The 262,881-nt window shown below is 30.1% G+C and overlaps 1 protein-coding gene and 1 long non-coding RNA gene across 3 annotated transcripts; one reads left to right on the top strand and one right to left on the bottom strand.

Moving 5' to 3' along the window:
- Positions 1–23,282: 23,282 nt before the first annotated feature.
- On the bottom strand, positions 23,283–219,267 carry LOC129968826 (protein kinase C, brain isozyme-like). Of its 2 annotated transcripts, none has more exons than XM_056083100.1 (16): positions 219,071–219,267; positions 147,509–147,540; positions 105,376–105,458; positions 101,517–101,628; positions 96,223–96,351; positions 90,828–90,984; positions 89,711–89,939; positions 87,054–87,185; positions 84,442–84,615; positions 81,146–81,237; positions 80,662–80,724; positions 76,827–76,965; positions 73,630–73,710; positions 71,781–71,888; positions 69,931–70,071; positions 23,283–23,566 (listed from the first exon to the last, which is right to left on the bottom strand). In XM_056083100.1, the coding sequence occupies exons 1-16, from the start codon at positions 219,232–219,234 to the stop codon at positions 23,414–23,416; spliced, it is 1,989 nt and encodes a 662-aa protein (XP_055939075.1). In that variant the 5' UTR covers positions 219,235–219,267; the 3' UTR covers positions 23,283–23,413. The 2 variants fall into 2 exon arrangements, with proteins under 2 accessions (XP_055939075.1, XP_055939074.1); XM_056083099.1 differs by lacking the exon at positions 23,283–23,566 and adding an exon at positions 62,223–63,627.
- LOC129968827 (uncharacterized) lies at positions 54,834–89,939 on the top strand. The gene is made up of 2 exons (XR_008784445.1): positions 54,834–55,046; positions 89,729–89,939. It is a non-coding gene; the product is annotated as an uncharacterized LOC129968827 (long non-coding RNA).
- Positions 219,268–262,881: the final 43,614 nt, after the last annotated feature.

Raw genomic sequence — 262,881 nt, 5'->3', positions numbered from 1 at the left:
GCATAAGTTCTGACAAATTTTTTAGTAAGTCAGAAACTTAGATGCTTCAGTTCTTTATCTCAGACAAAATGATGTGTCTTGATTTGTTACTTAATTATTAATTAATCAAATTAAATTTATCTAATAACCTAAATGAATCCATCTTCTTATTCTAATTTCAAGCCTAATAAGAATATTTAAACATAATATGACTAGAAAAAAATGGCTCTTTAAAGGGTTAATAAAACTGTTATCCTAGAGAACGGCTTGCATAGCATTGACGTGCAATAATTTCGAACTATTCACCTTTGGCGTGAATTTGGCATTTTTGCTGAATCTATCGTGTGATCCTTGGCGAGTTATTTAGAGATTGATTCCTGGCGTGCGATTAATAATATCTAAACGCCGAATTTTTGTTTTAGGCGCGTATTTCCCAGGCAATGAAAACCAGGATTTAACACAGAATCATACTTGTAGTCATACAATCACGTACCAAATTTCATATATTTAAATTAATGCATTTTTGAGTTATCGCTTTTACGTGTGTTTGAAAGTAAAAACCCATAGACGGTGCGATTAATAATATCTATATCAATCCCTTGTTGGATTTGACTCAAAATTTGGAAACTGTCTAGACTGTTAATCGACTAGACTGTAGATGTTGTGTGTATCGAGTTTTATCTATCTTGCTCTCCGTTCTTTAGTTATCATGTTAAAGTATATTCGAACAGCCGGACAGACAAACTTCCACTCAGTGAATTTTGCTCAACATTTGATAAAAATCTACTCATTTGGTGCAAAGACTGTATACCAAATTTCAACCGTCCAGTTCAAAGCTTTTTTTAGTTATCTTTGTCATAGACAGACAGACATTTTCCAAAAATGTATTTTTCGAAATCAGGAATGTCTAAAACGTGATTTGTCAAAATCTCGAGCTCTAAGTTTTTGACATTATACTTTCTCTATACTGCATATAGGAGAAAGTAAAATTCATCGAGCTACAAGCATGAAATTTGGTATGTGGTCTTTCCACAAATTTGTAGATTTCTGCCAGCTTTTTGATCGAATCTTGGGGGGGGGGGGGTTGAGGAAGAGGTTATATCCATTTTCATGCACATACGATAATTGAAAAACTCAAATAGCTAAATGGATGAAACTGCGTTTATAAATTTATCATTAAAATGGTAGATTCACTGCAGATTTGTGATCCAGTTTATCAAAGGATTACACGTCAATATGTGTTTTAAAAAAATGTTTGCAATTGTATCAGAAAAGGGAAATTTCCCACCCCTTTTTTTACAAGTAGGGACAATTGTATACATATGCATGGTATTTTGTACCTTCAATAAAGCTTCATTCTGCGCATTTTGGAAGAAAAAAAGTTTATCTTGTCTCATTCGTACGAAAATCCGATGCCTCTAATTCCCGTCTCAAATCAACAAAATGCTAGACTCTCCTTTTACTCCTAACAGTTTACAACATCAAATATTCCGAACTTTAGTTTTGAAGAACCATACCTTTAATCTCCCTACTCATGCTGACTTTCAGCATTTAATCATGTTCGTCAAAAATTGGTCTTTTCCTATTAATGGTAAAGTTGTAGAAATTACCTTCCCAAAGAATCTAATTTCCTGTCTCAAATCAATAAAATGCTGGACTGTCTTTTTACCCCAAACACTTTACCAGAGCAAATATTCGGAGCTTTAGTTTTGAAGAGCCATACCGTTCGTTTCCTTAGTCACGCTGACTTTCAGCATTTCATCATGTTCGTCAAAAATTGGTCTTTTCCTATTAATGGTAAAGTTGTGGAAATTACCTTCCCAAAGAATCTAATTCTCAGCCTCAAATCAATAAAATGCTGGACTGTCTTTTTACCCCAAACACTTTACCAAAGCAAATATTCGGAGCTTTAGTTTTGAAGAGCCATACCGTTCGTTTCCTTAGTCACGCTGACTTTCAGCATTTTATCATGTTCGTCAAATATTGGTCTTTTCCTATTAATGGTAAAGTGTGGAAATTACCTTCCCAAAGAATCTAATTCCCCGTCTCAAATCAATAAAATGCTGGACTGTCTTTTTACCCCAAACGCTTTACCTGAGCAAATATTCCGAACTTTAGTTTTGAAGAACCATACCTTTAATCTCCCTACTCATGCTGACTTTCAGCATTTTATCATGTTCGTCAAATATTGGTCTTTTCCTATTAATGGTAAAGTGTGGAAATTACCTTCCCAAAGAATCTAATTCCCCGTCTCAAATCAATAAAATGCTGGACTGTCTTTTTACCCCAAACGCTTTACCTGAGCAAATATTCGAAGCTTTAGTTTTGAATAAGGATAGCGTCAATCTCCTTGGTCACGCTGACTTTCAGCATTTCATCATGTTCGTCAAATATTGGTCTTTTCCTATTAATGGTAAAGTTGTGAAAATTACCTTCCCAAAGAATCTATAATCATTAACGAAGAGTCTCAAGAAGCCTTCCTCAGATTGTAAAAGTAAGCACCTGTTCGAGGATCTCATCTTTTTCATCACTGGCGTCTTGGTCTTAAAGTCTGGTTCTTGGTTTTACGCATTTTCTCTCTAAGGGGGGGGGGGGCTACTAATAAATTTATGTAGTCAAACAACTGTCCATAAAAGATCCAGTTTAAAAAAAATAACCTGTCGATAAAAAAACAATGATAAATAATAATAATAACAATAATAAAATGGAATCTATCATTTAAAGAAACTTATTAACAATTTGTAATAATGTATTCTAGAAACTTGTTTGCTCTTAGTAATAATATAATAATTCAGTTATTATTTCAACTCAGAATTACACTGCTTTTTTATTTACATTTGGGGAAGGACTAATTATGCCTCTATCTCATGCAAAAGTGTACTTCGATACGGTTTTGTTATTTTTTTTAAATTTTTGTTAGGAAATAAAAATAAAAAAAATGCCGAGATTTTGTAAGGGAAGATTTAGTTAATGAGTGAAATATGAGATTAACGCTCTGAATTTGATTTTTTTTTTTGCCTTATAATTAACGTTAGTTACCGTAATTACCTCTTTCTTTTGTAAGTCAAAAGCGTCTTTAATCTTATCGCACAATTTTAGACATGGTGTAACGTGACATTTGTTTCAACCGTAATTAGAAACACGATGCGATAAAGGCATGAGTTCGCTGACTTTTATCATCTGCGGTCTAATATGGTGAACTTTGTACAGTCTACTAACCTATATTTAAGCCAACCTTGCAAGTTTTTATTTTAGCTTATTCAATGTAGCCTCAATTTTCTAATGACTAGCAAAGCAGTTATTGGGAATACATTAGCAAGGATTGCACAGAGATAATAAAAAGTTCTGAAAAAGTCATAAATTTTTTGTAAAGGTCATGGTTTTTATTTTTACGCAATTTTACTTATCATGACTTATTTCATGTTGGTCAAGATAGGATTTTGTAATCGATATTTCACTCATTTTCTGACGTGCAAAGATTTCGAAATCCTGTGCTCATATATGTTCTTCATGACAATATACTATTTTAATTTTTGCGGATCTTTATTATTAGTTAATTGATTGATTTAACTGAATTTTAAATTCATATGAGTGGATCACATGATAGTTATTTATTTAAAAAAATTATTACTAGATTTTTGTACAATTTATAATAATGAATTTTAAAACAATGACTAAAAAGTAAAAAATAATTAAACTAAAAAAGGCTACTTTCTAGTACACTTACAAAAGTATATTTTAAAAATCTTTTTTTTTTGTTAAATTTATTTTATTATTTATTTATTATTTTTCTTCCTGGGGGTTGGAAGTAGGATTTCATAGAAATTCTTAGCAAAATGCCCATAACGGGTGGGTTATTTGTTAATGAAGAGTTTACCGGAATAGTGAAGTGAACGTATATGATTTCTTTTAACTTTTATTTATGCTTAATAGTAATAGTTCATATCTATTATTTTCTGAATTTGTTGTATTTATTTTTATTTATGATTATTTTGTAATTTGTCAGGAATAAAGATATCCAAAAAGATCTTAGTGTAGCAACATTTACTTCCATAAGAAAGTTTCAACACGTTTTTGAAAAAAATCGTCAAAAGTGATAACCTCGCAATTAAAGAAACTACGACCGTACACTTCCAAAAACTGCTAAGCGATCTTATCGTCTCTTACATGTGTAAGACACTGTACAGAATTTCCGGAAATTCATTCATGTAAATTTGTTCTTCTCTTCATTTTTTTCTGATTTATTAGCAATTAGTTACCTTATAAGTTAAATCTTCATTTAACTATTTACTAAGTGCTTACTTACTTCAGTACAAGTACTTACTAAGTAATCTCATTACCATTACTCTATTCATCTTCTATGTTCGGAGGTTAAGAACCTTGAGTTGAAGCACTTCATGACACTCTCCTTAAATTGGCAAATTATTATTATTTTGCTGACGGGCATAATTTGAATGCTACATTTCCGATCCAAATTCTTGAATATCTAGGAAAGGCGTTTTGTGAATTATTGTTTAACCCTTTAAAGGGCCATTTTTTTCTAGTCATATTATGTTAAAATATTTTTAGGTTTGAAATTAGAATAAGAAAAGGGATTCATTTAGCTTATTAGATAAATTTAATTTGATTCATTCATTAATTTGGTTAATTAATAATTTAGTAACAAATCAAGACACATCATTTTGTCTGAGATGAACTGAAGCATCCAAGTTTCTGTCTTTCTAAAAAAATGTGTCAGAACTTATACCAACCTACATAATTTCATACAAAGATTGAAAAATTTGGTGGGAAGCATACTTCCCACGGCCCTAGAAAGGGTTAAAATAGGATCTGAAGGCAAAGAAGGAGGAAAGGATGGCGCGCTACTGTCCCTTATAAGGTCACATGAGGAAAATTTGAAAAAACAACCTTGGCCTGAAGTTGCAGTGCTTGAGAATTGAGAATATCGCATTTTCTCACTTCCGATTTCGTTTCAGTTTCCCTTCTCTATATACCTGGCGAATTCGCTACTACTCCTGACAACTAGCTATTTGGTATCTCACTTTCTTCTGACCATCTTTAGAAATAAAGTGCACTTAGCCGATGTCATTAAGATGCTGTTTGTTGTTTTCACATAGATTTTTGCCTTTCTTCTTGTTTTCATTCAAACATATTCGTAATGATCGGAAAATGAAAATTCCTTACAAAAGTATTCTTTATCCGATCTGAATTGTTCGTTGTTCAGTGACTCTTTGTATTTAAAAGGGAGAAACACACACACACACACAAAATTGAAAAACAAGTGGGAATATTCTTGTATATTTAGGCAAAATGGAACTTTCTCCATTCGGCATGCTCCAAATGTATCATAAAATTCCTCCAAGGCGGCAGAAGCTCCACAAGAGCCACTCTCCTCTCATCACTCAACATTCGCATGCTGTGATTTCAGATAAATTATTTTGTATTTCATAGTATCTATAAAATGATCGTCTAGCGCCGTCTGTAACATTGGGAAAAGTTAAAAATATTCCCGTACTTTTAATCTGCGTCATTATAGCATTCGGAAATCCTAACTTTTATTTTGGCATCTAGCGGATGAGATTTTGTCAAGACTGAGACTTTGTACAGACAGAAGGACATTTTTTTTAATGTGTTTTTCGAACTGAGAAAGATCTATAACGTGGAGATTCGTCAAAATCTCGAGTTCGAATGTTTTGACGATTGCTATAGTTTTCTCTAGAGCAATCATAAAATCGAGAATGTAAAAAGCAACTTTATATCAGAAATCGTGTAAAAGATAAATTCATTACAGAAAACAATATATGAGACAAAGAAAAAATATTCAAGAAAGCTAATCTGTTACCGGAAAAGATTGTTTAAAGATTATTTTTCAATTCCTACTATTAGTTCACACTCCTTCTCTCTCTCTCTATATATATATAGGGAATTTTCAATCGTTAATAAAATACTTTTTATTCATCCACTCAAGTTCAAATACATTTTTTTAAACTAGTAGTGGATGACACTTGTTGTTAATACAGTTTTTTTTTCAGATATTAATTAATTAATTAAATTTGTCCAGTAATTTATATTTTGTCGTCAAATTTGTCGCCAAGCTCTGAGATTACCGACACGACACCCGATCATAAATAATATAAGATATATATAAATAATATAAGAAAATATCTAGGAATTGACTTTAATTTTTTTATATATTATTTATTAAATATAAAATTACTAAAAATATAATTTAATATATTTATTGAAAGTGAATAAATCGTTTCAGTCAGTTTGTTGCCTAAATGTTACACTTTCGTCACAAATATTCATCTCAAATTTGTGTGAGATATATTTTTTTTAATTTATCTGTTTTCCTGAGTTGGAAACAAATATCTCTTAAAGCCTACGAATGTCACACGAACACGATATTTAAAACGTGGTTATTGCTATTTATTTGCATTTCTTTGACTTAGAATAGAAACTCATTAACTGATATTTCCCCATTTTATCGTTAAAGACTCAGTTTTGAATCCAAAAATAGATCATCTATGATTTCAGTGTCTAAATTTGTCATTGTATATCAGTTTCAATTTTTAATTTAATCTCAAAATAGCAAAATAGCTTCTTTAAATGACTGTAGTGCAATAAGAGTTTTATCAGATAATGAATATTCACTTTGAATTGAAGATTTATATTCCATTCTTTCTTTTTTTTAATCCTTTTTATGTAATTTTTCATTATCAATGTATCTTTCTGCAAACGTTTTATTTCATTTAAATTTAAATACGAAAGGACGAATACAGAATTAATGATTAGATGTATGATACTTCGGACGAAATTGGAATCGCGATTCGAATTGCTGAATGTTGGTGGCACGTTAATTGTGTTTGAATTTTTTTGAGGCTGAGTACTTGACAAGAAGCTCAATTTTTTGAGAATGCACTGATTTTAACTTTCTGAAAAGGTATGGTGATCGTCAAAAAATGCGAACTCGAGATTTTGATAAATTATCGCGTTTTAAACCACCATGGGCTTTAAAAACACATTTTTGAAAAATGCCCGTCTGCCTATCTGTTTGTGACAAAATAACTCAAAAACGCTTTGAGCTAGACGGGTGAAATTTAGCATATGATCTTTATATTAAATTTATAGAATTCTCTCAGAAGAAGTCTGTCTGCCCGGCTGTCCGATAACTACCAAACGTAGAAAGTAGATGGATAACATTCGGTACATACATTTAATATCTATAGCATAGACATTTTTCAAAGTTTGAGCCAAATCCAACAAAGGTTGATTGTCCGTCGGTCTATACTTTCAGAAATATATAAACTCGATAATTCAAAAACGCACTGCCTTGGAATATATGAAATTTGGTATGTGATTTTGTAACTACAAGTGTAATTCTGTGTAAATTTTTTTTTTCAATCAATAATGGAAAAATTGTCTAAAACACAACTTGGATTTTCGGATACTATTAACCATATGCCAAGAAGTCATCGCAGCAAACCATCTTCCATAAAAAAAACTCACCAAGGGTTACACGATAGATTCAGTAACAGTGCTAAATTCACGCTAAAAATTAGTATTTCATAATTATTGTAACGCCTTTCAATTCAGCCTTATATACCATGCAAGACATTCTTTGGGACAACACCTTTATTAGAGAGTATGCGAGAAAATTTTAGAGAGACCACTCCTGCTGCTTATTTCTTCGCATAAGAAATATATAAAAAAGAAAGTATTGCAGCCCTCAAAATATTTTACCTCGGCATTTTAAAGAATCTCCACATTTCAGACCTCCTAGTGTCAGAAAAACACATTTATGGAATTTCGTCTCTCTATTTATGAAATCAATAACTCAAAAAAAAAAAAGGTAAATAGATGAAATGTGGTACATGGTATTTGTATAAAAATTTACAGATTTCATTCAAAATTTAGAAGAAATCCAGTGGTGGGAAGTCTGCCTGTCTGCATATGCATATGAAAATGATAAATAAAAAACGTAAATGCCTGTGTATGAAATTTAATATACAGACTTATCAAACAGAATTGTAGATTTTTATCAAATTTTGATGCAAATCCGAAAGGTTGACTGTCTGTTAGTCCTTATATTCTTATAAATGTGAAGGCGGTGATTCAAAATCGCAAAATCTATCTTGTATTCGATTCAATTGAGGAGGGGAGAGAGGGAAGAAAAATGTCAAATAATGCATAGACATTTTATTATTGTATTAATGTTTTATAGTGATGACAATTCTAATGCCACTTGCTCTATAATTTCTGATTACATTAGCGAGTGCAAAATTAATGATAAAAGAAAAGCGTGATATTTTTTTTTTTTTTTTTTGGTTCCTTTGATATCAGAAGTAGGGATATAACTTTCACACTACTATGTGTGAGTAGATTGCTTTCCTGGGGGATTTTAAAGAAAAATCGGCCCACTGGTGTGTTGCGTTTTCAGACCTTACCGGAATGAGCAATTCGCTGTTGAAGTACACATTGTTCCGCAACTTAGAGCCAGAGAATAGAATCTTCTATATTTGTTTCATGTTCTTTAGACAAGTCATACTTTATTCTACCAGATTAGAACTGTGCTTATGCTTTATTCACAGCCATAAAACAAATGACTGATAAAAATCATAATGTAATCGTATAACCATGTATATAATTAATATATTACATGATAATGATTAAATATATGCCGGCATCCTGACATTGGGGTAGCGCGTCTTCCCCGTGATCTGGGCATCCCGCGTTCGAGTGCAGGTTCGGGCATGGTTTTTTTCTTCTGTGTTCTATCTGTGAGGTGTCTGAATGTGTAAAAAGGGTGTGTAGAAGTTGTTAAGTTGTACCCTAATAGGCTCTACTGTAAAAACAAGACGCTCACTCGTCTTAAATCGCTGACAGATCTGTCAGTGGGCCTGTAAAGTGTCACAAGTAAGAGAAACAAATATATATATATATATATATATATATATATATATATGATTAATATCATGCTTATGACATATCATGACATGAAAATCATAAGCACATAAATTTTCCTACGTATTCACAAAATGTTAACATATTATTTAAATTTTATGAATGTGACCGTTAAGCACGGTTTTGGTAATAAGAAAATAAGCAAACACAAGTTTTAATGGACTAACTTTGTTATTACATGAAATAGCATATTTTCAATTTAATTTTTATCTAATTTCTATCATCATTAAAGCATTTTTCGTGCCTCGTTGCTAGTTTTTCAATGTTCCCTCAAATAATAGTTATCCTATTGAAGATAGCCATTATAACGATAGATCTTTTAATGTCGATATCATCGTTTTGATCATCATTCAAATTAGAGAAATAGATTTATTTTTTCAATTTTTGTGTGAAAAACATATAGTCAACTCTCTGCTTTGATATATGTTTGCGGAATGTTTTTACATGCCGAAGAATAGGCGGACCTGTTGAAGAATTTGGTCCAATACTGAATACAGAATCTGCAGTTTTTGTACCAAAATTTTATGCTAAAATTCAGTTATCTTGCTTGTTTGCTTTTGGATGCAAAAGGGCAGAATGAACGAATTCGTCGTTCAAATTTCGACGAAAACTTGAAACTTTGGAGTGAAAAATTGTATGCAAAAATCCATCTAACTAATTCGTTTTGTATTTACAGGATCGAATCATTTTGAAAAAAATTATAAAGGTTTCACAACGTAGACAAACCCCCAAGGTTTTTTTTTTTTTTTTTTTACTTTTTTTATTTGTCAAAGCTATATTCTAACTAAGGTAACTAAGGTCTAACTAATTCAAATTAAGGTAGGTGACTACGTAGGGATTGCAATACCGGACCAAAATTTCAATACAGGTATTCGGTATTTTTTAAATCTTAATACCGGGATACCGGTTTTAATACCGGTATTAGAAATTTTAGAAAAAGAAAGAAAACACAGGTGTTTGTTTTATTTGACAGTTTTGTTGGAGAGTGTAAATATCACAAAAATAATTTGTAACTTATAAATTTTAACAGTATATAATCACAAAAAAATAAAGAAACGTCTTATTTATTTAAATCACAAAAAAAGTGTGAATATCACTATTCAGTCATTGGTACTATTAAAAATTTTTGAAATGTGATCTTAAAAAGCATAATGCATCCATTGTACTGTCATTAAGCCTGAAAAGTAATTTTGTGTAAAAATGACCAGCTGTCGAAAACGCTCTTTCGGCATCTACGGTAGTTGGTGGTACTGTTAGCAATGCGCGATATACTTTTCCAAGTATTTACCTCTAAATCCCTCATCTTCAAATAAATCGATTTCCCGTCGGATGATTTTGGATATAACTGATTTCTGTAATGTATTTTTGCTTCGTTGAAATTTTATTTATCGCTCATTCTAATTTTTGTTCAAGAGACAATTCCTTTTCACTATCGATAGTAGTGATATCATAATCTTCGATAATTGAACCGAATTCTTCCGAATGTGGATAGGTTTGTGGGTAAACAATTTGAAGAAAATTTACTCTAAACTTAATCAGATTTGAATTGGTTCTTTTCTTTTCTTCTTTTTCATTTTCATTTTTAAAAATCATTATAATTATGTAAATACCATAAGACATTTTCTATTTCGGTATGCCTTTCTTCTGTGAGATTTTTCAATGTAATATATAATTCTTCAGATAGTGATGTGGGCTGTTCTTTCAGTGACTGCAACATGAAATTTATTGTTGCATTAGCTGTTAATAAATTAAAATCTCTCCGACATAATGCCTCAATAGTCAGTTTTATTGGAAGTAAAGCTGATATAGTTCTGGATATGAAGCCGAATTCACTATCTGAAAAATTAATTTACAGGTTTAAGTCGATTATTGCTTTTAGGATTGGATTTCCCAGTTTCAAAAATCGTTCCATCATTAGGAGTAAAATGTTCCAACGTGTTTTAGAATCTAATATGAACATATATTCTGTTTTATTTTCAGTTAATATATATTTTAGTAATATATTCTTTTTATAGGGTAACGTTTAAATATCTTAACAATTTTTCGAACTTTATAAATTATGGGAAGCAATTCTTTATAGGTTAATATTTCATCCTTATTAGCAATATCTTCTTCAACAATTACATTTTCATTATCTTCATTGTCAATATCACTCTCACTCTTACTCTTTTCAAAGTTGGAATCCGAAATTTCTATATCCACAGTATTTGGATTCTTCTGTTCTTTATTTTTTTCGGTATAACACATCTATTACTCCTAATTGAATTCCATGTGCATAGCACAACTGCTGATTTGCACCAATCAACTTTCCAACTTTTTTCATAATTGTTGCTCCATCAGTCGTTATGGATACAATATTTTCTTTCAGGGATAAGCCATGTTTCGTTAATTTAGATTTAAGCAATTAATTAAGCCATTAATTAGCTAATTAATTTCGCCCGTTATGGAGACATAAAAACAAAAACGTATACTATTTTGCTATGTTCGCGATACCTGAACATATAGTGGAGACAATTTTAAAAATTTCAAGTAAATACCGAAAAACCGGTATTTAAACTTGCGAATACCGGTATTATGAAATTGTACAAATGGCTCAAAATACCGGTATTCGGTATCCCGGTATACCGGTATTGCAATTCCTATGACTACGTTATAAAATTGATTTTTTTGAGAAATGTTGAAATTTATTTTATTTAATATTCTTAATGTTTGAACAGGTTTCTTCATTTTGAATCAAAATTTTATTTCTAAGTCTAGTTTTTTTGGGGGGTGGCAGTTACACTGATATTTATATTTGCATTTACTTATATTTTAATATAATTTTACATTTTTTAATACTATTTCTCAAAATCTAATCTTTGATAGAATTTTCTTACAAAAAATCTTATAAATTAAAATATAAAGTATAATTTTTTGTTAAAATTTGATATAATTATTTCTCAATATGTTCTGCAGTTCCTGAATTCGAGAATAAGTAATGTATTCATTTAAAACTATTTTATAATTATTTTAGTGCATCAAAATGTGAAAAGAAAAAAAAAAATGAAAATTTCATATTGTTTATCGGTGGAAAAAAATATTTAAAGCATGGATAGAAATACGATTTTTTTAGTTCAGGAACTAGATAATATATTTCTTAAGATAGCTGCAAAATTTTAAGTAAACCATCTGGTAAACTTCTAAACTAAAAGATTTTGGGCAATTTACCCTCTCCCCCCTCAAAGCGTTTCTCTCTCACTCTCTCTCTCTCTCTTTTTTTTTTAAATAATTTTCACTTGACTGGTTTTATTTTTGTTTCATAGATATTGTTACGAATCTGCGATGCGCCTTTCCAGCATAGTTGGTTCCATGGGAGGTCCCAGAGCTTGGCGACAAACTTGGCGACCATTTGGCGACTTTGGCGCCAAAATAGATTATACCCGAAACATCGAGAATTTTCATGATCCGTCCAGTAGGAACGGAGATACGCCTCGAACGTTCCTCATTGGTTGAGAGGCTTCTAGCCCCGCCTCCTGAGACCTATAAAAGGAAACACCCGCAGCTACCGGGCAGTGGTGAGTCGAGTGGTGAATTGAGTAGTCGGAAGCGACAGAGAAGAGTGGCCGTGGACCAGTGGAGTCGTCGTAGTGGTGAACCGAAGGTGAATTGAGTCGTGGACCAGTGGAGTCGAAGAGTAGTCGGAACCGACCTTCCAGAGATAAGCGGAGCATCGACGAAGTAGAGCTGCTGTGTATACTGTTGTATGCTGCACGTCTCGGCTGAAGAAAATCGTCTTCTGTGCTGTATATAGTTGCCGTCTTTGTGCTGTCCTGTGTGTCTTCGTGTAAATAAACGTCGTTGTTTTATTTTCTACTGCCGCCTGGTGATTGAGCGTTCTCCACACCATATAACTCCCACTATCCAAACGAACCTGGAAATTTCGTAACAATATTTTTAAAATCTCTTGTATGCAAATATTCAAAGATATAACTATCTTCAAATGTTTTTCAAAAAATTCATTCCCAACGTAGTCACATAACTAAAAAATCAGGAATCGTTCAAATTTCAAAATTTTAATCAAAATTTTTCTTAAGGGTTTTCTCATATTTCCAAATTCCTTTCCAAATCAGTATGCCATATTGTTTTTATTTCATTACAAATGGTCTGTTGATTCATAATTCAACCGCCCTGGCCAACTTTTACCTTCTTTAAACAAGTAAAGATAAAAATTGCAGAGATAACTGATGAATTCAGAATTGAGTAATAAAGATTTGCCAATCTGCATGCGAAGAAAAGAATTTTATTTTTTACAATTTGGATTACTTTTCTATTTTAGTTTTGAAATATTTTATAAATAATTCTCCTGAAAGTGACTCACAATTAAAAGAGTTGTAGTTTCAGTTTGTTATAATCTTGTAACTCAGAAACTGCTTATATATATAGATTGGATTAATATCGATAAAAATTTATCTGGTTTTGGAAGTTGGATCTTAGGAAAGAAAATCGGCCTATAAAGATAACCTTGCCACGGGCTCAATCCGGTCTTGTTTATCGTGTTTACAGACACTCCAGACAAACAAAGTTCCATAAATATATTTTTCTGATTCGGAAATATTACAGATAATCTAAAAATCTTAAAAATTTATCGAATTCTCGAGATAACTTTTTTAACCTTTATTACATTTTTGTATACAAAAAGGTAAACATTATTTAAATTAATTTTTTGCAATTTTGATTAAGATTCCCTTTTCAATGGGCGATCGTAAGCGAAATGGAATATGAGTTGCGAATTTCGAATGTTTCAAGCTTCACATCAGAAAAAGTCGTTTCAAGTGTTAGCAGTACATTGGTGAAATGATTGGTTAAGATTCTAAACAACCTTGGCATGAATTATGATGAGCTACATCTGAAAGACGTCGAAATACTTGACCTGGTTGAAGAGTTCGTCGAACTTTCCACAAGTATTAATTGCCATAAAATAATGCTTTGTAATTATCAGGTGGTTGTTCTACATTTTTATAGAAGAGTCTTTTTTTTTTTAGTACTTAAACTTAAAAACTTAAAAATTAAAGTAGTAGGGTACTTTATAAACTTAAAAATTAAAGTAGTGGGTTTACATGGATAAATACATATTGAATGAAATAAGCAATCTTTTCTTGAAAAAGAACAAGGTAATTATAGCATTTTGAAATATTTTGAGGATTATAAATGTAAAGGTAATTATAAATTAATTCATTAATTACATTGATAAAAGTTTATTGAGTGAATTTTGCTAATTTATATTACATTATCATTAAATTATTTAATTCTACTTTTTAAAAATGCTTTTAATCTGAAATAAATATCAATAAATTTTTACTATACATTGCGCTTACTTTATAATACTGACAAAGAAAATAATATAAATAAAAAATACATATTATTTCAATCTAACCTTTGTGGTAATGTATACTCACCAATCGAGAACGTTTGAACAGAAATATTATTTATTTTGTCAATTAGTTATTAGTGAATAGTATGATTTTTAATTAAAAATGGGCCTCTTAATTTTTTTAAAACTTGAAATTTCTCAACATATATTTTTACTAGTATTTTACTTTATTTTTTCTCATTTAAAATAAAATATTACTCGGAAATTAAAAATGCAATTTTTAGATGTTATTTTCAAGAGAGATTTATTTTGATATATGATTTCTTTTTATAAATTAATGTTGAAATTACCTAGTTGATTGCTAAGAAGAAAAAAAGAATGTGAATTCTGAATGCATTCTTGATTTTCTGTGATTGATAAAGTTCGTGATAAAGAAAAAAAAATTCTTTAAAAGTGATGTAGCAATCTTTTTTTTTTTTTTTTTTTTTTTTTTGCTGAAGTAGTTTAAAGAATTTTGTAAATATAATTCTTGAAATTACACTTACACAGCATTTTGCACTATATCATTTTAAGTATTCTTCTCATGTTTGCTTGAGAAAGTAGTTTCAAGATTATCTTGGAAACAAAATTTTTATAATGGGTTATTATAATGAGCTTTTTAATAGGTTAATGGTTTCTTTTATAATGGGTTTCTGAATGTAGTCGAAATTATCCGTTCCAAACAGCGTTTTAAAACAATTGCACTTTGTTTGCATTTTTTTAAAAATTAAGTTGCCAAACTAATTCTGTATAATGTTAAATAAATGATGGCAAAGTAATTTCAGCCACAAATTTCATACTATTTATTAAATTCGTTTTAATATTAATTATTAAATCTTTGGCTTTAAATAGTCTGTTTGTAACACATTTTTAATTGCTTAGTTGATGTTTTTCTTACGAAAAATTTACCGATGAATCTGTTATGCAAACGATTTTTCATAACATTTAGATTGTTATCAAGTTCATATACAATTAACTATTTAATTTTCGATATTTGAAACATTTTTATTTAAATCATATGGCAATTCACTCACACAAAAAATACTGTTCGTGGATATACTGTTAAAAAATACTGTTCATAAATTGTATTCAACAAGGAATGATTGTAAGTACATTTTAAGTAATTTTTATTTTTCCTTTAAGTAATTTTTTAAAAAATCTTTATATACTTATTTTCGATTTTCATGAAAGTAATTTTTTCCTATGTTGGAATTTTATTTATTTTATGTTTTCAAAAGTTAAAATCTAAATCTTGCATTTTAGAAAAATGATATTTATAAATAGAATTGTATGACTCTTACATTTAATCTTTGTTATTGCTGTAGATGATTAGAGTCGGCGAATTTCTGAATTATATATATACATTCTGAATTGTATATAAATGAATTCAAGTAAAACCATGTTTTTGTTCACAAATATATAAAATAAAAACTTGATTATAGAACTAAGAATAAGCGGTTACTGTAGAACTGCCGTTATCCTTACTTATAACTATTGAAGCCCCTATTAACTATGCCCGCACCAAAAAAGTGGAATTGTGTTTTATTTAATTTCTTTTTTAAATAAAGGCAACGATTTTTTTTCATAAAAAGTGTGAACATTGATATTAGAACCAATTTTCAGATGCGAAAGGCAAAAAAAAAAAAAAAAAAGTCATTATCGGGTGATTTTTTTTTATAATTCGTGAAGTTATTTAAAAAATAATAAAAAACTGTTCTATTCTGAAATTTTGTTCTATTTATAAGTCCTTTGTACTGAAATGATGAGTTTGACTCGTCCATCGAATTACAAAATTTCTAATATTTAAATATGTTCTTAAGTAAAAGTAACTACTAATTTAAGAAACAAATATCGATTGGTTATGCTTAAATATCTTAGATATTCCTTTTGTTCTTTTGTATATAGAAAGGACGGTAAAGGTCAAAAATTAAATGTGGCATCTATTTAGAAATTTTAAAGAAATCGCTATTAAAGGGATCGCAAGTACTTCTATTGTAATATGAGTAAATTCTATGCAATTTGATGAAAAAATGGTACAATAAATGTGTTGGGGGGAAAGTTTGCTTTGTCAAATGAATCAGTAATATTTGTGAATTATTTTATCTATGGTTGATTTTTTAGTTTGTAGAGATTTTAAGGGCTTGCTGATTTATTTTTATTATTTCCAATAAAATTTTTTAGAAATTCTCATTAGAAAAAAAAAAGTAATGATTTAGAATGTTGTCTGTACTATTTTCTGTTATACGAGATGGTTTGGTAAATCAGTTTGGATTATTCAAATTGTGCTATATTCTTATTGTTTTGTTTAATTCACTTAAAATGCAAAATTAATTCCTTACCAGCGTTTGTGTAGTTGCTGCTTATTTATGATTATCTCAATGGTGGAACTAGATAGTGTATAGCTACCGGCAAACCAGTCTGGGACCCCTTTTATATCGATGTTGCCGCACCACATTTATATCACTGATTTTACATGTATAATGTGATATAGAATTGTATGAATTCTTATTTGATAAAATCTTAAGTCACATATGAAGGTTTTTATTTTAATTTATTGGTTATGAAATCTAATCCTATGATCTCAAGTAATCTGCAAACGTGATCGTACATGCCATCTGATATATAACTGTAAGCTGTGTCGTGACGTCATATCATTTTTCTTAATGGAAAATGTACAATGGATTCCAAAAGTAAATAGGCACGTTGTACTTGCGATGCGCCATATGAGTCTGCATTGACTTTTATCAATACGAATTGTATTCTGTAATTATGGTTCACATTATAAAAACATTAAGAAATATGTGAATTAGAACATTTATGATAAAATAAAATCATTAATTTTTAGATAATTTGAAATTTTGTCAATTCATGTGATCTCACCCGAAAAAAAAATACATGCACGTCATCTAACACACCCAGTCTTATGATTTTTTTTCTCAGCAATATGAGTAATACCTTCAAAAATAAATTAGAGCTTAAATTTGTCATTTTTTACGAGGGCATTAATTTATTCTGTTACCAAACAATCAGAAAGAAAATGATTTAAAAATAATTTGTTTTCCTTTATTCGATAACTAAAAATATTCTTTTTCTATTTTAAATTTTAAAAAATTAATAATTCCTATCACTGTAATAATAAAATTGGAAATCAAATTTTATTATTACAGTGATAAAATAACTGTCTTCTTTTTTCTTTCAAAATTTATTTACTTTAACTTTTAATCTCTGTATGTTAAACATATTTTTACAGTAATGTCAACTAGTCTAATACAATGTCAAAACCTGATGAATAATTTGTCAACGACGAGCATTGCACAAGCCAATAATGTTTCACCGGGTGTTCCAAAAACCTAAATATTTATTTTTTAACCTAAATTTGCGATTTTAGAGATCAAGGCGTACATCATCAATGAGAAAATATATAGATATCTAGGATACAACGCATTTAATAGGCATGAATTTAACTATGCAACTGCTATAAAACGGAAAACGAGGACTTCGTGTATGGTACAAAACGTGATATTTACAAAAATACAGGCAAAAGTTAAAAAAAAAAAAGCTGATAACATTATCAATTCTACTCGTGGAGTTGATAAAAATTAAAAGTGAAACTGACTTGTTGCAGCTGGTTAACAGTAAACTAAAACCATCGATTCTGTTAGTATTATATCGATATCCATTTACATCATGTGGATTGTTATCTGACTTAAATCGACCTCCATCATACTGAATACTTCTGTTTTCTTAACTGATAAATTAACTTTTATTTGATTGTGATAAAATGTGTTAGCTTTATTTTAAAATCATGTCATCATTTGTTAATATACACGGAACATGTAATTTACGATTCAAAATCGGAATCATGCACGAGTACTACAACGTGACTTTAAAGGTTGTTTTTAATCGTAAATGGTGTAAATTATTTAAAATGTGAGTCATTCACTAAAACTAAAGTGATCATTTTGAATTTTAAAATATGACCTTGCTGTGTCAACTACGACTGAATACATTCAAAGATTTTTTTTTTAAAAATACGTTAACAATTGTTTTGGCTGAAATATATATAAAAAAGTTAAGGAGATATTCCTTTAGCAGATTAGAGACGTATCTTTTCAATGTGTATATTTCGTAAACTCTTTTTAAAATTTTTAAACTCTAATGCACATTAAGAATTCATTGTTTTATAATTCCTCTTATTCGTAGTATAGAGAATGTATAGTAATTGGCGAAATATTCGAACTGGAGATTTTAACAAATCTCCACGTTGTAGACGTCTCCCGGAGTTCGAAAAACATATATTAAGATAATGTTTGTCTGTCTGTTTAATAATGTTTGTCTGTGACAAAAATAACTCAAAAACGCTTTGAGCTGGACGGTTTAAATTTGGTATACAGTCTTTACACCAAATCTATCAAATTTTGAGTAAAATCTATTCAGAGAAAGACCGTCTGTCCGACTGTTCGAATTAACATCTATTGTATAGACACCTGATAAATATTGAGCCAAATCCAACTACATGGTGACTTCTTGCGTACAGCCGACCACTCCGCCACCACTGAACGTAGCAGTATCGACAGGATTTGTTGTGGCCGACTGCTATCTTTAGCATTGTCCATCCTTGCATTGACCGATTTGTCAAACTGACATTCTCTTCGAAATAATTTGGCACAAAGTGGTCAATTATTGTCCTTCTTCCTTATCTACAAACTCTCAAATAATTGGTAAAAAACTGACAATTTTCGACATCATGTTCTTCAGAGTTTTAAGATTACCTGGTACCATCAGTATACTTAAGTCATTATTTATAATTTTCAGATTTTTTCTTAACTCCGAGATTTTAATGCATTCCTTTAAATAGTGATAAAATGTACCGATTCCTCCACAAATGCATTTATTTTCCTGCATTCTTCCGAATCTTTGGAAATATGCAGGAAATCTCCCATGTCCTGATATAATTTGAATTATCAGTGGATGGCATCTTCTTAATTTTATTTCTGGATTAGGAATAAAATCGAAAGTTACTCTTCCGTTTTTGGACATATACCATCTGTCAAACCATTGCAGCTTTATTTCTTCTCTTAATTTCCATTTTAAGACACCATTTGATTTGAGGACAACCATATCAACACTCTCTTTCTGTGCCGCCAACTTTGCACATGGATCCACCTTTCCATTACCATATATTCCAATAAGGGCCTTAACCCAATTCAACTCTATCCACTTGTTAGTTTTTACTACATGTTGACTGTCTGTCACTCTGTACTTCCAGAAGCATGTAAACGCGATAAGTCAAAAATGCAATTATTTAAATATTCTCAAATTTGGAATGGGATTTTGTGACTATACGTGCATATTTGTGTTAATTTTTTGTTTCACTCGGTTGAGAAAAAGTGTCTAAAACAAAAATTCGATTTTCGGGTGCTATCAATGCATGCAGTGATTAATCCCCAAATTAAGCTCCAAGGATGACACGATAGATTTAGTAAGAATTCCAAATTTACTCCAAAAGCTAATATTTCGTAACTATTGTACGCCAATGCCATATAAGGCATTTTCTGGCATGACAAGATTATTAGAGAGTATGCGAGAAGGTTTTAGGGAGACCACTTCCGCTAAGCAGCAAACTGCTTATAAAATGCGAAGAAAGTTTTAGGATTTCATTTTACCAATGTTTTATATCAGCTGTTAAATATTACTTTATTACATATTCAAAAACAATTTGATTTAATATTTTTTTAAAAGGCTGAAGAAGAAATTTTTTTCCTAGAAATATCCTAGTTTTTGCAATGCATAGAATAGATCCATTCCATTTTAGCGAAAAATGTTAATCTATATCGTAATTTTTGTCTAATATTATTAAGTTCTGTATAATCATATGACAAAGTGATGGTCCAAGATAATTTTGATTTGCGACATTTTCCCGCCTTTGTCCTACTTCTTAACATCAAGAAGTCGTGGATTAAAGTTTGAGAAAGATGACTGCTTAGTTTGGTCTTGTTTGAATTGATTACGATTTCAATTAAAAAATTTAAAAAATCCAATAAAAAAGTCCTCATATCGATGACTATATCTTTGTTATCAAATAATGGAATGATTTTTTTTTTAATTTCTTATATGTGAAATATAGAAAGAAAAAAATACTGTAATCGTTAAAAAATTTTAACTCAAAATGCTGATATATCTCCACGTTTCAGACTTTCTTGAGTCAAAAGTATATTTTTGGAATTTTGTCTATCTGTCTGAGACAAAAATTCATTCAAAAATGCTTTGAACTAGATGAATAAAATTTATTATGTTTGTTTTTCTACATCAAATATTGCAGATATATTTCTATTAAGTTTTTAACGAAATTCATTTACATGGAGTGTTTCTGTTTGTCAGTCCGAATACAAGTAAACAGGGTGACTACAAAATGTAAAATGCTAAATGGATCAAATTCAACACACGACTTTGATCTAAAGTGTAGATGCGTAACAAGTTTTAAAAAGAGCTATATGGATTAAATTTGGTATGTGGTTTTTATGCTAAATTTGTAAATCTCAATCAAATTTTGAATAATGTACATTCACAGGAAATTTGTCTGGTACAACTAGAAAACATAAGGATCTAGATAAATAAAATTTGGTACACAGGTTTTGCCTCTAAAGCGTAGATTAGCATAACATTTTGCGCCAAATTGTAAAGGTGTTGACCGTCTCTCGGTCTGTTTACATGCATGAAAACACAGTTACTCAAAATCGCAAAGACCTAGGTAAATGCAATTTAGTAAATAGTTTTAGCATCTAAAGTGTGGATCCTTAGCAAATTTTGAACCATATTTGGCCTGTGTTGATCGTGTGCCGATCTATATTTTCGCAAGCATGTAAATGAAATAAAAACGCAACAATTTAAATAAATGAAATGTTTTTAAAAATGGACTTTTGAATCAAATATATGAATCTTTTGAGGCAGCAACTGATTTATATAATTATATGTTAGATCAATGATATTCCGCTATAAAATGGAAGTCACATGAGTATATGATGTGTTTAAATACGAATTGCTACTGTTGTATACATTCAAAGCGAACTTGTTACAAAGAGCTTCAACGATTTTTAAGTCAAGAACTTAATGGACGCCAACATATGAAAAGAAATTAAATCTGATCACCAGCATTTCCTTAAAAAAGAACTGGATAATCGGGTCCTTGTCATTATCTTCAACGGTGAAATGACCAGAAAGAGTATTTCTTTCCTTTTGAATATCTGCATAGCAGGCGTCAAGTTTCATGACAGATTAATTTACCAACCTGTTCATGAGTTGCAGGTTGGACCACTTTTTATAAACTGAGGTTTAAAACCTTTCTTCGCTCTCGAAATAATCACGTGCTGCGGTCATTTTACAGAGTATTCATAAAGTTCATCTGCAGTTTAAACAAGAATAACTTTGACTAACAAGTGATAAAAACATACTTTTTTTTGCTTTGCTTATAAAAAATATTTTTAGAAATTTTGTTTAAAAATTAATTATTTTTCAGAATTAATCTTTATACATGGCATGCCACAAAAGAAAGTAATTTGGGTTTTTTTTGGTTGGTTTTTTCAATTAATTTAAATAAATCAACATCCAAATTTGAAGCCAACTCAATTGAATAACTATCATAAGAAATCATAAAACCCGAGATTCACTATTTGCTTTCTCTTTCAGTGACGCCATAAAAGAATAGCATTCTAGAAAAAAAAAATTATAATAATTTTTAATATTAATTTCCAAAAGAAAAAAAAATCATGACGTTTCATATTATTTCTTTTTCTATGCAACACATGCACTTAAAGCTATTATACATTTTTAAAAATGTACAAGAATTTTATAGGCATTAAAACTTTAAAAAAAGATTAGCAAATTAGAAAAAAAAACTACCATACTTTTAAAATTTGCATATTTTGCATATTGAATTTTATTTTTTCATCCTTTGTTTTTAAAATGGTGGAACCATTTTCATGATCTTTATATTACGAATAAATGTATATTTATGATCATTTAGAAAAGGCGTTTGATCGTAGATGTAATTTTAAATAAATTTTTGAAGCAAAAATATGCCAGAAACTGTTGCCAAAATTTCATATTCTTAATGTGAAATATTTAAGGATTTCAAGTCTATACTGTTTTATTTAAAAGATCATTTTATAATCTAAAATTGTGAGAAATATTATAAAATACATAATCAATAAAACTGAGAGGAAAATTTTAAATTTATTTGAAATAAATTTACATTTTAATGTATTTTGTTTCCGTCTATTTATTTTTTGCGAAATCCGCTCCGTATAAAATGCTTAGGAAATAAATCCCATTAAAGCTTGCTGAACTTTATTTTAAAGACTTGGCGACAAATTTGTCGACGAAATCGAAAATTTTGGCGATAGGTCCATCAAGAAGCTAGTTATGTCGATGTTTCTTGAAACTTCTTTATCTCTTCACAGAAAACATAAAACAACATAGAGATCGAGTTGGATCAGTCATATGAGTTGAGTTCAAGTTCAGAAAGCAAGTTAAGCGAGTTCTCTCTGAACTTTTCGTACTGTTTATTACATATTTGATGCATTTGCTCTGATGTTTGTGCGCGTGCGTGTGTTTTGGAAAATGTATTCGTGTTTATGTATAGAATGAAACATTGCTATTTGTAATTGAGTCTGTTGGTCTATTTTACAATACACCCACTACACCGAACCCATTGATTTTCGGATAACGGATATTGCTTCCGTAACAGTATTAACACTTTTCAACTGAGTAATTACTCCCCAAATAAAGTAAAAATTATTTTTTATGTATATCTAATAGCATTAAATAGTTTGGTGTGATAATACACTAATAAATAAACTAATAAAAATACATATGCGATTAAAGTTTAAGTAGCAGTCGCTCTGTTAAAGAAATACAGGTACATTTCTCAGACAGTTTTTGTACTCATAAATCTTTCATATTTTATAGATCCATTTTATACATATATACATAAAGTGCATTTAACATTTCTTTGAATGTTTATAGAAAGAGAGCTGCATTTTTCCTTTTTCTTGTAAAGAAAAAAAATTATATGCTTGCGTGCTATACATGTGCAACAAATTCTGGATTAAAGTAAGAGAAATCGGCAAATTCCGATTGGTCTATATTCATGATGACCACTTTGTCAGCTGGAGTTAAATCCGGTTTGCTCGTCGTAAACTGTTTGTCGAAATTTCCAACGTCTTGTGGATGGCTCTGCAAGATATATAAAAGAGAATTGATTATATGTTATATGATGAAGTTTAAAAAATGATTTAAAATCATCAGATGAAAATGTGAAATGATACTCGTTAAATCTTGTGGTGAAAATGTGAATTGATACTTGTTATGAAAAGAGAGATACAGAGATCTGTGTATTATTAAGTCATGAAATATTAAAACTGAAGCGAATCTTTGAGATTAATAAATTGTATAGTTAATAGTAAATCAGCTACAAATGGATTCATTATTAATTATATTTTGAGTGAAATAATTATGTGAATATCTTCTGCTAATGGTTTAAATAGTTATTTTTAAACCAATTATTTTGCAATAGTAGTGTACTTTTATTAAAGTGTGTATATAAGTTTGATGTAGGTAACTAAGTTAGAAAGTCACATGAAATACCGGATGTTTTTTTTTTAATTCAATATTCTAAATTTATGGACAGGTGTCTTTATAAAACAGTTTCAAATTTCTTTCTGCGTTCATTATTTGTTAAATTACATTCATTTTTACTTTCTTGTATATAAATCGAAACTTTGAGTATTGTAATCGTTTAATTTTGACAAATATGCACGTTTTAGATCTACCCGAGTTAGAAATACACATTTCTGGCATTATGTCTTTCTATCTGCCTGTTTCAATGAACTCAAAAACTGTCTGAAGTACAGAAATGAAATTCGGTATATGGTCTTTATCTGAATCTATTTATCTAGATTTCCATCAAATTTTGAGCGAAACTCATTCAGAGGAAATCTGTGTGCATTGCTGTTCGAATATAAATTAACATGATAATTACTAAACGAAGGCAGCTAGATGGATAAAATTTGCAACACAGATTCAACATTCAAATTGTAGGTACCTATCAAATGTGGAACCAAATCTGTCAAGGGGGTTGACTTTTTGTCGGTCTATACTTTCACAAACATGTAAACGCGAAAACACAATTACTTAAATATGGAATATTTGGGTACGTGATTTTATGACTATAATTGTAGATCTGAGTCAGATTTTGATTTCTATTGGTTGGAAATAACGCCTCTAAATCACAAATTCGAATTCCGGTACTTATTACTAAATGCCAGGAACTAATCGCCCAAATAGATTCAGTAAAAACGCTAAATCCATGCCAAAAATCCATATATCGTAATCACTGTTCCTCAACGCCATACGAGACACTCTTGGCCTTAACTAAGATTCATAATTTTATACAGAGGAGAGGGAGGGGAGAATACGCGAGAAAGTTTTGTGGTAACTCCTCTAGCTAGTTATATTTGCACAATCAATTTTTAAGATTATTTCATATCTTTAAATGTTTCATTCCCCAGTTGTAAATTTTGATAGAATTTTTTTTACAGAAAATGAAACCTACAGCACACATTATTTACATTTATTAACACATTTATTTAAATTTAGTATAATAATTTTCCGGTATCTTCTGTTATTCCTGAGCTAAAGAATTTTTCATTTAATCCAGGATCATTCGTTTTGAATTTTCAAAGCCTAGGACCTTTAAAAGTACATTTTAGGAAATCAGCATTTTCTGTGGAAAACCCCCTGTTTCACAGTGGCTGCATCCAAATTCATTCGGATGGTCACAGATATTTCGAAAATTTATCCCAATCATAAACTATTTATATATTGTAATACATTGAACTTAATTTGACAGATATATAAGCTTTTATCCCGAGGATTATTCTTTGATTTTTCCTAAATAAGGGAAAAAAAATGTATTTCAGTTTCAGCTTTTTACGCGTTAATTTTACGGCAATAATATTCTAAATTAAAAATATTTTTATAATTTTGCTACCTGCAGATATAGTGCATCAATTTTAAGAAAAGTTTAAACTTTCGTTAAATAAATAATCAAAATCATCAACAAAAAATGATTGATGGCGGCTCGTTTACATCCAGTTTTCCGACAAAGTTTCACTTATGTCCGAACGATGAAAGACAACTCTCGAATTATTTTAATGCAGTTTCAGTGTTTATGCCGAGATAACATCTGATAATTTCCAGCCTTATCAAATACTGGTACTTTAAAATTATCTCTCACAGAGATAACTGTCTAATAAAAAGATCCTGCGTCTACTGAGCTGCAAGTTATCTAAAACTGTCAACATCAATGCAAGCAAACCGAAAGCGTAAGAACTTCATATTATTAAGACTGATCCAATGTTCTCGTGCGAAGTTGAGGACAACCCAGAGGGGTAGAGGAAGGGGGGGATGACAATACTTTCGAACGCTACGGTGTAAGTCAGAGTGAGATCGTGGGAAAGCATGTTTCTACTATGGATTAAGGAATTCCATACCGTAGGCCCCCACGCCCTTTGTCGAAAGGTTACCATTCAGGGAATTTTTCCCACCCTTTTCCTTGGGATAACGTTTGCGTGATTCATTCATAAAAGTTGGTTTTTCTTGGATGTTAAACCGTTATTGAAAAAGATGCTTTTTTTTCTCTCAATATTGGAAAGGCACAGTGCATGTATGAGAATGACTTGCCGAATTTTGCTGTTGTACTTTGAAGAAAATTGTGATAAGAAAAGTAGTCAAGAGATAAAAATGTGAGACGAAACTATAAGTCAACAATTCTTTAAAAATTTATCATTTCAGCAAAACAACCAATTTACAAATGATTCTCAAGGTGTAACTTCGATTTTTTTTTTTTTTTTTTTTTTTTCAAATTCTTCTACTGCATTGTGGTTTAAGTTTGAATATTCGTGTGAAATAGTAAATTCTGAACTTTGATCTTTTTCTTACAGCTTGGAAACAACAAATATGTTCCTTACTAATGTTTGTTCTTAGAATATTTAATTAAAAAAGTTGAATGAAATTAGGAAAAATAAATTAGAATGATATTTTGTAAATATATATTGGAAATGTTTACATGCAAGTGAAGTCTTTTACTATAATTATGTCAGAAGTTACTCCTGAAACAAAAGTAGATATTAACGATTTTCTTTTAGCGTTCTGTAAGTTTATATTAAAGAAAAGTCTCCTTAGATTACATATGATACATTACGCAAAGATTACATATGATATAATACAAATAACACTGCTTTCACACTTTTTATTATTTAACAAGATTATAACTTTGATCATGATGATGAAAACGATATTTTCTCCAATTCAGTGGCGTAGCGAACAGGGGCAAAGGAGGTATGCATGTTTTAGTTACCAATTTAGGAGGGCGCCATGGAGACAAAATTAGTGAGGCTATGCTAAGTTTTAAATTTAAATATGATGCGAGAATGACCAAATCATTTTATATCCTAGGCTCCATTTATCTTTTCTATGCCACTGGTTCAAGAGAAAAAGGTACTGCGCCACTGGTTCAAGAATTTTTTTTCTTTCTCATATATGAAGCATAGTGGAAGTATTGCAATCGTTAAAAAATTCGAATTCGAAATTTTGAAGAATCTCCATGTTTAAACCCATCCTGAATCCCAAAAACAGCTTTGTAATTCTGTTTACCAGTAAGTCAGTCTGTCTGTACACCCGATAACTCAAAAACGCTTTGAGTTAGTCGGGTGAAATTTGATATGTAGACCAAATAAATTATAGATTACTACAAAATTTTGGCCGAAATTTATATACAGAAAGTCTATCTGTCTGCCTGTTCGAGTAAGTGAATTCGTCAACTATAAAACGCAAAGAGGTAGCTAGGTGAAATTTGGCATACAGGTTATCATCTAAAAGATTGATCCTCATCAAATTTTGAACAAAATCTATGAAACTGTTTAAACACCTCTTATTCTGTATTTTCGCTTACATGCAAACAAAACAATTCATAAGCACAATGACTTAAATGAATGAAATTCGGTATGCTATCTTGTAATTGCAACTCCAGTTAGCAAAAAGGCGTCCAAAATATATATTCTCATGACATATGCATTAAAAATGCTAGATTCTACCCAAAGATATACATTTCGTAACTATCGTTCACCCATTCCAGGCAAGATATTTGTGGCCTTATCCCATTTTATGCTGAGAAAAGGGGATAAAAAAAATTTATTTGAGGGTATGCGAGAAAGTTTTGCGGAGACCACTCCTACTGTTTAGCTTTTACAACGAGACTAAATCTTTATAATTTTACTTTATAAATCTGAAATAATTCTTATAAAAGTTACAAAAGAAAATTTACCAAAAAAAAAAAAGCCAATGTTTGTTTTTTAGTTCCAATAACTTTTGGTATTGTATAAATGTACTGCATAAGCTGTTTTGTTCATATTTATTCGTATCATGGCATAAAATTCACGTCATGAATATGATATCGCAATAAATGTAAAATGAGAATAAAACAATTAAATAACCCTGAACATTAACGATAGTATTCTGTTTTTCTTTTTTTTAATAGAGAGGACAATGAATGGTTTCGATAAAGAAGCCACATTTGGACTAATAGCAGGGAAATAACCTTCACCCGAGTCTTTAACCTCAATTCCTAGCCAATGCGTATATAAAATGTTGCGTATTTTCAGATCTTCTCTTCAAAATATGTTGTTTTTAATTATCTCGCTAATTTAATGAAGTACTTTTAACTGAGCGTCATGCCATTTCTTAGATTGTAAAATGGTGGTATTCCTTTTTAAATGTAATTAATCTGATGAGCTATTTTTCGATAATTATTTAATATTAATTAAAATCGATACCCTAAGTAAGTCTTTATAATTTAGTATTTAAAATTTAATATATTAGACGGATTTAGGAAGGGGGGGATCAAAAGCATTCAATTCTACATGTTTTCTTACTGAAATTTATTAATGAAGGAATCTGTATTATAGTTTATTACACGTATAATAAATAAAACATATTTTATTTATTAATCAATACAAAAATATGCATATATTCACCAATTCTATCGTTTTTGCAAATATGTTTTTCTCGCTTTTTATATTTTGTATCAATAAAATACTCTTTCTAATGTAGTAATCCCATATTAAATCTATACTTATAATAAAGCTCAATGTGTGTGTGTGTGTGTGTTGGCGCTTTACAGGCAAGGTCATTTGACATACAGCTATCAAATTTGGTACATGTATACCTTAGAGGTCGGAAATGTGCACCTGGGGTCCCTTTTTTAAAAATTTTAACTAGAATTTTAATTATTAATTAAAAACTAACTTTCCCGCCAAAAAAATCTTCCATTTTCCCCACCGCCAACTTTTCCACCAAAAAAAATCTTCCATTTTCGCCACCGCCAAATGAGTAAGGCTTTAGTTTTTTTTCTCCCAACAGTAATGAGGCTAGGATTAACATTTTTCAGCGGATTATTTCAAACGATTCTGTTTATTTTCTTAATGTTTGATGCATTTAAAATTAAACATTGTTAATTAATCGATCCTTCAGATTCATTCTGAAGTACTTTTGAATTAAAATAAAACAGAATAAAGGAAATTAAAAATTTCTAATCCGCATAGCGTTACCCCAACTGGCGTAGAAAAAAAAATCACGTATTTGCGTTACATAACTGGCGTTGAAAATTCACGCATGCGCATTGCGTTGACAATTATTATCAACGGATGCGGACTGGATTAAAATTTTTTTTAGGTTCGTTGTATGCTTTTGTAATTAAAATGTATTTTTGTTAGTTATATATATTTTTGTGTATGCTTATAGTTTTAAGTGCATCGTTTTTAAGTAGTATTTTTAAAACCTGTTTTCAACCGTCAATTTTAAACGATTCGTTTCATTTCCTTGGTGTTTTATGCATTTAAAATGAAACATTGTTAATTAATCCATGTTTCAGATTCATTCTGAAGTACTTTTGAATTAAAATAACACAGAATAAAGGAAATTAAAAATGTATAATCTGCATAGCGTTACACCAACTGGAGTAGAAAAATTCACGCATTTGCGTTACCGTAATTGGCGAAGAAAATTCACGCATGCGCATTCTGTTCCGATTGTTGCCATGACAACCATTATCAACGGACGATTTAAATTATTTTTAGGTTAGTTGCATGCTTTTGTAAGTAAATTGTATTTATGTTAGTTATATATATTTTTTGTATATGCTTATAGTTTTAAGTACATCGTTTTTTAAGTAGTTTTTTTAAACCTGTTTTCGACCGATTATTTTAAACGATTCATTTTATTTTCTTAGTGTTTGATGCATTTAAAATGAAACATTGTTAATGAATCTATCTGTTCATGATGAATCTGAGAAAATTTTGTTGACAAATTCTTGAGATAGGACATAAATTAAGAAAGATATTCTTTAGTGCCCATAAAGTTTAAACGCTCAGTGACTCTATTATCAGTAATCATATTATTAAAAAAAATGCTTTGTTTCAGTAAAAAATATCATTATATTAATTGCAGATTAATCATTTACACTTTAATTTAATGTAAAGCATAAATTCTACGGGAGCTAACAGAAAATTAGAGAGATACAGATTATGTTATGTCTGAAGGTCTTTATAATATTATGAGTGAATTGAAATTTGAAATTTTGAAATATTTTAATGAAGAAGCTATTAAAGTAGGAATTACATAAAATATTTAACTATTAAAATTTTAACGAGCATTAAGAATGGCGAATCGGCTGGTCGCCAAAGGCGGCTAGTAATTAATAAATATATAATCCTTTTCTTATTTTAAATTTCAGGCTTTTTTATTTTATACACATTTATTTAACGGAGCTAATTTGTTTCATGTTTGTAAAGATGGGATTCTATACTCCAGTTTTCATTCATGTCTGCAAGCGCTAGATTTTTTGAAATTTTATTTTCGTGAGTGTTCCCGATAATAAATAAATAAATTTAATAAAATTTTAATACCATACGCTTGGCACTATCTGGTTGTAAAGCTAACAAAAATTACGAATGATAATTCATTATATTTATAATTTCTTTTCTTCATAATGTGTCAATTCGATTATTAATTGTTTGATTTAAGAATCTGAAGAAAAAGTCTAGGCAGATTAAGAATTTTTAATTGCATTAGCTCTCAAAGAATTCATTCTCGCGTAAGTCATCTGTTTCTAATGGTTTTAAAATGTGTCTTAATATTTTATTCAGTAGACAAAATAATGATTATCAAGAATACGTGCTTTGAAATAAAAGTACCTTTAAAAAAAGAAAAAGAAACAAGCACTTTTTTTTTGTCTATTACCAGTATCATGAATATTAGCACGAAATACCCAACATTTCTTTCATTTAATAATTCGGCTCATCCCAATAACGTTCTGCATTTGCTAGTTAGCCCCTTTTAAAGTTTTAATCATTATAAATTATAATTTAAGGAAAAATTATGAAATTAGCCAACAGTCTGTGAAAAGGTTTCCTTTTAAACTAAATTGCCTACACGTAATGCAGATGTCGCCCGCTTACTGTCGTATCTTATAATCGTCGCATTTGCACTCCCACACGCGTCTGTAAAAAATACAATTTCAGCTGGTACGAGTAAGGAAGACGCCAAGGTCACCAAATAAAGTTATGTATGTGGGCCTGATAGATTTTAATGAATCCATTCATTTACCAGGATAGTTTAATCGTTTTGTTCTTGACTGAAAAAAATATGAATATCTACATCTGAAATTCTTTGACTAGTTATGGGCCTATTTTGACAAGCTATTTGACCTACCAGAATTAGTTTATCACTAAATCGTGGTTTGTTTGGGTTTCTGTTGCGGAATCCTTTTATAAACGAATTGAAGTTTCGTTTCAAAGTGAATCATTTCTGCTCGAGAACTACAGTCCAACCCTTCTACTCGGATATTTCGTTCCCTGTGGCAGTTAATGATAGTGTCAAAGAACTGTAGAGTGCCCTCATGGGGAGAGTTAATTCCCACATACAGTAGCGGATTTTTTAACTAAGCAATTGCTTATGATCGTTAGTTTAAGTGGAGACCTCAAGCAAGTTGATTAAAGAACTTTATTTTTTTAGTTGCGAAGTAAATAAATTTGTGGAAAATACAAATTCTGAAAATGATAAAATATTAGAACAATCTGAATACGCAAACAAGAATAATTGGCTCGATTCCTACGAATTTCGTTATGATCACTTAGTTATTAGAATTTATAAACACTGAACTTCTAATTTATGTACAAATGTAGATGCCCGTTAATCTGGAATTATAACAGATAAATATAAATATGCTTTCATAAGGTTAATAAGGTTAAAAAAAATGTGTAAATCTAAATGAACGACAGTAAAGCATGCAAATTAATTAAATATTAAATTCTTAATTAAATGCTACAAAGTTAATAAAATATGTCTATATTAATTCAAAATTTCTAATCATTTTTATTTACTAACTATTATATTATTCAAATATAACTTAAAAAAGAGCAAAGTTTAAAATTATAGAGAAATGCATCACTACTTAGTAGATAATAAGTCACAGAATCCCTATCCATTCCAAAAGCCACTACTGCAGGCCAAAGAAGCTGTAATAGAGTATGAAGTCTGGTAGACTATAAAATCTGTATTATATGATAAAAATACAGACTTCCGATGACCCCAGAGAGGCGTTTTTATGTGCCAATGAATATCGTACTCTTGAGTACATAAATGAATACATTTATCTATATTTTCTTTAAGAATACGGTACACACGCCCTATTAGATCTCAATTCTATTCAAATTGTGCGTTTTAATGGATAAGCGTTGAATTCCATTATAACATTTAACTTCCATGATGAAGCGTTGAATTCCATTATAACATTAAAAACATTATTACAGATGGCATGTCAAATTAAATTTTAAAAAATTTATTAAAAAAAGAAAAAAAATGTATGGAAATTAAACTTATATCATTAAAAACATAATTTTTTAAATGTTAAAAAAGTGCAAAAACCATTTTTTTAGATAATAATTTTGTAATCTATGAATATCAATTTCATAGTCAAATTATACTGATTACCCATTTATCGACGCCTAAGCATTTTTTTGTGCTCGATTAAACTTTCAATTGGACATTTTTTTTCGACTATTTTGATTTCTTTTACATCATCTTTCCTCCTACTAAATGAAATGTTTGGTGATACACTGAACCTTCTCCCGAGAATTGTTAAGAATATTTTTCAGCTCAATTAATTGATGAAGCGTTGAATTAAGAGCCGCTATAAAAAAGTTCAGTGAAACAGCGTGAAAGGCTAGTATGGCGATTTATTTACGTTTGATTTTTACCATTCGATAAAAAGTAATAAAATTTATTTTTATACCATATATATTAGCGTAATAAATAATATAAATAAATAATTTTCTTCTTTTTAGTATACAGTACACTCCCGGTATTACAGTTCACGACTATCCGGCTTCCGTATTTTATGGCCTAGTCTTTTATCTTAATTAAATGAGGCATCTATTAAGTCATCTATTAAGGATTTCTTTAAAATCTAAAAACTGTAAGTTTTGACTCTTAGGTTTACCTTTGCATATCTGTGTAATCATTTATCAGTAAAAAATAAAATCAGTTTGAGCCAATTTTTTTAATCAGGGCTACGATTTACATTAATGTTTTGTTTGTTTCCTGCATTTAAGTTGGGCATTACAAAATTTATGCTAAAATGTGAACAGTTTATATCGTTTAACTTACTTTTTTTCTAATAAATTCTTTAAATATGAAGTGCAGTATATAAACATATATAAACTACTAGTACACAGCCTTCTATTTTAATTACACGTTACCGGCAACTGCTTCTATGATTCACCGCGCCGCAGCTGCGTTCACATTGAGATAAATGGAGGACTTAGTACTCAGTAAGAAATGGGAAAATACGCATTATAACGGTGAGTTTTGGTATAAAAACTGTCTTCTGGTATTATTCGGCAAAGAAATGAATTCATAGAACTACGACCTATCCGACGTTTTGTTATTCGGCCAGTCCTTCCACCACATTCGGCCGGATACTCAAGAGTGTACTGTCGTATTTATAAAAAGGTATTGTTAAAAGTTTTAAATATTCTTTTTCATAACTGGTTTTATTCCATGTTATTGAGATATCCATAAGATCTGTCGCTGATTCACAGCTTGATAATAATCTATTAGCAAATTTGACATTTAACTTGTTTGTCAGAACGAAAGATTAATTATCTCATAACACCGAATCTGAGCCAAGTTAATATGCGTGTTGGGTATTTACCACCTTTTGTTATTACAAGTATAAAAACGTATCTACTTTTATATTTTTACACGTTCTAAAACTGTGCAAAATATTTGTGTCTACATCATTTATGCCTACAAACATGTGAATTGAACATTTACACCAAAACAGCTAGGAAAATCAGACAATCAGTACATGATTTCTTTAAATATGAATGCTTGAATGTCTCCCCTACAAGGATTGCATATACAGCAGTACAGTGAAATTATGTGATAGTTGGAATGAAAGCAGAAAGCGTATGTCTAACATTGTTTATAAACAAACATATCAATTTAAATTTTTTAATAGTAAGGATTAGAAAAATAGTTGTTTGGAAGAAAAGTATGTGAAAGTTCAACCTCTGTTTTTAAAGTAACACTTGGACAATTTTGCGGTTGACTTCGTAGTTTTGTATCACAACCAGACGACGATGATGTTTCTGTTAGCACCACACACCCGAACTTCCGCATCACACTAGCGGAATGAAGTCGCGAACTTGAAACCTGGTCTTCCTCATCATCATAGCGACACAAAGTAATCTATACTTATATGTAAAGCTCAATGTGTGTGTGTGTGTTGGCGCTCTACAGAAAAGACCATTTGACCTACAGCTACCAAATTTGGAACGTGTATACCTTGGAGGTCGTGAATGAGCACCTGGGGTCCCTTTTTTTGAAATTTTAATTAGAATTTTAATTATTAATTAAAAACTAACTTTCCCGCCAAAAAATCCTTTCATTTTCCCCACCGCCAAATGAGTAAGGCTTCGTTTTTTTTTCCAACAGCAATGAGGCTAGAGCTACCATTTTTCGGCCGATTATTTCAAACGATTCTGTTTATTTTCTTAATGTTTTATGCATTTAAAATTAAACATTGTTAATGAATCGATCTTTCAGATTCATTCTGAAGTACTTTTGAATTAAAATAACACAGATTAAAGGAAGTTAAAAATTTCTAATCTACATAGCGTTACCCCAACTGGCGTAGAAAAATTCACGCATTTGCGTTACCGTAACTGGCGTTGAAAATTCACGCATGCGCATTGTATTCTGATTGTTTACATTTCAATGGAAGCGGACTCGGTTAAAATTATTTTTAGGTTAGTTGTATTCTTTTGTAATTAAATTGTATTTATGTTAGTTTAAGTTCATCGTTTTTTAAGTAATTTTTTAACCTGTTTTCGACCGATTATTTTAAACGATTCTGTTTATTTTCTTAGTGTTTGATGCATTTAAAATTAAACGTTGTTAATTAGTAGACCTGCTCATGATGAATCTGAAAAAATTTTGTTGACAAATTCTTGAGATATTACATAAATTAAGAAAGATATTCTTTAGTGCCCATAAGGTTTAAATGCCCAGTGACTCTGTTTGCAGTAATCATATTACAAAAAAAAAATGCTTTGTTTCAGTAAAAAATATTATTATATTATTTGCACATTAATCATTTCCACTTTAATTTAAAGCATAAATTCTAAGGGAACTAACAGAAAATTGGAGAGATACAGATTACGTTATGACTGAAGGCCTTTATAATATTCTGAGTGAATTGAAATTTGAAGTTTTAAAATATTTTAATGAAGAAGCTATTAAAGTAGGAATTACATAAAATAGTTAATTATTAAAATTTTAACGAGCATTAAGATTGGCGAACCGGCCAAAGGCGGCTAGTGCATATATAAATAAAAGTGTAAAAAAACAAAAAAACAACAACATTATTTTCTTGTCGATGGTCTTGAAAAAACGAAAAAAAAAAAAAAAAAAAAAACCCTCGTTTGATGTTTCAGCATTTTGACACACACACATACAAATGTATGGATTTAAAAGTTTTTGAAGCTTTCTTTTCCTTTTTTAAGATTTCAAGCACAATTTTATAATTATGTGTCAGTAATTAGTAAAAGAAATAGTTAATGACACCAGAACACAGTATTTATTTTTCTTCTCCTTCCCATGTCAGTTTTCAATACCTGATCGTAAAAAGAGCTAAGATATTTTCTAAAATATTGCTTTCGAGGCATTTCCTTTAAGTGATGCCAGAAGCTCATTCTTTGCTCATTTTTTATTTATCTTTTAAATCTTTCTATATTATAATTTCATGTAAACTTTCTCGTATACGAAGTACAGTAATCAAAAAATTCGAACTCGAGATTTTGACGAATCGCCACGTTTCAGACATCCCTCAGTTCAAAAAGCACATTTTTGAAAAAGCCCGTCTATCTGTGACAAAAGTGCTGTGAGCTATACGGATGAAATTTGGTACAAGGTCTTAACACTGAATTTGCAGATTTCTATCAAATTTTGTGCAAAATCTGTTCTGAGGAAATCTGTCTGTCTCGCTGTTCGATTATAAGTTAACATGATAAATACAAAACGAAGAGAGCTAGATAGATAACATTCGGCACACAGTTTTAACATATATAATGTAAGCATCTATCATGTTCGAGCCAAATCCACAGAGAAGGTTGACCGTCTGTCGGTCTGTACTTTCAGAAACATGTAAACGCGATAACTCAAAAAGGCAATGATTTAAATATATCAAATTTGGTTTTTGATTTTGTGATTGCAAGTGCTGCTCTATGTAAGATTTTGATTTCAATCGGTTGGGAAAAATTTGTTTCAAATACAAATTTGATTTTCGGACACTATTAATAGTATGCCAGGGAGTAATCATCAAAATACTCGCCTAGGATTACGCATTAGATTCAGTAAAAATGATAAATTTAGCCAAAAGTTAATATTTCTTAACTATTATATACCACTGCCATGCAAGGCTTTCTCTGGGATGATACCTTTGTTAGAGAGTACGCGAGAAAGTTTTGGGGTGACTACGCCCGCTTGTTATTCGGCTTATAAGGTGCACAAATATTAAATAGAATCCTTCTCCTTTAGTTTTCAAGAATGTAAGAAAATGCACGCGATTAAATATTTGATGAAAAAATGAAACGGTTTGAATTTTAGGGCAATCATTAGAAATTAAACAAAAATTATTTTTAAAAAATGCCAAAATTCAGGAAAAATCTGCATGATTATTAAATTAGTAATGTTCAAAAGACAATTTTGAAACCTTCGAAACGACGTAAAATTGATTTTTGTCCAATATATTTTCAGTAACTGTCGCAGAAAAATGGCGTAATTCAAAGTCATTTTTAATTAATTAAAATTTTAAAAACTCGTCCGAAGTGCATATTTTTACATTTGAAAGTATACATCTGCCAAATTTGGTTATTATAAGTCAGACGGTCTGGCATGTAGAGCATCAACGCATGCGCATACATTCATCTTTATTATTAGGAGAGATAAGAAATATGAATTTCATATCAGAAGATGCAAATCTTGTCAACAATTTATGGTAATATCAGATTGAATTAAATATTTCACAACATTATCAAATGATTTTGATAAAAAACATAAATCTACGAACTGCTTAAACCACGAAGGGACATTTTTTGACATGAAATAATTATTTCCGCTATATCTTCTTTATCACATAAGCAATAAAAAAGAGATTAGATTTGCGGTCAAATCAAACGATTGCATTTCGCGTGATGTGAAGTAATAAAACGCAAATGATGTAAAACCACAAATCATTATGTAACAATAGTAATTTTAGTTCCTATTTATTTGTTTACACTCTGACATTTCCAGGAAAAATTCCGTACTCTTGCACTTAATACACGTTTTTCGATAAGAAATTTGATGCGCGTACTTAAGTATCTGTAATGATAAAAGAAGATATATGTGTTGATTCAGACCGAAAGCTGTTGGTACACAAAACTCGCTAACATGATAATGTTATTAGGCTTGCATATTATCTGTAAGCTGGTGTGTGTGAAAACTTTTGTCGCGTAATCTGCAATAAAGGTGTTATCTCCCTTCCCCCGAATAAGATTGTGGATCTTGAAGAAAGCGGTGAACAATGAGATTAATCAGATTTTTATTTTCACAGTTCTGCATATGAGAGTTTTGTGTTTTATAGAATACTGAATAAAAAAGCGAGAAAGCTTTCTAGCCGAGCGATTGAAGTCAAAATACGACACAGAACTACAATTATAATACAAGATAACATACTAAATTTCATTTAGTTATATAAGTTGTTGCGGTTTTGAATCATCGCATTTACATGCATGCGATAGGGGAGAACAATAGGCGGCTTACTCCTTGATAGATTTGATTTAAAATAAAGATACGCACCTTAAATGCTATGTATATCAAATTTTTTTCACCTTCTAGCTTTTTACTTTCTCGTATATGTAGTATAGAGAAAGTATGGTAATCGTCGAAAAATTCGAACTCGTGGTTTTGACGAATCTCCATGTTTGGAGATTGTAGACATCTCTGCGTTCGAAAAACACATTTTTGAAAAATGTTTGTCTGTGAAAAAGATAACTCAAAAACACTTTGAGCTAGACAGATGAAATTTGGTATAGAACAAATTTGTAAATTTCGGTAAAATTTTGAGCAAAATCCTCTCAGAGAATTTTGTCTGTCTGTCCGATTGTTCAAATATAAGTTAACACGATAACTACAATACGAAGAGAGCTAGAGAGATGTAATTTACAAGGGTTTAACATCTATAGTATAGATCTTTTCAAATTTTCAGCCAAATACAATGAGAAGTTGACCGTCTGTCGGTCTGTACTTACAGAAACATATAAACGCGATAACTCAAAAATGTATTAAAAATATTAAATTTGGTATGGGATTTTGTAACTGTAAGCTAACTTTTTAACAAGCATTTGTTTCAATTTATTGGGAAAAACGTATCTAAAGAATAGATTAGAGTTTCGGATGCTATTAATCGTACACCAGGCCTTTATCACCAAATAACTCGCCAAGGAATACACTACAGATTCAGTAAAAATGCTAAATTCACGTCAATGGTTAATATTTCGTAACTATTGAACGCCAATGCCATTCTAGTCGTTCTCTGATATAACAAACATCTTTATTAGAGAGTATGCGAGTACATTTTGTGGAGACCACTCCCGCTGGTTACGTTTGATATTTATCATATTCTCATATTCGGACAACCAGACAAACACGCATTCTGAGAATGAATTTTGTTCGAAATTGGAGATAATATGTTTATTCGGCGTAAACACCAAATTTTATCCGTTTAGCTGAAAGCGTTTTTGAGTTATTGTGTTCGCAGACAGACAGACATAATTTCAAAAATGTGATTTTCCGACCCAGGGAGGTCCGAAATGTAAAAATTTATAAAAATCTCGAGGGTTTTTTTAAAAAATATTTTTTTTGACAATTACAATACTTTTTTTTGGTATATTTCGTGTATGAGAAAACAGAAAAAAAAGGAAGCTTTAAAGGTAGATTTCTATTTATTGCATTCAACCGACTAATAATAGAAAACAATTGCTTAAAACATATCAAGGCATAATTTACAACAGAAACCAGAAGGAACAGTCTCTTGTGTACTCTCTCAAACAGATTTTATCGCTTTTCACGAAAACTGCATAAACTCAGCCAGTGTGTTATTTCCATAACATTGATTTTTACTTCCCTCGAAATCGGAGACCGGGCAACATGAAAAGGTGACAACACGAAAGTAACATCTCCTTCCTCAACGTTCTGAATTTTGAATATAGTAATGCAATATGAACTGTTACGTGCTTCTTAGCCATGGCCAGATTAAAGTATAAGCTACGCACACGATACCTTAGAGCCCGACAGACAGATGGACAGATATAACGCCAAAAATGGATTTTTCAAACTGAGGGAGGTCTGAAATGAGAAAATTCATCAAAATCTGGAATTTGAATTTTTTGACGATTATAGCGCTTTCTCTTTTCTTATGGGAAAGTAAAAATCTTTCAAAACGCTCTACATATGATCTAGAATAAACCATTTAGCAATGTAGTACTTCTCGGGTAGTATATACTAAAAAGTTTTCTCACGTTTTCTCAATTATATATTTTTAATAAAAAGTGAATCAAAATGAGCCAATAAAAGTTAACAAAATTTAGAGCATATTATATCACATTTTTTTTTACATCAGGTTAAAATGATCAATAATTGGCTTTTAAGTTATATCAATTTTATTACCATATCATTTTTCCTCTAATTTTAATAAATTTTAAAAATATTAACGAATATATTTTTAAATACATTTCATTGTTTAGAAAATATTTTATTACAAACATTTAATTCATTGCGACGATATTAAATACATTATTTTTTTATGCATATTATCGTTGCTATATAATTTAAAGTAAGTGATTAGATATAAGGAGAGATATAAAATGATTCCATTTAAAATCCATGCTGAGATATTGCGATGCTGCATTGCGTCCAATGAGATGTTCAATCTTCCTTACTTTTTGTTGACATGTTGGCCTGCAATCCATTTTATTTTAAGAAAAAAGATTTTACATTATTGGCTTTTACTTTCTCATATACAATGTAACGATGCAACCCCCCTCCCTCCACACACACGCAAAAGAAAAGAGAAGAATATTTCGTTTCAAGGCGATAAAAATGATGCTTTTAAGAAATTTCTGTTGTCACCATAGCAGTGTTTGGGAGGGCAAAATGTTAATCCAAGGGTTACTATAGTCGTAATCGATAGTTTGAAATATGGAGACGAAAAAAAAAAAAAAGAATGATGGGTGTAATGTAGTAACGGCTCGTTAGCTTAGAAATTAGCAATGAAACAAAAAACGAAATTCTTCAACGGATTCCCATTGAAAAAAAAAAGAATTTTCTGAATAAGTAATATGCAATTTTAAATTTTCAAATCAGATATAAAGTTGCTGCGTTTCAAAAAATATTAAATAACCAGTATATGGCATAAATTCTTTGTAGTTTTACCAACGGAAAAATGATGTGAATGGTGCGTGATAATTCATTCGATATAAGTATCGGAGCGTTCCTCTTCACAAACACTTCCATTTTCGCCCAGTCAACTCGATAATGCTCTTTCAGAATTGAATATCTCGTTCAAAATGTGCAATAAATGATCTCAACCTTCATCGTTTTTTATATACAGGAGTTAATCATAATTGATTCCTCATAAAAATGTTTTGTCTGAATAACTTTTTAGAAAATTACTCACATACTTTCTTTCGAAAAGTAACCTTTAACAAAAAAAAAAAAAAAAAAAAAAAAAGATGTGTCTTTGTCAAGGCAACAAGAATTAATGCAAAACTCATACACATCCAACAATAGATAAAAATAAAAAAAAAATCCGGAGAGAACGAAGGCGAATATTGGATTCGAATGGGAAAAAAATGACCAGCGCTTCAACCCTGGACTGCTTTGATTGCAGCTCTAGCACTTCTAAATTCAAAAAGAGAAAAAATTTGTTTGTTTTTTCTTTTCAAATTAACAAATGAATTGTGTACGCAGTGGAAAGAAATTATTTCTACTGCGAAATTATTGAAATCAATTGTTTGTTCAGGGAATGAGAAATATATAATATGATGCAGTATATACATGTGTCGGTTTACGTACTACAAGAACGCAACGTGCTAGAAGCTAGACATATTAGAAGAATATGATACATATTCGAATATACATACAATTGATTTCAATAATTTCGTTCCACTGCACGAACAACTGATTTGTTAAGTTCTTATAGTACGAAAACAGACACATCTATCTTCTAGTACATAAGAAGAGTATGTATCCTCTTACTACTACTATCTTCCAGCTCATAGATGCAGAATGAATCGCTTCCACCTGCATGTCTCTTGTTTTTTGGCTTATTTCCTGTCTTAATTTTCCATTTTTATTACCTTTTTTTTCTATTTTCGCTGATTATCGGACTCTCAGTATCACAAAGGAATCAAAGAGCATCAAAGATCAAGTAAAAACGGGGAAAAAATCCGGTGATTAAAAAACCCCAATTTTTTAACTTTTGAAAATAAGTTCAGGGAGTACTGGATGAACCGTCGCTGGCATTAGGGTTCAACAACACGAAAGAGGGAGAACGAAAATCAATGAAAGAGAACTGCACCAAGAAGCTTCCTTACTAATTTTAAATCTTAGAAATGAAACATGAAAATCTTGGAAATTCTGCTTCCAGTATTTAGTTGATATGGAAATGCCTTTCAAATCGATTAATTTCAAATATTTCACATAAGATTTACATTCATATAAGATCAGATTAACATTCATGTGGGCATAAGACTAGATATTCCTAAAATATGCGTACAGATAAGCAAACGAAAAGACCACAAAAATGTCTACAGTTTTGATAACAAATTTCGATATAAAGACGCATAACCTCAAATGGCACCGACAACCGATAAAGACAACACATTTGAAGGAAGATATTGAATCATTTCCCCCTCTAAAATATTTCTAATCGGCGTCACCGAGAAACGTCCAGGCAAAAACTGCCCAAAATCTAATCCAAACCTAAAATAATCTTCCGGTCCAGTCATTCGCAGCAGGAAATGTTGTTTCAAGACGCGCACACAACACATAAAATCACGTGCAGAATGTATGTTCAATTAACAACACGAATGAAAGCAGACTGGAAGATCAACATCTGGAGTCTTCATTTATCCCCGAAATAGGAGTTATCTTGTCTTCCAAAAATTCCATTCTTGAACGTCATCTACAGGAATGAATAGTGTGTAATACGTAAGCGATTTTTTTCACCATGGGCGTGGCAGAACATGAAAAAAATTTATACATGTTTCCTAAAATACAAACAGTGACGGCTGTCCTACTCAGAATCGAGCAGTGTTGCGAAAATAATTTTCAAGTGAATGCAATTAAAATAAACATTTAAAAAATAGCTTTATTTTTTTTAAGTATTCCAAAATCATTTATTGTAATTATTTGAATTGATATGAGAAAATTATCGACGTATCTTCTCGATGAAAGACTTCTAATAAAAAATATCATATATATGTGTAATAAATTCAATTTATTCGCATTCTTAAAATAAATTATTTTTTAACCAAGTGAATTCAAATTCCTTTCTGAGTTTCGCGAAATTCTTCTTTCGCGGGCTTCTCAGGGTCTAATTTCTGTAACTTTAACTGTTTAATGTGAAGTCACAATATCACAAGGCTAAAATTAAAGTTTCCTCTACTAAACTTTTGTAAAACCCCTTCTAGAAGGTATATAAGCTCTGAATGCTTTCATGCGTATCTTTCCTTCTTCTGCCTTACTGAACTGAACGTAGCGTTCGAATTCATGATTTGACTAAAAATTTTTAAAAACTGCTAAAAATTGAATTAATCTCTTAAAATTGAGCTGCCTAATCATAAAGATATGATTTGAAGACAGTCTTTTCCAACTCATTCGCAGAAAAAAAAGATATCAATATAAGACAAGAAAATGCAATGAAAAATAAATTAAGAAAGCTAATGCAAACCTTGGGTAGTTAAAGAAAAGAGCAAGACTTGGTCGAAAACAAAATCTGAAATACCAAAGTCTCAACCTAATCAGTGCTAAATTCGAGGATTTTCGCACTACATGTTGACTTAGCTATGCGCAGTGAGCGCATTTTAATGCTTTCCCAGTGTTATACGGTGTTCAATATTCTATTTTATGTCTTATTCTATCAGCTGATTTTTTTTCTGTGTTCTTTCTTAGTTAATGGTTATTAGTCGAATTCTCATTGAGAAAAATACAATACAAATTCAAAATGAAGATACTAATTAATTTTAAGAGCTCGTACACAAAGGGTTCGTCTTTGTAGTTTTAATGAACGAGCAACTGCAGGACATGTATGGACTCACAGCAAGGTACAGTTATAATCCAGCTTCCCAAAACTTTGTCGCATACTTTCTAATAAAGGTATTATCCCAGAGAAAGCCTTGCTTGGCGATTGCGTACAATATGAAGTATTAACATTTGACGTGAATTTGGCAGGATGTATATTGACAATTGTTTTATGAACAAACCCAAAAACTCCTTGGTGAGTTTTTCAGTGATTAATCCCTGGCATGTGTTTAAAAGTATCTGAAAATCAAATTAGAGTTTTAGACGATACCTTCTTTCCAACAGATTGAAACAAAATTTTGACACAAATTAAACTTGCAGTCACAAAATCTTTGACAGGCATCTGCACTATAGATGTTAAATATGTGTAATGAATTTGATCTAGTTCGCTCTCTTTGTTTTGTAATTATATTGTTAACTTATATTCGAACAGCGGGATAGAGAGATTTCCTGTGAACGGATTTCACTCAAAATTTGACAGAAATCTAGAATTTTGGTCTAAAGAGAGAATGAAGCATCCGTCCCGATCAAAGCGCTTTTGAATTATCTTTGTCATAGACAGACAGATGGACATTTTTCAAAAATCTGTTTGTTGATGTCAGATGTCAGTCTAGAACGCGGAGGTTCATCAAAACCTCGAAATCGAATTTTTGTTACGATTACAATACTTTCTCTGTACATTGTATACCAGAAAGTAAAAAGAAATGAGTTTTTGTAATTTGCGTTTGAAGTTTTTATATATAATGAAGAATGTGTGCATGAATTTGTAAAGCCACAAAAAATCCAGTAAAAAAATTTACATGATTTTGTTTTGCACTATTCTCTGAACCCTTTTGCTTGACTGTTCACAGATGATATCGGTATCTTTAGGCTTTTACAATCTCAACAAAAATAGGAAAATTTATACTTGATGCATTAACTGTCAAACCAGTTCAAAATTGCTATGTTATATATACGGACGAAAGCTTCTTTATCATGCAGCAGAAACCGTTAAAAAGCAAAGTGTTACTGAGTGACATTCATTTCAATTCGATGTCAGCTCTAAAGAGATTCAGGCGCTGCTAAATGCCTGTTTATTAAGAGTATATCTAAGTCGAATCAATGTTACGAAATAATGTTTATATCAAGTTGATATAAATAAATCGACATTGGCTAATTTTGACGGCTCCCGCAATAAATCGTAAAAAATGCAAAACATCCAACTTGGCGATTGGCAACTCAGCGTTGGACATCTTCACGTACTCTGAAAACTGACAAGAGAGCCCGAGAACGCAACTGACTTGGGATAGTTTGTATAATAGAACGTAGCCATCTTGTTATGATCTGAAAATCATAAAGTAAACCCATTACTTTGGCACAATCATCTGAAAATTGCCAAGTAGACAGGGCCGTAAAAATAAAATAAAATAAATAGAAATTTAAAATTCTGAAAAGTTGAACAATAATGATCAAACTTTAAATATTTGTAATCGCTTCTAAACATTTTATCTAGTTATCCCCTTTTATTTATTTTAAAATAGAGCTTCTGACGCAGACTTGCAATTTTTTCTAGCGATTGTGGGATCTTGGCGACAAAGTCTTTGTTTCGGTATTGGGAGTCGTGATTTCGCGACCAACAAAGATTCTTTGTGTATGAAGGCCTGATTCATGTAGACAATAGGATTTATCCACAGAAGGTAAACGTCCTCTCGCTGGAGTTGAATTTTGTAGAGGGATGTAAACCCGACTAGTTCTTCACCCAATTAATTTTGAAACTTCTGAGAACATTGACTGAATTTAAGCAAAGCTTTGGGGCTTACACGAGTTTCTAACTGTCGACTTCCTAAAAAATTAACAATTGTTCCAAAGTTATTTAGCCTTATTCCGATTAAAGATATAAAAGAACGAGGACTACATATATATAAGGGATTGACGGGATCCCCCATGACAGTCAGAAACTAAAAATTCACATTTCTCTAAACACATACGCACGCACGCACTATTTACATAACTATGGTGCTGTGGCTGTTTGATCATTCAGTTTATCAAGGATGAATTAGCTTGGCAGATTACCGGCGCTCAAGAAAGTTTTCTAATGAGCCTATAACACGAATTCTAGAACACAAAAGGGAAGTGAAATAGAGATATCGCGAGATATTGCAATAAAAGCTAAGTGGCGAAATTCGTCAGAGGCTTGGCATGTAATCAGTCTTGTTGACCCAAGAGACGTTTTGGTGATAATTGATGACACTTACCACATTCTACGACACTTACCTCATATTCCTTGAAATGATCAGGCTAGATTATTACCCTATTGTAGGAATTGAGAAGAATTTTTTGATAACTAAACTAACAAGATAGTGTACGATATTTCTACAATAATGTTTTATATTCTAAATGCCGTAAAAATCGTAAATATATAATAATAAAATTGATAGGCACTATGTGCTAATAGGGGCAAAATAAAAAAATTAGAGGCATATCTGCAGATAGACTTTTTGGAATAGAGTTGGACCTTATGTTCGACAATTTTAAATGCAATAAATGGTTAAATTTTTCTAATTATAATGCTACCCACCGAAAGTATTTCAAAAGTTATGCATCCTGTCCTATAAAAATAATCCATAACGAAATAAATATATTTTTTCATCAAATTTGTTTAATGTTTATTTTTAATCCTTTTAGCTTAGAAAAATATTTTAGCCATCCCCAAATGTGCGTCCGGGGTTCTTATAAGAGACAGCCTGCCCTGACCAGAACTTAAATGGAGTGAGATCAGGTTAAAGAGGAATTGAGAATATTGCGTTTGTGAAAGTTTGTCGTAACAAATGCCGAAAAATGTCAAATTATGTGTGAAAGAATAGTTTTGAAGTTCTGGGATCACAAACGCCAGAAAAACAGAACATGTTTGAATCTTTATAAAAATTCCCTCTTAAAAAGGATTCCTATGAATTTTTAAAACTTTTGCAGAGATTCTCATCCTATCTTATCTCTCGAATCAGTCGGAGCATAATCTTGTGTTGGCCAAATTATTGATATTTTAACAGCATTTTTGTAAATTTCCCACTGCACAATGCCATCTATCGGCGACATCTTGTACTATTTTTTATATTCAACATACAGCTTGCTCATTATTTTGAAATCACCTTGATCACTTGTTGCATTTTTTGGACTAATACAGAACAGGCTTCACAGCCCCCCAAATTGATGAATGTTAATTTGAAAAGAACTGCTCATCATTAATAATTGTGACTTCTTGTGTATAGATAATTAAAATAGCATAAAACATTTTAAATAATTATTTAAGAGAAATGAAATACTTAAGCAAATCTTATGCACATTGAACAAATTACTTATGTTATCCAATAATTGATACAGATCTTTAATGAATTCAGGTGCCAAATTTCATTCAAATAGTTTGCGCCATCTTGAATTTATCATGTTCACATGCACCCCAGAATGACTTAATACATTTAATTATCGTTTTCTTTCTTTCTTTCAGTTATAGTGTTCATAGATATAATTCTAGAAATATTTGTTTGGAATTCAGGAAGGTTTATCAAACACGCGAGGTTGAATTCCTTGAGGAATACAGCATTTTTTCTTTATATAATTATATATACGAGTTAGTGAGAGTAATAATCGAAATTTTCTCGCGTATTCAATAAATGTTATGATAAAATTTTGACTTAATTGAATTCTAATTGCGAAATTTGTTGTCATAATTAAGTTATATTGCAATATACTAGAACTTGTAAAAATTCTATTTCTTGTTTTTTCCCTCTAAAAAAATGGAAAATACTTCCAACTAGTCACCTTTGGTGGCAGTTTGTTCACTCAAATTATTAGTATTTTTACATTAAAATAGAATGCATTTAAAAAAATTTCACTTTGTTATTTAACGTGACAGAAAATCATAAATTTAATTGAATTAGTCAAATACGGATTACTAGAGATGAAAATTAAAAAGTGTATATATTATGAAATAAAATCATAGGTGAAAATTCTACTTCGGAATTGATGTTCAAAGAAAGTACATCTTAATTTTGAAATTGGCAAAAGTACGCGATTGAATATTTTGATGAATGATTTTAAATTTCATCACAATATTAAAAACATTATTATAGATTGTGCGTGTATTAAATAATAAATTAAAAATACAGAAAAGTTGTACAAGAATGAAATAAAATTAGCTTTCAATTTGAAATTGAAATTAATTTTAAAAATTTAATCTATTTCAAATTACTTTTTACATTTGAATGACATTTTTAATAATTAATTAAAAAATAATTCTGTTAAGTTTTAAAATAATGTAAAAGTCATTTTTGTTATATAATTTTGAAAATATGAACATAATTTTGACAACAAAGTTACAGATAGCAATTAATCAAATGACAACTGTCAAGTCTATTTTCGTGCTGGATTAAACTTACTGTTTGACTTCTATTTCTTGATTTCTTTTATATCTTCTTTCCTCTGAATGATAAAATTTTTAATGAGTCCTATCCAGAGCAATGTTTGAAGATTCATTAATTAGCGAAGCGTTGAATTAAGTAGTGATGTATAAATGTTTTACCTGAAATGTTCGTATAGCCATTTTTTTTATATACTGTTACGTCTATTATGTGATTAATATCGCATGAAATTATTTAGTTACACTGTGAAGAATAATTTTCTTGCGTCCCCTTTATGCATACCAGTTACATATGCTACTAATATGTTGCACAGAATTTACAAAAGTTTTTTATATATATTTTTCATCCGTGCCACTATGCAAGTCTTTTTCTGTGATAACACTCAAGAAAAGGCTTCGTTAAGGAAGGCATCATTCTATCTAGTTATTGTTAATAATTTATTGGAAATCATTAAATTTATGTAATTATTTTATCTAGTTATTGCTAAATATTTATTATAACGATTAAGTGGGGTCTCGATGAAAGACAGATTTCATTTGCGTAGCAGACTCCTGCAGGGTTAAAACATCTCTTGCGATATGTCATTTTCAACAAATCCGGTAAGATATACAGGGTGTTTATAAAGTCCCGGACCCATTTTGATGTTTAATAACTCATAAAATAATGAAGATATAAACAAACTTATGGTATTTATTGATGGAATAACTCATATATTTTCCTTTTCAGGTTTGAATATTTTTTACTTTTGTAAATATCGTCTGCGCGTGTGGTTAATTTCAGATAATTTCATTTTCCAGTCTAAATATCTGCACTTTTCTAAATACCGTCTGCTTATTAATTGCAGTTTTCTCTCTTTTGTTTTTGGCAACTATTGCAATGTTATGTTTACTTTTGATGTGTTTGTTCTATGTAGTACTTTTGTATGTGATGTTTTATTCGAGCGGATATTAAGGAGAATGCATACACCACAAGAGAAAGCACAGATTTTATGGTGGTTCATAGAAACGAAATCGATAGTGCAAGCAGAGAGAAATTTCAGAAGAATTTCCCAAAAAGATCCTCCATCCAAAAACAGCATCTTGCGGTGGAAAAAGAATTTTCTAGAAATTGGAAGTATCGCAGATAAGAAACGTTCCGGACGTCCTTGCACAAGTAATTTTGATGTTGAGCGTGTCAGAGAGACCTTGCAGTTGAACTTTTTTTGAACTGAGAGAAACGCCGTTGGACTTTTTCCTTTGGGGGTTTGTAAAAGACAACGTTTTCAGGAGGAGAGTGTCTAACATTGATGACCTAAAAGCCAGAATTACAACCGCAATAGTCTCTGTGGATGCCGACATGCTTGCCGCTACCTGGCGTGAAATTGACTATCGACTTGATATTCACCGTGCGACGAAGGGGGCACACGTGGAAGTTCATTGACAAGGGTCATGAAACTTTTTGAGTCTATTTAACCATTTATGTTATTAATTTTAATCTATCTTTATTATTTTATGAGTTATTAAACATCAAATTGGGTCCGGGACTTTATAAACACCCTGTATTCTAGTAAACATATTTCTAGAAACTTCATAATTAAAATGCAGATTTCCCTTGCTACAATGTGTTATTTGCATTTATATTCAAAAAAATTGAATACTTATTTATAATTAATCCCTCAATATAATGTTTGCGATTAAAGTGTTGCGAAACATTGAAAACACAAAAGAAATCGACACCAGAAAATGTATGTATATTATTTTTTTTTTTTGTAGAAGTTTTATTGAAACACTAGGAAAAAGCGGAAAAACTTCTGAAGAGGCAGAAGGAGAATGGATCAAAAAATAGTGTGTACAATGTCAGATCTAACAGCGTATAGGGTCTCATTCATGGCATTAAGGAAGGCAAAGAGTGATTCAAACCCGACATGAAGAGATGATTACAGAGTTGCATGACATATTTAAAATTTAGATGATGCACTTAAATACGGAGGGAGGAGGCATTTTTCTTCTTTTTTTGTAGCTCTGCGACGTTTATCAGTCATAATAGGGACCAAATCGAGCGTGATGCCAAAAAGAAAAAAAAAATGTCTCGTTCCTCCTCATTACAAACACAACATCAATTGAAAACAAAAGAAAGGAAGAAAAACATAACAAAAAGAAAGGAAATGCCATTGTCAGAGAGAAAACATCTCTTAAAAACATTTCTAGGAGACAAACCTAGATGAAACAGGCTTACAAATTGACACCTTTTTTTATATAATAAAATTACAAAGTTACGCTATAAATATTACACCTTGAAGTTAAATTTCGAAAAATACATCCTATTCAAAAAGTTGAATAGAAAACTACTTACAGTTTCAAGAAAATAGCAAAGTTTTTTTTATTCCTCCATGGTAAAATTTGCCATGGATTTTGCATAACAATTTTTTTTCCCTTGATGTTAAATAGTGAAATAAGATTTCACAACTCTAGATCTGACTAGGTGTAAAAAAAGAGAAGTAACTTAATAAATAGTTATGGAAAGAGTGCACTTAATGTGTATGAACACGCCATACCCAAATAGGGCGATGGCAATGGATAAATTTAATACAGTTGAATTTGAATGGAGAAAATATTGAAAACGAGACCATAAGGACTCTCATAATTTATGGATGCATTTAAAAACTTCAGGCAAATAACTAGTTTCTATAATTTTAGACCTTGCAAATTTATAGCATGTTCATATTTTTTTATATTTAAAATTTTACCAAAGAGTTCTCATTTGCACCATTGCATAATTTAAAATTCATTTGTAAGATTAATAATGGTTTTTAAAATTCTTTTTATCCAGTGTGTTTAAAATTTTCGCACAGAGAAATGGAGAAATAATAAAAACATTTACATGAAAATTAAACATTACCAACTTGAAAAATGCAAAAGGAGATGGGTAATAGATTTTTCATAAATAATTAATTATGGAAATAAGTTTTACAATCTGACAAAAGAAAACCATAATTCATATTGGTCATGCATTATCCAATTAATTAAAACTAGCATTAATTAATAATTTGAGAATTCATATACAGTCAGATAAGAACAAAAACTCATTGTAAAACATAATAATTCGAAAAGTATTATGTTTTACAATGGCTTATTACTTTTTTTTTCACATCCATAATTCATGGAGTCACGTTTTCAGCGATTTCCTATTTTATTTTTTTTTAAAAAGTAACCTGAATTTTTTTATTAAGTTACTTCATAATGACTATTATGTTTTTATGGACAAACACAAATTCAAAATCTTATAAAGTGGAACAATGCGTAGTAGTATAAGGTCACTGTATCTAATTAACTAACTTTGAGAGCTTTTGGCATAATCATAGTAAAACCAACTAACATATTATTGCTTTTGAAATATAATAAATGTATTTTTACTCAGGTATACATTAACTTAAAAGATATATTCATTCTATTAATCATATCGAAACTAAAATAGTATTAAATAGACATCATATCATCCTAAATAAATTGAAATCAATTAATTAAAATCGAAATGAACTATTAATTAAAATTTAATGAATTTCAGCGACTATAAATTTTTTAAATATATATGAAACATATCTAACTGCCAGGAAACATATAAAATTCGAAACATAGACACATTATAGATTATTGGAAATAAAAACAAATTAATGCAGCATTAAAATTTTTGAAATTAAATTTTTTTGCCATAAATTTAGCCAGCAGAATATGCTAATTTTCTGTGACAAATCTTTCTAATATCCTAGTAATACTTACTACAAAGGCTTATATAGAAGCCTGGTAGCACCATTTCTTTTTCAAAACATCTAATGTATATTATTTTATTTCTAAAATTTTAGCAAGTTCACTATAGCGATGAATAGTGATAACCCGATGAACTCCTCCTATCATATTTTTTTCGGTATTAAATTCATTTAACATTTTCTTTTCATTTTTTTTAACAAGTCAGAAATAAGAGAAAAATAGTTATCGCCACTTGCAATTCACACCCTTTGTTCTTCTAACTTTAGTAATATGTTGTTATAATGCACTTATTATAGGTAAATGATACTTTTTTGTTTGTTTCTCAAGCGAAATAAAAAATTTATAGCAGAATAACAATAACTCGATGTTGAAGGGGGGGGGGGGAATTTGAGTCTTCTCCTTTTCTAGTTTAAAAAATTATTTCGAATGAACATCATACTTTTTTTTAAATCTTCAGCAGAGTTTTTGTGACTCTTCATCCTCTCTATATAAAAACGATAACTCTGTTTTTTTAGTCTTGAACATTCGTATGGCTCAACTACAGATGGCAGATGTTATTCAGAACATCTGCTCATTAAGGTCGAAACCTTTCATAAGACAGCCGGTGGCTTTCAGAAAAGGCTTGTCAGGTGTTCAGATATTTTTCCTTTCTTTGACAGCGAATTTCATTTCAAGAATGTTGAATTCAAATGCTATCAAAATTGTTTTTTTTTTTCAATTTTATGAAACAACGTGAAAGACATGTGGATATGAGAGAAAGTCTAGCTTATGCGATTTTTTTTTCTAAAACAAACCAATAGCAATATATTTTTTGCATATAGTTCACCTCATGATAATATATAATTAAAATCATCCGAACTAGAGTCAATACAATCCAAAATGACACCGAGTTATTGAGATTCTTCTATGGTTGTCTTCATCTATACTTTGCAACAAGTTTATCTGCCACACAGAAATAAAAGCAACATAAATATCTTTATAGTATTAATTATTTTAAGGCTTAAATAGTTCGCTGAGAGATGTATAAAATCAACCAAGAACAACAAACCAGGACATATTATCAAAAAATAGGATCATGGAAAATTACTGATTCGATGAATCTACATGAATTATCTACATGAATTAAAAAAATCCATGTAGATAATTTATATTTCAATTTTAAAACCTTTGTTTTTCTTTTCCTTTTAATTCAATCACTTTTTATGCAGTTTTGCCACAAAGAGAAAACCATAACATTAAAATTGGTCATCGAAATTTTTCTTTATTTTGCTTTACTGTTTGAAGAAAAAGGCATGAACACACTTTGTTTCTGCCTAAATGTTTGTTGAACTCAGTTGATTACATAAAATTACATAAAGATATTATATCTAGAAAATTTCAATTCATTATTTAATTAACTCAAAGGTTTTCAACATATTTTTGGCACCTATTACCAACCGTGCAATAAAAAAATAATTAAAAACAAAACCTCCATTACTAGACACAGTAAATCTTCGCATATATTTCGATTTTTTTTCTCGTAAAAAGAAAAGGGATTTCGAAACTTGCTTTTTTTCTGAATAAGATTAAATAATACTCACGAATTAAAAAAAAAAAAAGATTATTTTTTTTACGAAATTTTATGTAAGGACTGGCTAAATCCTGAATCCACTCATCAATTTGAATTCCTTAACAGAATGTAAAAGTGTTGCAAAGTGTAGAAACGTAATTTTATTTCCGCCAAAACTCCTTTGAATGTTTACGCATATTACGAAAGCTAACAAGTTATAAAAAGCGAGGATATAAAAAAACGTGTTACATATTTGGATCCCTGTCTTCTTTGTACATTTTAAATTTAATGACTTATTTTCGTTGCTAAAATATTCATTGTTGAAAGCTTAATACAATGTGGGTAGAATATATATTTTAAAAATACATGATATAAAACTTATATTACAGTGACTATTATTGGGCCGTTTTTCTCATAACAAAACGCTAGCAGAAATAATATGAATTGTCAGAAATGAGGATACACAAAAGTCCGTTAATCCGAACAGAAATTTGAAAATAAAAACTATATATAAACTAAAAAGATTCGCTATTTGTTAAATATATCAAAAAGAAGCTTTTTCCTGAATTATACTAAAAAAATGAGGAAACGTAGCTGTTTATTTTGGTACAATGCAGTACATAACGATACGTACTATACAATATATAGCAATAATTCAGTCGAGTGTAGTGACTATTTAATGCAGGACATCGCATAAAGCAAGTTCTAAGGCATTTATGGCATTTTTGTTGGTGACACAAAAAGCGCCGAAAATTTGTCAACATTGACACTCCTTTTAAAATGCTGCAATATGAAGACTTATTTCCTATTCCTATAAAAATTATATACCTATTCTCTAATCGTCATTTTATAGCATCTTCCATTATTCGTGAATTTTATATAATTTCTGAATTTGGTAGATTCCCAATTCGTACGGATTAGCGAAACTTCTGTGTATTTAAATTTTGGCAATAAAATGATGATGTTACCCACATATAGTTCAAAATGCATTTAGTAAGAATAATAATCAAATTATTGTTAAAACATGTTGGGCGTTTTCTTGACTCCGCATAAAGATGTATCGCGAAAAATATGCCCATATTTTTAAACACAGTCTTTATCAAGGGGGAAAAAAAGTAAATGCTAAGCACACAAAAATAACAATAAAAATACATTGAAAATATGATATGTAGATATACAAATGCGTTTTAAAATGATCGAACTAAGACAAAACGATACAAGTTGCGAACCAATGATAGAACGGTTAAATTTTTAAACTATTCGTTCAACTTTTTTTAAGAGGCAAAGTTGAATGAGATAAGCCAGTTTACAACACTGGAAATTCAAAAGCTCTTTAATTTTATAATTTTTATTAATTTCATCTTAAAAATTCACTTGAAATGAAAACTTAAAAAGTGGTCGATTCAAAGTCATCCTGATTATAATTTTTAGAGAAAATAATCAAAAGTATTTGAAATAATTTTTTTTTCTTTTCAAAATGGGTTTTTAAGCACAATAAAATGAAATAATCGTGGATATTCTAAGAGTCAGCCTATTTCACTCACACAGAAATTAATAAAGAGAAATATTAGATGCCACAACATCAAGATTACATAATTTCAAGAGAGTCAGGGTACAACTAGACGGTTCGAAATCACAAAGCAAGGTTAGGTCGGAAATGCTTGCCAGACATGGTAGATGGTGTTGCTTGTGCGAGGATTCTCGATCAAGATTTAATGATTAATACCAATGACACCACATCTGTCCACGTTAAACAGTAATCGTCAATAAATGAGTTACAAACTCAAGATTTAGATCCAAAACATAGAGAAGACATCATTTAATCTTACAATGGAATGCTGAATTGAAGAGTCCCTTCGGGAACACTTGGATGTTCCCGCACATGCAGCGCCATCTACCGAGTCTCGGAAGTATTTCTGATTCTGTATTGTTACGCGATTCCGATAAGGCGTATCCCTCTTCCAGAAATTTGTAACCCTAATGCAGGGACACCCTGTATATACGTAAGTATTTTAAATAACAATATTTCGATTTCAACACAAAAAAAGTGACATCTTTTTGTGCCCTATAAGTAGCTAAAAGAACTAATATATATATATTTATATGTATATTTACATATTACAGTGTTATATATATATACAAATAATTTGTTTTTTTTTCCTCCTATTTTTGGGCTCCTATTCAGCGTTTTTGAGAGCTTAATGCTGTCTACCAGGTTAAATTTCAAAATATCGTGAGGATTCAACTGCTTTTTCTACTTTTAAAGTGCCATTAGAAAAATTAAATCACATTTGATTCTTGATTTGTGCGTTCTGCTCTCTCTACAAGCTGAAGTTTAAAAATTATAATTTAAAACTTAGAGAATAATTCCACATTGAATCAAAGTTTCTCACTATACTGAAAACGGATGTAGATAGGTATTGGAAAATGCTACTTATGTAAAAACACTGGAAGAGTGCACTTAAAAATACTCTGTGCCACAAGGTTAAAACATGCAAAAACTTCAAAGATTAAACAGTGGGAGATAACTCAATCACTAGAATATTTACAAAGCACAAATAATGAGCACTAGTCGGCAGTCCTAGACTTTGGCCTCTCTCAAGTTCTCATTGAGTCTGAGCTTGTGGGAAACGCAGAATCAATTAATTAAAAATTATGATTGTAAAGTGATAAAATTTTAAAAATCCAGATTTTTTTAAAAAATTATTTTTACTTTTTCAACAAGATCAATGTATTTGATTAACTAAATTAAGTAATTTTTTTAATAATTTAATACAAATTATATTGATAAATTAATCTCTAAGCATATATTGACTTGCATTTGAATTTTATAACGTATAATATACACGAAGTTTCCCTATTAGCACCTGAAAAAAATAGCCAATATTGCAAGGAAATGTGAAATATTGCATTTGGGTAAGCATATGGCATTAGACGCGAAATATAATGTGTTTAGTTTATATCCCTGAATGGAAAGGGATAGGATATCCATAATGGAAGAATTTTGAAATTAACGAATTCTGAAATAATAATATCAGATTTAAAATTTTAATTTTTTTTTCTGAATAATATGAATTCGAATGGAGGAAGTTTTATGAAAAGACAACTAAAAGAATTAAATAAATAAACTTTCAAATCTAGACTGTTTTTAAGCAAAATTGCATAATCTGATTACCATTCTGCCAAGGGAATATAATCTGCAATATTCAAATATTTATGGCAGCATTATGAACGTTAAACGATATTTTTGTGCTAATAGGACAATTCTTTTAATTCATTTTGTATTTTTCAAACAAAAGCGGTCACATTGTTTTTATTTTATTTAAATTATTAAACTTATATTTTTTTTATTGAAATTATTGAAAAAAATATTTTTTAGAAACCCATTTCTACAAAAACGGTTTGAGAAAAGAATACTTAAAAAAAAACAGTAATGATTGTTCAAAAGTTTCAATATAAAAATCATAAGCTTCCTATCTAAGTAACTAACTCCTAAAAAAATGCTATTTTTTAAATTTTGAATTAGTAATCCTTGATGGACGTATTCAAAAACTTTAATTTTCGATTAAAGAAACCATTATATTCTTAGCTAAACGAAAAGTCAAAAAAGAAATTAAAAGCTACAAAAATGCAAAAATGCGAAAATGCGAAAAAAAAAAAAAAAAAACTTAAAATAAATGCAATTAAGTTTCGACTTTCTTACGAGGCATACAAAAACATTGAAGACGTAATTTTTCACAGTACTGATTCATTTTTAATATTAATTAACAGAGTGCTCTAATTTAAAGTATATACTAATATTGGTTGCAAGTATTAAAATGCAAATTAAGTCACTGTATATACAAGATGCGTCTAAAAAGTTCGATGAATGGATGAATGTCTCAAAAGCAGCGTGAGTGAGAAATGTGGCCAGGCGCATGCGCAGGAAGGGACCTATGGAGAGACGCCCTATAGCAAGGAGCATAAGAAATTGACTCAGATTATTCTGCTCTGGCCAGTCGAACGGCGTGTGTGCGAAAACTCACGTCAAATTGAAATGGAGCAAAGGATTAACATGAAGTTTTGTTACGAATTAGGAAAAAAGGTTACTACCGCGCATCCAACGTATTTGCTCACAGTGTAAGCGGAGTCTGTCGCATGACTACGCCCGCCTCCATACTGTGATCCGTGTACGCAATTTCTTGGCGAAACGCCGTGTATACCGTACTCACCTGATCTGGCGCCTGCGGATTTCTTTTTGTTTCCTCGCCTCAGGGTATTCTTGAAGGGCACACATTTTACAGACATCCGACGACGTATGACATCTGTGCTTCACTCCATCCCAAAAGAGGCCTTCGCTTTATCAAAGATGTCAAAATTGTATTGTAGTCAATGGATGTTACTTTGAAAGACAATAAAGATATTTTGTTCCCGTGATTTGTTTTATGCTCAGGTTCCCCGTACCTTTTAGACGCACCTTATAAATAAACAACTTTATAAAGGAGAAAATAGTAAATATTTCTTGAAAGTCCATTTCTTGTCCCAGCTCGAGGAAGAGGCTCTTCTTGCCGACTAGTGCAGTTAGCGCTCGAAAAAGCTAGTTACATCACGAATTCATAAAGAAGCTCACAATAAATACATTTTAATGAATGTTGCCACCATTATAGAAGTAAAAATCATTACGAGTTAAAGAGGAACAATATATATTTTTTATGTACAGAATTAGATTTGATTGCCTTGGCGAAGAACACGATACTTTTTTTTCTGATGATCTGTTCGCAACCAAGTATTGAATTGTTGATATAAAAAAAAGAATTAAAATTCACATCTAGATCATAAATAAAACTTGAAATCCCAATTATACAAATTAATATGTATATAATAAGCTAAATTGATTACTTCGTCAAAGGGGAAATGTAGAAAGTATCCCTCGCATATCTATCATTTGCTACTAGCAGGGTTTATACAGAATCGTATGTCGGAACGTAGTATAAGATAACTCTAGCAGTTTTTTTTTTTTCCTTCTTCTTCTAAATGATATGCACGAACCTTCTTGAAGGTTTGTTTCAAAACATTTAAGGACTAAAATATCACAACCATTGGTAAAAATGAATGTTCTAAATCAATCAGTTAATTTTTATATATAAAAAGCTATTGATCTATCGTATCAAAATAGATAGCTCGCAAATCATTTATATTATAACCAATATTGCTGATACTCATTATTATACACTTAACAAAACTTTCACTTTTTGGCAACTAATGATAAAAACAACAACAACAAAAAACATATGTAACAATAATTTTCATATAACTGCAGTTGAACATACTTTCATAGTATGCAACATTCCTTTAGAGTTACGCCTTTTGCATAGCATACTTTTAAGGTACGCAGGGCCAGAAATATGTATGGAATGTAACTGAGTTAGAAAATATACAAGAAATCTGTGCTAAGTGTATCCAAAAGTAATAATTTATATTGTGGGAATCACCCCAGCCATTATAAAAGGATTGCTACAAGGTTCATTTTAATGCAAATTCCCTTTCAAGGTTTGAGCATGCGCTCTGCCGACAGCTTCTTTTTCCCCAGTCGTACTTCGATTACAAATCTTCCCAGATTTCTGAACAAGTTGCTGTTGAACTTGTTCGTCAAGATAATCATGTGCAAGTAAAAAAAAAATTACATTCGGAATATAATGCGAAACTCTGCATTTCAGTACACCGTAAGTGTTACTAAATGATTAACTTGGACATTTCAGCTTTTAATAGAGACCTCGCTGAACTAATCTGGAAATACTTGAGGAATTGCTCTCTTCAATGTTTAATTAACTAGCCATGATTCCGTCAATATATGTTATTACTTTTGAATATCTGTTCACACTGTTCGCGATTATAAATAAAGTTGCATATTTAAAACTCAATTTTTTAAAGGAAAAAAGTTCCGATATTCGTTTATAAGTATTGCAATTTAGGAAATGCTCTATAGCAGTAATGACATTTTGCTTTATAGTTTTTTTTTCACACACTGCTTTTGACTTATTAAGATTAATTTAAAACATTCTGTATAACCCTCATCGTTACATTTAAAACACTCTCATATCAAAAAGAGGAGATACAATCTCATTCATGCTGAAAGCTCATCAAAAATGTGGGGGAAGGAATAGAATGCGCACGCAAGTGGCTTTTCGCGCCTAATATGAACCGAGTTCATCTGGAGGTTCAGATCATTTTTATAGTTAAAAATTAAAATTAAATATGCATCAATTAAAAATATTCATAAAATAAATTTAAAAGGTATGAACTCGGCAATTTCAATCTAGTGAAAATGTTGAGTAAAATTATTAGTAATATATATATATATATATATATATATATATATATATATATATATATATATATATATATCATAAATCAAATTAAAAATCTTCTATTGATAATTTAGAACCATTTTTAAATGAAAGATGAAAATTTCAAAAGGAAATAAATAAATAAATAATAATAATATGTAATTTTGAAATACTAACTATATTACATATTTCATTAAATGCTAAAAAATACAATATTTTTAAAAATTTTAAATAAATATTATGATTGAATCAAAATCATTTTCTTAAAATAAAAATTTTAGGCAAAGAAAAAAAATTATAAAATTTGTAAAAATATTTCTTATATTTTGAAAAGATTAATATTTATGAATAATTATTAGCAGTAAAGAATTTTATTCAGCAGTAGTTCTCAACTTCAGATTCCACATATCCCCAGAGAATTTGAGAAGAAATTTTTGGGAATTTTGTCCTTTAATACATAGGAATAAAAATTTCAGCGAAGTAAAGATCATATCTTACTATGCCTAAATATTTTATACAGATTGAAAATTAATATAGAATTTATGTGGATATTTTGAGAATTTTTATTTGGGGAAAAAGGTGACAATGTAAGGTTCCAATTAAAGTTCAAAAGAACTAAGTCGGGCTGCCCAGCCATTAAATAGCTTAGCTTTTCCCCTTCATTATTTCATTCTTTTTAATCAGAAATTTTGCTATATCAATTTCATTTCAAGATTTATAAACTTTTTAACTTTATCATAGATGCATATTTCTATTTTTTAATTAACTATAACTTATAATTAACCATTTAGATGAATAAAAACAGATAATTGAGATCTCATTGAGACATGTGATTGGATGAGAAGTTGTAAATTCTTTCCTATAGAACAAAATAACATTCTCCTTTCTATTTGCATCTTAATTTTCACAACGACATGGAAGAGCATAAAGATCGTTGCATATTTCCTCTTAGTCTAAAAGCTATTAACTGAAGCATTGAAATTTCACTCTCCTTGTGAAGTTTATCTATTGTTAGTCGCAAATTACCGAATAGGTACTGTCTGTCTATCACAAGAATAGCTCCCGCCAAGAAGTCTATCTAGTGGCGGTCGCTGTAGTAACAAGACTAGTTCATTTCTAATGGGGATTAAGGGTATAGGGAATTGGCGGAATTAAAGGTTACATCACGTCATTCGTCTTCTTGGATTTAAAAGAGTTGCACTCGTTATCTTATCCTTGTGTTTATTTTGCTTTTGCTTTTAAAATTATTTGTTCCTTACTGGTTAAATTGATTTTGCTATTTTGCTAAACCTGCAAGATGGTCTTTAAGTTAAGGAAGGGTGAAATTTTGAAATCGCAGGCACGTAAAATTGTATATAATATTGCGGAATTTTGTTCCAATGAAGCTTCATCGAAATCTGCGTTAATTTCACTCCCACAAGCTCTGAAAAGGGCTTCTCAAGCAACTGGAATTTCTGAAGCTACAATAAAAAAAATAAGAAAGGAAGTTTCATCATCGGGCTCATCGACAGTTTTAAAATCACCCGGTAAATACCGTAAAAGACCTAGTAAGCGAAACTGTGAAATAGACAACTTTGACAAGTGTGTTATACGGCAAACAATTCAAGACTTTTACATAAAAGAAAGGAAAGTACCATCCCTCAGAAAATTACTACCCGTGTTGAAAGAAAAAATTGGATTTTCGTGGCAAAAAGACACATTGTGCAAAGTCTTACATTCAATGAATTTCCGATGGAAGAAGTGCGTGAATAATAGAAAAGTACTCATGGAAAGACCAAATATTGTTTTTTGGAGACACAGATATTTGAGAGAAATGAGATGTCACAGGAAAGCTGGACGACCGATTGTCTATATTGATGAAACTTGGGTAGACAGCAATTTGACATTTAAGAAATGCTGGCAAGATGATACAGTTTTGGGAGCTATAGCAAATGTTAATTCGAAAAATAGACTTATAGTTGTTCATGCTGGGTCATCAACGGGTTTCCTTATGGGTGCTTTACTAGTATATAAAGCATCAACAAAAAGCGGCGACTATCACGGGCAAATGAACTATGAAAACTTTAAAAAATGGGTGTTGGAAAAACTTCTTCCAAATTTGCAACCAAACAGTGTCGTATGCATGGATAATGCATCGTATCATACAACTGTCGAAAACCCCACTCCAACGAAGTATTCTACAAAAAAAGTTATGATAGACTGGTTGAAAAACAACGGAATTACCCTGCGATCAAAAAATGCGAAAAGCGGAACTGTTCTCTCTTATAGACAGTAATCGTCCAAAGAAAATTGTCTATAAAATTGATAATTTAATAGAGAAAGAAGGACATGAAGTTATCCGACTACCCCCTTATCATTGCGATTTGAACGCAATCGAATTTGTGTGGTCCTCTGTAAAAAGAATAATAAAGGAACGAAATGTTACTGGCGATTTAAGTTTGAACAATCTGAAATCTCTTCTTCAAACAGCTGTCACTGAAGTTACTTCGGCAGAATGGGCAGCGCATTGCAAAAACGTAGAAAAGCTTGAAAATAATTATTGGGAGAAAGATGGACTGTTAGAAGATTTAGTGGACGAACTGTCATTTCAAATTGATACCAATGATGATTCTGATTCAGAAGAAACCAAAACTTGTGAGAGTGATTTAGAGGATTTTGAAATGCTTGAATGAACATTATTTTCGAAATATAGACGGTATTTTATTTTATTTTATTTTTAAAACTGTTTTGCCTTAAAAATTGTTGGAAAATACATGCTGAAAGTTTAATAATCAACGAAGTTCTGTCATTTTATTAATAATCTAAAGTCCTTGATAATTATTAATAGTTATGAAAATATTAAACAATTATTAAAAAGTTAAATAATTACTTTTTTATTGTAATAATTTTCATCTTTACTGCATATTCATTAATATTTCATTTTTATGTCTAAAAGTTTAAATATTATTATATAATTAATATATTAAACATTTTTTTTTCATTCTTTATAAATCAATTAAAAAAAATCGCCAATACGTCATCAAGGCGATCAGTAAGCCAAAATGGATGCCTTTCTTTTTAAATCCCCCATTGAAAATCGAGCAGGTCTTGTTTCCACGGCAACAGACTATCGTAGACATATTGGCGGGAGCTATTCTTGAGGTAGACAAACAGTAGTTTCACTTCATTGCTTTCAGAAAGATGGTGCCGAAGGGTCCCCTGATAGTCAGTCAGAATCCTTGTTTGAAGATATCTTGAGAATTTGCATAGTTGTATTCTTAAAGCTTGTTTATCGAATAAGCAAAGTGGGCACCTGAATAGGGCCTCGACGACTGTAAATTTCTTTCTTCCTTTTTGCGGTTTTATGCACTTGAAGTAACTTAAAAAATAGTTCAAATTTCAGAAAATTATTATTATTATTATTTATTTTTTTCAAACATTTTCAAATTTGTTAGCGGAATAATACGATTCAGTTTCTTTTTACAATTGTTTGGTCAATTCATAAGTTAGCATTTTTGACAAACGTTAAATCTGAATAATTAGGATGCGTTAAAAAGATTTCTATTTTTTAATTATTTATTTTAAAACTACTTTTAAATTTTAATTAATTTTTTTAATATGCGGGTTCTGATTTTGGAAGTCGAGGACGATGCGAGAATCCCCGGAGCTTAAAAAGCTCGCTGTCATCTACAAGGTTAAATCCAGCCCTGTGGATTCAAAAGATTTAGTTTCATCAACGAGGTGGGAAGAGGTTATGAAACACAGTCCATGCTCCTGTTGGTCGCTTGCCACAGGTGGTTGAAATATAAAGAGCTGAGAACTACTGTGCTAAGCATTCATTTGGTATAATTATTTTATTTCAACTTAAAAAAAAAAGTTAACGTTCTCTGCACTTTGTATGCATATTCAAATCAACAGTAAAAGAAACTCTTATCGTTACGGACATAAAATATCCGAGGTCTATCCCTTTCCCCACAGCCCTACTCTCAGTTTTTTTGATCATCACAATTGTCTCGGGGTAAGAAGATTATAAGCTTATATATATATATAAGATCTAGTAGTACAGGGTGATGAAACAAGAGGAAGCTATTGATTGGAGTCGAATATTTTAAGCTTCCACATCTTTTGATTGCACTGGCACATAAAAAGGATTGACAAAAGTGAATCCGTTGAACTCGTTGCCGCTCAGGTTGTCCAGGACCGAAGAGTCAGCAGGGGTCAGTGTTATTTTGGCATTTGTGAAGACAGGATCGAAATTTTCAGCCGCACGCGGATTCTTCTGCAGGACAGAGAGGGAAAGAAAAAAAATAAAAGAGAAGAGTAAAACCATAGTAAGCAGGCAATGAAAAATTATAAAGAAGAAATTAAATAAAAAAAAAAGGCAGTTTAATGTTAAGAATATACAAGTGTGCTCAAGCTATAATGGCGATGCTCTAAAAGTTTTTAAAAAACATGCTATTAGAAGGTACAATACACATAAGTCCAGTTAATCCTAAAATTTCTGTTCTGAATATACAATTGTACTCAGAGCATCTCTCCAAGTATGTTAGAAATACACTTCAGAAATATGAGTGCAGACAATGGAAATGTTTATTATAATTTCTTGACTTCATAGCTCTTATTGCCCACTACTCTTGTCAATAAGACTTCATTTAAAATATTGGACACCATTTTGTCAAAAGAGGCCCAGCTAGAGTAATAGGCGCTCTAGCCATAAAATGGGTGTTTCATCCGTAGTAGTTATCAGTGGTTTAGTAAATAAATAGTGCACAGATCAGGATATTACTTATTTCGCCCTTGTATGATTTTTTATTTCAAAAAATGATATATATGGATTCTCTAATGTTTTATCTCAATAATTCACCATAAAACTGGCGCCTGGAATATTAATATCCCCAATTGCCCCCTGGCGCTTCGCCATCACAATCAGATCGAAGCAATGACATTGGAGGGGGTCAAAACGTTCAAGAAGCATTTTAATTTTCAGCAAAGACCCCCATGTAAATAAGAGTGATACACAATAAATTTTCCAACAGGTACGAAGTATAAATTAGAAGAATGTAATTTCATCGACATCTGATCATTATTCACAATTACGAAGTCCATTCACAGACAACTCTTGTGTGGATTAAGAATAGACAGTTAAACCTGATAAGAAACTGATTTATTACCCAAAGGGTGTTTTCAACAGAAATCAAATTGCCGTTTAGCAATAAAAAATTCTGCTTCTCTACAGTAATTTTTCTTTCAAAAGATATTCCAAGAATCTGAATTGGAATATCAATTAGTGCGGATAGCATGATGACCATGCTCAAGTATCAAAGTACACAATAATCCGGCCACATTTCCAGTGAGAATATGTAATTAGTGGCAAACTTCGGCGTTTTTTGTGGCCCTAGGCAGTGCACAAATATGGTATCCTTGTTTTATTAATCTGGGCAATTTAATTTCGCATTTCAACACAATTTTAATTTAATCATTAAATTGATAATATCTCTTTTTAAATTTAGTTAACTTTATTTTATTTTTATTTTGTTGTTGTTGTCGCTTATGGCACTTGTCATAGACAAGCCCGCTGAGGAAGTCAGCGATTTTTTAAATTTTATTTTAGTTGATTATATTAAATGCATGTTTATATTTATTAGTCTTTTCATAACTCATGACTGCATTGCAATCACATTTGTATACAATTTAATTATAATCTAAGTGAACGAACTCAATGAAAAATATAGCAACTTGATCCTTTGCACTCGAAAGGACTTTAGTGTAATTCAAATATATTTAATTCATATAGAATTTGTGCTTATGTACAAATTTATCTATTTGACAACTAGGCTAATAACATGTTTTAAAGGCTATTTCAGGCCAGCAGTCTTAATCGGAAATCTACCACTGTTTACCATGAAACAGATAATTTCATTCCACTTTTCTATCAGAAATATTTTGGATGTTAGATTTCATGATTCATTCAGTAAATTTTTTTTTATTACTTCAACAAACAACAGAGGAAGTTTGCATGGTACAAAATTTAGCAATATTTGCTATAAATTCGTTGATTGGTCTAAGGATCTGTAGCGATCGTTCTAATTCTCTCGGAGAAAGCGCGCCTAAGTTTGATATGCGTTTCATCTCCATTAATCATAAATTGGCCTTGAATGCGCAGTATGACTCAGTTTCCCGCCTCTCGGGGAGCGGAGAAAAACATAACCAGAGTAGCTCCGAGGGACAGAGCGTGCGATGTTGTTGTGTGTCTAATAAAGCTATATTTTTGATATAACCGAGGAGTGATTGCTTCCAAACCCTTACATGGAGTCAGATCATGACAAATACATTATGGACTAATCGATCTTCCTCAGATCAAAGACAAAGATTCCATGAGAAATATCAGGGTTCCATTTCACCCATGGTGATCAAAGTATTTGCAAATATATAACATTCAGGAACAATGAGAGCTTCACCTTGCATAAATAAGCTTCACTTTCAGTCACTTTAAAATACTGAGACTTATGTGTATACAACATTTTTATCAATTTAAAATTTGCCAGCATTCAAGAAATAACAATTTTAAATAAAAAAAAAAAAAAAAAATGCTAGAAAATACTTTTAGAGCATAGCCAGTATGAAGCTGTTCACAGTAATATTTATACAGGACGTCAAAAATATTGGAACAAATTCACATTTTCTTAAGTATTGTTTCTAAACACATCACAATATATATATTTAAAAAGAATTGCCAATTTAATGAAACCAGTGTAGCTCTAAGAAAGTATTATCATACATATAAATTTATTTTTAAAATTAAAAAAAAAATATTGGATAATTATTTAAATTTTTATATATATATATATATATATATATATATATATATATATATATATATATATATATATATATATATATATATATATATATATATATATATATATATATATATATATATATTGCTAAGTAGTACTAATTTAGCACTCATGTTATAGTTATTAATTAGAAATTAAAGTAACATATTAATATAAAAATATTGGAAAAAAAAATATTTTTTTTAAATCTTTGGTAAATTTAATAGATTTATTAGATATTTTACTAGATAGTAAATTTTTTAAAAAAATGTTAATCAATTTTTTAAAAAAACAGCGTTTTTCCTTTTATTACACTCCTTTAGAAATATGTCCTCACTTTAATACTTAAGAAAATGAATTTTTGTTCTAACACTTACAACATCCATGCAACAAAAAGTGCAAATAATATGCTGCTGATAGACAGTATAAATTTGTTAAAATGTAGGCTAATACAGTGCAATATATCAATATAGTGCAATATATTCATCAATTTGATACCTGAAGCATTATTTAGGACACTTTTTTCAAAATGCTGCATGAAGAAAAATCTTAAAAATGCTAATTAAGTGATTACTTACTTATAGATATAAAAAATTTCAAAATACATTCACTATTTACTTTTAAGATTAAGATCATTATTCTGAGAATTAATTAAACCAATATTATTAATTGTTTTACAGCTGCATAACATGTTTCATAGTCCTAGCTGAAAGAAAATAAATATTTTGTACAGCTATTCTAAAATTTACATATGCTAAATTACTTATCAAAAATTTTAAAATTAAAAAAAACCCTATGCAAGAATTAAATTTTAAGAAATCATTTTATAAAATGATGCACAATAATTCAATAGATTCAATATATTGATATTTTAGGTTAAATAAAATGCTTATTAAAATCATAAGCCAATCATAACCATAAACCATTATTTCAGTTTCTTCAATTTCTTTATAAAAATATTCCTTACTTATTGAAGTAGGATTTCATCAATTGCATCTAAATTGGCGAGAAGAAAGTATTTTGCTTGAAGTAAAAGATATGCTTAGATTGCAAGGCAAAATATTCATAAAAAAGAGAAAGAAGAAAGCATAGAGCATGCAAAGTGCTTTTCTCTCAGCGTGAAATTGCATAATAACCATCCAATTTACTCTGCAGGATTTATGTGGAAATTGTATTGAAACAGCTATACTAGTGCAGAATTCTCAAAATTTATTATTAAAATTAAATTAAAAAGTAAAATTATAATTTATCCATGTTTTAGTTAAATTTTCAGGTATACAAATGAAAAGTTATGAAAGGGTGACTTATTGGTTTGATATGTTATGTAAAGAATAGCAGATTTCAATATTGTTTCAATGCACAATAATTTATTAATCAAAATGTTATAAAAACATATAATATTTAAACAGAAATTATAAATTATGAATTCTAAATTTAAAATATGAGAAATTGTGTACTGTAAGCGAAACATTTAAATTACATTTTTGTTTCTTAAAACCCATTTGATGTTTATACTTTAGCTCTCTAATTAATGTATCATTCTCATTTTCAAAAGTGAGAAACTAAATAATTGAAGAATATTGTAGATTATTAATTAGTAAAGAACATAAACAATGACTAAGATATTTTTTTATTTCATTTTGTATCAAAGCACTGAAAATTTTATTTCTTTACCACGAAACATAATTTTCTAAATAATGTTTTCAATCAAATGAAGATAATAATTCTTATAATAAAAATGTTAATTTTTATTTTTATTCAAAATTTCTATTTATCTATTTTTTAAAAAATATTAATGCATTAGATTCAATTATTACTCCGATTTAAAAAAAAAAGCATCTTAACTGGTTTATTACTTATAGTTATTTTCTCAAAAATAAAGTAAAGTGGAAAAGTAATGCTATTAATGAGTTTATTTGGATAACAAAAGAATTTGCACTGCAACAGAAATGAATATCTTTCTTACAGGAACATTTATTATACATTATATTATTTTTATAATGATGTGGACTTTCTTTTTCTCACAAATATATTAATTTTAAAATACTATCATTTGATAACAATCAAAGCATATCAACTCAAAACATCTAATTTATATTTAAAATATTGGTTTCCATATTACTCTAATGCTACTATTTATAGTTAACATATATTGTATAAAACAATTAAATCCAACTATTAATTACATTCAAAATATCAATTCATAAATCTCAAATAATACAATTGTAAATTATTTTTACATTATTCATTTCACATTTTTAATGTACTGACAATATTGAAATGAAACAGCGAAATACTTATGGTATTTTATAATTCTAGAATTGTTAACTATTCTGTAATTATTATGACACTGTTTAACATTTATTAATTATCATTATACTGTATTTGTTGAAATTTGCAAAGAATATAAAACCAGCTGAGTTTTTTGATATTAAGAAGCTCATTTTGATAAGAAATAGTATTTCCAAGGTGAAAAAAGTTTGCTGTTTATTATCAACAATAATAAATAGATATACATATTTAGCTTTTCATTCAGAATATGCTGGTATTTACTTTTTGTGACATTATGCAGAAAGCATATAACTAGCATTCAAATGTTACAGAATTTCAGTAAAATTTATTTATAGTTTAAAGCAGATTTCTAAAGATATGTTATATGAAATGATCTATTATAAAAGTATTAATTTTATATTTCACATATAAATTGACATAAATATTCCCACCACAAATAGAATATTAATGTATAAGAAAATGACGATTTATGATGAAACAAAAGATGAAAAACTAATGATGATTTCGTAATTTTTTTTTGTCATACGGATAAATGTTGAAATTGTTGTAGTATATAAAAGTTTTATTTCGAATAACTAAATAACAGCTCTGAGAATTAAGGTAATTAGAAAAAATCTATATACTAAGACGCAAGCCTGGTACATATGTATGAAAGTAAACATGTAAATTATTTTAAAAAAAAGGTCAATAAGGTTTTTTTTACACAACTTTTTTAAATTTAGATCATGATATAGTTCTCCCTCGTTTTAATAAAATCTTACTTCATATTTAGTAAATGTCGCCTTTCACATACAACTTGCTTATAAAAGTTTCGTCAAGCACAAGCAGAACAGAATATCATATTTTTCAAAGATTGAACAAGAATATATTTATTTTTTTCTAATATGTATAGTAATAGTTCAAGCAGTAGCTATCAGTTTACTATAAAAAATATAGAGATACAGTATCTAATCATTCAGCTCAAAATAAAGCAAGAAATTTTATGCAATACTACAAATTAATTTTAAAATTGTTTTTCATTAAATTTCAATCATCACATAATTTTATCATAATATCCCAAAAATAAAGATATACACAAAATGTTGAGTATGCTATCAAATTAGATATCGTTTTATCGACAATGAAAACTGCATTTTTCAATGAAGACTATGTTGGTGAATTCAGATGTTAAAAATTATAAACAAAACGAAAAAAAAAAAAATCATTTTATTAAAATACGGTCACATTCTGATTTTTTAAAACTTGTTTTTTGATGTCTATATATAAAAAAATATATTTTGAATAGAGCTTCAGATATCAAATTATGAGTATCAAAATCTCATTTTCTAAATCATTTTTCATGAATAGAAATATAATGAAAAAGTATTCAATTTAATGTTTGGCAAATTTAAAAAAAAATCTTCATTCTACTGCAATAAATAATTTGTAAGAAAGATAATACTGAATGGACTTACAATTTTTGGCTTGAATGGAGGTTGTACTTCTTTGTTCTCTATCTTATCCCAGCTGATCCTCCTGAAAAACGGATGGATGCGAATATCTTCTTCGCCTTTCACTCCACTCCCCAATCGCTTGTCGGGATTCTTAGTGAGGAACTGGAATAGAAAATTAACAAAAAATGAAAGAACTGTATAAAAACAACACAGTACTTATAATTATATATATAATGTAAAATTGAATTTCAATATACTATGGTGAGCTTATAAGACAGTTAACAGCTAAACTACATGGGCAATTGTTTTTGTATTGTGGTCATGTTACTGGGCTGCGAACCATAAGGTCCCCGGTTCTATCCTTGCTCAATTCAATCATCTATAATACTTTCAATTTTAATTCATTAAATTTATTTGATAGTTGAATTTGTTCATGCTTCACATGTCTGTATCTACTATAAATACCAAAGAATCAAAAACATATGAAACTGATATTTATTCTCTTATTGATGGCAATTTACATATACTTTTAACAATCATCTGCTGTCTTTTGCAATCTTTCCAATGACATCAATTTAACTGTTATCCAATTTCCCCTCAATTAAAATTTTTTTTTTAAAGAACTATATTTTGATGCTTAAGATAGAAAAATACCTTTCATAGTCACAATGAAATTTAAACTGTTTTTATTGTAAATGCAAATATTTCATTAAGTGTTTCTTTTTAATCGCTTAAACCTACGAAATAAAATTTTTTTTATTTTTTAGTAAAATTCTTATATATTTTCTTTTCTTTTTTATTTCCTCAACATTTTCTTATAATCTGTAAAGTAAACTCTTTAAGGCATATTAAAGGATATATTGGGTAGGCTGCATTGTTATGCTTTTTTTATCATTAAGTGTAATTCAGTTGAAGTGATTGGACAGTTAAATTTGTCATGTAAATGATGCGGTATATTTAATACCTACATTTGTTATTTAATGTTGAATGTTTGAATCAACTGCACATTTTAGGTAAGGAATAAGAAAGTGAAGTTAGACTATGAAGACAATTATATCCTGTGACTTGAAACCACCAGAGTTGTTCATGTACAAATGAACAGAACAAGTGTTTAGCGGATTGTGATGAGCGAGGATAGAACCTGGGACCTAGTGGTTTGCAGTCCAGTAACATAACCAGGATACGAAAGCATATGCTCGTGTAGCGTAGTTGTTAACTGGCTTATATGCTATTCACCCCAGACTCTCCTTCCAGTGAGTCGAACGAAATGGCTGTTGAGTGGTGATGTATTTATTAGCTGTGGATTCTAATGCGCCTGTACCCATTTGAGTAGTGTCAAGCGTTATGGTGAGCGTGTGTGTGGTTGCTGCGTCAAGTGAGTCTGACGACTTTTGTTGCGGGTAGATGGCGCCACAACAGCTGTACGAAGGTTGAAGGTTCATCGTGCGAGGTCACCAATTTAGCGATATGCGAGGATAGAACCTAAGGCCTTGTGGTTCGCAGTCCAGTAACATAACCAGGATACAAAAGCATATGCCCGTGTAGCGTAGTTGTTAACTGGCTTATATGCTATTCACCACAAGTGTAAGGAAATCATAATTACTCGGTTTAAAAGGCGATAACAATTTCGATATCTAAGAATACAATGTTAGAGAAACCATGAAATCAACTCATGCATAAGAGATTAAAATGGAATAAAACTCAGTCATTATTGCTGGGTAAATATTTTAGGTGTTATCTATTTATTATATTTAGGTTTATATCTATAAAAAATATCTCAAAAATTAATTAAATAAAGAGGCCAAAATTGTATTTGTTCATAAATATATAGGATGATATAATAAGATAAAGAGAATCCTGAAGCTACTTACACCTTTGAGGATTTCTTTCGCTTCTTTGGAAAGAGATTTTGGATATGAAACATTATGGTCAGTGATAGATGCAAAAAGCTCTTCTTCGTCTTCACCGTCAAATGGGGGCTGTGCAAAAATAATGTATAAATTAAATCTGTAAGCTGATAAATCAAATGAACAACAACAACACATGCTTTTCTTTTATTAAGTTGTATCATTATATTAAAAAATACCAAAAGAAAAAATATTAAACAAATATAAAATAATTTGCTTTTAAAAAAATTAATTTTTCTATTGAAAAAAAATCTTAGTATTGTTTTCCAGTTGCTATTCATTAAAAAAAATGAATGAAAAATTACACTGTTTGAAATCTAATTAAAATTTTTTTATTTATAACAAAATAAATGTGTGTGTGTGTCGATATCCTTCCACGCTAGACTATTTGACTTTAAAATGCCAAATTTTACACAGATATACTTTGAACAACGGAAAAGTAAACTTCATTTTTTTAAAAAAAATTTATTAATTAAAAATTAGGCTAGATTATTTAGGTTAGATAGATTAGGCTGGATTTTTTATGTTTTTTTTGCGATAAATATTTTTCCTGTAATATTCTCTTAAAAATTATTTTTGCATCACTTTAACATTAAAAAAAATATCTTTGCAATATGATGCCAACCTAGTTACTGTAAAATTCTTTATTTCAGATGTTCTCTTAAATATATTTTACAATATTTTTATTCTTGTGAATAAAACTCATTTTGTTTTCCTTGTTTTATTAAATATTTGATCATGTGGTTTTATACGATTGTTAAAAGCTAAAGCTGGATTTTGTTTAAAATCTGCGTAATTGCCAAGAGGAATAAAAGAGTGAAGTTACATAACCACAAAATTAGAAAGAAGCTTACATTTTTAATAATGTTGATGTCATGGGACTGATTATCATTAGAAAGGTTAATGAGAAGAATGTTAACATATGCAGGACAATTAAAATGACACGCTTTAATGTCTGACAATTTAATGGAATAATGGATATGAAATTATATTTAAAGATTTTAAATTAAATATAATCAAAATCCTCTGCAATCCATCTCGTCGCATATATCATGATTTTAATTTAATTGTTTTTGATTGTTGAGTGAGTGTAATATTATGTTGAGAATTGAATTATTATGAGAAATGTTAATTGAGTATAAATATTATGGTCGCCTATTAAAGAGGGAAAATTTTACTTCTCTGCTGACTTGGTTAGAAGCCAAGCGAGAATTAAGATTCCAAGAACCATGAAAATTATCTAATTTCTTCTCTCTGTCTCTCTCTCTCTCTCTCTTTTTTTTAAACATGTCTTCATTTTTAATTAATTGTTTTGATTTTTATCGTCTACAGTTAAACACATTATGTGTTTAACTGTAGACAATAAAACTGTGATCACACATGTGTTAAACACATCATGTGATATCATTTCTAATTTTTAATTTCTTGGTCTTTCTCTATACATACAACTTTTGTTTTTCGTCTCCGTTTCTAGTTAACTGTTTCGATTTTTATTGCCTGCAATTCAGTAGGAGATAGTGTCTCAGAGTAAAATAAACGTGCAAAATCTATATTATTTTTTATTTTTATATATAATTTTATTTTAATTATTGCTATTTTTTTATATTTCGCAAATACTTATCACGTCTTGATTAGAGCTGTGCAGATTCTGCTAATTTATTATAAAATAAAATTGCAATATAATGGCAGTGTTATCTAAGAGTATATAAGCCGGTTCTTCATAGTGCACTTAAAAAAGTATTATTCTGCATTTACCAGTTATTTTTCTACAATTATTCTTAATCATCAATTTAGATATTAATATTACACTTACCTGTCCTACTAGCATTTCGTACAATAAAACTCCATACGCCCACCAATCTACTGATTTTGCATATGGCTGATATAAAATAATCTGTAAGAATAATAAAAAAATTCACAACATTATTCAATAACATTTAGTAACAAAATTATTGATCATAAGTCCTTATTTCACTTTGTTAGAAGAAGTTTGTTTTATTATTTTAGACCAATGCAGAACTTTTTTTTTAACATAATAATGTTTGCAGACTGGCATACCATTTATAACTTGCAGTATATATGAAGAAGAAAATCGTTCAAAATGCTCTATTAGATGAGCTAATTTTGGCGTTTATTGGATAACAGGTGCTGACTAAGATTTCTTTAAAAATGTAATTTTCTAGAGGGACGGGACTCTTTATAACTTAATTATGAGGTAGATGAAAATAATAGACAAGTTTCAGGAACAATTATTTAATTATTTTCTAACTTCCACATTTCACAAGACAAAACAAACATGAACCCGAAAATACAAGACCTCCTTTAGGACATAATCTAATAATGACAGGCAAGAAGGGAATGTATATCTTGATATTAATAAGAGAGCGCCATCTATTGTATCAAAAGAGAAGGTAGTAGAGAATTGTAACCGCTACAATTTAGGTTTTTAAATAAAAATGAATTCAAATTTTAACATTTTCCCCTTTCTAAATTTGCATATTCCTAAATAAGCATATCTTGCATAGAAAATCATTTTTTTTTTCATGATTTAAAATTCGAAAAATAAGCTTTTTAGCGATATCAATTTTATTTCCATACAATTTTTCTCTTAATAATAAATGAAAAAAAATATTTTTCATATATTTTGCAACAATGAAATTTTATTCTTTAATTATATGATTTATACCCAATATCGTTGCGACGATATTAAGTAATTTTTTTTAAAATTCCTCCTATGCGAAGTATAAAAAGAACATTATAATCGCCAAAAAATTCTGACTTTGAAATTTTGACGAAGCTCTACATTTCATACCTCCCTTGCTCCGATATATGTATTTTTGGAATTATGTCTGGCAGCTTACGAACACAAAATGCTTTGAGTTGAATGGTTCAAATTTGGTGTACAGTTTTAACATCAAATTTGTTAATTTCTATCAAATTTTGAAGGAAGTTTATTGAAAAGGAATTTATCTTCCTGTCTATCAGAATGCAAGTGAATACGATAGTTAAAAAATAAAATAAAAAATAAATAAATAAAGAGCTGCATGGACATAATTTTATACAGAGGTTGAGCATTTAAAGTTAAATCCTTATCGAACTTTGAGCTAACTCTGCCAAAGAATCAACCATCACTCGATTTACATTTTTGTATGCATTTAAACGCTATAATTCTAAAACGTAATGGCCTAAATAAATGAAATTTGATACATGGACTTATTATATAAACTGTGGTTCTGTGTCAAACACTGGTTTTAATCTATTGACAAAAGAATGTTTAGTTGGTTTTCTTCAATATATTACGACACTCATGCATAGGACTCTGAAAATAAAAATCTGGACACTTGTAACTTGGTCGAATGTCTCTCATTTTTATGGAAGAGGAGACGACGATAACACCTTTATTAAGAAGTATGCGAGAAAATTTTCGAGAGACCACTCTCGCTAATTTTTTTAACGTGGTTCTGAACACATTATTGCCACTATATAGTAAAATTTAAGTTAAAAAAAATTAAAGAAAGATAACGAAATCAAACCTAAAACAATATCACGCTATGATGCTTAGGATTAGGTGTTCGAATTACCATTTATTTTCTTCTCCAGTTGTAACAAATTCTCAAAGAAAAATGCGATTTTAATTTATAATAAATTTTTCATTATTGTTTTGAAATTAAAACTTGTCTATTTCATCGGTTTATCAAAGTTAAAAAATTGAGTTCCATTCTATTGGGAAATTTGAATCATGTAAAAACCTATGAAGCAAAAACATGTCCTATCATTAAATTCTCCAAGACTTTCATTAAGAAAATACTAACATTATTTTTTTTAACATGAACAAGAAACCGGCGATAACCGATATAATGTGGTACAATGCAATGAAAAGATTTAAGAGCATTTTAAAAAATGGGGCTGGTAGTTAGATTTTCAACACTTTCATAATTCTTAAAATTGCAATTCATACCTGGTATGATGCTGATCATGTCTTAACTCACAAATCACTTTTACTAACATACTCCCAGGTCTCTTTTTCTTAATTGACCAAATCAGAAAATAATACATTTGAGTCATAAGAATATTTTACACTTGAATATTCTTAATTCTACAATTAGTTTGTATCAGAAAATTATTTCAAATTAATTTGTAAGCTTATTTTGCACACATTAAGACTTTTTTTCCCCCCAAATTGAACTACATACTCATACAATATTTCAAGAAACTAAACAATTCTAATCTTGAAATGAATGCTATGTGTATTTGAACCCCTATTCATGTATTTCATTGACAAGTCAAGCTAAGAGAATGGGAGCACTTTATAAAATATCATCAACCAAAGTGAAGAATCCACATTATCATTATCCTCAGCCCTGAACCTAATCATAAATGGTTTGTTTAGCACTTATTTAATAATTGTTTAATTCACTCATTCCTAAGATAATTGTTCAGGTACATCAGAATACAGGAACTCCGAGATTCTCTTTCAAAGATAAGAAAACTTCCTTCCTTCCTAAAGCCCATATTATTCAGAGGTTGCTGTATAAAAAAGGACTTCATTTAATGTGAGCAAGCGTCTCTAATGAGCAGAGCACGAGCTCTGAGTATTCAATGAATTACACTTAATTAAAGGGGCATACAATTTTGCATGGATATCACTAGGTCTTGCGCGTCCGCCGTGGTTTCATTGAACGGCGTTTGGGCCTTTTCTGTATTGGTAGAGTAAAAAGTTGAATGATTGATCTATTTGAGCAGAATTTAGTTCAAATTTAGCAATCGATTATCTGGATTATGAAGAAAATTGTATAATTCAATGACAGTCTTACTACATAAAAATAAGAATTTTAGAAACTAACAGATTCACAGATAATGTGGTAGCTTCAACATTTTTTCAATTTGAGTTGCAATTGGTTGCTGTTATTTTCAAATAAACATCCTAGGCAATAGTTCTTTTTTATGTTTCATTTATTCACACTTAAACACACACGGATACTGTTTAATATAAGATCAAGACATGCTTACCTCTGGTGCTATATAATCAGGAGTACCACAAAAAGTCTTTGCAGTTTTATTTCCTATTATGCCCTCTTTACACATTCCAAAATCGGCAATTTTGATGTGGCCATCCTGATCCAACAAAACATTGTCTAATTTCAAGTCTCTAAATATCGAAGGAAGAAAGAAAGGATAGAAATCAGCAAAAATAATATTATGGAACAATATATTATAAACAGAAATCCTAAAAGTAATAGCAGTAAAAATATTTTTTTATATGAAGTAATTAAATTTTTTAAAATTACTTTATTTGCAGGAAATCAGAAAGTAGAATCCTGAATTGGCTGTGACTTTGAGGAATGACCTTAACTCTTGTTATTTAGGATTGTCACTATATTCTGACAATTGTATAAGTCATTTTAAATGGATGAAAAATAAATAAGGACTGGATAACCCAATCTCATAGAGATAAATGATTTACATGGAACAAAGGTTAACTACTAGTCCCAAGGAAGGAGCATTTGATGTGTCTTCCGTTCAACCAATGAATTCAATGTAAATAATCAAATAACTCAATGTCAGTTTTCAAGGATAGATGCCGATCAGACGAAAAGTTACATGTCAGTTCATGAAGACTAGTGTGGAATAGACCACAAAACGCAAGCAACTGCCCGGTCATCAGGAAATACTGATTTGAAGCCAGAATTTTTTTTAAAAAATATGTAATGAAATTATTATATTTAATATCTTATTTGAAATTTTTATTTTCTCATATAGGAAGTATGCAAGGAGAAAGTATTGTAATCATCAAAAAGTTTCAACCCGAAATTTTGACCAGTCTGAACGTTTCAGAATTTTTTGTGTTTGAACAACACATTTTTCGAATTATATCTGTATGTGAACACGATAAACTTAATAACGCTTGGAGCTAAACGGATGAAATTTGGTATAAATATAGCATCAAATTTTGAATGAAATCCATTGAGAGGAAGTCTGTATGTCCGGTTGAACGAATATAAGTTAAACAATAACCACAAAATGAAGAGAGCTATAAGGATAAAATTTGGTGTAAGATTTAACAAAAGTATAGATAATCATTAAATTGGAATCAAGAAGTTAACCATTTGGCAATCTATAATTTCACAAGCATGTAATCATGAGAACTAAAACCGAATAGACTTAAATAGATGAAATTTGATACGTGATCTTGTAACTAAATTTGTAATTCTATATCAAATTTTGGTTTTAATTGAACGATTAAAATTTGCCCTAAATACACTTTCGATTTTTTGGTACCTAACCGCATCTCAACGATTAGTTGCCAAAAAAAAAAAAAAAAAAATCGTCTAAGATCTCACTATAATAGGCTCTTTTGTGACTATTGTTCAGTAACGGCATATGATTAATAAATCTCAAGTACATTTATTAGAAGGTATGCGAGAATGCTTTAGAGGATTTTTAAGCCACTGCTTTCAAAATTAAAGTAATCATATTCCATTTCTTTCTTCGAATGTGAACTAGATAATAAAATCTATCCAAATCCTACTTAACCTTACCTAGTCAGGTAAGGTTAAATAGGCGCCTAGAGTATAACTTAATTTTTTTACCGGCCCCAACTATCACTATTGATATAAAAAAAGTTGTTTCTATCAAATTTTGAATGAAATCCATTCCAGAGACTGTCGGTACGTTCAATGCTCTGAATATAAGTTAAACTATAACTATAAAACAAAGAGAGCTAGAAGGATAATATTTGGTACACAGGTTTAATATTGAAAATGTAGATACCTTCAAATTTGGAATCAAATCCGTCAAGGGGTTGACATTTGTCAATCTGTACTTTCACAAGCTTGTAAAGCATTGTTCGTTTGTTTCCTCGTCATATTTAGCATTGAAAATGACAAATAAGCTCTAATACTTTGAATCCATTGCATTGGAGATTCCTGCAATTCTGTTGCCATTATAGAGTTTGATTTTGATACAGCCAGTTCAAATCTCAATAAAACGTAATTTATAATCTCATTATAATTGAAATATGATTTGGTCTTTGTCATACTTATTTTGTTATGGTATTAGCATGCTGTGTGAAAAGAAAATATTAAAGATTGCATCGCTTATATTAACATATAATTGACGAAAAATGACTGTAGCATATATTACCAGCTACAAAGCGTATTCTTTTAATTAGCTTCGAATTTAAGAATCATTTTTTGATGCTTTCGTTGAATGTACGAATCTGTACAAAAGAAGACACTGATGTTTGTATTAGAACGAAAGCGATATTCTAAAGGACGACATAGTTTTAGCTTTTATTGCGATATTGTTTAAGGCATGCCGTTATCTTTTCACTCCTTCATAGATCTTTAAAGATATTTAAATAATTTTAGACTCATAGTAAATATATATATTAAAATAAGATACTCATAATGAATGTCTATATATGCGCCAACATATCTTCATTCTATTTTATTATGTCGATAGAAAATGTGATTAAATTAAAAGCAACTGAAATATTCCTTTAAGTGTTTATATTTTATTTCTGTCACAAAATATATTAATAATAATCTTCCACCTTCATCAACCACTTGACTACCCATATTAACAGTATTAATTTTATCACACTGTATGAAAATACTATTTTTCAATTATGGTTGTACAACACTCTGATTAGTTTAACTATCTTTCAAAGCAAACAATTGTTGAATCTGGGAACTGTGTCAATTTTTATTTTAAGATATCTTTTGAAACTTTAAAAAAGGTAGGACATGATAGCGACCACTGATGTCGCATTTTTAAATGAAACGAAAATTTTCTTAATCGCTACCATGGTTGTGGCTGGGAAATTCTGTTATGGATTTTTTTTTTTTTTTTTTTTGTCATAAAGAATGCATAGTGGATTGGGAAACTTCTTTTGAAAACAGAGATATAGCGAAATCGGACTGTAAAATTGGCCCTTTGGTTTTCTATATTATTTTAAAAGTATAATAAATAAATCACATTCTTTGCAATAGAAATTTTATTCTAAAAATTCGGTCTATATAAAAGGCAAAAAATCTAAACGAAGTGCAATGTTTTAAGGTTCTTCAAATATTTTTAAATCAAATTTCAAAATTTTATTCAAATAAAAAAACAATCTATCAACTCAACTATCAAACCATGCCAAATCAGAATACAAGAAATATTTATTAGAATTGATTAGAATGAAATTTCCAATTAATGTACAAATTTATACGAGGGAAATAATTTTTGTAAATAGAAAATGAAATAAATAAGTAAATGGAAATTTTATTTTAAGAATAAAAATGTGATTATTTATAGTGCTAATCTGATAAAAGTCAAAATGTTAAAATATATATTTCAAAAATTGAGCAATGAAGTAACATCTTATAAAGCAACCGTTAATCGAAAATGAATAGGTAGAAGCACAGTGGAATATTGACTGATCGGCAGAAATTTATTTCACCTTAATAAAATCAGAAATTGTGGATTGAAGAATTACAATCTTTATTCGAATTCAATGTTATGTTCAAATACAAAAATCAGCTTTATTTGTATTTCATTTAATTTTGAAACGTCTTTTTATAAAGTTTTCTTATAACCATATTTGAAAATTTTTGTATTAACCTGTTAACTGTGTATGACAAAATATTTCAATGGAAAACAGGTTAACAGGTTAAAAACAGCTATAAAAATAAAAAAAAAGGAAGAAAATTTACATATCTTTTAAAGCAAATAAAAGTCAATACAACAAATAGATTTACTGGAATGTTTTCAACCTATATAAAGTATTTGACAGCACCATGATTCTTTTTCTACACAACAAAATGAAATAAAAGAAAAAAGAAAAAGCACACACACAAACCTGTATATAATACCGCGTTCGTGAAGAAAAAACAACCCTATAGCTATTTCAGCAGCATAAAACCTACAATTGAAAAGAAAATCATTAAAAAATTTGTTAAAACTATAAAATTATTCAATGAAAGATAATTTATTTACTAAAAAATTACTCATGTTTACAATAATTAAAATGTAAATTTATTTCATAAATAGCACAGCATAAAAATATATTCATAAAATATAAAATATATTAAAATATCTTGCATATAAAAATATACTAATAATGTTCCAAATCCTCTTACTATTGTCAAAAATACATTTTAAAATTTAATTAAAAAATACATATTTTGCTTATAACATGAAATAGAAACTTTTATGTAGCAGAATCTATCTTAGTCATTCAGTATAGATTTGTCTCGGTTTGTAACCTTATAAAATTTTATAATGCATGCTTTTGTTTTCAGATATTCAAAACAAAGGACAAAATATCTGCATGTTGCACTTACGTGGCAACAGGTTCCTTGAATTTGGCACATTTTTGTATTTGGAACATGAGGTCACCACCATTAATAAATTCCATAACAAAATATAATCTGTCCTAAAAAAAAAAGAGAAAATGTGAGATAAGTTAGATTTATTTTTTATAAGCATTAAAGGATTTTAGTTTCCTAAATCTGTTATTAAATAATTCATAGGAAATAAATTTTAATGTAGCAAATAACATTAAATGATGTAACTTATATGTAAAAATTCAATTTGGTTACTTGTTAAATATTAATTTTATTAAAATATTTTAAATCGACACTATCTTTTATTAGGAAAAAAATTATTAGGAACATCTAAAAATATTAGCTTTACACTAGTATGTAAGACTCAGCGATTAATAAGTGTAAAATACACGAAGTCATTTAAAGCAAGCTAAGAGTTTAATAAAATTTTTTAATCATTTGGATACTTCACAAGTTTTTTTGGTGTCTGAATGATGCTATATAAAAAGGATGATTTTTTTGGCCTTATTTATAATTTTATTTCAGAAGAATTTATCATCCTTTAATATTTACTTTTTCTTTCACCATCACTGCTATTGCGGCAAAAGATGATCTTTCATATCATGATTTTTATTACTTAGACCCGAAGTAACATTCTCTTCTTTTTGGTGTTTGCATGCCTGACCAAAAAAAACAAACCTGATAGGAATTCCTTTCTTTTCTACATAAATTCTTTTGCACTGGTGAGATAGGGATTCACTAAATCTCAATAATCTTGTATACTGATCAGGAATACAATATTTTTTAATAATTAAACAGAACGTCATATAGTAATTGAATTTAATGTTATTGGTTTAATGTGTAAGCATACAAAAGATTTATGAAATAAAAATTGAGATAAAGATTTTGTCTTCAAATTAAAACCCAAAGAGAAAACTTATCAAACGAGTGTATGAATGATTTAATAAAACAATAAAAATGGTTTAAATTTAATTACAGCAAAAAAGAATTGTTACAAATTAAAATATTTTTAGAAATTTAAACAAAATAATGCAAAAGGTATATCGCAATTAAATTAGTATTATTAAAAATAAAATTTCTTGCTGTTTAAGGTGATATATAAAAAATTTTAATATTGATCAAAAACTAAACAAAAACGCCATGGTTTCACTTCTTTTTTGTTACTTAATTAAACATCTAAAGAATTAATAAATACTGAAAAATTGGAAATTGTACATTTATCCGAGAAATGCATCTTCAAATTTCTACTGTTTAAGAGGACTATTATTTAATGGTTACTATTTAAGAGGACTTTTGGGCAAACAAACGCTTGAAAGTTTCAATTTTAGTTTAAACTTTCACTCCCAAAAGCCTCTACAACCTTGAAAAGAAAGCTAATATTTTATTGTAACATACAAAGTTGAATTATACCAATATCATTTTCTCTAGAAGAAAACATTAGTATTTACATGCCTTTTAGAGCAGTCGTTCTTATTTTGATACCCTAAATTACTCCTTATTTTGAGAAGTTCTTAAATTGAAGAATGTAATATATTATTGAATCTGATAAGATTTTCAATTGCAGTAATATGAGATAGAGTTTCTCACAACATTAATGAACTGTGTATGAAACATATAAGACTTCATAGACCAATGGGAAAAGAAACCAGACTGCTAATAACAATAATATTTGCATGCTGTAATTATTTCAAAATTCAGGTAACATTTCGTATAATTCCTTGTTCTGGCTGGTCCCATTTATTTTAGTTGATGTTTCGAACTTTTTGACTGTGAATTTTTGACATATTTTGAAGGAGCATAAAATCAATGATTGCTTTTCTGGTTCAATTGAAATAAAATTCAGTAGATTTGGATATACTGAGAAAAATGGGGAACTTCTTATATAGTAATTTTCAATATAATGATCATTTTTATCTAAAGTATTTAACTGAAAATAGAATCATGTTATACTGTAGAGTAATCAGGCAGTATAGGTTCGCCCAAATGAATCGATTGAACACTTTTCTAGATTTACAGTCAACTAAGTGATAGAATTTTGCAAATTTTGTTACCTTATAACTACATAATCAATATTATGGATAAACAGCGAACTCCAATTTTTTAGATTAATTGGAACTAGACATGATTTGGATAATCGATTACATGAAAACAAGGATAATTAGGGAAAAAAATCTTATTTTTTAAGAAGGGGGTGGACGAAATTTGCAACGCATTAATTTAATGCTAAAAGAATAATGTTAATCTACATATTTTACACTTATAAAGGTAATGAACACATCAGTAAAATAAGTTGTTTCATTGCTTTACTTGTAAATTTTGTTAGTTATGACTTCTTTACTTCTTTCACAAAAACAAAACAAAAGAAACAAACAAACAAACAAAAAAAAAAAAAAAAAAAACGTCCATAAATTTTAAAAGAAAATCGATTTGGCATTTGTAATAAAAATTGTGTTGTTATAACTGGTATGAGATGCATGATATAGTTTACTTGAATAATTCATATTATTGCCCAGTGTTATTTTTGTGTTAGGATTAGACGACAAAGTTTTGTGCACAAAACTGCATGGACAACAAATAAAGAAAAATCCATCCAACTAAAAGTGGTAATGTTTAGGCGGACTTAAGGAAAATGTAGAAAATTGCATTTATTTCTAATTAATTTTACATGATACTTCATGTATGTGAGAAATGCATGAAAAATATAATATTTAATTGAGGAAACAGAAAAGTGTTTACTTTCTTAGTGGAAACAAGAAGTGTGTAGTTAAAAATCAGAAATTTTTTTCCAAACAGATGACAACAAATGAATATTAGCTTCATACATGTTAGACAGATTTATACATGAATAAATTTCAGAGACCACTTATAGTTTAGTGGTTTTTGTTTTTCATCAATTGATCAGTTCCCACTGGCAGAATTGCATTATGTAGTAAAGAACTTAATAAAATAATGTGCAAATATATCCTACGGATTCAATGTAACCAGATTCACTCAAGCCAAGTTGAATCGATTTTTAATTTGCAGATTTATCAATTGCAAACGAAAATTACTGGGAATTGTTGAGTCTGACGATTTCTTATTTTTTGAAATCTATTGTCTCCAGATCAACTTTTAGAAAAGGAGGGGTATCTTAGGTTACAATTAAAAAAAAAAAATTTTTTTTTTTATGAGGATAAATGAATTTTCATTTCTATTAGGATAAAGGCGATTAAAATTACAATTTTTACAGTTATAAAATCTCATTTCAAATATCACAATAAAAGATTAGGACGAAAAATCTATAGAAATATTACTGTTGTTTGAAAACAGGAATGTAGTTGCACTAGAAATGGCGGCTTATTCGATAAAGCCAGGACTCTCTTTTCAATCATGGCACACTCCACGTCATCGTCTTGAATAATGACATCCTTTTTTAAAATTTTAATAGCATACAGTTCGTCTGTACCTTTTCTTTCGGCAAGCATAACCTAAAAGGGAGAGAGAAAATAAATGATACTAATATTAGATATTAATTATATTACATCAATAAATAAAAATAATAATAATAATAAAACCCAGGAAATCTTAAATTAGCTCTAGCCTTCATATTTTATGCAAAAGAATTTCAAACGATTTCTTTATCTTACATGAGTAATTTCAATAGAAATTCAAATAATAATAATAAAAGCTTTTTTTTACAGTGATGCATCCACAAAACCTTTTTTAAAATTGCTATACTACTGCATTCAAAAAGTTCCATAATTTTTTAAATTCCATTCATTTTTCAGCAGAGCGAACGGAGACTGTCAAATCATGTCGGCACTTTCGCACGTATGCAATGAAATAATTAAAAAAACGCAATAACTTATAAAAAATAATGTTCGGTTTGTAATCTTGGTATTTAAACACATTTTAAAGTTTCAATCTGTCGGAAAAAATAGATTCTATTACCAAAACACTGATTCAATTTTTGGGTAATTGTGTATTAACCATGTGGTTAATACACAATCAGGGATTCATTGAAAAAAAATGCTGATAGTATGGCAGATTCAATAAAAATGCCAGATTCACGAGAAGGTGAATATCTCATAATTATTTTTCGCCAATGATAACTAATGTCCACAATTTTATGGGGGAGGGGGATTAGCATATTGTATGCGAGAACATTTTACGGAGACTATTTCCACGATTTCATTATTGTATTCACAGACCAACAGATCGGTATCATCATTTTAAAAATGTGTTTTTCAGATTCAGAGAGGTATGAAAAGTGCAGACTAATCAAAATATCGAGTTTGAATTTCTCTTTGTATATGAGAAATTGAGAATACAATAAATCAAATACGAGCAGGCCACGGTGGCCAGATGGTAAGGTCTCGACTTCGGAACCGGAGGGTTTCAGGTACGTGACCCGATTCCACCGAAGAACCGTCGTGTAAGGGGGTCGGTTGCACGTTAAATCCGTCATGACCAAACGTCTTCCCGCTGGTGTGGTGTGGTGTGGAGAGGGAGGTGCCAGCTCAGGTGACATCCTCGTCATCTGACCGCGGTTCAAAATGACGAGGTCCGTCCCAAAATAGCCCTAGGGTTGCTTCAAACGGGACGTTAATATAACCAAACCAAATCAAATACAAGCATTGGATTTCTAGTAAGTTGAATTTCTAGTAAGTAGAGAAACAGACTACTGCCCCACATATTTCATACATCCCTTTTTCTCGGAGAAAAAAAAAAGCAAAGACTAAGTAAGAGCCGGCATCTCTATATGATTATGAAATAAAACTCCTCGAATTCTCTCGTATATTCTCTAATAAATGTAGTTATATATTATTAATTGTATGTTATTAGAAAACAATAGTTACGAAAGAACCAGTGGTTATTTTTGCCTCTTAATCGTTAGGAAACGGTCAATACACAAATGTCAGAAACCTAAAATCTATTTTGGACGTTTTTTTTCTTCTTCTTCTTCTTTATCTCTTTTTCTTTTCCCGAATGACCGAAACTAAAATTTGCTACAGAACTGTAATTGAAGTCACAAAATGACATACCAAATTTTATATATTTAATTCATCGCATATTTGAGTTACTACGTTCAAATGCTCGTGGAAATACAGGCTGACAGACAGTCAATTCTTTAACAGATGTAGTTCAAAATTTGATAAATATCTACACTTTAGACGCCAAAACTATGAACCAAATTATATAAATCTAAGTTGTTACGTTTTTTAATTATCTCATTTTATATGCATGCAAAAGTACAGAGTGACAGGTGGTCAACTCTCGAATAGATTTTGTTCCAAATTACAGATCAATATTTTAAAATGTTTCATCTGTGTACCAAATTTTATTCGATCCTGCTGTTAAAATTTTCAAGTTATGATTCTCTCTTGTACTCACACAGACACATTTTTTTTGAATGAATAACTTCAAAATTTGATAGAAATCGACAAATTTGATGAAAATATACCAAATTTGATAGATAGATACAAATCTGATGTAAAGATACCAACTTTGATTTATTTGTCTCAAAGCGTTTCTGGGTTACCCTATCCCATGCAGACCAATAGACATAACTTCAAAAATGTGTTTTTCGAACTTGAGAAAATCTAAAACATGGAGGTTTGTCAAAATCGTTTATTTTTTGACGATTAATACTTTTTTTTTCTATACTCTGATTATGACAAAATAATCATTCATAACAACATGCGGTAAGAGCTAAAAGTGGATGAATTGGTAAATAGTATTGTACTGTACAAGAAAAATAATGAATGTCATAAGGTCAAAACTGAGAAATGACTTATATATATATATATATATATATATATATATATATATATTAAAAAAATGAAGAAATGATAAAATCAGCAATAAAATTTCTACTATATATATATATATAAAAAATAAGGTAAATTATGTTGTCTTCTTCTACCTTTCCAAAACTTCCTTTTCCGAGAACCATTAAGAAGTTGAAGTCGGACGCCTTGATGACATCTTTGGAACTCACATTTAAAGGAATGTTTTCGCTCTCATAAGATGGCCTCTGGCTCAAGGACATGCGACACTAAAGAAATAAAAAACGTTAATGGTAGTTTTCCAAGTGTTTAATATAACACGAAATCTACCCACAGAAAATCGAAATTATGAAGAAATAGATGAAATTTGTAGGGCAAACGAATACAAATAGGGTCCTTATCTAAAGGGATTAGTAAACCATATTACAGTAATTAATCTTTGATAGACGATTGTTGAATACTCAATTTTGTCTTCTAAAATATTATGAGAATGAAATATCAGATAGTGCCTGCTGTTGCCAACAGGATATATATTGAAAAAACAGGATATATATACATACAGGATATATATATATTGCTATTAAAATTCTTATTATGTTAGAAATAAGTTTGCAACATGCACATAACAGTAAATGCAAAAATAAATTAATTTTATGACTGCATGTTTTTTTTTGTTTGTTTATATGATATTTTATTCTAAAATGTTGAATCAAAAGTTCTTTCTAAAACTTCTAACTGAATTAAAAGTAAGGTAGCTAGCTATATATGTCAATCGTTAACATTTTTTTGACAATTAAAGCCCAGTATTAGCAACTCAGATTAGCAACATACTGAATCTAAGTAGCGAATAACTTAATATAAAATATGACTTTTTAAAACATTTTTGCTATGAATTATTCGTAAAATAAAAATTAAAAGAAACCTTTTTATATCATTTTTTAAAAAAGAGCATTTAAGTGTTAAGAAGTGATAATCAATTTGAGTATTATTAAGAACTATATATCTGCATTATAATTATTTTTTCAATAGTAAAATGATGCTTTTACTGGGCAAATATTCACCCTGAAGTGTTGCATAATGTCAAATTACAGAAATAATAATAATAAAAATATGTCAACGAATTTACATTTCTATACTTATCGCAAGTAACTGATTTATCATAGTTTCTATAAATATTTGTGTTATTATAGTTTTTCTCTTAAAAACTTAAGAATTGTTTGATGATTTTTGTAATATTCGTCTAACAATGTAGCCATGAGGATAGTCTGAATAGATTAAATGTAGTAAAATGTTTCGGAAAAAAAAAAAAAAAAAGTGCATTCTGTACCCAAAAAATCAAATACAGGAAGCTTATAATTTAATGGACCTTAATCAGCAAATGAAAAATTAATACAAATATGGTATGCGGATTCTAATGCCATGAAATGATATTACACTTTATTATTTATTAATATTATGCAACAATATATATTCTATTTTAAATATTGCTCATAATATTTCAAATAGGATATTAAGATTTAAGGGACTTTTGATCTGAAGGACGCTTTTCCTACAATTAGACGGTAAATAGAGAGTTAATTATAAGGAAAAAATTACACGAAATCGATAATTTAACATATAATTTGAATTTTACTGGAATTTTGAATTTCACTGTTGCAATTAGTCAAACTCTAAATTGCAACAGTGAATCACTTAATCGATTAAATAGCACCAGCTCAAATTTTACATATAAAAAAATTACGCCGAAATTTTAAATTAAAAGTAAAAAATTGAAAAAAAAAATAAATTTAAATTATTTTGGGTATAATTTATGACTTATCAGTTAAATTATTTAACTAACCAATTTATGATCGCTGTAGTCTACCATTTCAAAAACCAACAGTGTTAAAGTCTACATAATTCGGCTTAAGTTTTCTTTTCAATTAAAAATGCATATAAATTTGGATTTTTACGACAAAGAAAACTTCTACCAAGTACAGTTATAGACATATTTGGTATATAACTCTGTTTTGGTTATTCCGAGTGACTACTTCCGCGATATATTTTTTGAAAAATAATATAAAATACTTATTTTTTAGAATTTTTTCATAAAATTAGCATTTGAAGCAAAAATGTACCAAAATCAGTTATCATAAGATCTATTTTTTTTTAACTAAAAGGAATATGTTTTTTTTTTTTTTTTTTTGTTAAAAAGAGATGTTAAGCAAGAGCTTTTACTAAAGAAATACATTGTATTAGTCCTGAACTAAGAAATAAACTATATTTCTATCCAAGTTTTTACTGGGGTTCGATTTATAAAATTTTTATTTATTTATTTATTTTTACATTGTAATAGAATGAAACAATTGTAAAATTCTTAGAAATAAACACATTGATTTTTTTTGTTGCTTCTTTAAATACATAAAAGGCATTTCATTTTATAAGAAACGATCATTATTATGTTTAAAATTTTACATTTAAAGAAAAAAAAAATTAGAAATCAAATTTCATAATTTGACTGCTGTTAATTTTTTTTATTTGCTGATATATTTATGACTTTGTTTGTAATTAAATACAATATTTGGCATCACACTAAATGATCACCATTTTTAAAATGTACTTTTTTGACCTCGAAAGTGAAGAATATTAAATTTTCACGTAGAACTGTTTATAATCAAAATTTTTCAGATACAGAAACCCTGCTTTTATAAAAACAATTCAAGATATGAAAAATTTAAAAAAAATATGAAATGGGAATACAAAATGATTTGTCCAATAATATATATAAACTAACTATCCTTCTTCGGTGCCTTACTTTCATTTTATTCTGCAGTTCAGCAATAGCTGCACCCTCCGGCGGTACAGGAACGTTGTAAAATTCTCCCTCTTCCGCCGTGAGGAGTTTGAACCAACCTTCAACGGGGTTCTTCATGATCTCGGAGATGCCGAAGGAAAGCGAACCCATGAAGTCGTTCCGTGACGTTCTGTCCCAATCCCAGACCTCCACCAGCAAGCGCCTGTCTTTGTCTTCGGCTTTCAGATCTCTGTGAAAGGATCCAGAAATTTTAAATGTCACGAAAATCATTTGCAATTAAGAATTTAAGACTCTCAAATCGTTCCTTCACGACCTTGAAATAGATGTATTCTAGTTCCAGTTCACATTCTTTTACCGATTTCAAACGACATCCACCACGAACATAAAAAGATGGCCAACAACTCAAATAGCTCAAGATAATGTATAACGTTTCGACGATAATACGGCAATATTGAACATGTTGTAAAAGCATCATGCAAAAATGTTTGTGCTACTAGATAAGTAATTAGTGCTTGAGGTGTTGACTCGATTAAATTTCGATATAAAAATATTTTTCTTTAAATAATTCTTTATTAAGAAAAATGAATACATGAAAATTTACAAATTAAGTTACAAAAATGATAAAATAAACAAACAAACAAAAAAAAAAAAAATTTAAACATTCCGATCCCATTTATATCCTAAATTGAAACGAAAGCCGGAATTCTGCTTTGTCTAGGCTTATCATAAAGAACAAGTTATCTAATTCACTTACTGACAAACACTGCCATTTTACTTTTCCAGTATGAGATACACAACAATTTAAAGCTGCCGCATGTAATTTAGGTCTGGAATATACCTAACCACACATATTTTACACCTTGAACGGAATATTATTCTAGGGATAATCATTTGTTCTGATAAACATATTCTCTGAAGATACAAGACTAATTTTATTTTTGAGTTATATTATAGAGAGGAATGAAACGTGTAACTATCTGTAACAAACATATAAGTGAAGAGTAACGAACATATACTTAAAAATTTCAAAGATGAAAAAATACATAAGAATAAAATACATGAATTCACTGTTATGTGCATCTATTATGTTTAAGATAATGCAAATCGCATCACTCACAAAGAAATAGTTTCCATCCACTGGGGGTTTAAGCAGGCTTTTATAGTTTTTGTTTTCTTCTTCTGTGAGCTTCTGTTTTCCGGTATGAGTTTCAATTTCACGTACGGGTCTGAAAGGCCATTGGGATCCATAGGAATCAGATTTTTTGCTTGCCTAACTAAAAGAACATTAAAAAAAGTTTTTTGTTACTAACATTAAATGAACTAAAACATAACGGATGATTCGAAATTTAAAAAAATTGTCAAAGATAAAAATTAAAAAGATTTAAGTTATAAAATTTCTGCCATTAAAAAAGTTTATTATAACAAAGCACCGATTATTTGGAAAAAAGTCTAATAGCTCTCCGATAATTATACATCAGAAATCAGAATGAACTAGATTCACGGATTATAAATCTGAAATGAAGCTTAGGGCAGATTTAACAATTCAACAATTGTATTAACCTAAACAAAATACATGCATTTCCAACTCGCAACTATTGGCCCAGTTCAGTATTTCCCTTGTGGTAGAAGAATAAAACTGAAAGAAAGTAAATAAAATTTGAATTATGAAAACTTTGAATTAAAAGATGGAGCCATACAAAATATCTCGTCCTGTTATAGTATCTGTTAGTGAGCAGGCGTCCTGGCATAGGGGTAGTGCGTCTTACCCGTGATCTGGACATCCTGAGTTCGAGTCTCGGTTTGGGCATGGTTGTTCTATCAGCGAGATGTGTGAATGTACCCTCCTGTAAACAGAAGTTGTGCAAGCGAATGAGTAATGCGTGAGTAGCAAAGTCATACTCTTGGCCGCAGTTGGCGCTACTAAAAGAAACAAGAGACGCTCCCCCCATCGGCTTAAAATCGCTGTCTTCGTAACAGCGAGCTTGTCCATGGCAAATACCATAAGAAACAGCAGCAACAACAATCTGTTAGTGAAACTTGCATTATAATATATATAACTAAAGTAATTAAAATAAATATATTCATCTTAGTCTTGGTACGAATAGTAAAAGGTCAGCCGCATATGAAATGTGCTTACAACAAATCCCCCCCCCCAACAAAAAATTATGAAGACCAAGATTTATTTGAGTGATCAATTTCTTCTCACCATATTCGAGAATCAGGTCTATCTCAATTTTCACCAGCAATCGCCTTAATATAAAGTAAACAGCCGCTCCAGGGGTGGTCCTTTATTTGAACTATCCTTTGATGTAAATAAACACCCATTCTTAGAGGTGGTCCTCGATTTAGACTATCCTTTGATATAAGTAATCACCGACTCTAGATGTGGTCATCCATTTGGACTATCCTTTGAAAATCACCCGTTCTAGAGGAGATCATGTAACAGGAATATCCTTGGATATAAGTGAATACCCGCTTTAGAGGTAGTCCTCCATTTGGACTATCGTTTAATAAAAGCAATCACCAGTCTACATATGGTTCTCCATTTGGAGCATCCTTTGATATAACTAAGTAAACAGCTGCTCAAGCTGTATCATTCATCTAGACTATGATTTAAGCAAACGCCTGCTCTAACGGTGGTCATTCTTTAGATTATCCCTTGATATAAGCAACATCCTGCACTAACGATAGCCATCTATATCAAATAACATTTGATATACATTATCTCGCTCTAGTAGTGGTCACTGTATTACTATTAGACCATCAAAATAACATAAATTCCCAATGACATCAACATTTTCTACTCGTTCCCTTCTTTGGATAAATAAAAATGAACGCCTTTGGAGAGACAGTCGAACCAAATGGAGCGATGTCCAGTGCCTAGATGAATATCATAATGTTCGTAAATGCTTTAAAACCCCAGGCAATCTACATATACAAATATCATATCAGCGAATAATTAAATATCAAATTTTTGATTATTATTTGAATTATAATTGAATATCTTATTTTAATAAATAGGGACTGTTGAAATACTACTCATAAATATAGACAACTAGCCACCTGATCATGTAGTCGTCATCTATCTGATCTCCTCATAAATAATGTGTAATGTCCTAGCAGTGGAGGTTACGTGTAAAGTGTGGTATTGGAAAATATAGTGCTATTCTCATAACGGTAATAATTGTATTGTATTATCGATTCAACAAACTAAATTCAAAATATTAAAAATTTCTGGTGCAGTACGATCAAAATATATAGCAAAAAGAGTTGAGAAAGTCTGCATAACAAAATATCTCGGCAATAAATCAACTTTGACAAGCATAGGGGTGGGGGGGATTCATTCACGCTATTGCATAAATTTTTCTTTCTGTTCATTGAATTTCGTCAGCATTTTGGATTTTAACCCGAACCCAATAAGATTTCATATTGGATGACATATTACAACGATGCTTTGAAAATCTTCGAAGAGGATATTAAATTCCAAAGCACAAAAGAATGCATATTCGGCTCACACAGCCGTAAATCCTTAGAGCCAGCGTATCACCATGCAAAGAGGGAAAACACGTAAAAGCCCGTAATGTTCATTACTCATATTTTTAAGTCTCCCGATTGAACCTAACAGGATAGTGCAGTTGTTATGGCAACCTGGTGCTGAAGCCAGACTTTTAGTGCCCGGAGTTTTCAGTCAAACACAAATTAGATCTCCCGGCATCCTTGACTCGCAAGGAGATGTAAAAATGTTTAGGGACTTGTTGATTCAAGATGCAAGCCTTCAATGGTGACTCGTAGATGTCAGGTGTAGAGTTTTATGATTGGAAGCGAACATTTACAAAGACTCCCGAGAATTCTGAAGGGGATGATTTATCCGCAATAAACATCCTCCGCATGCGCGGAGGTGATAAAATATCAATTGTTTCATTACTTCAGTGGGAGTAATAAAAGAAGATGAAAGTGCATTTGAAAAAAGAAAAATAATGCGTGCGAAGAAAGAACAAAAACTCATAAAGTGAATACATAATAAACCTCATCAGTTGCTATAGTTGCTCTATAATTATGCTGTTATGATTATTTATATAGATTACAGAATAATCTATTTGTCCAGTTCTTTGGAGACGAATCTGGTAAATAGGACATGAAAATGTATTACATATCAAAGTTTATTACATATCATACGATTTACGTATGGACTTATTTACATAAATGCTACTTTTTTTTGAAAAGAAAGAATGAAATATTTATTTTAATTGCAAGAACAATAGCATGAATATGATAAAAAATTACTCAATTTTCTTTTTCTATAAATTATTTTTCTGCATCTACGAGAAAATGGAATTGTATTTGTACGATCAAATCATTTTCAATACAAAATTATAGTATTATTTATATACATGGAATACTATCGACATATTTTCTTACATTAAACAAAGTTTTGGAATTTATCAAACATAAAATTCACGTTAAAATGATAAATGAAAAAAATATATTAAATTTTATAGTTGCAACCTAAATATTATAAAAAATATTTTATCCTTATAATTTCTTCGTTTCTAACATATGAACCCAAATTTCGTTTAAAATTCAATAAATGTCGAAACAAATTTTAAATGAAAATATAAAACTTAATAGAAGAATGAATAAACTTTTAGATGTAGCTTTTTGAAAACTTATTAATGAAATCAAAAAAGTATTAAATATATGCTAATACTTAATATCGTTACAGGCAAAGGAGATTCATCGTTATTCACTCAAGCTATATCTAACCTACTTTCGCTGTAAGAATCTCTTGAAAGTAAGTTGCCAAATGTCAGGATTAAAAACAAGACAGTTGAAAGAAATCTGTGGCATCCTTTTAACAAAATAAATAAGCCCTTTTCATCAAATTTGCAGTTCACAGAGGTTTCCAATAATTTATCAGAAATCACCCATTATTTTTAAATATTCGCATGTTTAAAATGGATATCTAAAAATAGTTTCCTATAAAAACATGCGACTTGAATGCAGATGAATGGTAAGTGTTATCGTTAAAACTAGTCCTATCTTTACCGCAATCATAACTTAGCTTTTTGTCTCTAAACTTTTCACTTCTGTTGTTCCAACGTTATTTGTATGTTACTCTCAAAGAATTCATCCTTTCTATCCTAGTAGGTGGTTTATAACTTCTCCCATACATTTGATTTCGGCAACGTTCAATGTACTCTCGTTTCCAATGGCTTATTCTCTTCTCCCTTCCACCTAGCCACTTTTGAATTCAAAGCTCAGCCAACACATTTCAGACCCTTTCATCTCAGGGTCATCATCAGCAGAAAAAGGCATGATGGTGAGAAACTACCAGGTTTGGCCAAAGTGTTGGGTTAAGGAAGTCCTGAACCGCTAACTCTCTTTTCCTCAGGTAAACGCCAAAGGTCCTATCAGATCCATTTACATTGTTATGCATTACATTTGAAATCTGAATCGTTCATTGTACTATCAGTTCCAGCAGCTTCCACTCATGTGTTTTCCAGCTGACCCCTTTCGAATCCAAAACCCAATCAGCACGTTTCACAGGCTTTCATCTCAGTTCTCAGAAAAAGGCGTGATGGTGAAAAACTACCCATATTGGCTAAGGAGGGGGTTGGAGGTGGTAGGGGGGTGTCACCATCCGCTGATTCTCTGTTTCTCATGTGCTTCAACGTGAAACATAAAATTGTCTATTTAGATCCATTCAAAAATAAACATTACTGAGTGGTAGAATGCCTATCAGGCAAAAGCAAGTTTCGATTGCCCAATCCCTTTTCTTCATCCAAAATCAGATATTATTCTTGAATTTAATTTATTCAGTATCGAAGCAATATTTACAAACCAAATATTAAGACACATTGAAATAACAAGACAGTTACTATTTACGGAAGACTTTCAAGAAATTTCTTTCTAATATTTCACATATAAAAATTTTTAGCTTTGAAATTAATTTAAAACAAAAAGGTAAAAAAAAGTAAGTTTCAAAATATTTTTGGAACATTATAAATGCTCAAACATTGAAAATTGTACAAAATTGACACAAAAAATATCCAGGCATGTGATATTGAAAACATGAAAAATATGTTAAGAATAAAGTTCTGAAATTTAAATGACACCGGAATTTAATTTGAACAAGCTCAAGAATATGTAAAAATACCCCCCCCCCCCCCAAAAAAAACCTTGAAACCTCTGGGTCTTTCTTTAGGGCTCCAAGGCATTTGCCTACCATGTATATTTGATATTCCGAACCTGTTATCACTACATTAATTTTCAACCATGACATAAAACATTCATGATAAAACAATATCAATGTTAAACGAAAAAATAAATGAAAAAAATAGAAGCATTTCAACAATATTACAACGAAAAAAATGAATGTACATATTATATTAGCTGAAAGAAACATCTAACTTTAAGAAAAAATTGAGAGTTCATATTATATCAAAGGAATTTACAATTAGAAACTCAAATGACATTAATTTACATGAGGAAACTGAGAGCCTGCCACTGACCTTCGCAAATAAGTTTGTTGGAGGTGGCCTCGACCCGCAGTTCTATCCGACCTCTTCTCTCGGTGTGGTCGCATCCACATAAGTTAGGCACACTCACCTGGCACTTCTTGTGGACATTCATGTCGCATGCTAAGATGGGAAAAAACAGCCAGATAAACATTTGCATTAAAGACAGAATCTGAGACTCTTATTGTTGAACTGTCAGTACATCAAAGCAATTATGAGAAAACTGAAAATGAACAAAACTTTAATGTTAGATTAAAGTTACATTATTTAAATTTTTGCTTTATGGAAATTAATTATTGATTAATGTAATAATTCATTTTTGATTTAAAATAGAAAAGTTTTTAATAGAGAAATTTTAATTAAGATAACAGATGTTTACATAATTTAATTTAAAACTGCAGTTCGGACATTTTTTCCTGCTTTTTTTTTTTACACAAACTTATATTAGCTATATTGTTTGACATTTTTTTTTTAAACCTGTATACTGGATAATGTGTACGGAATTTTAAAAGGGCCCACCAGAATTTTCAATATGGACAATGAAAATTATTGATTATTTAAATTTTTCTATTGAGTACTAATAAAGCTTCATTTACTTCATTTTCTTAAATTACAGTTTTAAATGACAATATTTACTGGCTGACATACTATCTCTCAGTTTTGTGATTGTATCAAAAACTGTTAGAAACACTCTACGGGGCAGACTGCCTGAACCTGGTGCTACTAAATTTGTAACGTCGTTACTTCTTGAAAGAAAGTATTCATTAGGAGTTAGAAAAAATTTAATTAAATTTTATATTAAAAATTAATTGAGGTTTAAAAGATTTCCAACCATAACTTTGTAGTATACTATAACCAAAATATATTTTTATACCACTTTAAAATGAAAACAAAAAATTTATTTTTTAATGATATCATTTTCATTTCAGCACAGTTTCATTTGTATAATTTTAATGAATTTGTAAGAATATTTTTAAGAACATATTACAATAGCACTTTTGATCGTTTTAGCTATCTAACTTACATTTACAAGTGTTGCGGTGATATTGCATAATATTTTTTTTTTGCGCATCCATTTTCATATTTACATAAGTAATAAATTTTAACTATAAAATAAAGGTAATAAATCGAGCTTAAAATATTATCACGGTGTTACGGACTATAGGTTCTAATTTCTTTCTTCCACATCTTTTCCTGTTTTTATTAAAATGTGAAGTGTAAAAAGTATTTTGTGAAATGAAGAGAGAACTGGTTTTGGGATGGCGTGAAATGTATTAACTTTTACAATCTGAGGAAGAAAAAAAAAATGTTCAGTACATCAATTAAACAACTGAAATGACTTCCCAAATCTTTTGCAAATATTGTGCCGATCGTATTAATAATGTTGAATGCTAAAATACAAAATGCGTGGTAAAATTTGTTTCGATAGATTTTATTTTAAAAATTCATCACGGTAGGATTTATTTTAACCCTTTATCTGGCATAGCTGCTCAAAAGCAAAGTATTTTTCTTTTTCTTATGGGATATTAACAGCTCCAAATGTTTTATATGGGTATTGCACAAATTTCTTCCAACACAAATTTCTGCGAAGTAATTAAAATAAATTAATTAAATAATTTTCAAAGAATTAATTAATTAAATATCCTAAAAGCACATAAAATTGTTATATATACTCAGTTACTTAGAATGTGCACTCAAAAAATTTTTTAATGTACTTTTTTACCATTTGCCAATTAAAGAGTTAAACCGAATCTTTAATATTTCGGGTTATTTTTTTTAATGGAGGTACTTTGATGTAGTCACTGAAAGATTAAATACCAAAGGTTTAGGGCGATGAGAAGGGAAGGAGTGGGGATAGAACTGAAGAGATTATATTTAATCTGAAGCAAAAGGAGAAATCCTATCAATTAAAAAAAGTGAACCGAGCACACGTGGCTGAAAGGCAGCAGTAAAGATTTCTCCCATCTCTTCCACACATGCAATTTTTTTTGTGTGTGTATGAGTGGGGGGGGGGGGATTAATCCTCTATAAGACAAAAAAAAAAAAAGATCAGGTCCATGAAGCTGATTAAAGGAAATGATGATTATAGCTTAGCAAATGAATTTGCTTTCAGGAATAGAAATGGCTCCACACCTGTTATTGAAACGCATGTGCAGTCTTCAAAGATGGCTTTTTTTTCACAGTATTTTGCGAATAATATAAAAGGGCATATATTTTAAAGATAAGGAGAAGTAGAAAATGATATTTGAAATTTATCTTTAGATTATGATAAAAAAAAAAAAACGAACGAAAAATATTCAAGTTAAGCTTAAAAAAATTATTTTGCATAGGAAATTTACGAAGTACAAAATCTGCCATCAACTTTTTCCAAATGTCACAGTATTCTTTATATAAATATCTGACTCAAATAAACTAAATACAAATATATCGTGTATAAATACTGATTGATTCTTCGGTATAAATAAAGGAGACACATACGATCTATCGATTAAAACCTCTCTGTAAAACTTGTTTCTCTTCTGACATTGAATGCATACAGAAAAACCAGCACTCACGAATATCTAAAATCTGCCCTTCTCCTTTGAAATGAAAGAAAATTAACGAGTCTGATTTTTGATTGAATATAGACAGATTTTAAATCACGATTAGAATAATAATAAATTTTTATTATCAGGAAATTTAACTAAGATATACACATCACATAAAATTTGATTTTCCATAACTGATTTCTATATCAGCAGTAACATTCGCTGAAAAACACAAAAAATTTCATTTTATATTAGGAAAAGTTGTATGAATTTAAAACAAAAAACTTATGCACAATAAAGTTGATTCTGCTGCGGAAGTTATCTTCTATAAAAGATGATTATTTGTGAAGAAGCAGTAAAGTTCTTTCCTCTCTTTTTGAGTTATTGGAAGACAAATATTTTTTCCCTGTTAACACATTCTCATTCTTCCTCAATCACAGTAAATGAATCATCATACATGCATCAATATAATGAGGCAAAAGGGTAAAATCAGCTCTTAGGTGATTAAATGATTCACATTTCACCTACAAGAAAGAAACTCTAATGGTTAAATAATGCCATTTTTACATTCATCATATCCAAAGGAAACAAAATCAGCTAGAAAATTATCAGTATCATCCTTAATAATATAAGACCTAACATCTCCGATTTGAGGATAATTCACGTTTCACTTCCTTGGCTAAATGGGGAAACATGGGGAAAGCCTTTAGGAAATAAATGGGGAAAGCGTTTAGGAAATTGCCTATTATGCCTATTTGGCACTGGATTGGTGGAATCAAGAAAACTTACAGAATTCAAACCGACTAAAGCGAGCAATTTATAGCTAAAGTGCATATTTATCCATGATTTTTCAATTATTTATAATTATAAAAAGAAGTATAGGTTTGTGTATTTCTTTAGGTGCTCTAAAATGCAAACTAATAGACTTAGATCTAATAAATTGGGGCACAAATGTATTTTTAAAAGTAAAAATGTGCATCCACAGCAATTTTTTTTCTTTGGAATTTTAAATAGAATTAAAAATGGAGCAAAGTTTTGACTTTTGCTGTCGAATTTCCGAAAATATAAAAGCATAAATTTGTTTTTTAACCACATCTTAAAATGTCTTTTAATGACATCAATTTTAATTACTATCAATGATTAAATTTTGATATTTCCAAAAACATTTTTTGCATAATTTTCAACAACAGATATAATAGTTGTAATCAAGTTGAAATAGTTTTCATCAATTCATTTAATATTTCATCACGTGCTTTTATTCTACTGCCGAAAGCTACGATTCAGTTTATTATCTGCGCAGTTCACATGAAAATAAAAGTTTGAAATTACATTACCGCTAAAAACAATGCGGAATTTGAAATAGATTACACGGTTACATAGTTTTTCATGGCAATATTAAGTCTTGGAACTCGATTTCTAGAGAGTCATAAATATTAAGTTCTATCAGAGATTTAATTTAAATTAAATGCAATCAATATTAATAGTATCCAGCTAATCATTAAATAACTGCTAACATTATTTAAAAGTACAGTCAGAGATAATGTTTCTTATATTCATGTTCTTTTGCCATGCCATCCCATCCCATGTTTTAACTCAGCCAGCAGCCTGGTGAACAAGAGTAATATGCAAAACCTCAAATTAAAATTACAAATTCCTTTTTAATTATCTGATGCAATGTTAAGTGCCTAAGAATCTTTACAAAATACATCAACACAATGCGAAATTTAAATTTCTGCTCATTCAAATCATCATGAATATAAACTTCGATTCATGAAATAACATGATGTCATAATTTGAATTATGAAAAGAAATAGATTGCGCAAGAAATAATTTCACGACTTTCTGACACACCATTTTGTAAGTTCAAGACCAGCGCTTCGGTTGAAGGTGGTCTTCTGAAATTCCACGAAATCCAACTTTTAAACTGCATTCCGTAAGTTATTATATTTCATTTTGGCTTCAATAGAAATAAAATCTTTCTTCCGCTTTTTTTCATCGATGCTTCCGGTTCTAAATTTTATTTTGTTCAATTGAGTTATCTTTACGAAGTTTGGGAAAGAAAAGGTTACCGGAGATTTTATATACGACGTAAAAGCTCAGAAAAATCTTGCAGTTGGAAGTTTCTATATAACGGGAAATATATAGTATTTTAAAACACCAAAATCATTGATTATATAATAAAAATTACACTGTTCATTAGATTTCCAAGAAATAAAATGAAAAATATTTTTAATTTGGTATTCATACATTTAGCCCAGATTTAAAAATGATTCAACCACATCTGTTTTATAATGTTACTATCTATTTAACATCATTATATTAAGAAAGTTCCATAACATATTTATGGGCAAAGAGAGGGAGATGAATATTGTAGAAAAAATGAATTTAACAAAAACCGTTTTTAAGCTATAGTTTTAATAGTGTCTAAAAAATAGATCTCTTTTCATTATAATCCTTTTTTTTCTTTTTAATTTATCTACAAATAATTTCTTATACTATTCAACACCAGGTGGCGCCACGCATATGACACTTTAATGGAAAAGAGTTAATTCAGACTTATTTAATGTTAACAATAAGTATACCTATCAGCAGAAAAAGGTAGCCTATTCAGCAGTGAAATGAATTTATTTTACTTAATGAGGAATTAAATTATTTAAGAAAATCATAAATATTGTTTGGGTCTGTGATATACCGAAAAAAATTACTTATTGAAATAAGTACAAATAACTTGAATTATAGTAATTATAATAATACACTTACCTTTACATTTTAAACCCTGATGAATGATGCCATACAAGAGTGAACCACAATGGTCACAAAATGCAGGACTTGTATAAGTATGGATGACAAAATGATGTCTTGTCCTTAGGTCCTTTTAAGAAGAAAATGGAGAAAATTATTTTAAACATTCTTTCTCTCTTTTCAAACATTAAACTTTTTACACTTTTATTTATTAAATATATCATAAATATATTATAAAATAATCTACTATAGATAATCCATATTGTTTTGTGAAGACGAGTGTCAAATGGAAATATTCTCGCATTCAAAATAATAAAGGGCTAGTAAAAAATATTTTAATAATAAAAGAGGCTCACATTTTTATTGCTAATTTTGATTGACTGCTTTCCTTATTTTTAATTTCACTAAATATAAAAAAGTTATATTAAATTAATTTACAAGAAAAGCAAAATTTATCAATAAAATCAGCTTATATACATATATTAAAGCTTCTTTTGTATAAAATATAATATGCGCAATCTTTGAATTTTACTTTTACTTACCTACAATTTAACTTCGATTAAAATAAGAAAAATTTGCTGTATCAAAAATTTCGTCAATCTGCCTGCAGTTTGACGAAAAAAAACTGACTCTGCCAAACGATTTTTAAAAACCATAGATGATTAATTCTTGTCATGTTATGATTTTTAAATAACAATAGAAAATTTAATTAAACATTGTGAATGGCAACTTAAATATGAATTTTCAATTTGGAATAAATCGGCAGACATTTACAAAGTTGAATGTCAATTTCTACCGAACTTCTGAATGAAATTTTAAGTAGCTGGAAATCTAAAAATCATTTATAATTATAGTAAAATAATTTTTCTTATACAACTCTATTTCAATCGTTTTGGCTATCTTAAATTCAATTTACAAAACATATCTTGTATTGTTTCATTTTGTTGCTTGGGCAATAAAAACAATTTTTAATTGATAAAAAATTATTTAATTCATTGTCAGGTTGTTTTTACTAAAACATTCCTTAGGCTTCACACTAATCTATCTATATCTATACTTATAATAAAGCTCAATGTGTGTGTGTGTGTGTGTTGGCGCTCTACAGGCCAGACCGTTTGACATACAGCTACCAAATTTGGTACATGTATACCTTGGAGGTTGGGAATGTGCACCTGGGGTTTCTTTTTTCGAATTTTTAATTAGAATTTTAATTATTAATTAAAAACTAACTTTCCCGCCAAAAATATCTTCCATTTTCCCCACCGCCAACTTTTCCGCCAAAAAAATCTTCCATTATCCCCAGCGCCAAACGAGAAAGGTTTCAGTTTTTTTTTCTCCCAACAGTAATGAGGCTAGGGTTAAAATTTTTCGGCGGATTATTTCAATCGGTTCTGTTTATTTTCTTAATGTTTGATGCATTTAAAATTAAACATTGTTAATGAATCAATCTTTCAGATTCATTCTGAAGTACTTTTGAATTAAAATAAAACAGAATAAAGCAAATTAAAAATTTCTAATCCGCATAGCGTTAACCCAACTGGCGTAGAAAAAATCACGTATTTGCGTTACGTAACCGGCGAAGAAAATTCACGCATGCGCATTCTGTTCTGATTGTTGCCATGACAACGTTGTCAATGGATGATTTAAATTATTTTTGGGTTAGTTGCATGCTTTTGTAAGTAAATTGTATTTATGTTACTTATATATTTTTTGTATATGCTTATAGTTTTAAGTACATCGTTTTTTAAGTAGTTTTTTTAAAACCTGTTTTCAACCGTTTATTTTAAACGATTCGTTTTATTTTCTTAGTGTTTGATGCATTTAAATTTAAACATTGTTTATTAATCGATCTGCTCATAATGAATCTAAATAAATTTTGTTGACCAACTCTTGAGATATTACATAAATTAAAAAATATATTCTTTAGCGCCCATAAAGCTTAAACGCTGAGTGACTCTATTTTCAGTAATCAGATTATAAAAAAATGCTTTGTTTCAGTAAAAAATATTATTATATTAATTGAAGATAAATTCTTTCCACTTTAATTTAAAGCATAAATTCTACCGTTTTCAACCGTTTATTTTAAACGATTCCTTTTTATTTTCTTAGTGTTTGATGCATTTAAATTTAAACATTGTTAATTAATCGATCTGCTCATAATGAATCTAAGAAAATTTTGTTGACCAACTCTTGAGATATTGCATAAATTTAAAAAGATATTCTTTAGTGCCCATAAAGTTTAAACGCTCAGTGACTCTATTTTCAGTAATCAGATTATAAAAAAATGCTTTGTTTTAGTAAAAAATATTATTATATTAATTGAAGATAAATTCTTTCCACTTTAATTTAAAGCATAAATTCTACGGGTGCTAACAGAAAATGAGAGAGATACATATCACGTTATGACTGAAGGCCTTTATAATATTATGAATGAATTATATGATAATCAAAATTTGAAGTTTTAAAATATTTTGATGAAGAAGCTATTAAAGTAGAAATTGCATAAAATATTTAATTATTAAAATTTTAACGAACATTAAGATTGGCGAACCGGCTGGTCGCCAAAGGCGGCTAGTTATGAATAAAATACGAATAAAATATGTATAGTAGTTTGTATCTTATTAGGCAACAACAATTAACAAAAAAAAATTAACATTTAAGTTTTATTTATATAGATCTGAAATCAAAAGAAGCTATAAGAAATCCTTTTGGCTTAAAAAATTTCATCTAAATTTATTGACTGATTATATTTAGAAGACTTTTATTTTATTTTTTGGTAATTACATGCAGTTGCAAAAGCGGGAACAAAGAATTATTACGTAGCATTTAAGTTCATGGTTTTAATATTATTTGGATGCGCATGCAGATTTGTAATGAAAAATTGAATTAACTCCAATCCATATCACAACAGATTATTCATACCCATATAATAAATTTAAAAATGTTGCATTAGAATTATTTCTGATATACATTGCCATATGTCAATTTAACCTTGTGTGTGTAATATTGACCATTAAAAATTTAAATTATTTTATTCATTTTCAAATTTTGGAATTCTGTCCATTCCGTTTTATAGTAAAAATATGCTGGTGACTGTTTTTTATTCTAGTCACATATTTATCTCGAATGGGAAGAGTTCCAAGCTAGTGTTTATTAGATAGATTTAATTCATATTAAAAACCCGATATTAATTTGTCATAACTTTTGACGATTCCTTAAAAAAATAAAGCGATTTTATTAGAGGAACACTATTTTGAAATAAATTACCTCCGGTAAAAAAATTTTTATGATACTGAAATAAGACCGACAAAAATTTTAATAAAAGAGATAAAATTTAAATTCTAAAATTTTAATACTTATACGAAAACTTTTATCTACCAATGATATATTATCTCAAAATTCCGATCTGATAAAATGACAATTTGTTTTAATGTATTTCCAAGTAGATATCGTGTCGTTTTAAAACTAATTTTTTTTTTTTTTTGCATTTAATATTAGACCATATCTAAAAGTCTAACCACGATGTTTCTGGAATAAAGATATTCAAGTACAGATTTAAATTAATTTCCAAGTAAGGTTTCCATACTGCCAAGTTGAAGACAGCAGTGAAAAAAATGGGCCAATTAGGAGGATTGCTATATAATTTCTTGCATTCTGATATCAAACGATTATTTTTCTTGTTGGTAAGTTATTAAATTAGAGATTTTTTTTTATTGAGAAAAATGTTCATAAAGAGATAATGCTAAACATTCGACAAAAAAAATTTGAAATTTTCATGGTAAGATCCTTGTTTTATTTAAACTTCATTGAGATTTCTTCATTAAAATGTTATGACACAAGTTCACAGACGATTAAAAGATAATTTATCCGAACTTACGTCTGAATCGACACCTTTGTCGGCTCCTGGGCAGGTGAAAGTGACAAACTCGTGACATCTTTTATGAACCACGAAACTACAAACTGAAAAAATAAGGAGAGGAAAATTTTGAGAAACAATACAATTAATTTATTTAAAAAAATGCATATTTATCATAAGTAAATAAGAAAAAGTTGTTTGAACATATTTAATAAATTTCACTCGATAATAACTATCGATACAGAAGAAATTAGTTCCATTTAATACAACTATTGAAGAATATATTATAAATTTTAATGGTTAAATTTTATGTTATTTCTGCTATAGAAGCGATGACAAATGAATAAGAGGACCATGATCCACTGTTAAAAAGTGTAAAATATTTTTCAATATATCTATTTTTTAAAATTAGAAATCAAAAATAATACATATTTATATTTGTGTAAAATAAGATATATCAGATAAAAAAATGTTTTTAAGAGTGAAAATTTTTAAGTATTCAAGATTTCTTTATTAACACACCAAACTTATTACCTTTTTTCAATTCCTACTATTAGCTCACACTCTCCCTATATATATTTATATATCTTGTTCAAATTTTCAATCGTTAATAAAATAGTTTTTATTCATCTACTCAAGTTCAAATACATTTTTTAAAATTTGTAGTGGATGACACTTGATGTAATACAGTTTTTACAAATATTAATTCATTAATTATTAAATTTAATTAATTTTTAATACTTTAAATAGAGTTTTAGCAGTTTGTAGTGAAAATTGAAATCAGCAGGCAGTAGCTCAATCGGTAAAATGCAAGGATTTCATTATTTTTCACGTGAAGGTGAAGAATGCGAGTTCAATTCTTGCGAAAGTAGGAATTTATTTAAATTGAATTACTGAAATTGACTGAAAGTAGAAATGGCTTTATCAGAGAATGGTAGTTTATATCAGTAGATGCTCATTTTGGCAACAGTTTTTTCCCAATGTATTTAACACACAATATGCGATCGAGTGAATGGATAACATTTTAGAGAAGCCTCGACATAATATTCAGCCAAAAATGCATATTTTGTAAAATCATATAGGATATTGTATAAGAATTTTGATATCTGAATTTGTGATACCTTTGATAAAAAAATCAAACATGTGAACACATGCCCTGCAATATACAAGCCTTACGTTATTTGGGATGGCGTTTTAGTTTACATATTCAATCTATATATCTAAAACACAAGTGTACGTGGTACAGAAATCGTTCTTATTACTTATCACTGAATGGCAACAGTGAAATGTAAATAAATAATTAGATTGCTTCAGTGAATGTTTTTACAGCTGCTCTTCCTACAGTTTTCACTAATTAATGGAGCTGAAAATGTTATTCGAAATACTTTGGAGAAGACTGGCATTCTATTAAGTCAAAGTAAACAAGACTTAAAAAAAAGCGTCAAAAAATAAATTTAACAACCGCTAAAATAGGCTTAACCGTTCACCAGATGAATGAACCCTATGACTTAACTATTCTATATTAATCGTTTAAAAAATTATCTGGGCAAACAAGCTGGTTTCCAAAGGCGGCTAGTAGTTAAATAAGCTATTTCATTGCTTTAAGTGCAACATTGTTTTAAATTGTTTCCGCCATAATACGTTAATGATCAAATTTTATATTACATTGAAATGAAATAGCAACCACGAACATTTTATACAAAGAGAAAAAAATGTACAATAACCACTAACATATTTATAAAAAAATTGAAACAAAAGATCAATCTATGTTTAAATAAGATACTTTGTCCTATCTAACCATATTTCACTAATCAATATCTAAAACAGAAAGGGAAAAAAACCAGAATAACAATTTTTCAATAATAGAGCTCGAACACGAATTTTCTTTTGCAAAAGAGTTTATTACTAAAATGCCAAATGACCAAACTGTTGCCATGGTATCCTGGTAAGACACTGAACACGAAAACAAAATAAATAGAAAATCCTATTTATTCAGTTTCAACGTATTTGTTACTAAAGAGTTGCCTCATTCCGCAATTTGAACGCAATAAGTTTTAAACTAAACGATCAGTTCTCTTCGACAGTGGGACAGCGATATGGTACTGCATATTCGAGTAAAAAGTAATCAGAAATTTTACCTTTTCTATAAGAGACTATATTTTTTTATTCTAAGAGATGGAATTCATGTTGTTCAGTTATATAAATGACCATTTTTGTAAAAATCATGCAGGCTGTATCGAAAAGAAAAGAAAATCTTGTAATTTTGAATCATGCTGGAATGTCAAGAATGATATTTGAGCCATTATCTTTTATCAAAAAATTCCACACCAAGGAAAGGATGTTAATTTAGTAAAGAATTTAATGATCACAAGGTAAATATGGCGAATTTTAATGAAATGGCTTCCAAAGATCCTCCAGTTCTGAAGCTAAGACAACCACCTGGATAAGATGGTGCCTTTTATTAGCAGTAGAAGTTAAGGTTAAAACGTGTCTATACATATCGACAAATGAATCTAAAATTTCGAGGTGTATATGTGTGGGGAGGGATGCAGTGGGATTCCTAGCACATGTAAATCAGTTACAGAAGTTAGTCACATGAGCTTCACTGAATCTATCTCCCTCTCTGTTCCCCGGGAAAAAAAGTGAACAAAAAGTTTTTCTCCCTCCTATGGGCTTAAATAAATAAATAAAAAAAATGGAAAATATATAATTGCCCGCCGCTGTCTGTAACGCTGGGCGGAGTTAAAAAATATCCCACCTCTTTTATCTGTGTCATCATCGGACGCTGAAACTGCACCTTTTACTTATTTTTTTATTTGATACCAAATCAATTTGTGATTTTTTTAATGCTTAACATGGCTGCTTTATAGGTGTGCAAATAATTCAAAGCACGAATAAATAATGATTATGCTGATTCGTTATAATCACCATTTACCGTCCAAACTAAAGGCTATTGCTAACATTATGTTTTAGCATTTTTTAAAATTTTGTATTCGGAATGGTATATTTTTTCTGTTAGTGGATGATTACTTTTTCAATATGATTTTAACTAATTAGTTTTGATTAGAACGTTTTAAACATTACGTATAAAGAAGATTCCATTGCAAGGAAATATAATTTTAATGTTGCTGCCTACCTCTAGCCGTAAACGTTTGACCAGAGCAAGTCTCGTACGATAAAGACTCCACAGGCATTTGCCCAAACTACTCGGAGTACATTCGACAACGCTGTCGGACCAAAATTTCTTCCTTCTTAGAAGGATTCCCTCCAAGCAAACGCCCAACACAACCTGTTACATGCCTATCTAGTATGTGACGTCACAGTTTCCCTTGGCTACTCGTTCTTTGAAACATCGGTTATTAAACGAGTCGTTGTTTTAACATTTTATTTTGTTCGCTATGAGAATATTCGTTATATGAGGTTTGATTGCATATGCTAATGGCATTTTGTTTAACGCTACCAAATAATGCGGAGTCTATAGAATATGAATTAATAATAATAATAATAAAGATCTCCACATCTTAAGGACTCTTATTCGAGTTACAATATGATATAAAGCAATAATGAGAAAAAGCAATAATAAATTCATCTCTTAATTAATAGGAACTTTTTTTCTTTTAAAGCTTATTGTTACATTTAAAAACACTTTTTAAAGATCTAATTTTTTTTTTATATTGTTCCTATGAGTTTTAAGGTTTTTAAAAAATTTTTAATTATCTAATAAATTTTAAGATATCTCATCTTAAGGAAATTATTTAATTATCTATGCTATTCTTGAATGATTATTGTTACACTTTAAAAAATGATTTCTTGTTTTAAAAATAAACGTAACATAATTATAAGTTTTCTAAAGAAGTAGTTGTTGCATCAGTGACTTTTGTGATGAAGAGTGTATATTTATTACATTCATTCATTTTAATATTTAAATAAATATTAAAACGTATATTGTAAAATTAACATAATGATTAATTAGATTTTTTTTTTCAAAAAATGACTTAATTGCATCTGTTGTCTCTACTTAAATCGGCAACTAACTTAATTGAAAACTAGCTTTCTGCCCTTTAAAAACAAGCAACCGAAGAAGAAGCTTTTGTTTTAGTCACGGATCAATTAGAAGAGAAATAATGTGACATGATTGTGAGTTTTTATTACTGCTTTTAGGGTGCTAAAATGTTTTTGAACATGATTATAGTTAGTGGTTTTCATTGAGAGGTTGTATTCCTTCAAATTCACTTAAATTTTATTTTAATTGATGTTATAACATCCTTAAAGCCATTAATAAAATTAACATATAGAGTCAAAGTAAAAAATAAAATCCTATTGACTGTTTATTTCAATCGTTTAGAACTTATCAGCCATACTGTGTTTCATTAACTCAGTATATATGACAAAATGTGGTAACATTTAAAAAATTCGAGATATATTTTTTAAGAACTCATAATAAATTCATTCTGAAAAAAAAAAAACATGAGTTAATAAACGTTTTCTACGAATAGCAATTCTATTCTCTGAATCAGTAGTTCAAACAGATGTAAATAATATCTAAAAAAAAAGCATTGAAATGAAGATTGATAACGATAGTTTAAGGAGGAAAATGAAGAAAGAGTTTCGCGCTTTCGCTGCAGTGGAATGAAACATAAGCATAAAATAAAAAGCAAACCTTAATGGTAAAATTATATATAATGAAATATTTATGTAGACATTTTTTTCGGAATATGATGTTGAATTCAGTCTATGTTTCATCAACAAAATGCTTACAGTTTGGTTTTTCATATACTAATAAAGTATATATGCAATGCAAAAGCATTTTGAAAATAACTTTATAGATTTTAAATATAAAAAAATAAACATAAAAATGTTGTAATTAGGGATTGCAATACCGGACAAAAATTTCAATACCGGTATTCGGTATTTTTCAGATCTTAATACCGGGATACCGGTTTTAATACCGGTATTAGAAATTTTAGAAAAAGAAAGAAAACACAGGTGTTTCTTTGTTTTATTTGCCAGTTTCATTAGAGAGTGTAAATGTTACAAAAAATAATTTGTAACTTATAAAATATAACAGTATATAAAGAGTCGCAAAAAAGTAAAGGAACATCTTATTTATTTAAATCGTAAAAAAAGTGTAAATATCACTATTCAGTCTGTGATACTATTAAAATTTTTTGAAATTTGAAAATAAAAAACATAATGCATTAATTGTACTATCATTAAGCCCGAAAAGTAATTTTGTGCAAAAATGACCAGCTGTCAAAAACGCTCTTTCGGCATCTACGCTAGTTGGTGGTACTGTTAGGAATGAGCGATATACTTTTTCCAAGTATTTACCTATATATACTTCATCTTCAAATAAATCGATTTCTCGTCGGGTGGTTTTGGATATAGCTGATTTCTATATTGTAGTTTGGTTCTTTGAAATTTTTTTTATCTATCACTAATTCTAATTTTTGTTCAAGAAGCAATTCATTTTCACTATCGACAGTGATGTCATCATAATCTTCGATAACTGAACCGAATTCTTCTGAATGTGTATAGGTTTGTGGGTAAAAACATTTAAGAAAATTTACTATAAACTTAATCAGATTTGAATTGGTTATTTTCTTTCCTTCTTTTTCATTTTTAAAATCATTATAATTAAGTAAATATCATAAGACATTTTCTATTTCGGTATGCCTTTCAACTGTGTGAGTTTTCAATGTAATATATAATTCTTCAGAGAGTGATGTGTGCTGTTCTTTCAGTGACTGCAACATGAAATTTATTGTTGCATTAGCTGTTAATAAATTAGAATCTCTCTGACATAATGCCTCAACAGTCAGTTTTATTGGAAGTAGAGCTGATGCAGTTCTGGATATTGAGTCGAATTCACTATCTGAAAAATTAATTTACGAGTTGAAGTCGATTATTGCTTTTTGAATTGTATTTCTCAGTTTCAAAAATCGTTCCATCATTAGGAGTAAACTGTTTCAACGTGTTTTAGAATCTAATATTAACATATATTCTGTTTTATTTTAAGTTAGCATATATTTTAGTAATGTCATTTTTTATAGGGGAGCGTTTAAATATCTTAGCAATTTTTTGAACTTTATAAACTATAGGAAGCAATTCGTGATGGGTTAATATTTCATCCTCATTAGAAATATCTTCTTCAGCAATGAGATTGTCATTATTTTCATTGTCAATATCACTCACTCTCACTCTTACTCTCTTCAAAGTTGGAATCCGAAGTTTCTATATCCACAGTATTTGGATTCTTCTGTTCTTTATTTTTTGATATCTATTACTCCTAATTGAATTCCATCAGCATAACACAATTGCTGATTTGCACCAATCAACTTTCTAACTTTGTTCATAACTGTTGCTCCATCAGTCGCTTTTGGATACAATATTTTCTTTCAGGGATAATCCATGTTTCGCTAATTTAGATTTAAGCAATTAATTAAGCCATTAATTTCGTCCATTAGGGAGATATAAAAGCAAAAACGTATACTATTTTGCTATGTTGGCGATTCCTGAACATATAGTGGAGACAATTTTAAAAATTTCTAGTAAATACCGAAAAACCGGTATTTAAACTTGTGAATACCGATATTACAAAATCGTAGAAATAGCTCAAAATACCGGTATTCGGTATCCCGGTATTGCAATCCCTAGTTGTAATGTTGGCAAATTATGAAAGGATATTGATAAAATACAGTAAATTCAAACAGATTACATAAAATAATGCATAAATTATAAACGAATTGTGTTGCAAAACTTCAAAGAGGAATATAGTATAAAAATTTAGTGAGTGATTCATTTTTTAATAAATTATAATTAATTTATTAATTGTATTTTATTTACCTGTTTTAATAAACAGTAAGAGCGCGCATTGTAATCTTTATATTATAATTCGAAAACTTATAGTTCTTACAAATTTATTTATTTGACAACCAGGCTGCTAATATTTTTAAAAAGATATGGTTGCCATCTCCCTCTTTCAGCCCAGCAGTCCAGAAAGATACATAGTCGGAAATCTGCCATTCTTCAAAATTACATAATATATTCCAAAACAGAAATGATGTAGCTTCCATTCAAGCTGTTAATATAATTAAATTCAATCCATATTAAGTCGCTGCCGATAAACTGCATTGGTGGTTTAAACAAATGTATTTTGTTTGATATGAATTTTACAAAAAGAAAAAAAAATATTGCATATTATAGCACTTAATTCATTCGAAGGGTTGGTATGGTGAAGAATTCAACGAGCTTAATGATGGCTAAAGGTGATTTATTCCACAAAAGAAGCACGGAAACATACGCAGTAAAACACAGCCGAAATGAAGAAAAACAGAAAGAAAAAAAAAAAAAAAAAGAAAAAAAACAGCAGTCGCAGAAATCAACAACATATAAACAGTAAATCTTTATTAAATAGCAGTACAAAAATTTCAGAACGAAATTACTGGAGATTCACATTCCAATTAGAGAATCGTTGTACATACGCCTCTGCTTTTTATAGCTCCCGTGACAGGACATCAAAAGATCGAAAAGGATCTGGCATCTTGGTTTCTAATAGAGATATGTCTAAAATTTATGCAACTTCATTTTTTTTTGTTGCCAAGTTCGCTACCAAGTCACCAAATGGCCATTAAGCCTGTCACCAATTGAAAGAATTAAAAGAATCTCCTATCTTAGCTCCTTATAATAGAGATATCAAAAAAGTTTGTGTAACTTAATTTTTTTTTATTTTTGTTGCCAAATTCGCTACCAAATTTCCAAGCTTGTCGCCAAAGCAAGAAGAAATCATTAATCCATCAACCACTAAGCAGCGATTAAAATATCTGTAAAGCTCTCTTTCATACTGTGAAACTAACTGCGCAATGAAACAAAATTATATATAGATTCGTAAGAGCATTTTCTGATTTAATTGTATAAAACAAAGCAAACGCCATATTTTATATTTCGTTAAAATACCATGATAGTATTTGGAAATATTAAATGGCACAAATCCTGCGAATGGGAATAAAAGTTTAAATCACAACTTTAAGAGCTTCGACGAAATCGATCACCAGAAGGCAGGATTGGCTGAAATAAGCCAAGGAATGTCGAAATAATGAACATTTTTCGGAAAAGAAAGTGATAGCGCTTTACTTCCATTTGATGGATTAATTCTCATCAGAGGAAGAAGTTCGATTAGATCTGAGCGTGGAGTTATTTGACGGCGCACCTGCAGAATATGAATGAGAGAGGGAAAGAAAAATCTATTAGAGGATCCGTCAGAGACAGAGTTGATGGTTTTGACATTGCCGAAGAGTTCGGGCGAGCCCGTCTATGACGTCGAGCAGCTAAAATGATCCATCAGTAATATTTCGAGGCAATTTTATTCCCAGGAACTTTTATCGTCTTTTAAGCTCATAAAAAAAAGAAAGAAAAAATAATCTTTTTTTCTTTAAAAGAATCAAATGCGATGAGTTTTAATCTGGCACAAAGGGATATACAAAAATTAACAGCACAATATTAGGATCCTTTTCTTGTATTTCATATGCATTGCATAAATATTTGATTTTTTGTAAACGAGGACAAAGTATTGTAATATTTTAACGAGCATTGAAATTGTGGAACCGGCTGGTCACCAAAGGCGGGTGGTTGTTAATAAAATTAAACTCGAGATTTGATCCCCTACATTGCAGATTTCTCCGGGTCCAAAAAATATGTTTTTAGAATTGCTTCTGTTTGTCTATCTATCTGTGAACAACATAACACAAAAAAACTTTGAGCTATATGAATGAAATTTGACATGTACACAAAATTAGTAGATTTCTATAAAATTTGAAAAGAATATAAGTTAATGGGATTACTAGAAAACGAGAGAACTAGATGGATAAAACTGGATGACGGTTAAATGAAGTGGATAATATGATTACAGTGACGGATAAATGAAAATTTTGAAGATAGTTTAAGCAGTTAAATTTCAGATTTTTATTACATTTTGAGCTAAATCTGCAGAAGAGAATAAAATCGTTAGTGGCTTCAAATATACATCGCGTACATTTGTTTTGGTTGTTGATGATCAAGATATTGACATTCGACTAATAATTTCAAACTTGAGTAGGTTTCCGTTCAAAATAAATTTTGGATAAAAGAATGAAATTTTTTTTTTGCACTTAAATGAATGATCCATTTTAAAAATCCATTATTTCTGCTTTGTGCTAAGCACAACTGTACTTTCCTATAATAAAACTAAACATTTAAAAATATACTATCGCTGAAAATTACTTTTATTATAGTGTAATGAAATTTTTGTGGAACTAAAGGAATTTTCATTTAATAACACTCTGGTAAGTAATTAAGTAAATATTATCTAAGTAAATATGATATTACATTAAGTAAATTATAGCATATTCTGTAGAGGGAGTTATCTACTCGACCATTTTTTCACCCAATTTCTAATAAATGTACTTGTGTATTATTAGAAACCGCATGCCGTTGACGAATAATAGTTACAAAAGAGACTAATAGAGATAAGTATTTGGCGACATTTTTGGCGATTAATCTCTGGGGTACATTTGGGGTTGATACAGAAGTAACCAGAAAATCGAATATCAATTAAGTACGTCTTTTTTCCTTATCGATAGAAATCAAAATTCGATACGAAACTATAACTAAAATTTCAAGATCACATATCAAATATCATATATGTAAGTCATTGCGTTTTTGAAGTCATCATATTTAAATCTTATGAAAGTACAGAGAGTCAGACGGTGAACCTTTTGATAGATGAGGTTCAAAATTTAATTAAGATCTATACACTTTTTATGTTAAAGCTGTGAAGTAAATTTAATATATTTAAGATGTTACGCTTTTGAATGAGTGCAAAAGAACAGAGCGAAAAACGGCTAAGCTCTTGATGGATTCGGCCTCAAAATTGAAACATATCTAGACTCCAGATGTTTAACCAGTGTATCAAATTTTATTCTTTATGTTTTCTATTTATCGTGTTCTCTTGCTTTCGGACTGCCGTACAGATAGACTTCCTCTGAATGGGTTTTGTTCAAAACTTGATAGAAATCTACAAATCTAGTGTTAGATTCATATACCAAATTTCATCCGTCTAGCTCAAATCTTTTTTGAGCTATCGAGGTGTTCATAGATAAATGTGTGTAATGCTAAAAATGTATTTTTCGGCGATTTGAAATGTGGATATTCATCAAAAGTTTGAATCCGAATGACGAGAGAGACAGAGACAGAGAGAAAGAGATAACAGAATCGAATTATATAAGAAAAAAACCACCCTCCAATACGAAATGAGTTTGCTTTCCATTTTTATATTTCTTGAGCATGTTTCTAGAATCAGAATAAAGTGTTTTATTGATTTAAGTTAACCACTTCCACTTTAAGCATTAAAAATCAACAATAATCAGTTATTACAATGTATATAACGGTGTAAAGCTTCTAAAATATATACCACGAGTAACATGACTATCAAATTTTAAAATTAAAAATATTTTGCTGAGAAACCATTAAGAGCACATTGCGTACAGAAGATTTAACTGAAATTTTTAACAACCATTAACATCAAGGAACCAACGGGTGGTCAAAGACGACTATTAGATACATGCAGCAAAAATGCGAATTGTACTATATCACTTCAAATCATGCTTATAACAGTTCTTTGAACACAAGTTATTAACTATTTATAAGGCAGTAGAAAAGATAAAGGATAAGGCCGTGGTAAGAGATTCTTCTTTTGCAGGTGGTTAAACAATTCTCGGTAACCATAGCGAATTCGCACAGGAGAGAGAAATGAAAAGGCAGATGATCAAATATATAACCACAACTTGCTTCAATTTATTAGAGTCATGAACTCAAACACGAGGTGGACCAGACAGAAGTGTTGCCGAATCCATGTGCTTATCATAGACATTATCTGAGGAAAAGAACAATAGTAAGATTTTGAAATATATTCATAACGAGAAACTTTGATATGAATATAGATTTCTGAATATTAGACAGACTCATTAAAAGTCGGTATATACATATAAATGATGAATATCGGTTTGATGAAATGGACAAACCACTTAAAATAACAAACTCAACGGTTCTGAACATTTCCAGTATCTGAAACCAAATTTTATATAAAAGCTTAATCTGTGTTCTCTTCAACTTTTCAACTTCCTTTATGCAACTTTTTGTTAAAAGAGTTATCTCAAGTCTAGTGCAGTTTTAAAGGCTCTAATTTCTATCAAGAGAATGCAGAATTGCTGAAGGGAAAGATCGACAGACAATCAATCCGATATTGTATTTACCTAAAAATTTCATAGGTTTCTGAACGAAAGATATTAAATGTGTGCACTGAATTATATCAATCTAGCTCTCTTCGCCTTGTAATTATCGTGTTAACTTATATTCGAACAGCCGGATAGACGGACTTCCTCAGATAAGATTTTACATAAAATTTGATAGAAATCCGCTAATTAAGTGTTAAGACCGTATGCCAAATTTCAACTATCTAGCTCAAAGCGTTTTTGAGTTATGTTTGTCATAGAGAAACAGACGCACATTTTCCAAAAATGTGTTTTGAACTCGGTGAAGTCTAAAAATGTGAAGATTCGTCAAAATCTCGAATTCGAATTTTTTAGCGATTATTATACTTTCTCTATACTACTTATTTGAGAAAGTAAAAAGGTAGTCCAAAACAAAATCTTCACAAATTTTAAAATAAATTTTACAATAATTTAAGAATAGGAATTCAAAATCATGTACATCATACAGTATAAATGCATACAATTTTAATATAAATAAAACATAAAAGCAACATTAAGCAAGAGACTTAATTCACACGAAAAATAAACTTCATTTTACTATGAAGAATTAAACCGGCTAGTCAAAAATAAATTGTACTTGCTATAAGTTTTTCTACAATTCAGAATCAACCGATAAATTTAGAATTTAATTTTGTTATCTAGCAACAGCTTCCATATTTCTTAAAATATAATATTTTATTATTTGTTCGTTTTCTTTCATTATTTTATTCAGTTTCTAATTCATTGAAATAAAAGTAGATTTTCGAAACACATTAACTGCGAGTGATAGTTGTATAAACATAGAAAATATAATCGTTTGCAGCGTGTAAAGATCGTTTTCTTTTTTCAGTACAAAAAAAAGAAGAGAAAAAAAAAGAAGAAGAAGAAAAAAAAAAAAAGATTCGTTTCTTTTATATGATACCATTTACAAATATTCAATCATTCCGTAATATTGATGAAGCTTTTTTTTTGGATTGGACTTACAAACAAACGTCAAGCACAATGCTGAATTAATTGAACAGTTTAATTTTCAGTCTTTTGGTGATAATAAAAAAAGTTTACTTCCTGGAAATTTAAATATAATTGCAATTGCATTTCATTTTTCAGACGTCCACTATGAACCATGACCTCTTCGAATGTTAATGAGTGAATTTAAAATCAAAAGGAATACAAAGTTTTTCTTTTCAGTAGATTAAAACATTTAAATAGAGATATTTATGGAAATCAATTGAAATCAGTTTTCCTTTTTGTAGTATCTAGGAAATGAGTTTATAATGCGAATGAATAAAAGTCTTCTTTCATTTATTATTTAATCAGTGAAAAATCATCAAAATATAATTATGTGGTTACGTTTTCCTATTAATTCAATTTTATATATATTTATCATTCATTCAAAGAGGAAGAGAAGCGTTAGAAGTTTTAGAAACCAGCAGTCACTCATTCATCCTTTGGACAGAAGTCTGATTAGAATCCAAACATACAATGAAGCTTGGGTAATGCTTAATTTTCAAAAGCAGAATTATTTTTTATTGATAAGTCGATTATTATTTAAACAGAGAACTTTAACTTTTAAATAACCCTAAAATTTATTTCAATGATGTACAGAAAAATAGCATAATTACATTATATTTTACAATATAATGTAATTATATTGTAAAATACAATACACGATAAGAACATTTAAAATTCAACATGTTATATCGACTGCGACTCGTAAACGTATCGTCTTTTTTTTTACGTATAACCAACGGGAATGTTCTCTCCGAAACATGGCATTGGCATAGAATATTTACGAAATATTACCTTTGGCGTGAATTTAATGTTTTTTAATGAATCTATCCTGTGATCCTTGGCGAGTTTCTAGGCAACTCTGGCATACAGTTAATAGTATCAGAAAAATCGGAATCGTTTTTTAGAGGCGTTTTTTTTTCAACCGATTGAAACAAAAATTAGACATAGAACTATAATTGCAGTGTCTGTGTAATAATCTGTGTACGAAATTTTATCTCTCTAGCTCTCTTTGTTTATAGTTATCGTGTTCAAACAGCCGGACAGACGAACTTTCTCAGGACGGATTTTGCACACAATTTAAGAGAGATCTATAAATTCTTTATACTTCGTATATGAGAAAATAAAGAAAAATAGGCGCGAAGAAGAAAGAAATGGAAAACAAAATGAAATTAAACCTGATGAAGGGGTGTCTTCAAAACTTTCTCGTATATTCCTCCATAAAAGTATCATCCCCTCCGCATAAAAATTGTGTGCCTTAGAGTAAGATTGTGAACATTACAAATACTAAGATTTTTCTAATATGAGCATTTTGTGTTTGAAAATGGGTTAAATATGACAAAAAAGGGGTAAACATTACTAAATAAATCCTATTAATATAGTGCATAAACAGCTGGTCACTGAAAACAGGTAGCTGGACATCGAATAGCAGTTGCACTAAGCATGTTCTATAAAGTTTTTTAATAGCGTCAGAAATATTTTTTACATAAAACTTTTTGTTAATAATATTACAATAAAAAAAACAGCGCGCAGCATGAGAAGGGAAGTGGCGCATTAGCACACAAAGAGTGATATTTCAAAAATAATATGATCTGGCATGTTAAAAAGGTCTCTTCACAAAACTGCTCCCATTTTTTATCACTTAACGGTGGGAAAAACTGAAAACGCCTGTTAGAGCAGAGTGTAGATTTTCCACGAAATGGCATTTGTTAACCTTCCATTTCCGTTAAAAACACCCATTCATTTAATCGCAAAAACACAATTTCTGGGAACGAGCACTCTTTCAAATTCTTTTAAAGGCGCCAACGATAAAAAGGACTTCCGAAATCGATTTTCACAGCTTGGATTACTGTTTTTTTTTTCCGGCGGCGTTTTTCATCGGAAACACAGCAGGCACTATAAATAAAAACGTTCAATACCTGAAAAGCGAATAAATGATTTAGGGGTAGACGCAAGAAAATAAATAGTCGGCCGGAAACTTATGCAGTCACTAGGGTGAATTTCGAATAAAATCATCGTGAAAGTTTTCCCATTCTTTTCTAATTCACATATTTTTTCTACTATCAAATATTATAAAGGCATATTTTGAATAGTAGTTAAATAAATAGAAGTGATTGCTTTCCGAATACAATCGAAATTCTTATTTTTTGAAAAACTTTTTGAAACATGCAATATACAAAGAGATCGTCAAAAATTCGAGATCGGCATTTTGACAAATCTCCAAGTTTACTTACTTACTCCAATACTTAAAAAAAGTTATCACTCTGTCTGTCTGTTCGTCTATTTATGAAGCCGATAAGTTAAAAACGCTTATGTGACACCTAGATTGGCATATCCAAACGTCTGCAGTATAGCAGGCGATAGACATTTGGGCCCCGACATCGGATTTAGCGCATGCCAAGTCAACATACACAGAAAATCTTTTGAGGAATCAGATTTCGGAAAAGTAACCATTCAGCATCGAAGTCGATACTGTATAATAGACTAACTATCACGGACTCTCAGAATCAGAGTAAGATGAAAAATATATTTTGTTATTTATAGAAATTAATGATTTACTTTTAAAAGAAATGATTCTGGACGTCGAAATTGTAAAGAACGAAAATAAACAATGAATTACAGCATTTTGATAAGTACTGTTTTATATTACATAAATTTATGAATTCCACAACGATACAAACAGAAATCTATACCACAACTGGACATGATACAATACGTGCAAAATTTGAATCTCGCACTCTTGATACAATGAAAGAAAATAAATCGTATATCACTAATGCATTTGATTACAAAATCCTCGCCATCATCAATATTGCAGGGAAGGCCACGGGCCACGGTTCATTTATCTTTTAGTGTCCACCGAGGGAGATATAAATGATTCAAATGGCACGTCTCCCGTCCAGAATGGAGACAGACGACATCGGAAGAAAACAGACACGCCATTAACCCGGGACCGAATGAAAACAGTCTTGCAATCAACAGAGCCCATCAAGCAAATGAGAGTTTCCCGCGTCTCTGCAAGGCACTTCTGTCTGTCGCCTACTCGAGCTGCCCACTTAATTCCAACATAAACGCTAATGAATGGACAAAAAGTGGCGGTCGTTGATTGAGATACTTAAACATCATGAGGCCAGGACATTCCGTTTGCCTGGTGCAACGGATATATTAGCACGGGCCTTAATTGAATCTGTCTGTCACGAATCGAACAATCGAATCTTTCGACCAGGTGGAACATTTAAGTCTCCACTGGAGACACACAGAAGAATAATAGGGTTCTGTTAATGATTCGAACATATTTTGAAAAAAGATTTAGGACATTTTTACAAGAAAGAGAAATGAAAAGAAAGAATGTTGTGAAATTAACTATGGATTCCAAAAAAATAAATAAGTGCAATACTATATGCAATATGTAATCATGTATTGACTGTCATACGAATTTTTCAGCTTAAAAAATAGATATAGGCCATCTAATAAATTTCTACACAGTATTTTTTTCTGATAATTCTACTTAACAAGCAGTTTATAAGAACGCATTTAACATTCATGAACTTATAAGGATTTTAGATTCGAATTTTAAAAACACAAAATATTCAATGAATAAAATCAGTGATTTTTATAAATATTTAATATTTAATTTTAGAATGGCCATAGCTCAGTAATCAAGCTGGATGAGATAAAATACTCGACAAATACAAGTTTTTGAAATTCCAACATCAAAGGTGAAATCTAAAAACAAGTTTAAAAAATCTCAATAATTGCTTTAAGTAAAAGCCTACAAGAACACGAAGTAAGAACAAAATCAAATAACTGATTTTTAGAAAAAGTTTTTTCTCGTGATAAGATTTTCGATAATCGCATTTCTCTCTGCTGATCATTGATTACAAAAATAAAAACTTTTATACGCATTCTCAAAGGAAACTCCAAAGCAAGAAGAAAAATGTTCTAAAATAACTTAATGTAAATTTTGACACGGGACTAATTCAATTCGATCTGCACGATGCTCGGAGTACACATTTCGCGTGAGAGTAAGACCTAATGCGTCAAAATTGCCTTTTAAAAGTGTCTAAAAATTAGTTTGACTACATTTGACAGAACAATTCGATTTATATTGGAAAAATATATTTTATATATATAAAAAGACAATATATAAAATATACACAAAAAGACAAAAAAAAATCTTTAAAAGGAATATTATTTAAAGTGAGGTTTAAACTTTCAAATCAAATTAACTAAACGGCATTTATATATAAAAAATTTTAAAAATAACTTTTAATTTGGTCTTACAAATATTGAAGAAAGCAATATGTAATATATCAACATACCATCAACCAATAATTTTTTAAAAGTTGATAAAATTGATTAGATATTAATTTTTTTATCAGAAGGTGTTTTTTAAAATAAAAAACTAAAAGCTGTTAAAGCTCAACAGTTCATTTTTATTTTTCGTTAGAATTTTTCAAATTTGACAAAACTTTTTTCGATCTAATTTTGTTACCACTATTATACATCAAAAGCCATTTAAGTGACATATTTCACAAACTATGGCCTTGTTTTAATTTAAATATCGATATCTTGGATCAGATGATGCTAAATACAAAACTTTCAATTTCGAATAATTCTATGTTTACTTTTAACTGATAAATTTATAATTCATTTGAACTCAATATTTAACAAAGAAGCGGTTTTTATAGGTGCTCTCGTAAGTTTTTTATGAACAATTTACAATTTTAATTACAATATATATATATATATATATATATATATATATATATATATATTTGTAAAAATTAGGTCGATATGAAAAATCAGGATGTGAAAAATATTTATATAATGCACAAATATTCTTTTAAAGAGTGATGAAAGAGAGGAAAGGCTTTGTTCCTACAATTCTCAATAATATCATCCATTAATTAACAAACAATTCATTATTTGAAGGATTATCTGTAATAAAAGCAACCATTCTTATACAAGGAATCCACTTTAAGCACAGTCTAATAGATAATTTCAAGACCATTCGAAATATGCATATACTTGCAAATGGAAAATTGCTCTAAATGACATAAAGCACTGTATTTTAGGCTGTTTGAATTAATAAATGTATAACTAAAAAATATGATTTCGTAATTTTTAATAGACCCTCAGTCGTATATGGCATATTTAATAAAATATCCTTGGCACACTACTATTATCTTTTAAAAATAAAACTGACCGTTTTATGACGTGTTTTTTTAACACGTCTATCTTATATAGACATTTAATAGAAACCTTTAAGAAGGTTTACCAATCAATATATACCGCTTCTTCCAAGCGGCCGTTGACTAGACTAAAATATCGAAATAGAAAGCTTCATAACTCAGTCTATTTTAATCGCAACAGAATAGGCTTTTCTTTTTGTTTAAAACGTTAATGTGTTGTTTTACTAAATGTGATTAATGAGAATAGAGAAGTGCATAGAAATTTAAATACTATATATTTTTTTTCTGAAGTATAAATTCAAACAGTTGATTCAAACAATGTAAAGCATAATTCTTTTACGTTATTTAGATTTATTTAACTGAAAGCATATGCTTAATTTGTTAAGGTTAAGAATTCGGCCATTCGGCAAAAATTACAATGGATACCCTGTATCCCTGAATATTGCTTAGATAGCGTGCACTATCGCATTCAAAATAATTGTATGAATATTTATTTCCAAAGTACTTAATTTCGTTATATTAATTCATAAAAATAAAAATTAAAAAGATAGAGAGCAGCCATATTTTAAACTTAAAGAACATATTCCCTTGTACCTATACAACTACAAAATTTTCAATAAAATTAGTAAAAATTCTTTTTTTTTTAAAAATACATTTATTTCTATTTTATATTAGACAAAGGTCAGAGAATTTCCACATGGTGAAAGAAAAATTCTTATAATTGTATTATGAGATATTATTATATATTAATTATATTGAAACTTTATATAATAATTCTACGGAACAAAAAACACTTTTGTGCAGGACTATGAAAATAAAAATCCGAGCTCTTGTGGCGTTTACAGTTTTACCCAAGGCTCTAAAATTTTCTTTATTAAGGAGTACTCGAATAAATTCCAAGAAGAAGTTTCTCGAAATTAAAATAATTTAAATAGAATTTGCCAAATTTTCGAACTCGGGGTGGTCTGAAACGTAGAGATTCCTCAAAATCTGGAGTTTGAATTTTTTGGAGATTGCAATATTTTCTCTTTGTATACTTCTTATAACAAAAAATAAAAAAAGAGGCAAGGAAAGTTGCAATATACGATTAGATTGCTTTTCTTTTAATGATACACTCGCGTTGGTCTATTTTATTCGAAGTAATGATTCTTTTTAAATCATCTTACTTTAACATCATTCAATTTGCTCTTGTTTTTTAACTAAATAATTACGAAAAGAAAAAACCTACTAAAGATTAGAAGAATGAGACTAACAAGCATATTGCACTAATCTCATTTCAACCAACGCTGCTAGCTGCTCTCCACTAACAAAAGAATTTTTCAGTCTGGCGCTACATTACGTTAATATCCTCCCTAGGATGAAGCTTCTCCAACACCAGCGGGGGAACATCGTCAGGAATAAGAACCTACGCTCGCCTACCTACCATCAGCAGTAGGAAAAGGTTATCCCTTGCAAAACCCCACTTGAAGCCGTAACGAGCACATTTATCCGCATAATTTAACGAACATACACCAGAATCGCTGAGGGAAGAGGGAGCAAGAACGATTCTTAAACGACACAGGGAGAGAGGGAGCGAGAGAGAGAGAGAAGAAGGCACAGCAGACGTCAGATGCTGAGAAGGCGGGTGCATTGATCGACCCAGGTGAAGAGTAGTGGATCGATTCATCAGGTAGCTGTACCGCGTACCACGAGTCTGAGAGCAACAGGTTTGGTTTGTTTGGTTTTGGAGAATCAAGGCGTGGGTGTTTTCAGGAGATGGGAGTCGATGGAGAACGCCAACGTATGTTTGGAAATGCCACACAAAAGCAAGGGATAAGCCCAGTTAGAAGAAATGCATGCCACTTGTGAAAAAAAATGGACTGTTTGTTTTGATTAAATTATGATACAATGTTGGAGGTTGTGAAGAAGAAAATGCGTAGGTTGGAGAGAATCTTTTGACTCATTGGCCTTTTAGACACAGTATCTTGCTTTTATAAGCTCAGCAGTACCAATAAGATGGGGAGAAGGCGTAGCTGTTGCGCGTTAAGTCGCTCGCGAATTTTTATGATTGGATGACAGAATCTGGTGAAGATCGCCTGCAATATAATATCATTTGACGTTTATTAAATAGTCATTTGTTTGGAAGGCTTTCAAAGAAAGGAAATCCTAAGGGATCAATTCTTAACAACGGATTCTTTCTTCAAAAGACCCAGCAGATAGACCCAGTCCCACGCAATTTTAGGAAAGCATGTATGAATTTTTTTTTTTTTTTTTATCGAGATTGACTTTTAAATGCAGACATTAAAAAATGAAAAAGCAAAGAGATACTTTGTAACTAAGAGAAACTATATGTATAAAGTTTACATTAACCCTAAACCTTATTTTTGTGATATTGGCAGCTTATTTGATATACGCATAGTTAAATAATGTATGAGCAATGAAAATAACTTGAAGACAGACAAAATTCTATTTCCTAAATGAAAAAAAGGGATTAATTCTTTTTGTGAGATTAGGGAAATGTGGAGGCTTTAATTTACCAGAGATCACCTATTACAGTTAAGGGTAATCTGCTTTGACATCATGGATATATCAAGAAATTCAGAGCACTCGGAAATATTTTTAACGAGTACCATTGAATACAATAATATGACTAGTATGAACTAGATTTAGGTAATATTAAATAAAAAGGATAAAACAAACATTCAACAGTAAACTAATTATATATTTTTTAATATTTATTAGCCGCCATTGGAGCCCAAGTTTTCGACTACCATATATATATATTTTTTAAAAATTGGTAAAAATCAAAGAACCATTTCCCCAACCACAAGTATTGAACTCATTTCGCCACTTTTTATTTCATATTAGATTAATGCTATCAATGGCACATGAATTTCATATTAAATCAATGGAGCCCTTTTCTTAACCACCATCCATTTCCACAAAAGCATTACTCCACTATATATTCTCGGTTTGGAAACCCCTTAACTGGATTTGCTAGTCACAATCACTAAATAAAATGCATAATGTACCAATTATATAAATTTCAATTATGCTTTTTACTGTTATATGTTTTAATTTTCAGAAGTTTATGATTCTTCTTATGTCATAACTGAATCGATTTTTCCAATTTTCGTCGCCAATTTATTTTGCCATTTTAGCGTAATCGCAAGCATAATTAGCTAATCAGAATGCTGCATTATTATTATTCTATGGCAGTAGATTTGTTTTATTCTGCATTTGTAAAAGCGAGTTTTTTTTCCTGCTGAAAAATGATAGTTAATGAATATATTTAATGCCTCTTTCAATTTTTCTTATTGTTATAAATCTGTAATGCTGATTCTTTGCGCAATAAGTCTCATAGTAAGAAAAAGAGATTTGCAAATATTTTTAATGAATTCTGAACGTATGCCGGGTCAATGACCATGACCTAGGAACCACTTGGTGAATGAAAATGAAGGTTCTAGAAAATACCAAATTTATAGCGATATTTCTATTAGGAGCCGAGATTCAAAGATGTTTCTAGAAAATTTAATGTCCTAACTTTTTAAGTGGAAACCCGCAGACAAGCAGGGAGTTATGTCTTTGGAGTGTTAATCGCCAAGCGAGTTCTCCAGGTACATTCTGAGCGCTACTGTGATTACCTGTTTGATATTTGCCTGTGTGTTCTTAACTTCTGCAAGTGCTATTTTTGTGAATGCTTCGGCCATGTTTTGCTACCTATGTTTCGTATTTTCTTATGGAATGCAGCGTTTTTACATATTATCGAACTTGTTAGACATTTTTTTTTGACATACATTCAGTGGACTGATTTCCGTAACAATACGTTTACATCGAAATTTTTCTAACCGTATTTTACCAAATTTAAAACGCAGAAATTCTCTAAAAAAGATATCCACCATAGTGATTGATTTCGTACTTACATTGATTAACTAACTATAACAGTTTCATACTACACTAAATAACATTAAAAAGTCTGGCTAATGGCGTAAGTCCTACACACGCACTCATTAATCAGATTGGAAGTGCTTTAGCGGACACCAGGAAGTATCAGAATTGTCCTGAATCTAGCAATGATGTAAACAATGAGTGGGACGAATGAAATGAGTTTGCGGAAGATTAGCTTTTATAAACATTCGATTGGAAAGTTCAGAATTTCTGAGTTTTGTGTGTTTCTGGTTAATTTCAGAAAGAATGAAGAAACTAAAAACCATCAAATGACATAAAAGTTGCTTTGATTTACACCATTATTTTTTAGGATGCTTATTGTTACAAAAAAAATCTTCAGAAATAATAAATGATTATTTAAATGCAATGCATCAGAATAATTGAATTGGACGCTAACATTACATTGGTGTGGTTGTTTCATAAGTCCATACAAGTTAATAATATTCGCCGTTGCTTTCAAAAAGCGGGAAATGCAGAGTTCAAAGGAATCAAATCACAATGACAAATTTGTGATGAAAATAAAGTTTTCATTGAATAATTAATTACAGGGAAAATGAAAGTTGTTTGAAAGCATCATAATAATTAAAGATATTTCGTACTATATATTGTTTAAGCTCAAAAGGAATTTTCAACTAAATCTTTTAATCACTTAATTGAATTGCCTGAATGCTGTATGTGCAATGTTTGATTGAATTTTTACATTTTTAAACAGTAGTTAAACCACTCATAAACATTACAATTCAATATAAAAATATTTGGAATGTATAGGCATGACAAGCATTCTATATATTTCTATTTAAATCAACATGAGGAAAATTCTCAAAATAGAAGGTGTCATCTAATTAGAAGTAAAAAAAAAAATCAGCTAAATGATTGATAACGAAATAAACTTGAAATCTATTTTAGAATGTCTCTTCATATCGCCAATCATGCCAAGTTGCCAAAACCGGAAAGCAAGACGACTGATGGAGAAAATAATGCTTCAAAGCATACATACGAAGCATTTAGTACATCCCAAACGGTTGTGCTAAAGGTATTGGTAAGCGGAACTGTCGAGTTTGTTTGCTTGGGTTGCTCTAATCGTGACAAACTCAAGCAGCATATTAAAGTAAGTTTCAATTAAATTACGTTCAAAATAAACCGAAGTGAATTTGGCTTCATGGTGCACCGAAGATATCAAATGAAGGGATTATTAGAGTCAGCTTTTATCAGTTTTGAATCGAAGTGGTAAAGTGTTTGAACAGAATAATGCATTAAGCGTATTTAACAATATTACTACAAAATTCATCTGAAATTATATAGCATTACTATTATAACAGTCTTTTTACTTTCTCGTATACATAGTATAGAGAAAAGATTGTAATCGTCAAAAAATTCGAATTTGAGAGTTTGACGAACCTCCACGTTTCAGACCTTCCTGAGTAAAAATGTCCGTCCGTCTGACTGGAATAAAGATAATTCAGAATCGCTTTGAGATAGAAGGATAAAATTTCGATATAATCTTTGCACCAAATTTGTAGACTTTTATCAAATATTGAGCAAAATCTGTTTCGAGGAAGTCTGTCCGTGCACCTGTTCTGTAAGTTAACACAATAGCAACAAAACGATGAGAACAAGGTGAATAAAATTCTGAGCCAAATCCAGCCAGGGGTTGACCGTCTGTCGGTCTGTATTTTCAGAAACATGTGCACGCGATAACTCAAAAACGACTAAAATATATGAACTTTGATATGAAATTTTGTGTCAAATGTTTGTTTCAATCGATGGTAAAAGTGTGTCTAAAATACAAATTTGATTTTTGGATACTTTTCAAAACATTCCATGGATACATCGCCACAGATAACGTGATAGAGTCAGGAAAAATTGCTAAATTCGCGCCAAAATTAATATTTCATAACTATTGTAAGCCAATGCCATGCAAGGAATTTTCTGGGATAACTCTTTTATTAGAGAGTATGCGAGATATTTTTAGGGAGAGTATTTACGACCTGAAGTTCGATTAACGATCTGCAAGAGAAATGGCGTAGGTTGTTGGGCGGATCTTCCTTGAGGTTGCAATTAAATTGGTCTAAAATAATCTAAAATAATGAAATTCAAAGTTTTATAACTTGGTCAGTTTTTAACTTACTTAACTTAGAAGAATCGAACATTTTTGTTTATAATATAAAACATTCACGATATTTTTTTACCAAATACCACTATTAACGTTGGAGGACATTATTAATATTTAGTTTCTGCAATTTTTTCAGTAGCATATTTATTAAATTAAAACAACATAAGATAAAATTCTTTATTACATTCAAAGCATGTGTGGCGATCTATTCAATCCCTATTCAAATCCAATCTCGCCTTAATTTGTTACTAATCATAGTTTTACTTGAATTCTCTTTTCATCCTTCATATTGAAATACTCGCCATTGTAACTTCAATATCTGGAATCTCGTCTGTATAAATATTATAGCTATTGTGTTTGAATTAGGCAGTATTCAGCTTATTTTTGCTCGAATAAATTGTTCATAAGTCTCTAATGTGTGTTTTAATGAGCACTGGCAGTGTGCCATACAGTTAAAGCAAAATTTCCAAAGAATTGATTCCTACAGATCTTTAAACCTGGAAGTGCATCCATCTTATATCTATATTAGCTACTGAGTGACAATTAGGTCAGACACTATGTATATCATGATTTCATTCTTTTTCAATCACAATTTTGTTAGAGGACATCCTCCACCAATCCAAAAATTACCCGCATGTCACTCCTCAAGGACTACTTGACAACACTAAATAGGTTGAGCAGATATCGAAAGATCAACTCATTTCCATGTCGCCCCCTCCCCTGAAGCAAGGGAGATCCGAATCACTTCCGCACTTAACACGTCATTAGCAGTTTTGGATGGTTGATCACCGAGGGAGGACTCGTGCCAACACACCCGGGAAAAGAAGCTACAACTGAGATCGAGGTTAAGTACCCTTCGTAACAGTAACAATCCAAGAAAAGCGAATGTTCTCGATTACATCTTAATGAACTATTTCCTGAATTCAGGTACACAGTCCCCACTTCTGAGAAGAAAATTATTTAAGAGTTATTTTGGGCAGGCACTTCTTTAAATTTCATTTTATTTCGTTTAATTACTTAGCATTGCGGCTCATCCCCCCCCCCTCCTTCTTACAATAAGCAGAAATGGAATGCGGAGAACGTGATTATAAGTTGTTCGCAATTTAATCACGTGGCAATTGTGGAATGATTGGTTGCTGAAACGCAGATGAAATAATTAAAATTCTTCTCAATTTTTCATCTAGGAAAACTCTATTGAAGAGGCTATTGCTAAAAATAATATAGCGGGCATGATCGATCTACTTGAAAATTTCTAGCATATTTGTTAATAAACAGCAGAGTGTAAAATTGTGGATCTTAGGTGGCACTGTGAACGCCAAGATCGCTTTAGTTTTTATTTTCAGCACCCCGCATATGAAAGCTTTATACTCTGTATTATAGCAAAGAAAAGCGAATACACATTCGGAATGCTTTTTTTTTCAATCAAATGAAATGAAAATTTTACTAAGAACAACAATTTTAGTAACAAGATCATACAAGAATTTTTTTTATTACTTATTTTATTATTTATTTATTTAAGTTTTTGCATCTTTCAGTTATTCGAATCGACAGACCCTTTGATAGATTTAACTTAAAATTTAATACATATTTAGACTTAAAGTGCTAAAGCTGATCACTACCTTTCGTGTATCTCAATCGCTGCGTTTCGATTTAACGTGTTCATATTCATTTGAAAGTATAGACCAATTAGACAATTAACTCTGCTCGGATTTGGTTTAAAATTTCATATACAAGGCTATATTTTAGATGTAAATCTGTATATTAAATTTTATCTATCTAGTTCTTAGTGTTTTGTGGTTTTCGTGTTCACCAGCATTCGTATGGACAGACTTCCATCGAGTCGATTTCGCTCAAACTGAAAAAAATCTTACAAATTTAGCGTAAAGGTCAAATACAAAATTTTGTTTGGCTAACTCAAAGCTTTTTTATGTTATCGTATTCAGAAACAAACAAAATTAAGATTCTGACGAATCACAACGTTCAATCCTCCTAGAGTCCAATAAAACGCATTTTTTTTTAATTATCTGTCTGTATATAATTAAAAACCATGAAACGGATGAAATTTGATATGAGGACTCAACACCAAATTCTTACATTTCATTCAAATTTTGAGTGAAATCTATTTACAAGAAGCCTGTCCAAGTATAAATGAGCATGATAGTTAAAAAGTGTAAATAATTAGATAAATAAAATTTGGTCCACAGATTTACCTTCTAATGAGAAGATTTGTAACAATTTTTGATCCAAAGGAAATTAGTCAAGGGATTGATGGTTTATTGGTCTGAATCATTGAGTGCATGAAAGTAAATGCGATCACTGAAAAACAGAAATATTTCGAGAAATGAAATTTGATTTACATTCTAACAGAGAGACCTCTTGTGAATGAATTTTAGTGATACGGCTACTAAAATTATAAATCAGTATATTAAATTTTGATTTTCATCTTCCTCAAAAATAAAAAGAAAAGGAAATCCAAAATTCGAGAATTCGAGAAATGAAATTTGATTTACATTCTAACAGACAGACCTCTTGTAAATGAATTTTAGTGAAACGGCTACTAAAATTATAAATCAGTATTAAATTTTGATTTTCATCTTCCTCAAAAAAGAAAAGAAAAGAAAATCCAAAATTCGAGAAATGAAATTTGATTTACAGGCTAACAGACAGACCTCTTGTAAATGAATTTTAGTGATACGGCTACTAAAATTATAAATCAGTATATTAAATTTTGATTTTCATCTTCCACAAAAATGAAAAGAAAAGGAAATCCAAAATTCGAGAATTCGAGAAATGAAATTTGATTTACATTCTAACAGACAGGCCTCTTGTAAATGAATTTTAGTGAAACGGCTACTAAAATTATAAATCAGTATTAAATTTTGATTTTCATCTTCCTCAAAAAAGAAAAGAAAAGAAAATCCAAAATTCGAGAAATGAAATTTGATTTACAGGCTAACAGACAGGCCTCTTGTAAATGAATTTTAGTGATACGGCTACTAAAATTATAAATCAGTATATTAAATTTTGATTTTCATCTTCCACAAAAATGAAAAGAAAAGGAAATCCAAAATTCGAGAATTCGAGAAATGAAATTTGATTTACATTCTAACAGACAGACCTCTTGTAAATGAATTTTAGTGAAACGGCTACTAAAATTATAAATCAGTATTAAATTTTGATTTTCATCTTCCTCAAAAAAGAAAAGAAAAGAAAATCCAAAATTCGAGAAATGAAATTTGATTTACAGGCTAACAGACAGGCCTCTTGTAAATGAATTTTAGTGATACGGCTACTAAAATTATAAATCAGTATATTAAATTTTGATTTTCATCTTCCACAAAAATGAAAAGAAAAGAAGATAAATGAAATTTGATTTACAGGCTAACAGACAGACCTCTTGTAAATGAATTTTAGTGATACGGCTACTAAAATTATAAATCAGTATATTAAATTTTGATTTCCATCTTCCTCAAAAAAGAAAAGAAAAGAAAATCCAAAATGCGTACACGTTCTCCCCCCGCCCCCAATATTCTGCAGGGCTTACGTGCATGATCCTACTTTCCACGCCAATATAGGAATGGAATACATTCCACTTATGTTGCCAACTTTCTTCTTGTCCCGGTTTCCGGTGATGAGGATAGTAAACGTTGCGTAGCGTTCAAGGCTTTTCCGTACGTTCACAATTATTATGCGAAGCGGAAGAGAAGCATCACAGACACAAAGTATACAAAAAGTTTCGAAGAGATCATTTTCGCAAGTTTTCTTTCTAATAGCAAGAAGATTCTTCGTTCTTGCAACCTATTCTCATACATTTAAGTTCTCTGGCAAACACAGAAGCTTAGGCTTATTTAACTTGGCTTACTACGAACTTTTAAATCCGATCAACTTTTATGTAAACAAAGCGGAAATGTCAGGGGATTTTACAGAATCTTAAAAAGTGGCATTTAGTTGCATCCAACGTGGACTTCTTCGCATCATTCGACTTTTAAGAAGACTTATACTTGGTAATCTCTCTATTTGCTCAGTTACTTTTTCGCATTAGAAGCACACGAACAGAAAGTATTGTTATCGACAAAAAAAAAAAAAAAAATTGGAACTCGAGAATTCGATGAATATCCACATTTCAGATCTTTTTTTGTTTGAAAATACATTTTCAGCATTATGCCTGTCTGTGAACTTAACCGAATAACTTAAATATGCTTGGTGATAGACGGATGGAATTCGATATGTGGATTTCAGACCAAATTTGTGCATTTCTATCAAATTTTGAAGGAAATCCGTTTTGAAACAGTCTGTCTGCTTGGCAGTTCGCATACAAGAGAACTCGATAACAACAAAAAGTAAAAATTTTACTTGATAAAATTTAGTACACAGCTTTAGCATAAAAATGTGGATTCTTGTCGAAGTTTGAACCAAATCTGTTAAAGGCTGACCGTCTGTCGACCTGTACTTTCGAATACATGTAAACGCAATGGCTTAAATCAATGAAATTCTATATATTATCTTGTGACTACAATTGCAATTCCCTGTCATTTTAATTTGAATCAGTTGGAGGAAAAAGGAGTCTATAATAGATATTCGAACTATAGATACAGCAAAAATGCTATATTCTCGCCAAAGATCTATTTTTCATAACCATTGTTTGTCATGTTTGGCGGCTTTACCCAAGGTCCGCAATTTTACGTTGTGGAAATGGAAAAACCCAAAAAAACTATGTAGATGAAATCCAATACATAAATTAATTAATGGAAATTTAGGTAATTTTTGCTCAAATCCATTAAAGGAGGGATCATCTATCTGCCTGTTTATTTACATTTATGTGACATTCAAAAATGCAATGAATAAGGTAAATGAAATTTGTAGTCCCAATTTGTGATCAAAAACTGTAGATTGTTATTAGAATCTGAATCCAATCGGTTAGAAGGGAGACATCGAAAATTTGTAATAGGCTTCCTTCTTTATATTGCGAAACACTCCCACTGGGGGGGGGTACTCAAAAAATAAGATGAGAACCTTCGGGCTTGTTGGTTGGTTCTCGCCGCCCTAGTAGGAACAGAAAGAGGTGAGCGTGGACTTAATTCCCTAAGGAAGAGTTGTGCCGTGGCCGGTGATGGCTCTTGGAACTCCACCATAGTTCCCGCCAGCGTTGCTATCGCAGTGGTCCGGTCATTCAGTTTTATCCGTGTGTCTACAAGCAGGTGAGAGTAGTCAGTGATATACTACGAAACACAAAAAACATCTATTGAATCACAGCAAGCGAGAAACCGATTGGGGAAGAGGACTCCTTCTTGCAGACTTGCCGTGACTTTAAAATGTTTGCTGCCCCTTTACTCACCCTAAGACTTATGATGCATTCAGGAGATGCAGACCTTTATAAAGACAATCAAAACGAAGGTGTTGTATTATCTTAATATAAGAAGAAGGGATATTTTTTGCTTGACTAAGAAGTCAAGGAGAGAATTCTTCCCAGTGATTTTAAACTTATTTGACTAATTTTTCATGGATAGATATTCTTTCCAGATATGTCTTAATCATTTTAATACTAAGCAAAAACATAGGCACTAAGAAAATCCCCCTACAGAAGAAATAGGAATGATTTTTGAAACATAAAATAAAAACGTAAAAGGGGCAAAATAGAAACTTGCCCTTGGGGCGATTTCTGTAATTAAAGTATGGATGGGCGGGGTTCGTTCCCACGGTAACAATCGCAATTTAGGCAAACATATTTTCATGCATAAAAATTGGAGATAATTTCAGTTCTTACAAAGTAGATTCCTAGGGAATTAAGAACGTACGTGCAAGACTAGTAATTAAGGAAAAATTAGATTTCCATGCGTTTTTGACCATGTAAAATGTTTAAAATCATCATTATTCTTATGTTAAGCAGGGGTGTTCTTTTCTTTTCATGCTGCAGTGGTAATGAGAGGTTCTATACTTAGAATATATTTCTCTACTTTCTTTACTAGATGCAGCCGACCTATAAATTATTATTATTGACCCAATTCTTGTTACATAAATTTATTAATTAGGTGAACAAAAATTTTCGAAGCTAAAGTTCATCAAATATTCCAAAATAAAATATTATTATTTGCGTGAGCCACATTTGAGTCACGGATAAACTACGATTATGTATATAAAACTGGCGATATTATTAATGATGCCTATTCGAAAATAGCCAATATTTTTATGAATAAAATTTTGTACTTATCGCATAAGTTTATTTATTCGAGAAAAAAAAATAATATAAAAAGAAAAAAAAATTCTAATGAAACTAACATATTAAATGTACAACTATTATTGACCCAATTCTTGTTATATAAATTTATTAATTAGACGAAGAAAAATTTTCGAAGCTAAAATTCATCAAATATTCCAAAATAGAATATTATTATTTGCGTGAGCCACATTTGAGTCACGGATAAACTAGGATTATGTATATAAAACTGGCGATATTATTAATGATGCCTATTCGAAAATAGCCAATATTTTTATGAATAAAATTTTGTACTTATCGCATAAGTTTGTTTATTCGAAAAAAAATAATATAAAAAGAAAAAAAAATTCTAATGAAACTAACATATTAAATGTACAACTATTATTGACCCAATTCTTGTTATATAAATTTATTAATTAGACGAAGAAAAATTTTCGAAGCTAAAATTCATCAAATATTTCAAAATAAACCTTTAATACTTGCGTGAGCTACATTTGAGCTTTGGATAAACTAAGATTATGTATATAAAATTGGCCATATTATTGTTGATGCATATTCGAAAATAGCCAATGTCTTTATGAACGAAATTCTGTATTTATCCCAAAAGTCTATTCATTTGTAAAAAATAATATAGTAAGAAAATAATTCTAAAGAAACTAATAAATTAAACTTACAAAACATAATTTACAAATTTACAATGAATTTTACAATTTTTACCAATATTTCAGCATTATTCTCTTACTAAAGAAAATATCTTATATAAACATAACATAAACGGAAAAAGGTTGCCTTTTTTAATTTATTCAATGGCATTTGAAAATATACTACAACAGCAGGTGCCCAATATTATGTGCCATGACAACCAAAACATAACATAAACAAATAATAATGGCCAAAAGCTCTTAAGCAGAAATTTGAAACAAAAGCCCTTATTCAAAGAGAGATAGCAGGCCATTATGTGTAATTCTGACTAGCATTATAAATAAAGAAATGTGGTGAAAGCTTAATGATGTGAATGTTACACAATGTCATCATTTTGACAGTTTAACTAACCTTATTTTTAGTTTAAAAAGAAACAGTAAATCTCGATTAAAACTTATAATTGTATTTTTTCTGATGATACTTTCTTGTCCACAAAACTTCATATAAATATTAACCTTTTGCTGTTAATGTGGACTATATATACAACGATCAAATTCTAACAAGTCACTTATGGGTTATTAGTTATCTTTATAATTTTTAATTACAGTAATTATGTAATTTAAAAATGTTTCCAGCTGTTCTAATTTGTTAAATGAATGGAAAATTTGTAATTTAAAGAAATTTAATTATTTAAAATTACTTACAATATACAAAATTGAGTTATTTTTAAAGCATTATTCAGAACCTTTTAAAATCCTTCTTTCAAATAGGTCAATAGGAAAGCAATACATTATGAAATAAAGTCTTAATCTTGTAACACAACATAAATACTTTTTATGCAAACTATAATTCATCCAAAAACATCGACTTATTTTAATTTTTTTTCCTAGCAATTACCAGGTTTATTCTAAAGAAATGTGTCCATACATTCTCTAATTTTGATATAATTGCTTAATACACTGCAAGTAAAATCGCTTGATGAAAAATAATGCAAACACAGTTAACTTAAAAAATGTGCTTTAACAATGAAGCTACTGTTTTTTTAAGCTATATTTCTGAAGCAGTATTAACATAATTAACACAGTTAAAAACTGAATTAAACTTCGATAAATTTGTCAGTTAATTCTTATTACATATAACGAGATTTCTTGTTTCATGAAACGTATCTCACATGCTATATGAGTGTCTACGGTATTTACAAGTTGTTTTGTTTATAATGTAGAAAATCAGTGGCCCAAACTCTATTTTTATTGACTCTGGGAATTTGGAAAGATTAAATCTCAATATCATACTACAAATTCTGACTCAATTCCATTAATCCTGTTAGCAAATTAAGTGCCATGTGAGTCACCGGTACCTAATATTTCTTCACAATAATATCTAGCAATATATTTTCATTTGGTACTTCGTGAGTTACCGGTCAATGACTGTACTTTTCGTTCAGGTCACACCAATCACTGTTGACAGACAGTATAACTTATGTTTAGATTGCGTTAAACATAGTTTGATATAAATTTCAAAAATTATATTCCCTTAGTAAATTTTAATCTGAGGATCACAAAATAATGTACCTGAATGCACGTAGTTTCATCGTAACTTTACATAAATCTCTGGTTGTCAATATGTCAAAGAAATCGGATATGGCAGACTATATAAAACAAACGCCAAAATATTAGCATTTTCTTTGTAAGTAAAATAGCAGAAAACTGAATAACTGTATAGAAAGCTGCCATAGATTTATTTCACCCTTCCCCAAAATGAAATGTACCCTAGCATGCGACATTTGCTGTGCATTCCTCGAGAGTTTCGGTAGACCTAGCCAGTTAATTACGTAATAACACTTTATTTGCATTTTGAAATACATTGCGTACAATGAGATAGATGAAATTTCAAAACTTAAATGGCCAGCTACAAGTAAAGCTGACAGCATAAATAGAATACTAGGTGAGTCACTTCGTTCAGTTAACCCTTTATCATTTAAGATGTATAATTACCCGTCTGTAAATTTCTCTGGCAGTGAATGGGTTAAATATTTCTAAATATGATATAAGTGTGCTTAAAACCAACTAAAAGAGAACTATAAATTATATTTAAATTAAAATAAATTTATATTTAATATTGAAATTGTTCCATTACAGAGCGACCTTTATATAGCTACAAGTGGGAGAGGAAAAAAAATGTTTCGCTTTTCAACTATCGCACACTTTCTATGTACCATCCAAATTATACGTAGTCACCAATATTACACACAATTTGTTATTGACTGCTAGCTTGAATTGTTACTGATTGCAGGAATTATCTTACGTTGTCTTTCGAAAGTATTTTAGCTTCCCAGTGTCGAACATTACAGTCACAAGATAAAAGTCCTTGCTGCTACAAAACCTTATTTCCTCCTTTTCTTACGAGCACAGTGCTACCGAAGCATGTTCGATAATCAAACATCTAGTTGCAATTGTCTAAAGGCGGGAGCGTTCTATTTTAAGCTTAATGAGTAAACTCATTAACTTCAAGAACCAATTTTCTGTGCTTCCTTAGCGCATAAAATTAAATAAAGCAAAAGAACCAGGGTGGGGGGGAGATAGGGGGTAGGGGTGAAGGAAAAGATTCTGTCCGGCCTCACTCGGGAATTTGTTCCCTAACCCTTTGACATTTCCTGCCGAAACAAACGAAGAAACGTCATCACGACTGTCTCATTTGTTAACGTAACTGTCACTTTGGTAAATTGCTTGTCGAAATAGAACAATGCTCCTCCTCCCCGCGAATTAAAAAAAGTAGCCAGGTCACGCGAAGAAACACGAAGGAAACGACGTTTTTGCAACGTTTCGTTTCGTTCATAGTTAAGTATCAACACGGACGTCGTTACGTATGATCTGTTTAGCAACAAAAGTTTCTTGTAACTTTCTGTTTGTTTATATTTGTATATATTAGATGATAAGGACGTCCGGTTTCGTTTTCATGTATTTCACATGTGGACACGAAGGCAAGAAAGAGAGAATGACACATAGTATAAACATAATAATTACTAGATTATTATAAAATCCAATCATTATGTGACTATTTCATCATAAATTATAAGTAGTTATTCAAAGTGTTTTTCATCGACCAGTCTCAGCGGTATGTGGTACACTTCTAAATGATGAAATGACCCAGTAGGTACCAAGAAATTTACATAACTACACAATGGGTAACCAACTCCAATTCCATGGATTAAGGAATCACAATTCAATTTGTGTTTATTAACTATACATAGTTTGCAACTGGAGTTTTATTTGTAATGCTAGGTGAAATAACTAAGTTTCAAAAGGTTTTAAAATGATGCACAATTGCAAAACTACTTAAATCCATAATGCCCCGCCCGCTATACACACTGGGGGCACCTAAAAATGGAAATGAGAAACTTCCAGTATGATTTCACTTTTCAGGTTGGCAAAATAAAAAATAAGTGATTTGCTCCTACATAACGATGACGGACAAGAGGCCTGGTCAAGAGATCAACTTGGCTGGTATTGATCATTTGGGGGTCAACCATCATTTCAGCCAGAGTGCTGTCGTTACAGTGATGACCATTCAGTTCAGTTTGGACAATATGGCAAAGAAGAGGTAGATTTTTTGATGTTGTGGATATGTCCAAAAGTTATAAACTTCTAAATATCAATTTAATTAATGTAAATAAAGAAAACAGCTTTAAGGGGAGAAAACCGTCCTTTTGATCAGATATTTGAACCTTTCCTGTTTCGTGTTGCTTTTTTCCATGGCTGAAGGATAAATGATGATTTTAAAACCACTGCCATTTTTCCTATGCGATGTTATGGACAAAGACACTGAAATTATAAGGAACTTAAATGTGTGTATGTGTTTGTGTGTGTGTGTTAAATTTCTTCTTAAAACGTCATAATTTCAAGACTTCGTTTCTCTTATACATCTTTCATGATGTAAAAAAATCCACCATTCATTAAAACTAAGGGTTTTTAAACACAAGAAATATTTGTTTAGTACATAGTAAATTTTGAGGTTCAAAAATAAACAATAATATCAGTGGCCAGGACAAAAGTTTCATACATCATTTCTAGCATCGTTTATCGAAAGTGGAGAATTTCCAACTAGTCACAATAAGTTGCGCCGTAGGGAAGTACATTAAAAATTGTCATTTGTTCAGTTGTCAAATAAATAAATTTAAAAAATAAAAACTTTATGAATTATAGAACATTAAGAAAAAAATATGTGCTTACATCGTATTATTAAAATTTTTATTAATTTTAATATGGTTATTCACACCCTTCTCAACATCGGATTTCATCCAAAATTGGAGAGAAATCTGCAAATTTGGAGAAGAGCAACGTCAAATTTCTTTGCCTGAATAAAATCATAACTCAGTTTCTCTCTGAATTTTTCAGACACTTAGTTCACAGATAGACATAATTCCAAATACTTTGAGATATAAAACGTGGAAATTCGTCAATTTTCTTGGTTAAAATGATTTATTCTTATAAACTTCATATACAAGAAAGCAAAAATAACAGAGGCAGATTACAACTTAAGGCCGGTGGGGTAAGAAGAGCTGTGAGTAGGTTCATTAAAAAGATAAATAAATCTAATTTACAAATAAAAAATACAATTTCCTTTAATATTAAGATATTATTAATATTTAGTCAAGTGTAAGTGGTCAGAGCCTTAGTATATTATTGCGTATATTTAATTATTACATCATTTATATATGTATATCGTTTGATTAAATAATACTGTGTGCAAATGCGGATGCACTACAGACATAAACCATAATGAATAAATAATAAGATATACATTTTCACAAAACTAATAAAATAAAAAATAATCTATAATAAATCATTAACATGTTGATCAAATTAAAAATGCTATAATTTTTTTAGCTATATGGATTAGTTTTTACTTTCTCGGACGCAAAGTATAGATAAAATATTGTAATCTTCAAAAATTTGACAAATTTCCACATTTTAGACCTCCCTGGATCCGAAAACACACATTTTATGGATCATGTCCATCTGTGACAAAGATAACTCAAAAAAGCTTTGAGCTAGGCGGATGAAATTTGGCACACGATCTTTACACCAAATTTACAAATTTCAATGAAATTTTGGGCGAAATACATTTAAAGGGAGTCTATATATCTGTTTATCCAAATATATGTTAAAATGATAACTATAAAACGAACACAGACGCATAAATTTTGGTATACAGGTTTATCAGCTATAGAAGCTATCAAATTTGGAATCATACCCATCAAGGGATTGATTTTCTGTCATTTCACAATGTAGCTTTGTGACTCATTTTCATTTCAATCGGATGGAGTGAACGCGTCTAAAACACTAACTAGGGCTCTACGAACTGCATGCCAGAGCTAAAACAATCGCCAAGAATCACAAGATATTATATTCAGTAAAAATACTAAATTCACGCCAAAGATCAATATTTCCTAACTATTGTTCGCCAATGCCATGGAAGGCATTTGCGGTCTTACCTAATGTGCACAGTTTTATGCGAAAGGAGAGGGGATAAAAATTTATTAGAGGGTTGCGAAAAAGATTTGGAGAGGAAACCAATCCTGCTGGTTTAAAAGAGCGCCTCCTGATGTGCATTGCCAAGCGCTGCAAAATGACTAAATCCGCCAGTGAAAAGGACAAAAGCAACAAGTGCTTAAATCATTCTTTAAATATAAGAAATAATAAAACGGGTTTTTTATAATAAGGAAAAATAGGGTTAATAATAAGGAAAAACTTATGCAAATTGGATAATCAGATGTGGAAACATAGAGCGTCTCAAACTCTGATCTTTGACGGTCTGCCAAATGTTTTGTCTGAAAAGGCGCCAAAACACACACATCAACAAAGAGTATTCCTATTCAACAAGCAGAATTTACGATGGCCCCAAAGTAAGGTTTTGGGTTACACTTCGTGCGATTTTTTTTTTTATATCACTTCGCTAATTTTTGGTGACATTCATTTTTGTTTAAAGCTTTGTGGAAGTAAAACAACGAGAACGGTCTCTGCAAAACATTCTCGTGTACTCAGTAATAAATGAAGCCCCCCCCCATTTCGCATAAAATGGTGAAGAGCAGGCCAGAGCGCGGACGATACGAATGCCTTATTTTTGTTTTCAGAATCCCGCATATGAGAGTTTAATGCTTCTTCGTATGGTTAAGAAAACTGAATATGCATTTTGTACGTCTTAATTTTCTATGAAACCAAATTCTGGCAAAGAACAAAAATTTTAGAAACAAGATCCTATACTGAATTTCATTCATTTAAATCCTCTCGTTGTTGAGTTACCGCATTTACAATCGTGAGAAGATAAAGATCAAGAAACGGTCAACCCCTTGAGGAATTTAGCTCCAAATTTGCAAAACATCTATACTACGAATACTAAAATTGTGTACCAAATTTTATCCATTTAATTCTTTATGATTTGTGGTTTTCATTTCGGCCAACCAGATATACTTCAAAATTTGGTAGAAATTTAGATATTCGATGCAAAGACCAAATACCAAAGTTCAACCGTCTAGTTCAAACATTTTTGAATTTCGTAATGTACACTACCCAGTGCCGCAAAATGTCAAACCCTACCACTAAATAAATCTGGAACTATTTTTAAAGCTCGATCGTCTTGCTCCCGTGTCCAATGTCCTTATCTCTTAAAACTATAGTTAAGCTTGTAAACTATTTATCTATAACTGTTCATAATGCTCATTCAATTTAAATGCCATAACAATTTAATTTTGATTTTAAATAAATATTCGGGATTTTAATCCCACTTGCTTTGTATATGAACTCGAATCCAAAACTCGGCATCTTGTATCGGTCAATGTGCCTTTGAAGCATCTATATATTATCTATAATTCTGAACTATTTCCATATATGAGTGTCTACTGGATGCTTTTCAGCGTAATTAGTGCACTTTTTCTTTTTCGCTTAAAAAACAAAAGGGAGTGATAACTTCAAAACATTCTCGCATACTCTCTCATAACGATGTTATCCTCCCTGAGATCGCCTTACATGGCATTGGCGTACAATAGTTACGAAATATTAACTTTTGGCTTGAATTTAGCATTTTTACTGAATCTTGCGTGCCATTTTGTCGAGTATATTTACGATTGTCGAGTATATTACGACACTGGCATACGATTAACAGTATCCAAAAACCGAATTTGTATTTTAGACATGCTTTTCTCAACTGATTGAAACAAAAATTTGATGCAAAATGACACTTGTAATCAAAAACTCCGCACAAATTTCAGAAATCAACTATTCATATATCCCCTCATTTCAAATTTCGCGTTCACATGCGAAAATGGTCAATTCTTCGATAGATTTGGCTCAAAACCTGATGGATGTCTATACTACAGGTGTTAAATCTGCGTACTGATTTTTATCTATCTAGCTTTCTTCGTTTCGTAATTATCGTGTTAACTTATATTCGAACGCCCGGACAGACGGACTTCCTGCGATCAGATTTTATTCAAAATTTGATTGAAATCTGCAACTTTGGTGCAAGGGCAGTATACCACATTTCAATCGTCTAGTTCAAAGAGATTTTGAGTTATCTTTGTCACAGAAAGACAGACAGTTGGACACTTTCTAAAAATGTATTTTTAGAAATCAGGGCGATCCAAAAGTATAGATTCGTCAAAATCTCGATTTCGAATTTTTTGATGATACTTTCTCTATACTACATATACGAGAAAGTGAAAATGAATAAAAGCTAATCCAAATGCAGTGAGTAATCATTTTTGAATAGCAGTACAACTGTAAATTAGAGTGTAACGCCTTCCTCTTTTATATTCCTTTGTTATGCTCTGCCTAAACTTCACTAGACTACTGTTGGAGCAACAAAAAAAAAAAAAAAAAAAAAATTGCTCCTACGGAGCTTTTCATTTGATTTTGGAAAAAAAAAACATTTTTATTTATAGATGCTAGTTATTAAATCAATAATCTTACAATTACCGGTTTACTACCAGTTTATTATTAGTTTCCTTTCTAGTCACTCAGATTATACTTATACATATATATATAGACATGAGAGAGAAAATTGTAAAATTTTCAAAGAACAAGAATTAATTATATATTCAATTAATTAGAAATAAGAAACATTTTGGATTTTTGATGTTTTGAACTACTACTGATAATTTTTCTGATTTTAAAGTAGTGATTTAACTATATTTAACATTAAGCTTAAGTCAATCACTCGAACCAAAATTTAAAAATTTGTGAGCAAAATTTGCAGTACTAATAAAACAAATTTCAATAATGGAAATTTAACCTATTAGTGGTTCTTTTTTAAAAAGCGCCTGGTTCAACTGATATTTTAATTTTAAATAAAAGCAGAAGATAAAGATTTTAAACGATAAAAGAATTTTATATATTATAATATTTTTTACACAAAAGTAGTTTTTAGTTAAAAATACTACACATAAAAAGATTTGAATCTTTGGAAATACCGGGTTTATCAATTAGTGAATAAATAAAATGAATCCATTTTCTTTAAAAAAATCTTTTTTTTTTTTCGGTACTTCAAAACGAAACTTCTGGTGTTTCATTTCCAATATTCAATCGATAGCTCGAACTCAACAAAGTAAAGTTTCAGCCATTAATTAAGAAACGTTGGTGCCCATTTTTTTTTATAATGGAGTCATGCGATACGAGAACATGATCCTTAGTTTTAATGAGAACATTGGACTCTTTTCCTCATTCTTTTAATTAGTTGAAATTTCACAAGAACAGAAGTTTTCGCGTCTCGTAGGAGGGTAGAGAAGCAAAGTTTCTTTCGCTACCTCCCACAACTTTAATTAGAGATTTTTCGCAGTCCCTCCACCCAACCCACGAAACTAATCACATCCCACGCTCTTTTGCGTTTAATTGGTGGGAATTCCGTTTTCATCCATCACCACTTCAGCGGACAATGCTCACTCCGCTGTTTTCCGTTTACGACGCACTTCATCATTCAATAAAAATTAAGACGGCAAATACCGGATATTGGTGAGTGCGATGAAGCTGGAGTGTGTCAGTGCAAAATAAAGCAGCGGGAGTGGTATCCTTAAAACTTTCTCGTCTAATCAATAATAAAAACGAAATCTGCTGATTGAAACCAAAATTTAACACAGAACTGCAACTGCAGTGAAAAAATCGCATACCAAATTTGATATATTTAAGTCATAGACTTTTTGAGTTATTGCATTTGCATTCTTCTGAAAGTAATTTGGCTCAAAATTTGATATGTATCTTTTAGATCATAAGGTCGTGTACCAAATTTTTTTTTGCGTCAAACTCTCTTCGTTTTGTAGTTATCTTGTAACATATATTCGAATATGCAGGTAGCCGTACTTACTCAGAATATATTTCAATCAAAATTGTTCAAAAGTCTTCACATTTGGTTTAAGAATCATATAAGAAATTTCAGCCATCTAGCTCAAAGCGTTTTTGTGTTATCGTGCTCACATACAGACAAATATAATGCAAATAATGTGTTTTTTCGTACTAAGGGGTGATCTAAAAAGTGGAAACTCATAAAACTCTCCAGTTCGGATTTTTTTAAAATTAAGTTTAATTTAATTTCTTTGAATTAACGTTTTAAATGAACCCTTTCTAAGGCCGTGGGAAGTATGCTTCCTACCAAATTTATCAATCTTTGCATGAAATTATGTAGGTTGGCAACAGTTCTGACACATTTTTTTAGAAGGACAGAAACTTAGATGCTTTAGTATCTCACACAAAATGATGTGTCTTGGTTTGTCACTTAATTATTAATCAATCAAATTAATTAATTAATCAAAGTAAATTTATCTAATAAGCTAAATGAATCCCTTTTCTTATTCTAATTTCAAGCCTAAAAATATTTTAACATAATATGACTAGAAAATAATGGCCCTTTAAAGGGTTAAGTCGATGAAATTGGTATTTCGCTGTTACATCAAATTTACTTACATCAATCAAATTTTAAATGAAGATTTCTCTATCCGGTTGCTCGGAAATAAGTTGAAACGTTAACTATAAAAGGAACAGAACCAGATAGACAGAATTTGATACACAAATTTAAGATCTAAAGTGTCCATATGTATCAAATTTGGTACCAAATCTGTCAAGAGGTTGGCAGGTGTGTTCCTTTAAATGCATATAAATATGATAATTCTAAACCGCAACAATTTAGGAAAATAAAATCTGATTCACTATTTTAGCATCTAAAGCGTAGGACTTAAAATTTTTTTAACCATATCTGTAAAAAACTTAACCGTCTATCGGTCTGTACTTTCAAAAATATGTAGACGCAATAAACTCAAATATACAATGACTTAAATATTTGATGTGACCAAGGTATGTGACCTTGCGACTTCAATGCAATTCTTTGACAAACTTTGGTCTCTTTGGAAAAAAGGCACCCAAAATATATATTCTATTTTCTGGTAGGTGCATGAATCACAACGCAGTGATGAGTCGCCAAAACGTCACCAAAGATGGCATAGTATTAGACTCTTTTGTAACTAATGTTCATCAATGGCATACGGTAAAATATACATAAGTACAATTATTAGAGAATATGAAATATAGTTCCGTAGAAACCACTCTCGCTGCTTTTAGACATCTAAATATATGTATAATATAAATGTGTTATATATATCATATTAAAATTATTCCAGAAATAGGAAAATTTCTGAGCAATATAGGATGAAATAAAAGCTTATAAAAGTTTAAAATATTCCATTTGATTTTTTTTATTTCATAAGTGTTTACACTACAGATATTAAATCTGTGTACCAAGTTTTATCTACTTAACTCTCTTCATTTTGTAATAATCGTGTTTACCTATATTCGAACAGCTGGACAGATGGAGTTCCTCTGAATAGGTTTTACTCAATATTCGACAGAAATCTACAGATTTGTAGTAAAGATTGCATACCAAGTTTCAACCAGCTAGCTTAAAGCGCTCTTGAATTGTGTTTGTCACAGACAGACAGACATTTTCCAAAAATATGTTTTTTGAGCTCGGATAGTTCTAAAACGTGGAAATTCGTCAAAATCTCGAGTTCGATTTCTATACTTTCTCTGTCCTACGTATACAAAAAAGTAATAAATATTTTTAAAAAAAAAACGTCATACATCCGATCCTTTTATGTTATAAGAAATCTCAGAGAAATGATAAAATAAACAACAACAAAAAACTATATTCACATATCTTTTCACAATCGAAATAAAAAGAAAACGCACAACTGCAGGTAATGATATAATAAATGGTATCAACACAAGTAAATAAAAGTTTCTTTTCAAAACGCAAAACAGCTGTTGGATATATTTTAAGTCTGGTTTCTTTTCTTCCTTGTGAAGAAAGAAAGAAAAGCTTCTTTTAGAAACGGTTCATTTTAACAACTGAATACTTTTTTTACAGTTTCTAGAAATACACGTAGGAATTTAGAAAAGCTATTTGATGCAAAATTTTGCAATGACAATTCTTTGCATTATCGAAATAGATCATGGCTGAAACTTACATAGATACGTAACAAGTGATTTATTGATAAGGTACTTGTCGGTTGTAACGGCGACCAAAAAGCGCCAAGAAAAAAATTCACCAATTTGGCGATTTCAATCGTCAAATTATACAGCATGTGATTTGCAGGTTCAAAATTTTCTATTATAAATAATAATGAAATTGAGTATATTTTTATAATTAGATGAAATTTTTTGGCGCTTTTTGGTCGCAATCGAATTGTACCATTGGTAATATATAAATGAAGACGCAACAAAATACTCACTTTGACACTGGTAGCCTTGTTTCCCAAAACCCCTGAAAAGAAAAAGAAAAAAACAATTAGTTCAACTTTTAATGCATCACTAAAACAAGAAAAAGGAATTTAAAAGATAAAAAGCGGGTAAAAAATAAGAATCATTTAGCTTCATAAAATTAGATCTGGTGACTGTTTAATTCCAGCTTTAAAACACTTTCCCTTTGAAATACTGAATATTCTTTGTACTAAACTCACAAGGTAGGAGTCAGAGCAAAAATTCTTTGATTCAAAATATTAACACAATTTTTATTCTAATATACATACGGAATAGAGTTTTGTAGCCGCTCTTGTAATACTAACCATAACTGACTATGATGACGTCAGAGACAGCGCCCTCTGAGCTCTGCAGCGCTATGACTCAGTTCAGGTCAGGCGACGGCATGTACTGCATGCCTTGATCCATGCTCTTACATCTATCTTAAAATTATTCCAAAATTTTGTATGTAAATTGTCTGTGTATAAAGTAAGCTGTTACACTATAAAAATAACGCAATAACTGTTCACTAATAACTGTTACAGTAATATGGACTTTTTAATGAACTCCTTAACGACCCTTCAGTTTTATTTCGAGTAATGCATAATTTTAAAACTACATGAGAGCTATTCCAGAGAATTTAATAAATCTGATCCATGAAAGGGCTGGTCAAACCGTGGTCAAATGTCATCTGGGCCGTTTGTCCAAACTTCCTCCCAATACCAATGGAAGGAATTTCACACGAAAAGCTTTAGCATATAGCAGGCCGATGTGAAATAGGATTATAGTACTCATTAGTTCTCCGTCCTGAAACCAAGACTCAGTGTGAAAGCCTTAAAGCGCGAAACAGAGGAATTCACTCACCGATATTGCGGTTTAATTCCAAACATAGAATTATACTCTATTGAGACATAGAGTACAATTCTATGTTTCGATTCGAGATTATAACACCAACAAATTAATTCATCAATAAGTTAAAACGTTTAACACTAAACTATTACCGATAAAAAAAAATTCTATATTATTTTTACCGAATATACTGTGTTTGCAGCTTTGTTTTGATGCATCGTTTTAAAAGAATGAAGAATTATTCATAAAAATATTTTCCAATATCGCTTCGATACAATCATATTAAACTTAAAAATTACGATTTTGGAATTTTTAACAAAACAAATAAAACTGCAATCGAAAATAAAATTATCTGTACAATAAAAACAATGCACATATTGCAGGCAGTTAATTAAAAAAAATAACTGTAATATACTATCAATTCCTTAAAATTCAATTGCTTCGATTTCTGCAAACATGTTATCCACGAAAAAAAGCTTATTGAATAAAACTAACAGAAAAGTACAACACAATAATCCACCTCTGTGGCAAATAAATCAATCATTTAAAATAAAAAAATATTAATAAACTCATTAAATATGTCTGCAATATTTTCAACAAAAAGGTGTAGGGATTTTATTACGATTTTCTAATAATAATTAAATCAATTAGCGTGGAATCGGAAGAGAGTTCTTTGCATGGAGATATTATTTAAAAAAAAAATAGATCACAGTTTGAAGATCAAAATGTTGATAAGTTATACTTTTTACATGTTTATTTTCAAAATGTGAAGACACATGAATCGCATTATTATCATGTGAAGACATTATTTTGTTTGGGTTTTGAAGCCTCAAAATGCACAAGCAGAAAATTGGAGATTTACCGCTTAGGCATTAATTTTTCGCTTCTAGGGTTAACAGAAAATGATGAAGAAGGTTGTCAAATTTGGCGGCTTATCGCAAACAAAAAGTCCAAATTTAGCGCGGATGTCAGCCATGTACCCGATTCTCCTGTCTGTCCAATAAAGGGCAGGATCGTAAGAAGTTATCGCCCGAAGAAGCACAGGGAAGAAAATGAGAATGGCCGCGGAACAGTGAGTTGGGATATGGAAATTATATATATATATATATATATATATATATATATATATATATATATATATATATATATATATATATATATAAAATTTTCCTTAATTTTCAATTCTTCCAGTTGGCAAAAAAAAAAAGGTTTTAGAGTTAGAACGATTTTGAAATAAAAAAAAAACATCGTTTTCTATAAATTGATGCATGCATAATCTGATAATCACATGATTGTTTAAACTGGTTTTTCACGGGGAAAAATTTGGCCTCGAAAAAAAATTTAGAGCTCGATTGATTTTGAGACGGTCAAAAATCATCGCTTTTCTACCGGATTTATACCACGTGACTTTAAAAAATAATGTTCCAACTTGATAACTTGAAAGTTACGATAGCAGATTTGAATTTTTTTTATAAATATTTTCATTATCAAATATTATCCATATATAAGTTATCACATATAATTTGCTATAAAATTACCTTATGTTTATGTTCAAAATTTTTTACATTTATTTCCAAAAACCTTTGCCAGATTATACATAAATTAAACAAAATGTTTTAGAATGATTTTTTCGATTCAAAGATTTTGCTTGAAAATTTCCTCGAATTACCGGTCATAGTTGCAATTGCTATTTAAGATATTATAATGACACATAAGGCACTCCTTGTTTTGGAAGTTATCAAGGGTTCGAAACAATTTAGTCGCTATGCAGTTCATGTTCAATCAACTGTGGTATATCAAACGTTAACACGTTAATGTGACGCGGATGTTTAAAGAGTGCGTTGGTGGTTCAGATAAAATCTGATAATCCGACCATCAGAAAGCGATTCAAAACAATGAAATCCGTCCTAAAATATGTTTCAAAACAGACATCAAGAAAAGAAATGATATCACTATTAATCCGCTTAAGCGAAAGCCCACGCAAATCAGTGAACTCTAACAATCTAAACAAACCGATTCCGGTGACAAGTTAATAAAAGAAACTTTCAAGTGAATGTGCTATCAGAATCTTAGTCTCTTAGAGTGGTAAACAAAATAAAATAAAAAAATAACACCAAAACGCACTAGACCGAAAACGAAATAAATAAATGAAAAGCGGAAGGAAGAGTGTCTCCAAAAGAGTCACTGTCGCTATCGGAATCACAGGCGCAAGTCTAACGATTGACACAAATGAAAATAGCAGGCTGTTTATGTTACACTTAAGATGTTGAAGACATCGCGATGATATGTTCATCGGGAAATCAGTTGTCTAAGATTTTTAGGGCATATGATTCTTGTTAAAAGATATTTACAGGAGAATCAATCATTTGGAAACTTGTGATAAAAAAGACAGCTTGCAGCAATTAATATTAGTGTCTGGCAAAAAAGTATAGTCAGAATATATATATATAAAGCAATTCTAATAATTTGGACAAAATTTTATATTTAGATAGGGTTTTGTTTTTTAAGTTTATCTATATAGGTATCTTTCCTGGAAAAAAAAACGCGATTTTTCATGTACAAAAAACCATTTTATTATAACTAACCATTACAGCTTTTTTTCTATCTGCTTTTAAGCTGACGATGTCACATAGAGCCATGACACAAATTTTTGTCGTACTTGCATTGTTTCCATAAGATGATAACCTATTGGTACCTCAAAATTTTGCCAGATGGCGCTATGTGACATTATCCAAATACGAATACGTTCGGCTCACATCCAATAGTAACAATGCAATTATTGTGTTAACCAATTCTAATAACATGTTAAATTAAGTGCATCCATGACTGCACTTAAAAAAATAAAAAAATATTCGCATGTAATCAGTATGCGATTCGTATCTAAATATTTTTTCCGAAAAAACACGGTTAAAAAATAATAAAATAAACTGCCGAGCGAACCTCGGTCTCCCTGTTATGAGCACAAATAAAAGGCCATTTAACTATGTGTAAGTTCTTGAAATCTAGATCTCTCTCCCCAAATATATATATATATATATATATATATATATATATATATATATATATATAGAGAGAGAGAGAGAGAGAGAGATTTATCCTACATTAACTTCATTCTAAAATGTTTTCTGATTTCCTTATCCAATTCCCATTTTTAAATTAATTATTTTTAACACGAACTCTAGAAAATTGGTGACTTCTACATTTTCTCATGCTTTCAGAGGAGGGATAAATACCTAGGATTCATACATATTTTTCAAAGATACCTAAGATTCCAATGCCTAAATTGACACGTGACAAAGAAATCCCTATCACTGAAATATTTCGTCCACTTCGAGCTTATATAGCGATGTAAACAGACGTCAGTATATCATCGCTTCTTTCCTAATTATGCGTCCCGGAATGAAATAAATCGAAGTTATAATTTCAAATTCAATTCAACTTTTTTTCCTTCGTTTTTCTTGACATTTATCGACTCAGGAGAAGGAATCTTAGGTATCTGGGAAGTTGTGCCAGAGAGTTTAGGGATTTTTATCCCCTCGCTCGCAGCGTGAAAGTGTCAGCAATTTTTAGAGCGCATGCGAGAAATAATTAAATAAAGATTTGGATTAAAAAAATGAGAAAATTCTAGAATGAGGTAAAATGGGCTAATTTAAGATAAAAATAGGAAATTAATTAGGATTTAAATTAAATTAAAACAAGCACACACACATATATAAATAAACCAGAGAATACATATACATAAAATTAGAACATGCCGTTCTAGAATCCACCTCTTTGTCAAATATGTTATTTTCAATTTCCAAAATTATTATTTCTTAAGTTTCTAAATTGCAGAATAAGATGCTGACTAAGGCATTGACAAGTGGTTTTAAGAATGGAGACAAAAGGAAGAAAAAAGGCTTAGTTGCTAGCCGAGGGGTTAGATGACACGGAAGAGCAAGACAGAAAAGCATCGAAAAATGCTGCACAGGGAAAAAAATTCTATTTAAAAGTGTTTTAAGTTCTTAGACTTGATGATATGCATATCATTAATTACTTTCTAATAAATGGCGATTTAATTTTTCAACAACATTTCTGACATAAATTTAGCCTCTGCACTCCCCCCTTTTGAAATTATTGTTTAGGGTGGAAAAAGGTGCCACTGTCATTGTAACGGGGGGAGGGATAAACTGTTAATATAAATTTAATTTAAATTGCTGATATTTTTTGAGGAATGGCTAAATGTTGCTTGAAAACTGAATTCCACGTAAATAGAGTTAGTTTATTACAGTTATATATCAACTAATATTTTATTAATGGGGGCACTGTCTTTCAATAGCATATTTTTATAAAACATTTAATTATAACTTTAACTGAAATTTTAAAACAACAAAATATTTTTGATCTTTCACATACAAAATGATTTATGAATAAGCATAACTGAACTCACATGCATTCTATTACTTAATTTTTAACTAGCTTGAATGGCCTGAAATAAATTTATAAAAGTTCTCGAGTGCGAACATTTCCTGCCCATTAAGATGGGTGGAAAAAAGAACCAACAATGCAAATAATCTAGCATTTCCCAACATAAAGAAATCATACAGCCAAATGCCGCCAGACTAGATAGATTATCTCAAAGATATTCCCAGCGCCAAACCCACATTTATCACACCATCAAATAGATCTCGACTAATGTTTTTCTGAACACCGTTTGAACTGACATCCATCCACTTCCATTAGTATTCTACCCTAAATCTGGTTTAAACAGAAGTCATTCCAGCGTGTAACGAGACCATTCAATCTTGTAATCGTGTGATCGATCTCAAGTGGCCCTAAACGGTGGCGGAGGTCAAACTGTTCGGCTGCCATTCCCAACGAGAATGGATGTTCCGTTTTTGCCAGATCGCCAACAAGCGCTTTATTTAACGCGAATATCTGCTACTGCAGTGAAGCAAATATATATATAGAAAAAGAAAAAAGAGAAAGAAAAAAAAAGGAGATGATGGAAAAAAGAAGAAAAATCGCCAAGAGCAGTCGAGTGTGGCAAATTGGCGGTTAATGAGGAAGTCCGTCCTCTGCAGGAAGAGACCGTTAATGAACACACCACTTAACGCATTCTACGAAGAAAAGTTCAGGAGAGTGGATGGAACATATTCTCTATGGGGTCTTGTCTTTTAGTTCCCCCTTCCTTCTTAGTGGATGGCATTGTTGCCGGAGTTTGATCATTTGCGATTTTAGAAGCTTTGTTGGAGGAGTAAAGGACGGTAAGGGCTTCGATCCATCAACTCTTGCAAACCACACCCGCGCGGATTTAGATGTCAGGTGTAATGAGCATATTCAACTATGCTCACAAATGAAATGGTTAAGTCGCAACATATTAAAAGAATTGTAACTTGATAGCAAATAAGATGTCGAATTCAATAGCACTAACTTTTAAAAAAATAAGAATAATATGTTTTTAAAGTCTTAAATCATTTAATATTTATAATTTTTGTAATTTTGATTCGAAGTAGATTAATTTATTGTTTGACATTTACAAACTTTTCAAATTTTACAAAAGGGACTATTAATATTACACATTTCTGTAGTTATTTTTTTCAAATATTATAAATTTTGCTTTTGAAAATGAAGCTTCATTTAATTTTAAGAATCAGTGCTCAGCCATGATTTCCCGAAATGGGGAGATAAATAGCATTCATTGACTGGTCCCTAAATTTCTTTTAATATATATTTGCATATTGAATTTTTGCATGATGCTTTTCTGTAGAAAAGATATTTAAACATTCGTTCGGAAAGCAAGAATAGAATTTAATTCAACTAATCACATAACGCAATATATTTTCTTTCCTAATTATAACGTTAGGTTAAAAGAAATCCTTAAAAATTAGTAATTTTTCAGGTAAATTTCAAAAAATAAGATTTTTGCTAGTTTATATCACATATTTTTACATGACATATATCTCATATTTTATATGAATCCTTATTACACATATCTTTCCATAATGTATATCTATGAAGTTTCAAATATTTTAAACTCTATATGAACTTTATGGAAAGTTAACAATTTTCTGATGGAATTTTGGAAGAATTTTGAATCCTATGCTTGATAAAATTTCTTTAATTTACTTTCGCTGAAATTTCAAAATGGAGCATGATTGAAAATCATGTTATCTCTAAACAAATTGCAATAAAATTCAAGTACTCGGGAAATAACATCAGGTATTTTAATAAGAGAAGTAAAAAGTAATTAATTTGATACAGTTTTTAAAATTTAAATTTATTAAAATACTAAAAATTAGAAATTTTAAACTTTTAATTGTTTTTTTTTATTCTATAATTTATATATCATCACATTAACATATTGATTAATCATAATTAAATTTTCTTTCTAAAATTTACAATCAGGTTTCGCCATTGGTATGAAACCAAAATTTTATTCGATTCATCGATTAATAAAGAACAAAAAAATATTAAAAACAGCACTCTGCAATAGCGAATATTTAAGAATACTAAACTGCAAAATTTTAGAATATCAGGAAGTAAAAGAAAAATTCATTAAAAATTTACAAATTTTAAATAAATAAATAACATAAAATTATGAAGGGGAAAAAAGAAAAAAAATCATTCAATTAAAGCAATTATTATTATTACTTTCTTTTTTGATGGCGAGATTCAACTAATGTTAAGAAATGTAACATTTAGTTCTACGTCATTCATTGTATATTTTATCAAGCTGCCGGCGGAAAAAGTCGACTGCAAAGACATAACACTCAGGGGCGAATAAGTATTTTATCACTACAAGGAAAAAAAAAGGAGCAATAAAGACACATTTCGAAAGCTCAAAGTACGCACGCATTTATGAACCGTGCTTTTCTTGTCCATATTTTATTTGCGTGCTCATAAACACTATTTTAAGAATGAAATTCTTTTGGCCTTGAGATCAATCGTAAGAAACTACGGCGTGAAGTTTAGTACGGGAAAACACATCAACAAATGAAATTAGTGTAAAAGAAAAAGTTGAGAGCTTGTCTACAACTGACGACTCCTTTTCAACAACAAAAATATACAATGGGCCACCATTTTCTATTTAGATAACATTTCCGCGACTTAAGTAACACGCATGAAGTCGGAGTTAAAAAGTCATTACAATTAAATCGTTAATAAAAATTAAATTAGAGTTCTTTAGTCCAAAATGCCATTACAGGTTGATGCTATAGGATTGATTGCTATAGGATTGAATTTATAGCAATTTTAAAAATTTACTTTAAACGATAACAAACACACAAATATATATTTAAAAAAATTAATTCGCAATGTATTAATTAAAAATTTTATAATAATCAATTTCTTTCTCCAGCTAAACGAAATAACGATGCAAATAAGAAATGAGACGATTAATACATTATTACAAATGAATTGGACTCGTATAAAATATATTTAAAATAATTATATAAAAAACAAACAAATAACATCCCATGGCAAAATACAAGTCAAATTTCACAACTATTTATTTTGTATAAAATCTTATTACCTTTAAATATATCATCAATGGTCAATTATATCCCCCACCTCCCCTGGCTTTCTAGAAAAATCTCAAAAACATTACCTTTCTCTACATTCACTATGGAGAAAACTTTTAAAAGTGTTCTCCAGCTCAAACACCATATCGAGTTTGTGAATTTTTTTTTCTTTTTGGAAGCGTATATATGTTATAACCCTATATACATCAGAAATGCTGCCCTCCCTTCACAACCGTCTATTTTAGAGACATGGTTTCAAATAAGCTACTTCATTTTGAATTCTCTACATGAAAAATATTTGACAGAAACGAAAGCCACGCCTACAATACCGATTTCGCCAATTTGTACTTCACATGAAAGTTCAATACATCATCAATTGTCGCCTGTTCTCTCTCCTCCATTTCTGCGAAATAAAATTTTGACATCATCAACAACTTAAACGATTTCGCTTTTTGACAAAATGAGCCAAACAAAATCCTCAATGTTTATAATGAAAGTATAAGTGAAAATCAAAGGGAGTCATTTTCCAAAATTTTCTCGCTTATTCTCTCGATATGACATGCCAGAGAACATCTTACATGGTAGCGGTATACAATAGTTACGAAATATTAATTTGTGCGTGAGAAGTTAGCATTTTTACTGAATCTATCATGCCATCCTCGACGAGTTATTTGGCGATTCATTCCTGGCATGCGTTAATAGTATCTAAAAATCAAATTTGCATTTTAGAAACGTTTTTCTCAACCGACTGAAACAAAAATTTGAAAAAACAAAAACTCTCACAAAATACCATACCAAATTTGATATATTTAAGTCATTGTGTTTTTGAATTATCGCGTTTCCATATTTCTGAAAGTAGAGACCGAATGATAGTCAAACCGAAGGTGGATTTGGCTGAAAATTTAACATGTGTCTACATTATAAATGTTAAATTTCATCTATCTGGTTCTCTTCGTTTTGTAATTATCCTATTAAACTATATTCGAACAGAAGGACAGACGAACTTCAGAATTTCATAGAAATCTGCAAATTTGGTGTAAAAACCGTATACCAAATTTCAAACATCTAGCTCAAAGCGTTTTCGAGCTAGCCACAGACAGACATATAGACGGATATTTTTCAAATATGTGATTTTTGAACTCAGGAAGGTCTAAAAAGGGGTGATTCGTCAAAATCTCGAGCTGGAATTTTTTGACAATTATTTTCTCTATACTACGTATACGAAAAAGTAATAAAATTTTCTTTTGTTGAGATAAGATGTAACTCACTAAAGTTGGCCAGCATTACACAATTAATATCAGTAATATGGTGAACATATAACTGGTTACCGAAAGCGGCTAGTAAATTTTTAAATATTAAATTATTAGTAGTACATATGAAAATCACATTTCATTCTTTTTCTAAACAAATTTTTTTTGAAATTCAGAAACAATAAAACCCTGATATACAGCCGGAGTGTATCTGAAAATTTATAAATCACTGCATAGATTAAATGCGTAAAAGATACGCATGATAAATCTGAGTCCCTCTTAATTTCAGCTACTAAGTTTAAAAAAAAAAAAAAAAAAAAAAAAACATCATTATTTTTTAAACTTAAATCTTCGGAATTCTGAGTTCATAGAAAAACACCTAAAACTTGTCTCTTTCATTCGATTTGTCTCTCTTCTGCGAAACGAGCGGTCCTAAGAAAATGGCGAGCACGAATCTCAGAAAATTCGATTATGTGCAGCGGCAGAAAATTAAATTAAAGAAAAGAACGGTTAAAGTTCTAAGCATTCACGCAATTTCCAGCTCATTTTTCTTCTAATATTTTTAATAAGAAATTCCAAACGATAAAATGATTTAGTTTGAATTGAATAATTTAAGTAAAAGTTATCTTAAGTTTCCTCTTTAAAACTGATTGTAGTGTAATACCGGGGTTTTATTTCGTTATTTTGATTATGATTTTTTTAATAGAACTTTTTATTTTTCAGTAAAAAAAAATATATGTCTGCAACAGAATGACATGCAACAGAACCTGCAACAGAATGACATGAAATTTAAAATTTATAGTGATTGCAAAGTTATTATTATTTCATTTTCCAGAAACAATTTTGTAAACTGCACCAGCTGTATAGTATACACTAAAGCAGATTGTCACGTTTTTTAAATAAATTTTCAATTAAATGTTAAATCATTTTATAACTTTATTTTTTAAATTAAAGTTATAAAATTAAATTTAAATTATTTTAATTTAATTTAATTTAATTTTTAAATTATTTTAGTTATTTAAATTAAATTTTTGAACCTCTAATCCCCTTTACATTTTTACTTTTAAAGTTAAAATGTAAAGGGGATTATACGTATAGGTTCAAATTGAGGATAATAGATGATAATTATATTGAGGATAATAGATGATAATCATGATACGGTTTTAAGCTCGTTTTGTCTAACTTTATTTTATATTTAATGTAACTTAAATTTAATTGCATAACAGCAATAACGTAAACACACATACAAACAAAAATATCGCAAGGAGCGAACTGAAAAATAAAATGCAGCGCAGAATATAATTACAAAGATTTTTTTTTTAATTTTTAAAATTATAGAAGAAAATTAGGCAGAAATGAAACTGCCATTTTTTAAAAACTTATTTTATGAGTTTTTAAGTAGTTTTTAGTAAACAGTATTTAATCAGAAGTTATTGAGAAAAAAATTAATTTTTTTTAATTATTAATTTTTATTTAACTAAAATAAAAAAAATTCTATCATCGAGAGCACCCAGAACCAAGTAGTTTCCTGCTAAATTTCGAGCAATGTGTTCATTATTCAAAGTTGTCCAGCTATAATTTTTTTAATCATGCTTATGGCATCACGCAATTTATAAATAGTGGGTAAAAGAAGTTTCCGTACGCAGCTATGATTGTTAATAAAAGTTTAATTTTTAGCACAAAATATTTTATTATGAAAAAGAAAATTTTAAAATTGATTTAACACAATTTCATTTATTATTTATGAATAATATAAAGGAAAAACTATGAAGAAAATTAAATACTTAAATTGAAAGAATAAAAAGATGCCACTAATAAGAAACAAAAAAGTTTCCGTACGGTATTTACATAGTACATGAAAGAGCTTTTTCATGCTGACCAACTTGCATTTAGTGATCGGTCGGCCTTCCTTTGGCCTTTATCACTTCTCTCAAATGTTATGGCATAACCCCCATCAGTTTTTTTTTTGTTGTTGTTGTTTTTGGAGAAATACTACTCCAAATGTCTTGAATGACCCTTTCGAGTTCAACCGTGTTTTTTGTGTCATATTTTTTTAGTTCACGACCGATTTCTTCCAATAAATGTCCTATAAGGATTAAATCAGGAGACTGGGGAGGGCTATGAAGCTGTTTTTTAACATTATAGAGACATTACTCTTGACAAATCTTGGAGGTGTGCTTAGGATCGTTGTCCTGTTGAAAAGTAAAGTCCATTTCAAGGGACAGTTTATCTGCATTGGTTAAAACGTTTAGTTTTAGAATGTCAGGATGTATGTACCTATCCATATTTCCATTTATAAAACATAAATATCCGACACCAGCAGCACTTATACACCCCCATACCATATTCCAACCATCACCGTGCATCACAGTTCCACATAAATTCTTAACTAACATATGCTGTTTTGATTCCCTCCAGATCATAACTCGACCATCTGACCCACGGATATTAAATTTTGATTCATCACTAAAAAGGACCGATTCCCAAAAAGATAGAGGCTTGCTTATATGCTTCTTTGTAAATTCGAGACGCTTTTTCTGTAGCAGAGACTTGTAACAGGCTTCTTACGTGCCCGGCATCCATTATAACCTTTTTTTAAAACGACATTTCTCACAATTTAAGATGCGGATTTAATGTTGTAATTAACCATTAAATCAGTTGCAAGTTGAGGTGCACTAATTCGAGGGATTATCCTGCGCCTTACATATGATATTTCTTTTATGCAAGCGATTTAACTTCGGAATTCTTCCGGATCGATCTCTATCCTCAAATGTTTACACATCACGGTATCTTTCAATAATATACTGCACAGTAGACTTTGGTTTGTAAGTCATTTCACTGATTTTTTTCATAAATACTCCATTTTTTCGCAACCGAATCATGAACTCTCGAATGGATTTCTGAATTTTCATTTTAAGACGATCAGCGAAACATTGGAATTAAACAACTGTTGTTATGTCGTATTCTTCATTCTGTCAAACCATTAAACTTCGAATACTTACTGTGGATTAGATGTAGAGCACGTCAGGAGGAATTTGCATATTGCGTACGGAAACTTTTTTTGCATGCTACTTCGTCATTTATCTTAAAAATTGCAAATGGACTTGTTTAACCTCGTATAAAAGAGAAATTTATTATGAAACTCCCTTTTAAAGACTCATATTAACAATATATAAATAGTTTATAACGATAAAAAGCAAAGATTAGAAATTATGCTAGTTTATTTTTTATTTTAGCCTTCCGTAAGGAAACTTTTTTTACCCACTGTATATTACGCAATGACAGCCTAAAAACGTTTTTATATTAAAAATGCATTATTTATACTTGCCTTAATTATTATTAATTATTAATTAAATAATAAAATATTAAATAAATAAATAACAAAAAATAATAAAAGGCAGCTAAAAGTATCCATTAATTGACAAAAATTACTCGTAAAAAATAACATTTGCAATTACATTATCTGTTTTAAAAGAAAATATGCATTCTTATTATTATCAATAAATTAAAAAGAAGATATAGTACAAGAAATACAGGAAAATATTAAAAATAACATACTTCGAAAAATGGCCAACGCCAAACTGAAGAATATGATTTTTATTAATATTATACTGACCCGTATAAATAATTAATAAAAAAGTTAACATTAAACAGTTTTTTTTAACAAAAAAAAAACTATAATAATGCAAAGTAACGAACGCATAAGAAAAAAGAATTTAAATTAATAAATTTAGAATCGTGCAAAATATTGCCATTATACAAACATTAAAATCAAACGATAAAAAATAGAATAATGTAATATTAAACTATGTTCGTTCACTCAAGACCCATCAAAATATCTAGTCGGCAAAGGCGTCAATTTTTAATTTCCTTCCACATAATTGTATAAATATTTTTGCTGCTCTTGAATATTGCTAGATTCTCTTATTTATAGAAAGCGTTCAATTGCATCGAAATTCAATAGTTATTTTTTACTTTCTGGTATATGTAGTGTAGAGAAAATATAGTAATCCAGGGTAGTTTTGTGCCAAATTTTTGTTGTAATCGTTTAGGAAAAACACATCTAAAATACAAATTCGATTTTCGGATGCTATTAACCACTTGCCAGGGATTAGTCGCCAAAAATCTCGCCAAGGTTGACACGATAGATTCAATTCTAGCCAAAAGTTAATATTTTGTAATTATTGTACACCAATTTCATGCACAGGGTTTTTGGAATAACTTCTTGAGAGTATGCAAGAAAGTGCTGGGGAGACAACTTACGCTGGTTTATGTATCAAATACTAGGATCTTGTCTTGTAATTTTAGTTCTACATTCCTTAAATTTTTCTCGCATTAAGTAAGCCTTGATGGAGTAGTTTATCACCAAAAAGTTGGTTTAAAAAAAGTTAGGGGAAGAAGAATTTGCGAAAGTTCTGTGAGTTACGAGAAGAGAGAGATATGAGGTAATCAGTTACCCCCGTTTTTTTTTCTTTCTTTTTACTTCCTGTATTTTCTTGCTGAAGCCAGTTACGTAATGGGTTCGCCTTTCTAAGAAGTCAAAACAAATATCAACAAAAAATTATACGCGTACTTTTTAAAAGAAAATAAAAATAATTTGGCACACATTGCTATTATTGTTGACGCTTTAAACAGTTGGAGATAACACAAAAAAAGTGAATGAACAATTTGAATTGAGTAACGAATTCGGAACGTTGTTTATTTTGGGAGAAGATCAGGAAGGATTTTTAAACTTTTTAAATTTTTTTAACCACATAAATACTAATAAAATACAAGATGCATGTAAAAGATTCGTTGAATGGTTAGATATTTCTAAGTAATGTGCGTTAAAAATGTTGCCACGAATATGTGCAGGATTATACCAACGGAAGAATGGTGCATAGCAAGGAATCGATAAATGTGCTTAACTAAATTAATCTACTCTGAATTGTGTGCGAAAACTAACAATGTAGCAACGGATAAATTTAAAGTTATAAAACTAATTTGGAAAAACTGCCATGAAATCGCAGGTAATGTGGATCCAATTATACGGAACATACGCAGTAGGCAGAAAATGAGTGTACGATTGCTTTAACAACTTGACAACTTGATTGATGTCTTTGGGCGACACAGATATCAAGTTGTTAAAGCAATCGTATTATATATATATATATCACTTACATACCAGCATTTTACCGACACATTGGTACTACTATTGAAAAGCAGTTATTTGACCACTCGCAATAGGTTTAATATCAAAACAAAAAAATTACTAAGCGTCATTTCATATTCGTTTAAATCTTCAGATTAAATACGGAACAAACAAATACGATGCAATGAACCACAGTTTAAGTAACCCCGGTCTATATCATAAAACGGAAAAAAAACTCAAAATTTTCTTCTATACTCCCTAATAAAGTTGTTATCCACCCTCCCTTCGCATAAAATTTATGTATCTCGGGCAACGTCGTGATAACAAGTGCTCAGATTTTTATTTCTAAAGTTGTACTTCCTGATAAAGTAATGGAAACATAATTTTTTTTTAACCACGACTTAAAGTCAAAATTTGACACTAAAATATAATTTTAATAACACGATCACGTACCAAATTTCATTTATTTAAAAGGGTGCGTTTTTTTAGTTACCTCGTTTATATGTATATACTAACAGACGGTTAATCATATACGAATATGATTCAAAATTTGAAAATAATTATTTTATAATTCTAAATCCGCGTACCAAATTTTATCCATCTAGCTCTTTACATTTTGTAATTATCTTGTTCAAATGGACAACCGAACAAGTTTAATCTTTTCTGTGAAAAGATTTCAAAATTTAAGTGTTTATAAATGTCTTTATAAAGACGACAAGATTCATTTCATCCATCTAGCTCAAAACGTTTTTGAGTTACCATATTCACAGACATTCTAAAAATGTTTTCTGAAAAATTCATCAAAATCTCGAGGCCGAATTTTTCGATAATTGCGATAGTTTCTTTTTACATACAAAAAATTAATAACAAAAAAAATTTAAATAATTTAAGCGTAGATTTCAAACTAGAAAGCAAGGTGAAAGGAAATGGATTTTGGCGGGCTTTTGAATAAAGTTATACCCCCCCCCCCAAAAAAAAAGGTATTAATTGAATCAATAGGACTGGTCTCCCCAAAACATTCTCGCTTATTCTCTAATAAACTTGTCATGCTGGAGAGCATGTTTTGTGACATTGGCGTACAATAGCGAAGAAATATTAATTTTGGGCGTGAATTTAGCATATTTATTGAATCTAATGTGTTATCCTTGGCGAATTTTTTGACAATTAATCTCTGACATGTGGTTAATAGAATCCAAAAAACTAATTTGTGTTCTAGACACGTTTTTCACAACCGATTCAAGCCAAAATTTGACAAAAAGCTGCACTTGTAGTAAAAAACTCCCATACCAAATTTGACATATTAAAGTCATTGCGTTTTTTGAGTTATCGCATTTATATGTTTCAGAAAGTACAGACCGAAAGGTGATCGATTCCTGGTTGGATTCGGCTCAAAATTTGATAGGTGTCTACACTATATATGTTAAATCTGTATACCAAATTTCATCTATATAGCTCTCTTCGTTTTGCAATTAAACTGATACTCGGGCAGTTCGACACTATAGATGTTAAAACTGTATACCAAATTTCATCTATATAGTTCTCTTCGTTTTGCAATTACTGTGCTAAATGATACTCGAGCAGCTGGACAGATGTACTTCCTCTGATCAGATTTCACTAAAAATTCAATAGATATTTGCAAATTGGGTGTAAACACCGTATGCCGAATTTCAACTGTGTAGCTCAAAGCGTTTGGAGTTACCATTTTCTAAAATTGTGTTTTTCGTATTCAGAAAGGTTTAAAACGCGGAGATTCGTCATAAAACTCGAGCTCGAATTTTTTGTTGATTGCTATGCTTTCTCTATACAGTAAATATACAAGAAAGTAAACGTGAGATAGAAAAAATATATATAAATTTTTTATTACTACAATTAGACTGATTCTTCCATATTAATCACATTGGGATATCCATACACTCAAAGCATACATTGACTTCTTTAACATTATGTAGCATAGCAACTTCAAAGGAATCTCTTACGAGACAGTAACCAACCGCAATGCCCGAATGATAAATGCCGTCAGCTATGGCTCTATAAATCAACAGTGATATAAGCTAAACAAAAGATAAGTACAATAAATACGTCAGTTTAGCATTTTCCCCAAATTTATAGCCCAATGCGCATAAATACATTCTGAAAAGCTGTGGCAGTTCCAATATATATATATATATTGGAAAATACTTGTATTTCAAAAGAAACATTCTAACAGCTTATGGACATTTACTACGGAAATAGTTTTTGTACATCAAAAGCAAAAAAATTAACATAGTGAAATGTAAAGCACCGATTCGTTTAGTTTTAATAACTGTTATAATTTATTTATTTTAGTTTTTCGCGTACTCATATAAGTTACAAAATTTTATAGATAATAAAATAACTTTGGTAAGTAATTTAAAGGAAAAGATTTATACTATAAAATTAAATAATTATCAATCAATGAAACTTTCTGTGAGTATTTTAAATGGTTGATACAAATTTAATTTCGAAATTAAATTTTTTGAAATATTTCTTCTCGCTAGAAGTAATATATCGTAAATAAGAATTTTAAAATTTTATAGGAGAACCAAACGAAACCCCAGTTATATTGTATATTATATATATGTAATGATATTTTAAAATCTAATTTAATTAATTTCCAATTTTTTTATCTTGAATTACCCCCTGTCAACTGCATTATAAAATGATCTCTTATTTCCTGATCCAATTTCCACTTTTTATTTAATTATTTTTTAACACGCGCTCTATAAAGCGGCTGAATTCAGCAATTCAGCATTTTCTCACGCTCCTGAGGGAAGGGGTAAATTTCCCTAATGCTTACAACATTCTTTTGAAGATACTTAAGATTTCTTTTTTTTAAGTCGATACGTGTAAAAGAAATCACAATCAAAATCTCATAGTAAAATCACTGAAGGGAAAAAATTCTGTCTTTTGCTCTTGTAACGCGATATAGACTGATGCATCTTTCATGATCATTTGTTTCTTATACAAATTAGGTTTCCCGGGATGAAATAAATCGAAGTTAAAATTTCAAAAGTCTCTTCTTCTCGGCTAAGCATCTGCTAAAGTATGTTTTACACACACACACACACACAAACATATATATATATATATATTTCAAAAAAGAGAAATCGGATATTATGATTTTTTTTTTTCGATCTAAGGATAGCTAAGAACTTTTACCAATAGTAATGGCAAAAGGAATCGAATATGTGGTAGTTTGAATTTCTGAATACTGCAAAGCATCTTAGCACATTATAAATAGATTTCCCTTCATTTAGAGTTATTTTTTTTACTGCTTCGTATTCGAAGTATGCAGGAAATATTGAAATTAGTCGTCAAAAAAATTCTAATTTGAAGTTTTAACGAATCTCCACTTTTCACTTCTTCCTGTGTCCAAAAAAGCCATTTTTGGTATTATGTTTGTCTTTGAACACGATAATTCAAAAACGCTTTGAACAAAACGGCTGAAATTTGGTATATGAATTTATGACCAAATTTGTAGATCTTCACCAAATTTTGCATGAAATTAATTCACAGTGAACTTCCTGAACGGCTGTTCGAGTACAAATGAATTCGATAGCTACAAAACTTAAAGAGCTACGTAGTTAAAATTTGGCACACATGTTTATCATCTAAAATATAGATACTTTTCACATTTTTAATGGTAGGTGAGCCAGAGTTATTATGTTGACTAGATAGCTATAAACTAAATAATAAGGGGAGTTATTTCAAAATCATTTGTTCATTTCAGCTAAATTTATTATTCTTAATTCAAGGCAGGTCATGCTGGCAGAATTTTGAGCACGAAAATCAATTCCATTGAATGTCTTCGCGCACTATGACGTTCCCTGATGATTGGACAGAGAAAATGCAGCTTCTCCTCCTCTCTCCAAGACTGTTGGTAAAAAAAAAAAAAGAAGGGCATACAAGAATGGACAGCATAGTACCACTTATTCTATCGATGTCATCAAGATATCTCAATATGTGCGTGTGATGGCCAATCGTATTATAGTGAAACGAGTACTGGTACATAGTCAACATCTGATGGCCAATCTCCATATTTTGGACAAAAGAGGAGGGTCTTATATCTTCGCCTGAAGGCTTAGTCTCCATATTTTGGACAACGGCATGATGGCTCATATGTCGTCATCTGATGGCTAAACTCCATGTTTTGTACAAAAAAAAAGTTCTGGATAATATAGCATGGTATGATTGCCAATCTGCAAATTTTGACAAAGAGGTGCTGGTTCTTATATCTTCCCCTGAAGGCCAATCTGCAAATATTGGACAAAGAGGTGCTGGCTCTTATATCTTCCCCTGAAGTCCGATCTCCATATTTTGGATAACGATACCCTGGCTCATATGTCGTCAACTGATGGCCAAACTCCATGTTTTGTACGAATAAAGCCTTGGATAATATGCTATGGTATGATAGCCAATCTGCAAATTTTGGGCAAAGAGGTGCTGGCTCATATGTCTTTGCTTGATGGCTAATCTCAATATTTTGGACAACGACGTGTTGATTCAAGTGGTGTCGCCCCATGAGCAAACTCCATATTTTGGACAAAGAAGTTCTGGCTCACATATCATCGTCTGATAGCCAATCTTCATATTTTTGACAAATGAGTTCTGGCTTATATGCCGTCACTAATAGCCATCCAAAATACTGGCTTACATGTCATCACCTGTTGACTAACCTCGATAATTTGGACATAGGAACGTTGTTTCATATTTCACCGTTGTCATTTCACTATGATCCAAATTACGAATTCCTTCCCCAAAGTTTCAAAATGGAATATTAGTTCAACTAGACAAATCAGATCCACTTGAATTTCTTTCTTTGTTAACGTCTTTTCTATTTAGATAAAAATCTGGTTCATAGAGACAACTTTCAAAATTGAGTTTGACATACTTAGTTAAAAAAAATGTGGATTTCAAGTCTTAATTTATAAAAAAATATGACAGAATATTTTTTTCCTTTTCAGTTGATTGCGATTAAAAAAAAGAACGAAAAAAGCCTCAAAGAAGTTTGAAGATCTGAAACACCTGTATATATTTACTTGTTCTTTTCTCATAAAAAATATCAGCAACTCTCTAATACAAGTGTACAACAGCAGTAGGAAATGATGTGGACAAAGATATAAAAAAAATCACAAGCGTTTTCCCCTTTCTTTTCCTGTCTACACACTACTATCCAAAGCCCAAGTACTACTCTACAACACTTGCTCTCCATCTGTGGCTCACTCAGAGACTGGATGGGGAAAAAAAGTAAAGAAACAGCGAGCGATGTAACTATTATGTCGCATGTTTTTTCCCCACCATTTACCGTTTATATTCCCAATAGAGGCTTCTGGCACAATCCCAAGTTTCTCTTTTCAAATAACGGAAAGCGGCAATTCGTCTTTGTTGCAACTCTATCAGTGGTTCAGCGCCTCGCACGTTGGATGGGGGCCAGATAGAGACACAGACACGACCAGACGAATGAAATCGAATAAAAAGAAACTGAATTTTCGTCCAGAAAAGATTTTCTTCCTGTCTTTTTTTTTTTTTTTTTTTTTTTTCAGTGATTCCTGTCCTCATCTTCCCAAATGAGAGAAATGACAGGGAGACGCAATTTTTATAGAAGTGCCGTTGGGAACCTTAATAGAGAGATGAAAACTGTAGGGAATGGTGATAATAAAGAGGGAGGGGGGATGGAATATCGTTCTTTTAGTCACGTAGAAGCGTTTAGAGGTATATCATTTCTTTTTTGTCTGGGTTTCAAATTTGGTGCAAGCGAGTGCTGAATTCAGTTCTTTTCATTTGATAAGATACTGCATAATTTTCATTAATGGCCGATTTCGAAATTACTCCATTCTATATGAAAATCGGGTTAAAAACTGATTAATTAGTTGCGTTTAGTTCGATTACGATCCTCTTTTGAAATAAGTTGAGAGCAGGCAATTTTAGGGATTTTGTGACCCTAGTCTATAAGTATTATGAGGTCCCTTTTTTTTAAATAATTGATCAATTTGTCATAGGAAATGGAATTTATCTTGAAATAATACGGGAAAAAGTCACTAATGAGAATTTTATAGAATTAACAATAATTATTAGTTAATGATCTCTTTACTTATAAATAAATGTATTTAATTATTCCGAAAATTTATAATGAAATAATAAACCTCAAATAAATATAAAATTAAAAATTACTGTTTTATATTATCAGTCTAGTGGAATATAATGTACCCAAAATTACAATATCCCAATAAATTATAAATGAGTAATTACCCATATTTCAAATAATCATTTTAATAATTCAATGTGCGCACACAATATAATTCTAATACTTTATAATTCAAAAATATTTATATTTTTTACAGTCATTCAACTGACAACTAGGCTATCCTTCTTTAAACGACTTGTTTGAGATTCTTTCAGTCCTGCAGCTTTAGGTAACTGCCTTGTCGAAAGTCTACTGCAAATAATAAAGTTCATGCACCTTCCTTATTTATTATTACGATTTAAGCTGACTGTTCACATTCAAAAGTATTCTTAAACTTGCTTTGTATATTTGAATATGTTCTAATCAATGCTTAAAAGCATAAAAATATCGTGAGTATATAAATATATATTTATTTTATAGCTATTTATACTAAAAAAATTAGAAATAACAAAGAGTTCATAGAGTCTGAACGGCCCAATTAAACATCATCTTCATCCCCCCCCCTGAATCTATTTTCTCTCCTTTTCCCTCCCTCCTTTCCTGGCTACAGTGGGCGAATTATGAATGACATCTCTTATACTGGAATTGGCGCATCATCCTCATTTGATGGTCATTGGAATCTTATTATGAGTAATGTTCCAGAGCTACCTTCTTAATTTTAAACTGTGACCAAACGACGAGGGCGACTTGTCATCCAGCACTGTCTGTCTAAACCACAATGTAACATTGAGAGAATGCAAGTTTTTTTTTTTTTTTTTTTTTTTTTTTACGAATTTAATTAACCGTCTACTTAGATGACAGATGCTGTTTTGGACAATTATTACAATTTCTATTCTATTCTATTACAATTTCCTCTATTCAGAATAAACAGGTCACAATATACACTTCAGCTTGCTGAAATGATTCTTGTCATTTAAACTGATTACTACTTTGATGAAAGAATATATTGAATTATCAAAATTTCTATAATGGAAACGAGTAATAAAGGTAAGGTAAATTTGTAAAAAGAACAATTCACTGATTTTTTTTTTATTTTTATAAAATTATTTAATTGGCATCTAAGTTAAAAATATTTATTTAGCTGACCCCTCTACGCCCTCCCAACTTCAAGGCCAACTCGGAAACCCGCCAACCGCCAGATTATCTCGGCAGACTTTAAAACTGGAGTTTATAATAATCTTAACTCAAGCATCTTATTTAATTTGAGTATTAACAAAAATTCACATACCAATATACACATTAAAGAGATAATAATTACCGACTAGAGAAAATAATTCATAAATGCAGACAAACGGCAAAGCATAGGATTTAATTATTTTCAAATATATAAAAGAACATATTCCTTCTCTAAGAAAATGTTCTTATATAAACTAAAACTCAGTCCCATTCTCCAAATGCCTCTCTCATCCGGCACTAATAATTGGCATAAATCCACAAGAATAGATTCAAATTAACAATCTGAGAGAAATGACAAATTTTACATGATATGTAAGAAACTAAGTCATGAACAAACATCTTATAATCCATATTACAGATGATTTTATCCATAAAACGGTTAGAAAGTTCATGCAATTGAAGAAAAAGCATCAGAACAAACTCCCTGCTAATTAGCCGTTATTCACACACTAAAACAGAGATACCTTTAACTATTCTCAATAATCAAATGAACTCTTCCACTAAAGCCACTCTAATGCAAATCATACTGTCCCTATATTCTAACTATTATTCATAATCTAATCTTTTTTTAACGTTTCTTTTAATAACTTGTTTACTTGTCTGCTCGAACCAATTTTTAATTAAGATCCCGGCGAACTAGAAAGCAATGATAATGTAATAATTAACTCACTTTCTTGTCTGTTCAATACAAATTTTGTCATCGGGTATAACTCATCGGGAAATAAGTTCGAAATCGATTGTAAAATTTCAAACATACAAAACTAAAAAGTAGGAAATAATTATTTAAACAAAAAGATTTTTTACATACCACATTTTTAAAACGGACTAAAAAGCCTAAAATATTTTCACCTAATAGTTCATGTTCTCTCAATCAATTCTTTAAAAAATTAATTGTTACAAATTTTCAGTACAATTTGTATGGGGGGTATAAATTTGTATGGAGTTAGAAGAAAATATTTTATATTTTTTTAGTCCTTTTAAAAAATGTGGAATATTAACTTTTTCCTATATTATGAATATATTATTATTTTTTATATTATTTATATCTAGATATACTGACCCTATACATGTTTTACGGTCTTTATATCTAGATACTAAATGCATCTAAAGATTGCTAGATATTACAAATTATGAGAAATAAAGCATAAAAAAGCATTATAATGATAAATAAAATTATGGAAATACCTTTCAAATTTTTTTCTATTTAAATTAAAATGTTCTTTTTTGTACTTCAATTTTTCAAGGTTAAAAATCGAATATTACATGAACAGAAATTATGCCTTTTGTAAATCCAAGCTTATTATGGAGCTGGATAATATAATCAAAGGTAACAAAAGGTTTAAGCTTGATATTACCTAGAATAAAAAAATAGCGAATTGTTGGAGAAATCATTTTATGATTCTTATTAAAAGCCAAGAATAATTTTATGTGAATTTGTGGTCAATAAATTATTTCTAATCACTCGAAGATCCTTTGTCATTATTTCATTGCCAAATCTAATATCCAAACACGCAATAATCCTAAGCAGTAATTCTTTAATATAGATTCAATGATGAGCAGATGATTATTTCTATTAAAATTGTTTGTTACATTGTAGTGGAAATATTTTTGCTTACAATCAACAGCTTGCAATGAGAAACGAAAAATTTTGCAGAAATTTAAAAATCAAAAAACCATGTAGCTTATTCACATAATGTCAGATAATACATAAAAACGGAATAGCGCATGTTCTCTCTTCCATTTTCTTCGTTTTTACTTATTTATGAAACTTACTATTCAGCAATGATCTTTTTCCTTTTGCAAATTGTGCAATTGACTTCAAAATAAAATAGGCACAACTCCAGCAAACAGCTTTTTCAAACAATTGCTGCATCATGTCAAAAAGAATATTGCGGTTTTCCTGTCCTTTATTGGCTATAACTGGTACTGATTTTTTCTATTTGCTATTTTCTTCATATCTTACTGTTCGTTTCAGTATCCTGAGACGACCACTTTTCGACAATTCTATCTCACTAAGGGGTGAGAAGTGGAAGGATGAGCACATTTCTGGAATTCTGTTGTTTCTTATGGCACTTGCCACGGACAAGCGCGCTGTTCAAAGACATCCGATTTAAGCCTAAGGGAAAGCGCCTCTTGTTTTTATCGTAGAGCCAACTTGGGCCAAGAGTACGACTTTGCTACTCACGCATCACTCATTCGCTTGCACAACCCCTTTTTACAGGAGGCACATTCACACATCTCACAGATAGAACAGGAAGAACAACCATGCCCAAACCGGGACTCGAACCCAGGACGCCCAGATCACGGGGAAGACGCGCTACCCCTATGCCAGGACGTCGGCTTTGTGGAATTCTTCGTCATTCTTTGACCTTGATTTCCGGCCTGTTAGATACTTTTTCGTTCATTTTTTTTTCACGTGTATGTGTGTATCGAGTCGTTTCTGATTGTATTATTTCATTTTAATTCAGCTAACGAGTAATCCGAGTTTACTTTATTGTTAAATGTAAACATCCTCTCCTTTCATCTTTCCTTTCACCTCTATTTTGAATAATCAAACAATCCTAACGCATGCGCAAAAGCGCGAAAGGTTTTAGAATCCGTTGGCAAACATTCATGACTCTTTTCTGGTGAATGGTTACTCTGAACAGATGAACTTTAATTATGCACACACTGCATATTAAATGAATACAAGAATATAATACTTTAGAAAACCATGGATATTTCTATATTGATTTTTAAACAGCAATTTTGAAATATTAAATCGTAAAATTGTATTAAAATACATTTTTTAAGTCAATATTTCTGTCTTTTAACTCCTAATGACGTGAAATTTTCACTAGCATTATTCTAAGTGACCAAAAATTAATTTACAAACCAGAAGATTGAAAAAAATGCAGTGTGCATCTTGCGCAATATGGCAAACTTGTCCAGCAATTACGCATAGTGCACTTTAACAACACTCAACTGCAAACTGCGTGAGTGACGCGAATTAGCAGCTAATGGAACCGTGATGAAAACCCCGTGAGGATCGCGCGAGGAGCCTGTTTCTTGACGCAATACTTCCTGCTTCCACGGCAAACGAAAAAGGGCAAGGTCGTTATTATATAGACATCTTTTCCTTTAAAACACAATATGTTATAACAGAAGAGACAGCGGCAAATCCACAGGTTGCACAGATCTAGTACAATCAATGGGAAATTTTCTTTTTTTTAACGCTTCGGGTTTGTGTGTTTGATTTTCCCCCTAAAGATTCAGGTTTATAATTCGTAATAAGGTTATGAAAGTGGCAAATTTAAATTGAAATAATCTAATTATGAAATAGTATTAATAATGAAATAGTATTTTTGTAGCAAATATAGATAAAATTCAGCCAGATTTTCAGACGTATATCAGTTGAAAAAAAAAAGTAACAATAACAGAAAATGGAACGGTAAATCCACAGCTTGCACATATCTCGTACAATCAATGGAAATTTTTCTCTTTTTCTTCAACGCTCCGGATTAGTTTTGTGTTTGTTTTTTCCTGTAAAGATTGTGCCTTATAATTTGCAATATGGTTACAAAAGTAATACAAGTGACGAATTTAAATTTAAATAATTTAATATTTATTAATTTTGATATCGTATTTTGAAATAAATATGGTTAAAACCAAGCCAAATTTGCAAATTCAAAACAATTGGAGAAAAAAAAATAGTCGAGTAACAAAAGATAAAGCGGTTGCACAGATTTCATACAATCGATGGAAAAGTTTCTTTTTTTAGCGCGCTTCGGTGTTTGTTTTTTTCCCTATAGTTGCTGCTTTATAGTTCGCAAGAGTGAAAAATTTAAATTCACTTATCTAATAAGGTATTATAATTAATAATAAAATACCATTTGTGAAATTAAATATGGATAAACTATTATTGAATAAATTTGGATAAAATTCAATGATAGTTGTTCTGAATTTTCAAATTCAGATTAACTATAAAAAATAGAAGAATTTGAAAAGAAAAAGTAAACTCTATATTATAAAAATAATCAGATTTTAGAATGAAGTAGAACATGCTTTTTACTTTTTCACATTAAATAAAACCTAATTTTTTAAAATTTGAAAAAAAAAAACCAGTAAAGAATAACTTATCTAATTAAATGTATTTCCCGCTCCTTTTTACTAACTTAATTCAGAAAGAATCACCTAACTAGATCGAAGGTAAAATTAATTAGATAGTAGGTGTGAGTTAAAGGTGTGTCAAGCGGAAGCCAACAAGTTAATGAATCATTCGGGTAAATAATATTTTAGAACGACGATTAAAATAATTGCATAGAAAACAAGCGAATATAACTTTTTTTTACCTATAATGGTAAGAAGAAAGATTTGTACACAACATAGAAATAAACTCAAAGTTTTGTTAGCGAGCATAATAATAGGCCTTTAAGATTTCTCTTGATTTCAAGGACAACAATTCAGGAGTGGTCCATTTACCATCAGACACTTTGAAGCTAGTTTGCAGTCACAGATATGAGTTCCTGTATGTTTTACAGGTGGTAATTTAAATCTTCCGAAATTAACTCTTTTCTCTATATTTCATTGAAAAAATGGCAATTTGTGTCGCTGAATCTATCTTAACACTCGTTAAGAATGAACACACAATGCTTCTCAAATAGTACAAGACAATGTACCATAGCCGCAAAATGTTGTTCAATACTCTAAATGTTATACGATATGGAAAAGATATAATATAACAATGTGTTCAGATATTTTGAATCACATCGTAAATGGACTATCGTTTGGATGTTGTCTGTGTCACTAAGGTAAGTTAATCACATAGGGAAGCATTAAGTTTGCAAACAAATCTTTAAACAGCGATTTGAATGGTGCTTGAGGCGGCTGAGCAAAGGCGTATTCTTCTATAGCAAGTGAAGAGAAGAGATGTTCGGAAATACGATATACAAGTGTCCCAAAGGACAAAAAGGTCTCTGGATCTATAACTTATATACAGTTAAGGCACACATGCTTGCTTTGCTGAAATTTAACGGAATTTTTAACTACGAGACTACGGCAACATACTGAGCATCAAATATTTTTACAGGTCTTCAGACTATTGTGAATAAGTCTTATAATATGGACTAACCACTCCGTTAACTCATTCTTAACACCAGTTATTTTCTCCTTATTTTATCTATGAGAATTCTTTCGGAATTTCCTTTGCAGTTTCCTCTGGATAATCCGGTGTATTGCCAATGAAAGATACTTCTATTTCTCAATTAAATAGAACAAATCTGTGATGTTGCTCCTCCACTGGAGGGCACACCAGAAATGAGGACCAGAAGCTTCCGGTATGGTGGTTGGTTCTCGACATCCTAATGGAAACAGAAAAAAGTGAGGGTTGGTTACATCCTATCGATGAGGGGACGTACTTTCCAAGGGAAGGTTTCTTCCAGACGACCGTCAAGCTCTTACACCCTTTCGAATAGGCGGGTCATTGTGGGAAGGGTCGTACCGAGGCCAGTGAGGTCCCTTCGGATTCAACAACAGTTCCCGCCAGTGCTGCTGTTGCGGTGGTCTGGTCATTCAGACTTCATATTTACAATTAGATGTAGCTCCATTCCCCAATACATTAATATATATATATATATATATATATATATATATATATATATATATAACCGGGGAGGACTTTTTGGTTCTTCTTTTATAAGGTGTGTAAATTCCAAATTGTTCTTAATAACTTTGCATTTTTATCTGTCTATTAAATTCTAATCAGACTGCAAGAATTTGTGCAAAATATGGAGAAGACTCCCCATCTCACCTGCAATGGTAGTACACAACCCACCCAAAAATTTTTTTCACTTTCTCCCAACTACAATGAAAAGAAGGGGATTTTAAAAGTACTCTTATTTATGTGATCGTGCATTGCAATTTTCTTTTCAAACACAGACCCACATCTTCCACGCCCTTCTCTTTCCACAAAGCGCTTTTCATCATACCGACAAAAGAAAATAGTTATTAGTCCAGCCGAAATGATGGATGAGAGATGAAAATGATCAATTGCTTCTAATCGATTCCTATATTCGGTTCATGCAGCAAACATTGGAACAAACGGCCAAGTTCGGCTATTAAAAACAATTCAAATGAAAAGTTCCGAGCTCATCGATTGTTATAGTGGAAAGTGGATGGAGAAATAAGTAATTGATCAGACTCAATGAGCAAGTATTAGGTCAGCTCAAAGAGTTTTCGCTGTTTGATGAGGCAGATCACATAATTGCTGTAATTTGAAGGAAACTCACTAAAACAATATTTGTTTGACAAAACTAAAGCAAACAAGATTTAAAATTTAGTACGTTCAGTGCTTCTATAAAACTGTTTACTACAGTAGGGTAAACATGTATGAAGAATAACAGAATGCAGAGATATGTGTTAAGGGATATTGCAATTTCATATTGTTATGATACTCGTAATGAATATTTTTACACACCGTGTTACACAGAAAAGTTTGTTTGTTTGTTTTCTTATGGCACTTGCCACTGACAAGCCCGCTGTTACGAAGACAGCGATTTAAGCCTGAGGGGAACGTCTCTTATTTTTTATAGCAGCGCCAACTAGGGCCAAGAGTACGACTTTGCTACTCACACATCACTCATTCGCTTGCACAACCCCTTTTTACAGGAGGGCACATTCACACATCTCACAGATAGAACAACAGAAGAATAACCATGCCCAAACCGGGACTCGAACCCGGGACGCCCAGATCACGGGGAAGACGCGCTACCCCTATGCCAGGACGCCGGCACACAGAAAAGTAAAAGTAGGTTAAAGGATGTCACACTTTCACACCTTATTAGATGGAAGCTGTACTGTCAGAATTTTTTTTAAAACTTTTAGACATGTGGAGAATTCAGCTGGGATGTGATATCTCACCCACTGCATATAAAACAAGTTTTTCCTTTGGACAATCATCTATTCTGAGACACACAGTACGAGTTTGCAATGTGACAACATTCACTTTTTAAAATGAAAACAAATGACTAAATAAATAGATTGCTTCGAAATAACACTTTTTTTTCTATTTCAAATACTCAGTGATCGAAATTTAAGCCATAATTGTGAATTCCGGAAGCATGGACACCGAAGGGGGAAAAAACCTTTGTGTTCTACAATCAGAGAGATTTATCTTCACTTGAAAAACAGCCTTTTCCATCACCGCCAATGATTAAATAAAAACACTGGGAGAGATAGAAGCTGAATGGGACGAAGATGAAACAGTGAATGATTACGTTCAGAAAACGAATTTATCACATATGTAAATGGAATTCATGTTGAATGAATATTTTATTGAATTCTACAACCATTCCTATTTCAAGCTAATGAAGTGATAAATTTTATTTTGTTGAATTGGAATCAAAAGTGAAATATTCTTTCATTCACTGATGTGACAACATTGAAAAATGGATGTACCTTAAATAGAATATGCGTATCATATGTGCATGAAATATGGTTTTTGGCGACATATTGTGACTTGATAAGCAAAAGAACGCCAAATTCCTCGGTCTCATGGTTTCTGTAAAACAAATACAATAAACAATAATGGAATTTAAGGAAGAACGATAAAAATTTAAGGAATTATTTACTACTACATCCGAGAAATATAAAATTTTAGATACTGATTTTTAAATTTAACCTAAAAATTGTAATACAAATTACACATTATTAATTCAGAATTGAAAGTGTAAGATCCAAAGATGTTGTAACGCCAGAAAATCACACGCACACAAAAATCTTTTCATACTAGCCAATGAAATATTCATATAAGCGTCCTTTTCGGCATACTCCTTTGCATTACTTCACCTCATTATTACACCATTATTAAATTATTACATCATTATTAAATTACTACATCACCACACTATAAAATATTTATATTGAAGCTTTACAACTTTACCGCATTATAAAACTTTGTTCATTTGATACTTTATAACAAAAAACGGTTTTTCCCCCATTTACCACTATTTATTTGTTTTCAATCGTTTTAACCAACTGTAAACGAAGCTTTCAAATAGAAATTCATATTCCTGGATTTTCTTTTACTGCCGAGGAAGTACGCTAGCAGTGAAAACCATTTTACATTCAGTGGATAAATAAAAATCTAAATGTCATGCAATATGTGTATAAATATCTTCTTCAACGATCTATGCTACCCAACTTACGAGCAAAGATTCACTTATGAGCTGCAGAACACAAATAAAGATTCGAAGTCGGTGGAGAACACAAGCATAGATACAAAGCACAAAACTACAGAAACAAGCTGGATATAGAAAGCAATTTGAGGCTCACAATATCGCGTTTTAAACTATTTATAGACTCTCTCGTGCTGAAAAAAACATTGTCGATCATCCTACTGGTTTTTTTTTTTTTTTATTATTATTATTTATTTTGAATCTTGAGCACGTGTCTCCAAATTTTCCTACATTATAACAGTAATGTAATAAAAACAACTTTATAAGCAATATTTTAATTTTTTTGTAATTAGTTTTATTAATTATCGACATAAATATGTATTTCTAAACAGTTCTTGTACAGTATAATCTAGAAAAAAAAATTTTGTTGTTGATAAAAATATATAATTCCGTTCATCCTTAATGAACCTGATTAAAGAAGAAATTAAAAAGCGATTTTTTTTTAAATGCTCGCTTTCCATGATCATTGGAAAAAAATGTGACGCAGATTTGTTATTAAGAAAGACAGCGAGAGTCCACTGCGTTTTAACACTTCCTCGAGGGGAGTTCCCGTTTTCGAGGATGACGTTTGAACCGAAATTAAAGAACTGTTTGGGCAGTAATTTAAGACAATTAAAGCTACAGTTACTACATACCGATAAGTGTAGGAAACCCGCGAAACTAAGACCTTAAAGTATTTTTAATTTTTAATTTAAATAGCCAGGAAACAATTTTACATCCCAATCAAAATGAAATTATTAAAAAAATGCATGTATACTGAATGTATTTTTTTATAAAATAGATAGTCTAACCAAAAAGGATGGGAGCCGTTTATATACATTAAACAGCGTGGTCTGTAATGATGGAAATGGGTGCGAACACTATTCTGAAAATGGATGCGAACACTATTCCATAAACACGCTAAAAGAATAATTTATATTGCAGCCAGGACCTCTGAATAATTTAAATTGCAGAGAAACATTTATATAAACTACAAGGCATATAATAATTCTCGTGTAATTTTGGCGTCAAGATCACAATATAAATTTCATTTATCTAGCTCTTTCTAACTTTGAATTATAACAGCATGCACATATTGAAACAAACATACAATCAAACCATTTGACAGCGTTGATCCATATTAATACCAATCTATCATTCCAGTATTAAAACATATGCCAAATTTCACCTATTTGGCTTGTTGTATTTCGGGCTAATGAACCCATTCACACAGACGGACAGACAAACATAGTTTTTAATGACAAAATTCAGCCACAATTTGAAATGGAATGACAATTTTAGAGTTAAGACCACAACCAAATTTCATTCATACAGCAGATTCTCTTTTTGATTTATCATATTCGCCAATAGACATAATTCCAGTTTGTTACGGATTTAAGGTGGGTTTACATTCAACCAAATACAAGATTCTAGTAAGTCACGCATGCGCAAATGGAAGATTGTAGACAATAGCAAGTTCTTATCTTCGCGGAACAAGTACGTACAACTGTACAGTTTCTGAGCATGGATTTACCGGATGGATTGTAACTGGCTGAATGTAAACCCTAATTTAGGGTATTATAAAAGATAAAGAGTCAACAGAATCTTCAGATTATTATAAAAGATAAAGAGTCAACAGAATCTTCAGATTATTATAAAAGATAAAGAGTCGACAGAATCTTCAGATTATTATAAAAGATAAAGAGTCGACAGAATCTTCAGATTATACTTTTTGATGATAACCAAACTTTCTTTTTTCATACTTCGCATATGAGAAACGCCAAATTAAAGTAGTCTTTATTTTTTGAAGATCAAGACATTTAAGTAAGGAATATTGCCATTTTACATGAACATGCTACCATGACGCTTTCGGTTTAGTAAAAAATGCATAATGAATTTCTAAATAATTGTTTTCCTATTCATTTTACGATTCTACATGTTAATGCACAATTTTCCTGTTTATAAATGTAACGAACTATAATTTATGAAGCGTAAAATCAATTGAGTCTAAATGTTAAAAAAATTTCTTTATGAAAATGAGTTATAATAAGGAAATTTTGTCTGCTAATGGCAGTATGAAAAATTGGGAACGATTTTTTTCCCTTCATAAAGCAAGGTTCTAATTATGAAAAAAAAAATCTATAAAGAACGCTTATCTGATTTTTTTTAAAACTACTAAAGAACAGTGAGAATTTCATTATTTTGAGTGCATTAAGGAAATGTTAATTTAAAGAAAGACACCATCAGAAACACAGCAGTAATCTCTTTATTGTTAATAAAAGCTCTATAAATTACGGAACTGACTTTTAAAACCAAAAAAAGAGTCATAATCTTAATCTTAAACAAGAAAAAAAAAACCTCCGCACCTCAAATAATCAGTCTAGAGACTATTTTAAATAAATTTATTTAATGAATTTTCGGACGTTCTTCGTCTAGATCAATGAAGGTCGAACTGAAGTTTATCACCGATTTTAAAATAATAGTATAATTAGTATGCCCTGCTTCGAAGCAGATAATGAAGAGATTTCAGAAGTGTAGTCAAAGCTTCATTAGTATTAAAACAATTTTAAATTAAGTTTTGTTGTATTCTTTTTGAATTTTATAATTAAATGTATTAGCTCACAATTTTTTTAATATGATAACATTTAGGGGCTGACATACTATTTGTAAATTGCGTCCTGTGAAACGCATAAGAAAAAATACGTTTAAAACTCTTCCGAACAAATTACTACCCTAAAACATATGAATGTATTTACATTTAGAGTAGTAAACGCTAACTTAGAAAAGATTTTTCCAAATTTTTATTAGATTTGTAATTAATTGAAAATTTAATATATTTTATCAATAATATGTTCCTCGATCAGAAAAGATTTTTTAAAAAATTTTATTAGATGTGTAGTTAAAAGTTAATGGAAAATCTGACGCTTTTTATCAAAAATTTATGAAAATATAGCACAAAATATTTTTAAATCACTTAAAAATTATTTTGGACGAAATTCTCCAAAACGAAATCTGTCTCTACGTCCTCACACATATACATATGATTACTCAATGCAAGTGAATTAGATGTATCAAATTTGGCATACGATTTTATTACTAAAATAGTAGATTTTTATCAAATTTTAGATTGAATTGGAGAAAGAAAAGAGGTCCGAAATACATGCTTAATTTTCATTACTACTTAGCATAAACATAAATATACCATATACAGAAGAGCCTAGGAAAGAAAATATTCTCTAGTAAGTTATTCGTTGGGAAACGTTCTGACGGTTATTCTCGTGGTAAGGAGCTTATTATTAAATACTAGCTAGAAAATGTCAAATTAAAGCTTTTAAATAACTATTAAATGCACCAAAAAATAAATAAATCCATTACACAAATGGTACCGGCCTGTTTTAAATCCAATACATATTGCCATTTGAAGGGCAAAATGTCATATATCAAAAATTTCAATTGGTTGAAATCTATTAATCAGGACTTTTTTAATTGGCCAACGAATACCAAATCGCTAATGTCATAAAACAAGATCGCTGCTATATTATATGATGTGGAAATAGAGCAAAGACGATATTTGAAAATAAATAAAAAAAGATTTTAAAGATAATAGAACAAATATAATAAAGATTTGAAAATAATTTTTTTAAAAATTATGAATTCTTCGGTAAAATTAAAAATTCTTTTAAGTTTCAAACAGTTAATCTTCAACTACAACAGCTAGCTTCATTGCATTATTTACCTAAGCAGCCATCTTGGTTTTTGGCATTGGCGACTTGGCATTCATTTGCGATATGAAAACGTAAGAATAATAATTTTCACTCAATTGAAATTTTTTATTTATGATGTTTTGCACTTTGAGAGAGAATACACATAAAGAGTTGAAATTTTGAGTTTGATATTATGAATAAAAATAAGTGCTCTAAACAGAATGTTTCGAATTCAAAACAGAGAAAAATTAATTAAATCACAAGATTGAAATTAATTTTAAACTTAATACTTTCTGAAACATCAGAAATAATGAAGAAATTTATTTAATACACAAACAAGTCATTTTTGCCAAAGGAATAATAAAACTGTTTTCGAAAATTTACATAGTAGTGATATTCTTTCATAATGTTCGATTTTATATATGTTCTACTTTTTGCATATATATGTAAGCAAATAAAAAACTTTAATTAACGAATAAAACTTTCCCATAAACACTAGAAAATTCTTTTTAGCAATTAATTCAAACAGCAATTAACTTTCGCAAATATTACCATGAAATAACTATGTCAAGTATGAAAAGAAGGTAGTTCCTTTTTTTTTTTATTTGCGGGAAGCATTACATAACATTAAAAAGAAACGCAAAACTCACGCACAGCCGATTAGTTAAGAGTTTTTATTTTGCATTCGTTAATGAACGTCATATATTGACAAAGTGAAATTTATGACAGCGAATCTGGGTTACGTTTTTGAGTACAACGGCGCCTACTTAAAAGAATGAAGCAACTGCAACATTGTCCGAGGTTTGCGAAAGATTTGAAATTATGTCTTAAACCTGTTTCTGATTCATTAACAACTCTATTCATTTGACGATTTTTATCGGTGAATATGAATTCACTTTTATCTGATTATTGTATTTCAATTATATATATGTAATCTCCTTTGGCTGCCTTTGAGTTTCAAAAATTGTACGTGCATTAATTTCTGATATTTCCGAATTTAAATGAGTTGAAAATGACAAACTTTTTATTTGCTGATATAAGGAATACATAAGGAAGAAATATTATAATCATCAAATCATTTGGTTTCCGAGCGTTTTTTTTTTTGTTATGTATATAAAAGTATAGTTTATAGGTTGGCATGCTGCTTGTATATAATATCATCAGATTTTTTAAAAAATCATACTAAACACACTTTAGGGCGGAATGCTGGATCTAGAACTACTAAATTTGCTAGTTCTAGAGTAATTGAAGTTCTTAAAGAAAGGGTTTTTCAAAATTTTAATTTCTTTTTCAATCAATTTCAAGATGAATTTTACAACCTTTTCTTAATAAATTAGGGATATATTACTGCAAAAAAAAAACAAAAAAAAGATTGAATAACTTCAAAATTTAGAAAATAAGCTTTTAAGCGGTACAAATTTTATTAGCGTATATATATATATAATATATATATTCTATAAATATTTAATTTAATATTATATTTAATTCAATAATATTTAAATTTTCAATAAATATTTTAAATATATTTTCTTACAATACTTATCATTATAGAAAATGTGTTTATGTGTTACAATGATATTAAATGCATTTCTTTTTGTGCCGACAATGATATTAAATGCATTTCTTTTTGTGCCGACAATGATATTAAATGCATTTCTTTTTGTGCCGACAATGATATTAAATGCATTTCTTTTTGTGCCGACAATGATATTAAATGCATTTCTTTTTGTGCCGATGTTATCTTCGCTATAATTAGATGGTTGGTTGGTTGTTCGGGTTTTTTGGCGCAAGAGCCATGTTTGGCTATGCTGCGCCAAGCAGATGGTAAAAAAACAAAAATAATTTATATAAACACACATGTTAAGATATAAAAGCCAAATGTATCAAAAAATGGGAAAAATGAAAGTGCAGAAATATATAAGGTTAATGCATTTATAAATGAAATACTGATTCGAAAAACGAACGTTACAATGAATTGTCGAATGTGAACAGAAGTTAAAAAATGCTAAATACAACTATAAAAACCAATGGTTTTTAAAAATTTAAAAATGTTTGGGTGGAATTTTTCACCCACCAGGTCTTGTAAAGTTAATGACGATGATTTAAAAAAGTGTAAACGAAAGGAATTAAAAGATGCGCACACGATTAAAATATGTTTAATGGTAAAATCTACACGCCATGTGGAGCACTTTGGTGTTGCCTGGCCAAAAAGGAGATGTTTGTGTGTAAAACGAGCATGTCCTATACGGAGGCGAGTCAATTTGACATCAACCTCTCGTATAGGATGGACAGGCCACAAACTAATTGTCGGTTTAATTGAATGCAATTTGTTGTGGATCTGCAGTAATTGTTGTGGATTGCTATAATTAGAAGCGAATTCTAGAGAGATGAACGAATCAATCTGAATAATTTTAAAGCTGTGATGTTTCTGTTCAAACGCACAAATCTTTTTTAATTTTTATTATTTTTGTTCATTTATTTATTTGAAATTATGTTACTGTGAACACGATAACTCAAAAACGAAAAAAGCTAGCTTAATTCAATTTGGTACTTGGCCACTATTATATTATTGTGGCATATTTTCAAAACTGATCTTTTTTACAATTCCTACTATTATTTCACACTCTCCCTATATATATATATATATATTGCTCAAATTTTCATTCCTTAATAAAATACTTTTTATTCACCCACTCAAGTTCAAATACAATTTTTTAAACTTGTACTGGATGGCACTTGATGTTAACACAGATTTTTTAAATATTAATTAATTAATTAAATTTGTCCAGTAATTTCTATCTATTTATTCCAAACTCGCCAAATCCGTCACCATGTCGCGCCAAATGATCGCCAAGTTTGCCCCCAAGCTCTGAGATTACTGACACGACACCCAATCATAAATAATATAAGAAAATAAGTAGGAATTAACTTAATTTTTTTATATATTACTTGTTTAACTTTTAAAAAAATATTATTACAACATTATTTCACCTAAAGTGACATTCTAAATAGAATGATCTCTCAAATTCTGACAAGTGTTTTTTTTTTTTTTTTTTTTTTTTTTTTTTTTTTTTGAGGGGGTGGAGATGTTGTTTTAATTAGTTTGTTATCAAGAGTTTGAAATTTGTTGCCATTAAAAATGGAAATTTTCTTAGTTAAAAATGGCTTTCGACATCTTACCAATTAAATACGAAAGCGTATAGCAATTACCTTTTCAACAACAAAAATTATTCTTTGTTGAATTCCTTTTAATCTAATTATGTTTCTGAAATGTAATCTGTTCGATCATCTTTAATTAAAATACAGCATACACATCTTTATGATCATTAATAAATTTAATATAAAGTACATTTTAAACACACACACATATATATATTAGAGAAAAGAAGCAATGACTAATATCAATATGTTATTGTTATTAATTTTTTTTTTTAATTTTAAGATGATGTAAGAATTAATCCTTGTGCAGTGATATTTTCAGAAGTTATAGCAGAAAAAATGCTAAAATTTCGCTTCAGTTTTATTAATTAAAATTTTTAAAACATCGTGGCAAAGCGCATATTCTTGTCCACCAAAGTATGTTTATGCCATTTTAGCAGCTCCTGGCCAAACAATCTGGATAGAAGAGAGCCAACACACACAGAGATGCGCACACACAGTTTTACTATTAGTAGAAATTATAGTATTTCTAATGTTTTATATATTTTCGTCTTCATCATGAAACATTAAGCATTAATATAACAAAACTAACCTATCGCTTATCTATAAAATGCATTTAGACAATAAAGAAAAAGTCTTGGCAAATGAGCTGTTTCATCATTTTTACCAATACAAAAAAATCAATCGATTCTTTCAAACGTAGTATAATAATAAAATATAGAAATTACAAGAGAACGTTGGCTATACGAGAATATAATTGTTTTTTATTAATTATCACAAGAAAGAAAACAATACATGTATATCAATATATTTTACGAATTAATTATAATTTTTTTACTAATTCCCGTCTTTTTGTTAAAGCAAAATAAGAAAAAAAAAATCTTTTTTTATTAATTTTTGCATTAAAGCTTTCTTGCTGTATTCTCACCCATAATTTCGATCCGTAGCGATTTAATTATTTAGTTAAAATTAAACCCTGAAAAAAAATAATTTTTGTGTCATTAATTAAAACCGGAGATTGCACGTTTTAAACGTGAAAAAAGCGGTTTAGAAACTTTTATTCTTATTAATTTCGGTTATGTGACGATAGTGGCATTTTTTTTACATGACAATATGAAAATGGTAGAACTTTTGCAGCTTTTCCGTGCGCAGTAATAAATATTCGCTTTTTAACAACAAAAAAAAATTACAAAATATTTTTGGTTTTTAACAGTTAAATATAAAAATCTTTAACGGTTTAGCTTCGAAATCTTTAAGAAAGAAAATAACTACTTTTAGAGAATGCTATATTAAATACAAATCTACAACAATCTCGACATTTTCATGCTTGTAATATCTAAATATTTTACAAATCTGTAATATTGCTTCCATGCGCAGTTAGTCTCACAGCAAAGAAGACAGATTTACAGATACTTCTAATGGATACCAGATCAATGTAACCGGATCTTGGCGACAAAAATGAAGGTTCAGGAAAATACCAGAATTATGGTGATATCTCTTTTAGGAGCTATTTAGATTCTTTTAAAGAATTCCATATCCTGTCATGAAGATTACATAATCAGAATCATGAAAATTGAATGATTCCTTTAGAGTATTTAGATTGCGAAGCCAGCTCCTAATTCTAATCGGAGACTATTTTAAATAAATTTATTTTTTACTCCGTTATTGATGTTTGATAACGATTTCTTATTTACGTGCATGTTGTTGATTTCTGCAAATGACTTTCTGTACATTTCAGCAGCGTTTCATGTTTCTTGTGAAATAAAGCATCGTTATCCAGTGCCAAGTTTGTAAGATTTCTTGCCTCCACTAAATAGTTTTAGTAACAATATAAAACACATACAGTTTATTAATATTAATAATTAGTTAATAATTTATTAATTACCATTGATTAGATTTTAGAATAGAAAATAGTCCTAACTGCATGTGAGTTTAGCCTAGTCAAGCTAGAAAATGTGAAAATCCTTTTTGATTTAATTTTCAGCATTAGAATTCCCAATTAACAAATTCTTCGTCAAGATTATTCTAGGCGTTCGCTGGCTGTCGGTCTGTACTTTCAGAAATAAATAAACGCGATAATTAAAAAAAAAAATGCAAGGGCTTAAGTATATCAAATATGATATGAGAATTTGTGACTGCAAGTGCAGTTTTGCTCCAATCAGTTGAGAAAAACATGTTTAAAACACAAATTCGATTTTTCGATATTATTAACACCCATGCCAGGGATTAATCGCCAAATAACTCGCCAAGTTATTATATCGTAACTATTGCACACCAGTGCCATGTAGGGCATTCTTTGGGATAACACCTTTATTATTAGAGTGTTTGCGAGACAGTTTTGGGGAGACCACTTGGCACTTCATTTCTAACAACATTTGTTCCAAAGAAAAATATTCTTTCCCCTCACAACGAACTGTCCGAAAAGGGCAGAGCTGGAATAAGCCATTGAGCTTAAAAAGAGCCGAATTCCCCAGGGCCGTCTCGGTTGTCAGCTGGGTGCTTAGATGCCCGTCTCGGATCGCGGGGTGAATGAAAAACGGTCCATTTCATCTCTGCGATCGATTGGCGGGATGATTGGTGATGCTTCCCGGGAGACGTCGGAATGCGGGGGAGTTCGTGAGGAATTCGGAGAGTATTATATTTGCACAATGGAGAGGCCATTTCAGGTGTATTAGTTTACCCCAATGAAAATGGAGAAAAGACAAATGTTATCTGTTACGTCAGGGACTTTCAACCTTTTAATGCCTAGGAGCCATAATATAATAACATTAACTTTTACGTAAATAATGATAATAATAATAAAAAGAAGGTGTGGTCTCCGCGAAACTTTCTGGTATACTCTCTAATAAAGGTATAATAATTTTTCCCGACTTTTAATCTTTTAATGCCTAATTACCATAATATAATAACATTAATTTTTAACTAATAGTAATAATAATAAGAAGAAGAAGGTGTGGTCTCCCCGAGACCATAATATAATAACATTAACTTTTAACTAATAATAATAATAGGAAGAAAAAGAAGATGTGGTCTCCCCGAAACCATAATATAATAACATTAACTTTTAACTAATAATAATAATAATAATTAAAATAAGAAGGCGTGGTCTCCCCGAAACATTTTGGCATACTCTTTAATAAAGATATAATCTTTCCCTTTTTTCGCATGAAATTGCAGACCTTAAGCAAAGTCATAAATGCATGCGCAATGAAATCCTAATTTCTTCATTTCCACTTGAATTCGTAGCATAAGAAAAGCAATGTAAGCATCTTGGACGCTTTTTTCTCCCACCGATTAAAATTAAATATTAATAGAGAAATATAATTTTAATAACAAGCTCACATATCAAATTTTATCTATTTAAGTCTATTCAGTTTTTAGATACCGCGTTTACATGCCTTTGAAAGTACAGATTGATAAACGGTCAATCTCTTCACGTATTTAGTTCCGAATTTTATAGGCATCTACATTTTCAATGTTACCAAATGCTTTTCAATGTCTTTCAATGTTAACCTGTATACCAAATTTTAGCCTTCTAATTATCTTCGTTTTGAGGTTATTATTTAACTTACATTCGGACAGGTGGGCATACAGACTTCTTCTGAATGAATTTGATTCAAAATTTAATTTCAAATTTCATTAATCTTAATCTGTGAATTTTTGAGTAACCGCTTTTACATATTTGCAGAGGTACCGGTCAACAGATGACCAATCCTTGACAGATTTTATTAAAGCGAGTTTGATACAGATCTCTACTTGGGATTTTAAATCGGTGTAAAAATCTGTGTTCATTCATCCTAATGTTTGGTAACGTAAGGATATGAAATCGCTGTCAATTTCACCGGCACTCGAACAAACAGACTTCTGATGATTAGATTTCCTTCAGTATTTGATCCAAAATATACAAGTCTGATGTAAAGGTCACATAAAACTTCGTGGCCGGGATAGCCTGGTCGGTAGGGCGTTGGATTCGCATCCCTTGGGTTACGAATTCGAACCCCACCGACAGAAGACCCTCCATGTGTGGTGGTGGTTGGCGCCCGTATATATCTGTCGTGGTCACAATGTCCTCCATGTCGAAAGTAATGCCACTGAGGATAGGGGTGATCGTTCTCTGATTTAGGTCTAAATTACGGTCTGTGGATGAGTGAATGAAGGGCATGCATGAAGTCCGCCCCGTAAAAAGGGTTGTGACGTGTGAGTAGCTAAGTCGTACTCTTGGCCCTAGTTGGTGCTACTTTGGCTCATTTGGCTTAAATCGCTGTCAGATCAGCGGGCTTTAAAGTGCCATAAGTCACAGCACAACAACAACAAACTTCGTACATACTTTCTTACAACTTCGTACAACTTTCTTACAGCTTAAAATGTTTTGGAGTTATCGTGTTTACAGACATAATTTCAAATTGTGTTTCTGAAATCAGGGAGATGTGGTAAGCGGAGATTCGTCAAAATATCAAGTTTAAATGTTATGGCGATGATAATACCTTCTTGTTGCTTTCTAGGTACATGAAAAAAGTAAACGTATAAAATATACTTCTAAATTATGGTTGTTATTAAAATAAGAAAAAAAGTATTATTGTAAAAATCCGCTAAAAATATTTTTTAAAATGTACTAAAAATAGGGGGAAATACTGTAAGTAAGTAAATATTGGTAACTCAGATATATTAATTCTTTTGTTTTATTTTAAAGTAATATAAAAACAGCATTGCTGCGATTATATGCTCAGAAAATAATGAGGAAACATGACAAAATTTCGATTAATTTTTTTATTTAAAATAAAAAAAAATGCAGATAATACCCACAATGTAACTGTCTGCCATACAAGATAAGTTCTAAGTCCAGCGACTTACCCTATGGAGCTTTTTCCATGATTTTTAATCATACAAGTCGCATTAAGTATTATAAACCAACCGTTTACTTTTGAAAAGAACCAAATGAGTGTCAATATACATAACATGCTAGTTTTAATCATGGCCTTCAACCAACCGTTTACTTTTGAAAAGAACCAAATGAGTGCCAATATACATAACATGCTAGTTTTAATCATGGTCTTCAACCAACTGTTTACTTTTGAAAAGGACCGAATGAGTGTCAATATACATAACATGCTAGTTTTAATCATGGTCTTCAACCAACCGTTTACTTTTGAAAAGAACCAAATGAGTGTCAATATACATAACATGCTAGTTTTAATCATGGTCTTCAGCCAACTGTTTACTTTTGAAAAGGACCGAATGAGTGTCAATATACATAACATGCTAGTTTTAATCATGGTCTTCAACCAACCGTTTACTTTTGAAAAGAACCAAATGAGTGTCAATATACATAACATGCTAGTTTTAATCATGGCCTTCAACCAACCGTTTACTTTTGAAAAGAACCAAATGAGTGTCAATATACATAACATGCTAGTTTTAATCAACCAACTGTTTACTTTTGAAAAGGACCGAATGAGTGTCAGTATACATAACACTCACTTTATGGCTAAATGGAATGAGCGTCATGGAAAAAAACTGAATAAGTCCATGCATTATACAAAGTATTATCATATTTATAATTTTTTTAAAAAAATGGAGTGACTGATACACGTTATACGACAATATTTAAAAAGCTGCAGAAAATTTTAAATGTTCTCCCAATGTAAATGAATTCTGCCTTTAAAGTGACATCTATATCATATGAACCTAGTTGGAACTGGTTTAACAAGCGCTTAGGTAAGGCTTTTAAAACTTTAGGTCGTAGGTAACAAGTGTCAAATGTCACACAGCATTCAAGTGTCGAATTTTGTGCGTTGCTAGGGAAATCTTTTGCTGAGACTTTTCAGATGACTGAATCAATTTATCGAACAATTACGAGTCTAACAAGAATTTATGAAAGACATCAATGGTTCAAAATGTGTCAAAGAAATATTAAACCATTCATTTTAACTTCCTTCAAATGAGGGGTTGATCTAGTATACTCAAATAATAAAAATTTTGACATTAAGAGAACGATGAATTTATTAACTTCGAATAACGACCAAACAGTTTTGAAAAAATCAGACTCCATTTACTTAGACGAAATGATTTTGAGGAACATGATTATTAAGACATGACATTAATCTTTTTGCGTGCATTATGGGTTCATAACAATGTGAAGAAAATCTATATAAATTTCAGTATAAAAATTGTATTTACGCAATGAATCATCAAGCATAAATTATCTTTCTGAAACCATTTTATGGCTTTTTAGAAGAGGACAGACGGACAGAAAAACACAGAAAGTGTCATTGTAACTTTTAATGAAAGTACTACAACATCAAAAGACAGAAATCAGAAAAAGAAATGGCATAAAAGCAAAATGCAGATAAGAGAGGCTTAGAAAAACCAGGGCCAAGTGTTCTTGTATCTGTGAGAAAAAAACGACCTTTATTTTCGCAACATCACAAGAAACCGCTGAAGAGTCCTTGTGATTGCATTCATCTTCTTCCACTTTGTTCTTGTTTCAGCGCCTCATTCAATAAAATCGTTTTAAGCACTTGTAACACTTTTCTGCGGACTATATTTATTAAATAGCCATTAATCTCAATGCCGCATGTTAAGTTTTGTCACAATAAACATACGCACAAAGTGAATTCATGCAAAGCGCCAGGAATTCCAGTCTGGAGCAAATGCTATTTTCTGAAGGAAAGATATAATGAAATAAAAATGTAAGTGAAATTCGAAGCTCTAGTTTGAAATACTTTAGCATGATAATCTTTTAGGTTTGATTCATCCTTTTTTAATTTATTTTAAAATTTACTCTTAGTTAAAAGGCAACGACAGCGGGGATAAAAAAAAACCCATGTATCTGGCTTCGTTACAAAGTGCGTGGATATGAATCAAGTATCTAAAACAATTAAAGGTCATAAAATAAATTTTAAAATATTTTGAAAAGTTTCTTAAAATTAGGAAAAAAAGTTGTTTGGAAATAAAACTGTTGCCACTGAAAAATTTATTTTTAGAGTTTTAAAATGATATGCTTGTGCAGTAATATTTTTCCGAAGTTACTGAAGAAAAAAACTTTTAAAAAATCAATTATTTCTCACTTAAAAATCAAAATAAAATTTTGGTAAAACCTTTTTTCAATGAGCATTTACTAGTTAGTAGATGCTCCTAAAATTAATTTTTGTGTGATAATATTTAAGGATTCAACAAAAAAATCTAACAGATTAAATTTAAAAAAAAAAAATCACTCTCAGTTGTTTCACTACCACTCAGTAAAGTACATATGTGCCAAATTTGGTAGTTGTAGGTTTGGTACTATGTATGATTATAGGTACATTTTAATTTTAAGGTTGTGTTTAGGTTGGTCGTGTATAAGTTTAAACACATATTCTTTTTTATTATTAGAGCAGATATTCTTAATTATTAATAATAATTTACAATGGTCTGTAAAAAAGTCACATTTATTGGAAGGAATTTATCAGGGATTTTCAATTTAACCCTTTGCACTGGGAGAAGTAATTCGATGCATAATTATTCACCTAATACAAGGACTTGTTTATTGCTCCGAAAAATACACATATTTATAATTTTTTTAAAGTTTATTTAATCCGAAAAATTACTATATACCGTCTTGCCACTCTATAGGTATTTTGATTAATTAAAATTAAATAAATAAAACGTCAAAATGAGATATCGTTTTGAATGGTGAATGAGTTAGCTTAATTATACATTAACATCCCGTTTTAAAGCAACGCTAGGACTATTTTGGGACGAACCTTGTAACTTTGAACAGTGGTCAGATGATGAGGATGATACCTCAGCTGGCACCACCACTCCCTCCCGAAACATCCACACCACACCAGCGAGAGGAAGTTTGGCCCCGACGGATTTAATGTGCACCAGACCTGATTACACGACGGTTCTGCGATGGAATCGGATCTCGAACTTGAAACCCTCCGGTTCCGAAGCCAAGACCTTACCACCAGGCTCCGCGACCCGAATCGCGAGTAAAAGGCATCATCCGAGTGTAAAAAGTTAAACATTAAGACATTTGCTTAGCACTGTACAACCATCTTCACTTTTCTAGTTCCTTAAATGATTCGAATAAAAAACAACAATATTTGACAGCATGAACTTAGTCCCCCCGCCAAAACGACAATATATTACGTCATTTTATATGTCATTTCTCTATAAGTATTATTTTGCACATGATTCCTCGGTTAAGTTTATTTGTAGTAATGTCGAAGAGGTTCATTGTAGTCACAATATATGAAAAAAAAAATACATCTGTTGCTATCTCAAAATTCATTTTACCATCTTGTTGTTTTGATAAATACACAACTCTCTAAAATAAAGCTCTGACTCATCAGCTGAAAAATGAAAGTCAATCCCACTTAATACGCGGTCGTATTATTCACAACAAAATCAGAGATGCCGCCCGTACCCTCGATTCAACATTTTAGGTCAACCCTTTCCCTGGATAAATAAGTATAAATAACCAGGGTTAGCGGGCCAGCGTGGGTCTAAAATAATGTCTACTGTTATTTATAGACTAAAATCTATCTTTTGATAAACACGCAAAAGATAAAGATATCGCCAAGACTCAAAGATTAATACGAAACTCTGAATCTTAGTTGTTCCGAACAGTAAGCTGCTCATCAAACAATTAGATTCCATTTTAAGAGTCAAGAGTCTCTTGTTGTATGTTTCACTCGCTGATATTAGTTAAAAACATTAACATTTTTTCTAAATCAGTATTTAATGAGAATGGTAGATGTATTCTGGTTTGTGTGTGTGTAAAGGATCTTACATAAGGACCTCAAATTAAACCTATTTTGGAGCATATTTAATTAGTCTTATTTAAATTCTTTGAAAAAATCAAATAATTCATAAATAATAAATTACAAGATCCTGCGAATCTGCGGTTATAACTCAATATAAAGATCTAAAGGAAAGTCAAATTGTGTTTTTTGTAGTTCGTGTTCGTGCAAAAAAAAAATCGAGCATTGTAGAAGCAAAGAATTTCAGCATCTAGATATGTATATAGGTTGATCAGTAAAGTTCTTTTCAAGGCCTTTATACTTATTATATATTAAGACGTCTCATATAGTCAGAAAAGTAACGTGTAAGTAAAAGAGTAAATATAGTAAAAGATTATGTTAAATTTATGCAGACAACTAACAGTCCCTCTAGAAGAGAAATAAGGAAGTTACAAAAATAATTAAAAAAACTAAACAAAAGATATCAGCAAAAAAGTCCAATTAGAAAAATGCACTTTATACTATAATGAACACACAAGACAAAGTTTCATGAAATTGTCTGTAGAATTTGAGGTGATATTTGCAATTAAAATTATGAGCTTTTCAAGATTTGAAAAATGAGTTCGTCTTAAATAGAAAAATATATTCTCCACACAGTTTTTCCAAGTTGAGCAACAAGAAATGAAATTGAAGCAATGAATAAAGTAAACAAACAAGATGATTTTAAAAAAATCTGAAACATACACTCGGCTGAGGAATATTGGAGAATATATTACGCATTTATATATTAATGTAAAATATAAATATATATACGAGATTTTAGAACTTTAATTTAATTAATTAGTTTTAATTTAACTACTTCTTAGAAATATATTCTAATTCATTTATTTTAATAATTATCCAGAGATCAGCGCACAGAAACGTACGTACAATACCCATTTAAAGCATTTGGAGTTGTAGATCTCCCATTGAAAATATATGCTGCTTTTGTGCAAGTCGAAGCGAATGGTTAATTTAACATCCCTTCGCGCAACCATATCTAGAACCATGACGAAAATTTAAATTGTGTCTATTTAAGAAAAAATTCTACAACAAAAATAAAGATTTTTTTTTCAAATTAAATTAAAGATTGCCATTCGTACTCATAAAAGTGATTAAATTTCGGTGAACAATATATTAAATTGCAAATATTCCATACCCTGATTAAAAATGCAGACATTAATATATCCTGGAACTACGCGAGTTAAACATGATGGTCATTGTACCACTATCACATTGAAATGACGTGAATTAAAAGTTCATCTAACGAAAATAAAACAGTCTAAGTCGGGCGTTGATATGGCCAAAATAAAGACATCAACGAAAAGTTGTATTTATAAACACAAACAGCAGTAAAAGGTCTCGTTGATAAATGATCGTAAACAAATAATCAGCACTAAATCAGCAAGCATACGAAAAGATCACACAGGTACTTCAACGATGTTTTTTTACAATTTTCCAGTCACTGCGTCGCTACATTTGCTAGGTTGGCAAAAAAAGCAAAAAAAAAAAAAAAAAAAAAAAAAAAGGAGAGCACATACAAAAGCAAGCGCTATAAAAATGATTTTGCTTATCGTCAAAGTGCACCACTTTATCAGCCAACGAGCAAGCGAAAAACGTCAAGGTAAATTTTAGTTTGCAAAATAAATAGGAGCGAAAGCGGGCGAGTTAATCTTTTTATCTTATCAGCTTAAAGCTTTACGGGTTTAACTGGAGATTAAAGCTTTTACAAGATCGTCGTTCGCCGATCGATGGCTTAACTTCTTGCCCGATCCGGGGAGGCTCTCATTTTGAAACGTCTCCAGAAAGTATCCAGAATGTCACAAAATGGAAAACAGGAATTGGGTTGCATGTTCAAATGATTAATATGAGACGATAACACAATATCCTATAAGGGCCATTTTTTTTTCAAGTTTCAATCGGCCTTATAAAATAAACAAGAGTAGGCAATAAAATTAAATTTTTACCGAAAATTAGGTACAAACACAATTGTTTTTCTACATGACAGCCCTAAAGATTCAGACAGTTGTCATATCGATGGACATGCGGAATTGCGTTGCATGTTCAGATGATTAATACTACACGATAAGACAACTTTCCCATGAAGGTCATTTTTTTTTCAAGTTTCAATGGACCATATAAAAAAGGTAAGAGAAGAAAGCAAAATTAATTTTTTTTTCCAAAAGTTAGATACAAACGCGATTACATTTCGACACGATCCTCCTAAAGATTCAGACATTTGTCATATAGGTGGATCTGTTTTCCAATCTCCTCTTGGAAGAACGTTGTCATCGTTCTTGTGAGAAGAGCTTTAACGCTGTTTTGAAGCTTTGGCATTCGGCCTATTGTTCAATTCAAGAAAGAGATGAAACTCACTCGGCTCTAATTAGTGTTCTCGATAAATAGAACGAAAGTCCAATGTAACAGAAGATCACGTCGTTCGAAAGTAATAGAGAATACTGGAAATCCAAGCAACAAAATAATCAGTCAACAATGTCAAAATTTAGAATTTTGGAGGAATTTTAGACATTCCAGACTTTAAATATTCCTTCTCCATGCCCTTTTCCTAAAAAGAAGATTCAAAGAACGTTCATGTAAAACGTTATCTCTCGTTATCTCACTCTTAGAAGAGAGTATCGAAAACTCGGTCCACTGATAATGTCAAATCCTGACTCTTTATGGCAATTATATCGAAAGTAACTATGTTTGTATCTAACTTTTGATCAGAAATTCATTTTGTTCTCAATTCTTGTCTTCTTTTTATGACCTATCAGGGATTTGGGGGGGGGGACGCCCCCATTAGTGGAAAATTCCAAGAATTCAGTCGGGATGCTTTGAGATATTCACCATACAGTACTGGATGTGACATGTTGAAATTTCCATCTTTCTGGACCCATGAAAAGGTTCCTCCATGATCAGATGTTTGACTCAGATGGCAATCTCATGCGGGCCGATGGCGTTCTATGACACGAGGAATTCAAACTCAAACAAAGCTTGGCCAAATGCCTCAACATGATTGGCTGTGATATCTAAAAGTAAAAAATTGGATAAACTTCCATATCCGGTTTATATTGTCATGAATTCCATTCTTTATTAAAATATGTATTCAAAAATACGCTCGTTGCCAAGTGATATCCGTCGCAAATTTGATTATAGTTCATAACGAAGATAAACGCAAAACACGACATGTGTGAAAGTATACCAGAAATTTTATTTTAACTCAAAATTTCGTATTGATATGGCTAGTTTAAGTGGTAAAAAAGCTTTCAGGAGTGGTACGAAGAAAATTTTACATAATATCATTAAATATTGTGACCAAGAAGCAGAAAACGGGGAAATAAAATATTGTCGAAAAAATTTAATAGCATATAAAAAAGATCATTATTATTTTGTAAAAATTAATTACTAAATTTTAAGAACAGAAATTTTTCATTTATTCTTCATAATTTAATGTTTATGCCTCTTTCATTAAATAAAAATTGCTCTGAAATATTTTATTGTGTATTAGTACCTTTTTTCCTTCTGTATTACTAATTATCTGCAATGTTTACATTTCATAAAACTGCGAGTCTTCATTGTTAAATGAAAACATCTCCTCCTTTCATCTTTCCTCTCACCCCTATTTTGTCGAATTAAACCCATCCTACCGCATGCGTAAACGCGCGGAGGATTTTATAATCCGTTGTGAAACAGTTACTTCTTGGGTTTCGAAATTTTGATTCTAGTCTTAAACTAAAAATCAACCAGAACTTCAAAATAATCAATCCTTTATTAAAATTAATTTTGGAGCATGTTACTGAAGACATTTTTATACTATTTCAAAATTAATAAAATAAGCATTTAGTGATACTATTTTTATTTCCGTAAAATTTCATATCTTTAATTTTAATAAATTATTAACAATATTTGTAAGTATATTTCACAGCAATATTTTCTTTTCTTTAAGAAAAATAAATAATGAAATTGGATTCATACCCACGCATTTTGGAACTATATTTAAACATTTTTTTTTTATTTACACATTACCGCTGCCATATAATTAAAAGCAAATTTTTAAAAATTAAAATAAAGATAAGTGAATCAAATGTAAGACATTGTCTTGCTATTATATGATTAGAAGTTCGAATAACTTTTAACTTTTTAAAAAAATAATTCGTGATTAATTCTGTTATAGAGTGAACCCGGACAAACATTTACCTATGCCAATTCCAAGGATAAAGGCAGGTAAATTCCATAACAACATAGCAATTTGTTTATCAGTTTTCCTTCACTTTATCAATAAAAAAAAACAAAAAAACCACGTTCCTTTGACGTAGATTATCACCCCCACTAAAAGCGGGGGCAAATAAACGATTCCAGAATGGATAAAACAGGAATTTATTAAGGAAAGGGCCTCAAGACAGCCAATTTGGCGACTATTAAGAAACTTGCCCCTCCTTTCTATGTGAAACCACTGAGAAACTTGCTCAAAGTGACGTCAATAAAACCAGTCAGAACGCCATTTTTGACGTCGCATGGAAGTTTCGCTTTACACCTGCGATACGGTGTAAATGTTTTGGGTCTTCCGCGAACGTTTCATAGTAGCAGTTGTTTTGTTTTGCTTTTCCGGCGTCCTTCACACCTTTGTAATTAACATAGATTACGCGCTGTGAGGCGCCACAAGCTGAACTTGGCGCTTGCTGTTGGCGGCGTGCTTTCCTTAACCGAAGACTGAAGAATAATGGGCGGCGTGTTTCCGTTATTTTCGAAAAATGCAAATGAGCCGCACGTCGAAAATAACACTTGAAATAACATCATTCCGGTCGTATTTCTTCTAATATTTTATTCGTTTATTTTCTTGTAAACGGAATATAGGAAGAGAAAATATTATAATCGCCAAAATATTGACGATTTACGTTCCAGACTACCAGAGTTCGAAAAATTAGTTTTTGGAATTTCTGCTATTTTCGAAAATTTTTGTACGTTTAAATTAAGCAGCAATTGAAACAATGTCATTAGTTATTTTAAGTCGTTTCTTTGATTATTTTATTCTTTTACTACCCCATAAACGGAACATAAAAAGAGAAAATATTTTAATTGTGAAATTTTCGAATTCGTGGTCCCGACAAATTTTCAAGAACTTTTTTCCATTTGTATTTTTTTTTTTTTTTTTTTTGTTCATTCGTTCCTTTGTCTGTTTTTTTTTAAAAAAAAAAGGAGGAATGAAAGAAATCTGCCAGGATTTAATAAAACAATTTTTGGAATTCTGTCTGCCTGTGAGAAGAACAAATAAAAAAAGAACTAGGAAACGGAACGAACTAGGGAAATGAAATTTTCCTGTGGGCTTTTGATCTAACTCATAGATTTGTATCAAATCTAGAGTAAATTCATCGACAGGTTGTACGTCAACCGATATGACTGTGAGCACGTTAATACAACTAATGTAGTGAATTCGATAGTTGACACTAGCGCATAAATTGTATAAATAATGGCTAGCTAATTTTTGACTTGAATTGTAATTGATTAGAATTAAATAAATCTGATCTAATTGAGTGTTTTGTTTGTTTTTTTACCTGTTGATACTTCGTTCGCTTCTTCAAAAACCTAGTTCTCTTTTTCTTTTCGACAATTTTAGTTTTGGCTCGCTTTGCAAAAAAAAAAAAAAAAAAAAAAAAAAAAGATGCTATTTGCTAAATATATTCCTTCATAAGAGCGCTTAACAATTTCCGTAGACATTTCCGTCTAAATAGCTTTTCTTTACTGTTGATTGCAGATACATTATTTTCAAAACAATAATTAAAAATACAAAGAAAATAATATACCAACTTATGTTAATAATCGTGCAAATAAAACAGCAGATTTGCACAGTTCATTAATGATATTAACTTTAATCCAGCGGGAATGGTTTTCTTTTCACTTTCTTGCATACTTCCAATAAAGGTATTACCACTCCGCCCACAAAAACTGTAGGTCTTGGGCAAGATCGCAAAAACCACAAGTGCTTAGATTTTTATTTCCTAGAACCTCGCACTGTAGCGAATATATTTTGCGATTCATAAAATATTAATTTTGAGGAGTTTTTCTCTCCCTTTGAACGAAAGAAATCAAAATTGGACATAGAATTACACTTTTAGCAACAAGAGCAAAATCGAATTTCATTTAAGTCGCTACATTGTTGAGTTAATCACGTTTAAGTACATCGATAGACCGACAGACGGTCAAATATTTGATGGAATTCCATTTAAGATTTGACTTTTGCACTTGAGATGCTAAAACAGTGCTCCAAATTTCATTCGCTTTTAAATTATCATATCAGTCTATTTAAACTGACAGATGGCCAACCTCTTAGCAGTGCTCAAAATTTCATTTTGGCGTGTTATTTGGCGATTAATTCCTGGCATGCTTTCATAGTATTCAAAGATCGAATTTGTGTTTCTGACACCTTTTGCTCAACCAACTGATACAAAAATTCGATGCAAAATTGCACTTGTAGTCGGAAAATCCCATACCAAATTTGATATGTTTAAGTCATTGTCTTTTTGATTTATCGAGTTTACATGTTTCTGAAAGTAAAGACCGACAGACAGTCAATCAGTGGTTGGATTTGGCTCAAAATTTGATGGGTGTCTACTTTGTAGATGATAAATCTGTGCATCCAATTTTATCTATCTAACCCTCTTCACTATCGTGTTAACTTATATTCGAGCAGCCGAACAGACGGACTTGCTTTGAACAGATTTTATTCAACATACGATAGAAATCTGCAACCTCGGAGTAAAGACCTACATCAAACTACAACTGCCTACCTCCAAGCGTTTTAAAGTTATCTTTGTGACAGAAAAATAGACGGACATTTTCTAAAAATGTGTATTTCGAAATCAGGGAGATCTAAAATGTGGAAATTCGTCAAAGTTCGAATTTTTTGGCGATAAGTATATTTTTTCTATAATACGTATACGAGAAAGCAAAAAAAAAAATCGTTAATTGGCAATTTTTTTAAATAAATTATTTTTATACTTTTTTATGTTTTCTTTAATCCTAAAAAACTAATTATGCATAATTTTTAAATATATGCATAATTTTCTTCGTGTATATCGTACTTCAAATTCTATATATCAGTTTTTACTTCATTATATAGTGTTATGATCGTAATTATAATAATTTAGTATTAAAGCGACTTTTTAAAAAAGTCTTTTGTATATTGCGTCTTAAAATATTTACTTTTACTCGAAATATCCATTTCATATTTGTTCAAGTATTGCCTATGTTTAAAAATATTATCAATTCATCTCCAAGAGTTTCAAATTATTGCTTTTTAACATAAAGTTGTTTCTTAAATATTATCTTGTTTTTATTGCTATCTGAAACAGAATTCTTGTATAGTCAATTCGTTATCAAATATCTGATAATGCAATTTCCTTTAATGCATTTTGCAAATAATCTGTCAGATTCTGGATTAAAATCTAATCTCTCAGAACTTCAGAAACTTTTTCAGATAGCAAACGATTTTTACAATTCTCTGATTTTTTAAGAGAATTCAAGGACTAAACAAGAAATCAAGGCTCAAATAAATAATATTTAAAACTGCCAAATAATTTAACATGACGGAAAATCTAAAGCTTTTGATGAACATTAATGTGTCATTTCTTGTCCATATTCTGCTTCTATAAGGAAGCCTTTTATTTCTGTCGAAAATTAAATACGAATTCCTCGTTAGAATTAAAACAGAAAGCATTTGAAATTTTAGATGAATCAAAAGAATGAATAAAAAAGAATATGCGACACACTTTTCAAAAGTTCTCATTTTCACATTCGTAACAATGGAGTAACGTGAGATTGCAATATCTTTTCTACGTCTAATTTCCCATTGGCAAACTAGTTTCGCCACAATAGTGTGGAAATACTGAGTGTAACTACAAATAAATTGTTATAAATCATTTTTTATCATATGAAGATTCACCTTTTAAAATGAAATTCGGTTTTTAATTCAATACATTTATTAGGCTAAATACAGGTATGAAATTAAAATGTATAAAAACAGATAAAACATTTGAAAATTACGATAAAAAATTTCCAAAGTTTATATCATTCCCAGTTAGTTAATAAATATGAATTATCAGTTATAAATATAATATTAGTTAATTATTATTATTAGTAATACATTTCTATCATCGACAACCATTTAAAAAAAATCGAAATACATCTGAGAACAAAATTAAAAGTAATTTTATCAAAGTACATTTGTTCTAAAATAAAACAACAGAATGAATTCTCAATCCTACCCCTTCAATTGGGGGGGGGGGGATCACCCAACCTACTTCCATAAAGAAAAGCTGTATTGCCTCAACCTGTCACCAAAGACAAAATTTTTCACAAAATCTTATTAAGGGTCCAGAGGCAGAAGTTCAGAATTCTGATCTAAAAAATCAATATTACAATTACACAATTTACACTAAAAAAATCTTTGTTACAATTAGTAATATTAACATGAATCTACAAGGCAGAAAATTTATCCTAGTTCAAACGCAGCTGATATAATTTTAGAAAACAATTTATTTTTAATTTCTTTTAAGGCACAAAAGGAAAGTAAGTTTTCAAAGTAAAAGAAAAAAAAAAAACCTTTTTTGGACTTCAAAAAAATAATTTCAGTAAAAAAAAAAAAAAAAAAAAAAAATCCAGAATTAATACAAAACGTTGAAGCGAAATTCTTCAAGCGATTTTTAACAAAGAATGCTTTTAAAAGTTATTATTTGTACTTTATCAAACATGCAAAATTAGCATAAAATAATAAATAAAACTTGAATTCGCAAATAAAGATGTTTATTTCACATTAAAAAATAAAATAGATATTGAGAAATACAGATATATATATATATATATATATATATGCAAACATATTTTAACAGTGCATGGCCGAAAAGATAGAACTTTCGGAATGTTAACTTCGATTTATTTCATTCCACGAGGCACAATTTGTACAGAGAAAAAACGATAAGAGATACGCCAGTCTACATCGCGACACAAGAGCAAAAGAGACAGAAATTTTTCCCTTCATGGATTTTATTATGAAAATTTTATAGGGATCTCTTTGGGAAATTAGGAATCTTGACGCTTGAAAAGAAAGTTGCAAGCATTAGGAATTTTTATCCTTTCGCTCGAAGCGCGAAAAAATGTTAAGTCATCAGTTTTCTAGAACGCGTGTTAAAAATAATTAAATAAAAAGTAGGAATTGGATCAGGAAATAAGAGAACATTTTAGAATGATGTTAATATGGGCTAAAGTAAGATAAAAATTACGAAATTAATTACAATTTAAATTAGATTAAGATATATCATTATATATTTAGTAAACAATTGTTTACTAATATCAGAACATAAAATAAGGCCAACTAATAATAAATAAACATAGGTTGACCAAAACAATGGTTCCGAGATTCAAAAGATTATTCTACGAAAAGAATAATAAAAAGCAAACATAAAAATATTTTTAATATTTATCTTTCGAGGAAAATATCAAAAAATATTTTTTCCTGTTATATTACGTACAGAAAAAAAAAAAAGTCACAATCCCTTCTGCGATAGAACGAATATGTAAAATATGCTAATGAATAAAAATGGAAAAAAAAATTTCACATTTATCTAAATTAGATATTACCATGTAGTTATATACAGCAATTACGGCCTATCTTAATTAGGTCAATTTCTTTTCTTGACATTAAATGACGTCAACAGCTGAAGGTCATGATAAATTCGCACTGGTAAGAGCATAAAAACAAATTGAACTGAAGCTTCAATGTGTAAAATATTTCAATGAATTAAAACAGATTCGCCGAAGACGCCTGTAGTCATAAAAAGCCTTTCCTACGGTGTCAAGGACAGGGGATGTTAACAATAAACTCTGTCACTGCGACGTCCAGAACTCGCGGAATAGCAATGAAGTGGAACAAATCAAGTTTTTTTTCTCCCTACTTTACCATCTGGACTACACAAACAAGCGTGGATTTTTTTTTTTTTTTTTTTTTTTTAGCGTTGAAGATGTAACTATTTACAGCATTAGTTTTTTGAGCATTATGTACAAGGTCCAATCTAAAAAGCGTTATAAATGTACACATTTCTATTAACAACTAGCCGCTTTCGGCGACCAGTTGCTTCGCTGGGAATATTGATTATATTTAATTTATAGACAAGTCAGCATGGGGGCGCTGGAAAAAAAAGGGGCGGCAGACATGTGGATTAAAAAATTTAGCCGAAATGTCAAATAAATGAACTTTAAGAAATTATTATAAAGTGTTAATATAAAATATTAGTGATAGTGTGCGTAAGGTGTATATTGAATTATTAAAATCAATAATTAAAATTTTTAATTTTATATTCCTTTGAAATTTATTATTTCACTGAAGATTTTCATAGTAATACTTTACGGTTAAGTTTTAAAAAGTTTACGATTTTAATTACTTTTTGCATATTATATATTTTAAAAAAATAATAAAAAGCATATATATTTAATAAAATTATTAAAATAAAATGATTATCTAAAATAGATCATTAATATATTAAGTTAAAAATCTTACCTTCATGTATTAATGAATATTAATTAATTTGGCCAATTATTAAAAGAAGGGCCTCGTGATGGGCATTGCCTAGAACTGCAAAATACCTAAACCCGCCATTGGTTGTTTCAAATGTCATCATTTGGTTCTCACTATTAAGCTGCCAACGCTTGTCAATATTTTTTTTATTTACTATACTTTTCAAAAAAATTTATTGCAGAAAAAGAAAAGCCAAGAATAAAAATATAACACTTTGGTATGGAAAAAACTCAATTTTTTGAAACTGTATGTTTATCTGCTTTTTAACCTGCTTGTAAAACAACTCAAAAATGTAGTAAATTCAACGGTGTATTTCCAATCAATGGCTGAAGATTTGGAAGCACTAAATTGCACTTAGCACTAAATTGTATATTTCTAACTGTGGAAGAATTTAGAAAAAACAACCGCTCATATTAGTTCACATGCAACCGCACGTTTTGTATGAGAACCAGTAGCGGATTTCTTAGCGGCGGTAAATTAAGAAAAGCTCACAAGTATGTCAATTAAAATATCTTATTGTTCCAATGTTTTCAAATTATTTTATACCAAAAAACATTGTAAAAAATGCAAATTCTATGAATAATAAAATATTAGCCTTTTAAGAAGTATAGGTTAGCTAGGTTCCTATATGTGTTATTGCTCTCACATAGTAATTAGAATATTTATAAAATCGAATACTTGCTTCAAACATTTATACCAGGAGTCATTATCACTACTAAAAATAAAGATTAACTGCATGTGTGTGTGTGTGTGTGTTGGTGCTCTACACGCCAGACCATTAACTTAAGAGCTACCAAATTTCGCACATATATATTTTGAAAGGTTGGAATATGCACCTAGAAGAGATTTTTTAAAAATTTTAATTAATTAAAAATTAAACTGAATTTTGGTATTCGCACAAAAATGAATTTTAAAACGTTTCAAAGTGTAAAAAAATTATTTTTTTAATGATACCAATTTAATATCCGTGCGAATTTCTCTTGAATTTTGGAAATTTTTAAAAAATATTTTCCCCTAATTTTCAAGAATAAATAGCATTGTTGCCCTGAAGTTCGAACAGTTTTCATATTTCTCATTTATCTGATTGCAGGATTTTTTATCCATTGTTGAAAGTTAAAGATGAAGAATTATGTTTAATATCGGTGTAGATTATAAATTTTAAAAAAAGTGAAGTCACAATATCGCAAAACTTAGAAGACACATAAACATTTAATTTACATTTTTAATAATGCTATGACGTTATGGAACTCTGACCGGTTATTTACGTTTTTAAAACAGCTATGATCTCATGGGACTGTCGCCATTAGAAAGGTTCATTTACACCATAAATGAAGTTTAAATAAGAGATCATAAGTACCACTGTGCATCATAAATAATCGCACAACATAATACCATAAGAGACCGTACATCATAAATAGCATGACTTTAATGACAGAAAATTTGGCGGAATCATGGACAAAATATTATATTCAAACTATTTTTCTAAAATCAAATACAAACAATAATTCCGGCGAACTTGCTGGTCGCTGAGATGACTAGTAGGTAAATAAAAACAAATACATTTCCACAAAATAAATAAAATAAAAATAAATCAAACATATTAAAAATGTGTTGAAAATTAAAATGACCTTATTGTTAAAGGGGGGGGGGGTCCTTCATAATACCACCACTTGAAACCACAAAATACCAAAATTAAAATAGCTGTTTTCATCGTCTATCGAGAATGGATTCCCTCTATTCATTCTCACTTTGCGATGACTAAAGAGAACTTAATTTTGACTTTATGCTTAAAACACAAAACAAATAGAGTCTAAAAGTTACAAAAAACAGTTGGCCCTCCCCCTATCAACGTAGTCATATCATTCAAGTAGCCTAAGTGTCAAGAAAGATGGGCTTCCCTCTTAATTCTCGAAGACTTACATAAGGAGCAAGAGATACCAATTATTGTCTAAATTCCCCCTGAAAATCAAATGCAATTGCAAAATTGTGCATTCTTTACAACATGCGAAATATCAGATTTTTGTAGAACGTCAACTCTTGGCACTGTTTTAATATTTTAAAATAAATATTTATCGGTTTTCGCAATAGTAGACAATAAACATAGCAACATTTTACTCATAAAAGCAAACTATAAAAGTATAAAGTAGGGTTTATATTCAGACAATTACAATCCCATCCAGTAAGACCACGCATTCGCAGAAACTGTACAGTAGCAAGTACTTATCCCATAGAGACAAGAACTTACTGTTGTCCACTCTTTCAGCACATGCGCTATCTTCTTTCTGCGTATGCCTGCTTTTACTAGAATTTTATAACTTGACTGAGTGTAAATCCATCTTAAAAGACTTGTTTTAACTGTATAAAATTCAAACTGCTGGTCACAAGAAAAAAAAATATTAGGGTAGACAAAAAAAAATTATTCAAATTTCCTCAAAAAAAATATTTAATTGGGTTTGCTTTTAATGTTTAAAGATAAAAGCTTCAATTTCTTGTCAATTCCAACCTATTATTTAATGTTAAAGGTTTAATTATTTTTTCACATAAATAAAAGGATGAAGAGTGAAAAATTTTAAGATAAAAACAGTTGATGATATTATATTAAATAATTTACAATATTAAATGGCAAGTCAAAATATTTCCAAGAATCAAATTTTCATATTAACTTCAAAAACACTGAATAAAAAAAAAAGGAAAATTTTACCATTTGACAAGTTGAAATAATTTATGTATACAAAAGAAAAATTAACTCTTCATAAAATTAAAAAGGCTGTTAAGATTCAGTAAAATACCTAAATATAGGTATATAGTTTTAATAGCAAAAAGATCAAACACATTAATATTTTAAAATAAACACTTGCAAAAGGAAATACAAAGGAAATGCAAACTTGGAAAGGAAATGCAAAAAGGAATTTTAAAAAAAATTGCTAACAAATATGAAGAGTTCTATTAAACGATTGAAACAAAAATAAAAAATAAATAAAAGTGTCAATAATTATCTTAATCTGGTACAAGTTATGTTATAGAGAATCAAATTACTAAATGGAATTTAAAAGAAACAAAGTATCTATTGTATCACTTAAATAATAAATAAATTTCTTTATTTAAATAAAACTTATAATTAAATTAGAACAAATAAATTAAAAAGATGAAAAAGAGCATACATTGTGCAATTCCTACAAAAATAAATAGCTCAATGCCATTTCATATCCTTGATATTTCGGCCAATTTACCGAGATATCTTTAACGGATATCCTTAAAAACTAAAAAAGCACTCTAGATTTGCTGATATGTGTTTGAAAAATTTCTATTAATAGAAGCCTTACATGGTTGATTCAATAATCCAGTTAAGACATAATAGTATCTTGGATAGATTTTGGATTTAAAAGAAAATAATTAAATGGCAAGTTCTTATGCTATAGAAATTCGAACAATTGATTAAATTTCTTTTTTTCACTTTTTACTCAAAATATTACAAAGCAAAATTAATGTTTTAATGAATATTTTGAAGCAAGTCATTAAGAAATTAATTTTTTCAATTAAAAACTTCCATAAAAACCGAAAAAAAAGCTAATTTTATCTTTAATGTCAAAGTATTAAATCTATTATAGATATTAAAATAACTTTATCTTTATGCAACTTTTTTTTGTATACAGCCGAGTTGCCATCACAATATTTAATAAATTTTGTGCTATTTTTTAAAAATTATTGATTATTCTCATTAAAAAAAACTAGGTTTTGGCGGTTTTAGAAAATCGTTTGGTGCAACTATTATTCTAAACTCAGCTTAAAAAAACAAAGATCCACGCAATATGAAAAATTCGTGTAATAAATAAATATTAATAAATAAATATTAATAATAAATATTTTTAAAATAATAAATAAATAAATATTTTTACAATAAAAAATATTTTTTATATTAAAAAATAAAATAAAAATAAATAAAATATAAATAAATAAATATTTTTTACATTAAAAATGTTATATTTTTCAAAATAATGTTTTAATGCTAATATTAATTACATATCTTACTTTGAGCAAAATCGTGTACATTAGCCAGGACATTATTAAAACCTATTGGAAATCAATCGTCATTTTACAGTCAGATCACTACTCCATATTTACTTAATAGTATGTAATTTATTATGAAAACTCTGATGTTGGATAAGCAAGTCATTTACAATGTAATAAATAATTTCGAAGAAAATGCAAATTTGAATGACTTTTGACTTTTTTTAAAGCCTATCGCATATGTGGTATGCAAAGAGAAAGTATTATAATGCGATAATTTAAAAACGCAAACACTTAGGTAAATACAATTCAGTTCACAATTTTAGCATCTAAAGCTTAGATTCGTGTCAACCTTTGAACCACATATATCAAATGGTTGAACGGTTTGTACATTCTGCTGTTTGTAAAACTGATAACGCCAAAACGCAATGATTTAGATAAATGAAATTTGGCATGTTATCTTGTAATTAAAATTAGGATTGTGTATCAAATTTAGGTTTAATCTGGTCGAAAAAAAAAGAATGACCAAAATGTATATTTGGTTTTCTTTACTAAAATACGAAGCAAAAAACTAACTTTACGCGGGATTCTGAAAATAAAACTCTGAGCACTTGCGGCGTTCCGGACTTTGCCAAGGACCATAATTTTATGCAGAAAGGATGACAACTTTATTAAGAAATATGCGAGAAATTTCCGGGGAAACTATTCTCACTGTTTTTGTTTTCCTTTCCTATTTTGCTCATTCTCTTTCAAAACATTAATATTTCATATTATATATTTAGGAAATACTTCTTCATTGCAATACTCCGTTCTATATTTAAAATCATCTTATTAAAATGAAAAGGATATGTGATATAATTTAATGAAAAATTTAATAGCACTATTGGAAAACAAAAGAAAATTATCAAAATAGAAAAAAAAAATCTTTTTTAACGCGCTTCCATTAGTGAGGTAAAAAGTAAAAAATAATTTTATCAAAACTTAAATGTCAAAATAAAAAAATAGAAGCAAGTGGCATTGATTGAAATACTCCAAGAAAAATATAATTCCGACACGTTTCTAATAAATTTTAATTTACGATGGATGTTTGAGAATTTTCTTTCTTTTAATGTCTATCATTGTTTTATTTCTTTATCGTATTGTTTCCAGGGCTTCACGTTTTTATGATGTTGTTGAGATATTCTCATTTTTTTTATAAGAAAGGTAATTTCAATTCTTAAATTGTAGCCCTTGGTAATCTACTGGTTCATCAAAGATATTGGTTATATTTAATTCGGGCAAAACCGTTTAGATATATTTTCATGCCCATGATTCCGTTAAAATGTCAGTTATTAAAACCAGGTTATTTTTATGCTCTCTTCTTTGTGTATACGTATCTTTTTTAATGGAGATTAGTCTCGTGACATCAAAGCGCTATTAAAATTGTAAATTTGCGGTTCATTTAACTTCTAAATTTGGAAGTACTGTAACTTTGTTTCTTTATGTTAATTATGCAAATATTAAACAGAATTATGCTTCTTTAGCTTTCAACAATCGAAGAAAATTTTGGGATTAAATATATGATGGAATAATGAAAATGGTTTAAATTTCAGGCCAACAATATAATTAATGTATTGTTAAATTGTTTATCAAAATCTGTATATAAAAAATTATTTCTCTTAGAGTACGTTTTAAATAGTTATTAGTGTCTCCAAAACAATTTCCATTTTTTACATGGTTTTTAAGCCAAGTCGAAGATATTCATCACAATATTAACTCACTGAAAACTGAATCTTGCAAATACCTTTACGTTGTTAAGTTACTGAAATGAATCAGCCATATTCAGGATGACAATATTGACTAATTCATTGAAAATTGGATCTCGCTAATTATTTAAAAGCTTTGAGTCATAAATTTTTAACCTATTCATTATAAAGCAAAATTTTAATTTAAAAGTGTTTCAATGTCAGAGATTTACATTCATATTTTAAAAGATTAATTCTAAATAATAAATATAAATGCAATTTCTCTTAGCAAGTAAATTAAGTAAAAGCAACCGATGCACCATTCAAACTGTGCAACACAGAGTTAGTGAAATAAAATTTACAATGGCATAATACAAATTTCACTGAATAACAACATGAAAATCGAATATAACTTCGGATTGTAAAATCTTTGAATAATTATATCAAGTATTCCAAAGGTTTGTCTTTGATTTCGTGCCCAACTTAATGTTATGGATATATCATGCCGCATTCGACTTATAATGGAACTATTCATACACTTGATATTGTCAGGTAGGTTCTTCAGTGTGGAACTCAATGACACACACAAGAAGTAGAGCTAAATCAATTTATTAACTCAACTCTGAACTCAGAACACAATGACTGACAAATCTTCTGCTTTTATACTAACAGTGAAAGTTCCAGAATACTTTTCTGGAGACAGTAAGAAAAGTCCAGAATACTTGTCTGGTAAACGAAAGAAAGGTCCAGAATCTGCTGGAACATGAAATAAAGGAAAACATAAAATCAAGGAATTAAATATTTACATAGAATGTGAATCGCATTGTCTCTAGCGGGATTCGAACTTACGATCTCTTGATTAAGAGATCAGTGCTATGACCATTCGGCCATGGAGAGTCGACTGCATCGTTTCAATGCGGCAATATTATTGTATCTGTCTTGCAACTTACGACTTAATAGTGTTATTCCTCATCTAATATTATCGTATCTGTCATGCTGTGTATCACTAATAATGGTGCTGTTCATTCAACTGATATTATTGCATCTGTCATGTTTCATATGACTTGAAATAGTGTTATTCATACATATGATATTGTTGTATATGCCATATTATGTATCGCTAATAATGATGCTGTTCATTCATTTGATATTACCGTATTTGCCATGTTGCATATCACTTACATTGTATTGGTTCATATATCACATATTATCATATCTATCATGCTGCATACGACCTGAGATGGTGCTATTCATATATATATATATATATATATATATATATATATATATATATATATATATATATATATATATATATATATATATATATATATATATATATATATATATATATATATATATATATATATATATATATATACAAAAGTATTAGAATCAAGTTAATAGGAAAAAACAAAAAATCAAATAAAAATTAAACCAAAAAAATTATAAAAAATATAAAAAAAGAATCCGGCCTGAAGACTTTTTCAAGGGTCACCCTCAGGCAGGGATTCAAAGAAAGGGATTTTTTCTGTGAGGAAATACAGACATTGTCTAATAATGATTCCTCGTGACCCGAAAATCCCCAGAAATTATGCTCAAGAGATATACCATTTTAACAGAAAGGAAATATAAAACAACAAATTAGAAGAATATAACCACAACAAAGTAAAAATACAATAACAAAAATAACAATAAAAACACAAAATAGCACTAAAATTAAAAATTAAAAACGAAAAGGCCAGTATATACCATCAACAGTCAAGGAAACTTTAAACTATCGATTGTGATTCCCTGTTTTTAAAAAACTAGCGGTAAATTATGTAAACAGATGTAGGCTCCCAGCGCCATCTATTGAGTGACCCAATATGCAAGGAAAGTTCTATTTTTATTTAAGCCAAAGGATTAATCCCAAACCATACCTTGTTTAATTAAAAAATTGACATTACAGTAATTTCTAGGAAATTCATTTTTAATTAAATTTTTAAGGAGGTTGTTTCATGCTTCAATATAAGAATTTTTATTATTGCAAACCCTTTTGATCCTGTTAACTTGTGAGAAAATTAGATTTTTGAAAATTTTAGAGTTTAGATTGGAATGGTAGTTACATAGTTTTGTTATTTTAAAGTTGAAATCATCCCTTTTATCGTATATACCAACTATTGTTTTATCATTAGCAATTTCGATTTTTAAATCCAGAAAGGTAGCCTCAAGTTGATTTTTATTTGTATCTTTTAGAATTAAATCTTTTGGATAGCAATTAGTAATAATATTAGTATTGTCGAAGTTAATCAAAAAAGTAGGTCATCAATATATCTCCACCCGTTTATTAAATTATATTTAACTATTTTTTTCTCATAGTAATGCAGAAAAATATTAGCTAAAGCTAATATTTTTCCCAGCTTAATATGTTCCCATTGGAATGCCCTTGACTTGTTTATAAAAATTAATACCATTAAACACGTAATTTTCAGTAATATTAAAATTACATAACTGAAGCCAGTTATTTTTAGGAATGATATTTTCATTTAAATATTCGTCATATATAAAAGTGCAGACCTTTATTAATTTTTCATGAGGTAGATTAGTGTATAAATTTTCGAAATCAAAAGTATTAAGTTTATTAATGTTGTTATCTTTAAGAAAATCCAATACTTCTTTGTTACTAGAAATAATAAAGTTGTCTTCATTTTTTATTTTGTCCAGGATAATTTTTAAGTATTTAAAGAAATGTTTACCCGTATAGTAATTATAACTGCCAGTGCTACAGGTTACGAATCTGAATTTTAATGGATTTTTATGAAATTTAACTGTTGGGAATAAATAAGGATAGTTAAGAGAGCAAGTCTTAGTTTTGGTTTTTTTTTGCGAAAGCTAGCATTCTTTTATCTCATTCCTTTTTCCCGGTGTTCTTTAACATATAAGTTGCATTATAGTTATATTCATTAATTAAAAGTTCTTTATAATAATATTTAGAAATTAAACAAAAATTATTTGCTGATTTATCTATTACTGTAATAACAAATTTTTCTTTTAAATCTCGTCGTTTAAGGCTTGATAGACACTTATTTAAATCTGAAATGAATATAGCAGACAAAGTATGCAATATATATATATATATATATATATATATATATATATATATATATATATATATATATATATATATATATATATATATATATATATATATATAACCAATCTAAAGTAAGAAAAAGTTTGAAAACGAAACTAAAATAAAAACGAAACAAAACAGTTTCGAAATCGCAACTAAAATTTATTACCTATTTAAACTAAAACCAAAAAGGAACTTCATAGTATTTAGAGAGCGCAATTGCAGCTACTTCTAAAACACAGATGAATTGATACAAAAATATTAGAATCAAGTTAATAGGAAAAACAAAAATCAAATAAAAATTAAACCAAAAAAATTATTAAAAAAAGAATCCGGCCGGATTCTTTTTTTAATAATTTTTTTGGTTTAATTTTTATTTGATTTTTGTTTTTCCTATTAACTTGATTCTAATATTTTTGTATATATATATATATATATTGCATACTTTGTCTGCTCTATTCATTTCAGATTTAAATAAGTGTTTGTCAAGCCTTAAACGACGAGATTTGGTTATGTTCAAGATTATGAGCTAGAGGTCACAACCGAATGGAATTTATCGTTGAAACCACTTAACTATCATATAACTTCTCATTATTCTCATGTTCTTTTAAATACTTGCATGAAATCCTCATTGCTTCTAGTCCATACAAAATGTCTTATGTTTTAATGTCTCGATCCGAGAAGAAATGTTCAAGGACTCAGACTCAACTAACTATCCAATATCAATCAGTAACTAATAAGCTTCAATATAAGCTAAAGCTAAAATTAATTTACTTATTTCTTTAGACGCACTCATGTGAATTACTTCATTCATTTTAGAAAACTCATTATTTAAATGAGTGAAATCATCAATGTAATTTCTTTAAGCAATATACCTTTTTATTTGTCTCGAATACGTAGAATGGAGAAAGTATAGTAATCGTCGAAAACTTCAAACTCGAGAATTCAACGTATCTCCACGTTTTAGATCTCTCCGAGTTCGAAAAACACATTTTTGGAAAATGTCTGTCTTTTTGTCTGTAACAAAGATAACTCAAAAACGCTTTAAGCTGGACGGATGAAATTTGGTAGGTTTTCAAACCAAATTTGAAGATTTCTATCAAATTTTGAGCAAAATCTGTTCAGAGGAAGTCTGTCTGTCCGGCTGTTCTAATATAAATTAGCACAATAACTATAAAACGAAGAGAGCTAGATAGATAAGATTTCCTACTCATATTTAACATTTATTGTGTAGACTTCTATCAACTTTTGAACCAAACCCAACAAGGGGATGGCCGCCTATCGATTTGTACTCTCAGAAATATGTAAAAAGTGGTAACTCAGAAACGTTATAACTTAAATTTGGTGTGAGATTTTGTGATTACAAATACAATTTTGTGTCAAATTGGTTTTAATCGGTTTGGAAATATGTGTCTAAAACACAAATTCGATTTTTGGAACTATCAATGCATGCCAGGTATTAAATAACTTGCCAAGGATGACATGATAGATTCCGTAAAAATGCTAAATTCAAACCAAAGGTTAATATTTCGTATTTTAGCCAATGCCATGTAAAGCGTCTTTTGGTATGCGAAAATGTTTCGGAAAAATCACTCCCAAAGGCGGTTATTATTTTTTTTTTCTCGAATGCGGAATAAAAAGATATCAATTTCTCCAATAAATATATCTACAAATAGGGAAAACAACCTAAGGAACAAGAAGCCAAGCTAATATTTCACATTAAATGCAGCCCTTTTTGAATCCATAAAGACGCAAGCATCGCCGGTGGATACGCCTACAAGCATGAAAATGAAACCACCTTTTTTTATTCCTTATGAATCCGAAACCAAACTGGTATCTTCAGAGGGTTCCTTTTCATCCAATGATGATAACGAAGATGGCGTCAGAGGATGATTTGTTAGTCTGCTCCTACTATCTGCGCAATCTTTTTGAACTCTTACTTTTGGAAATACCATTATACTTCAGCGCAATAACTATACTTCATCAACGATTTTTTTTTTTTTACTCGAAGTTTTGAAGGGTCAAGGTCAATATGAGGACAAGGTTTTGATTCCGAAACCTACGTTCACATATTTTCCAGTGAGTGATACAAAATATTTGAATATTTGTCTTGTAAGAAAATGAGGCGTAAATTAATGTTGGAATCTCATAATCATTAACGTTTGAATTCGTATATTTTTCTGGTGATATAATAAATACAATCACTGAAAAAAATTAAAATCCAAATACATTTTTATAAATCAAATGTATCATTTTATTTAGGTATGCAATTGTTAACATTTCTGCTTGCGTCTATTTATTTCGAGCTTTTTAAGATCCAGTCGCTAAATTAAACAATAATTATACTTTTTTTTTATTTCATTCGATAAAATCTGCTATTTAAACAGGACATAATTATTTATATTGTATGTTCTGGTTGAATATAGAATATAGTTACAGATGAATTATCTAAGTTATAGTTGCAGAAAGAGAAAACTTTAAATAATTTATTTTATTCAAATGAATTCATCGACAAGCAATGATCCAAAGCATGCAAAATTCAACAATAGAATAAATTTAGAAGATCCTATTATACCTTCCTAAATTACTAAACTATTATGCCTTTCAAAATTATTATGACAATTTGCATAAATAATTGATAATTATTACTGTATATGAATCTTACAAATAAATTCAAAACAATAATCTCTTCCAAATCTAAAATAGATACATTCATCTAACAAATCTAGTACATGTTAGGTAATAAAACCTCAGAAAGAAAAGTAATTGAATTTGTTGAATTTGATTTACGTTAATAAATACTGAACTGTTGTAAAAAAAATTTTTTTTAATTTTTCTTCATTTAAATTAATTCATGTAAACTATAGAAAGAACAATCTGTGATATTTTATTGAAATTGTCGAAATTAGCAAAAAAATAAAATTATTCATTTTTTATAAAAGAGTTAGGCCAATTAATTTCATAAAAATAGCTAGAAATTAAAATGTGTCACTACTTCGACAAAATAACATTTTTATAAAGATATACAATGTTTTGTCTCTTTTAATTTCTGGATAAATTAATATTCTAATTAATAAAATTTTTAACAAAGTTCAATTTTTTAAAAGATAATTACTAAGAAATTTTTCTAATTTATATTTCTTTAATTAGCTTGTGGTATCGCATCAAGTTAAAATCTTATAAAAATTTCCAATTCTAACCTTTTTCTTTAATTTTACCTAAACACCTTGAACTCGTCTTCATATATGTCAAGTAACACACACACACACACAAAAATCACTTAATAAATAACTAAATAAATCCATCTTTCTTATACCCAATTTCCGCATGTGTAATAAATTAGTATGTCACCGATATAGTAAGAATCAAAAGAAAAAAAATCAGGATTAAATTTCGCTCATTAGATGAACCGAGCAATCATATTTCACACGTAATAAATCATCCAATCTTTGATCAATTGCTTCACTTCGACCGCTGAGCCAATAGTAGTCGGAATTTTACGAAAACCTATGACGTGCGGTTGGTTGATTTTAATCAATTTCCCAGGAATTTAATAAGAGCCTTTTTACTTGTATCGAATTAGAATTAAGAAATATCCATTGCGCTATAAAGAAAAAGACCTCAATGTTGGAATTAATATTTTTTTTAAAAATGTATATCGAATATATTTTAGAAAACTCTTTTGGCGTAATTTGGTTTAATATGAAGCTATTTAAAAAAATTCAAACGTGAAAGATTAAACTTGAAACAAGTCAAAAATAATTCTAGAATATTTAATGCCGATAAAATAAAATTCGGAATTCTATTTTATATCGCTACAAAGAAAAAAATCGTTTTTCTTTTAGTTTCCTTTAAAAAAAAAAATCTTTTGGCGAATTCTGTTTGGCATAAGTTTTTGTTTTACTCAAACATGAATGAATTAGGAACAAGCCAAATATAATGCTAGAATATTTAGTAGCAATGAAATAAAAATCTGAAATTTGTTCTGTAACCGTTACAAAGAAAAAATAAATATCAATATTGAAATAGAATATAAAAATTATATGTACATCGCCAGAGCCTCATACATATATTTTTTTTAACCTTTTGAAGCATCTCATTTAGTAAATTTCTATTCTACTCACACATAAAAAGGTTGAAATTTAAAACAAGTCAAAAATGATGATTAAATATTTCGTACCGATGAACTTAAATTCTGTTCTATATCACTATAAAGAAAAAGATCTTAATATTGAAATCGAATACAAAAATTGTGTACATCGCAAGAATCAAATATTTTTTTAAAAAAAATATATTTTGAAATACCTTATTTAGTAAAAAAGCTTCTATTCTTTCCAAACACAAAAGATTAAAAAAAGAAAAAATGGCGAAAGAATAATTAGTACTCACATTTTAGAAAGAATATATTAGTATATCATATAAAATACCGATGAAATTACCATCTTATCTTAAAATTTTAAATAAATATATATGAGTTTACTAATCTGTGTTATCACTATCAGAGTATAATTCATACTCAGATATGATTTAATATCATTAGCTAGATCTTTAATTTTAAAATTCTAGCTAATAGAATTTCGGTATTATGCTGTTTATTTTGATACGAAAGAAAGAAAATTAGATATTTTTTTATGTCTGTAAATATTAGTCCGTAGAAATTTAAAAAAAAAAAAAAAAAAAAAAAACGTAGAACGAATTTTTTTTAATATAGATCTTTAGTAAAGTTCTTTTTTCTACAAGCTTGTCTTATTTTTAGCTTTGTCTGTGAAGTCAATGTAAAGCAAATCAATTATTTTTCACATCTTCCAAAGTATTTTTTCCGTTAATACTTTAAGTTATTAAGACTTTACATAACCAGTTATTTAGTTTTAGCACTCACAATTTCTCTTAACATTTTTTGGAGGCACTGGTATAAAACCTATGAAATACAGATTGCTAGGGATATTTAAATTTTTTAATGAACGTTTTAATATTGATAAATTAATTTATTTGGGCAAAACTTTTTTATTATTTTAATTTAAGTCTTTTATTACATAATTTAAAAATTCTAAATAGAATGAAAAATTAAGAATGATATGAAAAAATATGTTAGATTTTATTATTTTAATGAATACAAAAAAATAATACTTTCACTAAATAATTTATTTTATTTGAACACAAATTTAGCCACATTACGACCAAATATACATTTTGAAAACCGATTCTACAATAGTAAAACTTAAAACGTTGAATATTTCATTAAACATGAATTCCGAAATAAGTCGGGGAAAGAGGGTAGAATCTGTCACAATACGTTTATTGACTTGGAGACATTTAAAGAGGGCGCTAAGCAGGTGAATGAGATGAATTGTCGAATGAATGGAACATCGAACACATGTGCACATTCGCACATCGACCTCTTCGCTATTAGTTATTTCAAAAATTCTAATAGTTGCCTTTTCCATTCAGAACAGTAAATAAAATGATAAGCACATGAACTGAAATATTAAATAAAATTAAAATTGGGACTCAATATATTTTTTTTCTTCCATCTTTTATACATTCTGTTAAATAAAATATACGTATCAGGAATATTTTATTTTATATTGCTGTTTTAAAATGGTAAAATGTAAATAAAATAATATTTTAATAATATATCTTTTTTTTATCGTCTGCCGCAAGTTATTGTCTTTCATATTTAGAAAAAAAATGTAATTTCTTTTCCAGAAATATTAAACAAAAAAATAAAATTTGTTCCATTTTACCTTTTTTCTACTTAATTATTTAAATTATATTAAGCATCATTTTGGCTAAAAAAATAATACGAATTTTTTCCTTAAAAATTCGTTTGTTCTGATTTTTTTAATTAATATTCTGTTTAAAATTATTGTCGAAAAATTCTGTAAAATAATAACTGATTCGTTTTCTTTAGAACTAAATATTTACATTCTGTTAAGCGTCATTGCAATTTAAGAGTGGAAATTTTTTTGTTCTTTCAAACGTATATTCCTCATTTTTAATTATTTATTTTTTTCTGGTGAGCCCGCGAAACCGCAGGCAGAAACTATTAAGTAGGAATCCCAGAAATATCTGCAAACGAACGAAACGATGCGGCAGTTAAAACGCGGCAAAGCGCAATTGAGATTTCCTGCTGTACTAGCAAGCAGTCCATTCATTGGCCAGGCTAACACACACATCATGCAGATATCTATACAGGATTCAAACAACTCACCAGATAAAATCCTTACAGTGCGAACAGAAAGTCGGCTGCTTGAAAAACCTCGGAATGAATTTGTGGTTCTTGATCAGCGAAATGTTCTTTTTTTTCAGAGCACCTTTTCTGACTCGGCCCAATTGGAAATAACTTAGCGCCTGAGGCTCACTATCGTCTGCCATCTTGGCCGACCGACGACAATCGTCCACTGAGAAATCGTTTTCTGCAGCAGAAAGACTCATTTATTTTGCCAGCCCCAAGTCGCCAATGCGATCGAGAAAGTCGCCAACGCTTGAGGCGAAATCAGGCTTTCGCCATTCATTCTAACTTGGCGAGAAATCGCCTTTCTGCATTCATTCGCGATTTGAGATTTTAACCAACCCGTAAAGTGCCGATCGATTGAATCGCAGAAATGATAAATTAAAAGGACTCCCGCGTCTCTTCATTCGATATTCGGAATCAAAATTTGAAATTAGAGCTGGAAAATCTCACAATGGTCCGTTTCTGGCGTTCATTTAATCGACAAGAAATCCTCCGGAATTAAAAATGGATGATTTCGATTCATATGGTTTGAAAGAAATTCTTTAATCCGATTTCATATATTTCTTTGTCATTTGAGTGGATTTATTCCACATAATTTATTCCATAAGAATTTGACGATAAATATTATATTCTCGTAATGAATTGAAAGTTTAAATTTCCAAAATTTAGATTTCTATTCTTATTCAGTTTATTGAATGCTGATCCATTTTAGTTATAGATTGTAAATTAAGCATATTTATTCTATAATATTAATGGTGAATTTCATTGAAAAATATTTTTGATTAAATTAAATTCAAAACTGATTATATCTAATGTGGTATAGTTCTATATTTTTAAATTAAATATCTTCTATATTTATGCATCATTTATAGCAGAATCAAAAAACAACAAAGATTTTAAACTGAATAGTTGTATTATATTTTTGAATACTGTATATTTTTATTAAATATTGTATCTTTTTTTTTTTTTTTTTTTGTATTTCAAACATCAATATTTTAAATTTTAAAAAAACTAAAAATCAGAATATGAAATAAATATTAATATGACTGCAAAGCTGTATTTCTTTTCTGAATGTGATAAATTTTATTCGAACAAAACGCGGTAATGCACATCATGATCCGTTTGTTATCAGAGTTTGGAATCAATTCTGTGAAATGACAAACTCGACATGATCTGAATTGAAATGGATTCTTATAAATCACGTCTCAACCCATTTCAAAGCTAATAAATATGGCTATTGGCATATCATATACAACCACGCTTAGAATTTTTATTTTCTTTGCTTTTTATAAATTTGTATTTTATTACTTAGTTCCATGGAATTGTATTAATAAGGAGTGGGGTTTCATTCCAAAGGAATGTATTTTCATATTTAAATCCCAGATTTATGGATAGAACATTTTTTTTTTTTTTGCTTCATTTTCTTTGGATTCCAGAGCTAAATAAGAGCTTTTTTGCCTTTTTATTAGCATTTATAAAGGCTTTAATTCAATATTTTAATATAAAATATATTATAACAAGGTTGTAGAATTCGTAGTCAAAACAAATATAAATAAATCTAATTCCACCAAATCTTCTGGAACACTTATTAATAAAAGTACGTTCCCCGCCTTCTCTTAAACATTGTGGAGGCCCCAAAGGCAATGATTGCTCAGATTTTTATTTTCTGGGTCCTGTGGTCCTGCATATAATCATTCTGTGTTTCTATAATTTCAGTAACAGAATAATTACATACCGAATTTCAATTATTTCAATCGCTGTATTTATTTTTAATTATCGCTTTTGCATACATGTGAAAGCACAAACCCATAGACGGTCACAGATTTGATTCAAAATTTAATAGGAAAATAAGGTTTAGATGTTAAACAATATACTTAACAACTTAATGTATCCAAATCATAAAGTTTACATACATGTAACAGGCTGACAGATATTTAATACATCAAATGATTTCGTTCAAAATTTGATACAGATCTTTACAAGTTAGATCACTGTACCGTATGTATGTAATGTAGTTTCTACGTTCACTTGCATTAAAATGGATATACTTCTAGTGAATGGATTTCGTTCAAAGAAATTTTTAAAAATAGTGTAGAGACTACTTTCCAAATTTCATATATCTTGCTCAAAGTGTTTTTGAACGCTTGAACGAGTTATCAAACGTTTGAAACTTGAGTTAATTGCGTTCACAGACAAATCTAACTTTCAAAAATATATTTTCCGGATTCAAAGAAATCTGAAATATGAAGATTCATCAATGTCTCGATATCGAATTTTTTTGAGTACTACAATATATATATATATATATATATATATATATATATATATATATATATATATATATATATATATATATATATATATATATATATATATATATATATATATATATATATATATATATATATATATATTTTGTATATTTCGTATAAAAAAAAAAGAGTAAAAAAAAAAAAATCAGGAAAACAAAGAAAAAATTTAATTTTTGATTTCATTGACGAAATGTATTCAGTTATATTAAAATATATTATATGGAGAGTTGAAAAATAGAAGTGATTCGTTATTACTTTTGGTTCAGGCTTCCAAAAATGCATGCCATGATATGTTTATTCATTGCCACAAGCATTTTTTAAATTTAAATTAATGTTTTATGGAGTTTGAGTATTTAAGATCGTCATGTAAAATGTAGACTTTAGTTTTTAAAACTCTAGTTCAATATAAGGAATTAAAATATTTATCTACGCGATTGCAGAAAAATACTGAGAATGAGAATATAAGCAAAGCTTGTAAAAAAAATAATAACATTCTACATTACAGTCGCAGTTAAGCTGATGTATCAAGTAAAAATGATAATAAAACAGTTAACAATACAGCATTAGTTTTATAATAAAATAAAAATTTTACTATAAAACAAACAGGTAATGAGTTAAAAAGAGTTCTCTATTTTTGTTGCAGTTACAGTTTCACAATAGAATTCGCAGAATATTTAAAGGAATGAAATGAATTCATTCAGAGAATACTTATCTCCTCCCCCCCCTCTCCCTTTAACATTCTTCCAATGTTCATCTTTAGAGCTACAGAAATAACGAATTAGTGGCGGGAAGAAAAGCTGATGCAATTTTTGATGCCGGTTTTCTTTGAATTCCTCTTTAAGATGAAGAACCGTCTCATGTTGCAAATAGTAGACAGCAGCTTACTAATGCAAAATAGGATTTCACTTTATAGTGAATTTTAAAATAATCGGATGGTTCGGCAAAGTAATAATCAATTGCGTATTTGAGTAACTGCTTTTACAGACCGACAGACGGTCAACTCCTGATTTGATTTCTCTCAACATTTGTTAGGTGTCGAGACTATAGATGGTAATTCTGTGCACCGAATTTTATCTATTTAGCTCTCTTCGTTTTATACTTATCGTGTTAAATTATATTCGAACAGCCGGGCAGACAGACTTTCTGTGAGGGGGTTTTGCTTACAATTTGATTTGCAAATTGGTATAAAGACCTTAGACCAATCTTTTCGAATTTTTTGGCGATTTCTATACTTTCTCTATACTACATATACGAGAAAGTAATAGTAACACTGAATTTCTCACTGAAAAATTCAAATTTTTAATCAAAACTGGTTTTTTAGAGCATTTAGATGGGGGGGGGAATACCGTCTATCAAATTCACACATGGTTAAATGAGATCATGGAAAAGAAGTAGTACAAATAATAATAATAAATCTACACAAAAAAAGAAGATAACTATGACGTCACTTCACAATGGTTTTTAATTATCTTTGTGTTCAACAGCAAAATATTACTACTTCTTTTGTGAAATGCAATGATAAGATTTTAGTACTTCTCCAACTCTAACAGAAAATGAAAATCCAATTATATAAGAGGCGTGGCTGTGTTTTTTTTTAATCGTTTGCCGATCCCTGTTTTCAAGAAGCTTGAAAGCTTGATAACATTATAAATCATTTTCGCTGCAGGTTCAATAATGGATTTAGACAGTGTGCATCCTCTGTTGTATACATTATCTAGTCCCTATTTTAATAAGCTAATCGATTTAAATTCATGCTTTAGCTCAATTTAAATTTAATCACCATAATAATGAGATAATTTTAGTAATGTTATGAAGATATAATTGTTTTTTATTTAATACTAGCCGCCTTAGGCGACCAGGTAGTTCGCCAGAAATATTGGTTATACTTGATTCCAAATAAATCATTCAGATATAATTTCATATCCAAATTGTCTGCGCCAAATTAAAATCTTGTTACTTAAATTCTTTTTATTGTATACATGAACTTTGCTAATGAAAGCAGTCCCATAACATCAGGGAAAAAAGAAATGTAAACGAAACATAAAAAGGAAAATATTCGGTTCATTTACCTTAGAACCTTCGCGATATTGTAATTTCTGTCGTTTTTTTATTTGTGCGGTAAATTGCACAAATATTAAAAAAAAATCTATTTTTTTATCTTTCAATAGTAAAAAAAGATCACTTGATCAGATAGTGGATGAAACAATGAAAATGGTCTAAAGTTCATAACAACAATCTACGGATGGAAATTTGTAGAAAAAATATTTTTTTAAAAATTGCCAAAATTCAAAAAAAAAAAAAAAAAAATTGCACTTTTCTTACATTTTTATCATTCAAAACACAATTCTTTGAAATTTTGAAAAGATGCAAAATTTATTTTTGTGCTGTTATATTTTTAGAAATAATCGAAAAAAAAAACCCACTAAAATGCAGCATAAGTTTTAATCAATTAAAAATTTAATTATGGGTATTAAATTATAGGCGTATAGGTTATATATGTGACAAATTTGATAGCTGTAGTTCAAACAGCGACCTGCAGAGCACCAACGCATAAACATTCGTCTTTGTTATTTACAGAGATGACTTTAAAAAAAAATCCATCTTTGCCAGCCATATTATTTAAATAGAAACTTGCAATAATTAAGTGAAACATGCAGGAATCTAACAAGTAAAGTTTGACAAAAATTTTAATACTATCCAATTTTATAGATAAAATAAGCGTCTATTTTAAATTTTTTTGTATTTGGTAACTAGGCTAATAATTTTTTTTAACTAGGCAGCTGCCTAGATGGAAATATGCCACTGTGCTGATTCTTTAGTTAGGTAAAACCACTTACTTTAGTAGGTTTATACCTATGTTCGGAATCTTTTGGAAATGCAGGTGGGTAGATCTTCTACTAACTGCATTCCTGATTTCCAGAGCTGGCCAGAGAGGCTTGCGAAATGGGCAAATGTACAAGGCAATTTTGATTGTCCCTCACCGCTAATTGATTCTGCAAAATAAATGTGCTGCTTTCATTCATTTAGGCTGCTGTTTTTATTCATTTATTTATTTCCCCGTAGTAATATATAAAAAGAGAAAGAATTGCAAGTGTCAAAAAATTCGAATTTGGAATTTTGATGAATCTTTATGTTTCAAATTTTTCCGAGTACTAAAGGCCGCGGTGGCAATGCCTAGGCTTCGGAGGCAGAGAGTTTCAAGTTCAAGACCAGATTCCACCGAAGAACAGCAGTGTAAGCTGGTCTAGTGCACGTTAAATCCGTCGAGGCTAAACCTCCTGCTGCTGGTGTGGTGAGGAAGTTTGGAGAGATGGGTGCCAGCTTAGGTGTCGTCCACGTCGTGTAACCATGGTTAAAATTATGAGGTTCGTCCCAAAATAGCCCTAGTGTGGCTACAAAATGGGATGTTAATATAACTGTGCTAAACTAAACTCCGAGCACGAAAAATACATTTTTCTAATTATACCTGTTTGTGAACACGATTGCTTAGAAACGCTTTGAGAAAGACCGGGTGTCTTTCGTCTTTATATCAAATTTGCAATTTCTTATTAGATTTTGAATTCAATTCATTCACAGGAAGTCTATCTGATAACAAGATTACTACAAAATGTAACAAGCTAATTAGACAAATTTTAATGCACAGAGTTAGCATCTACACTGAAGATCCATGTTACATTTTGAATAAAATCCGACAAGGCGTTGATTCTTATGGCTCTGTACTTTCATGTACTGTATTACGAAGCAGAAAACGCTCATGCGCGGGATTCTAAAAATAAAAATCTGAGCTCTCATGGCTTTCAGATTTCATGATTTTGTTAAAGATCAAGAATTTTATATGAGGGAAAAGATAATAATAACTTTATTAGAGAGTATGCGAGAAAGTTTCGGGGGGACTCCTCTCAATGGTTTTTAAACTTTACTCTTTTGAAAACAGTGACAGCGTGCACACACACACAACAAAAATGTATTTAAGTTCGCCGTGGCGCACATGAATATAAATCTAATAACTAAAACACTAAAAAAATGCTATTGTAAAATCTGATCAAAAGTATTTTTTTAAATGTATTAAAATTAAAAGAAAAAAAACCTGAATGAATATAAAATTGATATTTCTGAAAAGTTACTTTTTTTTTATTTTAACCCTTTAAAGGACCATTTTTTTCTAGTCATATTATGTTAAAATATTTTTAGGCTTGAAATTAGAATAAGAAAAGAGATTCATTTAGCTTATTAGATAAATTTAATTTGATTAATTAATAATTAAGTAACAAATCAAGACACATCATTTTGTCTGAGATAAAGAACTGAAGCATCTAAATTTCTGACTTACTTAAAAAATTTGTCAGAACTTATGCCAACCTACATAATTTCATACAAAGATTGAAAAATTTGGTGGGAAGCATACTTCCCACTGCCCTAGAAAGGGTTAAAGCAGTTTTAAAATGGATTTGATACGATTATATATTCTAAATTTATTGAAAACAAGTGTTAAAATTTCAGTTAATGTTATTAAAAAAATATGATTAAAAGTTCGAAAAAATCATTTTTATTGAACGTTTATGGTTTCAAAATTAATTATCTACCAAATTCGGTCATTCCAGAACTAAACATCTATCCTATTGAACATATTGGAAAAATTCAATCACAAAAGTTGCATTAAGCATGTCGTAATTTACAGATAATTTGCCATCCTGTAAATAAAATTTATGTCAAAATATGTAGTAAAAATAACATTTGTTTTTGTTTGTGTTACATGTTTACTGAATAGATATTATTATTTGAACTTTAATCCCAGAAACTTCTGAACCTAGACGAGATAGCAGGAACCCTAGCGAGAGACAAGAGGAAAGTTAATGCATCAAATCTAAAAAAACATGGGCAAATTAATGGAAAATAAAATAGTTTATCAGAAAAAAAAAGACTTCCAAAAAATATGCAAATAAATAATATATTTTGCCATTACTTTTGCTGTTTTTCCTTCAAGTTGTTTTGTCCTCTTAGGGTTTCCATGTATATTTTTCATATGAATTCAGAATGAAAGCTGGTCTAACTAAACTAATGACAAATTGAACTAATTCTATATCAAGGCTCTTATCTTTCTTTAATTAAATTTTTTAACTTGATAATTTTTATAAATTGTCTTACGGTCTATAAATGGCGACATTTGATGGCAAAATCGTACAAGATGCCTTACATGTTAGATTGTTGGATCTAGATTGAGCAGATAGGGCACACACGTAATTCTTAGATAGTTAGTGTTCACTAAGAAAGAGTTTTTCAAAATTCTAACTAAATTTTTATGGACTATTTTGAGTTTAATTTTTAATTAATTAAAAATCAAACGAAATTTTAAATTTTCTTCTCAGCAACTACGAAGAATATTAGCGCACAATAACCATTTTTATACCATTTTAAAATTAATAACAGAAAACTAAATGCTGAATATTTTAATAATATCATTTTTTTTATTACTGGTAGGTTTTTTTTCTCTGAATTATTTTTAAATACAAAGAATAAAAATCGATTTTTTTTTTATTTTTTTTTTTTAGAAATAGGAAGAATCGTTAAAAATGTGAGCTACTGCTTCTTTAAAGTATGTCTTACATATATTTGTATAATAATAAATATATTTTGTATGCACTTCATATCTGATATATAATTCGGAGCAAATTTTAAAATGTAACAAAAATTAATGAATTAAGATATCCGACAACATTGAAAACACTAATTTTCAACCATTTTGGAGGGTTTCTTTTTTCCAAAATAACTTACCATTTTTTCTATGTGCATTAGATAAAAAGTTACAACTGTTATAATATACTTCGTTTAAAGCAACATCAAACCAGTATTCCGAAACCGAAGTTTACCGCAAAATATTTTGAAACTTTTCTGTGTTTTGGTATATAATACAATAAAGAACATTTATGATATGAGTTTCATGAAAAAGTTAGAATTCATTCGAATGTATAAAAAAGAGTGCGAACTCTCCTTCAAAAATTGTAAAAAAAATGTACAAAAGGAATAAGCGGAAAAAGAAAAACTGACCTGTCGCTACATCGATACATTGAAGAACTACTACAGAATAATAATTCGTATCAACAAAGACAATTATTGCAATATTTCTTTATATTATCAATGTTCGAAATGTATTGATGGCTATATCAATCTTTCGGCAAATCAATCATTCAAAAATAAGAGGGTAGAATCTCCATAATTTATAACAGACATAATAAAGTCTATTTTTTAAGAAATTTTGCAGTCATCATTTATTGTGTAAATACCTGAATAGCAAAACGCAAAATGCAAATAAATAATTTAATAGCATGTTATGAAATTCCGAAACAGTTTTTTTCATAATTAAAACAGCTATGATCATTTCTATTTGTGTAAAAATTTATTTAGGGTATAAATTTGCATTAGAGGTTTTAAACTGTTCAAAGTTGACAACTGGAAGTTATATGTTAATATTAATTGAACTAATTAATGATTCCAAAAGCCACTCTCCACCAAAAGCAAAAATTCAATTAAAAATAAATATTTTTGCACTACAAAATAAAAAATGCCCACAAAAAAAAAAAGTAAAATCTTTTGTTGTGGAAAATTTTAAACTCGTGTGACCTTAGGAAACATGTTTTTCAATTGAAGAAAACGTTTAACTTCATTTTTTTTTTCAAATCTCTCACCGTTATTATAATAATTCAAAACCTAATAGAGGTAACTGCCTGAAATTTACAATAAAAACTTCAAATATTATGAGCAATGAAACCAGGCAAATTTTTTGCAGATATTGAAATACTTTTTCATTTATAGTCGTTTAATTCAAAATTCAGGTATAAATTCACAATAAAAAATGCGTGTTTATGGACATCAACCCCCTCCCCTTAATTTACTTACATTTCAAACTTTTCCGTAGATTTTGGGTCAATTCATATATGTTTATACCATATACCTTGTACATAAAGAAAATTAAGATCGCGGCTTTACAATTTGGCGTAGAGTATTAATCGGTTTGGTTAATTTCATTAATATTTGCAACAAATTCCGCTGCTTCTCAGAGAATATTATATTTATTTTTAAAAAAAAGAGTTTTTGGCATTTTTATATATTTTTTTATCGAAAATGCTTCTAAATATAATAAAAAAATATTAAAAACATCCAAATTTTCTATTAAACCACGATCATGTCTATCCACCATAAGTTTGGCGCAATATAGCCAAATTTGGCTCTTGCGCCAGTAAAACTCACTCAAATAACCAACCAATCAAATTTTCTAAAAAAAATTTCGGTACTTAGTCGTTTACCTTAAGCCTAAACCTAACTTTATCGTGTTGCGATTTTTGATTTAAAAGGTATAAATCTACAGCCATTTTTTTATTTATGTTTTAAAAGTTTTTTTATAGATTTATTTTAAGTGGGATGATTCGTTGTTTAAACATCGCCATTTAAATAAATTCATTCAGTTCCCATTATATGTGTCTTCCTTGGTGAGTACAGCTACTCCTGCTACTTCCTTGAACTGATGTACTTATTGTTATTTAGTTCAAAGTAATAAATCTACAGCTAAACTACGGTTTTAATATCAAAGCTACTACATACAGCCACAAATAAAACCGCAAAACAACCTATCCAGCCACAAAAATGAAATCGACGTTTTTCAGCTGACTAATAAAAAACGATTCAAATACTGAGTGCTTAGAACCTGCGAAGTAATATTATCCAGCGATCTATTTTTACTTTGTGGTATGCGGAACATACAAAGGCGGAGTATTGTTGTTGTCAAAAAATTCAAACACGAGTTTTTGACAAATCGTCTCGTTTCAGGCCTCCCTCAGTCCGAGAAACGCATTTTGGGGGTTTTATCTTGTATATCTGTGAACACGATTAATCGAAAACGGTTTGAGCTGAGAGGATGAAATTTGGTATATGAATTTAACACCAAATTTGTAAATTTACAACAAATTTTGAATGAAATCTATTTAGAGAAAGCAGTCTATCAGGCTATTTGAGTGAAAGGAAATCAATTGCAAAACTTAAAGAGCTAGATAGATAAAATTTGGTCCACGGGCTTAGCATATAAAATGAATATCTCTATCAAATTTGAAAACAAATCCGAGAAGGGACTGTCTGTCTGTTTGTTTTTTTGCATACATGTAAACGCGACAGCTCAAAAATGTAATAACTTAAATAAATGAAATTTAATATGTGACCTTGTGACAACAATAGTATTTCTGAGCCATTTTTGATTTAAATTCATTGTAGAAAAGGTGTCCAAGATACATATTCGGTTTTATGGCACTTATGTATGACCCGCTTACTTAAAGAGCAAAATAAATAAAATTTGGTCCATGGGCTTAGCATATAAAATGTAGATTGATATCAGCCGGCGTTCAGATCGAGTCCCGGTTCGGGCATGTTTCTTCTATGTTCTATCTGCGAGGCGTGTGAATGTGCCCCCTTGTAAAAAGGGGTTGTACAAGCGAATGTGACGCATAGTAGCTAAGTCGTACTCTTGGCCCTAGTTGAAGAAAGACAACAACAGACGCTCACACGGCTTAAATCGTTGACAGATAACTGTCAGCGGGCTTGTAAAGTGCCATAAATCACGACACATAGATCCATATCAAATATGAAACAAAATTAGACAAGGGATTATCTACCTGTTTGTGCTTTTGCATGCATGTAAACATATTATTGGAAAATGTCCGCCTGTCTGTCTGGACAACGATAACTCAAAAATACTTTCATTCGAGTGCAAGCACTGTACGCGTTTGTAATCAGCGCTCTTCGAGTACAAATGACAAAATGAAAAGCGCAAGATAGATAAAATTTGGCACACATGTTGAGTATCTAAAAGTTCGATATGGGTCAAGTTTGGGTTCAAATCTATCAAAAATTTGACATTCTGTTGATATTTTCTTTTGCCTGCATGTAAAAGTGACTGAGAAAAATAAAATTTCACTATGTTACTACAACTGTAGCTCTGCGTTGATTTTGGCTTCAAGTAATCGGAAAAAGCCGATTGAAAAGCGTATTCTGTTTTCTTTACTATATAAAAAGCCCAAATCGCTTATGTTCGAAATATAAAAAACACTCGAAAAATAAATTTTGGAATCTTGTCTGTCAATAAGAGCTATAATTTCGAAGTGTTTTGAGCTAGATGGTTAAAATTTGGCATGCGACTTTGCATGAAATTTAGAAATTTCTCTCCTATTTTGAACGAATTATTACCACCAACCTTAATAACCGAAAAATTTCGCCAAGTTGAAAACATTACTACAATACTCATGATCGGTTTATAATCTCTATTGATTCTTAGGAAATGCAAATTCTGAAGGAACTCTTTCTTCTCTCCAAGTTTCCTAACCAGTTTTTTTTATTGATTTAAATTAGTTTTTATTTTAAATTGTTTTAATTTAAGAAAATGCAGTGACAAAATAAAATTAGAAAATAATTGAAGGCGGGCCACCTTCATGAGACTGGGTTTGTTGTTTTTATCTCGCTTAAAAAAATAAATTTAACCCTTCAAAAGACTAATTCTTTCTAGACATGGTATATCAAAATATTTTTAGGATTGATATTGGCTTAAGAAAAGTGATTCATTCAGCTTAATAGATAATTTAATTTGATTGATTAATTAATTTGGTTAATTAATAATTAAACAACAAATCAATACAGACCATTTTGTGTGAGATAAGGAACTGAAGCATCTAAGTTGCTGTCTGATTGAAAAATTTATCAGAACTTGAGACAAACTACATAACTTCATACAAAGATTGATTCATGCATAGACTGCATTGATCCTAGAAAGGATTAAAGGTAATTTTTGAACAAAATGTTCAAAGAATTACAAAACAAATTTTCGATACAATCCAAATACTACAGGCTACATGGATTTGCAAGCATGGAAAAAATAGGAATATTGTCATAAGAATAATTATTTTGAATTTAATGGATACTTGATTTTAATTTAAGGTGTATGTACACACTTGAAACTCCAAAAATCGTTCAAATTAACGAATATTTTTTTATTGCTTAATAATGTTCTCTGATCCTTTAGCTTTCAAACGATACCAAGATGTTGTCGATATTCGAAATATTTCTCGAGGTATAATTATTTTTCTTGAGGTGCTTTCATTAAAAACTCTAGTTACGGTGTTTTTAAAACTCATTTTATGAAGAATGATATTTTTCCACTATGTTGCTTCATTCAAACAATCATAACTCAACAAGAAATTTACCAAATACAGTTATTTTTATATCAAAATAATCTGTATAAAATAGAGGATGTTTTGTGCCTCAATCAAAGTTATATTTATACAAATAAATTTTTAATAGCTGTTTAAAAGTTAAAATTACAGAAAAAATCTCGCTTTTTCTATTCATCGTTGATGAAAAAATTGTTTAAAAAAAGCTATACATTTTTATAACATTTTTGAGGCAGACAACATGAAGACTCATATTAGGCATCATTTCCAACTAGAATTGTGTGTCTGTACAAATTAGAATGTAAGATATCATGTTTCAAAAAATATTCTAATTAGTTCATTAAATCTTATTTAATTAATAATTAATTAGTGTAATATGGTTTTTTCACACTGAAATGAGTTTAAACATATATTAATGACTTACTGTGAAAAAACTGGATTTTTAAAGTTAAAATTTTAAAAAAATCTAGTGTGTACGTACACCTTAAACAATATAGAATACACGACCTTGGTAAAGTAAACAGAAAATACAAAACGGAATATCTTTAATATACTGCACAAAAGTGTCAAGATATCGAAACTGCAGGGCCATAGACAATTTCCGATTATACCTATTAAATAATCTTGCCCAGATAATGTCCCATGCTCATTGTTCAAGATTAATTTAAAATAGTACCTTTTTTTTGTTGTATTGGAGTTTTTTTAGGATTTTTTTTTATATCTCGAAAATTAAAAAAATTAATTTAAAGTCAATTTTGAACAATTTTCTAAAACAATTACAAAACTAATTTTCAATACAATCCATATACTATAGCCTATGCCGATATGAAAGCATAAAAAATTTTGAAAAATGTCATAAGAAAAATCATTTTGAATTTAATGGATACTTGATTTTAATTTGAACAAGTTGGAATAAACGGCCAAAATAAAGTAAACTGAAAGCAAAATTAGTTATCCTTAATATACGGCCCAAAACTGTCAAGATATCGGGAGCCCAAATTAATTGCGGAGCCATAGATATTTGCCTACTACGCCTATTTAGTAATCAGCCTAGAGAATGTCCCTTGTTCTTTGTTCATTTTAAAATAGTTCCTTTTTTTGTAGTAATAGGGAGTAGTTCACTAAAGGTGGTTGGTATGATTAAATGAATGCTATTGTCGAAGTATGATTGTCGAAAGTTCGTCGCCCAAGAAGACTATGAACTAATAAAACCAAAGTAAAAAGCTAATATGGCGGACAACGGCGATTCTGCGCTGGATATTATGGATCAAATAACAAACCGGAAATGGATAAAATCTCTGTAATATATATCAATAAACGTTGTGTTTTTCTTACTACTATTAGTATCCGGTGACTTAATGTCATAGAATACCAGAAAGTGCATATTATTTATTTACTCCTGCTTTTCTATTTTCATGGGGCGATAATCATTTAAGAACTTATGCTTAGCTAGGGAAATACCCATACGTATCCCTGAGATTTCTGTTTGCCTGTAGCATTCAAAAGATATTATGACTGCTGTTTGTTTATGATTCAATTATTGGCACAATGCATCATAAAACAAAATATACAAGATAAAGAAACTCGGCCAATACATGGAGGATGCATAGGTAAAATAATGGAATAAAGTAACAACTTGAATTCAAGACCAAAATCTCCTTAATAGCGAAAAAATATAATATTATCAGGTATGAAAGGTTTTTTTTTTCTCTTGAACAGTGCTGAACCATTTCTAGTTAGTGTCTCAACTTTGAGCATAAGATTAGAAAGCACTTTTGCATTAAGAGTTGATTGAATTCTCCAACTCACAGTCAGATTTTTGTACATTTTTTGCGAGTCCTTTCTTAAGACAAAACTTTTGTCAAGATCTTAAAATCAGATAATTCCTAAAAATGAGGTATGTTTTGTCTTTCGCTTCGACATATAGAGAATAGATTCGAAAGAGAAATTTTAACCTCGTTATTTTCATTGCTTTAAAATTTTATACGCATCTATATTTCGATAGATTTGAACTCACGTTTTATATAGATATACGTTTTGATCCATTTGACCAAATTTCATTCGGATCATGTTAATTGATTTGGCCAACAGATATCTATGTTCCGATCTATTCGACCAAAAATTTCATACAAATCTTTATTTCTATCAATTTGATCAAAACTTCAGACATATCTCCATTAAATCCTTGGAGGAGGGGCACCTCGAAATGAGGATGAGATGCTTCCTGTATGGTGGTTAGATCTCGCCACCCTGGTGGGTACATAAAAGGTGAGGGATCTGGCTCCTCCCATTGATGACGGGATGTACTTCCTTCGGGAAGGGTTGTACCGTGGCCGGTGATGGCCCTTAGGACTCAATCATAGTTCCCGCCAGTGTTGCTGTTGCGGCGATCTGGTCATTCAGTATTTTTTATCCGTGTGCATCAGTCATTCTGGAGTGTTATCCGGAGAGTCAGTGATATGACTTACTTATCTTCATTTCAAACGATCTGGCCAACATATTATATGTATCTACTTTTTGATCAAATGCGTAAAAATTTCACACATCTCCATTAAGATCGAGTTGGTCAAAACTTCATGCAGGTTTACGTTTCGTAGATTTGACCAAAATTTCTTATAGATCTGGATTTCAGCCGATTTGGCCAACATTTCTTACAGATTTCAAGTTCAACCGATTTGATCAAAATTACATACAGATCTACTATTCTGCTAATAAAGTTCATAAACTAAATTCTATTCATCTACGTTCATCATTATGCATTGTTCTTACGTAACCATATACAAACAAAAGTTAGACTTTACTTTAATGGATCTCGTTCGAACAGATCTAAAATTTTGAAATGAAAAAAGATTTAATTTTTCAGCTTCTTTTTTTTTTTATTTCTTTAGTTACCATGTTCACAGACTTTCAAGCAAACTGAGAGGTAAACAAACATAATTCCGAAAATATTTTTTGCAAGTTCAAAAAAATCTAAAACGTAAAAAAAAAAAAAAATCATCAAAGTCACGGGGTCGATTTTTTTTTTTTTTTATTATCATAATAAGTTCTCTTTCCATACACTGAATGCGATTATTAAAAAATTGTTTTATACTTAATAATGCATAAATAAACTTCTTTTAAAAGAAATTATAGAAGTAATTTTTTAATAATAATCCTTTAAGATAATATTATTTTTAATCAAAAAAAAATGAAAAAAATGAAAAAATGCAATATAAACATTTTCGATGCCTCTATTTTATTCACCCAATTTTGGTTAAAACTCGCAATTTAAAGCACCCCACTTGCATTTTTCTCATTGCCCAAACAGGGAGGGACGATCAAATATGCTAATTCGACAACCAGGAGATCCACAACATTAGAGTTATTAGATATTTCGATACATTTTTTTTTTTGCGATTAATTTGGAATATGTTAATTTTATACTTTTTTTTTAATTTGAAACAGCCATGCACAACTCACAGATTCAAATAAAATTCAAGTATTGTTGAAAATATTACTCTAATATTTTTAATTGATTATATTTTACAAATTTTGTATTATATTTTTCAAAATCTCTAAAAATATGTTTTACAATTTTTACAAAAGATGTCTGATTCTATAATTCTATAATATTTTAATTGTGCTCAATTTTTTTTAGTATTTTATTTGAAATTGCTTTTAAATTTGAATCTTCTCAAATTTTTTTATATACAGAATTTTTAAACCAGCCCTCAAACGGAATCCTAATTAAATTTGTTCTCTGTTTATCAACATTTGCTAAATAAAACTGCCAATTTATATAGAGAATTAAAAGAAACCAAAAGTCTGGTGTAATAAGTTAGAAAACGGGAAAGTGGGAGGCTGAGAGTTGGACTTTCTAAGTGGCCCTATAAGGATAATCAAACCTATACACAAAATCTTTTCATATAATATTATTTTTTAAAACGCTAATTCGTAAAGAAGTATTTACAGCGTTATAGAGAAGATTTCAGCAATCAATTTCCATGTACTGTTAGATACTTGTGAAAACCCCGGATTGCTTTACAATTTCCGTTCTCATAATTTTACTTTCTAAGATACGAAGTATGTAAAGACAAAAAAAAAAAAAAAAAAAAAAAAGTAGGGAAAAAAAACAGTAAGCGAGATTTTAACGAATCTCCATGTCTCAGACCTCCTTGAGTCCGAAAAACAATAAAATACTCAATAATTATACTCAATAAGTATACTCAAATATAACTCAGTAAAATGCTCAATAATTATACTCAATAAAATACTCAATAAGTATACTCAAGTATAACTCAATAAAATACTCAATAATTATACTCAATAAGTATACTCAAGTATAACTCAATAAAATACTCAATAAGTATACTCAAGTATAACTCAATAAAATGCTCAATAATTATACTCAATAAAATGCTCAATAAGTATACTCAAGTATAACTCAATAAAATGCTCAATAATTATACTCAATAAAATACTCAATAAGTATACTCAAGTATAATTCAATAAAATAACAACATAAATTAATTATAAGGAATTTGATGTGTGATTTTGTGACTATAATTATAGTTCTATATCAGATTTTTTTTTCAGTCAACGATGTTCAAAATACATATTCAACGTTCTGGTACTTGCGTTTTAACTGCATCTCACCGATTAATCGCCAGACGGGTTTCAATTGAAAAAAACGTGCTCAGTGAGGTCAGAAATGTAGAGTTTCATAATCTGGCTTGAATTTTAGTTTCGGTGATTATAATGCTTTCCTCTGTATATTTCGCATACGACACAGTAAAAACAATAAAAATATTATTTTTAAGCGAATTTCCATTGATAGCATGAAATTTGTAATTATTAAAATTGCTTGCTGACATTTTAGATAGTACGTTTATTTTTATTTATACTTGATTTCATATCAGCCACTTGAAAAACGCATAAACAGTGCTTCACAGTATTTTAATGTAAAATTATTTTTTACTAGGAAAATACAAAATTCTTCAAATAAAGGCAAAGACAGTTGCCTCAAAGAATTCTCTGTTTTCTGTACAATAATTTTCGAAAGATCGAAGTAAAGATATAACGAATAGAATACAACTTTTTATTCACCAGAAAGAACAGCCAGCAATAAGGAGGAGACTTCCTAGCTACTGTAAACAGAGAGCTGTTAAAGGATGAAATACGAAACTCCAGTTGAAAGTAGATAATTATCGAGGTTAGGCGGAACGTTATCGGTGATGATTATTATCATCAGCGAAGACGCTCCGCCTCACCCACCCTCCTTTGGCGAGGATTAATTGCAGATTTATCACTAGGGGTAATCTTATTTCCTCGTGCACAAAGACAAAGTATTGCAATTGCGAATCAGTGGGGGTGGCTTCTCCAAAACTTTCTCGCATACCTTCTAATAAAGGTGTTATTCTCCACCTCCAGTAAAAAATTGTAGACCTAGGGTAAGAAAGAAAATACCTTTGCATGACATTAGCGTATAGTTGCTCCGAAATATTAACTTTTGGCATAGAATAACACTTTTACTGAATCTATCGAGGGATCCTTGGTGAGTTTTTGGCGAATAAATCACGGCATGCGGTTAATAACATCCAAAAAACGAATTTCTGTTTTAGAATGCGTTTCTTTCCTATCGATTGAAGCCAAAATTTGACACTTAACTACAGATAATCTGATACAAATTGTTGATATATTTATTTAAATCACCGAGTTTTTGACTCATCGTGTTTACATGTTTCTAAGAGCGCGGACTGACAGACGGTGACTACCCCCCCTCCCTCCTCCTCCTCCTTCCCAGATTGACAATTTGACAGAAACATGGACATGAAATTATATCTAAACCATTACCGGATAATAAATATAACTAATACTCCAGCGAGAGATTTAATTGTCAAAGTAGACTAATAACTTATGAATTCGTATTTAGCTCAATTTATTTGGCATCAAAATTAATAATTTTCTTTTTAATCTGCTGCTTGCTAAGCTCAGAAGCTTTAAGCAACTGCCTATTCTTCTTAGTAAAATCCGCTACTTGAATCCGCAATGAATATTTCTGCGAGAGATATATTAAATTGCTAGATAGGATTCTTACCATGATAATATTTATAGGCCGGAATGCTATTTAGTTATTGATTAATGAGCCATGCATGCCTAAAAATCACATGAGATGCTCTATAGAATAAATTATTACATTTAGAGTTGCCAAATTTTCTTCGATAGGGTCTGGATTCGATTTCGAGACAATGTAACTGCATTTCCTTATTCCTCTAATAAACTACCCAGACATTGAAAAGAATATTTCCTACTTAACTTTCAACATCGGAAAAAAAAATCACGCGATCAAATATTTTATGAAACAATGAAAACGATTGTGGTGTCATTAACAATAAAAATATTGTTTTAAAATATCTAAAAATTAATTAAATCTAGACTAAAATATTTTACAGCAATTAAATTAGCAACATAGAACAGACAATTTTTTTGATTTTTAAACATACTTTTAAAATGTTCTTTAACACTTACTCTTATTTTGTATGAAATATTTCGGAAGTTTCGAAAAACATCAAATTTTTGCTTAATTTTTAATTAATTAAAATTTTAATTAAATCTAGACTAAAATATTTTACAGCAATGAAATTAGAAACATAGAACAGACAATTTTTTGGAATTTTAAACATACTTTTAAAACGTTCTTTAAAACTTACTCTTAATTTGCATGAAATATTTTCGAAAGTTTCGAAAAACATCAAATTCTTGCTTAATTTTTAATTAATTAAAATTTTAAATAAAAGTGAGTCCGAGGGGAATTCTTGCAAAGTATATCTGTGCCAAATTTGGTAGTTCTAGATCTGACCTTCTTGTCAGAAGGGAGCCTTGTATAGTGGCAGCACACATATTATTATTTACAAAAAATGATCCACTTCAAATCATTTTATCAACTATTTCATTCACATTTAGTTCTCTTATTTGAATATTGAAAAAAATGTTTTGATTTTTTTTGTTAGAAAAAGATGTTATACATCTGAAAGAATATATTTAAAAAAAGAGCTATGTCTATGAGGCTATAAATTGATATAACAGTAGTTAAAATACTTACTAAAATTTAAATGATGAAGTTAGCAGTTTTATTTCGAATACATATTGGAAAACTAACAAACAACTTGTCTCAAAAACCAAACGATCGTAGTCATCAGCAAGCAAGGTATTATGTGTTTTTTTATCTCCACATATATTAGCATTCCACATGCATATACACACAAGCACATACATACATATAACGATAGATGGAGTTTATAGTGTATTACAGTTGCAGTTAAATATGTGCTGTAAATCGATATTTATCAGAAGGGAAGAGTATTCAAAGAACAAATGACAGTTCTGTTTGATGGACAGGCACATTTATTACTAAAAGGCCTTTGACGAATGCCTAAGATCATCTAATAATTAAACCTAACTTGTTAAGTTAGGTTTTCTTTCTCATGTACATAGAAAGTATTGTAATCGTCATAAAATTCGAACTCTATATTTTGATGAATTTCCAAGCTTTAGATCTCTCTGTGTTCGAAAAAACATTTACGGAAAATGTCCATTTGTTTGTTTGTGACAAAAATAACTCAAAAGCACTTTGAGCCAGACGGATGAAATTTGGTAAACGGTCTTTCCATCGAAGTTGTAGATTTCTATCAAATTTTGAACAAAAACCGTTCACAGGAAGTCTGTCTGTCCGGCTGTTCGAATATAATTTGACACGATAACTTAAAAACAAAAGGAGCAAGATACATAAAATTCCATATGCAGATTTAATATCCATGGTATAAATAGTTATCAAAGTTGAGCCAAATCCAATAAGGTTTGACCGTCTATCAGCCTGTGCTTTCAGAAACATGTTGTTATTATTTCTAATGACACTTGTCATAGACAAGTCCACTGACTTTAGAAGTCAGTGATTTTAAGCCAAGGGAACGTCTCTTGTTTTTCAGAGCGCCATCTTGGGCCAAGAGTACGACTTAGCTACACACATGTCACAACCCTTTTTTACTGGGCTGACTTCATTCGTGCATTTCATTCTGTTCAGTCAGTGTATGACAATTCCATTAATGACGAAGCTGGAGTTGAAACTTTCATAGGTTTTATTTTCACACATATATGGACACGGACATTTCTAAGCTACCACACAAACACATCACAACACAAAGACGAGAGGGAGAGAGAGAGTGTACATGTCGCCGCGTCGGCGTCTCGAATACATCTGGATAGGGGAACAGAATTTTCCCTTTTCTCCACCGGAGGGAATCAAAACTCTAACACATTCACTCATCCAGAGATCGTAATTTAGACCTGAATCAGAGAACGATCATCCCTGATCCTGTACTCCTAGTGGTATTACTCTCGACATGAAGGACTTTGTGACCACGACAGATTTATATGTGCACCAGCCATCACACACACGGAGAGTCTTCAGCCGGGGGAGGGGTCGAACTCGCAACCTAATGGACGCGAATCCAACTCCCTACCAACCATGGCTTTCAGAAACATGTAAATGTCATAATTCAAAAACACAATGACTTAAATAAATTAGATTCGGTATGGGATATCGGATTCGGTTCGGTATATTAGATTCAGTATTTTGTGACTACAAGTGTAGTTTAGTCAATTTTTTTGCTTCGATCGATTGGGAAACAAGCATTTAACCCCCCTCAAATTCGATTTTCGGATACTATTAATCGCATGCCAGGGATGTCACGATAGATTCATTAAAAGCGGTAAATTCTAATCAGAGGTTAATATTTCAGAATTACTGTACACCAATACCATGCAAAGCATGGAATAACATCTTTATTAGAGAATACGCGGGAAAGTTTTGCGGAGACCATTTCCTCTGGTTTAGGAAATATAGTAGTAGAGTATGTTTTAATAACGAATTCAATTCTATATTAGAAATGGCAAGAACAAATTTGTGCGATTTTTAGATATTTTTGGAAACTTTATAAGATCTTCTTCTTTAATAATATGTCAATATTTTTTGAAGACATTTAAATTTTGATCCTTTTTAAGAATTAATACTTAAACTAATTCAAATTATTATTCCAATAAATCCTACCTAACACTATAAATGCCAAACATCTTTTTTTTTAAAATGAGAATCTCATATTCATAATATATTTCCCACTATCGCAGAAATGTCTTTCTTTATTTCAGGCTTGAGTTACGACGTGCAAGCTGTTCCACGTACGTATTTGAGTGATTTATTAGAAGCATCTGTCACTAAATCGCAGTGGGAAAAAAAGTGTTGAATCATAAAAATTGCTAATTCGATAGAGATGAGCTTATTGACCTCGAATATGTTTTTCGTCATCGTACATCATTTTCTCGGCAAGTAATGACTCTTTAGACGGGGAATGAAAATTTAGTTGTGAAAGTTGCGCGATTTTAGCCTCTTCATACACTTATGTTCTTTCATTTTTGAACAAAATTTATTCCAACGAAATCTTTTTTTTAATATTCCGTAGTTCGGTGTTCGCGAGTCTTCGTCTTTTAGGTAGATTCCTATAGGAAGTATATTCAGTATCTGTTGCAATGGTTCTCATGACAAGACTTCACCACCGATCATCGTCTCTAGAACCATCCAAAATTTATATATATATATATATATATATATATATGTGGGAAGCGCTGACAGATCCCGTATCCTGTATGGCGCCATGCTAGCCATGTTGCGTCACGTCATTAATCACGTGATGCTTTCCCGCCATTATTGGCAGACGAGAGTTGGGCAGTGAGACTGCAAGACGTGTAGCTCACGCTCATGTATCTTTTATGTTCTATGTAGTAATGTTTTGTCCTTTGTACTTTAATCTTAATAAATATATTTCAAATATTAATGCTGGTCGTTGCCTTTTCCCACATATATATATATATATATATATATATATATATATATATATATATATATATATATATATATATATATATATATATATATATATATATATATATATATATATATATACTAGCCGTCTTTGGCGACCAGCCGGTTCACCAATCTTAATGTTCGTTAAAATTTTAATAATAAAATATTTTATGCAATTCCTACTTTAATAGTTTCTTCATCAAAATATTTTAAAACTTCAAATTTTGATAGGCATATAATTCACTCATAATATTATAAACGCCTTCAGTCATAACTTAATATGTATCTCTCTAATTTTCTGTTGGCTACCATAGAATTTATACTTTAAATTAAAGTGGAAAGGATTAATCTGCAATTAATATAATAATATTTTTTACTGAAACACAGGTTTTTTTTTTTTTTTTTTTTTTTTGCAATATGATTATTGAAAACAGTCACTGAGCGTTTAAACTTTATGGGCACTAAAGAATATCTTTCTTAATTTATGTAATATTTCAAAAATTTATCCACAAAATTTTCTTAGATTAATCATGAGCAGGTCGATTAATTAACAATGTTTAACTTTAAATGCATCAAACACTAAGAAAATAAAATGAATCATTTAAAATAATCGGTCTAAAACAGGTTTATAAAAATTACTGAAAAAACGATGTACTTAAAATTATAAGCATATACAAAAATATATATAACTAACATAAATACACTTTAATTACAAAAGCATGCAACTAACCTAAAAATAATTTAAATCATCTGCTGATAATGGTTGTCATGACAACAATCAGAACACAATGCGCATGAGTGAATTTTCAACGTCAGTTACGTAACGCAAATACGTGATTTTTTCTACTCCAGTTGGGGTAACGCTATGCGGATTAGAAATTTTTAATTTCCTTTATTTTGTTTTATTTTAATTTAAAAGTACTTCAGAATGAATCTGAAGGATCGATTCATTAACAATGTTTAATTTTAAATGCATCAAACACTAAGAAAATAAACAGAATCGTTTGAAATAATCCGCCGAAAAATGTTAACCCTAGCCTCATTACTGTTGGGAGAAAAAAAAAAACTGAAACCTTGCTCAATTGGCCGTGGCGAAAATGGAAGATTTTTTTGGCGGAAAAGTTGGCGGTGGGGAAAATGGAAGATTTTTTTGGCGGGAAAGTTAGTTTTTAATTAATAATTAAAATTCTAATTAAAATTTCAAAAAAAGGGACCCCAGGTACACATTCCCGACCTCTAAGGTATACATGTACCAAATTTGATAGCTGTATGTCAAATGACCTGGCCTGTAGAGCGCCAACACACACACACACATTGAGTTTTATTATAAGTATAGATATAAAATTCTAAATTAAACCCTAATTAATTTCCACAGATTTATTTTGTTTCAGCCCATATTAAAAATTCTAAAATTTTATTCTAAAAATTTTATTTCTGATCCTTTTATTTCTTGATTCAATTCCACCTTTTTTATTTAATTAATGCAATCACTGAAAATTACCACCAAGAAGGATTAACAAAAATAAACTTACGACTTGATATAGGAAGGCATAGCCAAGCTACATTCTACCGCCTACTCAAAACAAGATAATTCCAAAATGAAAGAAGGTAAAACATGGCCAAATTTGATAGCATCTCGTGAAACAATTTTTTTAGGGACTCGAACCCAAAGAGTAAATTTCTATACAAGCTAAAGTGAAAACTGCCTAAGAAATTTATTTAACCCCACCCATTTTGAATACTGATGGCATAAACTATATTCTTCTAAGGATAGCAAAAATTTTCTTTTAAACTCTCGAATATTCATTCCAAATTAATCAATAATTTTGACTGAATAACCAGATTAATCGATTTAGCAGATCAATCTCTAATTTTCTGAAAAGTCATTGGCCACACATAGCATCAAAACTTTAAAAAGATCTTGTATGTTATCATAAAGATCCATTCCAAATTGGTATTCATAATAAATTTCTCAGAATGTTAACTTCCATGCAGTGACATTATTGACCAAAATCTTATATAAATGTCTTCTGCGCTAAACTTTTCTGAATTTTCAGAAATTACACTTGTTTTGATATCAAAATTCAAAACTTCCTGGATCTTACAGACCCGTTAACGATTAAATAAAAACGGGAAGACAAGTGAAAACATTCTACTGAACAGACTTCCTGAGTAGTGCATCAATAGTAATGATATAATCAATAAGAATATTAGACGAGCATTTTGGCTTCAAAATGAGATAAGCTGTATTCACCAACTTCTGATTGATTGTATAAATATGATAGATAAGCATTATCTCGATTCTGAATGATAGACAACATTATCTCTATTTCAATGTTAAACTAATTACTGGAAGTTTCGTTTTAGATGTCATTCAAACTTTCGACATTTTATATCATAACAGCCTCATAATCAATTTGTAATGGACATATCTAATAATAATAATTATAAAAAATGCCAAAAATAGAATATTCCAACTAATACTCCAGCAAATATATTTCGAAATTGGTATTATCAGAACAGAAAATGATCTTAGCTTATCCTGTAGAATATCTTCATTGTCCATTTCCTCCAAAATAAAGTATTTATTTATTATTTGTGGGCAATATAGCTATACTTAAAAAGGGAAACAATATCAATTATCTTGACATGGTTTTTGAATATTTCTGCATTTCAGTCTGAAAAAAAAGTGTAATAGCGTGTTGCCATAAACGAAGAGAAAATTCATTCCATATTCTTCTGGAAAGCACATTCCAACAAATCAATCAAGGAGCTAACCTTTTTCGACGTGGGAAAAAGAAGTAGAATACTTTGACAGCAAGATCACTTTCAATAAACATAGCAATTACTACCTCATAAATTCTGGAAGAAGGTTCATTTAATCATTCTTCTCCTTGACAGCCATTCTACGTTCTCTTTGCGAAACTAAATCTTAAAAAACATACAAATATTTCGTTAATATAAGGCGTAGAGAAAGAAAATTTAACTTCTACAAAATAAAACTCACCGTATCACGATGAATGAGATTTGGTATAAAAAAATTTGGAGCTATTTTGAAACATGAAAATTAATGTGATAAATTAAGACAGGAAATTGATAAATATAAAGTTTGCATCCAAGCAACTTTTGTCAAGCAACTTTTTCAACTAAATCTAGAGTCATCCTAACTCAATACTTAATTCCCCAAACATTCTTTGTCCATAATAAAGGAAAATATACATATCCAGAAGCGATATACATATTCAAACACTGTCTTGAAGCTTTTTCAATTAAACATAGAGTCATCCTAACCCAATCCTTAATTACAAAAACATTCTTTGCTCATAATAAAGGAAAACATACATATCCAAACACTGTCAAGAAGCTTCTTCAACTTAATTTAGAGTCATTCTAATCCAATCCTTAAATACCAAAACATTCTTTGCCTATAATTAAGGAAAGCATACATATCTAGAAGCGGCATACATATCCAAACACTGTCAAGAAGTTTCTTCAACTAAACCTAGAGTCATCCTAACTTAATCCTTAATTCCTCAAACTTTGTCCAAAATAAAAGAAAACATAGTATCTAAAAGCGGCTACCAAACGGTTCCCTTCTCCTTAGACCAGTCTAATTTGGAAAATTCTGACAAACTCTTTCGTTTGAACTTTTTAATTGCAAACTCAATGTTAGTCAAGCGACTTCAAGAACCTGATGAAAAAGTTCAAAATAGTCTCTTTCAGACATTCAAAGTTTAAATCTTTTATTACAAATTCATGATTAGTCAAATCTTTTCCAATTTATTCCTAAGCCTTATCTCAAATGTCTTCTGTAACCTGATACAAAATTTTCCTTTTAGTCCATCATAATTTGTGACATTCAAATCTCTTTTTTTTTTCTGTTTTTGCAGCTTTAATTAGTTAAGCCTTTTCCTAAACCTTATCCTAAGTTTTCCCTGATGTTAAATTATCTAAGTGGTCCCCTTTCTTCTTAGAACGTCTGAATCTGTGACAGTTTTACTTAAAAGTTTTTGTTTGAAGTTTTTTCATACAACCTCATTGTTAGTCAAACCTTCCCTGATATCATTTGTGCATCAATAAATGAAAGAATTTGATTCGAAAATTCCCTGTTGACGAGCATGAAACAAATCAAGTTAATTAAACGTGTTAAAATTATATCCTCTGCCATTTCCAATATAAATTCATTGGCTGGTGAGTTACCACACTTATGATGAACAGAGATTGTACTTACTTCTTTCAATAAAAGTTTTAAAAATAAAAAAGTGTTTTTTAGAAAAAGAAAGTATTATTGTTAGTGACTATTGATAGCAGAATAAGAAAAATAAAAGGAAATTAACCTGCGATAAAAGATTTTTTTTTCCAACACTGGAAGGATATCAAAAATATTGACTGCAATGCTTTGGGTATTCAAATCTTTACATGTGATAGTGTTACAGGTGATACATCAGCTTAGCATAATACTATCTGATAAAAAGAATGCTTCAAGGCCTCAGCTTATAAGCTTCAGGTGGTAGATTCACTGGAGCGAATGTATTTCTTTGAAATAATAACAGATATTTTTCAGATATAATGATACTTGCCAAATTCATAGCTGACAGTACCATAGTAAAATTCCAATAAAGAACCAGCGAGAGTGGTCCCATCCCCCAAATGTTCTCGCCTACTCTCTAATAAATTTGCCATGCAGGGAACGCCTTACAAGGCAATGGCGTGCAATAGTTACGAAATATTAATTTTGGCGCGAATTTATCCTTTTTCCTGAATCTACCATGCTATCTTTGGGGAATTTTGTGGCGATTAATCCCTCGTATGCGATAAATACGAGTAGTATCAAAAAATCGAATTTGTACTTTCGACACGTTTTTTTCAACCGATAGAAACAAAAATTAGATGCAAAACTACAGTTGTAGTTAAAAAAATCTCATACCAAATTTAACATATTTAAGTCATTGCATTTTTCATTTAACCCGCTTACTTATTTCTAGTACAGACCGACAGACTGTCAACCCGCAATTAGATTTAGCTCAAAATTTAATGTGATAATAATGTACACAGATTTAATGTGATAATTCAGTACACAGATATAAATGTTATATCTGTGTACTGAATCTTATCAATCTAGCTCACTTCGTTTTGTAATGAACGCGTTAACTTATATTCAAACAGCCGAACAGACAGATTTCCCCTCAAGCGATTTTATACAAAATTTAATATAAATCTACAAATTTAGTATAAAGATCGTATACCAAATTTCAGCCGTCTAGCGGAAATCATGTTTGAGTTATCTTTGTCACAGGCAGACAGACGGGTATTTTCTAAAAATGTGATTTTCGAACTAAAAAAAATATTTAAAAAATGTGTTTTTCAAGGAGGTATGAAATGTGGATATTCGTCAAATCTCGAGGGTTGAATATTTTGACGATTACTATACTTTCTCTTTACTACGTATATTAGAAAGTAAAAGGTTGTCAAAAAATAAGTACATTGAGATAATTTTGAATACATATATGTGAATACATATTTAAGAAAATCAAAATCATAATAATAACTATATAAACAATTTCAAGGTAAGACACTTTCAAATGACGCCTAGCATCTCAGGAATGCAACGAGGATATACTCCGAATTCCAAGAAATAAATAAGACGATGAGCAATTTCTTTTTTTTCCCCAAATGCGATATTACATATGAATTTATGGGAGGAAAAGTGATAGCCGTCATCAAACTCATGATAATGTTCATCTTCAAATCACGGAAGATGAACCACTCCGCAGACACACACATAAAAAAAAACGATTTCCATTTCTTTGTGATCTTTCTTTCGTAGAATTCGTAGTGTTAAATAAAAAGAAGTTTTAATCCTGGGAGTTCTAATTTTTTAACCCATATACTTTTTTGATGGAAACAGAGTCAAAATGGCTCCTACACTATTTTGACACATTTAATTGAAACAGGAAGTAAATTTATAGAAGCGTGAGTAATGTATCTATCACTAATTAATTATTAGTTTGAGTGTGATTAGTATTCACTGCGGTTTTCTTAAATTATAAAAGTTAAAGAATGGAATAAAGAGGAATAATAAAGAAGATAAATATAAGGAGTAATAAGTAAGTAATAATAATAATAATGATAATGATAATATAATAATAATAAGTAATAATAATAAAATAAGAGGAATAATAAAGAGGATAAATATAAGGAGTAATAATAATGATGATGATGATGATAAGTAATAATAATAAAATAAGAGGAATAATAAAAAGGATAAATATAAGGAGTAATAATAATAATAATGATGATGATAAGTAATAATAATAAAATAAGAGGAATAATAAATAGGATAAATATAAGGAGTAATAAGTAAGTAAGTAAGTAATAATAATAATAATAATGATAATATAATAATAATAAGTAATAATAATAAAATAAGAGTAATAATAAAAAGGATAAATATAAGGAGTAATAATAATAATGATGATGATGATAATAAGTAATAATAATAAAATAAGAGGAATAATAAAGAGGAATGCAAAGAAATATAATGCATATTGAAAAAAAGAATTAAGAATTATTAAACAATATAAATACAGCTGAATAAATTGTTATTCTTCAAATTTTGTAAATTCAAAAAAAAAAAAAAAAAAAGAATTCTTTTCGGCCATCTGGAAGGCAAAGGTAGATTCCTTTTCATCCAAGTTAATATTTCATGAATCTAATTTCAGGCAAAATGAGAGCTTAAAAATCACTTTTTAGCCCTAACTTATAAAATATTGCAATTATTGAAAAACTTTAAATAAAAAAAGTTTTTTGTCTTAATGAGGTGCTAATTTGGCTAATTGGATTTATTTTTCTTTCAAAATTTCAACCTCCACTCGCTATTTCCAACCCCCCCCCCCCCTGAGCTAGATAGACCATTTACGAACTCGTCCAACAGATTTCTACATTTCTAACAATACATTTCAAGCCTGTCAAAATCCAAATAAAATTACTGCAGTTATCTTGTTCATAAGATAACATGGGAAAAGTGTTATATGGATAGATAGATAGACAGAGAGAGAGAGATGCTCTACGATATTTTTCGCTAATAAAAGTAAAAATAACTTTCATAAACATTTAAGAAAATAATATTGCGTAAAGGGGTGAAATATAATACAATGACAAAGAACTAAAATATAAATATATTAAAGTGTGGCAAAATAAAGATTATTTTAATATTAAGTATAAAATAAATGAAGGAATTCCGAAAATGTATTGAGGAAAAAGGTTTTTGAAAGAAATAATTGAATTCAATGTGTTAGTTCCAAAAAGATTTAAGAGCAGAATTAAGAGAAAAATGGTAAAAAAAATATAAGCATCTAAAAAAATATTATTTATTAATAAGTAGTTAATAGTGAAAACCTAAGTGTAGAATTAAGAGAAAAAGAGTAAAAAAATACAAGCATCTAAAAATAAATTATTTATTAATAAGTAGTTAATAGTGAAAAACCAGTCTCAAAAAATTATCATTAAATTCATTATCAAGATTTACTTTGTTCCTGCCAGTCATTAAACTGTTATCCTATTCGATCAAATAACACTCTTGCAGTTGTAAAGACCTCATAACTTCTTTTCCCACATTTTTTCGATGGAGAATAAATTTTTTTTTTAATAATTACTCCGGCTTGATAAAAATGTAATCAGTAAATTATTTAATTCTAAGAACTAATCAAATTTCTAATTCAAATCAAATATATAATGAAAAAAATTGCAAAAAAATTATAACTAATTCATTATTTGGATTTGCCTTTTGTCCTATCAATCATAAAATGCCACCCTGTTCTATCAGATAACACTCATGCAGTTGTAAAAGTCTCATATCTTTCCCCCAGTTTTTTAGGCGGTGAATTAGATATTTCTAAAACTAATTAATCTCCCTGTTTACCAAAATTGCAATCAGTAAATTATTTAATTCTAAATCGTATGATATCAAATATCCAAAGGATACAAAACGGAGGTGAGGTGTCAAACCTCAACTCAGCATCTCAGAAATTAGCAGTGGTTCAAAAATATTTATCAAGAAATTGCATTTTTAAAAATGCTACTTTGCAGATAAATAGCTTAAATTTTTGAATTTCAAAATTAAACATGAATTTTTTTTATTACAAGTCATAATTATATCTAATACATTCCTTGAAAGATTCTGAGAATTTTACCATTTTATTATTTTTGGAAAATGATATAAAGCATGTGAACAATCCATGTATCATCTCTATCATCATATAAACAAATAAGGATTATTTTTTTTACATTACAGCCTTAGAATCAGTTATGTTTAAATAAATCTGGTTGTTAAATTTTCATCGATACTGGTTTCCCCTGTTTGGAGACTTTTCAACAAAGCTCAAATTCGCCATAAAGCGGCTCTATTTTTTATAATCCATTTTTCATTCCATGAAAATTAATTAAATGTAATTTTTTGAAGGTCTGCAGCTTTAATCGATTTTTAAATGTAATAATTAATACCATTTGATTCTTTCTCATAAAAATTTTGTAAAAATAAAAATATGCGTAAAAATTTTAGAAAATTGCCTATGTTCCTTATTATTCGAAGAGCGAATTCTAATAAATGAAAATTTAAATTTAATAAGCCAAATATATTTCTCTCGAGATAACATGAAACGGAACCAAAATTTATAAACAATCAATGAGAGAAAATAGAAGGGCACAAGATCTACACAAGGAATGAAGGCGAACTTTAAAAGGGAGTGGGAAAAATAAAAAAAGAATCAGTTACCTGCACTTCAAAGCGGATTTAGTGGAATTGCAGCTCTAATGTCTTCTTCCTCTATAACTTTTAAAATCTTGAACCTGAATATTATGTTGTTGTTCCTAATGGCACCTGTCATAGACAAGCCCACTGACTTTAGAAGTCAGTGATTTTAAGCCAAGGATGCGTCTCTTGTTTTTCAGTAGTGCCATCTAGGACCAATGGTACGACTTAGCTACACACACGTCACAACCCTTTTTACGGGACGGACTTCATTCGTGCATTTCTTTCATTCAGAGATCGTAATTTAGACCTGAATTAGAGAATGATCACCCCTGATGCAGTGCCCCCAGCGGTATTACTCTCGACATGGAGGACTTTGTGACCACGACAGATTGACACGTGCGTCAACCATTATACACAGGGTTCGAACTCATAACCCAAGGGACGCGAATCCAACGCCCTACCTATCAGGCTATTCCGACCTCCTTGAATAATTGATAATAGTTTACAGAGCTGATGATATAATTTACTTACCAAAAACGTTTTCTGCAAATTTTTGACTAAAAATATGACTACTGTTTCGATGAACTAACTCTATTTGCAGGGAAATACCAGGGCCACGTAGGTCATCCATTTTTTAGCACACTAAAATAAAGAGAGACTCCAAGCTCGTTTATCAGTTATCATAAAACATTTGTAAAAGGTTGTTCTACCCCGATTGAAAGAATTTCACTGACAATTATGTATGAAACATGCAGTTTACATTTCAAACATTCCAGTTATAGTTTCTGGTATCGGAAATATAAAAAGCATTTTAATCGTCAAAGAATTCGCCTTCGAAATTTTAACGAATATTTACATTTCAGACAGCCTCGAGTTCGAAAAAAACATTTTTGAAATTATATCTGTCTGTGTGTGAACACGATAACTCAAAGTCACTTTGAGCTAGATGAATGAAATTTTACATATGAATGATCACATTTGTTTATTTCTATCAAATTTTGAACGTATTCTGTTCAAAGGGAATGTGTCTATACAGCTGTTTAAGTACAGGTGAATTCGGTAAGTACAAAATGTAAAAGTCTAGATGGAAAGAATTTGCTATGCCGGTGTAGCATCTAAAATGTTGATACTTATCAAATTTTGAACCAAATCCGTCAAAAAAGTGACCTCCTATCAGTCTATACTTTTCCATGCATACAAACGCAATCTCTCTATATATAAAACATTAACGTACGTGGCACAGAAATCATGCTTATTACTTACCGTAGAATGGCAACATTCAAATATCAACAAACCATCATACGAATTTCAGACGGCTTTATTCATTAAATATTTTTACAGGCGCATTAAATCCAACGCTTTGCATAGCTAATTAATGGAGCTGCAAAATATTATTAAAAATATTCTGGAGAGGTTCCGCCATCTCACCAAAAAAATATAAATGAAATAAAGAAACAGACTTCAAAAAAAAATTTAAATGAGCGCAAAAATAGGCTTAACCTTCTCGATATAAGTAATTGTGGTATTTCAGATTAATTAACGGTTTCTCGACAAGGACATCAAAATTGTGCAAATCATCCAAAAACTCGCCTAAAAACTGCTATTCTGGATGGATTCCAGACATTGTAAATGGCTTTTAGAGATTTCAAAAATTTAGCGACAAATAGCCTCTAAATATTTCAATTTTGGTGATCGTACATTCATTTTATGTCTAACCGTATCGCTTTGACTTTCTTATGGAAATTAAAATTCATATTTTCTAAAACAATTGTCTTATAAAAAATTATCTTTGCATTATTTCAAGTCTCAAAGAATTATCTTTTTTAATGATATCAATTTCATTTCTGCACAATTTCCTCTTTAAAAGAAATAATATTTTTAATCCAATTTGATATATCATCTGAAAAAATGTTTTTAAATGCTATGAAGGAATTCTAACTATATATCAAAAATTCAATCGCATATTTTTACCAATCAATAAATCCGTAGTAGGATTTTCACTTCCGCTTTTATTTCGTAATATGTATACTTTTTAATTTACAGTATACTGATTGAATTCATGTTTTCCAGTCATATATAATAGCAAAATAATCTTTTAACAACCTAAAAAGTCGATAAACTGGGTGAATGAATTGGTCTCCAAAAGCGATTAGTAATTCAAAAATACAATGACTTTGATAAATGGTATATAATCTTGGTACTAAAATTTTTATTTTGTGCAAATTTAGATTTCAACTAGTTATATCCAAAATGCATGTCTGGGTTTCGTCACTATACTGCCAAGAAAGAAACATATATAAGCAGAAATGTTTAAATAATCAGCGGAAGCGGTTTCCCCAAAACTTTCTCGCATATTCTCTAATAAACTTGTCATGTCAGAGAACGCCTTACGTGACATTGGCGTACAATAGTTACGAAACCTTTGATAGAAAGGCAGGGCCGACGACTGTAATTCTTTGTGGTTATTTAAGTTTTTTTCTTTCTCCCATACGAAGTATAGAGAAAGTAACATAATCGTCAAGAAATTCGAATTCGAAATTTTGACGAATCTCCACAGTTTAGATCTCCCTGAGGTTGGAAAAACTCATATTTAGAAAACGTCTGTCTGTATGAGACAAAGATAACTCAAAAACGCTTTGAGCTACCCGCATGAAATTTGGTATAAGGCTTTTACACCAAATTTGTAGATTCTATTAAATATTGAATAAAATCCATTCGGAAGAAGTTTGCCAGTCTGTCCAGCTGTTCGAATATAACATGGTAACTACAAATTCAAGAGAGATAGACAGATAAAATTCGGTACACAGATATAACATCTATAGCGTAGGCACTTAACAAATTTTGAGCCAAACTTAAGAAGGAGTTGATTCTTTATCGATATGTGCGCTCAGAAACATATATGAGTTAACAACCAATAATTCAAAACTGCAAAGACATAAATATATCAAATTTGTTATATGATTTTGTGACAACAAGGGTAATTCCGTGCCAGATTTTTGTTTCTATTGGTTGGGAAAAACGTGCTTAAAATATAAATTCAATTTTCGAATAGTATTAACCACATGCCAGGGATTAATCGCCATGGGTGGAACGACTGATTCAGTAAAATTATTAAATTTCAGGCAACGGTTGATGATTCGTAGCCATTGTACACCGGTGGCATGCAAGACATTCTCTAGGATAATACTTCCATTAGAGAGTATGCGAGAAAGTTTTAAGAGACCACTCCCGTTGATTTATAGATAAAGACTTGAAGCTCTTCAAATCTGGTATAATGAAGTCACAAAAAAAATTGCAAAGTCTTATCAAAAGATATGGAAAATATATCTTTGATATAAGTTAATTCATAATTGTGAAATTAATGCCTTAAGGAAAAAAAGCAATTATTTTTTGCACCGATCTTTTATAATAGTTGCATGAGAGTAATAAATTGAAAGCCAATTATTTTTATCGATGGAATGTTTTTAATTACAAAATATGAAAATTTTCTCAGTCTATAAGGCTGAAATTATCTGATGCGAAAGTTGTTTAATTATCCCAAATCTGACAAACAAACAAATAAAAAAAAATGGAACTTGTGTAACACGACCTTGAGCAACCACTCCCAACTTCCGGCAACTTGCAGGAATGCGATAAAACTTCCCAATGCATATTTCAGACATCAAAATTTTCATAATTCACTTTTCTTGTTGTTTATGTTTCTATTAATCTATATCAGCGACGAAATGACGTCCATTAAAATTTCGCGATTTTCCTACAAATGACTTAATGCCTGAGATTTTATTGAATCCATTTATTGCTATTAGAATAAAAATATTGGAAGAATATGTAAACTCGCCTTCTGATTACATTTTGGCCTTGATAAACTACGACCTCATGATGTTACTTAACAAAAATACTAACAAGCTGGTATACTGGTGGGGACGGGTTTTTTTCTTCGCCATTTGAATTTAGAATAACTAAAAGGAGTTTTTAAAAAAAATACACCATGAAAGGCTTTTTCTATAAAATCCTTTTTTGTTTCTAGTAGTTCCCATTTTTATTTTTTTGTAAAAAAAAAAAAAAAAGTACAGAGAAAGTATTGTAATCGTCCCAAAATTCGAATATGAATTAACACGGTAAGTACGAAACGAAGTGAGATAGGTAGTTAAAATTCGGTACACAGATTTAACATTTATATTGTGGACGCCTATCAAATTTTTAATTAAAAGCTGACGAGGGGTTAACTGCCTGTCGGTCTGTACTTTCAGAAGCATGTAAACGCGATAACACAATGGTTAATATACCCAATATAGGGTGACCATAAAATAAATTTCCTTGTTTCACGACATCTGCAGCTAAAACGAATTAACGAAATGAAACTACATTTCATATACAAACTGGAAAAATGAATCCCGCAGAAAAAAATTAGTACCAAAAGTTGCCGATAGACGAAATACTGGAGCTGTGGGAGTACAGTTATGAATGAATTTATGAAACTCACAGAAAATAATCTTTTATTCATCAATATTAAGGTCCCCATTTCAATATCCTGATCTTCCCTATGTACAACATATTGTATACTATGTACAAATATTGTACAATTTTGCACGACATTGATCAATATTCGTAATATTGTTTTATATCTTGGAATATTGTTTTATATCTTGGAATATTGTTTTATATCTTGGAATATTGTTTTATATCTTGGAATATTATTTAATATCATATAATATCGCACAATATTATACAACAGGCTGTGCTGTCTAGGTATGATGTTCTCCACTGCTGTGTGTAAACTGTCAGTTTCGATGTTCATAACAGCCCCTCTTATGTTCTATTTCAAGACATGCAGGTTTGCTTAAGAGCAGCCACGGCATTACACTATGTAGTATCGAACAGATTTTACGAATAAAGAATGCTGAGAAAGTTTTAGATCACTCCCGCTTCTTCAGGAGATCATTGGTATTTTACATTCTGCTTAAGTACTGATTTAGAATTAAATTCAACATTTTTGTTGTTGTTGTTACATGTTAACCACCTTCGGTAAACAGCTCTTAAATTTCCATTTTACTAGTACACATTTAATCAGTGGCAGATTTAAATATTTGATGTTCCCAGGCGGTGCACATTATGATGTCTCTCTTTTATGAAGGAGCCAATTTAGCCCCACATCTAAAAGGGGCCGCGGTGGCCTGGTGGTAAGGTCCCGGCTTCAAAACCGGAGGGCTTCAAGTTCAGAACCTGACTCCACCAAAGAACAGTCGCGTAAGCAGGCCTGGTGCATGCCAAATCCGCTGGGGCCAAATGCCCTCTAGCTGGTGTGGTCTGGAAGCTTAGAATGGGGGTGCCAACTCAAGTGCCTCACTCGTCATCTGACCGTGGCTCAAAATTAAGAGGCCTATCCCCAAAGAGCCCTAGCATTGCTTTAAAACGGGTGTTAATATAATTAAACTAAACCCATATCTCAAATATCTTTAACATGTTTATTTCCAAGTTTTTTTATTTTATTAAATTTATGAAAGCGTCTTTGCTTTTATTCATCTATTAAAACGAGCTATACGGCCCTAAATTTATGTTTGTATTAGTATTGAAGTAGTTGTTTGGCGTTTAGAAATATATTAAGAATAAATTGACAATGAAGCATATAAGAACCTAACAAAATATGTTTCATAAAATATTAATATTATCCTAATATTTTTATCATTCATAAGACATACGTTTTTTATAAATTTGTCTATTTCGCAAACAGTAAAATAAAATTCTTTAATTAATCCCTCCCCCGTTCAGCTTTGTGGTTTCGGATAACTGTTTAGTCGGAAATCTGCCACTGCATTTAAACGTGTCAGCGATCTTTGATAAACTATATCTTATCACCATAACAAAAAGAATAATTTTAAAATTAAATTCCCATAATAAACATAGAGCAAACTGATTGGTTAGTTATACTTCCAATTGGGTCCCACGGGGGAGGGGGGACTCGTAATTAAGGATGAGAAACTTCCAACAAGGTGGTTGGTTCTCGCCACCTTGGTGAGTACCAAAAAAGTTGGAGATCTGGGTCCTCCCATAGATGACGGGAAGTACATCCTTAGGGATGGGTTGTTCCGTGACCTGTGGACTCAACCAATGTTACTGTTGCGGCAGTCCGGTCATTCAAATTTTTCCGTGGGTCTTCCAGCGAGTCGGAATAGCGAGTTTGTGGTGGTGGTATACTTCCAATTGGTGAAATCGGTCTGGTGTAAAGCCTGGAGGCACTGCGAAAGTTTTATTTTATGATATCTTTCAAAATTGTAAAGTGAAGGATGAAAGTAAGCGATTATTGATAATGTATCTAAGGATCCTTACCTTTCATCTGAAATAAAATTTGGTGATATCAGTACAATGATGATGTGGGATCACTATTCATTTTTTTCCTTAGAGAATATATAATGAAGTATAGTTGGATAGATTTCTCTCAAAAATAGGGGAAAGGGTACAAGTGACCATTGATGATGTTTCTGTGAGACATTAACCATAATTTTTAATAAAGAAATTGGTGAAATCAGTACAGTGGTTATGACTGAAGAATTCTATCAATATTTTTTACCTGTAAATCAAAGTTTTTTAGATTTCTCTCAAAAATGGGAGGACAAAGATCTTTAATAATATATCTAGGGGATTAATAATTTCTGATTAAAAATTGTTTAATCGGTATAGTGATTGTAACAGGGGGGGGGGGCTTTGGCAAGAATTCACCATAGAAAATATGCAGTAAAATAATGTTTCTCAGATTTTTTTTTTTTTGAAAAAAAAAGAGGGTTTAATTTTTAAAAATTTTATTTTAATGCATCTCTTTTCTCTGTATATGGATTTAAGTGTGTATTTAGAACCACAGTTTTCGTTTATATTCATAGCGCTTTCGAAAACTTCGACTGTGATTTCAATCGGTGTTGATTGTTTTATTCTATTCGTCTTCGGAACAGGAGGGTTTCAGGTTCGACACCCGATTCCACCGAAGAACCGTCGTGTAAGTCGGTCTGGTGCACTCTATATCCGTCGGGCCAAACGGAAACTTGGAGAAGGGGGGGGGGACAGCTCAGGTGAAGTCCTCTTCATCTGACCGCGACTCAAAATTATGAGATCTGCCCCAATCTAGTGTTACTTTAAAACAGGATGTTAATATAGCTAAACTGAACTTATTGCCCTACTTTTTTTTAATTTTTGTTGACGTATTTTATTAATTTTTATTGATTTTACTTAGTCATTCTAAAAAAAATGTTAGTGACGTTGCTTCACTAAATAAGTATTTAGAACATATATTATAAATACAGATAAAAATTATTCACGACCAAAATTGTAAAAATGAGAATTTCGGAAATAATTTTCCTCATCCTCACCTCTGCAAGAACAGTTCAACAAGTGAAAAATGACGAAAACCATAACATTATTTACGCAGTCGTTATGGCAGAGATATTTACGACATTATTCGTATATTAATCATGAAATATGGCCAGACTGTCTGGGATCAAATGACAGGGTTATATAATTATCACTGCCTGTCATTCATCTATCAATGGCGGCTTTCTTTCATACTTGAAGTTAGTTTCGGAATCTAGCAAGAAAATATTTGCGATAAAAGTGTAGGATCCATCATTCAAAGTGGCCAAAAGTCCCAGTTTAGCTGGGACAAGTCTCGAATTTTGATTCTTTCTATTCTCCCGACTACACCACCATTTACTTATGAGAAATTAAGTCATAATAAAAATTGACTAGATGTAATTTAAGTTAATCACTACTAATAATAAAGGCAAATGTGTGAGGGTGTATCCGTGTGTATGTTTTGGAGGTCTGGAGAACAAGCCTCTTAACACTGAATTATCGCATTTGATACAAATATTCTTTGGTGGTTTGGAAAATGTACCTCAAATTCATTCTTTGATATTAAAGATAGTAACTCTTTCACTATTTTCAAGTTCAAACCAGCGGAAGTAGACCCCCCAAAAAGTTTATCGGCTACAATCTAATGAAGTGTTATCCTAGAGAACGCTTTGTCTGACAATGGCGTACAATAGTTATAAAATATATTTGGCGTGAGTTTAGGATTTTTTTTAAATCTATAGTGTGATACTTGGCGAGTTATTTGGCGATTAATCCCTGGCGTATGTTAATATTATTCAAAAATCTAATTTGCGTTTTAAATACGTTTTTCTCAGCACATTGAAACAAAAATTTGACACAAAACTGCATTTGCAATCACAAAATATATAAATTTGATATATTTTAGTTATTATATTAAATTATAAGTATATAAGTTGATATATTAAGTTATTTTATATTAAGTTATTTTATATTAAGTTTTATATATTAAATTTTTAATTATTCCGTTTGTTTTTTTTTAAAGTACAGACAAATAAATAGACAATCCGTTGTTGGATTTTGATCAAAATTTGACAGGTGTCACACCATACATGTTAAGCATATTTACCGAATTTTATCAATCAAGCTTTCTTCGTTTTTTAATTATAGTGTTAACTTATATTCGAACAGCCGGACAGACAAATTTTCCCTGAACAGATTTTACTGAAAATTTGCTAGAAATTTCCAAATTTGGTGTAAAGACCGTATGCCAGATTTCAACAGTCTAACTTAAAGCGTTTTTGCGTTATCTTTGTCGTAGATAAACACACAGACGGACATTTGCCAAAAATGTATTTTTCGAAGTCAGTAAGGTCTAAAACGTGAAAATTCGCCAAAACTTCGAATTCGATTTTTTTTTTTTTTTACCATTACTATATTTTCTCTATAAAAAAAGTTTAAACATTTTTTATCAGTTTAAAATATCAGAATTCATCGAAATTTCCATACTGAATTATATTACGATAAAAATTCCCCGTGTAATATTTCTTATTCAAAAAAGTTTCTTAAAAAATTAGGTTAATTATTCTGGAAAGGTCGATTGATATATTTGTAACAACGGCTTATTATCTTTAAATGTCCATCTGTCAAATGTCAAATAAAGTCAATTAGAAGTAAAACCAATGAAAGAAATCTTTAAAAAAACATAGCGGTATCAATAAACAGTGAAAATATATCAATGTTACAAAAGACATATTCACTGCTTGTCAGTGATCTAGCTTTCAGAAATTTTACTTTTTTATACAACTTAACAGCTTCATGTTTGTGAATGAATTTTTCAATCCAATTTTTTACTCGTTTTTTGATGTGCGCATTTTTTAAATATTGCACGCTTGTGTATTTTTGATAACAATATATTATTTTTATTATTTTGGAATTTAACGATGAATTTATTGAATAATTTGATTTAATTGTGATTCCTTACATGTGGCGCCATCTAGTAGTGATTTTGAGAAAAAGGGAATTTGAATGTTCTATAATATTCTTGATAATGAGTGATAAATTTAACTTTAAAATTGAAACTAATCAATATCAAAATAATTTGTAATTCTAGCGCAATGTTTAAAAAAATGAGTTTATTCGAACACTGTCTATCAAAATTTTATTTTTCACTACGTTTAAGCAAAGATTATAATTTATTCTTTTTGTTCTTTTGGATTCGTTTACGCTATAAAACTTTTCAAAAACGGAATTGAAATCAACCCTCACGATATATAATGTTCCAGAACAATTATCGATGCTTTGCTCCACAGAACTGGAAGGAAATTTAATCAGTTCAATCTGTACATTTGAAAAATAAGTGATTCTTACGCGTTTTCAAATAGTTCGGTGGGCAATTTGCTCTCTGTCCAACTCTTTCTCTCGTTGCATAGCAACCATCCATCGTCTAGGCAACGAGAAAAGTCTCGTGCAATCATCCGAAGTTGTTACAGTGTATTTCATTTCACAGAATGCAGACTTCCTTTTTATAGAAGTTACAAAAGTGCAATTAAATTTTCAAATAGCAAAAAAAATATGACAATTCTTTTTACTTTTTTATATAAGCATTATATTTACTACTAAGACAACGCTAATGGAATATGAAACAAAATATGAATTTCATAGGCTAGTAATTATAATAAAATAAAATCGTCATATGTCTAAAATGGCATATTTTCGACATTTTGACGAATTTTCACATTGTAGATACAAAAAAATGAATAAATAAATAATAAGCACAATTAAAAAAATACCTTTTGTCTGTAAATATAATAATTTAAAGGCGCGGCAAGTTTGACAGATGAAATTTGTTACACGGTCTTTATAGCAAAATATAAATTTCTGTTAATTTTTGGATAAAATCAGTCAATGAATTAAGTGTCTTCGTGCAAATTTGAAAGCGGAAACTCAGAAACGCAGTCAGATAGATGAGTGAATTTTAGTATATGATCTTCACAATAAAACTGTAGATAAGTTTCAAATTATCAAATAATTCCTCAGCGGGTTAACACTTTGTTGATCTGAGTATACTTGTTTACGCAATCGCAATAACTAAAAAAAATGCAAAAAGCTACTTGAATGATTTTTGTAGAAAAAAATTATTGTTCCATGGGCACAGTTACCATGGATCACTAACTTTTATATAGATATCCACTGTCATCTTGTACTGAATAAATGAACTATCTCAATAATACTCACTCGTTCTGTTCCAAAGATGACTAATGGATTTTGAAAATCAATTTTAGAAAAAAGACGGAATGAAATAGAAATTTACCGTTTGCGGTCTTATGCTTGGAAAATAAGGGAACTTTTTATTCCACCAGATTGCAAATTTAATTAACATTGCCCTCAGCAGATGGCGCTGTAGACAACCTGCAACAAGAAGTACTTGAGGTCTGGAAATTTTTGCCTCAGATTGCATCATGTTGTTGTTGCAAATGGGAGTTACATTGAAAACACCGTTTTAAATTTTTTTGCAACAGTCCCTGTGATATTTTCGTACTGTTTTCTATTTCCCTATTCTGCAGCGCCCTCTATCTGTGGCAATGTTAACTAAACTTACAATTTGATGGGATAAAAATTCCCTGAGTTCGTAAGCGTAAGACCGCAAACAATACATTTCTATCGCATTCCTTTTATTTATTTATTTATTTTTAAATTTTTAAAATTCATCAGTCATTTTTGGGCCAACAGGTAAAAGAAACATATTGTTTACCATTCAGGTCTTACACATGAATACAGATGAAAAAAAAATTTCTGCGCAAAGAATATTTTTGAAAAATTATTTTTTCTTTATTTACAAACCTCGAGATCTGTCTAAGCATTTTCTCTATATTCCAGTTCGTGCCATAAATTTGGTCAGTGATCCTATATGTTGATTTTAAGTTCGAATATAACTGTAAGGATTTACATGTATTTGAACTGTAAATTGACATTTCTTATGCTATGGTTCACAGACAGATCTTATACCATATATCACCGATCCGAGGAATCAGATATTAAATATAAGGCTCCTTTTGCTTTCTAATATATGAAGTATGCAAAGAAAAAGCATTGTAATCGTTAAAACTTCGGATTGAGATTTTGTCGAATATCCTTAAGTCCAGACATCCGTAAGTTCGAAAAAAATACATTTCGGAATTATGCCTGCCGGCCACTTGGCGATCACAGTAACTCAAAACGTTTGAATTCGATAAATAAAATTTGACTTGCGTTTTTAAACATGTGGATTTCTATCAAATTTTGCAAGAAATCCAATTATAGGAAGCTTGACTGTCTATTTGCATGCAAATGAACACAACAACTATAAAACGTAAACTGCTACTGTTTGACAACAGATTCTGAGACGACCACATTTCGATGATTCCATCTCATTAAGGAGTTAGACGTGGAACAATGAGTCCATTTCCGGTATTCACCTTTGACCTTGGACTTCATTATTAAATGTAAATATCTCCTCTTTTCATCTTTCCTCTCTTCCCTATTTTCACGAATTAAACACATCCTAATGCAGGCGCAAAAGCACGGAGTGTTTTACAATCCGTTGTCAAACAGTGTATAAATAAAATTTGATACATTGATTCGTATCCAATTTTGCATCGAATCCATCAAAGGATTTGTGGCGAATTTGCGATGCGCGAGGATAGAACCTGGAACCTTATGGTTCGCAGTCCAGTAACATGACCATGATACAAAAGCAATTGCTCGGGTAGCGTAGTTGTTAACTCGCTCATAAGCTATTCACTACACACTCCTCCAATGAGTCGGAGGTAAGACGAACGATATGGCTGTTGAGTGGTGATGTATTAGCTGTTGATTCTAATGAATCTGTACCCATCTGAGTAGCGCCAAGCGTTATGGCGAGCATGTGTGGTTGCTGTTTGCTGCGTCAAGTGAGTCTGGCGACTTTGTGTTGCTGCGTCAAGTGAATCCGACGACTTTGGGTTGCTGCGTCAAGTGAGTCTGACGACTTTTGTTTGCTGTGGGTAGATGGCGCCACAACAGCTGTACGAAGGTTGAAAGATCATCGTCCGAGGTCACCAATGTAGCGGATTGGATTGAGCAGGGATAGAACCTGGGACCTTATGGTTCGCAGTCCAGTAACATGACCCTGATACAAAAGCAATTGCTCGGGTAGCGTAGTTGTTAACTGGCTAATAAGCTATTCACTACAGATTGACCGCTTGTGTTTCGTATGCATGTAAATATGATTGCTCAAAAACGCAACAGCTCAGATCAGTGAAATTTGGTCCGTAGCTTTAGCATCT

Source organism: Argiope bruennichi, chromosome 5 (assembly GCF_947563725.1).
Source record: "Argiope bruennichi chromosome 5, qqArgBrue1.1, whole genome shotgun sequence".
Lineage (NCBI taxonomy): Eukaryota > Metazoa > Arthropoda > Arachnida > Araneae > Araneidae > Argiope > Argiope bruennichi.
Note: the sequence above shows the minus strand (reverse complement) of the source record. Positions and strands in the feature narration are given on the sequence as shown.

Coding starts and splice junctions, on each gene's coding strand:
- LOC129968826 (XM_056083099.1), bottom strand. CDS start 219,234: ATGGCAGACGATAGTGAGCCTCAGGCGCTAAGTTATTTCCAATTGGGC. Junction 105,459..147,508: donor ACAAGGCTACCAGTGTCAAA/GTGAGTATTTTG, acceptor TTATTTTTTCAG/TTTGTAGTTTCGTGGTTCAT. Junction 80,725..81,145: donor TTCAAGGAACCTGTTGCCAC/GTAAGTGCAACA, acceptor TTTCAATTGTAG/GTTTTATGCTGCTGAAATAG.